At 32.4% G+C, this 288,358-nt stretch overlaps 8 protein-coding genes across 9 annotated transcripts in view; 5 read left to right on the top strand and 3 right to left on the bottom strand.

Moving 5' to 3' along the window:
- The window catches only part of LOC134727694 (uncharacterized), a 17,778-nt gene extending 9,451 nt beyond the window's left edge, over positions 1–8,327 (bottom strand). Inside the window, exons 1-3 of the mRNA XM_063592077.1 lie at positions 8,157–8,327; positions 7,924–7,981; positions 4,160–7,525 (exon numbers count right to left, since the gene is read on the bottom strand). Of these exons, the coding sequence (XP_063448147.1) occupies positions 4,160–6,455 (2,296 nt within the window). The 5' untranslated portion in view covers positions 6,456–7,525; positions 7,924–7,981; positions 8,157–8,327. The remainder of the gene's footprint in view (positions 1–4,159; positions 7,526–7,923; positions 7,982–8,156) is intronic.
- Positions 8,328–8,763: 436 nt separating this feature from the next.
- Positions 8,764–15,775, bottom strand: LOC134727693 (ryncolin-1-like). The gene is made up of 4 exons (XM_063592076.1): positions 15,703–15,775; positions 14,441–14,537; positions 11,537–11,707; positions 8,764–9,092 (listed from the first exon to the last, which is right to left on the bottom strand). Exons 1-4 carry the CDS (start codon positions 15,727–15,729, stop codon positions 8,845–8,847), a joined length of 543 nt encoding a protein of 180 aa, XP_063448146.1. The 5' UTR covers positions 15,730–15,775; the 3' UTR covers positions 8,764–8,844.
- Positions 15,776–24,992: 9,217 nt separating this feature from the next.
- On the bottom strand, positions 24,993–36,236 carry LOC134680985 (coiled-coil domain-containing protein 63-like). 2 transcript variants are annotated; one of them, XM_063540311.1, is made up of 10 exons: positions 36,103–36,236; positions 33,593–33,770; positions 32,517–32,706; positions 31,427–31,546; positions 30,695–30,876; positions 28,906–29,093; positions 27,972–28,261; positions 26,954–27,205; positions 25,683–25,798; positions 24,993–25,207 (listed from the first exon to the last, which is right to left on the bottom strand). In XM_063540311.1, the coding sequence occupies exons 2-10, from the start codon at positions 33,748–33,750 to the stop codon at positions 25,048–25,050; spliced, it is 1,656 nt and encodes a 551-aa protein (XP_063396381.1). In that variant the 5' UTR covers positions 33,751–33,770; positions 36,103–36,236; the 3' UTR covers positions 24,993–25,047. The 2 variants fall into 2 exon arrangements, with proteins under 2 accessions (XP_063396381.1, XP_063396382.1); XM_063540312.1 differs by lacking the exon at positions 36,103–36,236 and adding an exon at positions 36,011–36,031.
- Positions 36,237–43,884: 7,648 nt separating this feature from the next.
- Positions 43,885–84,216, top strand: LOC134680984 (sodium-dependent serotonin transporter-like). The gene is made up of 15 exons (XM_063540310.1): positions 43,885–44,000; positions 46,739–46,839; positions 49,940–50,448; positions 67,636–67,770; positions 68,739–68,961; positions 69,970–70,108; positions 70,557–70,691; positions 73,612–73,715; positions 75,920–76,044; positions 76,826–76,938; positions 77,807–77,935; positions 79,108–79,207; positions 80,997–81,097; positions 82,105–82,272; positions 82,812–84,216. The coding sequence occupies exons 3-15, from the start codon at positions 50,004–50,006 to the stop codon at positions 83,013–83,015; spliced, it is 2,121 nt and encodes a 706-aa protein (XP_063396380.1). The 5' UTR covers positions 43,885–44,000; positions 46,739–46,839; positions 49,940–50,003; the 3' UTR covers positions 83,016–84,216.
- Positions 84,217–88,403: 4,187 nt separating this feature from the next.
- LOC134727692 (uncharacterized) lies at positions 88,404–95,756 on the top strand. Its single transcript, XM_063592075.1, has 10 exons — positions 88,404–88,437; positions 88,869–88,960; positions 89,262–89,333; positions 91,075–91,270; positions 91,918–92,012; positions 92,479–92,547; positions 93,033–93,204; positions 94,247–94,338; positions 95,206–95,302; positions 95,533–95,756. Exons 1-10 carry the CDS (start codon positions 88,404–88,406, stop codon positions 95,754–95,756), a joined length of 1,143 nt encoding a protein of 380 aa, XP_063448145.1.
- A 3,292-nt stretch (positions 95,757–99,048) lies between these two features.
- On the top strand, positions 99,049–102,204 carry LOC134681928 (ladderlectin-like). The gene is made up of 4 exons (XM_063541555.1): positions 99,049–99,122; positions 99,722–99,815; positions 100,337–100,406; positions 101,971–102,204. Exons 1-4 carry the CDS (start codon positions 99,078–99,080, stop codon positions 102,137–102,139), a joined length of 378 nt encoding a protein of 125 aa, XP_063397625.1. The 5' UTR covers positions 99,049–99,077; the 3' UTR covers positions 102,140–102,204.
- Positions 102,205–125,864: 23,660 nt separating this feature from the next.
- LOC134727691 (keratin-associated protein 16-1-like) lies at positions 125,865–184,783 on the top strand. The gene is made up of 11 exons (XM_063592074.1): positions 125,865–126,057; positions 141,173–141,245; positions 145,902–146,067; positions 156,922–157,031; positions 173,694–173,819; positions 176,294–176,434; positions 179,152–179,292; positions 180,396–180,536; positions 181,646–181,786; positions 182,900–183,040; positions 184,602–184,783. Exons 1-11 carry the CDS (start codon positions 125,974–125,976, stop codon positions 184,781–184,783), a joined length of 1,446 nt encoding a protein of 481 aa, XP_063448144.1. The 5' UTR covers positions 125,865–125,973.
- Positions 184,784–186,522: 1,739 nt separating this feature from the next.
- Positions 186,523–279,712, top strand: LOC134680983 (polycystin family receptor for egg jelly-like). The gene is made up of 24 exons (XM_063540309.1): positions 186,523–186,616; positions 188,180–188,320; positions 189,434–189,574; positions 191,156–191,296; positions 193,364–193,504; positions 195,066–195,206; positions 196,323–196,463; positions 197,569–197,709; positions 202,586–202,720; positions 203,745–203,885; positions 206,422–206,534; positions 208,408–208,533; positions 210,186–210,280; positions 219,341–219,569; positions 220,754–221,029; positions 224,017–224,170; positions 225,866–226,251; positions 230,003–230,233; positions 231,638–231,924; positions 233,945–234,499; positions 236,401–236,666; positions 237,760–238,016; positions 277,106–277,259; positions 277,964–279,712. The coding sequence occupies exons 1-24, from the start codon at positions 186,535–186,537 to the stop codon at positions 279,172–279,174; spliced, it is 5,685 nt and encodes a 1,894-aa protein (XP_063396379.1). The 5' UTR covers positions 186,523–186,534; the 3' UTR covers positions 279,175–279,712.
- The last annotated feature ends 8,646 nt before the right edge of the window (positions 279,713–288,358 follow it).

Genomic DNA, 288,358 nt, shown 5'->3' with positions numbered 1-288,358 from the left:
CACGACTACGGCAGGTAAAATTATTATTTATCATAATAAAAAAAAAGCATTTTTCAGTCTCATTGGAATATGTTCATTGCAATTAATCCCAAACTTAAGAAGTAAGTTAATAAAGTCAAAATATATCCGATCTGCCTATTTCTGCACATCAAAAGTCAATACGATCGTTTTAAAGTCAATTTCGTCTACCTCACACAATCTTGTTAGGCACTATAATAAGAGTGCAGTATAGCATGATTTAACATTAGCATGTAAAATACTTTGAAATTCCTTTCATTAACTCAAAAACTTTTAAAATTGATTTTTGGGAGATAACCGTGTTATTGTGTACGCTTGCTTTCTTAAAACTTTGATTTTGCTATCGCAAATTGAGTCTACTTAACGACACTTCCGGAGTTAGGTAAACCGACATTTGTGACAGCTACATCAAATTTACAAAAGCTTAAAATACAATACAGCTGGTATCTACGTTATAATGCAACATAACAAAATAAATTTCATTTAGGTAAATATTTTGGCTTACGAATGCCTTAAATGAAAAAAGACCGCGAAACTTTTACATCGTCTTTCGCATCTAAACAATGTGATATCATAAGTATACACAAGATGTCAGACATTAACACTATTTTTTTTTATGTCTATACTTGTATGTGTTGGGTGCTTTTCGTTTTAACATTTGTATAGAATGCCCTTTAACTACCTTTGGTGTGTTTACAAAAAAGAAAATCAGGATGTTGATAGCCAAAAAGGTATTAAGGTGAACTAAAGATGCATCTGCACTTTTTAGTTCGTGGTTGATAGTTGTCTTCTTGTCAATCATATTGCACCCGCATTTTTATATGATTTCTATCAGATTATCAACATTGAATTCTTACATAATATCTTAGAAGTGGCAATTTAGAATTATTCGTTATAGTTCAGTATACATTTTGATATTTTAAAACTGTAGAGAGTAAAATAAATGTTGAGAATTCAAATTTAGCTTTCAATTATCGTACTAGCATCTATTTTATAAATGATAGGACATATATTTTATACATGACTTTCCTCTATTAAAGTGTCCTTATTTGCTATATAACTATAGTCATAGTGCAAAAGTCTTGAAATAAGTTTGCTATTTATTTTAGTACGCAACCTCACCTTAGACCAGATTGATATTTCACTAAAAATACAACCATCTTCATGTACTAATGCTTGACTCTGTTTAATAATGTCTCCAACTGCGTCACATAGTTTCCAGTTATTTCGATAATTAATGGCTGTACACTCTGATGTCAAGAAACACTCTGACACATTGCAACAAGCTGATATTTCGAATTCTACGTAGGACGTTCTTTCGGCTACTTTTGCCATGTTGTAACTGTCCACGGATGGTGCCATCATTTGGATGCTGGCATTCAACATCATCCTTGTCGCAAACATCTTCCAAAAATGTTTCACAATGTCCAACAGACGTTATAAAACTACTGATATAAAAGCTACCGAAATGTCCATACTATTGTCTTTTTGTCATAAATGGAAACTTGATAAAATTTAGTAAACGAGAGTATTAATATGACATGTTCTGCTCTTGTGAAAATAATGCGACTCACATAATGAAAATGTATAATCAGAATCAACATATCTATTGATATGCAATGAGGATGGTAAGTTTTCATATCAACCATTACATACAACAAATTAGTCATTTCACAACTAAATGTATAATATGAAGTTTAACCTCTAAGGACCACTAAAAGTTAGATGATCAGAACGAGGGTACGTCAATTCACCACATGCGGTCTATTAAAAGCATGTATAATGCACCATATAAAAAAATATTGAATTACATGGAAGCGCTTGCTTTGCTTAAAGATGTTTATTGATAAAACATTTCATAGCATTAATTTCTAGGAAATTAAAAAATCGAGTAAACTTTTCTAATGTTTCATAAAATGAAAAAAAAAACATGACCAAAGCATTGCTTAAGATATCTTCTCAAACGTGTACAAAAATACGTTGTATGAAATATTACAGAATGTCATAAATGCTTTTCCACTTATATCTTATTTTGCATTTTTGTTGAAATCCTTTCTATTGATTGAATGACGGAATTATAAACAAAAATAGGTACTTAATCAGTGAAAATCTACGTCATCCTAAACACCAACACATAAATAAACTAAAATTTAAAACAACACACAAGGCTAATAAAAGCCAGAAGCTCCTGACTTTTGATAGGCGCAAAAAAATACGGCGGGTTTTCAACCCTCCTCCTATACCTCTAGCTGATGTAGGATAAAGAAACACACATTAACACACAATAAATCTCTTATTAAAAGAAATCCGAATTCGATGTTAGAAAAGCTAACAAAAGAAACAAAGCAAAATGACAATGATAATCACAAGCAGTGTAGTAGGAGTGCCTTACCTCTATTTTTATTATAGTTTAAATAGTGAATAGGAGTGAAATTTTAATCCAATTCTAGAGGTAAATATCACATTTAGAGAATATTATAATACTCAAATAATTAAAGCAACAACTAGGGGTTTCAGGTGAAAAAAATGATGCTACTATATGTATAATTTTATTGCATATTTGGAAAGATCTAGGAAAAGGAATCAAGAAAAACTTTACTTGCAGGAAATATTCCATAAATTGACTGACCTACGGTTATTTCAATTTTCCAAATTACCAGCAAATTGTAACCAATATCTCTTATAGTACTATATACAAAGGCGGTACCAAATTGCTGAAAATATTGACAAATTTAGGGGGTTATTGTCAAATATCTATTGAAATATCAATAGAAGAGTATATAAACTATATATTTTCTGAAAGCTATTGACAATCCACACAATTTGTAGTAATAATAATAATAAAAATCCAAGATGGCCGCCAACAAAATGGCGTCCAAGATGGCCACCGTTTCTCGAAATAACATGATCTGATGGTTTTATTTCATTTTTAAGTTATTTTAAATGAGTGTAGATGGTTGAAAATGATAAATTAATGTGTTTATACATTGTATTGTCTCTTTTAACCAGATATTGCATGCATATAAGGTTATTTAGTCCCTTTTTATAGTAGTTTCTGTAATTTTTCAGCTAAATTTTGGAACTCAAAATTTGTTGCCACGGACAAATATTATAAGCTGCATTCCTTATTTAAAATGTTGAAGACCCAAGAAAACACTTAAAGTACAATTTGAAATTAACTGTTTAGTATACATAGCAGGAAAGCTTACCCATCCCAGCATATTTCATATCTTGTCTCAGAAGAATTCATGTTTGTCAATTTAAATGTATTAATGCATATTTGTCGAGTTTTTGTTGGTGTCTTTTTATTACTCGGTTTCATTTGGAAATCTTATCCATTATAGCTGTTTGTATTGTCTGAATTTGAATCAATGGTGTTTGTTTTCTAGGATTTTGTTATAATCTTGTTCTTTTAGACATCAGCAGAACCAGTAATCATGAAAAGAGAAATAAAATCAATTGATAGTCTAACTTTACTTTATTTTATGATAATAAGCAGTATTAGACACAGAGTTGAAACCAAACAAATGCAATAACAGAATATGATAAAGATACACAAATAAGCAATTTATCTACAAATCAGCTATAATCAAACACCATTTGACATGTCAACCAAAAAAGGACAGAGATGAAACAAACAAATGCAATAACAGAATATGATAATGATACACAAATAAACAATTAATCTACAAATCAGCTATAATCAAGTCACCATTTGACATGTCAACCAACAAAGGAAAATGCCATTCATCGTTTTCATCGATGTCATATTTTACAAGATATTCTGTTTTTTTACCATTTAATTTATGTATTGATAAGACTTTACCAGAACACCATGAAATTTCATTTGAATCCTCCTCTTTGCATTTTTGCTGAAAAGTTTTTCCAACAAGAAGCTCTGGGGTTTCAATGAATTTGGGTAAAAAATAACTTTGCTGACTAACGGTTATTTTTTTTCTTTCCATATTCAACTTATGTGCTAAAGCTTGCTTTGCCTTGCTAATATTATCATTAACTTCATTTAAAGATAAATATTGAAGTTTATTTTCAACAGGAGCTACATTTTCATTTTGTTTATTTAATTCAATAACTTCTTTCAAATTGCTTTCAAGTTGTTGAATTGAATATTGTTTCCCTTTACATGACTGTTGATATAACTCCTTAGGCCCTTTGCTTTTAATGACCTGCTTTCTAAATTGAAGTTGTGCTATTAAAGCTTCTTTAAACAATACATTATATGTGGGTTTTTCTTCTATTTGAACCTTGTAGCACTCTATTTGTTGTTGGGTTACCCACATACCACCAAGCTCATTTAATTGACCAGTTAATTTCACTTTTTGTGTGTACTCTTTGTTTTCTTTATTTGCCTTTTTTTCTTTCTTTGCTCTTAGAATTTCAAGTTTTTTATTGAAAAGAATTTGTTGTCGTGTTTTAAATGACTCAATCATATGTGGGGCACTAACCCTAGCATCATCTATAATCTTGTTTCTATCAGTGTCTGATAGTTTTGAAAGCCAATTTGATGTTTTGTTGTTAGACCACATAATTATAGATTCATATGCTACAGTTGTAGCAGAAGGTTTTAGCCTTACCAACATGTCAAGTTGGGCAAAATCTCTCTCTGAGCATGTATTTGTTGTAGGTACAGAAATACCATGGATTTGATCCCTAAAAGATGGTTCAAAGAACTTCCCACCAGGCAGTTGGTCTTTAGCTTGCCTTTCTAGAATTAGAAGCATACCACCTATACAAAGCTCTAATGCCATCTGTGTATACATTTCAGATACAGGATCACCAGTATCCTTCAACAATGAATCAAAAATAGAATCTCGATGCACCTCCACACCTTCAAATACCAATTCACCAGCTAAAAGTGGAGATGCATCAACAGACAATTCCTGAAGTTTTTTTTGCAAGTGGCAAAGAGTTGGGTTTAAATCTAAGATATTTTTTGATGTTTCAATAATTCTCCAAAAAGGACCTGTAATTAATTTGTCAATTATTCCCAGTGCCCTTATGCCACTTGCAAAAGCTTTTTCTCTGACATCAAAAGAAATGCTTTTTAATAAATCATTTGGATCTGCCCAGCTTTCCATAAAATCAATGATATCATTTAAATGATGATAAGTTGCCCCAGCAGCATAAAACAAGTGGTTAAATCTATGACCTCTAAATGTAATTAGCTTATTATCAATATCTCTTTCTTTCAGATGAGTATGAAAGTGCTGGCCAACACCAGACTTTTCACACCCATGAAGAGTTAGGGCTTTGCTCGCTGTCCTAGTCAGACGAGAAGCACCACTCTCCTTCCACTCAAATGCAAATGGGTTTTTTCCATTACAAACGTTGCTTTCAAAAACCTGTAAACATTTGTCAACCTCACTAGCCATGTTTACAAATATGTGCATTTTACAAAAGAAAGATGACATCTTGGCCATTTCAGTCTGAGTATTAATATCAAGGTTTTCCCAGTTTTCAACTATGTCTGGTAAAAGACTCTCTTTAAATTCCTTTAACTGTTGATTAAAAAGAGGATTAGCTGCCCCTTGGTCAGACATTGTTGAAACAATGCTACACGTTAAACGCGAGACAATCTCAGGCTCATTTTGTGCTGCCTGTCCCAAGTCAGAAATTATGTTTTTAAATGAGGACATGATTGATGCAGCATCGCCACTTCCAACTTCATTTAGGCCTAATGAAAAAGTTTTTTTATCAGGTGTTGTAATTTGGAAAGACTGAAAATGCTTATGATGTTTGGAAGTGGCATCTTGATGTAAGCAGTTGCCTTTATGTCCTTGGCCCATGTCATTTACATCAGGCAAATCATACTCATAATTAAGCATAGCTTCTGCTACCTGTTTTTGTGCAACCCTTTTTGCCTCAATTAAAAGTCTGCTTTTCACACCAGCACTTGGCAATCTTGACAGTTGCTTACCAGTCAAATTTTTTAAAACTATGCTAATTACATTATTAACTTTCTTTTGACTTACTCCACACTCAGTGAGTAAAGTCATGATAGTTTCCCTTACTTCATTTGAGAATTTACCATCATAAAATGATTCTATTTTATCATCTGCCAAAATGCTATTTAAATCTTCCAATTCTAATATTCTATCTTGTTTGGCAGCTATATCAGCTTTTAAATTTTGTATTTCAAAAACATGTTCTTCTCTTATTTGATCAAATTTAGAAGAATGCTGCTGTTTTGACATTCTACAGACTTTTACCAACAGACTTCTCTTATCTTTCTTTAATTTATCTAAATCAGATACATTTTTCTCACATGCCTTGTTTAATAACTTTATTTCTACATTTTGTTGGCCTAGTTCATTTTGTTTCTCATCAATTATACCCTCTAACTTTTCAATTTTTTGATCCCTTCTTCTAATTTTTCTACTTGTATTTCTTGGCCCAAAACTTGCCAATTGCTCATTCATATCTTGCAATTTATCTAAATTGGTGTCTAACTGGTTTGACAAGTTATCATATTTTTTTTCCCAAGATTTACATTCCCTTTTAAGGTGCAATGTATCTTTACATTTTTCCCCTGCTATATCTAAAAGTCTTAACAATATATGACTCTTAGTTTCAAAATGTTCAATTTGCAACTCTAAATTGTCTAAATTAAAATCAGTTTCTTTGAGTTGTCTCTTTAATTTCACATTTTCACCAACAGCTCTGTTTCTTTCTTTCTCTATTTCTTTCACTCTTTTTCTTTCATTCTCTTGTAGGTATTCAAATGAAGATGTGACAGGCTTTTTAACAGGAAAATGAAAGTCTTGTTCAAGAAAACTATTTAATTTGGCCTTATTGTTCTTCCTTAAATTCTTAACTTTCTCAACTACTCTGTTAACTTTTGTTCTTAGTACAACTTGATCATACAAATCCCAATTAATATTCGGAAACTTCTCTTTCCCTATCACAACCCCTTGTTGAAATACATTTTTTTGAAACAGCTCTGTTATGTCTTTATTCAATATTTTAGCTGTATTTATTTCACCTGAAAATTAAAATTGATTTATATATTAATAAAATCACCACCAAAACATCATGCAAAAACAATTTACTACAAGTGTCGCCACCTCAGATGCATTGACAAGTAAGCATTTTCAAATAAACTAATCACTTTTGTTTATATTTCAAAAGATTTTGATAAATAATTCAAATGTGTCATGATAGCATCTGTGTTGTGACAGCAGGAGCAAATGTAAATCAAAATAACTAAAACAATTCAGAATTCTTGAACTTTTTTTATACATATACCAATACTGGTTACCATCAGACTGTTATTGTTTGTATTTGAGAAAAAAAGAATTGCCATTGGAGGCAGTACTGTCCAGCAGCAGCATGTCTATACATCTCTCGTCATCTATCTCGTACAGGTTTCAAACGTCCAGCATTTGTAGATTTGAAGTTATTAAGGGTCATATCCAGCAGGAATCAACATTATGCATGTTCATGTACCAGACATGGTCAATAATAAATATAAAAAAACTGACCAGCAGTCCTGAAAAGAGAAAAAAAGGAACCACAAAGCAACGTGCTCATTGACAAAGATAATAAGTTTTATCTAGTGATAATGTTATCATAATCATGACTTTCTTGTCAATTTTCATTTTGTTTACTATTTATATATCACAAAAATTGGAATTTATTGAATGTAAAAAAAGTAGTGAATAATTTTAAAATTCATATTATCATGACATATAAGATTGCATTCCAATTTGATACTTGACATAATTTGTTATGACTTATCATTTAAAAATGAACAAAACTCTTGTTTAAAATTTTGACCCCCCTTTTTTTATTTCAACAAACAAATCCCCTTTATACATTTAATTCATAAATATATCATTAGGCATTACCAAACACTTGATTATATGTATACAATTATGTTAAACTAACCTAATATAGTTTCTGTTGAATCGCCAACGGCATCGTTCATTGTGCTGTTGTTTACGTCCTACAAAATAAAATGAAGTCGACGTAAACAAAAAATTACCGAAAGGTCACAGTGTTTACATTTGAAATCCGCGGCTTATAAAACATTATTCATTCATACTATTATTGTTTCTTTATTCAAAAACATCTGAAAAATTCAAAAATCGATGATAAATTTATATATAAGTTCAACTTACCATGATAAATTCATAATTTTCCAGAAAAACAATTGCCGACTTGACATTGACCTCTTTCACCTTGGATTATCATGTACCAAAATAATCGTCAGACAATCCGCTTTCCGTTGATTGGTCATTCAGAAAGGGTTTCCTCTTGATGACGCGCGGATCAGCCAATGAAAACGAATGCCGCTTTTAGATTCCGCTAAAAATAAGTACTACGTTTTCAAACAGTGACGGAGACTACACATTTGTTACTCCACGTACACTATTAATAGTTTATTTATTCTTTGGAGTATTTTTATCAAATCTTCACCAAAAGAAAGGTAAACATTACCTGCAGATACATTTAAAAGGAATAATAATCAATTAAAATGAGAAATTACTTTTAAAAGGGATTTAAATTTGTATTTTTTTCTGTCAAAATGTCTATCGATTACCGATAAAGGTCACGTGACTTGAAACCCCTACAACAACAAAAGAAAAGAATCGAAAGTATACAACATCAAATCTATAATGTATCAATAGTTCTTCGACTGTTTACGGTTTTGAAACAATATGGATGATTCTAACAGCACGGCATGTCAAATATTATCCATCATTCACATAAAACACGGACCTCCCGAACACAGTTTTGAAATAAGTCTATTATTATCCCTTTCAAAAATGTGATTTGTTTTTGTAACCATGTGATAACGTCAGGTGATCACAGTTTCTTTATCATTAGTCTTGTTGATTTAAGGGAATAATAGTGCCCTTTCCAATCAAGCCAAGAGAGCCCAACAGCGTGAGATGACGTTATTCCCGATAGGTATTCTCCATTTAGACTAGAATGGTGACACCTATTGTACCACCATGCTCCTCCATACGCAACTGCACAATTTTTAAAAGCAATGTCATTATCTCTGTCGTACGTAGAAAACATTATTCCGTTATGGTATATAAGGCTATCTCCTAAATAGAAACAAATATGTTATTATAATATCAGTATGTTTCTATTTCATTTCCCCATGATCAATAGAAATAAGAAGGTGTGGCATGAGTTCCAAAGAGACAACTCTCCAATTCAAGTCACAATTTGTTAAAGTTAACCATTCCCCATTTCCATTCTCAATTTTATCATTATAAGTCAAAGTACGGTCTTCAGCACGGAGTCTTGGCTCACAACGGATAGCAAACTATAAAGACCCACTAAATGACATGTGTTAATCCATTTAAACGTGAAAAACAACGGTATAATGTATAAAAAAGAACGAGAAACAACGGGAAACCACATCAACTAAAACCAACTTATGAACAACCGATTCCTGACTAAGGACAGTTGCACGTGCAAACAAATTCAGCGGGTTTGAATATTTTGATTGGTACCAATTGTCGCCCTTTTCTGAAACAATAGTGTCACATCACAACATGAAAAAAGACACACTATAAAATTGCAATTGAAATGACTTAACTCAATCAAAAGACATATGAACACAAATCAACATACACTGAATGAATATATTTGATCTATGACACATTGTGATTACAAAATCAATAAAATAAGGGGTTATATGTTAAAAAAAAATCACGACAACAAAATTGAAAAATTCACGACAACAAAATTGAACAAAATGCCATTAAATGAAATAATGTACACAGGTAAATAACAATAAGTTTGTTATAAGGAATACAGTATAAATTGAAATATTGTTCTTTTCATTATCTAAAGTTTAGAAAAGAAATACATAGTGGCTGTTTAATGTTGATTGATTGGTGTTAAATGCAACTTCCAGCAGTTTTACACTAATTCGAGATGGTCATTTTTTTTATGAATGAAGTACAACAAGAGAACCTCCGAACTTTGGTAGAAAAACTGATAATCTTTGTTAATTCAAATTGAAGTCTTACGCAAATGTTACGTTCCAGATTAGAACTCACTACCACAGAGTTGACAGGCTAATTATACTGTAGTCCGATTGCAGTTACTGTGGCAACTTGATTCCACAGATTATCACATTCAAAGCGAAAACACAACCACAATTTCCTTAAATTCACATATTCAGTGGCAGCAACCTAAAAATATTCCAGAGCCGAGACCAATTGCACATGTTTACTCCACGGCATATTTGCCCTAAATGCATTAGTTGTTAAAGTTCTTATGATCTTTGTTTTGCTATGGCGGCCATGTTTGTTTATTGATCAGAACTACTTCGGATACAAAGTTATAACGAAATACACTACGGAAAATTTAATTAAATTTGAAAGTATTGTTTGTTGACCCAGTTGTTTTAGAGGAAAAGATTATTGAAATGGTTGACGACGGTGCTGAAAAAGATGAAGACAGACTATATATGCCAAGGGATGTCATAAACAAACGTGGCCCTTTGTCCAGGTGAACTTAGTGTGATATAAATGTTTCCTTTTCTGTTCTGGTAATATTTATAGGAGCAATAACATATATGTTCAAAATTATTTTCCAACTGTATACATGCTTGCATTAATCTATATTTTTCTTGATCTTGAACCTCGTTTGAATAGCGATTCTCTGTATAGATTTTTTAAAATGTTTTTACTGGATTCGAGCGTCACTGATGAGTCTTTTGTAGACGAAACGCGCGTATGAAGTAAATACAATAATTTAATCCTGGTATCTATGACGAGTTTATTAAGAGTTTAACGTAGCATTTTTGATTTATGTTTTCGGTAGTATACAGCTTTTACAATTAGTTAACGATTAATCTTATTCAAATTAATTTATAACAAATCGTTCAATACAATACAAATTATAACTTGATTTAAAAATTAAGAAATGTGGTATGTTTGCATATGATATAAAAGAGGGACGAAAGACACCAAAGGGACAGTCAAACTCGTAAATCTAAAACAAACTGACAACGCCATGGCTAAAAATGAAAAAGACAAACAGAAAAACAATAGTACACATGACACAACATAGAAAACTAAAGAATAAACAACACGAACCCCACCAAAAACTAGGGGTGATCTCAGGTGCTCCGGAAGGGTAAGCAGATCCTGCTCCACATGTAAGTAACGTTTAGAGTGAAAATATCGAAGATGTTAATCCTTGACCTTAAAAACTAGGACTTGGTTTCACAAACAAATACCTACCGATTACGTTTAGTAGTAAGGCATGAAGACTTACGACCAATCTCGGTCTTAAGTGCTTTTGTTAAACCGATTCAAGATATCTAAGTTTATAGATAAACACAAGGTTTGCGTTCAGGTGCCAACTGAAACCCGCCTCCGGGTGTGTATTTTCTCGCTGTGTTGAAGACCGGTTAGTGATCTTGTGCTGTGTTTCTGCTCTTTGGTCGCGTTGTTGTCTCTTTGACACATTCTCCGTTACAATTTTCAATTTAATTTAAACACAATTCATAACAAAAGGTTAGACTCACCGGCAGTACTTGACGTCATGTAACCACTTATTTCCAATCTATAGTTTGTTGTTGCGTCTCCGATGAAAAATTTAGTGTATTTAGCCCATGCACTATTTCCTTCAAAATCCTCCAAATCTACTCGAAGTTCATATTCACCAGTTGAGACTATATTGTGAATTTTTGCATTTCCTGTAAATTAGATCTTACCATGTGAATAGCACTTGATAATTTTCTGCTATGAAAGTATGTAATAACATAAAAAAAAGTGAACTTATTTTTTCTACATGTTTTTGTTTCTAAACTATAAAAGAACTGATTCAGCCTTTTCGCTAACAATTTACTTCTTATGAGCATCATGACAGGTGTAACTAGTAGAGCAGGATGTTTCAAAATTCTTCAAAAGTAACACAGTTAACTCTGAACTATTGATTGCTACCCCATTCACAAATATCTATTTACTTTTATGTTTGGTTAGATAAGTTGCATGTACTGATTAGCACATACTTACAATTTCTCGTCCAATCAAATTGCTTGAATTTGCCTTCTAATTTTCATAGTACATACTTTTCCCGTGTACTAAGTAACTACACATGAATATCCACAAGGGTAAAATTGCATTGTATCGTAATCAAGATATTAGACCAAAAAATTGCTACTGGTTATTTTAAAATAAATTCTGTGTTCCAAATATAACTAAACAGTTTGTAATTAGTTTTCAAACAGATTTTTAACATCCTACTATAAATCAATCTTTTGATCTAAAAACATTTCTGACAATTAAAAATGCTGTCATTAAAATAAAGAGTAGCAATTATGGTTCTTTATACCTAAGTCCTTGATTAAACTTGTAAGTACAATTTCATCTAAAATGTGTAATCCTTCATCTTCCATGCAATTACTTTGTACACAGAAAGAGTCAGCCATGAATCTTTTGAAGGGAAATTATTTATAAAGCAATTCAATATACTTCGTCATAAATTGGTCGATTATTGGTTGCCTAATGTCAAGTGACAAATATTTCATGCATATAAACTATCCACTAGACTAAATGTACCTATGGGTACATACCAGGGGCAGATCCAGACATTTTTAAAAAGGTGTTTCAACCAAAGATATGGGAGGAGGTCCAACTGTTTGTACTCATTCAAAAGCTTTTTTAATATAGTTTTAAATTTATGTGAAATTAAAAAATGTTTTCAAGAATGTAAAGCTTTCACTGCAATTTAAGAACTGTCTGCTTTTGGTCAATTTATTAAATCATCTTACCATGAAAATAAGTACATGTTTAGTAAAACACCGCTTTATATCAATAAACATACTTACACCAGCAGCTACCTTCTTTTCATTCTAAAGTCAATGGCCTTTTGAAATCGCATTTTTACAATGATATTATAGTGAGTAGATTTACAAAACTACGTAAATGAGCTACATCTAGTCAGCCAAAACATGTCAATAGACTAATTACAGGATTACTCAAGTTGTAAAGCCCCTCGCTCTAAGTTTCATATTATAGAGCTGAAGGACGCCTCCGGGTGCGGGAATTTCTCGCTACATTAAAGACCTGTTGGTGACCTTCTGCTGTTGTTTTTTTTATTTTGGTCGGGTTGTTGTCTCTTTGACACATTCCCCATTTCCATTCTCAATTTTATATACCTTTCTATACATTAACCGAGACTTGTTAATAAATTGGTAAGAAAGTTAGGTTTGACAAAAGAAATTATATTCAGCTAATTACCCGATATGTTCAATGAACAGATTTAACAGTAGTATTTCGACGGGAGTCACTTATGGACAGATAATCCTTGACCTTCAGCTATACATGAGTCAAATTCCAGGTTGTTAATGAGGTTAGTGTTACTTGCTCGTTTTTTTTTTTTACATTTATTTTGTGTCAGATAAAAATAAACCAAACGATAATAAGACTCAGAAGTAATGATATTTCTTAACATATCAAAAAATAAAGTCAAGTACACATAAATACAGTTAAGTACTGTCGAGATTATGTCGAGTCGGGTCGAGTAAAATATGTGCCCGACTGCACAAAAACTGGTCAATTCAGAGCAGTTTGTAGTGAGAGGAATAAATATATAAAAAGACATGTTAATGAGACAATTCTCCACAAGAGATCAACTGATATAGAAGTTAACAACAATAGGTCATAATACGGCCTTCAATAATAATTAAAACCATTACCACTTAGTCAGCTGTTAAATACTTCAAATATGTAAAACAGTTTCAACGATAAAACTAATGACCTACTATTAAAACGAAATAAATATGTTACACACAACAACAAACAGCAACTACTTAGTTACATGGTGCTGATTTGGTAAAGGCACACTATGAATGTGACGAAATTCGACTAGTTCAACTAGTTTGTTGGCAAAACAATAAACGAAAACAAAATATATGAAAACCGCAAAACAGGACAAAAACTCGATTACAGGCTCCAAACTTCGGACAGCCATATAATAGAATGTAACGGGTTAAACTCGTTTGGAGGTCCCAACCCTCCTCTTACCGCAGACAGTGGTTTAACAATGCAACATAAGAACAAACTATACAATAAGTTGAAAAGGGCTTAACGAATCGATCATATAGTAATACATCTGACAAAAAACACAGGATGTATGTTTCCATTTATCTTGAAAAGTTTGGCACTCAACTACATGATGTTTTTAATTAATTAATATAAACAAAGAAAAAAATATTATATTCCATTTGGTATTCATTCAAATAATTTGATTATAAAATACAAAACGATGACGGCGTAATCGTGGTAAACAACAACGGACAACTGTTTAATTAATTTTACATTTATAATCATTTATATCGGTTTATTTAATATTTACAGTTAAGTTAAACTATTCTGTATTAGTTTTGTATATAATTGAACAATAGGGATAAAAAAAATATATATACCAAGCCAAAACTCATGTTCAAGATTCCCAAAACCGTCTTCATAAGCAGTCCATCCTTTGTAAAAGTCTGTACTGCCATCAAATCTACTTTGGATCACCTTTAAAATGTTGAATATTGAATTTACAATAAGATAAGATTTCAATTGAAATAATAGTAGCCTGATTAAAATCAACGGTGGTGAATTAGCTTTTGTGGGTTTACCAAGACGGAACTTGCACATAGCAACATACTTTAATCTTGGAATTAACAACTTTAATCCTGAAATTATCAACTTTAATCTTGAAATTATCAACTTCAATCTTGGAATTTCCAGTCCAACTTTTTATCTCGGAAGTATCGAATATAAATGTAATCTTGGAATTATCAATAATAATCTTGGCATTATCAACATTAATCTTGGAATTATCAACTTTCATCTTTGAAATTCTAACTTTAATCTTGAAACTTCAACTTTAATCTTGGATTTGTTAAGTTTAATCGTGAAATTTCAAACTTTAATCTTGCTATAATTGAGATTAGAATCGCCCTAATACGCTTCCGTGGTACGATTTCTTCTTATTTATACAAAAAAAAAAGCAACAAAAAAAAAGCAAAAAATGCATATATTAAAAAAGAAATATCAAATAATAATAGTATACGTAATAAAGAATGCCTATATAGTTGCTTAATATATTCCAGGAGAAACTGCTGATACATTTTCTAATATCATCACAATTGATATATAAATTATCTTTTCTTCTAAAATATATGTGAATGTAGCAAAAGCTCTATATTTGTTAGTGTTATTTTTCATGTGTGTGTGTTTACAGATTTAAAGAGAGCAGCCGGATCTTAGGACTATAACAATGGAAACAATCAAATATTTATCAACGGTACCAGGATTATAATTTAGTACGTAAGGCACGCGTTTTGTCTACATAAGACTCATCAGTGACGCTCATATCAAAATATTTATTAAGTTAAAAGTTGAAGAGCATTGAGGAGACGAAATTCCAAAAAGTTGTGTCAAATACGGCTTAGGTTATCTATGCCTGGGATAAGAAAATCCTTAGTTTTTCGAAAAATTCAAAGTTTTGTAAACAGGAGTCGGTGTATTATAAATGAAAAATGATGATAAAAAATTCAGCAAAAAAAAAAAAATTTAACAAACACATATTCAATAAAAGATTTACAAAAACAAGAAAACATTATGGTAATCTATTTCCCGCGCGTTGCATTCTTTCAACTGCCGATATGACAAAGCTAGTGATTGGTTAACTTACTGTCCAACCACCATCATCTGTTTCCATTTCACAATAGACCTTGAACTTTGTAGATGCCGTTGGATGAATTCTGTACACCCCGGATCCAAAGTAACGTGGTAGATCAGAACAATCACGTAGTGGATACAGAGCTTTCAAATGGCGAATAAAAAAGGTTAAGGTAATGTCAATTTTCTATTAAGATGTTACAACTAAAAGCATCTTGGTATGTCTGTGTTTGTTTAAAATTGTGTGACATTATCTAGATATTTTTCGATCGGTTCATGCTGCAGAATCTTAGGTTCTTCTGTGATTTGCATAAATATGAACTTAAAGGCTCTTAATATGCTGTATCGCTTAAACAGGCATATGTGTCTCGTCAACAACGGATTTCCCCAACATTGCAGGCTAGAATGTATTTCAAATAAAAAATGTCTTTTTTTATTTGTAGATACCTTTTTCTTTTCAGTTTTTCTTATCTTCTGTACACATTCAAGAACATCAAAATTTATTAAAAAATCGTCATTGAAGTCATTGACAGACAATTTGTGCTGATTATTTTCGGTCTGTCTTTGTTTTCGCTCAATCGATTTCTGACATCTAAACAGCGGTCATTTACTGTTTGCTTATGTTTAGAATTCACATAAATTTTATAGCAAAAAAAAAAACCAAATCAGAAAATATTTTTTTCTATAGACTATAGCTACATGTACTATAGTCGTGAAATAATAGGCAACACACAAAAATAATTTCAAAGCCCTGACTCATTTAAAGAAATGGCAACTATTTCGGCAATTCAACTTATTTGTATATTTTACCTTTTGAGTTCATTTTTGCTATTCAAAGTTTCTTTATATTAAAGGTTTGAGATAATCGTATAAACGACAAAAAAAAAGTGCGAGTATTTCATATGAGAAGTTGTCTTACAATTTTTATGTACAATGTAAATATCTTAATATTTTGAACATTTTTGTCACTGTAAGATTTTCACTACCTTGTTTTTGATAATACAAAAGTTGCAGTTTGGTTGACAAGAATTGTCTACTAGTATGATAAGTAAAAACCTGAAAAGTGACTGTGAAAATGGTTGGTTAATTTGTCCTAGTAGTTTCAAGATGAGATAAATTTTGTTCAACGTAACGGACTATGACGTCGTATGCCAAACAAGGATACTATGCCCATTGTCTACCATTCAAACGAATAATTGATACGCCTACTTTATAGCAAAATGATTAACAAAAAACAAATATGACAGACAGGAACCAACGAAAACCACTGGATTGCATGTGCTTGACTTTGGAAAGCCAAATAATAATAAGACGTGGTGTTTTAAAACATGTTTGTAAGCGCTCAACACACCTCTCAACAAGTAACATTCGCGGTACTGCACACCACGAGCATGAACAGTTTAAATAGTTTAACTGGTCTAACATATAACAAAACAGACAAAATTCAGAGTTGACTCATTGACATACCACAACTTCTTATATCTAGTTCAAAGCCAATTACAACTGAAACATATATCATATTCTTTGACACTAAGGCATCATTTAGTATACATTCAACGGATGCAGTGTAAAAACGTCATAAACAGTCTGAGAAACACATGATCATGTGAAAAGTCAGTAAATAAGTAACCAGTATCGACAAGCCTACGGATCAAGAGTACTCATTTCTATACATAAAGAGCAATATATATCTTGTTATGTTTTATTTAAAAAAAAAAATGAATGTTAACATAAAATTAAAAATAAAAATACGGATATGACAAAGAGACAAAAATCTGACCAAAGTTCAGACAACAGCCGGAGGCCACCAATAGGTATTTAAAGCAGCTAGAAAATCCCACACCCAGCGTTGGTCCTCAGCTGGTCCCTTACTAAAATTGTGCTCTAGTTCAGTGAAAATGGACGTAAACCTCAAAGGCATATTACTGAACCAAAATTGAAATAAGAATAATATTAAATAATTTTTCTCAAACGGTGTTAACTTGATTAACTTTAGGAACAAGCGTCTTCAAAGTATAAATTTACGGACACTGGGGTGTGGTATTCAGGACAAATGTACTTACAAGAATTCTAAATGTACATCAAAATTATTCTAATCATACGTTTGTAAATTTACGACATAATTTAGTATAAGTTTTATTCTATTTAGGTGAACGAAATCCCCCAACGCTCAGATCAAAATAGTTATACAACCAAACAAGTATAAAGTTGAAGAGCATTGAGAACCCGAAATTCCAAAATGTTGTGCAAATACGGCTAAGGTAATCTATTCCTGGGATAACAAAATCGTTAGTTTTCGAAAAATTTAAAGTACGTTCAATGAATTTTAGAAACTTCAGACACGGGCATAAGTCTACACAACGTAAAAAAGGTAAAGGAAATTCACCTTCCAAAATGAGCAATTAAAATAGGAAATAAGCTGCAGGTAGCATAAAATATAATATTTAAAACAATTCAATAGCAAAAAGTGTATAGTAACAGACAGTGGTTTTATATACATTTTGTTATAATAGAAGGATACGACATTGATACCTCATTATTCAAATGAACAATTTTGTGTCGAATACTAGAGATTTGTTACATTATCATGAATCACATAATTTTTTTGTTGGCATATTTTTTTTGTTATTTGTGGACTAGTTTGTTTGATAGCATGCATACCTTTTATAAAAACTACCAATATATTTATCAACAATTGGCAGATTCGGCTACTGTCTGTTCTTTGGTCAGGTTGATTGATTTTTTTATTTGTACATTTCTGTCTGTAATAGATATACACTCAGACTAACCTTCTTCTATACAGTCAAACAATATTGTCCATACTCCGTAGTGCGTACAGACAGCATATGGACGTCCTATCAAAGCAAACCCGTCATTGCATTTAAATTTATTTCCAGTACCAAGATTTTTATATAAGCCAAATGTTTCTATGCTCACAGCTTCATATATATTTGGCAGCAGTGTTTCGCAGTCTGTAAGAAGTAGGAAATTGTACATATTTCTACAACTGATTGACAGGATAAAATGTTTATTGCACTGAAAAGTATGTTTCACGGAATCAAGCCATTTCTTTTCTTGTTCATTAACCATTAACGTCTAAGACAGGTGTGTCTGCATTGTTAATGAATCTTCTATTTGTATGAACGTGTGAATTTCGGTTTGATGTCATACATGTTAGAGACCCCTTGCAACAACACTTTAAATGGTCAGTTAGTGGTTTGTTTCTGCTCCGACACGAGATATCCTGATTTTACAGACACATCAATATGCTGAGCATACCTAGCAAGTATTGTAATATTTGTTCTCGTTCTAAATATGAAAATCCATTGCTTGATATAGGTAGCATACATGTAGTTTTCAAAGTCTTTCGAAGAATCAACAAGGAACATAACTGTGTAATCAAATCTTTAATTAATACATGTTTAAGAATATTTAGGAAATTGTAAAAATTAATGATAGAATTATGAGCATATGACCAATTTAAGTATAACTTGTTGCTGGTCACAGGGGTCAAATTTATAAAAAAAAAACTCATCATAGAAAATAGAATTAGAATTGTGTTCGCCAGTCGCACATTTCATCTACAAAAGACGCATAAGTGATGCTCGAATAAAAAAAAACGACTAAAGAAAGTCAAAAATTTGTGACAGAATGAAGTTGTAGTTTAATTTTTCTATTGGTACATATTTGTTTATCAAAAGTTTACGTCCTCCAAATAATGGGACATTAAAATTATCATCAGAGCAACAGTTAGTCTTTTGACAAACGTATATAACAATGTGGAAGACAAACTCACCCGGCCGCTCGCGACAACATATGTGTGTGTGTGCGTTTCTTTTTATCTCAATATGAGTACTATCAATCATTTTGTTAGGCATTGATATCTCGGAAAACGTTTAAACACTCTGCATTTGTTTGCACCTGTCCGAAGTCAGGAACATGTTGTGTATTTCGTTTTTTATATAAATTAGACCGTTGGTTTTCATGTTTGAATGGTTTTACACAAAACATTTTTGGAGACCTTTATAGCTTGCTGTTCGGTGTGAGGTAAGGCTCTGTGTTGAAGGCAGTACTTTAACCTATAATGGTTTACTTTTACAAACTGTTGTCTCATTGGCACTAATACCACATCTTATATCTATGTCTTGAAAAATTGAATAAACAATAAATTGGTTAATTACGCAGATAATATAGAAATAAAAGGAGTACTAGTATGTTGTAATGTGAATGTTTTATCTCAACGAATGCAAATGTACGGGCTGATTAATTATCTGCCCCTATCTAACCCCTTTCAGTATGAATTGTATTTAAACTTACAAGCAGCAATACATTTGAATCCCCCATTACCATCTCTAACACACTTTCTTCCTGCTGTACAATTGTGGTCATTGCAAACTCCTGCAAGTGACTGGAAGAAACAACGATAAACAATTATGGCTTACAGAATTTAAATCATGGAATCCTGGTATCTATGATATGATTAAAAATCATTGGGTCAATGCCACAGCTGTTTGTGGAGGTTTCTCCCCGAGGGTATCACCAGCTCAGTAGTCATCGTTGATATGATCATTATCTATTTATAAAACGTTGAATTTGTCGACATATTATGGATTTTCTGCATCATGAGTAAATTACCTGAGCTGTATTTGACAAACTATTTCGGAGTTTTTGTTCCTCAATGCTAAAAGAAGAGGGACGAAAGATACCAAAGGGACAGTCAAACTCATAAATCTAAAACAAACTGACAACGCCATGGCTAAAAATGAAAAAGACAAACAGAAAAACAACATTCTTGCTTTATTTTTCCTTTTTGGCTTTTTGAAATACGTGTCACTGATGAGTCTTTTGTACACGAAGCGCATGTCTGGCGTACACACTTTTAATCATTGTGTTTGCCATGGTGTTGTATGTTTGTGTTCCACTATGAGTGTGAATGTCCCTTTAGTATATTTCTCGATACTTATGACACAATATGCATTCTTACCTTTGGCCAAGTTGATATTTCACTATAAATGCAACCTTCTTCATTTTCCAATGTTCCATTAATCATTTCTCCTAAGACGTCACAAAGATCCCAGTTCCTCCGATAATTAATGGCAATACATTGTGATGTTATGAAACATTCTTGGACACATTTGAGTAAAGTTATTTGCTGTATTCTACGTAAGATGTTAGTCTGCTGACTTTTTCTAAGTTGTAAGTGTCCCATGGTAGTGATGTCATTTGGGTGCTTACATTCAAAATCGTTATCGTCACAGACATCATCTAAGAAGAATTCACAATGTCCAACAGAAGTTAAAACCAGCAAAATTACAGGGTATGATCCAAACAATATGTCCATGTCGTCATTCCTCTTTGAAATAACTAGATGTAAGCCTTTGTCAACGATAATAAAACTTTGTACCGCTTCTAGACCGATGACTCACAATGATTGACGACTATTCCGTAGCTAATTTAAATTTCCGTTCTACATGTACATATAAAAATATAACCGTCTATCGAGAATAATTTTCATTAACTTCGTGTTTCCATGACTTGATGGATAACTGGATGCAAAACCCTAATCGGTAATATTCAAATGCATCAATGGATAAAAACTGTGTTTTGAACTGGATCTTAACGCTATATATAAGCGTTAGGTTACAGACGATCGAAAGTTGTCTGTTCCCTCAGAAAAAAATGTTAAAAATTATAGTGAACCATTTTTTTTCTCTTAATGTAAATACCGTGTGGTTATTATATAAATGACACGAACTGTTGTTGCTCATAGAAAATGATGTATGGGTCAAGGGAGCATGCTTAATTATCGTACAAATGCAAGTTATTACGTTATAAATCGATTACTTTTATACTACTTGGAACATTAATTTCATATTTCAATGCCTCCTGACTTCAAACATAAATTATGCATAGTCTATACAAAAAAAAAACTTAATTTCAATTACATCGTCATTTTTATATATTAATTGTTTACAAAAGTGTGAATTTCGAAATACTAAGGATTTTCTTATCCCATGCTCAGATAACCTTAGCGATATTTGGCACACATTTTCTGGAATTTTGGGTCCTCAATGCTCTTAAACTTTATGCCTGTTTGGCTTTCTAGCTATTGTTTTTATCTAAGCGTGATTGATGAGATTTCTGTAGACGAAAAGCGCGTCCGGCGTATCAAACTATAAGCCTGATACCTTTGATATATAAATATATAAACATAAAGATCACAAAATACTTTTGATACACAAATAGGATAGAATGTCAAATCGAATTATTTTAAAGAATTGAATCAAGCCTACAATCTGTACAATTTCGGGGAATATGATTTTGGAATAAGTACCCAAAATTTGTCAAAACATATCACCATTTCTGTTCCGAGCTTTCTTCTCGCGTTTATATTCTAGAGATCTATTTAGAAATGTGTCATACTAATAATAAAGAAATTGAAATATATTTACAGTGGGCTGCGATACTGTGAATTGAAGTAAAGAATAAAAGACTTTTTCGATGATGCCTGTGCAACAAATTCACGGAAAGCAAGCACTTATCATTCTCATTTTCCATTTGCAGCAGACTTTAATTCTGACATTATTGGCAAATAGCCAGAAAAAGACTAAAAAATTATAACACAGTAGTAAGACAACAGTAAAAATTACAGAGTTTGAAAAACGAAAGCAAAATATTGTTTATTAATAGCATGTTTCTGCAAAAAAATACTGGCTACTAGTATACAAACTTATCGTTCGTCTCAATTAGACAGATTTTGAGTATCGAAAAGACATCCAATCGTTCATTTGTGTTTAAAGTTGTTTACCCCCCCCCCCCCCCCCCCCAAAAAAAAGAGAACAGCAACCATGCCTAATAGTTAAACACATACAGTTATAACCAATAAAAGTATATGGATCTGAGTTATACCGCTTTGTTCGACAAATATCACTTTAGAACCTGACAAGCGATGGAAAATCACAAAATTTCGGCTCAATCTGACTAAACAAAACTTCAAAGTCTGTTAGAGCATATATTACAATGTTCATCAAGACTGAAGGCTGTATTACTCAATCAGATTGGAAACTCTAAAATAAACACCAAACACACGTGTATCGGTTATTTTCTGATCCTATGGTTTACGCAAACTGAAAAGTATGAAATGCATTGGTTCTCAAACAATGCCTCATTACTTGAATTTCAGGTCGTCTGCGAAACTGTTGTTTATAGAAAAAACCTCAGACAGTGAAATTCATCACTTGGAAGACAGGAAACGTGTGAATAAAAAGATAACTTCTAAATTACCAATTTGTCAAACGACATTCAAGTCTCTGTTATTACTTTCAGTTTTGGGGCACGTGTAGCTTTTCATTTTACGAAACATACCAACTTATCAATCCTGACATCTGATATCAAAAACATTTCCAGCGAAAAGGTTGGAACCTTTACTATTAAGGCTCTAAAGAACTCGAGTGATGTAATTATAAGACAATAACAATCAAAACCATGGAGTAAACAAAGACTCATAAAACCAAAAGACATTTACATTAACAGTTACAAATAATAAATAAGAAACAACACGAACTCCACTAAAAACCGGGAGTGAAACCAGGTGCTCCGGAAGAGTAAGCATTTCCTGCACCGGATAAGGCACACGTCGTGTTACTTCTTTGTTCGGTTCGATAAAAATGGAAGGTTATTATGACTGAGGAAGAATATCAGATATGATTTCTAACACACTTTTGTCATAATGGCCATTAAGTACAAAATGATATAATAGTAGCCGATATCACTTACAATTGTGGATACAAGTTCAAATGATAAGTAAGCATAGAACAAAATATAAATTACAGATCATAAAAACGATAATCCGTTATAAAAATAGCTTTGTTTGAAAAGACGAGAAATACTTTTATGCCAGTCTTTGTAAGAATCAGGTAATTTTGAAAAAAATCAAAACATGGCTGTAAAAAACCCACCTACCTAGCCATCCTATTTTAAAGTAACACTCATCCTGAGTTAGAAATGGTAGGTCTTTAGTGTCTGCGTGTCTGGTAACTTGAGAAATCTTTAGACAAACCTTGGTTAGAATGATAGCAATTTACATAGTTATCTCCTTAATTGTAATTTCTAGTGCATTCTGATTCTTCGGTAGACTAGCACTTAATCATCCGCTAATTAGAAAGAACGAATTTCAATTACACAAGATTCGAGCGGGCGAACAATAAGATGCATCAATCTATCGAACAATATGCCAGCGAACAATAAGAAAACGCGCCAATCTGATCATGTCTTACAACCGAAGACTAGCAATAAATTGAAACGTCGTTTGAAATTTGATGACAATTATTCCAATTACTGCTACATTATCATGGAATGAGAATGAGATGTCATATGCAGTATGTAATTGAGGTAACATTGGAAAAAAGCGAAAAGCAATTGATCAGTTTTCTACAAAACTGAAATAAGTATCATGGCTTTATTTCATTTCAAGACTTTCGCCATTCGATGAAATTGTTGACCTAACCACTTTTCAGGACCAAATATAATATATGAAACATGCAGCATCAAACAATAAAACGATGTTATGTTCTCTTATTAGTCAATTTTCAAAACAGAAAAAAAACTTTATAAGAGAAATCAGAATCGAATAACCTTAGAGAAAAGTTCGAGCAGATTTGACAACATGGTAACACATTTTTCATCCGTGATACGATTTCACAGTGACAGCCAGTAGCAAGTGTTGAAACTAGGAACAAGATCAAACTGTTTTAGTTTCAGAAAAAAAATCACGAACTGCAAAGAACACCCGATCCATGTCCTAATTTAGAATTGCTTACCTTGTAGTTGTTCTAAATTTGTTTCATACTATGTAATTTCCTACAAATTAATTGTTCGATATTCCTTTCTGAATTTTATCTTAGACTTTATACGAGTTCAAGTCTTTTAAAAAAGAAGTACCGAATCGTATTGTATGACGGGTTTCAGCAGACAGAATTGAGGCCCATAGCGAGTCATTTTCTTCAGGCAGGTACGACTTTCATGCCTGTAGAAATTGGTAACTCTGTCGGCTATGGTGAACTGATTAATGTTGCAACAGAGGCAAACCATGCTTTTACAAATCTTCACGTAGAGGATACCTTTTCCAGAATGTTAACGGACGCGGCAGAGCATGTTTGCACAGGTTGGCAGAATGTTTTATAGAGAACAAATGTGACTTATTAAGTAAGCAGACTATAATGATCTTGCATCGTTAGCTAGCATACCGATCCTAGTTATAGACTACTTAAGCGTGAATTATTTTTACAATATAAAGAACAGAAACATGTTATAACCAATTTATTAACAACTCTATGTTATCCAGGTTAGTGTGTCTTCTTTATGTAGCTCTTGGTGATTTGGCAGCTTTTGTTGGTGACGGGACAGCCAATGTGTTAACACGTTTACCAATATTTCTTTGTGCTATTAATTTCAGTTCTTCGTGTGTTAGTGGCCTCAGCTCAGTTTGTTCCTCTGGTACCTCTAATTCTTCGTCATCACTATTAAAGAAACAAATTTAGTTCTTTTTGAAAAAAAACTAATCATTATTAAACCTTTATCATGTCTTTTAAACAAGAGTGTCTGCCTGATTGGCTTTATGCCTTCTTTAAGAATAGACTACACATTCCGTCAAACTTATTTCTACCCATATCCCAAATAATTTTCAAATTTAATAATCAGTAACTATCTTATTTTACACGATCTCTGTCCCGGATGAATATTTCTATAACCAATAAACATGCGATTGAAGGCTAACACAAATACCACTCAGGCAATAAGCCAGGTCTAAGTTTGAAAAATATAAAACCGGACTAAGATGGTTTACTGTAGAATCAACATATACTTAGGTATGTCGGTCAAATAGTGAACTGTAGATGCGTTTATGAGTTAAAACATATGATATAAATAAAATATATGAGCAAACATTGCTATGTTTTGAGTCTTCAAAGGTTGCTGAAGTTGAAATGTACTTACGCGGCTGATGGTGGATTAATGGAAATAGGTGGCGGTTCAATCACCTTTGTCATCTGTGTACTAGGAGTAGTGGGCTCTCCTTTCTTGTCCTTCTTTTCAGGAGGTGGAGGATTTTTCTAAAATTCAATAGGTATGTTTTTAGTATTTTTTAATAATTTGCTCCAATTTCTTATAGGCAAATGATTCCATGTACATCTCACGGAAATATAAATACACATATGCATTTGTTTACGTTTGAAAAGAGGGAAAGTAACCACCCGGTCTTCTGAGAAACTTCATAAAAAAGAAACAATAAGATATTCCGCATAATGAAATTGAGTATGGAATTGGGGAATGTGTCAAAGGAAAAAAAACCTGTAAGAACAGAATACAGTCAATGGGTCTCCAACACACAGCGAGAAAATTCCGCACCGGGATGCGGGCTGTTTTGTCATTGAAATCATATGACACAATGCATACTTAAACGTCGTAAATTGCTTTGTTAATCTTTCATTTTTTCAAATATAAGAAACTTATAAATCATATGGCTATTTTATTTTTCGATTAGGCAAGTTATATAAATTAGAGGACGAAAAAGAAAATGCTATGCTTAATGGTCCAATATTAATAGTTATCAAGTGTATCAGGATTATAATTTAATACGCCAGACGCGCGTTTCGTCTACATCAGTGACGCTCAGATAAAAAAAAGTTATAAAGCCAAACAAAATCAAAGCTGAAGAGCATTGAGGACCAAAAATTCCAAAAAGTTGTGCCAAATGCGGCTAAGGTAATCTATTTCTGGAATAAGAAAATCCGTAGTTTTTCGAAAATTTCAAAGTTTTGTAAACAGGAAATTCATAAAAATTATCCTATATTTGATATTCATGTCTACACCGAAGTGATGACTACTGGAAAGTTGAAGAGTATTGATGACCAAAAATTCCAAAAAGATGTTCCAAATACGAATGAGGTAATATATACTTGGGATAAAAAAATCCTTAGTTTTTCGAAAAATTCAAAACAGGAAATTTATAAAAAAAACACTTTAGTATATTTGCTAATCTAAGCTACTTTAATGAGATGAGCTTTCTTGCTTTTTACTCCCTATCACTCAACTTCTTACTTTCCGTTTCCAAATCTCATGCATTATTGGTAATTCATTTGCAAAAACGTTGTCATTAGTAAAGTCTAAAATAAAAGACATGTAACCAATGTTTTCCTTCCGATGAACCAGTAGTGATAAAAACCCACAATTCTTGTTAAGAATTTCTAACACGAACGAATACGTACCTTCATTTCATTGTATTCATGTTTCTGTAAGTAGTCCATAGTTTTTCCCTCAATTATTCCCATGTACTTCATGATATTCTTATTGGTGACGCCCTTTTCACTGCCAAGCATATCTTTAATGGATGATGGGTCACAATCTATGGCTCCAAACAGATGCAGAACACCACTTTTTAGCTGGTCTAGAGTTTTATTTATTTCCACTAGTTTTTTGTTGCCCTGTTCCGTTTCCTTTGTTATTTTATCTCCCCGTATCTGATGGAACAAACACATTTCTTTTAAGAGTAATCATGTCTCATTTAATATTTCAGTTACTTAAAGGACAAAACTTGGAACAAGGTAACTTGGCTAGTTCTTACTTCACGAATACAAGTAAAATTCACATATTGATAGAGACATAAGACTGCCTGAAATACGCAATTTTTAACTTTTGAAGACGGGCATAAATATTTCTGATCTTAATTTTGTTCACAAATAAATTGAATATTTTTTTTTATTTACTGTATATAATAATTAATCCAGTGGATATCACTAGGGATAAACTTAAGACTACTGTTACAGTACACATGGTACAGTAGCTCTTGATGATCATCATTAAATATTATTTTTTTAAAAGCTTGCTTGTTATAATCGCCATTAAAATGATAAAAGCTTGAATATATAAAAATAATGATTGCATAACAAAATCAATTCTGGGACTTGAAACCGAGACCTCTTGTTTTACAAGAAATATTTCATAAGCTTAACTTCATACGACTAAGTATCTACTATTCAAGGGAAGCAATCCTGTCACACTTACATCACGATATTGCAAATAAAATATTGCACCTTTCATATAGGCATAGGAATTTTCATCTTCGAAATCGAAGTTGAAGATAAAACAAAATCGACCAAAAAACTTCTTCGGAAGTCGATATTTAATTAGAAAAGGTTCAAATAAAATGTTTACGACCATCAGCGTTGCACTATTTAAAGTATTCTTTGATGATGCGTGTATACATTATAAAATGACTATTATTACCTCTAATTCTTGTAAAACTTTAATTCTCTCGTCTTCCTGTTTTATACCGTCCGCTTCAATTCGTTTGATTTCTTTATTCATTTCATCTATTTCACGTTGGAGGTGTTCAACTTCGTCGTTTAGTTCGTTGACATAGTTGTACAGAGCAAAATTTTCATCTTCTTTTTTGATGAAATTGTCGACGATTGTTTCGATATCTGTTTCCCCTGTGGCTTCTTTTATTTTATCTATCGCTTCCTCGAACGTTTGTATTTGTACATTTTCGGCGTCAGTATCTTTATCCTTTGAATCTGGATGTACATTAAATTATGTAAAAATAAAAGATTTCTTTTGTCAGAACATTAAATTAGTAGTACATTTTTATTAAACCTCTAAAGATATGTTCTATGAGCAGTGTGTGAAACAATTAAAATATGACACTTCCATTAAAATAACCTGATGCACCCGTATTATAAATTAACCTGATTCATCGGAGTAATACATACTAAATGGGTCAATAAACAATGTATTAGACAGCAGGGGCGGATCCATTCATTTTAAAAAGGGGGAACGGGTTCCAACTATATGTCCCCATTCAAATGCATTTATCGGCCTAATAAAAAGGGGGATTCCAACCCCCGGAACCTACCCTCTGGATCCGCCACTAGACAGAACAACAAAACACAAACATGGAATCCTGAAGTATTTTTTTTTTTTCGAAAGCTTTACTTCAAATATGCTCAAATCTGAAGTCCGCAGAATATTGAGCCAGAAACCCAGACTTAACAAAACACATCAGCCGAATAACTACCCGAATAGACGTACAAACAAAGCCAACAAACAACGCATGAACCAGATCTATAGTACTTGCATTCGCCTTAATTTTTGTGATTGTTAGATAGTAGCTAGGTGACAAACTTTAGGGGTAAAACGCAACATCTACAACATTTCTTACTTTTGCTTTTCTTTGCCTCTTCTTCCTCTTTATACAATGCACGGTCATTTGATTTCGCATTGAAAAACTCTTTCAGTTTGTTGTCATGGTGAATAACTCGCTGCAGATCTTTCATTTCCGACTCATGCTGTGCAATGTCCTTTTCACTTCTTTCTTTCAGAGCTATCATCTTTGTTTGTGCTTCATCTCTGTATTAATTTTATAAAACTTAAGTAGGATCTTCTTATTCAGAAAATGTGGTTGATATAAAAATAAATATTTGTGTTGCAATGAAATGACATGATCTCCAAGAAATAAGTGAACCTGAGAAATACATCCCAGTATGTCACTCATCTGCCGACTATATGTTCATGTAAGAAAAAGAAAAACTTATCCAAGAATTGAAATATAGTATAATTTTTAACTGGGGACCGAATAACACCGATAATGATCTCGTTCGCTACTTGCATTCGTGAATTTTAATGTGTTGGGATACTTTCGATTTAAGGGTACAAAAAATATTACCAGTGACTAACTCAAGTGAGACATTTTTGCAAACAAAATAAGTAATACATTGTAGTATGCATTTTTTTAGTTAACCGTGATTTCTTTACAATTGTTGTTATACGTTCGCAGTTATTTATAACGCTCTGAGGTGAAGTAAAACCAATGTACATAATAGCATCCAAGGACAGTAGCCATTATTATACAAACATTAAACACAAAACAGGACAATCACGAAAAAAACCTTTATCAATACTATGCAATTACTTGAAACACATTTAACGAAAAACACCCATATGATCTAATTCTCAAAATGCTTGATTTCATAATTGACAACATATTTGTTACGTTCATATGACGTGTTTTTCAACAGACTATCGGCATTCCAATGGGAACGAATTGTACCCCTCTTCTTGTCGACTTGTTTCTTTATTATTATGAGGCTAATTGCATACAGGAACTTCTTACTAGGAAGAAAGATAAGAAGTTAGCAATATTCTTTAACTCTACTTTCCGCTATATAGATGATGTTCTTTCACTAAATTATTCAAAATTTGGTGACTATGTCGAACGTATCCATCCCATTGAACTTGAGAAAAAAGGATACAACAGATACAGTTAAGTCGGCCTCATATCTTGACTTACATCTAGAAATTGACAATGAGGGTCGATTGAAAACAAAACTTTACGACAAAAGAGATGATTTCAGCTTTCCAATTGTGAACTTTCCATTTCTAAGTAGCAACATTCCAGCAGCACCTGCATACGGTGTATATATCTTCCTATTGATAATTCCGTGATATTCCCGTGCTTGCATTTCCTATCATGATTTTCTTGATAGAGGGTTGTTGCTCACAAGGAAGCTATTCAATCAAGAGTTCCAAATGGTGAAGTTGTAATCATCTTTTCGTAAATTTTACGGACGCCATCACGAGTTGGTTGACCATTAGGGAATAACCGTTTCACAAATGATATCGGATATGTTCCTCATGTCGTAACTGCAATCCCCTTCCCTTTTATAAATGTGACCTACCGAATAAGACTATTTACCGGATTCGTTATCTCATAAGCAACACGACGGGTGCCACATGTGGAGCAGAATCTGCTTACCCTTCCGGAGCACCTGATATCACCCCTAGTTTTTGGTGGGGTTCGTGTTGTTTATTCTTGAGTTTTCTATGTTGTGCCATGTGTACTATTGTTTGTCTGTGTGTCCTTTTCATTTTAGCCATGACAATGTCAGTTTATTTTCGATTTCTGAGTTTGACTGTCCCTCTGGTATATTTCGTCCCTCTTTTATATTTACCTTTCTTCATAAGCCACAGAAGCTTTAGAGATGACGTCATTCATTTTCTTAGTAGTTTCATTGAGCTCCTTGCTTATCTTTTTGTACAAGTTATCAAATACACTCCTCTCCTGTCTAAGATGGTCTATCTCCTTACGAAGATGTCCGTTGACAGCTAACTGGTTGTTGAACTTAACTGTAGCCTACAAAATTTGCATTTGTGTTTAACCTATCAGATAATGAAAACGAACCTCACCAAAAGTATGCCAAAATAAACAATAACACTTCAGACATGTCAACATCTTATGGTGTCTATTTTTAAATTATAAAAATTGCTCATAAAGTTAATTGGTAATCTTTTTTTTTAAATATCGATTTTAGTTTAATTGATAGGACATTTTTTATTGGGAACTCATTTTTGTCCTATGACTTCATATATGTCCGTCAGCATTTTAAAATTGTTCGTAGTTTAAACGTAACTCTCAGAATATTGAATTGAGTTCATTATATGGGCGAGTACAATACAAAAAGAAGTACGAAGAGAGATCCAAATGATTATTTTCTTTTCAAAAGTTATCATGGGTTATTACAAAGAATTATTAAGAAGTAAAACTGTAATAAACACCAATGCCGGAACGAACGATGGTGCGTAGTAGCAGTTATTATTTAAATTTATTTCACAAATCTTGAAAGTGATTTTTTGTCTTTTTTCATAACAATATTGATTTTAAAGTTATACTTTAACATATATACCTTATTTAGACGATTTTCCATAACAATGATTTTCTTCAGGATATTTTTTTCTGTTATGATCTCCGTGTTACTTCCGTTTTGCTTTCTCTGGTTGGCAATTTTCCTCTCTGCCTTAAGGATCTACATTGAAAGGAAATGTAATGACTGTGGTTGGTACAGTTATGAACCTAGGTGCATTATCAACCTTAATAGGTTTGAGAATTTTTCAACAAAAACTACCCAGTATATATAAAAAGAATAGGAAAAAATGCACGTTACTTACACGGTGATTAGATTGAAATTTTTAAACATCATAGGGTTGAGATCTCATAAACATATTTAACCCCGCCGCATTGTTGCGCCTGTCCAAAGTCAGGAGCCTCTGGCCCTTGTAAGTCTTGTATTATTTTTAACTTTAATTTCTCGTGTATAATTTAGAGTTTATCATGATGTTCATTATTACTGAACTTGTATATATATTTATTTAGTGGCCAGATGAAGGACGTCTCCGGGTGCAGGAATTTCTCTCTGCATTGAAGACCTGTTGGTGACCTTCTGCTGTTGTCTGTTCTATGGTCGGGTTGTTGTCTGTTTTACACATTCCCCATTTCCATTTTAAATTTTATCATCTCAAAGTCACAATGCTTTAATGTTTATAGGACCTATTTTCTTCTAATAAAAGTTCCGAACTCGAACTGTTTAACAGGTCGTCTCACTTCAGCTATGAAGTTTCATTGAAAAGGAACAGGACTAAGATATAGCAGCATAAACTTTTTAGAAATGAATAAATAAATACTATAAAACAAGAATTTGTCCATAGTACACAGATGCCCCACTCGCACTACCATTTTCTATGTTTTATGGACCATGAAATTTGAGTCAAAATTAAAATTAGACAGATCATATCATAAGGAACTTGTATATTTTTATACTAAGTTTCAAGTTGATTGGACTTCAACTTCATAAAAAAACTACCTTGACCAAAAACTTGAAGCGGGACAACGGACGAACAAACGGGCGAACGAATGCACCTGTAGACCAGAAAACACAATGCCATAAACATATAAGAAAAAAATTAATTTGCACGACCTTATCCACATGAATACATTACCTCATTATCTAATTCATTTACTCTCATTTTCTCTAACTTGATGCTGTTGTTATAGTAATCGAGACTTTCTATCAGATTGAACAGTTTCTCTGTATCATCCAGATCTTTGTTCTCGTTCTTATCACTCTGAGCTAACTTCAATACTGTTCTCATGTCGAGATTTTCTTTAGATAAGTTTGCTATTTCAGACCTTGTTTAAAATATAAAATTGTTTTCGTGAAAGTAACTTTTGGTAATAGATTTTGATTGATTGATTGATTATTTTTTGTTGTGTAATACTGTACCACCTTCTGAACTATTGGCTTACTCGTGGTGGTAAGTTTTTATTGGTGGAGGACGCCAGCGTGCCTGTAGGAATAAAACGGCAGGAAAACTGGTAACCTAGTCAATTATGATAAGAGTCGAAAACATCTGCAACGTGCGGGATCCGAACTCACAACCTTGGTGTTGACAGTGTTGACTACTTAGACAACTCGGCCATCGAGGCTCCATACAGATTTTGAAAGGAAAAATCTACTCTTTAAAGTTTTAGTATCTGATTGCTTGACCAACTCAACATAAAATATGTCAACTCAATAGCCACTACATGCATATAATAATAATGTATCCATTTTTTTCCGTTTCTTCCTTTCGTTAATCTATAAATCCTTAGGGTTTAGTTAGATGAGAGACAATAATCAATCGATACTGTGAGATATCTTAACACTTTATATAACTCATAAATGTATTTGATATAAGTAACCTGACGGGTTTGGCATTCTTTTTGTCTTCTACTTTTATTCCAGTATTGTTGTTTCCTGTTTGTCTCCGGTTTTAATTTACAGATCTTTGATACATTGGACACCATTACAATTTTATCATTGAACACGATTTTGTTACATGTATGCGATAAATTTCAATTCTCCATTTCAAACCCCATAAAGGGAATCGTGGCAATGTTCATTCCATAAAAATAAAATCTTGTCATTTCATTGGTTGAATTTTCATAGAATTGGATGTACATGTACATGTAGTTGCACAATTCCACCGTTTTTTTGTACCCTTTTAAAATTTAAAGCATATCTATATAGACTTACTGTTGCTTTCTGAGATAATTTTGAGCCTCCTCGGCATAGGATCTTCTATCATTTTCCATAACACGAAGTTGTCTTTGTAACTTTGCTAACTCCGAAGCCTGGGATACCTCATCAGACAGTTCATCGCCACTTTCCTTGTTTGCGGTTCCACGTCCCATTGTGGTGGATATTTATAATGCTGAAAATAGAATATCAAAATATTTCTGTTTTCGATGGAACTAAGTCATGGTCACAACTGATAATCCGCATTACACATGGATTTTTTTTTTAAATTCGTGTAATTTCATACATCTAAAATTGAGAAAGGAAATGGGGAATGCGTGAAAGCGACAACAACCCGACTATATCTGCCTACTGCATGGGATGTATAAGGTGATCTTATTGTATTTTTTTTTATTTAAGGTTCGACACTTTCTAGTACAGAAGTAATTTGAAATGAAAATCATACTATTCATTTTGTGCCTCAACTAAAAACAACAGCAAAATTATATTTTAATTGAATTTCTTCAATTTTGGACTATTTTTTTATATATATATACCGTGTTTTCGCTCTCGACACACCAAAAATTATTTCAGTAGTTTTATATCTGAACTTTTGAATTACAAAAGAAAATTACAACAGAGGAGGCAATGCCCTCAACACGGGTTTTTCATTTGTGTAGACTCCATATCATGTATATATATATATATATTTTTATGTTTTTATGTTTTTATCGATCTATGAGTTTTTATATATAAAACTAAACTTTAATTCATTTTTTAGTTCATTTTTTTACATAAATGAGGCCGTTAGTTTTCTCGTTTGAATTGTTTTACATTGTCTTATCGGGGCCTTTTATAGCTGACTGTGCGATATGGGCTTTGCTCATTGTTGAAGGCCGTACGGTGACCTATAGTTGTTAATGTTTGTGTCATTTTGGTCTTTTGTGGATAGTTGTCTCATTGGCAATCATACCACATCTTCTTTTTCAACTATTTTTTTATAATTTGTTCCTATGTTTGCTGTTAGGGGGTAGATAGGGGGTTGAGCGCTCACAAACATGTTTAACCCCGCCATATTCCTTACGTGTCTGTCCCAAGTCAGAGCCTGTTATTAATTGGTTGTTGTTTGATTCATGTATGTTGTGTTTGTTTTTCGTAAATAGTTTTGTTATAAAATAAATGCCTCCGCAACGGAGCACCCGTGTCACACTGTAGTAAAATATACTCCTTATATTTACATTAAACATTAATTTAAAAAAGAGAAGGTGGTAAAGGGATACATTTACAGGCCATTATTTTATTCTTTTAAAATTTTTAAAAACATCATTTCGTTGTGGGGTATTTAATAGACGACAATACGGTATGGATTTTTCACATTATTGACATCAACTTCATTAATTTTGAACTTTGGTGTTTCCCTATTCTTACATTGTCAGATATAAAACAAGATATGGTATGATTGAAATTGAAGACAACTATATATCGAAGACCAAAGGATGTGATGCATACAACTATGTGTAAAAAAAGGAGGTATGATTGCCACTGAGACAACTCCTCAACAGAGACCAACACGATGTCGAAGTAAGTAAAGACAGGTCACTGCGTGGCCTTCAACAATGTGCGAAACTGTGCGCACAGAAAGTTATTAACCGAATTGACACATGCAAAATAATTCAACGAGAAATCAAACGGTCTGGTCTGATTTATGTAATTAAAAAAAAAAGAGATACAACAACAAACAATAAAACTGAACTACAGTCTCCTGACTTACAGGTCACCATAAGACCTTCATGAACCATGACTGGCCGCGGCAAACCTGTCTAAATCTAATAATATCGGAATAAAATTCAGGTAAAATTATTCTGAGTTCACACGTAATTCGAATTCGATTCGCATTAACTAATTCGAATTAGTTTAATTCGCATTCTAAACGTTTTACGTCCTAATGTCAATTCTAATTCGAAATACAATGCGCGTCAAATTCGCTTTACTGTCCAAACGACGTTAACTTTTAATTCGTATTAACAAAAATGTATTTCTAATTCGAATTAGCCAATTCGAATTAAAAAAGAAGAGTGTGTGAACGCAATTAGCGAATTCGATTCGCATTCGATTCGAATTCAATTCGAATTAAATGTCCGTGTGAACGAGGCATTATATTGCTATGCACATAAAATTTCCCCATCCAAAAGAAAGAAAGAAAAAATAAACACTCAAGAATAACAAATGGAAGCATTTATAATAAGAATATTAGAAGCGGAAGTTAGTAAGTTCTAATATAGTATGTCAATCCGTTTTTCTGCACTCAGTCAAAACTTATTTTTTCTTCCATTTAGTAGTCCAAACCCATTTACAGTTGTTCTTTTCCTAAACCTCTCTATATCCTATTCCTACATGTAACCTTAACAATAGTCCAAGCTCTGCTCTAGAACAAACCTTCTTCTGGCCAACTTAAAGCCAACTTTGATTTCTCACTAGTAAGAGCTTTTTTGTCTAACAATCAATAATAGACTCCAAGTAAAGCTTACCTCTCTTATTGAGACACTCTCACTCACTGGACTTGCTTTCAAAATGTCTTCCTCTGTTTGACGTTGACAAGGAGTCGTGGACTTTAGTGACGTTTATGACGGCATGGGACTATGACGTTTCAGACTCTGTGAATGAAATCTGAAATCGAACTTCCAAATCGTCATAGGGTCTCTGATCGAGGCCAAATATCTTGACTGATTTACGATTTTACGATCTGCTATTCCATCTTAGAAGATGATCGTCCTGATTGGAAGTTGATGTTACTGCTCTAGTGTCTAAAATGCGATGAACTGAAGTAAAGGCGTCCGTTTTAAAGATAGTATAAACAAGAATGTGTCCACAGTACACGAATGCCCCACTCGCACTATCATTTTCTATGTTCAATGGACCGTGAAATTGGGGTAAACACTCTACTTTGGCATTAAAATTTGAAAGATCATATCATAGGGAACCTGTGTACAAAGTTTGAAGTCGATTGGACTTCAACTTCATCAAAAACTACCTTGCCAAAAGCTTTAACCTGAAGCGGGACAGACGGACGAACGAACAGACGGACGAACGGACGCACAGACCAGAAAACATAATGCCCCTCTACTATCGTAGGTGGGGCATAAAAAACTAGAATTTACATTATAAGGATTATAATGAATGAAACATTGTTTATGTTTCACGTAGAAATCACTGGTTTTTTTTTTTTAGATGAGGGGTAAACGTCATTACACTGTTTCCCTGCGAAATAAATTTCAAAGTAGCCGACTATACGGTATACTTCTTTTAGTTGTATGAACAAAACTAATGGAACCTTAAAAGAATAGAAAAACACATTTAAAGCCGTTTAACGTATCTTTTCTAAATTTCAAGGAACCTTAACATACTAGCAAAATCCATGAAAGGCCAACCTTTAAGATTAAGCTAAGATAAGATAAGATAAGATTTATTTTATTAAAGTGTCACCATCCATTACAATATCAATATATATATATATATATACATAAAGTCATAAGAACCTAACATATAAGTAAAAGGATGCCAGCCGAAAACGACTTATGAGACACTATCATTAAAACGAACATCTAATACATACATAAAAGGACAGCTTTGTTACTTTTAAAATGTATTCCGTAAATAAAAAAAAATAAAAATAAAAAAACATATATAATTTCTAGATGACATGTTTTCGTCGATAAAACACATGATAAAGGGAACTAGCTAAAAGAGGAACCATATTCTCATTACACATAAGATAACGAAGTTTTTCAATATCGCATAAATACTCAAAATCAACATTCAAAAGACAGGCTTTGGCATATAATTCATGTCTGATATCAGAGTAAAAACAACAATTAAAAAGAAAGTGTTTTTCATCTTCAATTTGGCAAATATCACAAAAAATACATAAACGGTCTTGTAGAGGTTCTGGTGGTCTAGCATATCGACCTGTTTCAACTTTAAGTTGTAACGAACCAGCTCTGAATAGTGACAAAATACGTCGGTGGCATCTATTATTAACTACCTTTACATAAGGCTCCGTACCAATACGATCTATAAAATCTTAATTTATTACCATTGACATTATTTTTATCATTCATACTTCATGGTGCCAAGATTCTGTTTCAAAAGTTTGTATAGAGTCCCATACATTACTCATATTAATTTTATTTTCCACATTTATAATCAAACTATATTTACGAGCTAACTGTAAAACTCTATAATCCCACGACGATTTTCTTCTAATCGCCCAGGTATGAACCTTTTTACATATATTACTGGTATTGTCACATTTAAGACGATTCCATAGTTTAAAAACTTCAACGTTTAGTAGTGCATCACCTGATAAAAACCCCCTTATCACCTCTAGCAGCTAAGCTGCTGCTTCTTTTGCTTAAGCCAGTTCAAGTTAGTGTCTTTTTTAAAATTTCTTAATTCAAAAAGGTATTTAGTCACAGTATACTGTTTTCAACGATGAACCAGTAAATACCACAAGTTTTCTCTCGCTGTCGATCAAATATATTGCATTATTTTTCTAAATGTTAAAACACATTTTTCATGACCTTTTTCTAAAACTACAAGTACAACATTTACTACAAATTGCTTATTAATTTCATATAATTTGAAGTTTAACAATGATAAATGTGCATAATGCTACACATTTAACATTTTTTTGTTTCACACGGAAAAATGATGTCAACAGATTTATTAAAAACAAAAGGATATACCGATTTAGAACCTGAAAAAAAATGAACAACGATACAAAGATTGTGATCACGAAATGTAGTAGTGAAGACGACGAATATAAGCTGAAAATTAGGCATTTACATATTGTTTTTTTTCGTGTCGGTTTCGTGTTTCGTTGGTTTATTCCTTGAATGCCAACATCCTTTGATCTACCGACAATTTACCTGTAAATTTATGTTGGCATTCGAGGAATAGATGTAATTTGTTTTTGATTCTGAGAAAAAAAAATTGTTTGTTTCACCCTCAGCTGCCACTATATGTAATGCTAAAAAAAATTGTCCAGAAAAAAAAAAACATAGCCCCCCCCCCCCCCCCCCCAGAAAATCAAATGGTTGCTGCCTTACTGCTTGAACAGATATGGATTCTTTTAAAATGAAACTTTGAAAAGTGTTGCATCACAGGGTCAACATAAGCATATTGAGAGAAATTCTAGTTTGCACAAAAACTACAATAGCCTCTTTGGACTTTTTTTTTACTATATTTCATTAGTTGTGTGTATATATATATATATATATCTTTATTCTCACAAACCAAATTACAAAGGTATAGAGATAATTATACATATTTCAAAATTACATAAATAAATAATGTACGAAAGTAGATAGAGGCATTCACAATTGTTTACCCAGAAAAGTTCAATTTGTTATTGATCTCCTTAATAAGTTTACATAGTTCGTTCAGTTCTGAACATTTTTTTGAATTCATTAAGTCATAAAACTTCAATGTGTTTGGACTATTTCTATAGTAAAATGCAATACATTTTTTTCTACAGTTATCAAAAACTGAACAATTAAAAATGTAATGGTATTCATCACCAATGGCATCTGAATTACATAATACACATTTTCTGTTTTCTCTTTCTATGTTTTGCCATCTTCCAGTTTCTATTGGAAAGTTCGAAATTTAAAAAATAAGGATATTTGCCTGTCATCCAAAATATTCAAATATTTCTCAAACTCCAAAGTATCTTTAAATAAACAATAATTTAATGCTTTTGGTGATTCCTGTAGGCTTGCTAGCCATTTTTGTTTGAATTGATCTATTAAATTCTGTTTGATGGTTACATGTAGCAATGTTTTATTTACAAAAAAGATATTGTTCCATACATATGACAAGCCACACGTGTCTAAAATTGACTTGACTTGTTTTAACCATAAAATATTTGTACCATATTTGGCAGTTGCTAAGTTATACAAAATAAAAGGCAATTTGTCCGGTTTCCCGGTTACCAACTTGAACCAATAATTTATCATTCGTAACTTAATTGAAATATCTAATGGATATCTTCCCAATTCACCATTTAATCATAAAATCAGGAGTAGACTTTTTTACTCGAAGTAATATTTTACAAAATTTAATATGAACCCTCTCTATTATTGAATTATTTCCAAAACCCCAGACTTCACAACCATACAGAAGTATTGGTTTAACAATTTTATCAAATAGATCAAGTTGGCATTCAATTGACAGATTATGTACTCTACCTTTTCGAATAATATCGTACATAGCATGTGTTGCTTTTTCACATTGCTTTTTTTTAGCTCTTGAAAAATTTCCTGACCTAGACAGTAATACACCAAGATAAGTAAATTCACTCACAATATCTAGTATTATATTATCATACTTAAAAACAATATTCTGCGGTAGTCTACCTTGTGAAAAAATTACAATCTTACTTTTTTCCACATTTACTCTTAGTTTCCATAACTCACAATATTCATATAAGGAGTCCAGTTGTCTTTGTAAATCTATCTGAGATTCTGCCATTAAGACAGTATCGTCAGCACATCAGAGATAGTGCACAAACCTTCTATATTATTATTCTGTAAAAACAATTCCAGATCGTTAAGATAAATGGAAAAAAAGCAAAGGAGAGAGATTCTCTCCCTGCCTAACACCAATAGAACAAGGGAAAAATTCAGAAAAATCTGATCCAAAGTGGATACGTGATTTAATATTATTGTACATGTTGACAATAACGTTATACATCTTTCCGTTAATCGAATGTTTAATAAGTTTTGACCAAAGACCAGACCGCCAAACAGTATCGAAAGCTTTCGCAAAGTCAACGAAAGCACAATATAGTTTCTTCTTTTTCCTCTTTAGCAACTCAAATAAAATGTGAATAACAAATATATTGTCTACTGTAGAATAACCTTTTCTGAAGCCAGCCTGGTTTTCATTTAACAATAAATAATCCTCTAAGAAAGAACTCAATCTAAGATTTAAAACAGATGTGAAAAGTTTTCCCAGGCAGCTGAGTATAGTAATTGGTCTATAATTTTGGGGATCAGATTGGTCACCCTTGTTTTTATAAAAAGGTATAATATTTCCCATAAGCCATATTTCAGGCAAAGTACCAGAATCAAAAATCATATTTAAAAGTTTCACATAAATGGGTACAAAAATGTGTGATGTGCTTTTAATAAATTCATTGATTATTAAATCATCGCCACTAGCCTTTCCGTTTTTCAAGTCTCGTATACACTTAATAATCTCATCTGCGGTAATTTCTGAATTCAAAACTTCATTTACACCTTGAATGTCATTTGGCTCAGTTGTGACGTCATTAATTAATGACGTCACAACTGAGCCAAATGACATTCAAGGTGTAAATGAAGTTTTGAATTCAGAAATTACCGCAGATGAGATTATTAAGTGTATACGAGACTTGAAAAACGGAAAGGCTAGTGGCGATGATTTAATAATCAATGAATTTATTAAAAGCACATCACACATTTTTGTACCCATTTATGTGAAACTTTTAAATATGATTTTTGATTCTGGTACTTTGCCTGAAATATGGCTTATGGGAAATATTATACCTTTTTATAAAAACAAGGGTGACCAATCTGATCCCCAATGAAATTATTGAATCCCATGTAATTCTGCACATTTTGGTTATATACATGATACTGTAGCTCTTATTTGAGGCGGCGGCGGATTTGCAAATGAGTGTTTTGCAAATTAAAAGTGTCCAGTGTTTTTTGTATTCTCGGCGTTATTTAAATTTTTGAAAAAATCAAACAGTACATCTAATTCTATATTAGTTTTTATTCTTTTCCCTCCCCTATTTAAAATTTTCCAATATTCCTTCGGATTTTTTGTCCTCAGGTTTTTCATATGTTTTGAAATTTTTTTCTATATTCCCTCATCGATTTATCCATCTGGCGTTTATATTCCCGTTCTTTCTTTTTCATTTCTTCCCTTTTTACTTCTGATCTATTACTGTTATAATTTCTCTTTGCTCCAATGTAAATCTTTCTCTTATTCCAACATTGCTTATCAAACCATGGTTTGTTCCCCTTTTTATCCATTTTTTTACCTGTACGACTCCCTTGGCTAGCATTATATGTACCTAGAACATTTTCTGCAGCATCCAATAATATGCTGTTAATTTTTTCGACTACTTCGTTAATTTTGCCTTGAGATAAATGGTTACTGTCAACTGACTCTAACTCGGCAACCAAATCTGAAATTTTGTCCTTGTCGATAAATTCTACGAAATCATTCTTTTTCTCAACATCCCATTTTTGTACCCGTTTTACTTCTCTTGCATTTTCCACGCTGTTCTCAGAAATATGCACATCTTCCTCAAAACCATCTTCAAAATTTAAAGATAATATTAATGGAGAGTGGACATCTGAGAAAAGCTTGGAAAAGTCTTGAACATACATGTGTGCTGTAATAAACTATCATATAGCTTCAGGGAATTTCTTTAAACTTTGTATCACGTGTTAGATTACTCTGTTTTATTTTGATCAGTTTGTTCAGGATATTTTGCTTGGTAATAAAATTATTACCTTTTTTGATTGCAAGTAATTCATAAAATAATATTGTTTAGGTGTTAATTATATTTGCAACTCATCTGAATTCTTGTTACCCTATGTGATTGATTTTCTTGAAACTTTGTAGAGTTTCCATCTGGCATGTATAGGAAATAATCAAATTTACTTTATCATTTCTGATGATTTTTAAAGTTTAATCAATAGTTCAATTTAAATCTTCATATTGTTCATATTAACCATATAATTTAAAATGATATGGAATTAAATAAATCTCTTATGTCCTTTTTTTAGTTTAAAAATAATTGTATTTAACTAAAATTTCTTCAATATTTCTAATACATGTATGTCTTATGTTAATTAACATTTTAATTGCCAATATATCTTCTTTTTAATAAAAAGTTTTTAGTTTATTATTTTATTTTTTTTATTTCAAAATTCATAATAATTTTAACCCTAAAATCTACAATTTTCATATAAAAAAGTGATAAAATGTTGCAATTCTATCAAGTTCACTAATTGTTTTTAACAGTTAAATACTTGTAAAAACACCTATTGTTATTATATAAACATCTATTGAAATATTGTTGTTGGCATTCAAGGAATAGGGAACATATAAAATGTTGGCATTCAAGGAAGACACCGTTTCGTTGAAGTGTATCCCACATTTTGAAATGAGTCAAACTAACATTTTTCATCAAATCCCTCAACCCAAAAACTAACAGTTAGTGTAAAAAATAACGGAGATTGTAAAAAAAAAAAAAACGGAGATAGTAAAGAAATAAGGGAAATTGTAAAAAAAATAACGGAGATTGTAAAAAATAACGGATTGTAAAAAATAGCGGAGATTGTGAAAAAACAACGGAACCCGATCAAAAGAATAAGAAACCCAAACAATGCGGAACAAGGGTTAACATGTTTACGAAATGGGTAACAACTCATGCTGAATTGGGTGTCACTTCAATCTCGGGTTATCATGACTTGGGCAAAAATATTCAAGAAGTGTTTAAATTTTTTTTTTAGTATCAACCCAATATAGATTCGCTAAACAGAAAATCGTAGTGTTTGTTTACAACTATTAAATTTAAATTCTTTGCAACTGGTTTTGCGAAACCTCTGTGAAAAGTGTATAACGGATTATTTCACTAAAACGCATAATGCATGAATTAAGTAATACAGTTATGCCTCAGCTCACATAAGAAAAAGTTAACAATTTCCTTACTTAGTTATTCTTTTAGTAATATAGTTCATATTTATATATAGTAAAGCCCGCGGTACAGTAGTTAAAAAACTAGGTCAAGAACATGCATATTTTACATTAAATACATATCAAATATAAAGTTCATTGTCAACACACTATCTGTTATCAACATAATTTAACTTTAAAGTCCTATACACCCTGAAGAGTTTCTGCTTAAATGGTCAAACTCTATACAATTTCTCCATATTAAACTAACATATTTTTCACTGTGAACGAAAAAGTGTGCCATTTAATGTTTACATGATAGTAAGGTAAGATTGCTTATGTTGTTTTTGTTATCCCCATCCCGCACATGAGGTTGAAGCCTCGCCTTCGACCGGGGGATTTAACGCGCATTTGTTGTTGCATTTCAACCTCAAACGACCCTACGTTTACGCGTGTTCAATTCGTATGCACGATGACATGTAAGCATGCCCCAAAAAACATGCACATAGGTACAACACGTACAATGTGTATAGATAGTATACACTGACGACAGAGATATTCATGGGGTTGATCACTTTGTACCCAAATAAAGTTATTTTGTTTGAATATTGTTTGCTAAACGACCAGTGGCAACAATTTCATGCATGTTCTGGACGAAAATTGTGGATACAATTTACCATTCTATACATTCGTAAGTAAAAGTTTCATTTTCGTGCTTTTAAAATACATGTTGCTTTTTACCATTATGTTTTTCTTAGCAAAGCGATTGGAAATACAGATCTACTAATATTGATCAAATTTAAATCGTAAAGTCTGCGTCCAAAAATTATGTATAAATGAGAACTTCAGTGAAATCTCGACAATCAGGAAAAATGTGTCCTTCGCCTTACTTTTTATAAAGAGCAGGAGGAGTTTCATAGATTTTAAATTAAAATTCTCACAAAGTTAAACCACATAATACGACTGAATGCTATCAGTAACAATATCAGACGGTTATCTGTTTTAACACATAAAGTTTGTTTACATACTAAAGAAATGTACATAGATTTGTAAGAATTCTGTAATAAGTTGTCGACCTGACATGACCTTTTTTAATATCTTAGATCTGAAAGCCTAATATTTCATGTAGAGATAAACCCCCTAGTTAGAAACAACAGATAAAAGGTTAGTTTACTCAATTTACAAATATGTTTGACCTACCAAACTGTTTTAAAGATTAAGAAATAACAAGCTTGTTAAAGAAAGATTGAACAGCAAGTCGAGTCCCCCAAAACTATCGGAAAATGCGATAGTCCTGTTGTTGTAAGTTGGGATTGGTATCATTTAACAATGTGATCCAAATCATTGTACGAATATATTTTGGCCTCTTGGTCCAATCAAAATGTTATCCTGCATTTCACTATTTTATTGTTACACTTCTAAGCTGCTGCACAGATACACGCATTCGACATTTGTATGTTATTCAAATATCTTCTGTTATTTTGCATATTTTGTGGGCAAAGGGTAACATTTTTTACAATACTGTTTACGATACGATTCGTTAGGAAATCTTCCCAATGGTCCACGCTGAGAAATTATTACAACTAATCATTTAACGGCAAATATTATATGGAGGATCAAAAATTATAATGCTTAATGTTCATGAAATCAATTTGCAGTCGCTGCGAAACTGTTCAAAAGCAAGGCGATCGTATCTCTTTTATTTCTTTTATAAGCTCGTACAAATATTAATTTTGTAGACTAAATTTTTTTAGCCGGTGTGTCCCCGAGCCGATCATCGTCTGAAGTATTATATGATAATATAAAGTTAATAGTGTATACAATTTACATTATAATGTTGCTTTAAATAATTAAACATAAAGTAGGTTTCTAGATTCTTCCCTACCGTCTATGTTTTGTAAGCAGGTGAACATGTTTTTTTTTTAATTTAATTTGTCTTAGATTTATGTCAACTCGACCCACGGCCAACTCGCAACACTCAAACACTCTCATTTATTATTGCAACTTTCATCACTTTATAAAACTCGCACTATTAAGAGTGAATTTCTTTCTAACACAAACAATGCAAACGGCTAAGCGCGTACATGTTATATATGATCGTTTCTTTCAAACATACGTTTGCAAAGTTTACATAAACTTTGACAAACTATGCAAACGCTTAAAATACGTCTGCAGTTTTTCGTTTGTCGTTTGTTAGAACAAACAATCCATTTGTTTCTAACTTCAACCTGATTACACGAAATGTTTGTTTTGACGTTTGTAAAAAAGTCTGTTTACAAACAACATGTGCATGCTTTATTGAAGGTCCAAACAGGGTCATTAAAAACTTATTAAACGATGTATTTGTTTCCACTTATGTAGCGTTTAGAAAACAGCAACAAACGCGACACAAAGTTTACAAAATTTTGGCTTGAAAGAAATGCGGCCTAAATTAAAAAAAAAATACAAACTCGAAGACATGAGTTTCATCATACTATTATGTTTTTCTTTTCTTACATGTAGTAAATCCTACCTTTCTCGGAGTATGGTACCTCGAGCTCGACTTCACGTATCTACAAAAAATAGATCTTTAAACAATAGAAATAAATTCTATATTGTCTAAACACGGTTGGTCAATACAAAAAGTAGTCAAATAATGAATTTTAAAGGGCATTTTCAAACGCAATGTATTGCGGTCTGGTAACTTTGATGCGTCGATGGTCTTCCTATTTAGAACTTTCTTCCACTTACGAACACAAAAAATGCAAAAAGTTTCGAACACAATTTACAAAGGAAGACATCCTTTTTAACATGGCAAAAAACAAAATACATCATTATTCTATATATTAAGACCAGGCTAAGACATGTCTTGTGCTTCATTTTAATCCAGTCCTAGTTCTTAATGTATTGTCTTTAGGAGTGTCGACCTAAAGTTTTACACAAATTATTCTATTAGTGTTCTATATGTACCGACTACAATTAATGCTTTCATGTCTCTTGTCTAATTATTGAGATAAGTTTAATATCATTGAAATGTCACAGATGAATCAAAACACGTGTAACCATCGAATCTTATACAAATGGTTCCTAGCCTTGTCATTTTCAATATCATCTCCAAAACGCTTTCTGTAGTAACGCTTGTCAAAGTTTGAATTAATGATTGATTGTTGGTTATTAACGCCACTTTCAGAACTCTAGGAGATACCATTGCCGTCATTTTTTTTATTGGTGTAGGAGGCAGTTGCGCAACCTAGAAAGAACCACTGACTGTCGACAGGAAAAATAAAACGCATACATAAAGATCGTAGTCAACGAATCTTTCTGATGTTTTGGAACTATATTTTCAATCTAAAAGATGCTAAAAGTGTATTACCTGAAAACTTTATTCAATATATGATTTTAGGAAAGCATTTTTTTCAAGAGAAATTGTTTCGAATTTTCATTCTTCAGAAAGGACTACTGACTAATTGCATTCTGAAAAGCAGTGACAGTCATACAGTTTCTCTGTCGGCGGCTCGCAGTCAAAAGCACAACAACGATATTGGATATTGGTAAGTTGTTGTAACGTTGGTTAAAGTAAAAGTAATAAAAAAGAAGGAAAACCCATTGCATGTACATGTATACTATGTGATACGAAAAGGAAGTACACATGTGTCCCATTAATTTAATATATATACAATTGAAACTTTTAATTCAATTGAAAAAACAAGATGGCGTGATCAATAAAGCTAAGCGTATCATCCTCTTTTTTTTCAAGAAACGTTAAGCTGCTTTTGTTTTTTAATGTTATATAAAAACAAGATGTGGTATATTTCCTTATTAGACAACTCTCAACCAGAGGTTAAATGACCTAGAAGCTAGCCATATTCGACCTTCAACAATGAGCAAAAAACATATCGTATAACTTGTTAATGTGTGGTATTTTAATTTATCTCATGCTAACTCAACTTTTGTTTCACAACGTATCTTGATGATTTTTTTTCACACAATGCCTTGCAAAATTAATCAGTGGGTCGTATTTCATTCAATGTTGGCACTCGTTAATTCGAGACAAATGTATCGATTGGTCCCTGACACATCGGTCTTTTAAAAGACATACAATATATGAAGTATTGTCACAAATGCAACAGCAATAAGTTAACGCTTAATTTTTGTCAGCATCAATTTCGATCTCTTTATGTTTTTGCACGTATTTATACGTATTCGGTGTTCCTCTTTCTGTGGTCTGACCGTTTATTTCAGGAGAAACAGAAATGTAAAACTAACATTTTACAATATACATTACAATCTTTGGTTTTGTTTATTTTGTTTAATTGGTTGTTGCTAGCTTTACTTTATTGGCAAATACTTCATGCTTATTCAGAACAAAATCAAATTAGCAATCAGGCAATACGAAGTTTGTACATAACTTGGATGAAGGGTTGGAACTATGAACTGCCACTCGAATATGAGTGGTTGTTGGGTATGGATACGCACGATACATGAACGCAACACGCACGATACACGAACGCAACACGCACGATACGCGACGAAAGCACGGAAAAATGGTCAGTTTTACCTTGCAACGTGACACATACAAATCCCAAGTTGTTATAAGTGTAGTCCGAGATTACTCTGACGTCCGACGGCTGTTTAGCCAGTCAAGCTGGGGCCGTGGGACGTCAGAGCTCGTTCCATAACAAAAAGTGGATATTTGCCCACCCAAAATAGATGCGCTGCTTCCTCGCTTCTGGAGCCGACTGAGGGCCTTGGAATTATATAAATCGGGCACCAATATCTTCAATTTTCATTTATCTCTTCATTTATGTAAGTTTTACCTACCTGCCAAATCTTTATTTTTCTATATTTTAACATTTTTCACAGAGACCCATGACTTCTCCATGTTGCCTTTCATTTTCAAAGATTATCACGTGACCACGAGAAACAGTGCAAATGACCATAATGTAACACCTCGTTCATTTACGCTGCAAGTTACCTAAATGTCAGAGAGCTGCCGATTGTTATCGTGGTTGGAACTAAATGCTAGTTACCGATCTCTTGTAAATGAGGTGAAAAAACGTGGTTGCTTCTAAATGTTAAACATCGATCTCCTATAAAGGAGGTAACAAAATATAGATATTTGCATATTTGAGTCTCGAGTCCGCGAAATCTCTCGTAACTTGACGTCCATTTGAAAGTGAAAGTCAAAAATGCAAAAATCATGGGTCTCTGTGAAAAATGTTAAAATATAGAAAAATAAAAATTTGGCAGGTAGGTAAAACTTACATAAATGAAAACTGAAGAGATTGGTGCCCGATTTATATAATTTCCAAGGCCCTCAGTCGGCTCAAAAGCGAGGAAGCAGCGCATCTATTTTGCTTGGGCAAATATCCACTTTTTGATATGGAACGAGCTCTGACGTCCCACGGCTCCAGCTTGTCTGGCTAAACAGCCGTCGGACGTCAGAGTAATCTTTGACTATTATAAGTGTTTCAATAATGTGCAGAGAGCATAGAAAACCCTAGTACACAGAACAGGCATCGCGGATTTATCACCGAACTTTAACTAGACTGTAAATGTCATCCAAAATGTGTGGATCCTGACAATTAAAGGGGTTCCGAATGAGATGTTTCATTTCGAAATAAAGTAGTTGCTCTTTTTCGTCTATTTCAATGCGATATAAATACACAGAAAACCGCTACGTACATCCATTGATCTGCAAATATTCCTGTTTCACATTATTAAAGCTTCTGGGAAGATATCTTCAAAATAATTAACAATGAGAAATCTTTCTATGCCAAATACGTCAACAGCTAACAGTTAATAATTTTCAAATTAAATTTTGATTTTCTTAAGTAGGACACACACGTCAACAAAGTGACAGTGTTTTGATTTATAGTTTGGTTTGAAGTACTATAGATGAGATTTATTTATATAATTCAAAAAATACAACTGGCATGTAATTTGTTATGATATATCTTCACTAGATCAGACATTGATCGCTACAAATATATCAGATTAAATTTGTGATTTATCTTAAACGTGTTTTACAGCTTTTATATGAACTTTTGTGGTCTATAATTGATTTTCCGTTCGTTTAAATAAAACAGTGATGGATTCAGCCGTCAAAATATTCATTTCGTTGTTTTGGTGAAAAATAGCCAAGAGGGCGTTGATTAGAGTGAAGGAAAGTGTATTACAATGGAACTGCCTTTCTCATTCATGCGGATGGTAGATTTGTTACTGTATATGAGTGATTAAATAGTGGTTTATATTAATCAATTTGTAGTGAAAGTTTTAAACGATTATGGAGAAATTTACATCCCTAAATTATTTGTACTCACGGACAATGATCGATAGACATATGTAAATTGCCTGCTATTGTATGTAGGCGGGCTCGAAAGAATGACATATTTTGTGCGAAAGTTTACTAATTACATAACTAGTTTAAATGATTAATAACTCGGAAATGTCATTTCTGCACTGTGCAATGTTTCAATGTTTTTTTTCAACTGAAATCATGAATATTTTGATTCATAATTATATTATTTAATTAAGAAAAAAATCCTAATTTCTTGGATAAATTGCTGCAACTAGCTAGATTTTTAGTAAACTGTGGAATAACATATACTATAAACTTATTAACATTGGAAAGGTAACGTCTTTTGACAGGTGATTTGGGCACTTTGTCTCAACCAATCAGATCACTGGATATTGACTTCATTGACTACCAACAATGAACGTAAAACCATTTACGATTAGCTACACGAGGTCACCGGTAGACGTACAGTTTGTCAACCAATGTGATGTATTAGAGGATGAAAACTTAACTGATGACAATAAGGTTCAGACAACTGTTAAAAAGAGAGATAATAAAAATAATGAAGGAAAGAAGAAAGAAGAAAAATATTATGTGAATTACAAAGTTGAACCAAATCGAAGGACTTCTAAGAGTCCGATGTCTCCCCCAAATGAATTATTGCTTAAAAATGGTGAAACTAAAAATGAAACTAAGAAAAATGGAATTATTTCTAATGATGAGGAATCATTAAAAGAAGATGCATCGAACGAAAGAGAAACGTGGGGTAAAAAGTCGGAGTTTTTATTGTCCGTCATAGGATTTGCTGTGGACCTCGGGAACGTATGGCGTTTTCCATATATTTGTTACCGAAATGGAGGGGGTAAGTCTTACATTACTTATAATTTATATATATTTTTTTAATATACTTGACAGAAGAAAGTTGACATTTGAAAAAATGGTTGGCTTTTTGTACAATTTTGCAATCAATTAGACGCCTAATGCAATAACATTAGACATCAACTCTTCATTAAAGCAAAAATTCAATTTCAAAATAATTAAAAATGTAAATAGATTTTTTTACATAGATTACCTACATCTGCAATGCTGTGTGACCGTACAAAAAGGCTCTTTTGTCAGTTTTATTATTTAATAAATCATCTTTTGTACAGATATTTAATATCTTGTGTAATATGTAGAAAGTATGTTAAGTATCTGATAAACACGAGATTGTATGTCCTATATATAAACACATACATAGCATATAAAAGAAAGGTTAATAGAAAAAAATATATCATTTGCAACATGTGGCTCTAGTACGTCTATATTGTTACAATAAGTTAACACGTGTTCCAATAATAGGAGGAACAGACAAAAGCCACTGGAAAGATATATACAAAATAGAAAATATAGTTGTGTGTAGAAAAATATTCAATATTTGAATGGATGTACTTGTACATGTAAATAGGGGCCCCGAAAAGAATAATTAAGAAAAATGCACAAAAACTAAATTATTTTGCACTAAGGGAAGGGATATCCGCACTTAAGCAGATACACATCTAATATATATGCAGTGTTAAAGAAATAACATGCATGATTATTGACATCTTGAAATAAAAGTTATAAAAAATCTTTTTTGGGGGATTTTTGTTTACAAAGGAAATAATTGGATGGTATGAAAAATTTAAAATAAAAAATCTCTAGCGAATTTGAAGTCCGCGGACAGATTAGAACCAAAACTTAGAAATGAGATCTGGCGAAAAACTGTCTTTGTTGTGATTTTAAAAGTAACTTGCGTAATGAAAAACTTTTCTTGTTTTAATCAACCTACTTGCATAATTCATATTTAGCTTACATTGAAATTTACAACGAGTATTGCTTTGAATATGATAAGAAATAGGTCTCTTATGCTAAATAGTCTATAAAAACTATGGCCTTTGCATAGCTTTTACTTTTCTCACTTTACGATTTAACTTACATGCCTACGACTTAACTTACATGCCTACGACTTAACTTACATGCCTACGACTTAACTTACATGCCTATGGAATAAAGTTGACCAAGACATTGGCTGGAATTCATGTTTCTAAGACGCTTAATGCATAGGAGTTATTGTCCAGGACATTGTTTTCTGCTCTTTGATCGGGTTGTTGTGTCTTTGACACATTCTTCATTTCCATTCTCAATTTTATTTGCTAGAATTTGTTTTTCCAAGATGCTCGTTGAGAACAAGCTGACTAAGACACTAACAGGAATAAACTTTACTAAGACGCTTTTGGAATTCAATATAAAACAAAAATAATGAAGTATTAAATTGACTATTATTATACTAAAACACGTGTTGGTAACTTAAGATTTAGACTATTGACTCACTACAACGAATTTGATAATGTTTTTCGTTTTTACACATTAATACATTCGTTTTACTAGATGCTTAAAGATAATTAAATATGCGGCCATGTAAATCGCTCCTTTAATTTATAGATCTGAAGTTAAGTGTAGTACGTACAAATCTCTTGTTTTAATCGAATTGTCAGGCTCCCTCGAAATCGATCCCTGCAATTAGCGTTAAAATTTAACCGTTGTAGCACGAGGGGAATATATTGATTGTGTTATTCGGAAGGGACGAAAAGGAGGCAGAAGCAATCAAAACTTATAAGTCGAAGAAAAACTAAAAATAATCAAGGCAAAATGAAAACCGAAAAATATCGAAAAGACAAAAAAACACTATACAAGAATGAGTATCACAGGGACTCATGAAAACCCGGGTAATTCAAGTTCTCCGGAAAGGTACATGTAGCAGATCCTGCTTCACATGTGAAAACCGTCGTGTGGCTCATGTCAATAATAAGTAATAAATAGCAGACAATTACTTACAGACATAAGGACATATGCAGTGTAAATGTATTTGAAAATTGATGATTACATACTAATGAATTAACATTGTTCCATGGAATTCGATCATGTTTTAACTAAGAAATAAAAATGTACTTATAGACGATAATGCATACATATACTATAATGCCAAAACCGAATGGAACCTGGAACTTTTTGACCTTGCCAGTATATGTTATGTCCCAGAGGGAACTGACTCTAGTATAACATATTTATTGAGAATGATTCAAGATGTAACATATTAGCGTAGTTCTCTCTATTAAGTGATTTTCGTAACTTAAGAGTAGTTATTAAGAAAAGTTAAATTCCTAGTTTTAGGTGTTACATTTTAGAAATAGTATGCATATGCTGCATGCCTGGATTCGTGAGAATGTAACGCGTAATTAGATAGAGACAGTGTTTGTTGGGGGAGTGATTGATGACTAATTGTTGTTTGCTTAGCATCCTGTGTTAAATGTTTCATTCATGTTCAAGATGAGAAAAATATACTATAAATCAAAAAGGTTAAACAAAAAGCAAAAATAAGAAAATGTAGGAAAAATACAGTTCCGGGTATCTTGCAACCAACTGGAATATATCTTAATTTTATTAGGAACGGAAAGCTGAAATTTATTTTAGGCGGGATATGTTTTTTACTTATTTGTATTTGTTTCATGCGTATTTGTTTACCTCAACATACATATGACGAGGGTGATTATTCTTTTACAAGTTTTATATTATTATCTATCATTATTAACATGATGTAGTATACATTTTCCCCTAGGGTGTATATTTTGTATGTACTGAGAAATAATTTGTGATACACGATGCATTCTGTCTGATGACTAGACAACACATGCACGTGGTAAAACTTGTAATTAATAATTATTGTTTTTCATTCAACGGTTGTGAATGGCCTGCGGCTAGATAAATTTTGTGTTCGTTACATGCAGTGGTGTAAAATTTAGTCCTTTTGAATCAATTTCTAGTCCTTAAGATATCAGGTTTAGCAAAAGAGTTCAGAGGCAGAAAACTTTTTTTGTCTGAAGAAAACTACTGAGGCTGCATGACTTTTGCGTTCGTTATATACAATGGTGTAAAGTTTAGTCCTTTTGAATAATTCCTAGTCCTTTAGATATTAGGTAGAGCAAATGAGGTCATATGCTTATTTTTTTTGGTCTGAAGAAAACCACTTCAAAAGGGCTATGTCTATGGAAAAAAAAACCACTATTTAGCATGTAAAGTTTATATAACTATTGAAGCAACGATTAAACTTTGAATTTGATTATTTTGCACACATAAAAGAAATAGTGAAATTCACTTTATTCCTGAGGCTTGTTATGAAGTTTTGATAATGTTCAAACTAAGTTTATAATGTTTACTTAGAAATGCACATTACACCCAAAATGGTTGAAGGTAATATATACAATGCAAACATCAAATAGTTATGATATCAAAACAGTTTTTTTTTTTATTTCATATTGTCGCATTATCTTTATTACAAAGTATCAGTAAAACATGAGGTGTTATTCTAGATAAATTATGAGCTGTCAATTGTTGTTCTGTTCAAAAACCTATATAAAAAAACTAGTTGATTTATTTTGAAATCTAAATTTGGACACAATGATTATATTTCCTGATGACCAATATTGTCGTGATTGATATATTAAGCAAGTCCTAGAGTACATTGACATTTTTGTATACAAGACTTGAATAGTGGATAATCTAATGATGTTATTATTTAGTTCTATAAGTTAGGGACCTCATGTCAGGTTATTGTCAATTTCATCTTGTATGCAATTGAGAAATTTGTTAACCTCACAAATTTGACAGATATCAGAATTGCGGTCATCTTGACTGACCACAAAACAACTACGAAACATTTGCATATCTTTGTTTTTCGAATTAGTCAGTAAACTATAATGTCATTGACATTTATAAATCATTGTGTATTTTACATTACACCTGTCGGTGTAAATACATTTCTCTAATTCTATGGAAATTTATCCCTTTCCCAACCCATTGTATAAAAAAAATTAATCAACGTGTGGTTGCTGGTGATCTCAAAAGATCATTGGATGATTTTAAGGGTCATGACCTTTTTAGCTAACTGGATGAATCAAAATTTGATAACAGGTGTTAATGAAATTGACAACTTCGTGCAATGTGAAAGGCACTCGAAGGGGGATTTTCGGTTAACAAAAAAAGAAAATGTCTTTTTAATCATTAGAGAAACAGATTCTTACATAGTTACTCGTGGATTATCGGATTTATCCAATCTCGATAGTTAAATTATAAATTTTAAAGTCCTCGCCGAGGCGGCTCGGACTTTAAAATTGATAATTTAACTATCTCGATTGGATAAATCCGATAATCCACTGGTATCAATGTAAGAATCTATATGTAGCACACGTTTTTAAAACTACTTTCTTTCCAAAAAATCCCTGAAATCTACATGTGCAAAAACTGCAATTGTTTGTGTTATGCTTTTTGTATTAGATTTTTGCACAATTGAAAAGGTTTTATGAAACATGTAAAAAAAAAGGATATGCAGTGTATGTCAATGACACAGTAACCCAACGACAACAGTAATTGACAACACCAAGAGGTCGTAGACAATCAAAAGACCACACAGTGGCCAATCTAGTCATTTAAAAAGATAGGTTCCAACCTAGGAGAAAGTGTGTGTTTCAAATATATGCCCTCACTCAAATGCATTGATCGTCAAAAATGGGGGTTCCAACTCCAGAACCCGCATGGATCCCGGCGCCACTGCCACAAAACTCTACACAGACAGCTAGAGACTTGGCAACACGAACCCCAGCAAACAGAGGGTTAAACTCGAGTATGACATGTTAAGCAGTTCCTGGTCATTTGACGAGTCGAAAGGAGAGAAAAATATTAGCATACAAATATCTCATAATCTAAGATATTAAACATAATGTAGCCTTTCAAAATTGTAAGGGATCATATATTGCAGAACTCATTTAGTTCTTATACTGATGCTTGATGGTCTAAAATGTGAAGTGTGATAACTTTTATAAGAAAATGCGAATGTATCTTTCGGATCTATTCACATTAAAAACTGCTTCATCATGCTTGAGACTTGTCGATATTGCATACCTTTTTATTCGACATGATATATATATAGCAAATAAGCTATCCTTTCATTTCGTGACATTTAGTGAGTGCCATTAGCATTCCAATAATTAACAATGCATTTATTAGATAATTACACGTCATATACTAGCAAATGTATTAATAACATTGCTATTTTTTTAATAAGCAGTTAGAAATATCAGCAGGTGATAGAATATATTCCTTGTATTATAATTGGATAGGTTATCTTACGTGTTAAATACAAAGTTGCAAAAATATATAAACATATATTCATTGTCCGATAAATCATAATTGATAGCCGTGATTTGTTACAAAATGAACGTAATACACAGTACACTTATACGTTTTTGAAGAAAAAACACGAAAACATATTCCTCTTAGGTACATGTTTGAAAGCTAAAAATCTATGCATATACAATAGAAATGAATTAAGATTTTCATGTCCCCAAAATAAAGGACCATTAGCCTTTTACTTCTTGTTTTTGAGGTTAATGGGTAGAGAAAATCTTCAAGATTCCATGTTTTAATATCTGGTATGTTAAAAGACCTTTCCAAAGCTTCACCTCTAAGTTTAAATGTTTAAACAATATCAAAATAAAAAAGAAATTAATCAAATACCAAGTGTGCATTTGTGTTATTAATTGACTCTTATATATACAGATATAATTATACACGAGTCTAAATTGAAAACTACGTTCAAACCTATGATTGCGTTGGATAAAACCGCAATTTTTATACGTGTGCCTGTAGTACAAATTTCGTTGTAGAAGGGTCTAAATACAGCACAAAAAACATTTCCCAAAAGACCAAAAATGTGAAGAAGTATATTTGAACAAAACGCATTTGACTAACAGGTCGAACAACTGATGTTCTTGATGTAGCTACTACCTAAGTTTTAGTTTACAAACGTCATTTTGCATTTAAATCTCAATACAAAATAACGTTTCTTTCCTTCTTAATTTCTGCAATCAGTGATTTTAACAGTATAAAAATAAAACATAAATTGATGTGCACATGAGACAATGTCCTCGATATTGATTAGCTCAACGAGATTGATTTTCTCGCTTGAGCTGGTACAGCGGAAGTGAGAAAAACAATCGAGTTGAGATGACCAATGATAATCTGTTTATCGCTATTTTACCTATGACGACGTTGTAAATTTCAATGTCAATTTCGTTAGCAACTCCACGAGGTCTCCTTAGATTCTTGCGATAATTTTTCCATCTCAAGCGAGAAGCATGATATGAAAATTTTCACAAAAAAAGATCAAAGGAAAATGCACAAAATAGCGATAAATGTAGATACCATTATAGTTTAAAAGGAACAAACTTAACCTCACACGAACACGTGCTAAATTTGCAACAACGAAATACAGCAAAATACGTCGCTAAATGTTTCACCTAATAGAATTAAAACCGATTATTACAAAATAACTATTTACGTTAATGAAAAAATAAAAGTATATTAAATACAAGTAAGTTAATAAAATATACATGATGATGATATATGATAAGTAAACGAATTGAAATGAAATATACATTTCTACTTCGAACAGTAAGTTTGGCAAAACATTTAGGAATTTTGGTCCTCAATGCTCTTCAACTTCATACTTTATTTGGCCTTTTTAACTTAATTGGATTCGAGCGTCACTGATAAGTCTTTTGTAGACGAAACGTGCGTCTGGCGTATATACACAAGTTAGTCCTGGTATATATCTATGATGAGTTTATTTTTTACAAAGCAGCTAGGTCGACTGCAATTACGGGAGGAACATTTGAAAGCCACTAAAACGAGGCTATGTAATATAGAGGCAGACAGTTTGCATTTAAACAGGCAATCAGTTGTTCCAACTATATAACGTACAAGGCATTTACCTGAAAGGTGTTTAAAAAATTGAAAGTGCTTTTACTTTCCAAGTTATGATAATGATATCAATCGCCAATTGTGTTTACACCATGTATAAAGACTGCTTGGAGAGATTTCTCCCAAAACTATATATATTATCATTACATAAGTAAACATTGATTGTTGAACAATACTAGTATACATTTACTTTGACGATTGAAACAGTTATAATTAGCTTGTCAATACACGCATTTCAACCACAAAATTCAAACAACTTAGAGTAGATGAGGATGGTGTTTTCTTCGAAAACAATTGTGGACAAACTTGATAATAATTTTTTGTTTGTTTTTATAATTACCCATTCAATATAAGTGCACATTGTATATTTGACCCTCTTGAGTAGCTTAATTAAGGAGGTGTTATTTTACGGAGTGTTTCTTCCTGTGCATTTGTTCCCGTTTTCTTGACCTAAATGTATATCATACAGTAAATAACTTAATGAATATTTCACTTCGTATCTTGTACTCGACAATAGATAAAAATGTATTCCATTCATGTCAAGAATTCTTTACGTGATACTTATATTTTTCTATGTCACGCGACTTTGTTTGTAAACATTAGTTGAACTATTTGTTACAGTTTTGCTGTTGTTTTTATGCTTAATCATGGTATGGGAATTTCTTGACAAAAAGTAAATAAATATGATATATTGTGATCAAGAGAATAGATTTTGTTTAGCAAATTATCCCGTGGTTGGTGGAATTAAACAAAAACATTACGGGTACAAATATGTACAAAAGGGAAGTAGGGTACACGTCAAAGATCAACACAAAATGACAAAAAGTCGGGAATACTAGATGTAAAACAAACAACGATCAATCTTTTATATACTACTTACTATTTTATATAAGAGAGGGGGGTTATAACCAACCGTGAACACAAAATTGCTTTATGTTAAAAAAAACCAAACAACAGTTAACGTGTGTAGCATATCATTCAAAGGCATTGCCCCGCTATATCACGGTTACAAGAAACAATCATAACAGGTACCGGTAACCTCAACTATTATATTAGTTTCATTTTCCAATCAATCATCTATTATGCAAATAACATGTACACAAATAAGTCGTTGCTTTATTTGTACTTGAACAAGTAAATTTTCCTGTTACTCCCTTTCATGTAGAGCAAACGATAATATGAAATTTCTTTTTGAGTGACAATTAATTTTGGTGTTTTCTTTGCGGTTCGCGTTTAAATTATGCGTGTTTTTGAAGTTTGAAAAAATAGACCATGGCTTTGCTTTTCGTCCTATTTCTAAAGATCGTACAAATAAATTTGATAGTTTACGACAAATTGACAATGTACTTAATACTATTATACTGTATACTGTAAGCAAAGGTAAATTGTTGTAAGAAGGCCGTCAGTAGCATATTTGAAGACATGGGAAATGAAACGAGTATCTTCTGTTTTCTTCATCGTGAAGTAATGTTAACCGCAGTTTTGAGGAGGTGCATGAAAGTACAACGTATATATATACATGCGTCTTTGCGCAATACTGTTGGTAGTTTGTTAAAAGTACACATAGATTGGTCAACCACTTTAGTTTTATGAGCGGTTGAATTAAATCTTTTTTTCGATTGAGGTTTCAACCTGACCTAATAAAATCATTGAGCTCTTAATCATTTAAATGAAAACATAAACATTGTCACAATAAAACCGTATACAATATCTTTCCTATAAATTGATACTTTTGGTGTAAAGTATCTCTATTGTAATGGTGGTCGCCTGTCACTCCAGACGAGAGAAAATCTACATCACAGGTGTTTATTATGTGATATAATAAGCCAATCAACAATTAAATGATCACATTTCTACATTGGTCAGGTTTCTGTAAGAATTTATACATCTCATAAAAAAATGTACGATGAATCCTTCGTAAGTGTTATTTATACAATTCATTAGGTCGTAAAAAAAGTATACGATGTGTCTATCTCAGTGAAATCTAATAATTACAGATGCTGATGAGTTTTATGATATACTGCATCGAAATTGAAATATCGTGACACGAAACTTAATCTTATTTAAAAAAAAGTGGAATTTCCAAAACTTTTTTTCTGGTATGTTATCACAACATGAGAGCTCGTTTAAACGTAAACCGACTCTCAAATAGTTGATACTGTTAATAGATACAGTGATCTATAAAAAAAACTAAAAAAAAAAATAACCCAACCACCATGGACGTTTTAATAAGCAGTTAAATTGTAGTTTTTTTTTAATAATTTGTAATTCTACGTTTAAACTTAGGATGAATAATTACATGAAAATTGGTAACGACAAATAAATCACTTTTACAGTATTTGAATATTTCCTACATTTTCTGAAAATCAATTATAACAATATTAATAGATGATAATATTGAGCCGCTGACATTCGCTTTTTGACTTGTTTAAATTTGTTGTCTATTTCGTTTGTATCCTCATATAAGTTTTTCTGACTTTCTTTTATTCTCGAATTTTGACCTCTTGTTCAGTTGGCCTATTCCTTAATTGTTCGAACATATGTATACATGTACATGTTTTATAGCTATTGTTTTTAGTGGATCACTTACTGAAAATGCGAAATTGAATCTTATAGAAGTTCGATTTAAACGAATTTATCAACAATGTAATTCAATAGACAAATTATAACGCCAACAATTGATTTATACATTCTTTTCTTTGCAAATTAGAAAAAAAACTAACTTCTAAATGTCACCATTGATCAAATACGCAAGAAAATTAAAAAAAAAAAACTTTTCAAGGTTTAGTTTTGGACGAAAACAATCTTCACCTAATAACTCTTGCATCTTCACATTTTATATCACACACTTGCAATATTCATAGAGTGTTACGTAAAAGTTTGATCAATCTATTAAGAACGAGATAGTTTTCGAAATAAATGATTCCCTCATTGCATGCAAAAATGTCAAAAATAATTTCTTTTATCGATGTTCTTTGCCTATAAAGTGTAATGATAATCAGTTTTAGAGAAACTGCTTCATTCATTTGATTATTGATAATTTACTACTAAATTGTTTCTGTTGCATCATTATTCCTTATCACAAGTGAAGTTTTACAACATTATATTTGATTTCATGTCTTTTAGATCTTATACCAAGTCTGAAGGTTTTATGAACAAATTATTCGATGCCATTAAATGCAGTGTCAGTTGGTTTAATAGAAAAACTGATTTATTTAACTAAATATGAATAAAATCAGATGTTGGGACTACGTAAATGAGACAACCTAACGGTGAAAACCTTAAACGAATGCAGAGGCAATTTTCATCAACATCTTTTTGAATACCTAGATATTAGAGAGGAAAAATCAAGAGCTATCGTTGTAGGCTGTATGTGGACGTCTTATAATTTTAACTTTCCTCATTTGGTTTTTTTCCTGGTTGCTGTCTCATTGACGGTATACACCACATCTTTTACAAAAAATAAATATCAAAATGTATGTCAAACTGCATGGATTGCATTTTTCTTAACTTGTTTATTTTTAGTTCCTTGAAGGTGTATGACGTTCGGGTCATGCTCTTTTGTTCCATGAAGGTGTATGATGTTCTTTGGTTCCTTTCTTTAACGCAGTTGATTCGATAATTATGTGTCTTTTCAGTAACTGTTACGTCTCAGATTTCATTGAACGCAATTAACTAAAAGCATGTTTACACCAGAGGAATACAGGTATCACAAATTGGTCAAAAGTTTTACTAAATCTTTCACGAAAAATATAAAGATGTATTGTGGAAACTCATTCCACCTAAAGAACTTTAATCAGAGGAATTCCACACCCATTTTATAATGATAATTGATACATATAAAGCAAACAAGCATAACATTTGTTTTTCAACTTATTTGCCGTAATAATGAAGGTTTTGATAATACTTCATGTGAAATAATTGCATCTTTCTGATTTTTAAAAACTCATATTACAGATGTTTTTGTTTTATTAATGCAGGTTCGTTGCTTACTTGCAGTTTTGAACACGGTTTAAACTCTTAATTTTTTGTTTTTGCTTGATTTTTGCAAATTTTGTTTGAAAGTAGATTGTACGTTGTATCGGTATAACCATGTATTAGGTTATTTTGCATCGAACTTTTTCTGCGCTTGATGAAACAGTTAGCGGTAAAATGCTTAAAGGGGGAAAACCAACAAAACAAACCATACACAAACATTAATTTCCTCCAATAATCGGTCTTTGTATAATTGTACCATGTTAGTTTCACCAGAACGTTTAACAACACAATATGATGGCACCTGACCGATACGAATTTAAGAAATAAGGAATACTTAACTCTTTGCCCTTCTTCGTATAATTGAAGACGAAATCCTTTGCTCTATACAATGGAATACTCGTACACGTCCAGCATACAATATAATCATTGCTTTATTTTAAATTTACGACAACATTCGTTCTTGCGTTAGTCAGTCTGGTTTTTGATAGCATCTATGTTGTTCATTTCAAGACTTGCGGAAAGTCTAAAATAAAATCTTTGGGTAAATGAAGGATGTAAATAGATAATGTCATGAAGCATTCAATAACGCTTTTAGAAGAGGTCGTTGTTCTATATTAGGAAAATGATATCATAATATAAGAATAGAAACTTTCATGTCTGGCAATGACAGGAACAACAAAAAGAAATAAGCACATTGTTAAAAAAAGTCAATATATCGTGTAATAGACACTTTGATGGACATGTGAATCACAAGTCTTTGCAATGTTACAATAGATTTCATTATAGAGTTGTTGACACAGAAAGAACTGTCTTTGTATAATTTTACAAGCTCAGATTAAGGAAAATAAGTCGATTTGATATTTCTTTTTTCAATTAATTACATGAATACGTATAAACCAGACAATCATACGCGAAAGTTTTTCGAAAGTATACTTAAACAACAGCATTATATATAGCATTACATACAGGATCGGGTCTAAATTTTGCCCGATTAAAAGGCTAAAGTTGATTTGAAATTTTGGAAAGCATATACATTTGTAATTTCATCTGGTATGCACCATCAAAAGAACTAGTGAACTATTATATCAGATTAGTATCAGTCCTTACAGAACAGATTTTGTACTAGAGTACTGGATAAAGTTCTATAGCCAAGAGTTCTGAGTTGGTCTTATTTTTTTATATCTTTTAAAGGAAAATATTGTTATGATTCTTTTGGTAAACTCTAAGCTGAAATCTAGAAGTTAAGGAATGAAAGTTTCTGCAAGCTACTGTTTCATATACTTTGTATTAACATTAATGAAAGCTACCGTCTCTTTTTCATAGAAGACAACGCAATATTTTTATAATAAAATCTCCGGAGGAAGCATTATAATTGCATAATTGCAGAACTGCACTTTTCTCATTTTATTTGGTTTGATAATGTAAGAAGTTAAAAAATAGTATGCTACATGTATGACGAAGCGGTTTAATGGTATGCACTAACGTGTTCGTTTGATCCTCTTTATCTTTTTCCGTACTTCTGAACTCGATTGCAAATCTTATATCGACTAGGTTTGACCCGAGATTGTCAATTTTGACATAAGTTTATCAACAACGTCATATATTTCATTTCACCTACTTTGATGATTTTTATCCGAAATAATCAAAATTAGATTGCAAAATATATAGTGTAAAGATTACATGGTTTTATCACTCGGAACAAAACGGTCCGTTTTTATCACGTTTTTTAGGTTAAGAAAATACTCAACATTTTAAATATCATTTATTAAGATGATGCACATAGATTGAGTCGCTTGCTTTTTTCTTCTTTGCGAAAGTATCTCTAAATACATCGGATTTTCACGAAACATTTTTTTTAATTCATGCTTGCTGCTAATATTTAACGATAAGTACATCAATATCAGATCATATCCCCGTTCACAAATGTTTTGCCCTTTTTCCATATAGCTTGCTTGGGTTTGGGAATTGTAAATATATATTGCGACTAACAATAACAAAACGGAAGGGAAAAGGGATATGTTTTCTCCTATACAACCAGTTTTAGTTGTCTTTTTACAAGGAATAAAAAAATGCCATTTGAAAATCTAAACTTAATTAGTGTCCTTGCTTGCTGAACAAATTCCCTCTGAAATGCCGGGAAATAAAATTAATGCAATACATGTTCAATCGCCGTTGAACGTGACCTTTAGTTTAATGATTTATAAGTGGATACACTTTTCGATTTGATTAATTAAAAATGTCGCTGCCTTTTGGAATTTCAAATACCAAGTGTTAGCTGTAGATAAACATAAAAATAACTGTCGGATAGCGAAACATTACTCATCCGTACTTTAATGCTGTTTTTTCTTCTGAAAATGTCTTAATGAATTTTTCACTTCGGCTATAAGATTCAAATGAAGTACCATCAACGACTGACAAATACTGATCTTTAGTCTATAATCTCGAACTATTTGAATTCCTATGGATAGATATATCACTTAAGTTGATTACTTCAAAAAGTCGAAAAGAAACACTGATATAACTCAGTCTTTTATTTTCTTATAAAAATAAAACCATTTATTTTTATATACTTTTCATTTTCTCATTGAAATAAAATCATTTATTTTTAGTATATTTTATTTTTGCTTTAGATTGATAAGACGTAAATTAGAATTCATGATGTAATAAAGAAGCCATTAATAGACGTCATGGTGTGCGGGTTTTTTCAATAAAGTTATCCTACCACTGATAATGCACTTGTGTTCTTTAAAAAGAGGTCTGGTGGGGGTGCTTTACAAATTTATTCTTTATTTTTTTACACCGTTCTGCTCTATTGGCAAATTTTGACCTTTTAATTGCATTGTCCATTATTCTAGATATTCTATAAGATAAAGACGCCCTGAATATACATGGAATATTTGCCACTGGACGTTAAACGTCGAACAACAAACAATCTATTCTACAAACCACATCCAGACCATTTTTAAATAGATTCAATATACATACAGATATAGCAAAAAAGGTCTGATTTTTTTTAAACCTGACATTAGTGTGTTATTAATAGTTATGTATAAGTAAGCCATCAAGCTAAAAGTCAAAAGTCATTGTAGCAAATCTATTGAGAACTTGCTAATTAAGAAGATAATAGATCTTTCTAAAAAATACAATAAACGTTCTAATATATAATAATTCAGCTTAAAAAAGACCAGGGGAAAATAGCAAAAGAAATTTCTAGTTTCAATCCCTCTTTTAATCCTGAGATTTATTATACATGTAACTGTTTCTACTTTAAATTCTGTTGTAAATTTTATGTTCACTGCAAATTAGATTATTCATAGAATTCTGTTATTTTATTATGATGATAATAATCTACAATTATAGTACTTTCCATAAACTATTTCATCCTTTCTTGGTGACTATTTTTACTACAATTATGTATTAATTTCTAATAGAAAGCTGTAAAGAATAGAAAATTATAATACAAAAGGCGATAACTTACTTAGATAATGGAAGTAATAAATACTTCCATGCTGAGATAGAAAGAGGGAATGCATTCGGCATGTTTGATTCTTGAAATATTTATATAAAAACGTTTATAGGATAGCAGAAACATGTTAAATCTGACTTTTTGCTGAAGAGTTGATTTTTAAATTACCGATTTCGTTTCCACGTAAAGAGTTCTTGCAGGGAAACCAACTTCTGAGTAGGTCACATTGTGTTTGTGAGTTATATAAAGCAAGTGCCATAAACTTGGTAATTTGTTCGCAATCTGACAATAGTTATGACTTTATACATGGACACATATTAATTTGAAACGGAATTTGCAAAATAGCTGTTTACGGACGCGGGAAAATGATAAATTTAATCTTTATTAATCAAAAGGGTAATTTGGAATTTGACTTTGCAGAGTTGTTTACGATTTCTAAAATACCATTGAACTACACCAGCTTATACTATATTACGTACATTTTGAGACCCTTTATAGCTTATTTTTTGGTGCTAGTGTTGAAGGCTGTACATTATCCTGTAATGGTTTACTTTAAAAAAAAATGTTATTTGGATGGAAAGTTGTCTCATTGGCACATCTTTCTATATCTTTTTATCTGATATTGCTCATACGGGTGTACAATGAACCATCCTGAGAAGTAAAAACAATAAAAAGATGTAGTTTGAAACCACTTGGTCAATGACACTGCTGGTGGACGTTTCATTCCCGAGGGTATCACCAGCCCAGTAGTCAACATTCCGGTGTTAACATGAATATCAATAATGTGGTCATTTTTAAAAATTAACTGTTTACAAAACTTTGATTCGTTTTGAAAAAAATAGCGATTTTCTTATTCCATGCATAGATTACCTCAGCCCTATCTGGCACAACTTTTTGGAATTTTTGGATCCTCAATGCTCTTCAACTATGTACTTGTTTGGCTTTATAAATATTTTGATATGAGCGTCACTGATGAGTCTTATGTAGACGAAACGCGCTTCTGGCGTACTAAATTATGATCCTGGTATCTTTGATAACTATTGAAACAAATATCCGAGACCGAATGTAAACAGGCAGAGGTCACTGTACAGCCTTCACCAACGAAAACATATAATACCATATAGTAAGCTATAAAAGGCACAAATGACAGGTACATGTATGCAAATATGTGGAACGATTCAAAAGAGAATCCAACGTCCTGATTTATGCTATAACTATTAACGAAAAAAAAAACCCCAAACCCATTAATATGGCAACCCATGCCAAACACTAGATTAGAAGGTCTTTACTATGGGCGGGAACAAGCATAATTAACGTTTGTTTGTCAAACATGATTTTTTTCACGAGGAATGCAATCTATTTGATTTATAAGATGTTTTATCATTGGTTCTAACAGTTAACACTCAATCGGTTCTTTTTCCGAAAAACGAAAAAGCAAAAATCGTGTCTCTGAAATTGCAAACAAAAGCAATAGGATGATCATGATCAATGAAGAGCTTGTTGAACTCGTAGATTCAAAGCGGACAGAAATTAAACAGTAGTTTTAAAACAAAAATGTTCTGTTTTATCGTATATAATAAAATACACTTTTTTGTTATCTTGTATAATAATAAATCGTTTTTATCATCTTATGCTTTATATAATGTTAACATAATCATTATTTGTATGATTTAATGACAATTGCCTCATTGATATGTCATATTTTTAATGACTAATTATCTGTACATTTTACTGATTTAAGGCTCTTTGATGCCGTTTTTTTTATCATGTTAATTATCAAATCTATTTTGATATGGAAATATGCTGGTGACTGTTCTCTCTCTTATTGTCCACTTGTACACAAGTATGTGTCTAAGGTTATGATTAAAATCTTGAAGTATTTCATATGTCCTATGGTTGGGTTGTTGTCTCTTTGACACATTTCCTATTTTCATTCACAATTTTATTGCATCTTGGTCATTAGAATAGTCGGTCAGTTTCGATTTTTTTATTCATTTTGTGGACAAAATAGGGTTTTATACGCCAGGAAATGGTTACTTTAACTGCATTTTGTAAAACTCTTCGCAATTTTTGGATCTCAAGTATTTTCAACATCCTACTTTTATTTTGTAGACAAAATACGCAGTTGGTTTACACTACATATATTAAGCCTGGTATCTTTGGTGATTTTTCTTTTTCAACCACTTGGTCGATACTTCTGTTGATGGAGGTTACATCTCCGAGGGTTTCACCAGTCCAGAAGTCAGCACTTCTGTGTTGATGTGACGTATCATCGACATGATCATGTTTATAAGTAAACATTTTACAAGAAATACTCATTGATAATGTAGATTTCAGGATTGTTTTTTTTCCATCAGACGCGCGTTTCTTTAATAAAAGACTTATCAGTGACCCTCGAGAAAAAGTAATTTTAAAGCCCAAAGAAAGCACACATACAACAATTATTTGTTCGAAAAAAAAAAGATTCTCTACTCGTAATGAATGATTACTTTTAATAGTATTCGGCAAACCTTTTCTTATTTGGTTTTGTCTTCAATGTTCTTAAACGTTGAACCTGGAACTTTAAATTGTTTTGTACTCGAGCGTTTGACACTATTGAGTCTTTCAAGACGAAAACGCGGGTCTGGCGTACACAGTTATAAGCCTGGTGCTATCTTTGATGCGTTATTTTTATATATCTATTTCATTTGTGTGTTTTTGTATCGATCCATGATTTTTTTATTTCAATGTGTACGTTTAGAGTATAGACTATTCACTTTTTATTTGCAGGTGCCTTTTTGATACCATACTTTTTTATGCTAATTTTCTTGGGATTGCCCTTGTTTTACATGGAGTTAGCGTTAGGACAATATCAACGCTGTGGTGCAATATCTATATGGAACAGACTTTGTCCAATGTTTACAGGTAAACATACATTTTGTACAAACGATGCATGCTATTATTAACTTCAATATGGTATCCAACACGAACCGACGAAAGTTTTATGAATTTCGTGCACGCGGTGCTCTTTTCTGTATCTACTGTAAACTAGCTAATTTTCGCGGATATTTTATTTCGTGATTAGCCCTTTCTAGTCCACTTCGTTGCGATCTAGCATGTTCATATTTACTTGATGTGGTTTATTAGACTAAAAAGATTCAAGTTTATACATAATCGCAACAATTTATATTCGATTTATTTTTCCACTCTCGAAAGTCGCGAAAAATAATAGCTCGCGAAATTGTTTTACTATGTAAACATTTGAAAGCTATGAATCTATAAATACGTTTAAACGAGCTGCAGGACAAAAGATGACACAACAAGAATAGTCAAATTCATAAAAGGCCACACTTATTTAAAGGCAAATTTTCTGTCTATTTCAATTTTATATGATATTAGCAGAAAAACAGTCTAGGCATTACCATAGTTTATTGAATATCGTACAATATCAATACAACGTACTCTAACTCTGAGTAAAGTCATAAATTAATTGTTGAACTGTAAATCTTTTTTCAACTAACACGAAGTAGACTTAAAAAAAGTAAACGTCTGTCAGACGATTACACATAATGATTTAGAAATAAAGTTCAAAAGTAAAATAAGTCACGAACAAAATCAGTATCATGGAATACCTTCAAAAGAAAACAATGGTATTTTATCTGAATTAGACATTCAAAATGATTGTCGCATATCGTTAAGTTTTTGTTTTAAATACTGGAATACAAATCGCCTCTTTCATAGAATAATGCCATATTATTTACTTGCACTTTTTACAAGTATGTTAACGCTTCTTGCACTAACTAAATTAAAACGAGGTTACGAAAATTCCAAAATTTACAACCATTTGCTTAATGAAGGTTTGTCTTGAATTTAATTGTGCTCTTTTTATTTAGGTCTCGGTTATGGAATATGTTTCGTAGCCACATTCGTCGGAATGTATTATAATACAGTGATTGCATGGGCAGTTTATTACTTGTTTGCTTCTTTCCGTTCGGAAGTTCCCTGGTCCCATTGCAACAACACGTGGAACACTGCTGACTGCGTATCTGTTGTTGACGGATACAATGTTAGTCTCGTGACCAACAACTCAATGTTAGCAGCTACAGAATTTTACTTGTATGTATAAATGTATATATAAAAATTAATTTAAACAGTAATTCATCAATTAATTCAGGACTTATTTGAAATTATTCACAATAAAGGGAGAGGCGAAAGATACCAGAGGGAAATTCGAACTCACACGACGACATTAAACTGACACAACGCCATGGCTAAAAAATGGAAAAAAAAAAAACAGACAAACAATATTATAGCTCACGCAGTACAATATAGAAAACTACAGACTGATCATGAGCAACACGAACTCACCAAAAACTGTTGGTGATTTCAGGTGCTCTAGAAGGGTTAGCAGACCCTGCTCCAAATTTGGCTCCCGTCTTGTAATATTTTTCAGAGATGTTAAAAATTTCCAACTTAAGTCAATCGTATTATGAAGAGAAATTGACCCAACTCAAACTGTTACAGAACTATAAGGTTTTTCTAACCCAAGACGTAGAAAGCCTTAGACAGATTTTGCGCAACTGTTTTGGGTTATTTTTGTATTCAATGCTCTTTAAAATTAAAAATTATTCGGACCTTCCTTGAGATTGATTCAAATCCCACTAAAGAACATTGATTGTCTTCAGTGAACAAGTTAAATGCATCGATTAAAAACATGTCGACGAAAACGAAAAAACAAGTTAGCGATGAACAAGTCATTGTAGTTCCTTAAAGATCTTCAGTAAATAACTATACTACGTCTATCATATACAATATTTGATTCATTATATGAAGTGTTTTACAAGACGAAGCAAATTACATAAATCAAGTTAAAACTGTTGTCTATAAAATGTTCTTGAACTTTCTTGCAAGATAATGATGCAGACAAATATAATTATTGTTTGAAATTGAATTTGTAAAAATATAAATACAATTAAGCTTACACGTCTTGGTATTTCAAAATTAGAAAATCAATGATTTAAAGGGTAATGCAGCATTGCATTTCTAACATTTAATTTAGTTTTGGTGCTTACATAATCAACTAATCAATCTCTCACTTGTCCTTTACAAATTTATATTCTCCAGATTTAGAGTTTTAGAGGACCAAAAAGCTTATGGTATTGAAAGTGTTGGTTCGCCTAAGTGGCAAATGGTGCTTTGTTTGATAGCAGTCTTTGTTATTGTTTATTTTTCCTTGTGGAAGGGGATCAAATCCTCAGGAAAGGTGGGTAATGTTTTACATGAACATCTTTAAAATTCTTTGTACATATATATTACAAGTATTTCTTGTTGTATTTGGTATTTCAGTTAATTGTTTAGTGATGAAAGGAATAGAAAACAGAAAAGAAAGACTAAATGAAATGGTATTGTTCTCCAAATTTTATTTTTTTCTTATTTGTTTTATCTTATCTACATGTATTGTTTAATCACAGCAAATATATCACTCAGGAGACATTTATATTGTATACAAACAGGATATATAGCAACAATTACAAAATTGTAGAATGCACGTAATACATTGAAGGCCGTACAGTGACCTATAGTTTTTAATTGCTGTGTCATTTTGGTCTCTTGTGGAGAGTTTTCTCATTAGCAATCAAACCACATCTTCTTTTTTTATAAACACGAATTATTTCTAAACTAACAATAAATGAAAAGTAACTTTGTTTCAGGCAGTGTGGGTAACTGCTACCGTTCCTTATGTTGTATTGCTCATCTTGTTGGTAAGGGGATGTACCTTACCTGGTGCCAAAGATGGCATTATTTACTACCTCAGACCACAGTGGGACAAGCTACTTAAAGTGGAAGTAAGTACTATTTCTGAATCTTAATATTTCCGTTTTTTAGCCCTGAGTTACATTTTTATACATTTATGTAGTGCCTAAGTTTGCTATTGTCTAACTATTATATAATTGTATCATAACCAAATAAACGTTAATGAAATTAAGCTCTGTTCCTAATATTTTATTTAAGAAATAATTGATGCAAGCTATACCTTATTGAAGTTTGAGTAGGCATTGTATTCGTGATTATTTTTGCCATAGCGATAGTGAGGGCTAAAATATCACGAATAGGGAGGGCTAAAATAACACGAATATAATGCCTACCCATGTTAAAACTGCAGTAAAGTATAGCTTGCGTCAATTATTTCGATTCTGATTAGGACAATTAACTTAAGGTAATTTCTATATCGGATGTGTATAAATGTAAAGCGTTTGTATAGGATCTTCCATGAACCTCCTTTCTTTGTTTGTAAACAAGGAAACGACTGGCAATTAGATTTTTAAGAGGGAGGAGTTTAGAACAACAACATGAACGGTTGTATTTAGGTCAAATAATGTCAATTGCGAATTGCAACCCATTACAGTCATAATAAATGAATTAGTAACAACATGTGCATCATTTAAGAGTTTAGAAGTGTTTTAAGTAAATGAAATATATTAAATGCATGCCAATTTGATAAAATTCATTATTCTGCAGTAGTCAATATACGTATGTGGAAACAAATTTTATTGGATTTAGAGCATGAGTTTATTCACAAATCGAAAGAAGCACGTCATATAAGAATATTGTTTCCCTTTGGCTTGTTGGCAAATGGATGTCGATACATCTTGGACGCTGCTAAAATGGTACCACATAGTACGAACAAAGGACATAGAACAGGTGTCTTTGACATTTTTCTTTTGGTTGCTATCTAATTTTCGTACTCCCCCCAAATCTTTGTTGATTCATAAGGTGCAATAAGACAACGTTTGGAAATTAGCCTGGCTACATTGAAAGTGCTTATGGCTGGCATATTTATTTAAAAAGTACTTTGTTTTGTCCATTTCTGTTTATATATTATGTATAGCATTTCCTTGTTAACTTGCTTCAAAACAAGAAAATATCTCCGCGGGTCTCTATTTTCTTCATGCTTCTAAAGATCGTTAGATCATAAACATACTTGCCATTGTGCCCGTTTGTTTTTAATTTTGTTCGTGTTGACTGAAAAGCTCCGCTTGACTTGTGTATCATTCGGTTTCTTTAGCTCGTACAAATTAAAGTTTTTATTTACGATCGTAACCGACAACTGTATAAAACATGTCAAAACTTAACGATTGATGCTAAGGTTTTCAAAAATTTAATTAAGTTAATTGCTTTCATGAATTATTCACAGTGTGTGAAAATTTCAGAGGAAATATATTTTAATTTGTTAAAATTTAATTACTTTGTACATCTTGAGACATTTATGCACATTTCTTCTTTTAAGTCGCATTCTTTTTTGTTCAAATAAATTTGTTCAAATTTGACAGAGAGATCACAAACCTTTTCATGCTTTGAATTCTAAAAAAGGAAAGTATAAAAGTGCAAAAATCATAAATATGTCTTTTAAGATGAACTTTAAGACATTTCGATTGTTATAAGAACATCTGCAACTGAATACATTTATAAGGATAAAGGAACAATAATTAAAATTGATCAATAATTCATTCAACGTCATGTCAACGCATTTGATAATGTTATTTATAAGTTTAAAGAAAAGCTCTGTCTGACACTTGTACAAGATGGTTTTCATTGTATACTCAACAAGCGAATGGAAGCAAGTAATGAACCAACTGCAAAAAAATGTTTGAATAAGATCAAATGGCATTGATTATTTTTAGAACGATTCAGTAAATCCATTTTTTTGCCTTTTAACATGCTACCTACACCTGTCAATTGGTGTGTACCCTACATTTCTTTCTAATCATAATTATTACACCAAAATTTGAAATTGAAATATTTTTGGCACGATACACGGATATCAAACTCAGCTTTATGAAAACAAGTTGGTGTGTTTCTTTGGTATATTTCTATAAATGACCATAATTTATATTAATATGATTAAGACCTTAAGGTTAGCGACCTTTTCTAGGTTATCTTTATAGGTCACTAGACAGGTTTTATTGACATTAATGTATAAATCTTATTTGTTTACATGAATTATTCGCATTAATGTCATTAGATTTGTTCCATTCAATTTGAAATCTCTTGAGGTGTTTGTTTTGTACACAGTTGTATTCATTAAGGAAGAGTTTCTGTTCTAATAGGTCAACGGCATCGTCTTTTATATCTCTGCCATAAAAAAGTATCACCACTCGAAAAAGCTTGTTCAGTCAGCAAAGCCTGTGAACTTCAAGATTCAATTTGTGTGTGTATTAACATATAATGAACTCAAACTTGATGGCAAATTTATTCAGTTAATTCTTTTAAAGCGAACTTAAATTTTACACTTGTATTTTGTAGGCCCTTTATACATGTAGCTTGCTGTTCAGTGTGAACCAAGGCTCCGAGTTGAAGCCCGTATCTTGACCTTAATGGTTTACTTTTATAAATTGTTACTTGGATGGAGAGTTGTCTCATAGGCACTAATACCACATCTTCTTATATCTATTAAATTTTACACTTATAGATTATTTATTAACTTCTCTTATGCAATTTCACTTTCCATCTTTCGGTCTTAATGTGTTATCGAAATCCGGTGGTTGTATACAAAAAAATGTCCTGCCGTTATAGCGAAGAGCTCTTAAATGTCATTAAACACGCAATCAATCAATCGATCATAGATAAATTTTGCCAATAAGATATCATCAATGAAGTATAGATGACAATCAATTTTAATCTTAAATATTTTATGAGAAGGAGCTACTGGATTTTTCGTAAGAATTTTACAAGTTGTTGACCAAAAACTCAACTTATCAATTGTAGGTATGGTTAGATGCTGCATCACAGATATTCTTCTCTTTGGGGCCAGGTTTCGGTACCTTATTGGCATTATCAAGTTATAACAAATTTCACAACAACTGTTACATGTAAGTAAATTTATTCTTTTTTTTTACAACCTGCAGACTGAAAAAGCTGCCGTTAGACTGTTAGACGCTAATTATGTTCGTTATTGATGACTATCAATGATAAATAAAGACAACAGTAGTATACCAAAGTTCAAAAGTAACAAATCGATTGAGAGAAAACAAATCCGGGCTACAAACTCAAACCGAGGGAAACACATCAACTAGAAGAGGAAAACAACGAAACAACAGAACACTGAAGTGACACAAACAACAAACGGCAATGCAACATACATAGAAACGAATTATAACTTACAAATTGTCATATTCCTGACTTGGTACAGGAAATTTTAAGAAAAAAAAAGGTTGGGTTAAAACTTTCCTCCCAGCAACAAGTGGAAAAATCAGCGTCACATCCAAACATTTTCTCGCCTTAATTTGCAACCTGTTTGCATCGTCATGGTTAACGTTACATTGGTTTTCAATAGTTGCTCAATGCAAACATGTTTAAAAACGAAAAACATAGATAGAAGCGACTCGATAGTCTTTAAAGAGATTGCTAGTTTTTTGTTAAACCATACAGTCTGACAGATCGGCAGTCATAATGGCATGTTAAATTCACTTTCAGTAAATAGTTCGGTTGCAAAGCCCACTTATTTAGTTATTATGCAGAAATATTTTATTCCGGACAGACTGACGAGAAGGTTTAGCAACTGTAAACGGCCAATTATTTTCCCCGGGAAATGTAAAAAAAATATGTCATACACAAACAGAACTTTTGAAGTTATTACCCGAAAACGTAACTCTGACAACAGTAATTGTGGTACATTTTTTGTACATTGTTAGATAGAACTTTTGGTGAAATCATAGTAATTTTTAACTCTTGTCTTCGCCGGAAAGCTCATTGATACGATGTTCTTCGTCTTCTTAAAGTTTGCCACTTTCACATCTGAATAAAGATGATTAATAACTGGTGCATTCGTGGCCTATTTATTTAAAACCGGTTAATATTTTAGTTATATACAAAAACGGTGCAGAGAACAAATGTAGTCATTAAAACTATGTACAGGAGATGAAGATATTTTAATGAGAGCAGAGAGAACAACATATGTAAGCTGCTCTCCAAAAGAGTCGACTGTCAGTGTATTTACAACTGCATTTGGTTAAAATTTCCAGTGCGTTATTGCATATGGGAAAAATGAAAATATGTGCGAGTCTTTCGATGTATAAATATGTCTGAAGGTGTGAACATTATGTTTTCTGGTTCTTGAGTCTGATGGGATGAGCATTGTGCTAGATGGTATAGCAACAAGATGGTGTGTGATTTTGTACATCATAACCAGGCGTGCACGTAATCTGCGTCGTGTTAATTGTGGCCAGTTGAGTGTTTGATACACAGCTAGTGTTATGCTACATGTTGCAGGCATACCGAGCAGCTCTCCGTTCGGCCATCTCTATCTTCGAAATAGATTCTGAAGTGTGGGTCCCCAAACCGAACAAGAGCTAATTTTAAACAAAATGTATGATGCCAATGTAAAACCATAGGATACTTGTACAAGATCTGCATCGTGACTAACTAAATTGATTCAATTTATTGTCTCTTATTCGACAATGATTCAGTGGTTGTCGTTTATTTCCGCAAATCATAGTTTATTGTTTTGTACATTACTAAGACCATTTGTTTTCCGTTTGAATTGTTTGAAATATTTTATTGTGTACTCTTGTTTGATTTAGTTTTCTCGTTTGAATTGTTTGAATCATTTGAGTGTGCACTCTTGTTTGATTTTATAATCAAATTGATATTTATTTCCAAGACATAACACGGACGGAACCATATTCGCAAACAAGTCAAATTGAGTATCATTCTGAATCTACACAATGAACATCATGGCGGATGTCAAATATTAAGCATTATCTACTTACCCTTCTGGAGTATCTGAGATAACTACCGGTTTTTAATGTTGTTCGTTTTGCTCAGTCTATAGTTTTGTATGTAGTGTTTGGTAAATATCAATGGCTTTATCAGTCTCTCTTCGACGTTTTAGTTTGTTTTGTTACTTTTTACAGTAGTACTAGTATTCGTTAAATCAAGCTGTTTATATCTAGTAGTTGAATGAACTGTCATGGTTGAAGCGTTAAATTATATCAAGAATAATAAATGTTATAAGAAAAATACACGCAATTTAAGTTGTATGTAGACAGTTAACTGCAATATTACATGTTTTCAGAGATGCTGTTGCAACGGCTACCATCAATTGTTTTACCAGCGTGTTAGCGGGTTTTGTGGTATTTTCCGTATTAGGCTACATGGCTCATATCACACAAAAGGATATAGATAAAGTAGCGATGGAAGGTAATTTGTATTGTGTAATCTATAGAAATCAAACTGTACATGCACACGTCAAACAAATAATATAAAAAAAAATATTGAGATGTTACTTACGACAAAAGTTTTCATCGTAGTCTGTAAAATATCAGATCAGTTGTCAATGTATTTAAAAGTGTATTGTAAATCAATGTCTGTATCACTAACATGACTAAGATTTTAATAATTACGTTACTAAACATTCTGAAAATAGAATAAACTGACCATAATCGAAGTGTCTGAACAGCAATGCATATAATGCAATGAATTTGTTTGAAAAAATATACACCGGAATGCAGTGAAAATGTCCCACTAAACGTTGTCCAGTCTCTAAATTTCGGTTCAAATCGTTTAGGCCATTTCATTGTACAATGAAGGTAATTGTACAAGTAGCAGTTAACTTAATAGTTGTTTAAAAAGTGTGTTTCCAACTTTACGTATGAAGATTGGAAATATACATTTGCAGAATGTTGATTTAAGATTCAATTAAGATCGAAGACGAACGCAGTTGCCACATGCGGAGTTTGGGCTCACAACCCGAGTGTCGACAGGATAGTGATTGTAGTAGATACATTTGGACTACTGAGTCATGCATTCCCTTTTCCCGTCTTTATTACTAGTATTTCATTTGTTATATGAGTTTTTAAGTTCATTAAACTATTTTTAGAAAACAAGTCGGAGGTGGACTTTAATAATATAATACATTAAATAAGCATGCCAAGTACTATTGAAAACGATTAACAAATAAAATTATGCTTAACTATTTTAGGTCCTGGCCTAGTGTTTATGGTATACCCTGAAGCACTAGCGACGTTGGATGGTTCAGTATTTTGGTCTATCTTATTCTTTGTTATGCTTATCACACTAGGCATGGACAGTACGGTATGTAATTAAACACGTTTCTTTAGTTCATTTCGTATAAATGTCACGTCACAATAAGAAATATGTATCATTTTCAATCACTGATTGTGAAAAAAGACAACACCTCGGTAATAACATCGGCATTCCTCGGCAAATTTCAGATTTCCAAAATGTTACGGATATCAAATCAAGTATAGCCTATTAATGGTCGGTAGCATAAACGTTTAATAAACCGAATTCAACGAGAACATGTTTTCCCAGAATAACATAGATACAGTAAAGAATTGGATAGCAACCATAAACATGTGATCCACTAAGTTTTATAAAACGCCATTACAAACAAAGTATGGCGGATTCTTCAAGCGTGTTTAAGCAATAAAGTAACATACAATAAATTAACATCAGTTTGTTAAAGTTAAGATCATTTAGCAGTGTTTCAGATTTTAAATAAAATAGTCGTATATAGCCATGTGTACACATGAATTCAAGATGGATGTTGGCACTATAAATTATTTATAAAAAGATTTGAAACCGAAAGTCAGCACTCAAATAATAAATAGTAAAACGATTCGATGTCCAACTGTTGGATTTATGCTAAAAAATCAATAAGTGGAAGACACAAATGATAGATTTCAACCAACGACAACCACTGAATTAGACTCGTCACATGCAACAGGTATTTAACGAGTTTAACAGGGTTAGACATGTAAGGGAGCGCTCATTTCCCCTATTCTAAAACAGGACGATAAGATTTACATATTTCTTGATATATACATCACATTCTACAATCAAAAACAAATTTATTTACTTAAGTGAAGCGGGCTAGGTAATGCAATGACTGTTTGGTAAGACAGATTTTTAGGGATGAATAAAGTTTAACATTTTTCAGTTTGGTGGACTTGAAGCAGTGATAACGGCCATTATGGATTCATTCAAAGTAGTAAAAGGACGACGGGAATGGCTTGTTCTTGGAGTTATAATATATTGCTTTTTGGGTTCACTACCGTCTACCACAAATGTGAGTACTCAAGGTGATTGTTAAATCACAAGCAAAACACTCTTGTTTCTTCTGGAATTCATCTAGATTATTGTTTTTGAATTAACATAAAACGAGTTAGAAAAGTCTAACACCGTTAAATGGTCCGTATTCAGTTACATACTAAGCTACACACTTCCATATATTATCAAGTCAAAGAGTAACTGAATAAGAATATTTACCAAATGTATACAGTACACAGTGTTTTGTATTCAAATATACACCATGAAAAATACAGAATCACCAAAAGAGACAATAAGAAATATTAAGTCAAGGAAAAACCGACAATTTAACACTAAACGAAAAACTATACAAAGAAAGTTAAAGATATTTTGTTTCCCATGTATGATGATATTCTAAAAGAAAGTGATTGATGTATCTGTAGTCAATTATCTGCAATATAAACGGTGAATTACACATTTGATTCATGTTTTGAATTAACTAAATTGTAAACAATTGGTAAATAAAATTGATGAGAATATAATCGCACAATTTTCAAAATATGTAAATTATAGATATGGTAATAAGTGTAAAATTAAAAAAAAGAGATTTTTACATGAAATGTAGTTAAATTGTAAATAATAAGATGTTCTCAGATGAAAAAATAAAGGTAAGATGTGCAAATCAATAAAACTTTAACTCGTGTTGAATATTAGTTACATGATCAGATGTTGGAATACATAGATTCTCAAGCAACACTGAAAAAATGTTTAATTGTCGAAAAGCGCTACTGGTGCAGAAACATTCGTATAGTTTATGTTTTTGTTTTTTCTAACACAGTAGCCAGTTCTTCGTCCATGGCATTAAATTACGGATATTGTGTTATTAAATTTGCCTTTTAAAATCATAGAAAATTATTTAATATCAAGGAAGACATGTCCTCCATGCAAAACACAGATTTCTTATCCGACTTTTGCGATACTATTTTAATAGGTTTTAGATATTTTAGTAGGTTTGAATGTCAAATATTTTGGTCTCAAGCATACAATGAAAATTTATAAACATTTGATACAATAAAAAGTGCTACAGATATACCAATAGTTATCATGTTCCGGATAGTTATAAGTAAAAACATTTTCAAGAAAACATTTTTTAAGACATTGTACATAACGCACCCAGAGTTTTTTTTTATACATAATACTGCCTCATTTTAGGGTGGACAATACATTGTTAGTCTGTTAGACAGACATGCAGCTCCAATACCACTTATTTGTATTTGTTTCTGTGAAGCAATAGCTGTTAACTGGTTTTATGGTAAGTTTACATTTCACGAGAACTATTGCGGTAGAATTATTGTATGCTTCACCGCCGGTAGTAGGAAGCATTATGGTTACCGGTCTGTGTGTCCGTCCGTCCAGTCATCAGTACGTCTAGTATAATTATGAAATTTGTTTGGTCTAAGGCTGTTTAAAATGAAAAGTTAATGTCGCATCAATCATATCAATTGAAAGATAAAACACATTTTTATTTTTGTAATGAACTTTTTCTGCCCAAGACTTTGCGGTATGTATAAAAGTGACAATAGTATTCTACTCTCCAATAGTCATAATTTAAATATGCAAACACAAAACTGGGTAACAGACAAAAAAACAATGGAAACACATCAACTTCAAGAGGAAACCAACGGATAAAAACAGAAACACTGATCTACAACCTAACAGATGCTAACATGCATAGACTATACGTATATACATGTATACTGAAAATAGACATCTGATAGTGCGATTGGGGCATTGTCTTATTAATTTGTTTCTTATTTAATTTTCTCCAACCATACGCAATGCAATAAAACAATTATATTTGTTATCATGAGTTGAATATATATTAAAATTAAATGTTTAGTCTAATTGGCTCAGTTGACCTATATCCAGCACTTGATTAATGTTATAACGAAACAACATGGATTTGTTTACATTTTACATGTTTTTAAAACAAAACATTTCTTATTGCTTGATGGTTTGTACATCTTTTGTTTTGTCTGTATCTGCTGTATTTCATTTCATGCGTTCCCTTCCAATGATTACATAGAATTTTGTACTCGCTACATTGAGAGCATTGAATTGTATATTATGATCAAAAGAATAACAATTAGTCATACATATTAGAATATTAACAAACAAATGTTGATGAAATGTTCCTTTTATGATGATTAATTGTATATATTCTGCACGATTAATTGTTACACTGCAGGTGTCAAGGTTTTAGCCTTACATATTTGTACAGTACACTTGCAGTAAAACTGAATAAATTTATCATATTGTGTTAAGGGCCATTTAATGATGTATCTTTTCATTGTATTCTATGTCGGTCAATTTGCTTAGATACTAGAACAATGTGTTGGATTTAAAAATGTAAGACGATGTCATCTAGTAAATGGAGATCAAATTTCATTTATTTTAGTTTTAATCCTCGACTAATCTCTCAGATCAAAAAGACCTAAATTAAAGCCAAAACAAACAATAGACAAATACAACTTAAACGCAAAAGAAAGAAAAAAATCAGCAAGAAAAACATGCAGTAGTCGGTTATGTCAAAACTTCACCGCATTTTCATTAAAAATACTAGCCTTTATAGCCTTCAATATTAAGAAAAGATAAATGAGTAGCATGAATTTGGTCTGGCGTACAAAATTTTTAGCCAGGTATCTTTGGTGATTTTTTACTAGCACTTGGTCAATGCCACTGCTGGTGGGCGTTTCTTTTCCAATGTGGTCAACAGTACAGAAAAGAAAAATATTGTGTTGACATGATTGAGCAATTATATATTCATTTTATGTACATTTGCTTTTATTCTAAACTCAAGTGTTTTCCTCTCCGATGCATATATTGCTTTAGTTGTATTTGGCTAAACATTTGTGAAATTTGGTTTGTTTTTCTCCCCAACATGATTATATGAGTTTGTTTAATGCTTTTTGCATTTTTTGTAGAAATTATTTTTGTGAATGATTGTCTATGTGTATGACATTCTTTTGAAGCACTTTGTTTGTCAATGAAGTACTATCAGAAATGTTGAAATGTTTTAATTAATGCAAATATATTTGTAGGTGTACAACACTTTTCAAATGATATACAAAGTATGTTAGGATTTCAGCCTGGTATATTTTGGAAAATATGCTGGGCGTTTATATGCCCAATTTGCCTCATTGTAAGTATCGTATGCGTTCATTTTTATTTAATCTTCTCCCATATCAATTCATGAACATAGCACAAAAGTATATGAAAATGATGCAAAGTAGATTTATTCAAAGGAAAGAAAAAGAATCGCAAATAAAAGGATCGATTCTAAAAAGCGAACCAAATGTGGTTGACTCAGTTTTGCAGAATATGTTACCATAACGATACAATTGAAAAGCATTGTGAAATTTAAAAAAAAAGATGATGCAGGAGATTGCATGAATCGTGTTGTTTTTCAAATCGTATTAACAGATCAAATACTGTTTAAAAAACAAACACACAAACATGATTCAGGAATTGAGATTATAGTATTAGAGAACGTGATTTTGTTACAGAAACTATGAGATGTATAATATTTTAATGTAGGATGTTGCTCAACGAATGAATTTTTTTGATAAAGTGGCGTAGTATTACAAAAAATACACGCTTGTGATACATCTAATCTTAAAACTCATTAAAACAGTCTTCTTTATAAAAAGGAGCATAATAACATCATCTTCCTCTCTTTAATATTGCGTCTGTTGAAAGTTAAAAGCAAACAGAAAATTATTTTGATGTATAAGTATTTATCCTCCACACGATATGTTCTTTTCAATTATAGTAAGGACAAATATTTCAGAATTTATAAAGGTTTATGCCTTGTCAAAACTTTATATCTAACTGCTGCTAGTGTAAAAAGAGAGGCAAGGCAGACGATATTAAGGTTCACTCAACTAACAAGTCGAAGAGAAACTACAACAACATGGGAGAAACGAACGGACCAAAATACAATTTAATCCAAATAACAATACATAAGAAACTTAAGACTGAGCAAATCGAATCCAACCAAAAACCAGGTTTAAACATTTTAAATTAAGTCCGAGTGCTATGCTGTTTTTGATTAGCCAAATTTATCAAGAGCTAATTGCAGGAGACATTTATGACAAGTTTTTATCAACAATTCAGTACAGAAATTTATTCGAGATAATTTTATTTCAGGTTTTATTCATTTTATCAATTTATTACTACGACGGCATTGAACTAAATGGATACGTGTACCCACAATGGTCATTAGCTATAGGATGGACTATATCTTCTATTTCATTAATCTGTATACCAATCTACATTATATATCTTCTCATTGTCACACCTGGGACATTCAAGCAGGTGAGTTTTCACTGAACTGATGCAAAAATATTTAATAAATTAAAAATTATTAACTACAAAACAGTTCATAGAAACATACAGTTCGATTGCACATATTACACTCATAGAGTGATCCTGTATTGTAAAAAACAACCACATAATATTTAACATAAAGTGAAATTACAAAAATACAGAACTCATGGGAAAATTCAAAACGGAAAGTCCCTAATCAATTGACAAAATCATAAACTCGAACCCACCAAACGAAGAAATAACAATTGTCATATTCTTTACTTGGTATAGGCATTTTCTTATGCAAAAATACGGTGGATGAAGCCTGGTTTTATATCTAGCTCAACCTCTCACTTGTATGACAGTTGCTTCAAACTCCGTTATATTGACAAGGATGTGTGAACAAAACAAACAGACATAATAAATAAAAATGTCAAAAACGACTTTATTGATTAATACATGTTTCTGAATTTTAAGTAAAGCTAGATAAAATAGTCTATGCATTTCTGTTGTTGATAAATCATTTTCTAAAATGTGATACTTTTCAGAAAATTCTACGAATGATTCGACCATCGTCAATACCATCTCACATTGAACAAGATAAATCAAGACATTTATATGACAAGTATGAAATCTCGTCTTCTAACGTGGGAACAACCGTGAACACACCTGTATCATACAATGCTGAATCAATTTCTATGTATTCTCCACATCAGGTAGATAAAAATCAGGACACCAATGACAGTGTTTAAATGTTGATCATAATCACATTTATGTATTTCATTTTGTTTATAATCACCAGTGCATATATGTAAATATCGTGTAACAACAATTACTTATCGTTCTACTTTACATTTTCGGACCTTCGAAGTTTTGGTACTGCTGATAGGTTTTCCCTCGATCATCGCGAATTTAGTCCTTACATATCTTTTACAATACAAGGAAACTGTTTTAGGTCGTTTTCAGGGGTAATATTCATCACTTAAGAGACAAAAAATGTCGAATTGCGCATCTAGTGGTACATTGCAATTGGAACCATTTAAGTTATTATATACTTTTTGGCCATGCAAATCCAGTGGATGACCTTAAAAATTATAAATTGTCAGACCTATCCGATTTAATGGGCACATACCAAGGAGGGATATTATTTGTTTGAAATATTAATGGATTTGCACTACTTTAGTTAGACTATCAGTCTCTAAGGGTTAAATCTGCCTTGCAACCAACAGTGCATTATTCTTTTCATGATTAAAATGTCATTTGTTTGGTCTCAAATTAAGATTGCTACCCAATCACGAAAAGTTATCCTATGACCTATGACGGTTTCAGTACTCATTTTATGCTCATGTTATATATAATTCGTCAACTCTTTTTTGTTTTTTTATTATTATGGCATTCAAAAATGATTCTTAATTTTAGAGATATAGATATTTTTAAAAACAAAATTCTTATTAACTCAAAACGAAAACAACATGTACATCTCACAAAATTCAAACAAGGGTAGCATTTCACTGCTAGTATGTCTCATTTAAAAGTCCCTTTGTTGTAACAAAAATGAAAACCTGATACCAAATGCTAAACAATGAAAATTTTTGTCTTGCGCTGTTAGATTTTAGATGCCAAAGCGGGAAAACGATACCAATATATATATATAAAATAACGCATGCAAAGGAAAAATATTTAAGATTGTTTTGAACTGGCTACATTACTTTAAAAAAAAGTGTCTGCTTTTAGCAATGTTTGCTATAGACAGATAATATTTTGTTAAACATATTTTGAAGAATGTTTTCATTTATTATTGTTGTTTACATGTATCTGTTTCCTTTGTTATATATATAAAATGAAAATCTAATGGATACTACTGGTTAATTTTTTCCTCAGGAAAAATAACTTCAGTATTTATACAAATAAAGGTGCTGTATATTAATAAATATATGACTCATTACATATTGTTATATATGTTGTTAAAAGATTTATATTAAAATCCAAAGAAGACGACTTGTTTATTCTTTACTGAAGAAAAAAAACCATAATTTTTTTACATGTTGTCGTACATTGGCTTTTATACTCTTCTATACACTATTGTTTTCATGTTACGGCCGTTCAGTGGCCTATATTACATTTCATCATAGATTTGTTATATTTGTTATACTCGTGGGATTTTGTCTGATGCTTGGTCCGTTTCTGTGTGTGTTACATTTCAGTGTTGTGTCGTTTTTCTCCTCTTATATTTAATGCTTTTCCCTCGGTTTTAGTTTGTTACCCCGATTTAGTTTTTTGTCCATGGATTTATGAGTTTTGAACAGCGGTATACTACTGTTGCCTTTCTTTATACAATGAAGTTTCTTTCTGAAAGTTGTTAATATGGAATTATATGCAAGCATCCTTATTGTTTATTCTATTTTACTAAGCGTCCTAATAAACAAGGTATAAGTCTGCAGAATTACACCTCACCGGACACATCATTCTTGATCCCGATATACAAGTCGTTTGTCTTAATCCTTTTAGGTTGCAGTCCGGATGATTTGTTTTCTGTCAATTGATTGATGTTTTTTTAACAGCGGTATACTACTGTCGCCTTTATTTGGTCATACCGTTCAGGTGATCGAAATTTTAGCCTCCAGACATCGAGGCAAGCACAATAAAACTAGATCACCGAGGCGTTATCATTATTTATGGAAACAAATTGTAGTCTTTCCTTTGGGTTGAATAATTTACGAAAATAAATTTACGTTTACAGAATTAATGATATTTAAACCTTGACTGGATATAGTTTTATTGGCCAAAATTCACCAGCTGTTGTTGTAAAACTTGCATCTGCATCCTTTATTAAAATTTCGAAAGTAAGTAGAACCAAATATCCTTTGCTTTAGATTTTGTCAAGCGGCCATTGAAAAGCTGTGTCACAAATTTATTGTTACATGACGGGAATATGTTTCGGCCAATTTGGATTTATGATAAAGAGGTTTATGATATCAAACTTGAAATGGGACAACCAAATACGTCGAGCTAATACAGTCAAAGTCATGACAAAAATACGAAAAAAAACCAACAACAACGAATTCTGTATCAACGTATAAAAATCTGCAATGACACAACACAAACAACTTTAAAAAAGGATGATTAAAAATGGGACTGGAGTTGCTAAATCCCTTTATGTTTCTCAGTTATTATTTAGAGGAGAAAATATTTTTTGATCTTTCCTTCTTCGACACTGTTATTGTGTTACTTTTAAATGAATTGTATTCAGTTGTTAGGAGATATCGCTTGTAGAATTATTACAACTTTAATAATAAATTAACTGTTTCAAAATCATAAGCACGTAGATCAATGTTTATCATTATATTTTGAGTATACTGACATTATATTTCACTCCTTTAGTCCTTAATTATGAATTCCTATTTAATGAAGCGAATCTTATTCGTGCAATTTCCTCTTAATTCTTACCACATTTGACCTGTTTTAAAATGTGTATGGTTATTGCAAGGTATACTTCTGTGTCTTTTATTTGTGAATGTGTACTACCACAATATAGATATGTTCTACTCTAGGTTTTGTTGGGGTTCTTGCTGCTCCTTTGAATGTCCTTTTGGTAGTTTGTGCCCCTCTTCTATTGTTGGATAAAGCATGCAGAACATTGTAAACAATAACATTTTGTAGATTCAATCTATCTTTCCATACTTTACTTTTCTTTGCATGATTGGTATAGCATGTAATTTAAGTCACTACCAACTTATCGTGCTTTTCTGTATCTTATACAATACTTACACCTGATGAGGTAATTTATGATTAATAATAGCTACATTATTAGGTGTTTCTCTTTTTACATCAATTGGATTTTGTTCTTTCTTAAACACGCGTCTGGTGTACAAATATTAAGCCTGAAATTAGTTATTATTCATTTTGTCATAATTTTAAATTGATGATCTACGAAACCCTGACTGTCTTTAATGAATTTTCTACCCCAGGAATAGATTCCTAAATTGTATTAATCAAAACCGTTCGGAATCGTTAGTCCTTTCTGCTCTTTAAATTCGTATATTATTTGACCTTTTTGAATGTTTTGATTCGAGTATCACTGATGAGTACTTTGTAGACAAAATGTACGTTTTGTAGTACAGTTTTCTAGCCTGGTATCTATCATGCGTTTATTTTACTAATCAAAAGTACGAATCTTTATTGATTCTTCCTTTATAGGACACTGTGTCTTATCTCTTTACCAATATATTAATATGTATTCGTATATCAACGTTTAATTCATATCTATAACATCCTTCATTTGTGTATGTATGTTCCTTTATATTTCCTTTATTTTTTTTATCATTTGACTGAAATATTTTCTTTTAATATTGATGATTTAATATTTACGAAGACCTTAGAAAGTGTAATAACACCTTATATTTTAGTTACATGTACATACCTTAACCAACACGTTTAATTATAGATCACTTGTACTGAGTTCTCCTCTTTTTAGTGTACGCAGAGACGTGCCTGTCTTATCGATACAGACTCGACTCATTTGTATCGAGTTTTACGCCATCCGTTTTACATACAAGAAATAAATCGACTGTCAAACATAACAGCATTTTTCTATTTGTATGATCCTTAAGGATGTACTTAGGTGAGGTTTTGGAATTTGTGTCAAATGTTCGGACTCCTTTGTGTTTTTCCATACAATACAATGTAAAATATTTTGTCCCATAACACCCTTTTTTTTCCATATAAGACTTAATAGCTCATGAAAGTTTATTAACCTAAATTTTAGAAGATTCTTGATTTTCTTTCTTTTGTTTTGAGACCCAAATAATACCAATGCAAATATAAGGTTAAAGTCCGAGTCAGCCTTTTCCCGCCATATTTTAAATCTCAAATATCTGGAAAAAGAGGTCCATGACCTATTAATATTTTTAGCTTATCTTTATCCTGTATTGATGCTCTACCATCTTAAAGGATCAATTTTAATTTCTTAATTTCTTAATTTTTACCTAACCTCACATCCTTAAGAAAATCAATAATGCATAAAATGTCACAGTACGGTACGTTAAAACAAACACTCTGTCTTCACTACTTTACACTTAACAGTTCTGTAAGGTAGCAGGGCTCTCTTATCCTTTTATACAAAAGTTTTCAGCTACTGATATTTCATGTATGATGTTTAAAGGCCTTCGAGATAATATCAATTTTCAATGCCCTTGAATTATCCAGGTAGATTCTGTTAAAAACTAGAGCAGCGTTTTTATTATTTTCATACATTGGCTATTAAAATTGAAAGCAACAACATAATGAATATATTTAATCCAGTGTTAATCAGGAAACAATAATATTCATAATATATGCACCAAGTTGTATTGATATTTTAATTCCAAACCCCAATTTTTGACTAATTCTTTTGGCCATCCTCTGTGCATTAAAAATTATACTTTTGTAGCCTTTCCGAAATAAAAAAAGAAATAAAGGGGAATTAAGAAAAGTGGAATTTGGAATCGAAATTATAATTCGAGGAACACCAGAAAAAGCGTAACCAAAGAGGAAAATATCAAGTATAGTGCAAAAATGACACAACACACTACACAAAAAAAAATGTTTTTGATTGATTTAGGTTGCAACTCTCTCCATTAAAGATCGATTTAATATAAGGAACTAACTGACGATTATTCGTTTAGGTTAATACTTATTTGCTTGTATTTGTAACATGCCGTTTTATTTTCAGTGACAATTTAACTGGAGATCATTGGTAAAATGTTACTATATAGCTTTGCCGTTTTACTTTTAACATTCATATTTAGTCTAGACAACAACAATTTATGCACAGGCAAGTCAAAGTATTGTGATTGTAACATATTTGTATCTAAATAGCTAAAAGATACATATAGAACGAAACAATGACTAACCAGTTTTTAAGACCATAATCGCATGTGGAGCAGGATACTGCCTATCCCTGTCAGAATGTTTCCACCCGGTTTTAAATTGCCGTAGCTGTATTCGGTAAAACCATTTAGGAATTTTCAGTTATCACTACTGATCAACTTTGTATTTTATTTGGCGTATCAAATTATAAGCCTGGTATTTTTTATTGGTTGTAGACATGTACCTAAACACATCTGAAACTCGTTCAGTTTTAAAAAAAAAAGAAGATCACCATGGCCAGCGGCAGAAGAATCGAACCGGTGGATTGTAGAACATTGAAAATAAAACATTTACAATAATTGTGAAAAAATGGCTGTAATGATGCGAAACCCCGTAAAGAAATAAGAATGTAACTCGTGTAACGCATAATTATTGTATAGAATAATTATAGCTCTTGAAAACACATTTGAATTAGATTGGTGTACAATGAATAAAACAAACATGACAAAGCAGTTGGCAAAGAAGGGAAAACAATATTGAATCAAAGAGATCTGTTTTATCAGACATCAAATTAATTAAGCATGTTTTTAATCTTACAACCATATTACTTTTGAATTATCCATAATCCAGAACATTTCTGCAAATCCATGGACATGTTCATTTTGTAATTTATCATTTCATCTGTCAATTAACATTTTCCGTCTAATTCTTTATCAGTACGAAACTATTGTTTCTTCGTTTATCTCTTTAACCAACAGCATTATCAGGCAAAGGACCATTATGTCTTAGCTGCAATAAAGTTGTTCAACCACGTGACTGTAATCATGTAACAGCTTGTGGGGAGCATGAGGTACATTGATAAAGAAAATGTGTTTTGTCTTTGTTTTTTCCTATTAGAACAAATGAAAATAAGTTAATTATTATGTCAGGGCAGTCTGTTCTTATTTTAGTATGTTAAATGTAAATATCTTATCAATAAAACCATAATATTCAGTTTTGTTTCTTTTAATTAATTTCTATGAATCAATTACCATGTGTTGGCAATGCATACACATGAATCCTGTAAATATTAAATAGTATTTTCGTAAGGTTTGCTAAAAGTTCAAGCTGGCATACATTCTCATTAGAATATATATATATATTATTTGTAGAAATGTTACGTCCAAAGAGAGATAACAGAAAGTGGAATAGCATGGTATAGTGTAGGATGTTCAGATGCACAGGTACAGTTGCAAACGCAATGAATAAAAGTATAATTATCAAAAATACCAAAAACTTTAAGGTAAATAAAAAGGGAGGTCCTTAAAACTGGCAAAAATCAAACATTTAGATTTTACAAGACAACGGAACGAAAAAGATAGCAACTGCAATACTCCTCACTCAATACATTTATTAGCCGAAGCATATGGTGGAGGAACACTGGTTGTATAACTAGGTGAACCTCCCTGTGTATGATATCTGTTTATAATTTAAGCAATACATGTAGACAAACCCTATGTGTTGTCTGTTTGTCTTCGACTTATAAAAGTCAGTTTCTTGCTTGGAATATTTTATAATTTTTCGAATAAAATTGAAAAAGAAACGTGTCGCGTTTAATTATTTGTGTCTCTTATAACAGACTATAAGCATTGAGATTCAATTTTGGTAGAAGGAGATGCAGCCTGTTTAAAGTACAATGTAATTTGCTTTCTGAAGTAAGTTTTTCGGCAGGTAGGTTCAATGAACTGTTTGTTTAGATACTGTATGGTAAAGAGGATACCATATTTCAGATTTGTCAAATGTATATTCTTCTGTCAGAAAGCAGCGTTTATATAATAGTCTAAAATACGACCTGGATTACAATTATTAACAAAAATACTACAATACCGCTGAATTTTTGAAAAAAAACCTTAAGGTTATATGCATAAATTGTGGTCTTTGAAAACATAAGACAATATACAGATTGCTTTATCTGGATGGTATATTTTGCCTTTTAATTTTTCTAAAAAACGGAGGCATAAAACTTTACTGAATGAAATTGAAAATTGATTGATCAAAGTATAAATATTTGACTGTGAAGATCCTCTCGTAATGAAACAACTATCGAGGGTTATTGCTTTTTTGGTTTACAATTTTCTGCGGTTTAAGGTAGAGAGGGTGTCTTCCGCCATCTTGGATTTGGAAATCAAAGAAAACAATCGGTCTAGATATTTAATAAAATGTGCAAATTTTAGAGAGAAGTAGGTAATTCATGTGTTAGAAATTTCATTTCAATTTAGAAAATTTCATGTTTTAACATATCTAAAGCTGTATTTTACAAAAAACAGAATACTTTTGTGTATTTTTAATTTTTCGAACTTTTTCACATAAAGGGAGAAAACTCAAATGTAAGGGCGGATAATTAAAATAAAGTTACTTTTACAATAGAATGCGTTAGGAATTTACCTTTTTTATTATGTAGCAAGGAAACAAGTAACGTGACTCCATTTTTTCTTTTTACTTATCTGAAAGCATATATAGCTACATTTATCTTACCATATTTTATTTCAAAATTTAGGTATAGTTCTCTTTTTATTGCAGAACATTGGGTTTTCTATGTATAATCTGTACAAAATTTGTCAATTTGCACAATCTGTCGCGTGAAAATAAGCCCCATGACACATTTGTTTTTTCGTTTTCCCTTTTTAAAGCTTGATATAAACTACATTTTGGCAAATTCTCAAAAATTCTATGGATTATAATTTAGACACCTATCTACCTTAAATGATTTTTTGACCCCCAGTTTGGGGATTTGGAGATTTTATATTTCAGGAAGGAAGTTCACGTTGCAAGTGCGTTAACTTTGGCGTTATTTTATATTAGAAAAAATGAAATATGCAAGCTAAGGTAAAACTTCAAATTTATCACAAAATATTAGGATTAGTTAAAAATTTCAGAATCGAACATCTTTTATCCTAACAATAATGATGATAATTCTCATTATAGCGTTGTGCCGTTCCCATCGGCATCGGAAAACGCCAAAGTAACGAAAAGGACAAATCATACAGTTTAAACTCTATGAATAGTTCAAGTGATGCCAACAATATTTCTGAGGATTCTGTTTCTGAGGATTCTGTTATTGTATGTACTTCATGTTGTACCGATGGACATCTCTGTAACAGAAAGGGTTGTGGATCTCCAGGTAAATACTGATTATGCTAAAGGGAACGCTTCGACATATGCATACCTGTTATTGATTAGAAGGAGGAATAAATTGTCATAATGTCTTGCATATAAAGTATTCATAGATGCCAGGATTATAATTATGTACGTCGACACTCCATTTGTCTTCGAAAGAATATAAAAGTTAAAAAGACCAAAAAATGCAAACTAATGTTATTTGCAAATAATAGGCAAAGATGAGTACAATACCTTCCTGAATGATGTACATGCCTATCTTACATTGCTTATGTCACAAGTGGAATTATTACCTGAAAAAGAAATTAAACCACAAGTATCGTTAAACCGTTTGTTGTACATAAACTCTTACGTCGTTTTATTTTAATTAACACTGTCGTATACCAGGTTTAAGGATGATATTTATCAACCAAAGGTTAAGATTAAGTCATTAACTAAATAAATGTTATTTTGAAATATTAGTTCAAGTTTTAATTTGTTATTCTCTTTATGAACAATTTAAAGCATAGAAAATGAAACTGAAATTACTAGTCAGAAATGTTAACCATTTCGTAATTTTCTATAGCTCAAAAGGTAAATCATACCATCTTTATATGTTAATATGCATTTACAAATTATTTTTGTGTTTTTTTTTAAATTTTTATTTGCAAGAACGATTACCAATAGAAGGAATTGTATGTTACAACTGTGACCAACAAGCAACACCAGATATGTGTGATGATATAACGTTATGTGGACCAGATAAGGTAAGGTTAATTACCAATTCAGAATATAAGAATTTTGTTCTCCGCCGGGTTTGTTTTTGACAGAATTTCTTTGGTACCCGAAAAGAATATTTTGCTGGTATACATTCACGTGATTCTTTGGGTTTTATCACAAGGATTCGTATAATACAATTAATCTGTTTAATTTACACCCATACAATAGACTTGAATCCAAGTGGTTATATTGCAATGTCATATTTTTGTTTGTTTTGTCTCCTTCTACCTCTATACATAGTTCCTAATTTTCCAATTTATATCAAATAATATTGTTTTCGTAATTTTGCATAGTTTATCGTTAGATTTATTTGTGAGTAAAAATCTAAAATTAAAAAACTCTATTGAATAATTTCTGGACTAAATCAAAATCAAAACGATGTTTTCTAAATTTATATGCTAAATACATTTAACACGAATGTTTACATCATTATATTTTGTATTCTTTTTGCAGAATTGTTATTTAGAAAAAATACAGATTGGAAGGGATCATTTATTTTCTACGAAATGTATTCAAAAGTCGGTAAGTTGTAAATTCATTACAGAGTTGCTGCATCTTTGAATAATTAATTTTAAAGTAAGAGTTGCCAGCCTTTAATTTGTTTGTACGTTTACATCACAGAATTCGCATCCGATTTATTGACAGGTTGTTTTGGAAGAAAGAAAATTACATTTGAATTGCATTGTATGACCAACTAATTACGTTATACAAAATATTTGATAATCGTTTTTATTACGATATTTTTAAACGTGTCGACCGGAGGAGGGGATTAGCTTAAATGATTGAAAATAAAAATAAAATCAACCTGCTTTTCATACTTACTTCTAGAGTTTTTTCCCTTTGATGCCTACTTTCATAATTCCCCTATACGCTTTTCATTCTACATTTACGCTATTGGGTGTAATATTGCAACATGATTTAGAGAGATTAATAAAAGTGACGTTAACGTAATATACTCATGTTTATTACAGAGAAATCGAATATATATTTCTACCCATATATTTTAGACCTGTAAAAGTAGTTCTAGTACAGCCAGATGTTGTGGTACAGAGCTATGCAATGATCATCTTCTATTCAACGCCACGACAGATTTTACAAACCAGACAACACACCGAGTGGCAACAACAACTAGTACTCCAACCCAGACTCAGATTTCTCAATCTCTTACTACAACAACAGGTACTGGAGGGTGAATTTAGTACTAATGGATACTTCACATGCAGTCAATAATTATTAAAAGTATCAGCACTATAATTAAGTACACCAGACGCGCGTTTCGTCTGCATAAGACTCACCAGTGACGCTCGTATCAAAATAGTTACAAAGCCAAACAAGACCAAAGTTGAAGATCATTGATGATCCAAAATTCAAAATTAGATATGGTCAGTCCTAAATGAGTACAAAATAATATCATGTGAATTTGAACGATAAGCTTCTTATTTAACAGATACTTTACTGGATTGACTGCAAGCCAAAATTCTGAACAGCACTAAATTTACAACAAAAAGATATCTAAACCATTATAAAGATTGTTCAGAGAATATTAAGATCAAAATGGATCAAAATGGATATTTGAAAATTAAACTTTCTTTAAAGTCTTCTTCTCTGATATAAATAGAAACTTGTCTATATATGAAACAGCCAATCGATCGAGACATTACCTGAAAATGTCAAATATTTTTTATCAGACTCGATGCTGTTTAAGATTTAGTCACCAGCGATACTTACTTCTGGAACCTTGTACTGCTTTAATACGAACAAAAACCTTTTGTCTGATTGGAGAAAGGTTTTCTATCAATAGAATCATTTTGTCAATATATCCAGACATTGACTAAACAGGAACTTGCAATTGCTTAACAAAGTCTATAAAATGAGAGTCGGAACACACAGAATGAATATTTCAAACAGCTACACATGTATCAAATACAAAATATTTGTTGAGTATTATGTACTCTTTTAAAACTAACACTTTGTTGTTTTAAGATTATTAATAGATAAATGTAAAGGCTTCTTCAAGACGCAAGCTGCTATTAAAAATACACATTTAGTCAGCGACAACAAGTAATACTGAGTTCAGCTTTTGCTATTTAAACGAAAACAATAATGTCTCATTGATACATTTTGCCTCTCTTTTTTTTAAATTTCATACGCGCTTTTGAAATGCTGCTATTATTTCATGCTTGAGTTATACCTTAACCTAACTCTAAACTAATTTTTATAGGCATGCGATGTTCGTACCAATGGCATTATCATGAAAGTTCAAAATATTGCTACCTGGAAAATGAATCTGTGATGACACTTATTGAAGCGAGAGTAAGATACTAGAATAGAGATGATGTGTTTTCCTATGCAATTTTGTATTCAGAGCAAGTAGGACCACCAATGTTTTTTGTGAGGGCCGTGTTGCTCAGTCTTTTGTTTTCGATGTTGTGTTTTGTATACTGTTGTTTGTCTGTCTGTGGTTTTTCGTTTTTGTCTCGAAGTTGTCATTTTTTTTTACTTGTGAGTTTGAATCTCCCTTTTTGTATCTGTTGTCTTTTTTATTAGATCAGTACACCAGACCGCTACAATATCATCCAATTACGATGAGTATTCTTGGCATATAATGTTTATGTTGTGTCTTCTGGTTCATTCTTAATATATGACTGTACAAGAGCAGCAAGCAAACGTCCATTTGTCACTAATGATGAATGACTATTGGATAAACGTAGGAGGTAATTAGCTCGCTAATTACCTCCTACGTTAGAATAGCTTCGAACAGATACATATGCAAATTAAACTAATCATAGAAAGCAATGACCCTTAAATATCGAGCATGCACTCCTGTTAGACATTCTGTTTTGTACAAAACTATACGTGTTATACGACAGTTCCAAGTTATTTCTAATCATACCAGAATGATGATGATGGTTTTAAAAAATAAATAAATACTCTGTTATCAAAAATATAACAGAAATTAAAAAAACTATGGCACCAATAAGAGTATTTGGAAAAAAGATGTCGATGTTATGTCTATGAAATTCTTCATACAAACCAAAGCGAGGTAGAAATCGGTTTTGCAACAACTCACAATTTTTTTTCGGGAAGTACATATTACTCAAGACAAACCCTAACCACCTATACTAGAAAATGTCTACGTTTATGATATGTAATAACTATATAATTTATATTTTGTTTCAGGAAACATGCAAAAGATATGGACAACATCTTCCGATCATAGAAAACTTAAACGAGCAAGACTTTATCAAATCTATAATGGAACCTATGCATGTAACAAGTAAGATAGATATATTTCAATAAAAAAATCAATAATATCTTAAAATGATTAAAGAAACAATATATGAATGTACGTGTTAATTTGTTTGATTAATTGATTGTTTTGCAATTGGTTTTTTTAATACACATTTGGTAGATAAAGTTTCTGATGAATGATGAATGATGAAATTAAAAATGCTAAAAAGAAACAAAATAATACTACAACATACCTGTATCATAAAATTGTTGTAGTCTGGTTAGATGGTACGGATATTACAAATGAAGGGAAGTGGGTGTGGTATACCACAGGTCAGCCCATTGGATATTTCAACTGGAGTCCAGGACAACCAGACCATTACTTTGGGGTCCATAGAGAAAACTGTATGGACTATGGACCCGAGTACAACATGCAATGGAATGACGCACCGTGTCATAATAATTCCAGAAAACATAAAGTACTATGTGAGGGAGGGTAAGTATTTTATATTCTAGTTTGAGTATGGTCCATTTAGAAAACGTTTTGTAAAAACACGAGCAACACGTCGCGTGTCACATGTTGAATAGTTATCAAAGTTACCAGGATTAAAATTTAATACGCCAGACGCGCGTTTCGTCTACATAAGACTTATCAGTGACGATCATGATCAGATAAAAACAGTTAAAATACCAAAACAAATACAAAGTTGAGAAGCATTGAGGACCCTCAATTCAAAAAAGTTGTGCCAAATATGGTTAAGGTAATCTATTCCTGGGGAAAGAAAATCTTAGTTTTTCGAAAATTCAAAGTTTTGTGAATAGTTTTTCCTTATCGCCCCGGAGTACCTGGGATCACTCCAAGTTTCTGGTGGGGATCATGTTGCTTACTCTTTTGTTGTCTTTATTTGTCTGTTTGTCTTTTTCTTTTTGAGTCTATTTTTTTTTATCTGTGAGTTGACTGTTACTCTAGTATCTTTCACCCCTCTTTCAATAGTTGGGTTACGTTTTACACTATTCCGCAATAGAAATGTATAACAAAACACACCGAACCTCAAGGGAACCTTAAATGGGAAATCCACAACTGACAAAGCAAACGCCATTAACAAATAAAACGAATGAGAAACAACTGCTACATGTATACTGCTTTGACTTGGAACAGGAATTTTCTGAAGAAAAAAATAGGACTTTCGAAAATTTTGTTTCAATCAGCACTTTCTACAAATCAATTTTCGAAATTAACATTTTGCACATTCCATATCCGTTGTGTATTTTAATCATTTGATTGGAAAATACAAATTGAAACTTTCGTTTCCAATAAAGAGCGAATGAGAATGAATATGTGGGACTATACGCAATCTGTATTGTTTTCTTCCATTTTTAGAATTCCAGTTATTATAACCTTGTGTTGATAAAAGTTTTGCTATCAATAGTTATTTTACAATGATAAATGGTTCAAACGACAATAAATCATTTTCTACCTACCATTCTTTACTGAGACAGCAGTCAATGGTGTCTGGTTTAGAACAAGTCGACAATTGAGAAACGCAAACAACATGTGTTAATAGTGTGTAATAAAAGAATCAAATCCGTAATTGGTAAACACTTGTAGTATATCTGGTATTAAATCTAACGACAGATTGATGAAATAATGAATGTTACTTGACTGTTCATTCTAAAACCCATATGTAAGACCTGTTGGTGACCTTCTGCTGTTGTTTTTTCTATGGTCGGGTTGTTGTCTCTTTGACACATTCCCCATTTCCATTCTCAATTAAAGACATAGTTTGAAAAACAACTTAACGTATTATGTATATGTTCCGGACCATATGAGTATTTGGACCATACGCGTATGGTCATGACCATATGCGTATACTCATATGGTCCGACCATACGCGTATGGTCCGACCGTACGCGTATGGTCGGACCATATGAGTATAATACTCGTGCGAGTGAAAAACAAGCCTTTTTTGCAGCTGCGTACAGTGATACCGAGCTCTTTGGCCATTCCGAGTGATCTCTACGGTGTTTTTATAAAGCTCTACATCGTAAAATGACTGCAATACACCATCTTCCTCATTACAACTTAAATAAACTAATTGAATGTTACTTTCCAGTGCAGTGACTTCTTATATAAATGTAACAGTTCATTAAGTAAGAAATTTTTGGAATTTAATTTTTTAGTCGACATATTGCCATTTACTCGTAATAACAAATCGGTAATGACCATCCGTATAAAATGTGTTTACTATAAATTTGACAAATAAGTAAAATTAACTATGTGAAACTTCTTATTTTTATTTAGCTTATCTTTTTATTATAATTTTATAATAAAATTACCTACACGATAGCGTCTTTTTAATGAACGGTCATACCATATGCAGAGTTTAGAAGTATTTAAAACAGTAAACTGTAACAGAGTGTTAATTACCCCGACCATATGAGTATATACCCATATGGTCATGACCATACGCGTATGGTCCAAATACTCATATGGTCCGGAACATATATATATACTTTATGATACGAAAATGTCTTCCTGTATACGATATTAACGTTTTTAATATTTTCCAGTATACAAACAACGATTCCAAGTAAGTAACACATTGTAGCACAATATTATGAGCAAATTGTTATGGTCTTACCAAAAACTTACACAAATGCTCAAATAAAAATATTTACAGTGGTTTGTTTGATTATTCGTTTTGCAAAATAACATTATGATATACAGCATGTATTCATGTTTCTCAAACCACGCCTGTTTGGGGGAAAACTTGAATATTCATAGAAAATTAATTTTGTTTACATACTTGTTCCCAGTTATATTCTCTGTATTCCATCTAACAGAGACAAAACTTGGGAATGTTACCAGTAAATATACATGTGCATATTGTTTACATTGAAATCTGTGGTAACCTTTTATTTGAAGTAGGGGTAGTTAAGAAAATTAGTTTTAGTTTCAACTCTGCGACGTTCAGGGCATATGAACGTTGAAAATATGCCGCACAATCCTATATTTTGACCTTTGAACAAAATTGCGGTTCATACGAACTTTCAATTCTAGGAAAAGATTTTTTCGAAACTTCATAGTAAAAGTGATACAGTTTTAGCCATAAAAGGAGTTCCTATTGGAAATTGCATGGTCAATTTTTACAGAAGTGCAACCTTCAGTTCTTTTAATTTGTATAGCTGTATAACACAAATTCGTCGTAGATACCAGAATTAAAATGTTATATTTGCACCAGACGCGCGTTTCTTCTACGAAAAGGTCATCAGTGACGCTACAATTAAAAAATGCAAAAGACCGAGTAAAGTACGAAGTTGAAGAGCATTGAGAAGCACAAATTCAATAAAATTTGCAAATTTCATCTAAGGTTATCTATTTCTGAAATAGAAAAGTCTTAGTTGTTCTCAAAATTGAAAGTTTTGTTTGCTACAAGTTAAATTCTATTGAACGAAGTTGAATATGCATATTGCCTGCATTCTGCATTCAAACGAAAATGAAAACAACATTTTGGTCTTTGCTCTGGACCATTCAACCAAGTATGCCCACATTTTGAATTTGAATTAAATATGATATTTTCTTTGTCAATAAATTGCATGTTTTTTGGTTCATAGGCGACTGATATAATTTAAAAATAAATAAAAAAGTCGTGATGAAATATATTTTAATTAAAGCGTGAAAATTCCAAAGAAAGATTTAGTGTGTGTGTTGACATTTGAAGATGATAGAAGTACCTCCTTCGTATGTATTGTTAATTTTGTTTATTTATCATTCTATCAATACAGCATGCCCAAGTAATTGGATTCATAAAGATCATTATATGTATTGTGTCATAGATTTTACCGGTAATTGGTACACAGCACAGGTAAGTAAAGAATAGGCGTCGTTTCCCAAGTCAGGATCATCTTACCTTTGTTGGTGTTTTTTTTAAAACTGGGTTTATTTATATGTTTCGGAGTTTAATGTTATGTCTATTTTCGCTGAACTGGTACACATTTTTCATTAGGGTCCAACTGGAGTATAACTGTAGAAAATGGTAGCATTTTACAAATTTTGATACTATTTGATGGATTGATTGATTGCCGCGTTGTATGTTAATCAAATTTTGATACAATTTGATCGATTAATTGATTGTTGTATGTTAATCATGTCAGTGTAAAAATATTTCATGCATATGGATGACGAGAATGATTGTCATTCTATATACAAACACAAACCATGCTCTTAACGAGCTAATTGTTTTAATGATGATATTTAGGAAATTTACTTTTCATAAACGTATGATAACGTACCACATTTACGAAACACAAAACTATACATATTTCAAATATCCAATATGTTGTTTTTTTGCCATCAATGCATAAACATTTGATATTTTTATATTTGCCCTTCAAAAAATGATCATATGTATGTTTTACGACGGTGTTTTGCCCACTGCGTCACAATGATTGTTTTGCATTTTAGAAAATGTGCTCCAGTATATCAGCTCACCTGCCAGTGGCAGACACAGCTGAAGCTTTTAAAAGAATTGGGGATGTAACAGGAAGATCCAACGACAGTACGTAAATTGCATTATGGGTAAATGACAATGTTCGCAGCTGAAATTTTTAACAATATTTTCATAAGTTATGTAGTTTTTAGAACATGATATTTATTGCAATTTTTGTGTAAAAAGAATTTTTGCATGTATTCGGGTTTCAGACATAAGCAAAACACGGGATGTTTTGTGTTAAACAAGAATGTATCTGGGTAGTTCTTTTAGCTATTGAGATTTGTAAGAGTGGAGCTTATCGAAGAAAAAGTAAGAAGAATAAAATAAGGATGAATAAATGTTAAGCGTCCAGTGGCAAACAGTACATGCAAATCAAATTGCTAACAATTGATCATACTGTCTATTCCGACTTCTTCCAAAAAAATTCAAGCTTATGAAAATATCGAAGAGAATGAAAAGACATACTCAAGCAATCTCTAAAATTCTTAAAAGAATTGAAATTTCACTCGTTTATATAAACGTGAAGATCGCGATTTTTTTTTTAAATTTATCAATCTATATTCACTATAAACGAAATATATTTACAGTCTGGTTAGACGGTACAGATGAACACCACCCTAATCAATGGAAGTGGCAATCAACTGGGTTAGATTTCAGGTAAGCGCATTTGTGGTCAGTGTCGATTACCCCCTCCCTTCCCCCAATAAATAATAAAATAAAAACATTAGACAAAGTTATATTCAGAAAATATATAACGGGCGTATTGCATTTCCGCTAATTTTTTAAAGTTTCAATACTACGCATCCGCAAATTTAAAGTATACGTTTCCAGGAATTATATTTTTTACTGTTCCGGAAATTTAACTGGTAGTAATTTGTTAATATTTGAATATATATGTAAGATAAGTTATCTATTTTCTATTTTTATACAAAAAAGGTTCTGATCTTATATGTACAATATACTAGAAATAAAAAAACAACCTAGAGGCTCCAAAGAGCCTGTGTCGCTCACCTTGGTCTATGTGAATATTTAACAAAGGACACAGATGGATTTATGACAAAATTGTGTTTTGGTGATGGAAATATGTTTGTAGATTTTATTTTTCTAACGTTCTTGCTGCTTACAATTATCTCTATCTATAATGAACTTGGCCCAAAAGATTCAGTGGAAAATATTAGTGAAAATTTACAAATTTTATGAAAATTGTTTTAAATTGACTAAAAAGGGCAATAACTCCCTAATCACGTGTCAATCAACCGTATGTTACGGTGTGTTTGATGAATTATATTAAATTGACCTGTATATATATATGTTTATTTCAATTTTTTTCTGTTATTATACGATCTCATACCACTTCTGTCAAGCTGTATATTATGTATATCTGTCAGAGAGTGCAATAAAATCTTGAAATCTTGAATCCTAGGGGGTCAATTGACCATTTTAGTCGTGTGACTTTATTTTTAGGTCTTACTTTGCTGTACATTATTGCTGTTTACAGTTTATCTCTATCTATAGTAATATTCAAGATAATAACCCAAAACGGCAAAATTTCCTTAAAACTACCAATTCAGGGGCAGTAACCTAACAACGGATTGTCTAATTCATCTGAAAGTTTCAGGGCAGATAGATCTTGACCTGTTTAACAATTTTACACCTGTCAGATTTGCTTTAAATGCTTTGGTTTTTGAGTTTTAAGCCAAAAACTGCATTTTACCCCTATGTTCTATTTTTAGCCGTGGCGGCCATCTTGGTTGGTATGCCGAGTCACCAGACACAACTTTTAAAATAAATAGCCAATGATGATTGTGCCTTAGTTTGGTTAAATTTGTCCCAGTAGTTTCAGAGGAGAAGATTTTTGTAAAAGTTTACGGACGACGGACGCCAAGTGATGAGAAGAGCTCACTTGGCCCTTTTTTCACCATCTGGAAATGCCTTTGATCGTCTATGTAATGAAATACCTGATATTTTTATAGATGGGACAGTCAATTATTCGATACATCATACATATTAAATTGAAAATGGAAATGGAAAATGTGTCTAAGAAACAACAACCCGACCATAGAGCAGACAACAGCAGTATATTTGTTTTCTACCTACATGAACAGTTACATTAAAGAGAAACACAATTTTAGCATTTTGAATGACAATGTTAGGGGCTTTTAACTGTATTATACAGTAACAGTATTTTATTAAGACTATTATATGTGTAGTTCTTTTTCAGGTTCCAACATTGGGCTATTGGTGAACCCAACGATGGCACAGAACATTGTTTAGAGGTTGTTGCACGTACAGAATGGCACTGGAATGACGGACATTGCGAACAAACGGGGCGTGTCAATAAACTAGTATGCGAACGATATGAATTGACAGCTCATAATGTTATTGGATGAAATATATCGATTATTGATTCAAATATCACATGACTTTATACAACATAGATGGACTTTTTCATATCATTTGGGGTGTATATTTGTTTTTGAATAACGAAACTTTTAACATTAAAAATATGATAACAGTAAAGTGCACTTTTTATATTTATTTTGTTGAGATTTCACCTATATCGAAGATCAACTCTTTTATTCATTAAAAACAAAAATAAATTGTTTCTGAAAGGAGTGAAAACAGATTGTTTGCAGTGAAAAAATAATTCTTTCTAATTTTTAAATTACATTGAATTTTAACTTTTTATCCCAGATCTGGTGTGGATTAAAAGAAAATATGTCTTAACCTTTTAGTCAAAAGGAATACAACATCACATGTTTTACTACAAAGTACATTGAACAGTTGAATGTATGGTGAGAAAGTCAATATTTGAAATTTCGTTCATGTATTGACCGTAAATTTATAAAAATTGTATATATTTATTTTATATGCGAACTTACACTATTCGACAGCAAAAGCAGCATTCAACTGCAGCCTGTTTACATGAAAAGAGGCACCCAAGCAGAATTGTTTAGCAGTATTGTATTTTTAAGAATCCAATGATATATTTCATCAATAATTTATGGATACATCAAAATCTTTAAATAGTTCTTTTTAAATAGTTTTACATTTCGAAATCGACAAGACAAGACAAGAAAAAAACATTGCTACAGTTAATGGACATTTACAATGATAAATGGTTAAAACGACAATAAATCATTTTCAACTTACCATACTTTGTTGAGACAGCGGCCAACGTTGTCTGGTCTAGAACAAGTCGACAATTGAGAAACGCAAACAACATGTGTTAATAGTGTGTAATAAAAGAATCAAATTCGTAATTGGTAAACACTTGTAGTATATCTGGTATCAAATCTAACGAAAGATTGATGAAATAATGAATGTTACTTGTTCATACTAAAACCCACATGTAAGACCTGTTGGTGACCTTCTGCTGTTGTTTTTTTCTATTGTCGGTCTCTTTGACACATTCCCCATTTCCATTCTCAATTTCAAACATAGTTTGAAAAACAACTTAACGTATAATGAATACATTATAATACGAAAATGTCTTCCTGCATACGATATACACGTTTTTAATATTTTCCAGTATACAAACAACGACTCCAAGTAAGTAACACATTGTAGCACACTATATTACGAGCCAATTGTTATGGTCTTACCAGAAACTTACACAAATGCTAAAATAAAAATACTTACAGTCGTTTGATTGATTATTCGTTTTGCAAAATAAACATAAGGATTTACAGCATGCATTCGGGTTGTACTTTGTAAATACAGCTGTTTCTCAAACCACGCCTGTTTTGGGGAGAACTTGAATATTCATAGAAAATAAATTTTGTTTACATACTTGTTCCCAGTTATACACTCTGTGTTCCATCTCACAGAGTCATAACTAGGGAATGTAACCAGTAAATATACATGTGCATATTGTTTACATTGAATTCTGTGGTAACCTTTTATTCGAAGTAGGGGTAGTTAAGAAAATTAGTGTTAGTTAAAACTCATAGACGTTCAGGGCATATGAACGTTGAAAATATGCCACACAGCCCTATATTTTGACCTTTGAAAAAAATTGTGGTGCATATGAACTTTTATTCTAGGATAAGATTTTTTTCAAAACTTCATAGTAAAAGTGGTACAGTTTTAGCCGTAAAAGGAATTTCTATGGGAAATTGCATGGTCAATTTTTACAGAAATTGAACCTTCAGTTCTTTTAACTTATATAGCTGTATAACATAAACTTGTCGTAGATACCAGAATTAAAATGTTATATTTGCACCAGACGTGCGTTTTGTCTACAAAAAGGTCGTCAGTGACGCTATAATTTAAAAATGTAAAAGACCAACATAAAAAAACGAAGTTGAAGAGCATTGAGGAGCACAAATTCAATAAAATTTTACAAATATCATCTAAGGTAGAAAATTCTTAGTTGTTCTCAAAATTCAAAGTTTTGTATGCTACAAGTGAAATTTTATTGAACGAATTGGAATATGCAAATTGCCTGCATTCAAACGAAAATGAAAAAAACAATTTTGGTCTTTGCTCTGGTTCATTCAACCTAGTATGCCCACATTTTGAATTTGAATTAAATATGATATTTTCAGCACAGGTAAGTAAAGAATAGGCGTCGTTTCCCAAGTCAGATTCATCTGACCTTTGTTGGTGTTTTTTTTTAAACTGGGTTTATTTATATGTTTCGGAGTTTAATGTTACGTCTATTTTCGCTGAACTGGTACACATTTTTCATTAGGGTCCAACTGGAGTATAACTGTACAAAATGGTAACATTTTAAAAATTTTGATACAATGTGATGGATTGATTGATTGCCGCGTTGTATGTTAATCAAATTTTGATACAATTTGATCGATTAATTGATTGTTGTATGTTAATCATTTCAGTGTAAAAATATTTCATGCATATGGATGACGAGAATGATAGTCATTCTATATGCAAACAAAAACCTTGCTCTTCACGAGCTAATCGTTTTAATGGTGATATTTTAGGAAATTTACTTTTCATAAACGTATGATAACGTACCACATTTACGAAACACAAAACTATACATATTTCAAATATCCATTTGGATTTGTTTTGGTCATCAATGCATAAACATTTGATATTTTACTATTTGACGTTCAAAACATGATCGTATGTATGTTTTACCCCGATATTTTGCGCACTGCGTCATAATGATTGTTTCGCATTTTAGAAAATTTGTTCCAGTATATTAGCTCATCTGCCAGTAGCAGACACAGCTGAAGCTTTTAAAAGAATTGGGGATGTAACAGGAAGATCCAATGACAGTAGGTAAATTGCGTTATGAGTAAATGACAATTAAGGATGTTCGCAGCTGAAATTTATAACAATATTGTCATAAGTTATGTAGTTTTTAGAACATGATATTTATTGCATTTTTTGTGTAAATAGAATATTTGCATGTATTCGGGTTTCAGACATTAGCAAAACACGTGATGTTTTGTATAGAACCAGAATATGTCTGGATATTTTTTTTAGAAACTGATGGTAGCTTAGGAAAAAAGAAGAAGAACTACACATTTTGAAAGTGGTGATGAATAAATGTTTAACGTTCAATGGCAAACAATTTACATGCAAATCAAATTGCTTACAACTGTCTATCGCGACTTCTTTAAAAAAAAATCAAGCTTATGAAAATATCGAAGAGAAGGATAAGACATAATTAAGCGATCTCTAAAATTCTTAAAAGAATTGAAATTTCACTCGTTATGAACGTGAAGATAATGAAAAATAATAAAAGCTATCAATTTTTATTCACTATAAACGAAATATATTTACAGTCTGGTTAGACGGTACAGACGAACACCACCCTAATCAATGGAAGTGGCAATCAACTGGGATAGATTTCAGGTAAGAACATTTGTGGTCAGTGTCGATCACCCCCTCCCCCTTCCCAAATAAAAAATAAAATAAAAAAAACATTAGACAAAATTATATTCAGAAACCACTAGAGGCTCGCAAGAGCCTGTACCGCTCACCTGAAACAATCTGGGTTTTTGCATTCATATAAAAAAAAAACATAAAATTTGGCTACAAAGTAACAACGCTTGCCCAGAATCTCATTAGGAAAGGAAAATTTATGCTATGTTTGGTTTCATTCAGTTCAGTGGTTCTCTAAAAGAAGAAATTTGTATGTTTTTCCCATAGGGTCCTATGTTAAACTAAGTCCTAACAATGGCGACCATCTAGGAAGTTGGATTGGCGACAAAGTTACAACACTTGGTCAGCATCTCATTAGAAACATTCATGCTATGTTTGGTTTTAATCCCATTCAGTGGTTTTCTAAAAGAAAACATTTGTATGTATTTCCCACAGGGCCCTATGTAAAACTAAGTCCCCCGCTGGCGGCCATTTTGGATGATGGATTGGCTACAAAGTAAAAACTCTTGCTCAGCACCTAGTAAGGCACATTCGTACAAAATTTGGTTTCATTCGATTTAGTGGTTCTCTAGAAGAAGTCATTTGTATGCATTTCCCATAAGGCCGTATGTAAAACTAAGTCCCCCGCTGGTGGCCATCTTGGATGATGGATCGGCTTCAAAGTTACAACACTTGCTCAGCACCCCATAAGGAACATTCATGCTATGTTTGGTTTCATTCCATTCAGTGGTTCTCTAGAAGAAGTTATTTGTATGCATTTCCCTTAGGGTCCTTTGCTAAACTAAGTACCCCGCTGGTGGCCATCTTGGATGATGGATTGGCTACAAAGTGACAACATTTGGTCAGCACCTCATAAGGAACATTCATGCCATATTTGGTTTCATTCCATTCAGTGGTTCTCTAGAAGAAGTTCGAAATGTAAAATGTTAACGACGACGACGGACGACGGACGCCAAGTGGTGAGAAAACTCACTTGGCCCTTCGGGCCAGGCCACCGTTTCACAAAGCCTTCTTAACTTACGATGATCGTATCAGTTTACGATCAGTTTACGTGTGGTTCTACGTTCCCGTTACGTGTGTTTCACAAAGGCATCGTAAAGAACTACTAAGTTGATCGCAAGTTACGTCGTGTGTACCATCGTAAGTGTATCGTAAACCAAGACGAGTGCTTTCGTTCACGTCCGCACTTTTATCGAGTATGGCATGCCAAATAAACATTTTTTTAAATAATTATTATGGATGGCGAATTATGGCGATATTTTTATATCAACATTAATACAACTAAAGAATTTTAGTCCGTTTTCAATATTAATTCAAGATAAATGACGCTCACAGTCATAGGACAAAACGGTGAGTTCCCACTCAAAAAATGTCCGATCATTTCAACTAAAATCGGTATTTTTCCAAAAAATATTACCAATTAAGTCTATGAGTGATTTTTATAAAAATAGATACCATAAGATGCAGAATGTTTATTTGGCCATATTTTTAGTGAGGTTCTTTTTCATTATTGAATGGGTTAAACACAAATGATTTTTTTTACGATTTTAATTTGTTTAGAATACATAGCAAACTTTGCCGTGAGTCAAGCAATATTTTTCTTTGTGTTCACCTTGTCAGTAATTCAAAATACATATATTAACAACACTTTGTACCAATATTCTTTTTGGAGACAAAAACAGTCAATTATATTCAACGAAACTATCCGACACAGTGAGGGTCTAGATTAGGGGCAACGAAAAAGGGGGGGCGCATTTCTTTGTTCTGTAATTCTTTTAGCCATTTTTTTCTTTTCAGCATTAAAAATATGCTTATACTTTAAATTATGAGACCCAGTCCCTTTATAATTTGCACTACACAAATGAAACTATTTATCAATTTTGTTAAATGTTTGATTGAAAAGAAATATAGAAAAATATAAATATTTTTTTCTTAGCTTATTTGTAACAATTTAAGCAGTAGATTATATGAAATTAGTTATATCTGATCTTATCTAGTTTGTAATATATGAGGAAAAAGTAATGAGAAGCTAGCGCTGAGCATAAAGTTTTATAACATATACAGCATTATTAGTTATCCGACATTAAGAGTTATCTGGAATCTGACAAAGTAAACATTTTATCATCAGAACAGATTAGATTTATTATTGATAGCCCAATATAGAAAAAAATGCTGATCAATAAAATCGTTTTGGAGGATTTTAATTTTTAAAATTTGTATTTGTAGCGAGAGAGAAATAGGTTTTCCCCAACCCCCAAAAAAGCAAAAACAATGTCATCCGTCTTCGAGCATTCGTCTTCCAGATCTATATACAAAATATATATATGTATTTTTTTTAAAAATTGGAATGAATATTGGATCTCTCAAATATGAAACTATATGGACGTAGGAATCATTCCGGCGAAAGAGACGTTTGTATTCTGCAACTCCCTTAAAATAATCCATATAAATTTTCAAATTATAAAGAATCTAAGTACTCTCAGATCTGTTCATTGTGTCTTTTTGTGTCGGGATGTATAAGTACCCGGCCTTGTCCACATGTATTTTTTGTCCATGTGATGAGTTCAGCCTTTTTCAACTGATTTTTATATTTCATTCTTATGTTGTACTGTTATACCACTGTCCGGGACAGGTTAGGGGGAGGGTTGGGATCCCGCTAACATGTTTAACCCCGCCACATTATTTATGTATGTGCATGTCCCTAGTCAGGAGCCTGTAATTCAGTGGTTGTCGTTTGTTTATGTGTTTCATAGATATAGGAAGATGTGGTGTGAGTGCCAATGAGACAACTCTCCATCCAAATAACAATTTAAAAACTAAACCATTATAGGTTAAAGTACGGCTTTCAACACGGAGCCTTGGCTCACACCGAACAACAAGCTATAAAGAGCCCCAAAATTACTAGTGTAAAACCATTCAAACGGGAAAACCAACGGTCATATTTGTTTTTCGTTCATTTTTTCATTTTTTTTTTACATAAATAAGGCCGTTAGTTTACTCGTTTGAATTGTTTAACAGTCTTATCGGGGCCTTTTATAGCTGACTATGCGGTATGGGCTTTGTTCATTATTGAAAGCCGTACGGTGACCTACAGTTGTTAATGTTTGAGTCATTTTGGTCTTTTGTGGGTAGTTGTCTCATTGGCAATCATACCAAACATTCTTTTTTATAAGATTTTAACTCCATTAGACAAAGTTGATCTTCGTCTGCATGATTTGGCTATTTATTAGGTTCTATTTGGTCTAATAGCTCTTCAACTGTTTCAATTTTTTGTGCATGCTCCGTTCCAAAAATCGAGAATTATAGCTCTTTGATTGTATGACTTATTGTTTGTTTTTTTCCAGCTGTACAGAGCTTTTTTTTGTCAATGGTTATTTTTGTCGGAATTCTTTCACGAAATTTCATTGTTCTAATTATTATTGACACAATGTAGGAGAAGGATGTAAGGTTAACTAAGTCTGCAATAGTTGACGAAAATACCGATGCTTATTAATGAACATAATTTGCATTGCTAAAATCATTTAACCAGTTCTGATAAGGACCAATTCAACATTTCATTCCAAATAATATACGTTTATCAATATTTAATTTGGTATGCAGAAAACGCAGAGTTTAGTTATTTTGTCAACTTTACTTTATATTCTCTCTCTTTTTTTTTTTGGGGGGGGGGGGGGGCATTATTCTCTATTCTGTCAATGAGAAGGTCGACTATCCATATTCATTACATTTTGATAGTCAACCTTCCCATTGATAGTTCTAAACAGGTGCATGTGGCGATGTCCCTAAATAAAAAAAAATAAAGTAAACAGAAAAAAATGCTCCACGTTTCAATCTTTAACTTTCCCTCCCCCTTCCAAGTTTTTTTTCTACTGTATTTTTTTAAAGACATGTCGCATCTACACAAAGTCTTATTGATCTGCAGCTTACCCCTATTAGTTTTGGTATACATGATCTACATTAAATTCGATCTAAAAATAGTCACTCGAAAGGCATACATATCTGAATAGTTGCAATAAGTTCCTACGGGTGCGGGAATTCTCGCTACATCGAAGACCCATTGGTTACCTTCGGCTGTTGTTTGCTCTATGGTCGGGTGGTTGTCACTTTGACATATTCACCATTTCCTTTCTCAATTTTATCCATTAACCACGAAACTAATTAGTCAGATATTTATTTCGATATTCTTATTAAAATACATTTCTTTTTTGGCGGAAATTACAAAAAAAAAAGAAGATTATTATCTGGTTTAACTGTGAAACACTGATTTCAGATTTATATTGTACATATATATATATATATAACTTTGAAAATGGGAATAAAACATCCTTCTTTAAACGTTTTATCGATTACCACTGTGTCTGTAGTGATATAACTATAAATAGATTTCAGAACGCGGACGTGATAGAAAGCCTATTTATTAAATTGTTAAGACGAACGCCAGTTGGAAATAAGATGAGCAAACAATGATTAATACCTTAGATTTGCATTAAGTTATTTGCTTGAATATACAAATAATCCAACGAAGAAAGACTTCAAGTGTAGTTCTATGATATTGAAGATTTTTCTTCGTCTTCTAACATTTGAGGCATCTTGACCAAGAATAAAGAACGCTGCAGCCATGTTAGCTGCGGAACCGTAACTCTTATGGTCCATTTTTATTTATTTTTTTATTTTGCGGACCTCCGCAAATAGTCAAAAAATAACATAAGGACCTAAGAGCTACGGTTCCGCAGCTGCAGCAATGTTAGATGGATTAATTCATTTTCGTAGAAAAATTACGATGGAGTTACGACTGGGTATACAGCCGGACAGCAAATCCCTGATTTGTCCGTTAAAAACCCGGATTTATTATTCGAGAATCAAGTGGAGATAATTTAAGAGAACGTCGTCGACAGATGTCGCTGCGTAGAAAAATAATTTCCCGCGGAAGACGACCCGGTAGAAAATCATGGTTTTGTTAAATTATAAGAAACTAAACGTAACACGAGTGGTATGCATGATATGAGAAGTTTAACAAGTATTTAAAAGATATTAGAAGTCAAATAATTTCATCGTTGAATCGGAAATTCAAGTCATTTATTTTCAGCCTTCGGAACCGCCATTTTTCAACATCGACTGTCATTGATAAATATTCAACTCGGGACGAATTGACACAAACCCGTTTTACTTAGGAAAAATAAATATGAGACGTTTATATTGATAAACTGGAGCATGGAGAACAGAACTGGGATAGTCACATGCCGTTACCCTTCGTTGTTTACACACGAGCACAATTTCAGTACACATCACAAATTGGTAAGGCCCTGCGGGGACTCCCTTCTTTTTTTGTTGAAACTGCTCTGCTCTTGACTAAAACAGCTCGGATCCGAAATACGACAAACTTGCCACTAATGAAAAGACAATCAACATGTCATTTGAAATGAACAAAATCTGTTATTTTTTGTGTAATTTATTTCCCTTTTTCATGCCCCAGTACAAAAAAAATATTAAAAATGTACAAAATTTGTTTGACTTTCTTATAAACCACAAATATTATGAATTCTGCACATTAAACATGTAACAAAATGTACACAAACCTCCCAATCACATCCCTTTAGCAGTGCATTATTTTTTGGGAAGTCCAGGTGTAATTTATTGTGACACTTGTCAGGTTTTGTCCTAAATCAGTGAAAAAATTTGCATGTTCAGTGTAAACATTCTGAGATCAGATATATCATAGATAAATAACAGAGGAAAACAGTTTGAACAGAGTCAGATCCTTATTTTATAGCTTTCAGATGTAATTTCAAATGAATGAAGATAATAAATATCTGCACTTCATAATATAATATTGCTTGTGCTTGTTCCCTATTCATCTTCTAGGTTCTAGCAGTCATTCAATAATTTTACCATAGATGATTGTTCAATCTGCATCCAGTTTACCTATTGGTAAATTACATGTAGATCTCTTTTATAAATAATGAATACTTAGTCGATCTTAGTCCAGTTCATTCTTTTTTACAATTGTTAAAGCTGCATGTACCTGCATTTGATGATTGAGGATTTATATATCAGGTCAACATGGTATTTTTTTTTAATTCTTCATTATTACACATATTTCAGTATATATATAATGTTACCAGAAACAGTTATATATCATATGTTTCTGATGGTACAATGTACATATTATTTGAGAACAGTATATCAATATATGTTCCTGATATAATACTATATGTTATATATATGAATAATATAAACAAAAAAATCGTATGCATTATATAATTATTTTTCACACCCCATGGCTGTAGCTGTTGAATGATGTGAGTGGTTTTTTATCTAATTTATTAATAGTATTTTGGATGATGGTCGTAACCGACACAAGATGGTCGTTACTTTGAAAGATGACCGTAACTCGAGTATTTAGACAAACTTTTATTAACGATTTTAATTGTAAAGGTAATAGACTCAGATGTAATATATGATTTGTTACTCTGGTAATGATATGCAGAAATTAAGCTAGAGAATTATTAAACATACAAATTTCTGATGGATTTCAAACGCTCATCATTTAGGAGCAACAGTGAAAAACTAATCAACTCGCATTAAGCCAAAAAGTATGTTAGGGTAGAGAATTGATATATTTTTTACTGTTCGTTAAGGCATGAAATGTATTAAATGCACGTGTATTCCCTTATATAAGTGTTTTTTTATTAACGACTTTTTTTTATCTGCAATCATGTCGGCAGATGAAATTATTAAACGTACAATTCTGAACAATCATCTTCAAATTATCTATTACAGTTCTTATAAGTATTTAGTCTTTGAATCTTTGTTTACTCCTGGGCTTTAAATTGTTATTGTCTTATAAACTATTGGTCTTCAAATATTCGTCTTTTGGTCGTTCATGAGGAAATAGAATCCACAAATTCACTTCTGAGTCAGGGTTGAGTTCAATATCGTAGCTGTTACGTAGTGCTACGTAGATTTTGACTATTGAACATGAAGCTATAAGACTAGTTGTTACATATATATTGATAGCGGCTACGTAGCTGCTACGATTATGAACTTTACCCAGAATTTTATTACTTGTTGTCGTTATTTTTTATCGATTACATAACGATTATATATTGCTGTATATCATTGATACTAGTTCTAAGTATTGGTACGGAATGAAAACTGAATCCATGGTGTACATGTTGCAATGAACATTGTGTTTACCTCGAAAGTATGAATATTGTTGATATATATTTTACACTGCTACGTGCACTGAATTTAATACTAGTTTGTAGCCAGGCTTAAGCTTGTAGCTATGATAATGTAACACGGACTTAGGTCAAACTAAATGTACTGCGGCAACTATTACATACAAATCCCGGTATGCAGGTTGAAAATCATGTGTAAGTTATATGTTTACATTGTATGAATGGCTACAAGCTACTCATGGACTTCGTCATTGAACATTACTGTGCACCTGATTATCAGCTTGATTTCACCAAACAATAATATGACGTCTTAGCATCCAGGCTAAAAATAAAGCGTATGTACTTTAACTCAAGTAAGGACCTGCGAATTCGCGGGTATGCTCTAGTCTCGATAACGACCTTCATAACCTATCAATATTTTAGGCTTATTTTGACTCCTTATTAATGCTCTTTCGACTTAATGTAACATGCATTCTTAAATTGAAGATTTAAAAAAAAATCAACTAGTAGGTACATCCTCAAAAAGTTTATGTTTTCAATAGATGCGAATTCGAAAGAGAAAAAGAATCAGGATACTGTTATTTCATGTGATGTCCAATTTGTTTAAAATGCCTTTTCTTAAGGTGGTACCTAACACTACAGGGAGATAACTCTGTTAAGTCAGCTAAACGTTTTAATTACGTTGTGTTGTAAAAGGAATATTAAGCTTCTCACTGATCAAAATTGGTGTTTGTCAAACTGCTTATAACCAGTGTAATTTTTCTGACAAAACGGTTGGTTCAAAATTTTTTTTAAATTTTATGTTTTTGTTCAAGGGTCAAAGTAAGTACTTTGACAAAGTTTTATGAAAATTAAACGAGCCAAATTAATGTTAGTGCAAGTGTTGGGTACCACCTTAAAGTCATGTATTTTGTAATTAAAACAGTTATTTGCTACATTTTGTGTTTTTAAGCTCACCTGACCCAAAGGGCCAAGTGAGCTTTTCTCATCACTTGGCGTCCGGCGTCCGTCGTCCGTCGTCCGTCGTCCGGCGTTAGCTTTTACAAAAATCTTCTCCTCTGAAACTACTGGGCCAAATCAAACCAAACTTGGCCACAATCATCATTGGGGTATCTAGTTTAAAAAATGTGTGGCGTGACCCGGTCATCCAACCAAGATGGCCGCCACGGCTAGAAATAGAACATAGGGGTAAAATGCAGTTTTTGGCTTATAACTCAAAAACCAAAGCATTTAGAGGAAATCTGACATGGGGTAAAAAAGTTTATCAGGTCAAGATCTATCTGCCCTGAAATTTTCAGATGAATCGGTTAACCTGTTGTTGGGTTGCTGCCCCTGAATTGGTAATTTTGAGGAAATTTTGCTGTTTTTGGTTATTATCTTGAATATTATTATAGATAGAGATAAACTGTAAACAGTAATAATGTTCAACAAAGTTAGATCTACAAATAAGTCAACATGACCGAAATGGTCAGTTGACCCCTTTAGGAGTTATTGCCCTTTATAGTCAATTTTTAACCATTTTTCATAAATCTAAGTAATCTTTTACAAAAATCTTCTTCTCTGAAACTACTGAGCCAAATTAATCCAAACTTGGCCACAATCATCTTTGGGGTATCTAGTTTAAAAAATGTGTGGCGTGACCCGGTCAACCAACCAAGATGGCTGCCACGGCTAAAAATAGAACATAGGGGTAAAATGCAGTTTTTGGCTTATAACTCAAAAACCAAAGCATTTTGAGGAAATTTGACATTGGATAAAAATGTTTATCAGGTCAATATCTATCTGCCCTGAAATTTTCAGATGAATTGGACAATCGGTTGTTGGCTTGCTGCCCTCCAATTGGTAATTTTGAAAGAAATTTTGCCGTTTTTTGTTATTATCTTGAATACTATTATAGATAGAGATAAACTGTAAACAGCAATAATGTTCAGCAAAGTAAGATCTACAAATAAGTCAACATGACCTAAATGGTCAATTGACCCCTTAAGGAGTTATTGCCCTTTATAGTCAATTTTTAACAATTTTCATTAATTCGGTAAATTTATGTAAATTTTTACCAAATATTTTTCTCTGTTACTAATGGGCAAGGTTCATTATAGATATAATTGTAAGAAGCAAGAACGTTCAGTAAAGTAAGAACTTCAAACACATCACCATCACCAAAATACAATTTTGTCATGAATCCATTTGTGTCCTTTGTTTAATATGCACATAGACCAAGGTGAGCGACACAGGCTCTTTAGAGCCTCTAGTTTTTTTATTTTTAACTAAGAATTATCAGTACCAAAGCTGTGTTTCTTGTTTTAAAATGAATTCTCCACTTTTGAGAAATTTACATTGTTAATGAATTAAATCGCTTACATTAAATCAACTATTTGCCTCTTTGTTAGTGTTATACATTATATTTTCAGAATATATGACTTTTAATGTTCATTTCATTTTGTATTGTTTCGTTCGATTCATTCCAATTTTCTTCTTTACAGGTATCCCTCTCTCCATTTTTTTTTTTTATTATTTGGTGAAAACAACTTCACAAATATATAATATGATACATGATATATTAATATAACAAAAGACATGTTTAGAACTCTTGGCTGGTTCGGTCCAAGACATTTGAAAAATTTGGAATTTTAAATCGACATTTAATCAAAACTCCCCCAAAACTAATATTTGAAAACTTAAATTTAAAATTTTTGAATTGATAAGTGTTGCACGCATTGAAATTGCTTTAGTTTACATTGTATGTAAAAAATGAAAAAAAATCTTCAGAAAAACATTATATAAAATACGAGTATGCATATAATAAAAGACACGTTTAAAACTCTTGACTTGCCTTATTCGTTCTTATTTTAAACAGAGTTACGACCATCACAAATTTACGTTACGACCATCCTCAATATTTTTGTTTTTTTAGTTACGACAATCATGCTTGAATTTTTGAATGACTATTTTACGAAAATTGGAATGTTTTAATGCATCAAATTTGGTTTTAATATCACCGGACTGCCGAATAGTATGTAAGAGACAGGCGGTTTGGTTCAAATGAACCTTTTAGTGCACGAAAATCGGAAAAGAAAAACTTATCCCTAGAGTTGTCTTCCATCTCAGGATGGTCGTAACTTTTAGTTACGACCATCCGCTTACCACCAGTGATGATTATTTATAACTTTGGGGTGATTAGAATCCAGCATTATTAAAAAAAATAATAAACCAACAAATCAAAACACGCACAAACAAACACACTCTCACAATTTACGACGAATGAAGACGATGTCGTCACGATGTTGTTAACATTGCGATGTCGGCGATGTCAACGATGTAGTCAGGAAAGGGGGACGATGTAGACGATTTCGTCACTATGGTGTCAACATCGCGATATTGGTGATGTCAACGATGTAGACAGCAAGAAAAAAGATATAGACGATGTTGTCATCATCGCGATATCGGCGATAACAACGATGTAGACAGAGATTAGGAACGATGAAGACGATGTCGTCATGATGTTGTCAACATCGCGATATCGGCAATGTCAACGATGCAGACAGCACGAAAAACGATGTAGACAATGTTGTCGAGATGTTGTCAACTTCACGATGTCAGTGATGTCAACGATGTAGACAGGAAAGGGGACGATGAAGACGATGTCATCACGATGTTTTTGATATCGCGATATCGTCGATGTCAACGATGAAGACGATGTAGTCACGATGTTGTAAACATCACGATGTCGACGATGTCAACGATGTAAACAGAATAGAGGGACGATGGAGACGATGTCGTCACGATGTCAGCGATGTTAATGATGTCGACAGGAAAGGAGAACGATGTAGACGATGTCGTCTCCATGTTATCAATATCACGATATCGGCGGTGTCAACGATGTAGACAGGAAAGGGTGACGATGTCGTCACGATATTGTCAATATCACGATGTCGGCGGTGTCAATGATGTAGACAGGAAAAGGTGACGATGTAGACGATGTCGTCACGATCTTGTTAACATCACGATGTCGGCGATATCAACGATGTAGACAGGAAAGGGGACGATGTAGATTGGCAATGTCAACGATGCAGACAGCAAGAAGAACGATGCCAGTGATATCAACAACTGAATGTAGACAACAAGTCTAACAATATTGCGAGCAGGTTTAAATCATGAACGAGGATGACAATATCTGAGATATCGTCACTACATCGTGCACTGGACCTAAAAAGTTACAAGACAAATGCGAACAGTCGCTGCTTAAATAGGCAGAGTTGCCCTTCATATAATTTGACACATAGTCCCACAATGCCCCCAATGATCTAAAGCATAATAAAAAAAATATCATGATAAATTTCACAAGAAGAAATAACATTCCTAACACTTTAAGCGATAGATTTGTATATGTAAAAAACACAGTACTAAAAGTTTACATACATATAAAATAACAGGAACTATATTTATAGACAACCGATTACGAGCGACCAAACAGGTCACTTTTGAAAATCAGTTCATTGAGGCTCTTTTTTCCTGCAATTAATTATGCATGACATAACATCTCAACTTCATGTTTTTTTTTTATTTATACTTATATAATTACGTTAGATATCATTCATGATGACACGAGGTCCCACAATAAAGTGCACAGGTGAATTAAATAATTAAAAATGATAAAATTCGTGTTTTCATTATCCTAGCTAAAAATGTAATTATAAGTATTGAATGCTTCTTTTTGTAACTTCATAGGGTTGTAAAAGCGTTGACCGTGCGCACATTTTTAGAATGAAGCGCTTCCGCGTTTCATACAAAATGCACTTCGGTCAACTCTTTTACACCCCAATGAAATTACAAAAAGAAGGATTCAATTCTTAAGTATTGTGCATCAATGTGACAATTATATGAAGTAAACGCCAATTAGACAGCAACCTAGCAAAAATAAATAAGAAAGGATATGTGCTTGGTTTGACTGTAAGCCAGTCTAAATTTTAATGCTTGCATTAGTCTATGCATGTTCCATGTACTAAATGTCGTATTTACACCATATCGCATGGTGGTACTCCTCAGAAAGGAGATATAGAGGAAACATAAATAGCTACATGTAAGTCCTTGTTTTACCATAATTGACCACAAAGTCAGTATGGTAAATAAAAAAAAATCTATTAGGCTATTTGTATATCTACAAATGATACTTAAAAAAAACCTTTTAAGTTTTAATTAATTCTTACTAATGGAAATTGCAAGCGACATGTTGATGATATTTGAAATGGATCGAGTAATGGCTAAGTCCGTGTCAATCGGAACTACTCGGCCTTTCTGGTTGCACGAAGAAATAATTATTGTACTGCATAGCGAGAATGGCCGAGTAGTTACGATTGAGTCCGTGTCTTACCATGGGAAACCCCTAAGATCAACTTTTGTTTCTGCAAATAGTACCTAATTACTCTCCACATTTTATTGAATTCCCTTGGAAACTTTTAAAAATATGTTGATATCAAACTTCTCCATTCATAAAAATTGCTTTTTTCAAAATTGTTACTTTTAGTCTATTTCCATGGTAGGTCATGGTAGAGTAAGTCATACAAAATAAATTATTTTTCTTATATTGCCGGTGAATATTGTGCCGGTGACCCCCAAATTTTATTGCAATTTTTATAAAATAAAGACATCAAGCTTTTCAGTATGAAAAAATGAGCAACTTCTGTCATTTTATTTGCTGTGAATATTCAATCAAAGAGTTTATGTTCATTTCCCCCATAGATCTATATCCATTGAGAAATAAGCTTATTTGCACTCATTTTCAGAGGTAAAAAAATCTGTTGGATGGCCAGTGACCCCCACATTTTATTTCATTTTTTCAATCACCATGCTACAAAGTTTAACTTCACAAAGTATAAGAAAATTCTGTCATCTTTTCTATACGTGTCTAGTGGCGTAGCTAGGTCATTTTTACGTGAACACCCGAACCTCGGCGAGGGATTCTGAGGGTTCCAAGCGGGTTTATTTCATAGCACCTGCTGATAGAAGTTCGAAGGGAGGGGCGAGATATCGAATATAAGATACCATTGCTTTTAAGAATCTGAAACTTTTTGATGTTTAATTCATTCATTGTCATGATTGTGTTTATTTGGAATCTAAAGGTCATTGGTTTTAGAGAAAATGTCCAACTGAGCAGTTATATACTTTAAAATATGTTCATTATCAAATAAAAGTTACTATGGCGTAAAACAATTAATAGACAAAAACACCTTTGCATGTACAAACTTGTTATTTGATGAACATGGAAATGTATACTTAATTTTCAGAAATGTTAAGGCGCACTATATTAGAAGTCGTAAAGTGTTCTGCGAAACCCTGGTTCACGCCTGGGATTTCATTCCGCCAAAGCTTAATAAGTCCTATATTTTCTTGAACTGGTCAAGTTTCATGACAACATATGAAGGTTTATAAATCTATCATGTGAACTTAAATTCCGGACGGTCTGTTAATTGCGGAATAAAAGTATGTCTGTGAATATAGTAAATATAATACTGAAACTTGAAATGAAAGAAAAAAAAATTTCAAAATTTTGCTTAGAAATTCATATTATCGGTCAAATACGGGATGGTAAATAGACATCATTTCATCATAATCCTCTAGATACTCATTTGATCACAAACAGTTTCGGTCCAACTTCCATAAAATTTCACGAAGGGCTGACAAAGTTATTGATATATATTTGTTTACCCCTTGCTGAACCTTAAATTATGATTGACGTGGCCGACGTTTAGAATCGCTATGTCTCGCTTTTGTGACACGTTTGTCACACTCAGGCTCGAAAAATAAGGCAAACCACATATCGAATTTCAGGAGAAAATATATTGCTTTGCAGAAAAGCAAAGTGAAGGCAGCAAGCATTTGATTTTCGGGGAGGGGGGGCAAGTCGAAAACATTTTTTTTTCTTTCAATGTTAGCATTACATATAGTAGCAGCTGAGGGTGAAACAAACAATTTGTTTTTCTAGGGGTAAAAAACAAATTATTTTTTTCTACAAAAACTGGAAACAAACTTTTTTTCCCAAAAAATCCATATATATAGCACCCCCACCCCCTCCCCTCCCAGAAAATCAAACGATTGGTGGAATTCACATATTTCAGACTTTGACAGAAAATGAAAAAAAAAATAATTTAATAGATAACATTTGGTTAAAATAGGGATAGTTCTTTACTTTCAGTCGAAACTACAAGCTATTGAAGAAAGAATTGCATGGCTGATGTGCTTTTTTCATTTCTTTTTATTCTATTTAGATTAGGGCCTAAAATGTCTTTTTATCAAAATTCAAGTGTACGCCCGGGCGTTTTGACGCACTGTGTTTTTGACGTAAACGTATCTACGCGTATGGTGTCATTCCCTGTTTTACCATGTTATGCATGACGTCATGGAAATAGGGGAAACACCGATTTTGACATACACAGAGGCGTCAGAGTTTTAAATTAGAACAAAAAGGTGGACTAAAAGAAAAGATAGTTGTTTGATCATTCCATAAAATTGGTAAGTCATCTCAGTTTTGAGAATTTTTTTAATTCTTTTCTGCTGCTGGTTTTTAGTGGCCTTACAAAAGAATATAGATAAGATAGATAAGATAAGATAAATTTTATTTTCCAAATTAGGTCCCCAGGGGGGCATATACACATAACATATATGTCATATATGATTGATACAACATACAGTATTTTACATAACATTGTAAAATAAACTATTGAAATAGTCATACAGGTATTATTTGTTAAATAAAAAAGTATTTGAGAGTTGCTACTCCAGAGATGTGGCAAACCCCATTTTTTTTTTTTTTTTTTTTTTTTTTTTCTCACTTGATTTTATAATATTTTGCTGAAAATGTATAAATATAAAATATAAAATAAATGATTGTTTAGCTGCAACAGACACCAAGGGACGATGCTCTAGGATTGTGATCTTAAAAGCTCTAACAATCCTCCTCGTATCTGATGCAGAAAAACAAACACAAATGAAAAAAGTTTATGTATATTCACAGCAAATAACATATACTGCAGTAAACAGGTATTGAGAATAGTGTAGGTTTCCCTACTGCAACAGACACCAAGGGGCGGTACTCAAGGAGCTGTGGTATTTACACAGTCCTCCTCGTGTCTGAAGCAGACAAGAAGGCCACATAATTAACAATTTTCCGAAATAAATTTACATGCAGCAGTGAGAATAGACTTATCTTCTGTGTTCATAAGCCATATCAGTTTATCTCTTGCGTTAAGAGTTAAAAAGTTTGGGGCAACTTTTAGTTATCTCTTGAAATAGATGATTGCGGTCATCATTAAATTTAACACATTGGAATAAAAAATGATATTCATCCTCCACATCTCCGGAGTTACAACGAGTACAAGTTCTGTCATTTAGGAGAGTACCCTGATACCTTCCAGACTCAATTCTTAAGTGGTGTGATGAAATTCTGAGCTTTGTTAAGCTTCGTCTCTGTTCAAAATTCCCAATAATGGAAAGATATTTTTCTCTTCCAAAAACTGATTTAAATGTAACTACTATCTGTGGGCGTGGGTACTTCATTTTATAATGTTATTAAACACATGTATGAATCAAGTAAATCTTGTGTTAAAATTCAATCCAGAGTAACAGATTTTTTCCAAATAAAACTTGGAGTTAAACAAGGGGACAATTTAAGTCCCAATCTATTTAAGTTATTTATAAATGACTTGCCACAGTATTTTACTATTTAAAAGAAAGATTTGCATGCAGCTAAGTGTATAATATTACTTAGCTCTTGACATGTGTCATCAACTGAGATTTGTGAGTTGTGTGTTGTCTTATTGTTTAAATTGTGTAATTGGGTTTGAATGTCAGCAGAGCCCAGTGCCATTAGAAAGTTATTAGCCGAATCATCATCCCATTTAAAATTAGGTGACAAGGGATGTGTATTTTTGTCTTGAAATAGATTTTCTTGCTTATATGTAGCAAGTATTTCCCATTCTAGTTTACAATGAGTATCTGACAATGTTGGTATAAAATCTGAGACCTTAAAATACAAGATTTGGTCCAGGATACTCTCCGACAGAATAACATAATCAACAGTACTAGACCCGTTTGGTGTATGACATGTATATGTACCAAACATATCACCCAGCACTCTTCCATTTAAAAATCTCAGTTGATTACTTATACATAAATCTAATAGGTCTTTTCCCCTAGTATCTAAAACTTTATCTTGATTTTTTCTAGTGAGAAGTTCTTTATCTATTGTATAATCAGTATTTACTGGGATAAATTTACTACTGTCATTAGCAATAAAGTCAGGCTCCGATGAAACTCTAGCATTAAAATCTCCACAGAGTAAAATTTTACCTTGTTTTTGAAATGTGGAGATATCATTTTCAATACAATCTAGAATGTCTTGGTCGAGTCGCTGGGTGTATGCTGAACAACTAGGTGGAAAATATACTAAACATATATACAGATCTTCTGTAAAACCAAAATAATTCTTTTGCAAAAGTACCCATTGATAATCTGGGTTTGTATTATTTAAGATTTTAATATATGGTTTTAATTTGTCTTTAATCAAAACTGCTAAGCCTCCAAAATCACAGGGACTCGGTTAGCAGATTAAAATTTTGTAAATCAATGTTTTTAATTTATTTTTCATTATTTACTGTCTATTTGCATTACTATATTAACGTTTTTAAAGTTGCCATCACTATTTCTTTGTTTTCTGGCAATGTGCAGTTTACTATCCATATCCTTATACTAAAAAACCTAAAGGGATCTAAGTCGCCATCTTGAATTGCCTTCCCTACTTTAGATAAAAAATAATTAAAAATATTAATAAATTACTATATATACCTTACAACAGCCCTCATTTTCTTCCGAAATTATTCTTCTATCACATGCATATTTTGATTTGTGGATTAACAGAACCCTTACGCAGTTTCAGTTGCATTCGTGTCAGAATATTCAAATTTCCCCGCGAAAGCAACGTAACATTCGGAAACTTCCGGGTTGATGCGTTTACTGGAACGATAAGTCCTTATAAACAGACGAGTGCTGTCCCCTAACTCCACACCTTCGCAACACCAAGATATCCTTCATGGTCCTTCATATAAATTAGATATCAAACAAAAATGTCTTTGAACAGTTAGTGCATGTATTGTTTCAATATCAGATTATCGTCCTATACTTCCGCCCATTGAAAGTATGAAATGATTGTTCCATACTATCGGGTTGTATTTCTGACATCGTCTGATATTTTTCAAATCGTGGATTTATGTAGTACAATACTTATATAATCAGAGGAGTATGTATGTATACTTAAAAGGGGTCTTCTGATTGAACTTCATACATGCATGTATGATAAGTAAATATACTTTTTTTCAAAATATTACTCCAAATTGACCTACCAACCGGCCCTCCCCCTTTTTTATATCCTGGTACTGTTAGTAAACCTGAACGTGTCAATATTTTAAGTAACTTCTTCATTTTATTGATGTGTCTACGAAAAAGTCAATGATTTATGTTACCCCGTTTGAAATGAAGAAAGGTTCTATTCGTTAACATGGTTAATAATTTTGCACTCGATATGTAATAATAAAGCAAGGGACAGCACTCGTCTGTTAATAAGGACTTATCGTTATAGTAAACGCATCAACCCGGAAGTTTCCAAATGTTACGTTGCTTTCGCCGGGAAATTTGAATATTCTGACACGAATGCAACTGAAACTGCGTAAGGGTTCTGTGAATCCACAAATCAAAATATGCATGTGATAGAAGAATAATTTCGGAAGAAAATGAGGGCTGTTGTAAGGTATATAGTAATTTATTAATATTTTTAATTATTTTTTATCTAAAGTAGGGAAGGCAATTCAAGATGGCGACTTAGATCCCTTTAGGTTTTTTCAGTATAAGGATATGGATAGTAAACTGCAAATTGCCAAAAAACAAAGAAATAGTGATGGCAACTTTAAAAACGTTAATATAGTAATGCAAATAGACAGTAAATAATGAAAAATAAATTAAAAATATTGATTTACAAAATTTTAATCTGCTAACCGAGTCCCTGTGTCCAAAATATCTATTATTATGCTTTATTAGATTGTTTTCTGCAAATTGCATGATAGTGAAAAGATCCCATTCTGTTCATGTTTATGTTAGGACCTGTATGTGTTATACTGTCAGAACAACACGATCTAGCCTGTGGGTGCACAGGCTCCTGACATTTTCTGAAAAGGTGTTTATGCGACACACAGTCAACTCTGCTGTTATCTTCAAATGGGGATGCAATTTCATATCTACTAGGCTATCCAGAATATCATTACAAAAAAAAGAGAATAATGGGGGACAAAATGAAAGATTAGAAGATCAAAGAAGAGGATGCTTAAAAATAGAGAACTAATAATTATAGGGGGTAGCCAACATTTATCCCATCCCATTCGTGTGAAGTATTTTTAAAAACAAAGGTATACAATATTGTTTCTTCACACTGTATTGGAAATCTTAATCAATAATAAGCCTATAATAATTTCTTTGGATTATTTTGAAAAAAACATTGTATTATCTCATTTTATTTTCTCAAATACTGTAAAGTGATACAATATATCGTCAGATCATATGTTTTCGTACGTCATATGAATTCGTACAATCAGTATGCATGCTTTTTCAATGGAAATTGTGACGTCACAATGCATTCTTAATAGCACGAAAACCCATGAGACGAGGATACATTATCATCGTCTTTCGTAACACGACATATATATGCCACTTTTTGTCAATTTATCGTTTTATTTTCATTTATCTATCAAACAACAGTCTTTAATTTTCTATGTTGTGTTTTGTGTACTATTGTTTGTCGTTTGTTCTACTCTTTTTCTTTGATAGTCATGGCGTTGTCAGTTTATTTTTGACTTATGAGTTTGAATGTCCCTCAGCTGGTATCTTTCGCCTCTCTTTTACAGGAATTTTAGATGTATAATTTGTTTATTGAATTTTTAATCTCCAGCATTGTCATAACTAAATGATGCTTGATGATTTTAAATAAATTGATTAAAAAGTTTTAAATGATGAATGGTTGATTTACGTCTCTGAGTGTAAAAAAGTATCATCAGTACACCGGATATAAGTACTAAGCAAGCGGGAATGATCGATTTTGACCTTACACGGTAGTACACCGGATATAAGTACTAAGCAAGCGGGCATGATCGATTTTGACCTTACACGGTAGTACACCGGATATAAGTACTAAGCAAGCGGGCATGATCGATTTTGACCTTACACGGTAGTACACCGGATATAAGTACTAAGCAAGCGGGCATGATCGATTTTGACCTTACACGGTAGTACACCGGATATAAGTACTAAGCAAGCGGGCATGATCGATTTTGACCTTACACGGTAACGAAAATCTTTGTTTTGCTTGATCAATATTTAATGTACATTTCTAAACATTTGAAATTCCTGCTCCCAAATTATTTTTGCATCGATTTTTTCCTATTCATAAAACAAATTTGATATTCTTATCAGAACAATTAACTTGTACAAGCGCAAATAGTTGTGAATGTCAACACCAACTTTCAATTTCGATACAGTTGTTCAGACATTTACATGTTTTATCTGAACAAAACCTAATACAGGGCAAAATTAATAGTCACCAATCATAAACCTACCTGTGATTACTCATTCCTTGAATCATTTTGGGTAATAAACGAGTATAAAAAAATTGTTGTTGTGTACGGTGTACAACAACACAATTATGCACCGTACATAAGGATTTATGTGGTCGATCAGCTTAACACCGTACACAACACTTTTTTAGGGATTAAATATCGAAAAATAACATAAATTATGGTATGAAAGATCTCAATGCCAATTATTGAAACAGCTATACTTATTACACACACACATTGACCTTCTATCAGAAAAAGAGTTGGAATGAATATAGAATTATATCGAATGAGACGAGGGCCTACTTCTTTGACAAGTATTTGCACATGCTTTTACAATGTTTTAGTAATCTCTTTTATTTTGGGAAAATAGTGAGACATCTCTAACCATCAACCTACGACCAAATCATTTCTTAAAACAGCAATTCTAATATGACGTTCTTCTTTAGCTTTGGGTACAAAGCCATGTTCTAATTTGAATAGAACATGGGCTGCACGTGATTGACGTCACAATTGAAATTGCAACGTCAGATGAATTTTGAACAACGCCAGAGATCAAAATGGACATTTTTGTTGGTGTTGCTCGCTAGGAAATTAAATAAAAACATTCTAAAAGTAAGTTTAAATGTTTCTGTTCTTTTTTTTTATTGATAAACTGTTGATTTTTCTATAACGTTTTTGTTCATCATATCAAAATGGCGACATTTCGAACGTCACTATAGGTCCGCTTCGAAGAACAAAACTTCAAAATATTCCTATTAGAATCGAAATAATTCTATCATGCCATGCTCTATGTTCATTTTAACATGGGTAGGCATTATATTTGTAAACATTTAATACCTCGCTAACGCTCGGTATTAAGATATTAACAAATATAATGCCTACCCATGTTAAAATGAGCATAGAGCATGGCATGAAAGAATTATTTCTTAATTATGTTTAGGTTGAAGTACACATTGATATTATGTGAACATAACAAAAAGATTTTTGTTACCGTGTTAGATCAAAATCGCTCACGCCCGCTTGGTTAGTACCTATATCCGCTGTACGATGATACACGGTGTTGCCTATCAAAATTGAGGTTGAGTTCGAATCCCACACGTGGCGGTTGACTCCAATATTAATTGACTATCATTGTCAGTTTTCCTACAAAATGTCGGTGGTAGTCTCCGGGCAATCCGCTTCTTACACCAATAAGAACTGACCGCCATGAAATAGCCACTATATTATGTCGTGTTATCGTGTTTTGAAACTTTTATGAACTCTTTGCCTTTGGTGCCGATAGGTGTTTATTTCACAACGTTACGTTACCTTACATGTATATATGTAGGACTCTAAAGTGCGATGGTACTCTAAAGTGCGATGGTCAACGCTAAAATGCGATGTTTTTTTAGTTTTTTTTAAGCGCGATCATATGAAACGCTTACGTGCGATGGTTTAACACGCTTAAGTGCGATGGTTTAACACGCTAAAGTACGATGGTTTAACACGCTAAAGAACTATGGTTTAACACGGTGAAGTGCGATGGTGTAACATGAATAAGGATCAAGCAATGTTTTTGGTTTTTTTTGCTTTGTTTATATTAGTTTTCGCCTATGGTAGTGATTATAAATCATGCCGTTGCCTTTCTCTTTTGAATTGTTTTACACTAGTCATTTCTTGGTCCAATATAGCTTGTTATGCAACGGAAGCCAAGGCTCCACGTTGGAGGTCAAAATGTTACATGTATTATGTTCATACATAAAGGACTTCTGGTTTTTGGTTGATAGTTGTATCGTAGACTTCTTATTTGTTTTTAGCTTATTGTTTTGTTTATAAATCAGTCCGTTATTTTTCTCGTTTGAATTGTTTCACATTGGTCATTTTGATATCCTTTGGTCGTTATATAATACTTACTATCTGCGGGGCTAGCCATACGGTTACCTATAATAGTTAAATATAACCGGAAGAAAAGTGACATTGGGAACTTTTACCATAATTCAAAAAGTGCTTTATATGAACTCCCATTTTACATTTAATATTGATATGAACTCTCGTTTAAGATTTGATATTTCTATGAACTCTCGTTTCAGTTTTAAATTGAATATTTCTCCTTTTAGTTTTAGCTGAATATTTCTTGTTTCATTGTTAAATATAACGTTTCTTATTTCAAATATCCAAAGAGATTATAGATTTACTATTTAACAACTTAATCCGATGGATGTCAAAAGTGCGAGATAATACATGTATCAAGAACTTGAATTACAAAAGCAATTATCGCTATTTTACTAAGTTCAGCCGGAGGACAATAATCCTATTATCAGTACATAACATTGGACAATTATATTTATATTTTATGAGAACCTTTTATAATGTTTTAATACCCTTATCTTTGACTTAATTTATGTTTTGTAAACTGTTGCTTGTGCAGTCTTTCCCTAGCTTTCGAACTGTAAACTTGTGTAAAAAAATTTGTATATATTTTTATACGGTCTTGCGTTTAAAGCAGCCATAGCGTCAATTATAGACCTAAAATTTTAATGCAACCCCTGCCGAACTTCACGGACTCATGTCGGAATTCACGGGGTTATAATTACACTAATGACATTTAGGCTTGGATAGAGACTTGTCTCATTGAATATCATATTATTAGAACATACTCACCCCTTCTCGTCGAATGAAAAGTCAGTTTTTTGCCCTCTAATTTTCATAGTACATGGTTTTCCATGCACTATGAAATGCTATACATGAAAGACTTTTCATTGTCAGTTAATTATGAAAGTGAACTCTTAATAACTGCACTAATGAAGTGTACAACCACCTGAGGCATTTTCCCTTGGAAAACAGCCTTCTGATTAAAGATGAAAGAGCAAACATTAAAACAAATTATTTTGAATTTTGCAAACTTTCATAAATTTTCTAATGGTAAACATAATATAGAATAAACAAAAACAATGGGAGTAAGGATGTAGGTAAAATAATATTTTTTTGTTATAAACCGGGCATTTGGAGGATTTTTTTTTTCTTTCAAGAAAACAATTTAAGACTGCTGATATATAAAACAAAGGATTTTTTTTTATAGAGAAACACAATACATATTAATTTATCAATAAAAAAGTAAGTATTTCACGTTGAATGGTCTGAATTTAAATGCGTATACAGAGTTTTATATTTATAAATCAAATTTCCAAAAGGGGATTTATATAATATTGTGTTGCTTTTTTAAAATAAAAAAATCTCAAGATATGTTAGTATTAAATTTTACCTGAAGCAGAAGAAAAACAATTTATCCATTCGGTCCTCACAAACTATGTCAGTGCTATTTCATTCCATCCATTGAAATTATTACCTATGTTCTACCATTGGTTCATTATAAAATGTGAACTCTTTTTAAGGTTTGAATATTACAATGGGAAAGGCTAATTTTGTAAGTTCACTCGAAAGTGTGAATATGTTCTAAATTGGTCAGACAATACTTGATCATGTTTTATGAAGATTTAAGCCCTCGGCTTCGCCTTGGGCTTAAATCTTCATAAAACATGACCAAGTATTGTCTAACCTATAATGATACAACACCTCTGGTCGTTAGGTTACTGTCTTGTTGACGAGTATCCATCTCTTTCACAGACATGAAGAGCCATATTGTAAACAATAATTTATTGTTTTATAAAATAATTCAATTAGAAAGTTAAAAAGTAACTTTTATTTCACGCAAGTAAATGACATCGGATTAAAAACATAGGAGTTTTTAAATTAGATTTGGACGAATTAAATTCTTTGACACTCAATATATATATTGCCGTTTTCGCTCTCTTTTACGGTACACACCTTCCCCTTACTATCTTCAGTTTCTATGTTTATGTGAAGTATTTTTTTCCAGTATCCTGACAGAAACACGTATGTCTCCGCCGACACAGCGGAATCAAAGGTTTCCATTTCTGTTACTGTGGATGATTTTTTTTTGAAAAATAACTCCACCGCTTTCGAAGTCTTCTAGCACCGACCAAAAATGTTCCGGATTGGGATCATTTGTTTCACTTTTCTTGTCTAGTTAAGAACCGGCATGTCCATTTTTGTTTGTACAAACGGCTTGTAGCGTAATAATGCTATTTAATATTTTCTGTGCCACGGGCCGATTTTCGGGCGATGTTTTTTTCCTGACGTCGAACAATAGGCTTCAGTCAGTGACGTTGTCTCTTTTGTGTACTATGGGAGTGGCTATAACACAGACGTAACAAAACGTAACGTTGTACATGCAAAGTGCCTTCAAATTTTCATTTTAGTCGCGTAGGCAATACTTTTTCGGAGTATGCAATTTTTAATTTGTTTCATTTTGTTGACTTTCTGCTGATTTTTCTGTTTTGTTTTATATAAAAAAAAAATCATAATAAAAACATGAAGAAGTTTCACTAATTAAATAATCAGTAAATGATAACAGTCGTTTTTACTGAAACCAATTTTAATGCACTGTTTATGCACGTTTTATCACATAATGAATCTCTAGCTCCGTCCATACTTTCGCGAACAATCACAATTTCGCGAAAAAAAACCCGCTCTTTTGCTAATCGCGGCATCGGACTTAAGTGTGTTCCATTGAATAGCATAGACCATCGCACTTTAGCGAAGGCCATCACACTTTAGCGTGACCATCGCGTTTTAGCATCCCTATCGCACTGTATAGTCCTACATATATAAATGAAGTTACTTGTAACTATACAAAACGTAACGTCAACACATTACATTCATGCAAATGCACGTTACCTACGTCAATCGATCGCGCGATTAATTGGACATCTCACATTTTCGGTACCCCAAAAGGTGACCGGAAAATAGAAATATGGTTAATTTGATCTTCTTCCAACCAACAGTAAAACCTTTGCCAATTGGGGGTTCGTTTGGCTGTGTGGGCTGTACAAATCCTTGGTCAGAATATGAGCGTTACATCCGATACCTCGTGTTGAGAGAGTTAGGTTCTCATATTTTGTAAGCAGTAAGCTAACTGCATTTGGTGTATGGTATGATTTTGAAACGAACAAACGACAAGCACCCCAGGAGGAGTATATGAGGGGTTTTCTATAAAATATGTTCAAAGTTTTAGTCTGACATTCCTATCCACTACCCCATCCTAATTCTCAGAGTCCAGTCTTCACGCTTTACCACAGGCCGATCAGCCCACGCTTGTAATATTGCTTTCGGGCCTGTAAATTTCTTCTCTACAGGCTAACAGAATCAAACTAAACTTTTATTTAAATTGAGCTTTAGACCTAAGGCTTGCTTGAATAAAAAAACAACAGGTGGGGTAAATCATGGATTTAAAAAAATTAAAGGTCTGTCACTTCTATCCCCTCCAACTTTCAGAGTTGTCAAAAATCCCCTTCGGCAATACCTTTTTCACACCATCATGGCTAGGTACAAACGGAAGTGCTGTATAATGTATCAATGAGATATAATGATTGATTTATTGTTGGTTGCTTAACGTCCAGTGGCAAATATTTCATTCATTTTCAGTACGAGAATAAATTAACAATAAGTACAATAGGTAAGTCCTGCAATAGAGCCACACAGGAAGCAGTTCTAGGAAATTTAGACTGCCACTGGAAACTGAGGGTATATTAGATATGGACAAACATTTTGCCTTGCAATAGGATCTCTACGGACCGCTCAAAGAGTTGTCACAGGGGTGCATAATCATGTGCAGAGATCGTGGCACTCGAGGCATCGGATTTAACGTCCCCATAACGACCGGATGTGGCTGCGTACTTATACATTCCGCATAGCCAAACAGACACCCCACTTGGCAATAGTTTTATTGTCGGTTGGAAGAAGACCTGGAGTGACCATATTTCTATTCCCCAGTTACCTGTGGGGTAGGACAGAGTATGTGCCCAGTTTTAAACAAAATATGGTATTTTTTTTTAAAATTTACTGTGTTTTTATTGTCATCCAAATATTGTAACTATATAAATGTAATGTATAAGTACTATTAATAACTACTTACATTGTAGTTATTTCCTGCACTCTATCTGTACTCTGATTACTAAAATAAACCCTTCGTCTAATCAAAACTAAGCGACATCCTCTGTTACAGAAAGACAATGAATCACCTAAACATATTTGTATGACAAGAAAAGATTGTATGAACACAACTTTCTAAACATAAACTACTTTTCGCATAGAAATACCATTCAATATTACTGTTTAAAATATTTCTAACCGTTTTTTTTATTAAGTTTTTTCAGAAACTTTGCAAAAACGGTAATTTTTGTAAAACATTGATATTTCGGATCGTGAAAGATCGGTTACAGCATTTTGATGATCGTGAAAAGGATCGTGAAAGATCTGTTGCTGCGTACGTTATTCACAAAAAATCCACGAAAACGATCAAATCTTTCTGTAAACAAGTGATAGTTAATATCTGTAATCGGTATATCAAAATATTGGATGTACTTGACTTTATTCCGGTTCAATGCCATTGAATCTGATTATTTGATGATACTACACAGACTATTTTTCTTATAGCATTACAAGTCCGTCTGTCAGTTCTGCATAAGTTTTGTGTTTGAAAAGTTAAGAATGTCTCATTTTATTTCCATTAATGTTTATGCATAGTCATATCTATAAAACGAAGATCCTTGTTAATTTTTGTAAAAATTGGAGGAAAAAAAACATTGTTTAAAAAAACAGCAGAAAAGCAACTGTTTCTTTAAAAAAAAGTGGTGGTTTAAATCTGGTTTTCTTTCTAGCTAATACGCCCACTTGTATGAAAGTTGTTTAATGTTCCCTAATATTGCCAAATTAGGGAAGCAACACAAATTATTGGTTAACGTGGCCATATCTGGGATCCAGCAGCATACATCACAGACATACAACGCAATTTAATTTAACGTTCAAACACACTTACAATTAAATCAAACAGAGGCGCCAATAAAAAAGATTTTGAAAATACAGCCAGTACAGTATTAAACGTAATAACGGAGCCGGAGATTTAATCTGACACGCTCCAGTTTGAAAACTCGTGCGCATGACTTTCAAATTTGTGCGCATGACTTTCAAACTAGCGTGCATGACTTTCAAACTCGTGCTCAAGACTTTCAAAAATGGTGTTCCCGACCTTCAAGAACTGGTACGCATGACTTTGAAACTGGTGCGCCTGACTTTTAAACTGTTGCACTCGACTTTCAAACTGTTGCACACGACTTTTAAACTTGTGGGTATGACTTGCAAACTTGTGCGCATGACTTTCAAACTGGTGAACGTGACTTTCAAAATGGCACGCACGACTGTCAAATTGGTGCACTCGACTTTCAAACTATAAATTATAAATAAAGCCGTTACATTTCTCGTTTGAATTATTTCACATTTCCACGTGGTGGCCTTTTATAGCCGACTACACGATTTGTTAAAGGCCGTACGGTTGCCTTTAATTGCTTACATCCACTGGATTTAAACCCTGATTGATAGTTCAAAAACTCATACAAGTTCACTTGGAATCTTAATCTAAATGAGACTCAAATTCGCAATCTAACTCAAATTCTACCTCAAAAGTTACTCAAATTTAAAGTTGAAGTCGACTTGAAACTCGAAATCTACCGTTACATTCAAACCGGAAGTTCAACTCGAAACTCAATGCTAACTCGAACTTTAATTCTAATTATGGCTTGAATTCTAACGCGAAATCGAAGACTAACTCGAAGTGTAAGTCGAACAGAAACCGGAACTTTAATTTGAACTCCAACTTGATGGATGACCACTCTCATCCGAGGCACATAAATCATGGAAATCGGTTTTAAGAATTGAACTAGTTTTTCCCAAATGGTCACCGCTCACGTGGTTTCACCTCACCAAGTAATGTGCTAACCACATCAAAGAATTACAGAACCACATCAATTACTGGAACGAACATATCATGTAGTGTTAAATCGTCAATTTTTGAAACATCATTATGAAATGTTAAAGCCATATATAAAGAATTGGTAAATCATCATTACGAAATAACAAAACAACATCATGTAATAAAACAATTACATTATGTATGTTAAGCCACATAGACATCGAGTAATGTTAAAACCACATTGTCTAATGACACAGCCACATTAAAAAATTGTGAAACCACATCGAGTAATGACAAAACCATATTACGTAATGACAAAATTATATAAAGTCAATACGAAACCATATCATGCAATATCGAAATATAATTAAGTAATGACTATTAGATATTGAGCTATATCAAAACTTCATAGTTCATTGTGTAATGTCAAAACCATATTATGTAAAGACAAAATATCATCAAGTAATAATAAAACAACATAACGTAATATCAGAACTTACCACATAAGACAGATGTGGCGTTCCATAGAAATTAGTTTCGCTCTCCGTCCCAGACGAGACAAAGAGTAAACATTCTTATTGTGAATAAACATGTCTGTTACGCTCTAGTCTCGATGAACCAGAGTTATCGTTCTTACAGCCAAAAATCTACATATATGCATATGGAGCGTCTGGATAATCGAGACAAGTTACGCTCATGTAATCTTTTAACGGACAATGGCCATATTTTTTGAAAATCAAAATATTGTTTCATTAAACGTCGAAGACTACTGACAAAAACTTAGGAGCTAGGTTTTGACATTTGTTTAAACTTGGAATGGAAAGTAGTTGATCGTTTGAAAAACTAGATTTGTATAATGGATAATTTAAAATTACTGATTTCGTAATTGTGAAGGGGAACACAATGTGTTCAATACCCAGTTTATTTCAACACTTACATATGGATAATCTCGTTTTTTTTTTATATATCTATAAGTTATTCCTCTCCATTTCAGAAAGGGCCTTAGTGACGAATGGTCCAAGTAGTCGAACTACTTTATCATTAACCTGTCAACACTGAGCAGGTGGCAGGTGCGCTCGACTCCAATTTTTATTGACTAGAATTGTCAGATTTTCTACCAAAGGTCGATGGTTCACTTCGGGCACTCCGGCTTACCCAATAAATAAAAAATGACCGCCACGAAAAAAAACCAAAAACAAACAATAGTGCCTGATAGTGGCGTTAAACACCAATTTCTCAATCAATTAATGAATCCATTTAAGGTGGTACCTAACACTACAGGGAGATAACTCTGTAAAGTCAGCTAAACGTTGTGTTGTAAAGGGAATATTGAGCTTCTCATTGATCATAATTTGTGTTTGTCAAACTGCTATACATTTGTATATCCAGTGTAATTTTTCTGACAAAACGGTTGGTTCAAAATTTTTGAAACTTTAAAATTTTATACTTTTGTACAAGGATCTAAGTAAGTACTTTGACAAAATTTTATGAAAATTTAACGAGCCAAATTAATTTTAGTGAAATTGTTGGGTACCACATTAAGAAAGTTTCATGCTCCTCGATCACGAGTTTTCCATGGAGTCTTTTTTTGGACTGTTGTTAGTCTTCTCGTTTCTTTTTTTTTGTCATGGTATTGTTTTTTTGTTTTTTGTTTGTTTACTCCAAGTAGGTCTGAACTGCTCTTTGTGGTGGTATTTTCTCCTATCCCCCCTCCCCCCGTTCTTTTTTGCTATATAGACAAGAATGTGCCGAATAGTAAGCTAGAAAAGATCCCGGCATGACAAAAAAAAAAACCCAAATACATTAAAATATCATTGGCCTGATGCTTAAATGATAAACGAAACACAAACATTGTTGACAACACCCAACCAATCAACCAACATGCAGTTTTTTTTCTCTCTAGATTGACGATATTTGATACGGAGGTCATCTGGTGAATGGAGGGTATAATAATGTCATCCCCTTATGAATTTTACTCATAAAATGAAGAGTTGTAATTAACAGAGAGCAGAATAAAAAAGGAAAAAACCAATTTTCCTCTTTTTTCACTCTAATTTCTGACAAGTGCAATTAGAGGCCAAAATAAGACCAGAACGTTATAAATTTATTCTATAACCCATGTATTTGAGAAAAATCATGAAAAACAAAGACAATTATGTTTTTGTAGTATTTATTTGATACATTTCAAAATAAATTTATACTGAATTCTACACTTTACTGTCCATTTTCATTCAACTCTCCGTAAATGATGCAACTTAGAATAAATTTATTCTTAATGCATGGTGCTTTCTGTATATTATCATTTATAAAATAAATTTATTATAAAGAGCCTTGATATCTATTATCAGTTCGAGAAAATCATAGAATAAATTTATTCTACATTTAATGTAATTTATGATTATAACAATATTTAAAATAAATTTATTTTGAAAGTCCAGTAATCTGTATGCTGAGGCTGTGATACAGAATAAATTTATTCTACATTTAATGTCATTTATGATTATAATAATATATAAAATAAATTTATTTTGAAAGCAAAGTAATCTGTATGGTGAGGTTGAGACACAGAATAAATTTATTCTATGTTCAATGTGATTTTTGTCTTGTATAATAATATATAAAATAAATTTATTCTGAAAGTACAGTTATCATATTAAGGAGGCGACACAGAATAAATTTATTCTACATTCAATGTGGATTAAAAGTATTATGATATATAAAATAAATTTATTTTGATAGTACAGTAGTTGTGTTAACTTAAAAGGTTGAGACACAGAATAAATTTATTTTGGTTATAAAAATATGTAAAATTTGTTTAGGAAAAAATACACTGATCTGTATGATTACATTAGGCTACATAGAATAATTTTATTTTAAACCAGCAGTATTTTTTATAATATTTGATATGTTCACATAATAAATTTACCTTGACAATACATTTAGGTCATAAAAAATGTGTTCCTATATAATTTTCCATCTTTCATGTCTATTCAATGACATATAACATTCATAAAAATGTATTTTATTTGAAGTTGCGATCTGACTATTTTTGTTATATGGGACTGAATAGAAAAACTGTGCAGCAATTTAAAAAAAAAATTCAGCATATAAATGTAAAATAAACAGATAAGAAATAGTAAAAGTTCAACAGGTTTTTCTAAAATTGAAAATAAATCTGTTTTTTTAAACATGTCTTTCTCTGTAGATGTACGTGCTATGAATTGTTCTTTTTCTTGCTTCTGGATAGGCCTGATCTGAAAGAAGTAACGACAAATTCAAAACAATTTCAAACATTTTTAGTTATCATACCAAAATTTATTATATTTGATAAAGAAACTGTCTGTCTTTCTTTTATTTATGATGTCTATTTTGTTTATATAATATTATTCACTCTTTTTATTGTCATTAATAACAGTCTTGCTCAGTGTTGAAGTCCGTACTTTGACCTTTGATGATTTACTTTTACAAATTGTGACTTGGATGGAGAGTTGTCTCATTGGCACCCATACCACATCTTCTTATATATATATATATATATATATATATTGCCTCTGGATACAGCAAGAGAAAGATGGCTATGCTATGCACTTGAACTAACCCGAATAATTCAGTTATATTCCGCTGATCTACGAAGGCTACATTAACCTCGTGTTGGAGAAAATCGGACACAGAAAGGGCTTGAATTTTTCGAGCTACACTTGAACAGCAGTTGTTGAATTTTTATACAATAAAGGGATTAACGTACAGTAACTCATTAAACTTTTACAATTTAAAAGTCAACACTCTATCAAATTAAAAACTCATTATTACATACCTAATCTCCATCTTCAGAAACACTGTATAAGTCAGGACTGAATAACAATCTAATCTTTTTTGCTGGTGTTTCATAACACTCTTCTCACTCTACAAGAAATATTTGAAGTTAAAATGCAGGAACACTTACACTGTTATTAATTTTCTTCAGGCATATTTCTTTATTTTTTTATCAGGATTGGCATAAATCGTTCCCAACTTCCTGAATATGCATGTAATATTTGCCATTGGACATTCAGCCAGTCATGATCAATCAATCAATCAATCAATCAATCAATCAATCAATCATAGAGTCTTAAAACAGATGAATGGTTCATGCCTAGGAGACAGCGAACTGAAGAAACACATTACAATTAAAAAACAGGGTTCATTAAGTTTTAAACAACACACAGGACTGGTGTTGACAATACTTTTACCTACCCCATTCAACATACCAGAAAACAAGTAAGACATGATTCAAAAAGAACAGCAGCTTCCTCAGGCAAAAGTATGAGTAATGTACCCAACACATTCCCCCATTCAACAAAATATCCATTTTCCTCTCAAAATGTTAAAGATGCTCCTTCGGCACTCTGATACAAAAATATATTGAAATTTAGGTACATGTACTTTTGTCAACATTTTACACATTTTATTACCCAAATATGAGTGCAAATGTCTCGCCTTTTTCTTACTTATCATTCAAATCATGTTGAAAGTATGGAGGTTTTACTACAAATATCACGTATACTTAACATTAGCAATGCACAACTACAATGTATGATTGTTGTCATGTATACTATTAAACAAGAATACCTCATTTTGTGTGTCGCTTCTCTTCCTTCCACCACGATAAATTATTCATCATGCCTTGACCAAAAACCTTAACCTGCAGCGGGACAGACGGAAGGACGAACAAACGAACGCACGCACAAATTCGCAGACTAGAAAACACAATGCCAAAATATGGGGCATAAAACTTATTGTTGAAATTGAAAGTAGTGAGTTGGCAAAAAAGAAAGTAGGGTAGGGATAAGAGGGAATCAGGACTTTTTCGGAACCTCGGGATTTTGGGATTGACCCTTACGGGATCCGGGAATATATTTTTCGATTTCGGGATATGAATTTCTTTAAATTCTGCATCTCGGGATTTTGTGTTTTTAAGCCGGGGATTTCGGGATCAGGACCCCTCCGACCACCCCTAAAATTAGCCTTAGTCGGTCAGTCATATATACAAGATTCATATCCTACCATTGGCATGTTAATAATGCCCTCATAAGAAAAAGCACTGATGGATTGTCCTAGAAGCATATTTTATTAGACTAATATGGTCTATTTATAAGCAGTTACAATTATTTCATGTTTGGAGCGGTGCAAATTTTACCAAAAGATGCATTGTAGCAAAGGAGAAGAGTAATTGTGGTCTGAGACCAGAGACACAAAAAATATTGAATTTAACAGAAAGGAAACAAATATCAGACTTTGAAAAAAGGGAGAGGGCTTTTGATACTTTTATGAAATTCTCCATAGTTTTTTTTTTTACATAATACCTTTTTAATACAAAAAATCATCCCAGTTCACAAGCTGTATATGACCGCGATTTTGTGGGTGTGTTCATGCTTTATAGATTAAATATTAATTTGCCTTACTAGTAATGTGGATTCTTATGACATGCATTCATCATTTAATCATGAAAAACAAATCTTCTTAAAAAAATATTAAAATTACATATAAATATAATATGCTTAAAGCTTTTAAAAAAGCGCATTTTACAGTTGCCGTCAACTTTGTGCACACCGTCTTTAAAGGAGTTGACCTCTGCAGTCGTATCCAGTTTCGTTTGGCAAAGCAATTTATTGTATCAGTTTGTCTGTAATAAATAAGACCGTTGGAATTTTCTTTTAAATAATTTTAATTTTGTATCATGTAATACTTTTAAGATTATTTTTATATAGAACAAAATTCATATTGATGTAGAATAAATTTATTCTGTGTCTCAGCCTCACCATACAGATAACTTTACTTCGAAATAGATTTATTTTATATATTATTATACAAGACAAAAATCACATTGAACATAGAATAAATTTATTCTGTGTCTCAACCTCACCTTACAGATTACTTTCTTACTTTACTTTCAGAATAAATTTATTTTATATATTATTATACAAGACAAAAATCACATTGAACATAGAATAAATTTATTCTGTGTCTCAACCTCACCATACAGATTACTTTACTTTTAAAATAAATTTATTTTATATATTATTATAATCATAAATGACATTAAATGTAGAATAAATTTATTCTGTATCACAGCCTCACCATACAGATTACTGGACTTTTAAAATAAATTTATTTTAAATATTGTTATAATCATAAATGACATTAAATGTAGAATAAATTTATTCTATGATTTTCTCGAACTGATAATAGATATCAAGGCTCTTTATAATAAATTTATTTTATAAATGATTATATACAGAAAGCATCATGCATTTAGAATAAATTTATTCTAAGTTGCATCATTTACGGAGAGTTGATTGAAAATGGACAGTAAAGTGTAGAATACAGTATAAATTTATTTTGAAATGTATCAAATAAATACTAATTTTACAGAATTGTCTTTGTTTTTCATGATTTTTTCTCAAATACAAGGGTTATAGAATAAATTTATTACGTTCTGATCCTATTTTGGCCTCTAATTGCACTTGTCAGAAATTAGAGTGAAAAAAGAGGAAAATTGGTTTTTTCCTTTTTTATTCTGCTCTCTGTTAATTGTAAATGAGACCACTATCCAACAGGAACCAAATGATGTCCCGACATGACAAAAAGTAAAACAATTTATACGAAAAAAAAACAACAACGTCTTGATTTTATATTTACAAAGCAATTCACAAGTTTGATTAATTCTACACTAGAGATATATACAATCATATATTATACTGGGGTGAAATCTCCCGGCTTTTTGTGAGATTTGGTTGGTTGACTTGACAGGGTATATAAGCATATAACCCATGTAAACAAAAACGAATATCAGAATGGAGATACACGTTGAAACTTAAGCCTCGGTTACACCTTACTGGATAGCCCGAACGAACGCCTAACAGATAAAAAAAAGTTATCCGTTGACAAAATTTTTATCTGTTGGGAGTCCGTTGGTGTACTAACGGACATGTAACGAATGCATAACGGACACACAACGGACATTGAACGTACGTGAAACGGATAAGTACCGGACAGAACGGACGTCGAACGTACATCCAACGGACGAGTAGCGGATAAAACGGACACCTAACGGAAGCGTAACGGATAAAACGGAAGAACAAAATAATCTGAAAATTAAAGGCAATAAACCATCTAAAAATTAGAGGCAATAAATTTCAATTGGCATTTGTCCGTTTTACATCCGTTTTAGCCGTTAGGCGTCCGGTAGACGTCCGTTGGTGAATTGGTCTACCGAATCTCCAACGGATGCATAACGGACACGTAACGGATACAAAATGGACGAGTACCGTACTAAACGGACGCATAACGGACGCCTAACGGACGTTCAACGGACATTTTATCCGTTGGAAGTCCGTTCAAAGTTTTGAACATGCTCAAAATTTTCCACCGGACAGAACGGACGTCAACGGATAAAGCGGACGCTTAACGGACATGCAACAGATATGGACGGACGCCTAACGGATAAGACCGGACGTCTAACGGACATGAACGGATTGAAAAAAAAATTATCCGTAAGGCGTCCGTTCGAGCTATCCGGTAAGGTGTGACCGAGGCTTCAGGGAACTCCAGTATAATATTATAAATGTTTATCGCGTTTCAGAGGAGAAATATAGAACACTTATATGGAATATTATCCCGTACTTCTATTGAAGATCCATTAACGGCATTTATATATATCGTCCCTCCGAGAGATTCGGTCTCTGACGTATCAGTCTTAACAACCCTGAACTGTACCCAGTGCTCTAGACATCTCGGCCATATAATGTACACATTTGTTTCTATCGTTCAAAGGGATTCGAAACTTTAGATAGCACCATCATCCTCGCCTGATATCCAGACTTCACGATACTATAGCATACCCAATATATATCAAAATATTGTTTTTATTTTATTTTCCAGGTAGATGGCACGACAATGAGAAGATTAATAGCTACCATTCTGACACTGTGCATACTTCATGTATATATAGTCGGTAAGTTTGCAATATAAGTTCTATAAAACACTCACGCCAGTCCCGGACTTGCTAGAAGTTTTGTAAAGGATCCGAGCACCTGCGATATCATTTAGATTAAAACGGGTTCATGTCCAATATATGGTTGTGCCTTGTGGTGAAAAAAAAATGTCTCTAGTAAGATTTGGAAAAATAAAATCGAGTTTGAGATAAAATTTTAAATAGCTTTTACTACGGGTTTTGGCTTCCGGTCTAATACTAATTTTTGAAATATCGTTCGAGGTCAGGGGTTCTTACCACAACAAATTTTACGATAAAAATTGATCGTAACTTATGCTGAAATGTACGGTAGCGTATAAGGGACACACATTTTTTTAAATTTCTTCCTATGTTTGCGTTTTAACGCAAACCTGACGGGAGTAATTTTTCTCTTATTTTTTTTTGGTGAAATTGATTAAAGCAAAAAAAAAAAACAAACGTGTTTTCATTATTTTGTTTTTGATTAATCCAAATTAAAAAATACTGAATGCAATGCAGTTCCATACTCATAGATTTTTGCAAATCTACAAAGCAAGCGTAATGTGGTTTTTAGTACTTGTTTCATTAAATTTGTGTTCTCAAAACAAACAGATAATAATTATGCTCATGTTAGATGATTCTCTGCTTTGTATGGATCTGATGAGTTCAGCCCTTTTTAACTAATTCTAATAGTTTGAACTTATTTTGTGCTGTAACCCCACGTTCCCAGGTTTAAATGGGGGAAGGGAGAAGGGGGGAGCATTCACAAACATGTTTAACCCCGCCACATTCATTATGTGCCTGTCCCAAGTCAGGAGCCTCTGGTTCAGTGGTTGTCGTTAATTCATGTCTGTCGTATTTGTATTTTTTTATTAGGCCATTACTTTTCTCAATTGTATTGTTTCCTATTTTTCATTTCGTGGCCTTTTATAGCTGACTATACGGTATGGGTTTTTGTCATTGTTGAAGGCCTAATGGTTGCCTATAATTGCTTACATCCACTTCATTTTAACTTTGGTGGATAGTTGTCTCATTGGCAATCATACCAGTACCACATCTCTTTTTTCATATATCAAATGCTCTTGCTTGATGTTATATAGCGCACCTCTGCTATCTGAATGCTACTAATTAAAGTCTTTTGTTTTTTAAAAACAAACAAAATGATTCTGCTAAGAATAAAAGAACACCAAATCCTTTGTTATGAGAAGGATTCATTTTCTATAATCACACCCTTTAAATATAGGTGAGATATCCTTTTATTAATCTTTTGGATTAAAAAAACAGACGATAAAGTCGAAATTGAATAAAACAAGACCGTACAAGGTGGTAACTAGTGTAAAATCTAATACTGTGGATTCATTAATTTCGTGGGTACCAATTTTCGTGGATTACGGAAAACTTGCATGTTCGTGGATATTCAATTTCGTGGCTTTGACAAAGTCTGCATATAAGCCTACGTCGTTCGGGTTATTGGGTCATCTCGTGCTGTGCAGATTAAATTCCATATACCGACTAGCTTGGTCAATAACTATAACTTATACAGCGCTAACACCATATTAATATGTATTTATAGTTACCGTATAGTAAGCTATAAAAGGCTCCAACTTGGCATTTCAATAACAGTAATAACAAAAGAAATTGAATATACACGTACTTGGTCCAATAAAGTTTTGGATTCAATTTCAAAACTTTGCCTTGAACCTTAGGCGTCCTGTAAATACATGTTGTAGTAATGGTCATCTTGAACTTCTGTCTTTGAAAATAGATCAAATTTTGAATATGGAGACATCTATCTATGGACCTTTTTAAATATTGTAAATTTTTAAATTTTATAATTCGAGGTGAACCCAAAGTAGTACCAAAAGGCCAATTCTGCCACAACTCCAAACAATAAAAATGTCTAACCTTTTTTAACATGTTGTGTTAATTTTGAATAGGAGTAAGAGATAAATTTTTTAACATGTTGTGTAAAAATTTGAATAGGAGTAAGAGATAAAAATTTTAACATGTTGTGTTATATTTGAATAGGAGTAAGAGATGAATTCTTTAACATGTTGTGTAAAAATTTGAATAGGAGTAAAAGAAATTTTTTTAAACATGTTGGGTAAAAATTCGAATAGGAGTAAGAGTTGAATTTTAGAGTAGTACTACAAAATTGAAAAAATAACAATAAAGACTACTATAGAATTATATTATAATGGCTTCTCTTGATAATGACTTTATTAGTATTAGTGCTTTGGAAGAGAAGGTACAAGAACAAACTTTTATGAAGAAACATTGAAATGGAAGAACATTCCCACTAGTGTATGGTATACAATTATTGAAGTAACAGAAGTAGATGGTACATTTGGTTAGAGTCGCATATTGACTGTAAAAACAAGGGAAGGAGACAATGCAAGGATATTGGGATGAAGTGGGTTAAACAAAGAGAAGGACAATTTGGAAGGGGCCTACGTAAGAAGTACTGGTTCTAAAAAAAGAACAAAATCTAAACAAGAGTATTTTTCAAACGATCTGGTTAGAATGTAAATGTGACCCAACAGGTCCCAACCCCTAAATGAAACCAAATAAACTTACAACTTACAAATATTGCCATGTTTAATGTTAATTATACGAGAAAACTTTAAAAAAAAAAAAAAAAAAAAAAAAATGGAGACCATTAGCTGTACTTAATTTAGATTAACAGATGTATAACATAAGTTAATACATCCAGATCAATTCAATTTTGAACCGACATTTTGTATGTAGATACACATGACATTAAAAGATGAAAACTGATGCATAATTTCGTCTCTGTACCTTTGAGCCGTCAAATTACCGGGAACATGTACCAAATACGCTTGACATTCATCAAAAATAGCCGCCAACATCATAACACTTCCTCCACCGAAGTAGTCCACTTGGACTCATGAGGAAGCAAAACGTTCGTTCATGCGCAGGTAGACACGAGTTCTTCAATCACGATTCTAAATCATAAAACGGGATCTACCACTGAAACAGATTTTTTCCGTCTGTGTAACGGCCTCAAGCGGGTCCAAAATACGTCCTCCTGGGTCCAACGCAATGTTGTCTAAGTAGATTGTGAAGTGATTGTGAGCTAATTCGTCTCAATCCTGGTATCCCAACTGCAGTGGCTGTTAAGGAAACGATTCGATTCCGTAAATAAAATACCCGGATGTAGCGACCTTGTCCAGGAGTCGTTAAGCGAGGTCGTCCACTCCTCGGGCTGTCTTTAGTACAGCCAGTCTGCTGGCATCTGCTCCAAAGTTGCGAAATTATGCTCTGGTTAAACATTTTCATGTCTAACTACTCCACTTTGGGACACTCAGTCCCGGAGACGGCCAATGACGATATTTTGAATAACAGGATCAAACCTTGGCATGTGAGCGTTATAACTTTGTGATGAATTAAATCTTCAAACTTGGTCCTTATTTGCACGAAAGTGTAACAGTATGTTCATAGAGGATTATATATACAGCAATGTCATCAATACGAAAATGTTCTTGATTAATTTTATTCGCAAATGCAAATACAAATGGTTATTATCGTTGAAATACGTGATAAAATCAGTAGGAATAATACTTAGACGGAAGTCTTGAATAGTGTTTCATTAAATAAAACTGACTTTATCACGTATTTCCACTATAATAAATCTTATTTTGCGTTTGCATTGCCATTGGCGAATAAGATATAGTGAAGAACATTTCCGTATTGATGACATTGCTGTATATATAATCCTCTATGAACATTATGAAGTGCAACTACCTGTTATATGCGAGATTATTCTTTATGACGGTATAAGGTATAAAACTTCTTATGCATAGCCCCATTGCTTTCTATGTTAAATTCTGCAATTTCAAGCATTAATTGCTACTTTGTCTTAAGTTCAAATAAAGTGGCAGTCATTTCATGTCAAAACTACTAGTATACCTAATCCTGACTTTTCATGAAAAATTCAACATACCTTTAATTGCATATTAGAGCGTTCTGGTTCCCAGAAGTTTAATAGTACAAAAACCGGTACTTGTGATCGTAACAACATGGAATATGTGCCCTCCTATTATAATTTTATATACTTCTTTAAAATTCAAAAGAAACTTTCAAAAAGGGTTCTACAGTGATCCCATGTCCCCAAGTTTTCATTTGAAACCAAAACTATCCAAATATTTCACCTATTGACAAAGATACAGCTATGCGGAGGAACTATTTTGTTTGAAATATGTACTACTTTCTTGTATGTTCTTTCCGACCGGTCCTGAATTAGTGGTTCTATACCATAAGTCTTGTGATAAGAATTCTCGTGTTTTTGATGGTTATTTTAAGAGCTAGGTTTTGTTTCTGTTCTTGTTTTTAATGTATTTTCGTTTATGTTCGATTTTTCTTATGTCCTGATCGATATCAAACAGGAGAAGAAAAGAGATAACAAAAACTAAGTTTAACTCCGCAACATTTTTCATCATTTCATTCTATAGGAATCATGTGGAAGGAGGGTCTTATTTGCAAATCCATTAAGGAATATGAAAGGTTTACCATTATGTTGTTATATTCTTTTTGTCTTACTTTATATGTAGATGTTACAATTATGTAAAAGTCAATAACAAATATAGGAAAATAAAACATAATAACACTGCATTAACTGATATTTACTTATTTTTCTAGGTACCTGTCCTGCTGATTGGAATTCTTTTGGATTGAAATGTTATAAAATTTCTAACCAGCCTTTAACTTTTTGGAATGCAAGGGAATATTGTAATAATCAGAATGCTGTCGTCATTATGCCAAGAACGGCCGATGAGGTCAATACGATGCAAACCCTGGTTGAACAGTAAGTAATTGGGTCATATTAACAAAATTTTGTTTTTCATAAAATGGAAATTCAGTTATTTTTTCAAAAGTTTTCGAAGTACATATATCCTCTTTATTTGCGCCACATGCAGCAGATTATCTAGATTTTTTGTTACAGAAAAAGAAAGGATATGGGATATCCATCCATGACACAAAATCAGTACATGCACAGCAAAACCACATAAAAAGCAAATGAACAACGCTTTTATTTGTGTTCTTTATCTCAAATTCGAAATGAGGCCTTCAACACAGAGCCAAAAAAAAAAAAAACCCCAACTCTTACATCACGGCTCTCCACTGAAGACGGCCCCTAGCACCTGTTTGAGCGGAATTCTGTGCAAAAATAATTCGAATCGCCTTTCTAGCATTGTCTAATATGTAACAACACCAAATCGGGACCGGTCAAAAATAGTATTCTGGAAAGTAGTACATATTTAAAAAACAAATAGTTCCTACGCATAGGTGCAAATATCAAACTATGTAGAATATGTTTTAGTTTTTAAGGTATCAAATGAAAGGTGAAGGACTGGTGATCCTTGTAGAACATATTTTGACTGATAATCTTGAATAATACAAAAATGTGTGATTGAATTTTGATGTACTCAAAGGTACAGTACCAGTATTGTCGATGTAGAAATAACGGTATATTGATTAAATGTATGGGAGTGAAAAAAAATCACTTGAATAGAAATGATGGCCATTTTCATATTTAAATATCGACTACAAATTCTATTTTAACAGTTTTATTCCTGCCGTCTGGATCTTATCCTTATCATAGCTTCAATAAGAAATTAAACGATGTACATAAATATGAAAGAAAGCGTTTATTTTAAAAGAATAAATGAAATATAAAAAATCAAAAATGAACAGTTCGGTCTATTGAAAACGTTTCTAGCAAGGATAATCATATTGACGGATTGAACGGATCCAAACTATCGAACTTAAAATGAAGGATACAACAGAAACAGTTAAATCTGCTTCATATATTGATACTAGAACACACCCGTGATATCATGGGTCCGTGACTGAATTAAAGTATATAACTATGCTCAAGCATTATTTTAGTATTAGTATTGTCATCTGATAAAGTCATGCCGATTATAAGATACACAGTTTTTCTCTGCTTTCAAGTCTTTCTGTTTGAACCCGTCGAACTGGAACTTATCAATTATTGGTATTATCAATTATTTGGAAAACAAAAGGTCCTGGAATGGAGTAATTTTTAATCTACACCTTTGTACTATATTAGTTATATATAAAGTTGAATTCTGTGATTCGTCGTTTTTACGTGATGACGGCTGACAAATTGGACCTCGTAATTTTAGTATTATAGACACATACCTCGGAAAATTAACAATAAGGGTTGAAAAAAAACAAAAACAAATAACAACACCGCCTTAAACCTAGTGAGCTGTTTTGTCAAATATTTGATCACGTGTAATATGACCAACGAAAAATGTTGAATTGACTACACATAGTTTCCATCCAAGACTATTGCTAAGATTGTTCGTTCGTTCATGACTATGCGCAATAAATATGTTTCAAACACATATTGTTAACACTGACTTTGAAAATTTGCTCTTAGTTTAAAGAGTGACAGATGACTCGCTTGTATCTTCCCCCTTTAACATTTAGTTAGAAATAAGCAAAACAATTACGAAACGACAGTGACAAGAACATTAAATTAGCACTTACACATACCTTTTTTCAGTCTTTTCTAAATTATGTTGTCTTGACCAATAACTTCTTTGGAATTTTTTCTTCCCGCTTTATACACGTCCTGTGATATATACTGATTGATATTTCAGTCTTAGATACATGGTTGCTTTTATTAGTTGTTATTGGCTTTCAGTAACTGCAAGTACTCTCATATATGTACTTTGGGTCTTTTGTGCTTTGAATCGATTTACTGAATAATGCTCTTTTCAACATAGCTGTCCCAGGTTAGGGGAAGTGTTTGGCAACAACGTATATATAATTCGTCTAAATAACTGCTCAACAATGTAAATTCTGTAAATTTGCGGAAGCAATTTTTTGTTCTTTCCTGGCCGGGATTCGAACTCATGCTACTGAGATATCGTGGCACCAAATCGCATTGCTCTACCCGGTGCGCTAGACCATTCGATCACCTAGGCTCGACAAAAATCAAGCTTTTGGTGGCCGGGTGTTACGTTTCCTCGTCAGATGTTATCTAGCGTCGTAACACAGTACATAACATGTAAGGCATGAAGATGGAATATTACAGTTCAGTTGAATTATCTATCATAGGGGATCTTACAAATTAATGGAGGATACAGTCACAGAAATAATTGTATTATAACATGTATAAGTACGTCTGATCCAGTGACAACTCTAAGACAGATTGTATCCATCGGATCACCAGTGATGGTGATACAAGGCTTAAAACACTTTCTGTATATATAATTCCTCCAAATAACAGCCCAACAATGTTAGATCTATAAATTTGTGGAGGCAGAATTTTTGTTCTTCCCTGGCCGGGATTCGAACTCGTGCTACTGGGATATCGTGTCACCAAATTTCCTGCACTATGCCCGCCGCGCTAGACCACTCGACCACCTAGGCTCGATAGAAAAGCAAGCTTACGGTGGACGGGTGTTACTTTTCCTCGTCAGTGTTTATCTAGCGTCGTAACACAGTACATGATATATAAGGCATGAAGATGGAATATTACAGATCAGCTGAATTATCTATGTTAGAGGATCTTACAAATTAATCATGTTAATGAAGGATACAGTCACAAAAATAATTTGGTCTTTCCACTTTTCGTGGAAAGACCTATTGTTTTTCTTCTGATTATTAGGTCTTTCCACTTTTCTGTGGAAAGACCTATTGTTTTTCTTCTGATTATTTTTTTTTTCTTCCGCCTAATTTTGTTCTTGCGATAAACATTTGTTTCACAATATGTCGCTTAGATATTTTGTATATGCTATCGAACAGTTTATGCGCTTTTGAAATTTACCCTGCGTAAACGAATATTTTTCTTTGTAGGAGTTATCTCCCCAAACACTGTTTTCCTTGTTATCACATCTCCTTCGCAACCGTTAAAGATTATGACAAATTTGTTTCACAAAATTGCTCGTTATATCCTTCGCATGATTTGTCCTATTTTGACCGAAGCGATATGACCGCTCCATATGAGAGTTATTTCCCCTTATGCATCTGATATAAGTGATATGAATTTCTATCTTATAAACCATAAGTGATAGAGACCTAGGATCTTTTGATTTGAGGTCCTTGGTCCCAAAAAATGAAAATCAGGTCAAGGTCAAAGGTCAAGGTCATATTCTAATATTTGAATTTGGCTTATTTTCACTTATATCCAAAGACTGTATAAGATATCAACAAATTATTTTTACTAAATTGTTAGTTGCGACATGTCGTGAGATGTAAATTTTGATTGAAAGCGTACGTTGAATGTAAAAGGGAGTTTTCTCCCCTCTTGTTTTTAAAAATACGCGTTTGTTGATATAACTCATTAACTAAATATAATAAAGACCTATGGTCTTTTGATTTGAGGTCCTTGGTTTATGACCTTGAAATTGATTTTCCCCTTATGCATCTGATATAAGTGATATGAATTTCTTTCTTTTAAACCATAAGTGATAGAGACCTAGGATCTTTTGATTTGAGGTCCTTGGTCCCAAAAAATGAAAATTAGGTCAAGGTCAAAGGTCAAGGTCATATTCTAATATTTGAATTTGGCTTATTTTCACTTATATCCAAAGACTGTATAAGATATCAACAAATTATTTTTACTAAATTGTTAGTTGCGACATGTCGTGAGATGTAAATTTTGATTGCAAGCGTACGTTGAATGTAAAAGGGAGTTTTCTCCCCTCTTGTATTTAAAAATACGCGTTTGTTGATATAACTCATTAACTAAATATAATAAAGACCTATGGTCTTTTGATTTGAGGTCCTTGGTTTATGACCTTGAAATTGATTTCAAGGTCATAGCTTAATTTGACGTTCTAGATTTTGACCTTTGCTTTTATTCTATATGTATACATGATAAAGATATACAACTTTTAGAAAAAGGTATCAAACCATTTAACCTTGAAAAAAACAACCGGAAGTGACTTTTTGTAAACCGGAAGTAGCTATATTTTGTACTTTATTGATATAAAAGTATATAGAACCAGATATTTTTGGAATCAGTGTCAAGTAAATATTCAAATATAATCGGAAGTAACATTTTTCAAACCGGAAGTAACAAACTATCTCCATTATTTAAAAAACATGTATGGAAACAATATATTTTTGGAATCAGCTTACTAGAAGCTATCATTTGACGATTGAAATGACATTTTAAACTTAGTTTCACAACTTTTCATATCAAAATACATTGTTTTGATGGAAAGACCTTCAATTGTTCTCTGAACAATTGGTTTTTAATTTTTTTTTTTTTTCTTCTGCCGTCTGAGATGCTTTTTTGTTTTACAACATATCGAATGGATGTTTGGCCAATGATGTTGTTCAATAATGGAGGTTTCAAAACTCACCCTGTGTGACTGAACAATTATTCTTATAGGAGTTATCTCCCTGCGTCCCCTTTTTCTTGTTATCGCTATATCTCTAAAACCGTAAAAGATTTTTACAAACTGTTTTCACCAAATTGTTCGTCTACTCTTAGGAATAATTTGTTTTATTTGGACTGAGGTGATCATAAGACATCTTATGGGAGTTATTTCCCTTTGAAAATTTAAAATAAACGATATTTTAGGTTAATTCATGCGGTATAAGTTGTAGAGGCCTACAGTCTTATGATATGAAGTCCTTGGTCCAAATTAAGTAAATAGAGGTCAAGGTCAAAGGTCAAGGTCATGTTATGAATTTTGAATTTTGCTTGTTATCGTTATTCAAAAGAAACTGTAAAAGTTAATGATATGATATGTTTGCAAAATCACTGTTTACAATAAGGCGCAACCTCAAATTATTCAGTCGGAGTGTTTTGGTTGACCCTTATAGGAGTTTTCTCCCCTTATGTATTTTAAATCATTATTACTCCACAACCATACAAGTGATTGACCTCGGACCTTCTAATTTGAGTTCACTGACCCATGACCTTGAAATTGAGGTCAAGGTCAAAGGTCAAGGTCATGTTATACATTTTGAATTTTGCTTGTTATCGTTATTCAAAAGAAACTGCAACAGTTAATGATACGAAGTGTTTGCCAAATTACTGTTTGCAACAAGGGGCAACTTCAACCCATTTAAGTCGAAGTGTTTTGGTCAACCCTTTTAGGAGTTTTTTCCCCTTTTGTATTTGAAATCGGTATTTCTCTACAACCATACAAGTGATTGACCTCTGACCTTTTAATTTGAGTTCACAGGCCCATGACCTTGAATTTGAGGCCAAGGTCAAAGGTCAAGGTCATGTTATACATTTTGTATTTTGCTTGTTATCGTTATTCTCAAGAAACTGTAATAGTTAATGATACGATGTGTTTGCCAAATTACTGTTTAAAACAAGGGGCAACTTCAACCCGTTTAAGTCGAAGTGTTTTAGTCAACCCTTTTAGGAGTTTTCTCCCCTTTTGTATTTGAAATCGATATTTCTCTACAACCATACAAGTGATTGACCTGGTGTCTTTTGATTTGAGATCACTGACCTATGACCTTGAAATTGAGGTCAAGGTCAAAAATCAACTTGACGTTCTAGATTTTGACCTTTGCTTTAAACTTGTTTTTGTTCATTATAAAACAATTAAGTCTGCTGAGGTACCAAATTACACCAACAAGGAATGATCCTTTCTAACATCTTTTCTCTAAATTCGATTCTAATTATCGAGGTGGAAAGACCTTCAATTGTTCTCTGAAGAATTGGTTTTTAATTATATTATTAGTACGTCTAAACCAGTAGACGAAAGCTCTATTTTTGTAGAGCCCAGGTGGTCGTGTGGTCTAGCGGGACGGCTGCAGTGCAGGCGATTTGGTGTCACGATATCACAGTAGCATGGGTTCGAATCCCGGCGATGGAAGAACAAAAATTTCGAAAGCAAATTTACAGATCTAACATTGTTGGGTTGATGTTTAAACGAGTTGTATATACATTATGTACACAGCCATGTATCACCATCATTGATGGCGATCCGATGGATAAATCTGTTGTAGAGTTGTCACTGACTCAGACGTACTTATATATAATATATATATATATATACAACTCGTCTAAACATCAACCCAACAAAGTTAGTTCTGTTAATTTGCTTTCGCAAATTTTTGGTTCTTCCCTCGCCGAAATTCGAACCCATGCTACTGTGATATCGTGGCACGGTGACCAAATTGCCTGCACTGCAGCCGTCCCGCTAGACCACACGACCACCTGGGCTCTCAAAAAAAGAGCTTTCGGTGGGCATGTGTTTCCTTTCCACGTCAGTTTTAATCTAGCGGCGTACTACAGTACATGATATATAAGGCATGAAGATGTTATTGTTACAGATCAGCTAAATTATCTATAGTAAAGGATCCTACAAATTAATGTTAGATAGAGTCACAGAAAATAATTATATTCATAAGTACGTCTGAGTCAGAGACAACCCTACAACAGATGTATCCATCGGATCGCCACCAATGATGGTGATACATGGCTGTGTACATAATGTATATACAACTCGTCTAAACATCAACCCAACAATGTTAGATTTACAGATTTAACATTGTTGGGTTGATGTTTAGACGAGTTGTATATACATTATGTACACAGCCATGTATAACCATCATTGATGGCGATCCAATGGATACATCTGTTGTAGGGTTGTCACTGACTCAGAAGTACTTATAATATATATATATATATATATGCGAAAGAAAATTTACAGATCTAACATTGTTGGGTTGATGTTTAGACGAGTTGTATATATATATATATATATATTTATATACGAGTCTAAATTGAAAAATATAAATAACTCGTCTAAACATCAACCCTACCATGTTAGATCTGTGAATTTGCATATATGCCTTAGGTTGATTACCTGCTATATATATTTGGGATGATAAATACGCAGCCTCTGTTTGATATATTTCACCAGCTTATATCGATCAGTGCTGGTTTTTGGGAATGTATTTACACGCAGTTGTTGTAACAGCTTAACTGACGTCATTTTGGAATTTTAGAGTTGTGCCAGTTCATATCTCTAATTACTATTTTCATTTTAGGCAGGTCTATGAGTCGTTTTTTTGACATTTTAAATTTATTAGCGTCTCTACATATGATGTTCGGGTGAAACTGTTTCACTTTTTTTATTGAATAGAATTCAAGATTGCTATAGTTTAATATTCAGAAAAGATTGATCTAATTCATTTTACATCGTGCTCATACTGATGAAGGATATCTGTTATCCGAAATATTTATAGTTACATTTGTTCGTTAAATGTCACTTATTTAGTGATGTTGTACCCTTTAGACTGGTTATATATTATATTTTGTAGTGTACTGTATTATATTTATATGATCCAATGCCTCGTAAGATTTATCGTTGGCTATTATTCAGTCATTTTATAAATATATATATATACACAAAGAAAAAAGTAAAGCACCCCACAATTTTCCGAATTGTCAAATATTACGATAAGGGTCATGGGATCCCGGAACAAATGGTGGCAAAAATAGTAATGCAGCCTGTTAGGACATAACATTAGCTTTAAGAAAAACACAAATTGCAACAAAAATGATAATTTAATGAATAGATTGTCACAAAACAACAAGCCCAGTTTAAAGACTAAAACATGTTCATTTTAAGTATGGACTTGCTGAGTTTGTTTTGCATGATACTATTGTCATTTCACTTAAAAAACTTCCATGGTAAGTCTGTTAACGATATCGATAATTCAATATTCAATATCGGGTGAATCCACCACGTGATTGGATGCAGGCCTCAACCCTGCCTCCATCCCTCCAGTTAGTCGTCGGATTTCCTGCCGCCATTCCCGGTGCAATGCTGCTTCCAACTGACGTAAATTTTGTACAGGTGGTTCGGCTGCCTGTACCCGACGGCCTAACGTGTCCCAAATATGCTCTATCGGATTCAAATCCGGGCTCATGCCAGGCCATGGAAGTGTTGTTACTGCTTCGCTTTGAAGAAATGCAGTAACCGTCCTTGAACGATGCGGCCTAGCGTTCTCATCCATAAACACAGGTCTTGCAGCTAATGGGTGGTTATCAAAATTAGGTACAACTACTGGCTGAAGAACTTCTCTGATGTATTGTTCACCATTAAGGTTTCCTAGTATAGGCCAATTTGCAGTTATGAGAGATGCACCCCCATACCATCACAGAGCATTCACCGTAAGGGACAGTTGCTTGGTTGTTCCTTTTGTCATATGCTGAATATTTAGGTCTTCAAACTCCCAATCTTCCATCTGTAACATGCAGAAGAAACCGGCTCTCGTCTGACCAATGGATCGTGTGCTAGTTCTCAAGTTCCAACCACGACGAGCTAAGCACCATGCCAAACGCAGTTGGGTCAATATCCCTAATGCACCTCCAATTGAGGAACACAAAAATTGTGAGTAAACTAAAAATCTCTGTGTAGTGATATTGGACATGTTTCAATTTTTAACAAGTGACTGAGCTTAACCATTTGTGTTGATCTGGAAAGTATAGGACCATAGAGTAAATGTGTAAAAATTATGGAGTTATTATATGTATTCAAAGTATTAAATTTTCAAAGATTTTATTGTGTGAAAAAAGGGACTTTTACCATGAAGAGCCGCATCACGAAAGGATTTTCGGGGTATGCTAATTTACAGAAAAATGAATCCCACTTCGTACCCCGAATATTTAATCACATATGTGAAAATGTCTCAGCTTCGAAACGAGCTATCATACATATCCAAGTTTACGATACGGACTTATCTACAGAAGAAAACGTTACCATTGCCGCCCATGTAGAAAGAATTGCACATAATGCCCCAGTTGTTGATGTCGGCCAGTTAACATGGGACGTCTCCTTGACTTCAGTCCTGCTGATTTCAACCGGTTCCTCAATGTTCTGGTTGATAGCTGTCTATCAGGTAACCATTCCCTTTTAAGAACAGGACTTGTTGCGAATGGCATTCATCTAATCAGGCGTTGCAGTGCTCTGTCTTCACGCTGCGTTGTCACAAGTGGTCTAACGGTTCTTGGCAAGTCTTTCACATTATTGGTTTGGATGTTTCCACACACACCTGCTGACTACAGTATAATGGTAGCCCTTCTGACGTCCAATAGCTTTATAAGATAATCCTGATGACCGCATGCCGATAATCTGCCATCTTTGAGCCTCCGATATTCGTCTTCGTACCATGTTCACAGAATGTGAATAAAATTTTAAATACTCAAATTTGAAGCGCGATGAAACTACATTTTGTAATTTGCATGGGAGGCATGGTTCACGTGCATGATACGTCGATATCTTAATGACCGGTCACACCTGTATGGTCACATCTTTTTAAAGGAATATTGGTCTTGTTGAAATATATATTTATATTCAAAAAAACTATAATGCAATATATCAAGGGTTGCTTTACTTTGTTCTTTGTGTATATTAGCACAGAAACATGTTGAACGAACTGTGTTTTATGTCCAAACATGTCACATTTTGTTGTAAGCAAAACGGTTTCCTGTACGTGTTTTTAAGAGAAATTAAGAGGTGCTGAAGAAAGGTTTGCATCTTAATCCTAATTTGTTATCTCAGTGTCTCGATGCCAGTGTATAAATGGAACATATACTTCAATATATTTCAATCTTTTGAAAAACTTTTAATTCTCGTGCTACTCGTATTCTAGACTATGCATCTTGAATATGGGGAAATAGGAAGTTCCAAACAATAGATAATGTACGCATATTTGCACCCATTTCAGCACTGTATGAGGATACTGGGTAAACATCTTTTATTATTGGAATATGCTATTAACGTTTAAAGACGAGCGATTAATGAAAGTGGTGTTCAATATGGATTACGAACGTTGCACAAACAATTGGTGTATTGACATTAAAGATATTTTAACTCACATTGTTATAAAAGTAGATCAATGGGGGATTTAAAATCTTTTTTGAACTCATTATTGTGGTATATGGATAGAGTCCTTGATAAATAAGCCAAAGCTACGATCCTAATTAAACTTTAAAACAAACTGTGAACAAAACATTATGTTAAACTAAATCCTACAAATAAGAGCGATCTGTGCTATCCCAATTTCGGTGCGAAATATTACCAATCAGAATTGAGACCGGTAGATATATATTGGAACCAGTAGAGGATATCAATTTGATTTGTCGATTTTATAGTTCATAAAATGCTGGACGTGAACTTCATTTTCATGATTTTCGTATAAACTGTACATTTTATATAATGATATCAGACAAACAGTTTTAGCCAGATATAAGTGCTGCGGGACTATATGAAGCCAGATAACCAGTTAAAATTAACATTTCTAATGTTGAAAAATCCACCGAAAATAGCTAAGTACTTAGCAGCGTCATTTTTTCATAGAAAACAAATAGTTTACTTAAGGTAACATTCTTAAACTTTTTCAAATACTTCAGAAGAACCAATACTGAATTTTTACAAATTCTCATTCTAAGATTATGATTATCTTTCTCTTGAATTTCAATTGACAATTAACACGTGATATTGAAACATTAATATTAAATCGAAAGTAAAGAAGACTTTTTGATCTTGGGTCGGGTGTCTTATGTCAGTCGGATTATAGTTTGTACAAATGTATACACTTATATTGATTTACACATGGCACTATAACAAACAATTAATTTACTTTTATTATAATATTGTTGAATATATCAATCCAAAAAAGTTATTATTTACAGGGGTGACGTAATTTGGATTGGACTTACCGATATTGAAACTGAAGGAACATGGCTTTGGAATGATGGAACGAAACTAAATTCTACAAATGAACTTTGGAATACTAACACTAGTAAGCTTTTTTTTACTAAAATGCAAATAAAAAATTTGAAATTCCTCTTCAGCACACACCCTCACCAATTTAGTGAAGATGGCTTCATGCTTAGGAGAGATCATTCAATATGCGTCTTAACGATAACAATCACTGAATGAACTATATCCGATTTTCTAGTGCAACAGGCCGAAAATTTAAATTAATCAAAGAGTTCAATAGTCCGTTGCAAAAAGAGGGACGAAAGATACCAAAGGGACAGTCAAGCTCATAAATCTAAAACAAACTGACAACGCCATGGCTAAAAATGAAAAAGACAAACAGAAAAACAATAGTACACGTGACACAACATAGAAAACTAAAGAATAAACAACACGAACCCCACCAAAAACTAGGGGTGATCTCAGGTGCTCCGGAAGGGTAAGCAGATCCTGCTCCACATGCGGCACCCGTCGTGTTGCTTATGTGATTACAAATCAGGTAAATAGTCTAATTCGGTAGGTCAAATTCATGAAAGAGAAGGGGACTGTAGTTACGACGTAAGGAACATATCCGATATCATTTGTAAAACGGTTATTCCATAACGGTCAACCAACTCGTGATGGCGTCCGTTAAATTCACGAAGGGATGATTTCAACTTCACTTGCAATATATAGACCACTTTCGAGTTCATTCGTCACCGGAAAAAACTCGTCAACTATACAAGCCTTTATGACGTCATTTACTAGATAAAGGGGGTCGCATGTATGCACTATTTACTTTCATCAAGCGTCTTAGTGATCGTCATTGTGCAGGATAAACTAGAAATAATGGTTGTTCTGTAGGTACTTAATGAAAATTCCCTAATGACAGCAATGCTGATTCAATTTGCCGAATAATTAGTAAAATATAGAATTATAGTTTTCCAACCACTCGCTCAACATTGGAATGGAAGTGACGACGCCCCTAAACGCACAAATGACGTTCACTAAAACCAGAGTTTTTGACGGAATTGCATCGAACTCGAAAGTTTTCAATTGTAAACTGCGTATGTCAGATTAGTCTAATACGTATATACAGTAAAAACAAATTATCTTTCTCGACGCAAATTTCCAACAAAACAAAAACCCAAAGTTAATGGAAATAGTTTACATTCGAACCTGAATGAGGTTTAGAGAACAAATGTTTCTCGTTTCTCGTTTTGTTTATATAGATTAGACCGTTGGTTTTCCCGTTTGAATGGTTTTACACTAGTAATTTTGGGGCCCTTTATAGCTTGTTGTTCGGTGTGAGCCAAGGCTCCGTGTTGAAGGCCGTACTTTAACCTATAATGGTTTAATTTTTAAATTGTTATTTGGATGGAGAGTTGTCTCATTGACACTCACACCACATCTTCCTATATCTATATAAAGCCGTAAAGGGGCAATGATCTCTTAAATAGTGAATGTATGAAAAACAATTTTTTTTGCTCCTTAAGTTTGAAAAGATAAAAAGTTTATGAAGCTATCAGTTACATTTGTAACATCCTTCAAGACATCAGTATATACTATATCAGTTTACATGTACTATATGAAATATTTGCATTTGGCATCAAACTTCTAGCATTTGATGCAATAACACAAACGGAAAAGAAAGGATATTGTTTAACTGCCAGCATACATTCATTTTGGATTTTGTCATTGATATTACGAAATGAGCAAAAGCCGTGCCCAAGTAAATAATTTGATACAAGATGTCTTATTCAAAGATGTTACTGTAATTTTATAGTTAGTTTCTGAAATCCGCATCATTGGATTCTGTTGGAATGATGCATCAATGACAACCATAGCACATTTCCTTATTGTTTTGGAAATGGTGAGTTAAGGTTAAATATGTCAATTATCAAATGTGTTTGACGTCATGGTAGCATCACTTATTCCTTAATATATCATTGTTATGCCCCACCTACGATAGTAGAGGGGCATTATGTTTCTGGTCTGTGCCTCCGTTCGTTCGTTCGTCCGTCCGTCTGTGCGTCCGTCTGTGCGTCCGTTCTTCCCGCTTTAGGTTAAAGTTTTTGGTCGAGGTAGTTTTTGATGAAGTTGAAGTCCAATCTATTTGAAACTTAGTACACATGTACCCCATGATATAATCTTTCTAATTTTAATGCCAAATTATAGTTTTGACCCCAATTTCATGGTCCATTGAACATAGAAAATGATAGTGCGAAGTTCAGGTTAAAGTTTTTGGTCAAGGTAGTTTATGATGAGAAGGTACATCAACTTGATACTTAGTACACATGTTCCCCATGACATGATTTTTCTAATTTTAATTCCAAATTTAAGTTCTGACCCCAATTTCCACGGTCCACTGAACACAGAAAATGATAGTGCGAATGGGGCATTCGTGTACTATGGACACATTCTTGTTTTGTCAATGATTGATTTCACAAAAAGCAAAATAATTTTCTTCCCTTGAGCTACATTATTTTTTAATAATGATAAGTAAAATATTCCAAGAAATTTTATTCAAGGAAGCAATTGGAAATTTATCACACATATTTGTCTTTTATGCTTTGATATCGAAAACTGAGACTACTCATCAATTTATTTTATTACACGTGAATACATAACAATTATACTGCTTCAATCAAATCATTTCTCATGGTTTGGCATGCAGTCGTCAATAATTGCAAGAAATACAAATATATTACGGATTACAAATGTGTCGAGGTTTGTGATTGGATAACAACACAGAGATGTCAGTATATATTCAGGAAACTGCCGGGGTATATACGACGTTTTTATCGCCAAATGGAACCTCAAAAACGTCATTATAACACCGGTTACTATGTGGCGTCGTCAAACGCTATGTGACTGTCAGAGGCTCACAGAGGGAAAATAATAACGTGCTTCAGTCAATAATACATTTTTAATACAAAATCACGCAATTTACACTTTTAATACTTAAATTTAATGTTAAAAGTGTTATTATAAATTATTACATACACGATAAAATTATGTTCACAGCAAATTAGAAAATCCTCACATATGCCGAACGTACATATCAAATTGGGTTTTTCAATATATATGTGTTGTCAACAAATACTTGCACTTGAAAATAACATTAAGGCAGGGGTAATCCGTAATATACGTGTAATTCAGGTCTCAGACAGGGTATATACTGTGACATTCCCGGACTAGGTGTTATATCCCCTTCGCCTTCGGCTCAGGGGATATAAACTCTCAGCCGGGAATGTCACAGTATATACCCTGTCTGAGACCTGAATAACATATAATGTAGTTGCTTCTATACAATGGGTACATAGCGACAATTTCTGCTAGTATACGTAGGCCAAGCGAAAGAAATTTCCGATGAGCTTTGGATATATAGATAAGATGCAACACATGTGCAAGGATACAATTCAGAAATCAGATGTAGGATATTGATACATTGTAAATTATATAAAGCAATCTTCAGAGTATACAAACTTGATGACTTATATTCAATGATGATTGAGAACAACTGCAATTTACAAGCGTACACATTTACCCCAATGCTTTTCTATTTCGTACTTTATTTGGCCCTTTAAACTTTTTTGACGAGTTTCAGAAAAGTCTTTTGTGAACGAAACGCGCGTCCGGCGTACAAAATTTTAATATTGGTATTCTTGATGAGTTTATTTACCTTAACATAAATGTTTATGTGTGTGAAAAGACATTGAAACAAATTTAACATTGATCTTGTAACGAAATAAATATAATTACTGGGACTTTGCTATAGGTGATGCAGTTTACCGTTACCGATGGTTCAACCAGATTGTAAAATTGACAATACAATGGGGCATTTAATTGACCAGTTGGTATTAGAGTTGATAAATAGATGATCTCTCATGAATTCATAGTCTACCTGGATGCTGTCCAATCACTTCTGACACCTGTTCAATGTTAACTGTTGTAGTGTTACTTGGATAGATCTTTAAGAAGCTATCCATGTGACATTAAGACTTCAATATTTATCTTTATTAAATAACATTCCATTGAAATTAGTATATACGGTGTGAATAAGCTAGAGTATAACCAAAAGATGCAAACTTATTTCATGTTCTAATAATTGCTAAAATTTGCTGAAAAACATTCATTTCCCAATGTTCTTCATTAGAGATTCCTAAAAAAAAGTAAAGGAAATACAAATTGTAATTCAGTCTTTTTCCTTTGAAGTTAATTTACTCCTTGAAGTAGTTGGCCGAACAATTACAACAAAAACACAGCATTTAAAAAAAAGAGAGATTTTTATTTTAGCGCCATTTTAAAATTTTAGAAGTGAACAAGCCAGAACAACGTTAACAATGTATACATGTTTTTCTTGCTGGCAAATTAATTGCATATCATATAATGCACTAAATTTCCTCTTAATGTTTTCATAGCCAAATACTCTGAGTGCTTGAAATACTTTTATATTATTGAAAAGACCTCTTTTATCTCTTTGGCTCTTTCTAATGGGAGATAACTCATTGTTTTAACTCTTTTTGGAAATCTTAACTATTTTATAATTTCCATAATTTTCCAGGATTAATAAACACCAGAACAAATGTTTGCATTTCTTCATTTAGACATTTGTTCAATATTTATTGACATGAGCCTTGTACAAAGTGTTTATGCATAGTGAAATATCACAACAGTTATGAATAAATTCATGAAATTATTTAATTTATTTATTAATTGACACTGATATTTGATTTCCCATCCAGCATTCCAGTTTCAATATTTGAAATAATTCAGAAATATTTCTTCAATTCTATAATTATTTCGGAATTATTTTTTTTACAGTTTTCACTATATCACTAGATTTTTTTTCTTTATCCACGTCATTCTTTTTAATTTCCAATAATATAACCGACTACACATGCAAGCCCGACCTTCCCGTAAGTCGTCATTTAAGATCACATGGGCACGCCCAAGCTGATCTTAAAAAACTTACCATCACTATCATAGATCACAACGAGGATTGGTCAAAGGCCGACAGACTTGCTCGGGAAAGTTTTTGGATAAGAAAGCTGAGGACAGTTTCCCCAGAGGGCATTAATGAAAAAAAATAGAAGAGTCACTCATTTGTCCTACCATCACTAATTTCCTGCTATCACTTGTGTCCAGTTACTACGGCTTCCGTACTGGACCCTTACACTTTTCAGGAACTTTTGAATTATATTAGGTTTGATTACAGTTGGCAAGGATGTGTAAGTACGCAGCCACGTTCTATTACTTAACCTTAGTAAAAATTTATTACTCAATTTTCTTATCATCAAATTACTATATTTTTGGGATGTTTAAATACGCAGTCTCTGATGCAACTGCCCTACCGTTGTCATATTTTAAATATCATACCAGTTTAGATCGGTCAAGACTGTTTATTGGGACTATTTCCACGCAGTTGTTTAGCATCTCAACTGTCAACACCTTTGGGAATTTAGAGTTGTGCCAGTTCACATCGTAAATAACTTTTTTTATTTTTGGCATATTTTTGTAGTCTTTGCGGTGTGTTTGAAAATTTTAAAATTGTTCCAGCGTTCGCTTAAATTGTATAAATCAAGATTTTGATAGAGTCTTAATTTGAATTGACATGATTCATTTTTCATCGTGCAATTACCGAAGAAGGATGTCTGTTATCCGAAATATCTAACATATTGTTCGTTTTATTGTGTTTTTGGTGATGTTGTATTCTTTTAGACTTGTTATACATGTTATTCCAATTAAACAGGTGCAGATTCTTTATATTTGATCCAGACTTTTGTAATTTTCTATTATTTCCAATATCATATTCAAAATGATTTTGATTATCCTCACTTTACAAATATTCTATAATATTTTTCACTATATCCACAGTATTCAGTTTTAATTTCATTTCCCATGGTATATGTTCCAATCAAACAATATTAGATTCATAATTTAATATTGTTTATTTCGAATATATCACATTCAAAATTATTATCCCAACTTTATGATTTTTTTGGAATATTTTACTTCTTTTTTAAATTTATCACTATATTTGACTACATGTGTATATCCACTGTATTCACATGTCATTTCATTTCTATGATATATATTCCATTTAAAAAATGGAATCATCTTCATATTAAATTCTGATTTTATAATGATTATTTTCAAAATCACATTTAAAGCCACAGATGCATGTTGGATGAACTTATTTCTCCTACTTGTACTCCAGTTGTTTTGTTTTTTTTGCCTTTCAAATTGACTAAATCCTATCTTATACAAATTGAATTCCCTTGAGTGAACACAGGATTTGAATGCACACCATTCCTAATAGATTGCAAAGAAAAACACTGCAAGGTATACTCCAAAATTATTTCTAATTTTACAACATCATGTGCATGAAAGCCACACAGAACATTTTGAAAGAATTAAATCCTCACTGAAGACAAAGTCACATTTTGAGAAGCAAATTTGAATGGCATCCATGAAGTGAATTCAAATAAAATACATTCCAATATTTTATGTACATTGATTCCAAAAGATTTCAAACACTGTGAATAATACTCCAAAATGTAAAAAAAAAAAGAAGAGACATATGAAGAAATGCATAACATATATATCCATCTGAAACATTTGTGAAAACTGAAAACTAAATATATCTGAATAACTTTGATTTTTGGTTCACTGACAAATTGAAAATACGTTGTCATGTATGTAAAAGGGTTAACAATTTCAAGATTCATATATTATGTAAAATCAGTTTTGATTTTTATTCATATTAACATACAGTTCAGAAAATCTTTTACTGATTTAGATATCTTGTTCAAAATTCGATTAATCATATATATTCGGGATTTTAAACAATTATAACCAATCATAGTTTCTTCCCTGTCAATTTTATTACATAATCACCCAAGGTGAAGACAACTTCTGGAAAAGGGCATGCTGTAAGGTTTTATTAGGTGGAGAAAAAAAAAACAGAACAGGTAGCATCAAGGTAGACGCAACTCTTGACAATAACCAACTGGTCAATTTAAATGTCCCAATTGTATTGTCAATTCTACAATATGGTTGAATAATAGATAACGGTTAAAAGCAAAACATTTGTTCAAGTCACAGTAATCAGATTAATTTATAAAAGGATTGTCAAGTCCAAGGAAGCTATTGAACCATATTATATTGCATGATAAAGTGGGAGTTTAACGGACGTCATCAAAATTTGATTTACCTTATTTTGTATAAAAATCGGTGTCATCAGATGACATCGGATATATTCCACTTTTTTATGCTGTAGCCACAATCTGAATTTATTAGTGACATCAGTGAATTCGACTTTTTACTGGATTTTCCCTTTTTCCCTTAGAAAGGGCATTATGGCGAAAAACACTGGTAGAGCAATAACTGCTTATCCTTATGCACCACCTTATTTCACTTCCGAAATTTTGTAAGGTGTTGCTCAATATGTTGTCATATGTGTATTGTTTTGTTTACTTCTGTTCGTATGTTAGTTTCTTGTTTACATATAATTGTCATTCTTTCTTTGACGTGTTGTTTGTTTTTCAATGCCCCTTGATATCTTACCCCTTTGTTTCATATACATTTAATCAAATACCTTAACCACATCTTCACAAATTGAATAATTGCATATCACTAAAGGGTATAGATTTCGTGTAACTATCAGATATTCAACTGATATGTGCCGTAATAATGCTTAAATTCTAAACTAAACAACCTTATTCTCAAGTTCGATGAATTATAACAAAACTCGTTTTTTTTGTATTACATATAAACAATATTTTGTTTTTACTTCCAATAATTGCTGTTATTAAAACAAACACGAAACCCACAAAATGCACTTACACAATGCTGTTATGACATGTATGAGTTATTGATAAAATTACCTTCATAGTGATAAATGTCATTTGCAATATTGCTTTGATTTGCGTTTTCTTAATTTGATTGTGTTTTTCCTTGATCCTCTAAATGTTTTAAAGGAAGAGTCCTTATTGAAGTAGTTGAAGACACCATCATAAATTTAACGACTTCAAGATAATTTATCTCACGTTGTAGTTCAAGTTTTTATCTAACAAGTGCTGTTTTAGGGTCGTCGCCGAGCACATCAAATCATCAATAATTTAATTGGTGGCGTGTTTTTTAGTAAACATTTTGTTCGGTAGATCACTTAGACAAAACATAGCTGTCGCATGACATATTCTGTTTATTTTCAATGTAGACCATTTTTCGAGTCGAACATCGAGATGTAGGTGTTTAAATATAAAAGGTCACAACGGCTTCTGCTATGTTGCAGTGAAAATTCAAATTCAGACAAGGGCATTTGTTACCTGGACGCAAGTTAAAGGAAAAGTTCTTTTCAACGCGTCGACGTTTCACATCACGTGTCCGACGAACAAGGTTTTATTTTGACTGGTCTAAATGAGTATTCTTTCCTCAACACAACATGTAAAAATGCTTACACCTGTTAGTAGCAGTTGTTTGTGTCACTGATTTAAAATGTTTATAGATGTCTTTTCCGAAATAAAAAGCTCATATTAATAGCTAAGCATGTTGCAAACAATATTCTCTATATGATATTAATAAATATTGAAACGTTGTAAACAATATAAACATTGTTTATGGAATTCAAATGATGGCTAATAATATAGTGACATATTGAGTTTTTATACAAATGTACTGCATCACATTTTTTCATGTCAGGCCATTGATTTTCCCTTATTAGTCTTTGTTAAATGTGTAGAATTTATCTTTGTTTCAAACAAAGAAATACTTTGCATGAGTATAGTTTTATCCTGTCCAGTACTATAGACACAATTTCACATGACATTTCATTACATTTTCACCTCTGTTTTACCTGTGTACAAGCTTTAGTAACCATGTAACCTGAAGTTTCCAAATATTCTATAGAAACACCAAATAAAAAAAATGGTGCTTTTAAACACCAAAGATATATGTTTATGACCCAGATTTTTTTTACTGCAATGAAATGTAGGATTAATTTCCTACAACTGTCAAGTTCAAGGGAATATTTTTTTTCGACCCTTTATCGTATGCAACCGGATGTGACGTACTATGATTAGGTGGTATTACACCTTTCTAGCTTATTATACAGTATGAATTTTGTTCATGGTTGAAGGCCGTAGATTGACCTTTAATTGCTTACATCCCCGTTATGTGAACTCTGTCTGGTGGATAATTGTCTCATTTGCAATCATATCACATCTCCTTTTTTTATATTGAATCATCGGATCTAAACTAAAAACAAATAACAATAAAAATATGTTTCGAAAGAACACAAAGTTCACACTACCATATTTCCTTGTTCAGTGAACCGCGAAACCTGAATCTGAACCCGTATTTGGTAAATACATAAATACCAAGTGTACCAAGTTCAATGTTGATGTGACCACAAATTACCCTACACCACAAGTGTAATCTGATACAGATAGACGGATGGACCAACGGATGTTGGGAAGGACATACAGACCGGGAACTATACTGTTTTCTACTATCGGTTATTATCTTATAGATTATCTGCCCTTGAGTATGAAGGTGTGAAAATTTGAGGAGACTAAAAAGAGAGAAATTTATATCCTCCAGTGTAATATGTTATGATATATTTTGAAAATTTATTAGACATGATGTGAAAAGTATATTATATTCGTTCGAACAGATTCATTTATGACCAAATAGTGACTTTTGCTAGATTTTTCATTTATATCTGTTATATATTGGAGTTCACAACACACAAGATGGCTGACCAGGTAACTAAAGAAAAACAACAACAATCTAACATTGTCAGTTACTTTAAAAATACACCAAAGCACAGTGGCAAAAGAGACCAACCATCTAGTAGTCCTGATAATTCATCCCCGTCAATGCAACAAGTAGACAAACTTGCCAGACTTGTCAACCTTGATACTTCACTCAGTGACTCTAGCTTGCCCAATTCTGATAGTACTGATAGTACTGAGAATATCATATCATCTGTTGAAAAAGAAACGGTTTTTAAATTATCAGATGTTGTATGTGCTACTCTAAAAAATCAAGAGTTTATGGATTCCATCATCCCTCTTATCACAGAAAAAGTCATTGAAATGGTCAAACCCAAAATTGTCCAGATAGTTGATGAATGCATGCAGCCTCACTTGCTAAGTATTAAACACAACAAAGATGCTCTTATTCTTAAAGACGTAGAACTTAATAAATATAAAGAGGAAATGAAAATGTTAAAAAAACAAATTAGACAAGGTCGAGGCCAGAATTGAGGAACAGGAACAATATTCGCGAAGAACAAGCTTGCGATTTCATAATGTTCCAGCTCCAACTGATGATAATGGTGACATAATTAAACCTATTAACACTGATGCACTTGTACTTGATATTTGTAATAAAAATCTCAAATTGAATTTGAACACAAGAGACATTGGCCGGTCCCATCCAATTGTTGAAATTAAAGATGGCAAAATTGCAATCATTGTATGCTTCCTGTCATACCGTCAGAGACAATTAGTCTTCAACAGCAAGCGTTATTTAGAAGGAAACAAAAGCAAAATTTTCATTGCAGAAAATCTCACCAAACACAGGTATGATCTGCTACATAGATTAAACACTTTGCGTGAAAAAGATATCATACACTCCTTTTGGACACATGACGGGTCCATAATAGTAAAAACAACAGAAAATGCTCGTCCTAAAAAGATTAACTCAAGGCAAGACATTTACAGACTTGGTGGGGAAGTCCTTGAAGGTGATGACCTGAATGAGGATTGACATTCCGTTACCATCATATTCTTATTTGTTTTGTCTGAATAAAGTTTACAAATTCACAAATTTACTCGGAACTGTATGATCTAGTTTAATACTATGTACAATATGTAATATGTAAATATACTGTTTCAAGAAAGTGTCTAAACTAGTAAGCACTATCCGTATTTACTTAATTTTTAACAGTAACTGTTGTATAATACACGTGTTTAGAAACACGTGGTAGTGTTTATATACACTAAAATCATACATCTTTGACAATGTCAATAAGTTTAAATTCTACTCTATATCACATGAGTGATAATCAACGAAGTGTGTTTTTAAAAAATATTGTATCACGTGACAATCGTTACGGTTATTATGTCCAAGCTAAATTTATAGTATACCTTATCTTATTTGACAACAATATGTAAATTAGTTCATTTCAACTTTCGATATAATTCAGAGAGGCGCATAAAAATTGGTCACTTAATTTTGGATTATTTCATCAAAGTTCGTTATTAAAGTATCATTAACACAAAATCTTTGTTAAAATTCAGCTCTCTGATATTTGCAATACCAACATCGAATATTGACGATGTTGAAATATTGCTTTTTGTACATGTACATATTTTTCTTTCTTTCTTTACTTTTTATTTTTCTGAAATTCATGAAGGGTCATTCGAATTATAATTGTCCATGCTATGTATCATGTTTTACAATCTAGTCCTATATTGTTATCCTTTTCTATTATATTGTATTTGACAATGGGTAATGATATTGTATCGTACAGGATAACAATAGGACGGTTTTATCACAAGACTAGTTTGGGTTGTTTGAGTAAAACAGTTTACCGTTATTGTTTTTCCTTAAATGATATGCTGGCAGAATTAACAAAGATGATTTTAAGATTTAAACTTAGTATACGCAATTTATATAGAACTTGTAGTAATTTGATTGCTTTTTATATGGTGCTTTTATGTTTATTATTAATATGTGGTGACATTGAACCGAACCCGGGTCCTGAACGCACACACGAGTATTCCTAAAAACACTGTCAATTTTCCATTGCAACATTAGAAGCCTTAGAAATAAACTGAACTATATAGCCGATAGTATTGAGGATTATGATGTAGTATTTTTCACAGAAACACATTTAGACTCTAATATTACTGATTACGATATATCTATTATGGGGTTTGAGACACAAGTTAGAAAAGACAGAAATTCACATGGTGGTAGTATTATCATGTATTTTAAAAATTACGTTCACATAATCCGTCGACATGATTTAGAGCATGATGAAATTGAGAGTATGTGGTTTGAGTTAAAGACCAAACTTCGATCTATTTTGATTCATGTAAATTATAGGTCGGAAAGGCAATCTACAGTTTATTTCTGGCAATACTTTGATCAAATGTTGAAAAACGCCCTTGATGAAAATAATTGTATAATTTGATTAGGTGATCTGAATAAAAAATTTATGTCAGATCTACCGTCAAATATTAGAGATATTAATTGTATTAATGGCCTGATTAACATAATTGACAAAGCCACGCACTTTGACACACGAACAAGTAGCTCGTCACTACTTGACCCTATTTTAGTTACAGACTCTATACCAGTTTTAGATAAAGACACTATACCTATTGATGGAGGTATAAGTAACCATGATGGAACATATGTCACAATTGATTGTGATTTTAGTAAAAGTCGAACATATATTAGATCTATATGGGATTATAAAAGAGGGGACTATGACTTGATGAAACAAAAAGTACTTAACACTAATTGGGAAAATTTGATTTCTGAAGCAAGTGATGTTCATGTTGCTGCTACGAATTTCACTAACACTTTTATTAATATAGCATCTGCGTGTATCCCTACAAGGGACGTAACTATAAGATGTGATGATACAGTTTGGTTTGATTCAAATTTGAGACGGGAAACGAGAAAACGGGACAGATTTCGAAAACTTTTTATGCGTTCACATAGTACATCTGCTGAAAATAAATATAAGCAACAAAGGAACAAAGTTAATAATTCAAAAAAGCAAGCTAAAAAGCATTTTTACGTGACTATAAACGACAATTTGGGTGAACTTAAAGTAGCAAACTGTAAACAGTATTGAAAGACCATCAATATGCTAATTAAAAGCGACAGACCAACTCATGATATTCCTCCGCTAAGAGACCCGGATCATAACTTTAACCTTGCGTATGAAGGAACAGAAAAGTCAGAGATTTTAAATAAATATTTTTGTTCTATTTCTAATATAGATGATGCTAATAAAGATTTACCGGAATTTGATGATCGCTGTCATGAGTTTCTTTCGCAGATAATTGTTAGTGAACAAGATATTCTTGATATTATTTCCACGCTTGATCCAAATAAAGCGGTAGGACCAGATAGTGTAAGCAACAGAATGTAACTTGCTGTTAGAAATGAAATTTCAAAACCATTATGTTTACTTTTTAATAAATCACTTCATGAGAGGGTATTTCCCGATCAATGGAAAATTGCATATGTTATTCCATTATTCAAAAGTGGTGACAAATCAATACCTTCTAACTACAGGCCTGACTCCTTATTGTCATGTGTGAGTAAATTATTAGAAAAAATTGTTTTCAAAAATATTTTTAACCATTTACTTAAAAACAAACTGTTGTATAAGTATCAATCTGGATTTATTCCAGGATATTCCACTACGCACAAATTAATTGGACTTTACAACAAAATTTTATTGGCGCTAAATGAAAAGCTAGTTACTAGCATTACATTTGCTGATATAAGTAAAGCTTTTGATACGGTTTGGATTAAGGCTTTATTATACAAACTTGATAAATATGGTATAAAATGAGACTTGCTGTGTTGGTTAAAAAGCTACCTATGTAGCCGATCTCAGAAAGTTGTCTTAAAAGATTCACTTTCAAAATTTGGAAAATTAAACGCCGGTGTGCCTCAGGGTTCGGTATTAGGACCGTTATTGTTTTTGATATATATTAATGATATAGCTGATGGTTTTTCTGGATTTGGGAGGCTTTTTGCAGATGACACTTCAATAGGTCATACTGCTCCTAATGAATCCATTTTAAAAAAATTAATCAGTACAGATCTTGTTTATTTAAATGCGTGGTCAAACAGATGGATAGTGAAGTTTAACCCAAATAAAACTGATATTGTGATATTCAGTATGAAAACTATACAAAGTAATTTTTCTTTTGATTTTGATGGCACTACATAAGAGCCAGTTCATACGCATAAACATCTTGGTGTCATATTTAGTAGTGATTGTAAATGGAGTAAGCATGTTGATAAGCTGATAGAAAAAACTTCCAAGCAGCTTAATGTTTTACGAAAATTAAAATTTAGACTTAAGAGGGAATATTTGGAAAACATTTATATGACTTTTATTCGCCCAATTTTGGAGTATTCGTCAGAAGTATGGGATAACTGTGGACAAAACAATTCTGATCGGTTCGAAAATATCCAACTCGAGGCTGCTCGAATAGTTACGGGATTAACAAGTTACGCTAGCTTGAACAGTATCTATTTAGAAACGGGTTGGGAAAAATTAAGCGTCAGACGGGAGGTTAAAAAATTATCTATGTTTTATAAGATTATAAATAACCAAGCGCCAGATTATTTACACGATTTGGTTCCGGATTTTGTGTCAGATATTTGTAATTATAATTTGCGTAACAGTCAAAAGTAAAATCACAAAAATACTGAACTCAGAGGAAAATCAATTTGGAAAGTCCATAATCACATGGCAAAATCAAAAAACGAAACGCATCAAAAACGAATGGATAAGAACTGTCATATTCCTGACTTGGTACAGGCATTTTCAAATGTAGAAAATGGTGGATTAAACCTGGTTCTATAGCGCTAACCCTCTCACTTTAATAACAGTCTCATCAAATTCCGTTACATTTACATGATGCGTTAAATAAACAGTCACAATCAATAAAATAGTCAAAATATGGGAACATCAGTCATCATCGTATAACAATTTAACAGGACACAACAACATCTACTATCTACGAACACATGGATTGATTTGAGTGTCTGACGTCAGAAAAATTATATACGTCACATAAATTCAAAATATTACTATTCCCGTAAATCGTTAATCAGCTTATCAACAGTCTTATTTTCCGTCATCTATTGCACTGTGGAACTCTTTAGACTTAAGTATAAGACATATTCCTACATTTTCCTTTTTGAAATTAACCTTGCACAAACTATACTATAAAAATAAAAAATGTGCGAGATTTGGTTCTTTAGGAGATCGTTTGTATTCTGTTTTACACACAAGGCTGCGTAACAGATGTAGCGCACTTCGTGCTGACTTGTTCAAAGCAAATTTGATACAAAATGCAAATTGTTCATGTGGTTTTATTAATGAAAATGTTGAACACTATCTATCGTATTGTATTAATTTTTCAGCTCAGAGAAATCTGATGCTTAACGAAATTGATGTCTTTAATGTTAATATTACTATCGATTTATTATTATTTGGCGATGATGCTTTACGTACTGAAGAAAATGATATTATTTGTTTATCTGTTCAAAGATATATAAAAAATAACAAACGTTTTTCTCTGCATTGACAACCTTAATTCTGTTAACACATGTGATTAAAGATATTTCTATATACATGTAATGACAATAATCGAATGATCTTGATGAATATTTACTGTTAAGTTTTGTTATCAATAACGATTAAATGGATTTTAACGAAAGAATATAAGTCAGAATAAGTTTCAAATCTATACTTACCATTGTGCAGCTGACATCCTTTTCGGAACTTGGATAATATATTAAGATCCCACGCTTTATTATGAGAAAACACACACACTTATTTAAGTTATGTCCACAAGAACAAAATTTGCGCATAGGTAATTCCACTAACTATTCGGTGTGTTTGTGTCGTATTTATACTGTAAAAGGATGCACTCGATTAAAATCCATTGATACGCTTCAAAAAGTTTCCTTTTGTTTTCATGCTTTATTCTTAAATTATTTGTTAGTTAGAAATATTTCATATGTTCATTAATTAATGTGTATATTTTGTATTTGTTTCGGAGAAGACGTTACTAAGTTGTAAAACTTGCGTCTGATCCTTTTGTCATTTTGAACAATAAAATATATTTAAACTACTATCGGTTACTGACAGCTAGTTTAAAGACGAATTCCTACTAATTATATTAATACACAATGAGTACATATCAAACGGCTTTACTGTGAAGACGTCATCAGCATCGAGAAAAGCATGATTGTGTACAATTCCAAAACATGCTTTTGTTTACAAAGGGTTGTTGCTTACATGGAAGCTATTGAACCACGGGTCCCTAACGATAAAAGACATTCCTTCAAAACAATGTGGTTTGTCGTTATGGAATATCTGTGTTAGATGACCACGGGTAAAATCCACTTATTGTAACCACAGCACCATTGTTGTTTTATTATTATTATAATATTACCAACTAAGAAACTTCCTTGTTTAATAAGAGAACAAAATTTTCTCAATTTTTCAGTTGTGAAAATTGAAATTATTAAGAAATACTATATTACATATATCGCAGAATTTAAATATATTCATTAAATATTCCAAAACGTTTCATATTTGATAATAGGGTTACAAATCCAAAGGTCATTATCAAGCGTTGTTTTTGGAATTTTTGATTTTTATGACTGAAAGTAAACATGCCATATTAACCCATGTTCCTGTTAAGGCTATCAAATTCAGCTCGTTGAAAATTAAAACTGATTTCGATAGCTAATATCGTCTAAAACACGAAACGATACTGTTCATGTCGTTTGATATGGAATGTTAACGACAACATTAGATAGACTTTTTGTGGGGGAGGGGTAGGGCAGTTATGAAATCACGTCTCCTAAACTGTTGCACTTATATTAACTTTTACTGTGTTTTTATTTTAATGGAAAAAAAATGGATTTTTTGTAGATAATCCAGATGAACCAAATGGATTCAGGACTGAGAACTGTGCTATCGGTCACATTAAAACTGGAAAATATAAATGGACTGATATCTCGTGTAATAGTAAATACTGGGTAGTTTGTCAGTTGAAAGGTATTTTCGATTTACAAATACAAGCACCACTTTTGTTTACAAATGCAAGCACAATTTTATCGCAATATGAATATAAACTAGCGTACGGTAGCCAATAAATAAAAATATAACATAACCATACGAAATAATGAATTCAAGTTATTATTTCTGGAATGAGCTACAACTCGGAAATGTTAAAAGAGCGAGAAACATTTTATTGATGGAATGATTGAACGAAGTGGCGTGATTTTACTTACATAAAAGGTAACAAAGCCCATATTTGAGTTTATTGACAGTACGGGTCAGTGAGTACTGAAAAAGGAAGGCAAAAGATACCAAAGAGCAATTAAGGCAACATTAGTTTACAGACGTTTAAATCTGATGAATCGATTGAGAAGATATATGAAGGTAACAAACAAAAGTTTTGGGAATCAAATGAACTTCAAAAAGACAGAAAATGGGTTAGTCGACAGGGTAAGCGTCTCCTTCGAAATGTTCCGATCGGGAATAAGAATGACAAATCAGACAAAACTCTTGTATCTTAGGATCAAAGACTGCGAAAATGTATCGTCAAAACAAACATTCGAAATTTTTATTTTAGTCCGAGGTTAGCTCACTATATTCAACCGCCCATTACAAATGTTTAATACGACCTGACGGCCATTACCGGGAAGTATAAAATACATTTAACTTATGATGCTAATTTTGATGTCTATCTTACTGTACAAATTATAATCAAGTAGAACACATAATCCGTCTAATACAAATCGGAATTCCAATATCTACCATTAGAAATTGGAATTCTGATTTAGAATTAAGTAAAAACCAGTACAAGTCATAATTTCAATACATACTGTTGGAAATGGGGATATCCAGATTTGACTAGGAGTAGCACAATCCTTCCCATGAGGGATTAAGTATCATACCATCATAAAATATATGAGAAGAACATAACCCGTGTCATGCCAACAACTGGTTTTTAAATAAATGTGTTCAGTTCTGATGCAAAGACCCTATAAGTGAATCAATAATAACGACAAAATATGTAATCTTAAATGACCTAACAACAGTATCGTAACTATCTCCTTTTTTAATAAGTCTTCTTAAAGGTATTGTTAGCTTCTGAGGTGAATAATGATAGTTTTGTGTTTTATATATAAAGAATATTTCCATATATTTGTTTGATGTGAAAAACTTGAACATATAGGAAGTCTGCATGTTGAGCTATCTTTATGAATGATGCCCTTATACCGATGATAAAATTTAGTACATGTTTTGACTAGCTTGTGATATCGAAAACCCTGGTGTAATTTTTTTTCTCAGTAATACATAAATTTCTCTCGTTAAAATCTAAAACATTGTTACATACACGAGCAATTCGTACAAGTTGCGATACATAAACACCGTAAGGATAGTGACAAGGGAACGTCACCATCTAAAAATGGATAATCAACGATATGAAATGAGAATCACTCTTTTATCATAAATTTTTGTGTTAAGCTCTCCGTTAATGATATAGATATCAAGATCGAGGAAAGGGCGGCAGTGGTCATTGTTAATATTATCCTTATTTAGAAGTAAGTTCAAAAGGATAAATGTCTTTAGTATACATACTGGAGTCGTCATTATTGAGAACCAACATATCATCCAAATGTCTATTTTGTAAAAAATGTTTCTGTACTCCTAAAAACAAAATTATCATATTTAAATTTACCTGTGTAAGTAACTTTATTTAAAGCCATTTGCCTATGTTTAATTGTCTTTTTGACAGGTAACATTCTTTTATTTATATTTTAATTGTATTGTGTCATAAATCAAACTTATTAATTTAGTATATATTTACTTTTTTTGATTATATGTCTTTTTGATCTTATTTAGCATTTCAATTGATATTTTATTGTGATTCTTTTTATGTTGCGATGTTAGATCTCTGTTTCTGGTTAAGGTAAAGATTGTTCGCTATTTAAACACTTAAACCCGCTACATTTGTTTGCACCAGTCCTAAGTCAGGAACCTGTTCAGTGGTTGTCGTTTGTGGGTGTTATTCTGAAGTGTTTTTTTCGTTTCTGTTTTTTTTAAATTATTAGACTGTTGTTTTTTCCTCTTTGAATTGTATAACACTAGTCGTTTTAGGGCCCTTTTTAGCTTGTATTAATGTTCAATAAGAGTCAATCGTCCATGTCGTCAACAATGTATTAGTTTTTTTATCAGGTCATTTGATGGGGAATCGCTATTCAAATATATGTATTGTACATAACATGACACATTGGTAATATAATTTGCCGAAGACACAATTTCGTCTACAAGACTTATTAGTGACTCTCAAACAAGCCATATAAAGTTCGAAGTTGAAGAGTATTGAGGACCAAATATTCCTAAATACAGCTTTAAGTTAGATAATCTATTCTTCAGATAGAAATGCCTTAGTATAAAAAAAAAACATTTTGTAATTGGTTTATTTAAGATTATAATTAAACAACTTGGTATATTTCTAGTAAGTGCATACAACAAGACTTGCTCTACACTAGTTGGAAATTCCACATGTTACAATAATATGGTTTGTGTTTCTGATATTTGTGATTGTGAGATTCCCGCCATGCAGTATCATGATTCCTATGATAAAAGCTGTAAAGCAAGTACGTATTCATGGTATATAATTGCAACATAAATTAAAATAAAAATACCTTAGACAACAAAAGAGGGATGAAAGAAACCAAAAGGGACAGTCAAACTCATGATTCTAAAATAAACTGACAACGCCATGGCTAAAAATTAAAAAGACAAACAGACAAACAAAAGTACGCATGACACAACATAGAAAGCTAAAGAATAAACAACACGAACCCCATCAAAAACTAGGGGTGATCCTATGTGCTCCGGAAGGGTAAGCAGCTCCTGCTCCACATGTGTTGCTTATGTGATAACAAATCCGATAAAGAGTCTAATTCGGTAGGTCACATTCATGAAAGGGAAGGGGATTGTAGTTACGACGTAAGGAACATATCCGATATCAACAATGTATTGTTTATCATAAAAAAAAGATTTCAAGATTTATTGTAAAGCAACGCCATATATGTGTAACATGAGGTACATATATACAATGGTAAACATGATTTATAAAACAAAGAAGATGTGGTATGATTGCCAAAGAGATAACTCTCCACTAGATACCAAAATGACACAGAAATTCACAACAACGAACAAAGTTCCTTCTACATATTCAGATATATAAGTCACCGAAATCAACTTAAAATTATGTTTCATGTGTTTATTTATTTCTGTAGAGAAAAAAGAAAAATAATTTATTAAAAAAAGGTTTTGGTTCGTTAGACGGGAGTTTCGTCTTCATAAGACTCATAAATTGAGTTTTAATCAAATATAAAAGATACGATACACATTGTATTTACTTATGTCAAGGATATGGCGCTATTCATTTACTATGTGACTAACGTCACTAACGTTACCTATTGTTATCGTTACGCCTTTTAGTCCAGTCAATCTAGCATAAATTTGACCCTAACCTGAAAGTAATTGCAACAGAAGATTTTTAAGTTTTAATCTTTAGCATTATACCCCAAATATACACAGAAAAAAGTCCCATAAAATCTAACTTGAGGAAAACTAAAAAAATCACCATTTAAAATTCCTATGGAGATTTGCATTGAAAAGGGAAATAACTCTTGCAAAAAAGGCAGAAATATCAATAAAAATTGATTCAAAATTATAACTTTACCGCTTCTATTTATCAGAATGTATTGATTCTTGATTTTTAAACGGTCTTTAGAGTATAACAAACAACTCTAAAGGTGTTTTCATATAGTTTATCAAGCTATAATCTAGATTTCGTAATTTATTAGTTGACCATTTATTGAATTTTCCAACATGTCAAGGTAAAGAATCTCAAATTTGATAAAAAAATAATTAAGCATGTATTCTTCTTTTTGTGTTTTAAAGTTTCTTAAGATAAGTAAGTTGCTGAAAAAATATAATATACAGAGATAAACAATACCAAATTTTCACATTATTTTTTCAAAATGGTTACAAAGCTTAAAATTTGCAATTTCTTTAATGAAAAATGTACGAAAAAAAATTAAACTACCCATAACACTTCGGTTTTGTACATTTCATGAGCAGAAGATTATATAATTTAGTCAAATACAAACTTATAACCACATCAAAGTATCATGTTATACATAAATTTCAAGAAAAACTACCAAAAACTGACCAAAAAAGGCTATTTTTTGCAAGAGTTATCTCCCCTCCCAATGTTAATTTCCATAGGAAATTTAAAATGCTGATTTTGAGTTTTCCGCAGGTTAGATTTTATGGGACTTTTTTCTGTGTATATAAAGGGCATAATACGAGTCTAAATTGAAAACTACGTTCAAACCTATGACTGCGTTGGATAAAAACCGCAATTTTTATACGTGTGCATGTCAAACAAATTTCGTTGTAGAAGGGTCTAAAAACAGCACAAACAACATTTTCCAAAAGACCAAAAGAGTGAAAAGTATATTTAAACAAAACGCATTTGACTAACAGGTCGAACAACTGATGTTCTTTAACCCTATATAGATTAGAACTAAAACATTTTCTGTTGCAATTAGTTTGAGGTTAAATCTTAGTTTGACTGGACTATTTGTAAACATAGCGTTGTCTTGTGCACAACTTATCATAAGATGAATGGAGTTTGTATAAACACTTATCAGATAAGAGCTTAATACTAACCATAACCTTCAGGGTAACCTACTCAGTTATTGGACATAGAACTGTCAAATTCATAAAACAAACTTGAAATCCAAACAAAACTAAACATTGCAGAAAAACTGACTTCATTGTACAAAAAAAAACAACATAAGACTGTACACTAGAAATCCTCCCCCTTCTCTCCATCCTCCAAAAATTTAAAAATTAAACATTGGAATGAAATCAGATGCTCCTGAAGGGGAGCAGATCCTCTTCCACCTGTCCTTATGCTAGTGTAGTAATAAATCATTAATGCAATTTAGAAAATATGAAAACTGGATTTAGGTTAAGACAATTGGAAAATAATTGTGGTCATCTATGAAATAAATGTGCAATAGCAATAAATCTGCTCGAAGGTGGCGACTCACTATTGATAGGTCAATGATTTTTGGAAAGCAGTCGTATTAACAATGGCAAATCTCATGTCAATTGAGATTGTTTGGTTCTGTACCTAATTGTTTATTAACTTTGAAGATTTTACAAAGTTTACATGTTAAAATAATAATATGATTTACTAAGTCACATTAGGAAAAAAATTATAAGGTCTATAGCCTTGTTGTTGGAAGTTTACAATGTATGACATATAACAATTTAGCATTTTTTCAAGTGAGTACATACAACGAGAATTGCTCTACACAAGTTGGAGATGCCTCATGTTACAATGATATGGTTTGTAATTCTGGTATTTGTGATTGTGAGATTCCCGCCACGCAGTATCACGATCCCTATGATAAAAGTTGTAAAGCAAGTACGTATTCATGGTATATAACTGTATTCTTAATTGGATAATACAAATTTAGGCACAATATATATAGGTATATAATTGATCTTCTTTATTCTTAGTTTATTTCTTTATAAACTGTATCTCTAAATTGCTTCTCCAGAATTATTTGTTGAAGAAAGAAAACTCATTAAATAATCCAGAATTATTGGTTCTCCAAACAGATGTTTCGTCTGCTTAAGACTCATTAAATTAGTTTGAATCTTCTGGTCTGTTACTTCAAATTAGTAATACACATTGTAATTACTTATGTCAAGGATATAACGGTATTCATTTACAAGGCAACTAATGTCGACACTAACGTTATCGTTGTTGATGATACGCCTTTGTACATATAGCGTTGCCTTCTGCGCAACTCATCATTATGAATGCAATGTATATGAACAGTAGTCTTATCAATTAGGAGCTAAACACAATGAACTACGTTAAAGATAACTTATCCGACTCAGTAATTTGCCTGCGGACTATAATCCATAGACAAAGTTGTCATCTTTGGATATAAACGAAACCTTACAATAAACTGACTTCATTGTACAAAACACAAAAAAACACAAAGACCTTAACATGCAAACCCTTCCAAAACACAATTAAAATATAAGTATTTGGTATAACTCAAATGCTTCTGAAAGGTAAGCAGATCTCTTCCACATATAGCACCTGTCCTGATGCTTTTGTAGAAAAAAATCAATAATGTCAAATAAGAATAAATCAGAACCGGATTCAGGTTAACTAAGTCAATCGTCCATGTCGTCAACAATGTATTAGTTTTTTATCAGGTCACTTGATGGGGAATCGCTATTTAAATATGTGTATTATATATAACATTATACATTGGTAATATCATTTGCCCAAGACACAATTTCGCCTTCAAGACCTATTAGTGACGCTCAAATAAAATAAAATGTAAACAAGCCATATAAAGTTCGAAGTTGAAGAGTATTGAGGACTAAATATTCCAAAATACAGCTTAGATAATCTTTTCTTCAGATAGAATGCCTTAGTATAAACAAATTAAAGTTTTGTAATTGGTTTATTTAAAATTATAATTAAACAGCTTTGTTAATTTTTAGTGAGTACATACAACGAGGCTTGCTCTACACAAGTTGGAGATGACTCATGTTACAATGATATGGTTTGTAATTCTGGTATTTGTGATTGTGAGATTCCCGCCACGCAGTATCACGATCCCTATGATAAAAGTTGTAAAGCAAGTACGTATTCATGGTATATAACTGTATTCTTAATTGGATAATACAAATTTAGGCACAATATATATAGGTATATAATTGATCTTCTTTATTCTTAGTTTATTTCTTTATAAACTGTATCTCTAAATTGCTTCTCCAGAATTATTTGTTGAAGAAAGAAAACTCATTAAATAATCCAGAATTATTGGTTCTCCAAACAGATGTTTCCGTCTGCTTAAGACTCATTAAATTAGTTTGAATCATTTTCTGGTCTGTTACTTCAAATTAGTAATACACATTGTAATTACTTATGTCAAGGATATAACGGTATTCATTTACAAGGCAACTTATGTCGACACTAACGTTATCGTTGTTGATGATACGCCTTTGTACATATAGCGTTGCCTTCTGCGCAACTCATCATTATGAATGCAATGTATATGAACACTAGTCTTATCAATCAGGAGCTAAACACAATCAACTACGTTAAAGATAACTTATCCGACTCAGTAATTGGCCTGCGGACTATAATCCATAGACAAAGTTGTCATCTTTGGATATAAACGAAACCTTACAATAAACTGACTTCATTGTACAAAACACAAAAAAACACAAAGACCTTAACATGCAAACCCTTCCAAAACACAATTAAAATATAAGTATTTGGGATAACTCAAATGCTTCTGAAAGGTAAGCAGATCTCTTCCACATATAGCACCTGTCCTGATGCTTTTGTAGAAAAAAATCAATAATGTCAAATAAGAATAAATCAGAACCGGATTCAGGTTAACTAAGTCAATCGTCCATGTCGTCAACAATGTATTAGTTTTTTTATCAGGTCACTTGATGGGGAATCGCTATTTAAATATGTGTATTATATATAACATTACACATTGGTAATATCATTTGCCCAAGACACAATTTCGCCTTTAAGACCTATTAGTGACGCTCAAATAAAATAAAATGTAAACAAGCCATATAAAGTTCGATGTTGAAGAGTATTGAGGACTAAATATTCCTAAATACAGCTTAGATAATCTTTTCTGCAGATAGAAATGACTTAGTATAAACAAATTAAAGTTTTGTAATTGGTTTATTTAAAATTATAATAAAACAGCTTTGTTAATTTTTAGTGAGTACATACAACGAGGCTTGCTCTACACAAGTTGGAGATGACTCATGTTACAATGATATGGTTTGTAATTCTGGTATTTGTGATTGTGAGATTCCCGCCACACAGTATCACGATCCCTATGATAAAAGTTGTAAAGCAAGTACGTATTCATGGTATATAATTGTATTCTTAATTGGATAATACGAACTTAGGCACAATATATGTAGGTATTTACTTGATCTTCTTTATCCTTAATTTATTTCTTTAAAAACTGTATCTCTAAATTGCTTCTCCAGAATTATTTGTTGAAGAAAGAAAACTCATTACATAATCCAGAATTATTGGTTCTCCAAACAGTTGTTTCGTCTGCTTTAGACTCATTAAATTAGTTTGAATCATATTCAGGTCTGTTACTCCAAATTAGCAATACACACTGTAATTACTTGTGTCAGGGATATAACGGTATTCATTTACAAGGCAACTAATGTCGACACTAACGTTACCGATTGTTGATGATACGCCTTTGTTCATATAGCGTTGCCTTCTGCCCAACTCATCATTATGAATGCAATGTATATGAACACAGGTCTTATCAATTAGGAGCTAAGTACAAACAACTACCTTAAAGATAACACTTTATCCGTCTCAGTTATTGACCAGCGGATTATAATCCATAGACAAAGTTGTCATATTTGGATAAAAACGAAACTTTACAATAAACTAACTTCATTGTACAAAACACAAAAAAAAAAAAAGGCCTTACCATGCAAACCCTTCCAAAAAGCAATTAGAATATAAGTACTTGGGATAACTCAAATGCTTTTGAAAGGTAAGCAGATCCTCTTCCACATATGGCACCTGTCCTGATGCTTTTGTAGAAAAAAATCAATAATGTCAAATTAGAATAAATCAGAACCGGATTCAGGTTAACTAAGTCAATCGTACATGTCGTCAACAATGTATTAGTTTTTTTATCAGGTCACTTGATGGGGAATCGCTATTTTAATATATGTATTGTATATAACATGATACATTGGTAATATAATTTGCCCAAGACACAGTTTCGTCTTCAAGACTTATTAGTGACGCTCAAATAAAATAAAATGTAAACAAGCCATATAAAGTTCGAAATTGAAGAGTATTGAGGATCAAATATTCCTAGATACAGCTTAGATAATCTATTCTTCAGATAGAAATGCCTAAGTATAAAAAAATAAAAGTTTTGTAATAGGTTTATTTAAAATTATAATTAAACAACTTGGTATATTTTTAGTAAGTACATACAACGAGGCTTGCTCTACACTAGTTGGAAATTCCACATGTTACAATAATATGGTTTGTGTTTCTGATATTTGTGATTGTGAGATTCCCGCCATGCAGTATCATGATTCCTATGATAAAAGCTGTAAAGCAAGTACGTATTCATGGTATATAATTGTAACATAAATTAAAATAAAAATACCTTAGACAACAAAAGAGGGATGAAAGAAACCAAAAGGGACAGCCAAACTCATGAATCTAAAATAAACTGACAACACCATGGCTAAAAATTAAAAGACAAACAGACAAACAAAAGTACGCATGACTAAATATAGAAAGCTAAAGAATAAACAACATGAACCCCATCAAAAACTTAGGGTGATTTAAGGTGCTTCGGATGGGTGAGCAGCTCCTGCTCCACATGTGTGTCTTATGTGATAACAAATCCGGTAAATAGTCTAATTTGGTAGGTCACTATCATGAATGGGAAGGGGATTGTAGTTACGACGAAAGGAACATATCCGATATCAATAATGTATTGTATATCATAAAAAAAGATTTCAAGATTTATTGTAAAGCAACGCTCAGACACATATATGTGTAACATGAGGTACATATATCAATGGTAAACATGATTTATAAAACAAAGAAGATGTGGTATGATTACCAAAGAGATAATTCCCACTAGATACCAAATGACACAGAAATTCATAACAAGGAACAAAGTTCTTTCTACATAGTCAGATATATAAGTCACCGAAATCAACTTTAAATTATGTTTCATGTGTTTATCTATTTTTGTATAGAAAAAAGAAAATTAATTTATAAAAAAAAAGTTTTGGTTCGCTAGATGGGAGTTCTGTCTACATAAGACTCATAATTGAGGTTAAATCAAATATAAAAGATACGATACACATTGTACTTACTTATGTCAAGGATACGGCGCTATTCATTTACTATGTGACTAACGTCGCTAACGTTACCTATTGTTAACGTTACACCTTTGTATAGCGTTGTATATGTATACATAGCGTTGTCTTGTGCACAACTTATCATTAGATGAATGGAGATGGTATAAACACTTATCAAATAAGAGCTTAATACTAATGATAACCTTCGGGATAACCTACTCAGTTATTGGACATAGAACTGTCAAATTCATAAAACAAACTTGAAATCCAAACAAAACTAAACATTCCAGAAAAACTAACTTCATTGTACAAAAAACAACATAAAACTGTTCAATAGAAATCCTCCCCCCTCTTTCCATCCTCAAAAAATTAAAAATTAAACATTGGGATGAAATCAGATGCTCCTAAAGGGGAGCAGATCCTCTTTCACCTGTCCTTATGCTAGTGTAGTAATAAATCATTAATGCAATTTAGAAAATATGAAAACTGGATTAAGGTTAAGTAAGACAATTGGAAAATAATAAATGTGCAATAGCAATAAACCAGCTCGAAGGTGGCGACTCACTATTGATACGTCAATGATTTTTAAAAAAACAGTCGTATTAACAATGGCAAATCTCATTTCAATTAAGATTGTTTGGTTCTGTACCTAATTCTTCATTAACTTTGAAGATTTTGCAAAGCTTACATGTTAAAATGATAATATGATTTACTAAGTCACATTAGAAAAAAAATATAAGGTCCATAGCCTTGTTGTTAGAAGTTTAAAATGTATGACATATAACAATTTAGCATTTTTTCAAGTGAGTACATACAACGAGAATTGCTCTACACAAGTTGGAGATGCCTCATGTTACAATGATATGGTTTGTAATTCTGGTATTTGTGATTGTGAGATTCCCGCCACGCAGTATCACGATCCCAATGATAAAAGTTGTAAAGCAAGTACGTATTCATTGTATATGATGGTATTCCTAATTGGATAATACAAACTTAGGCACAATATATATAGGTATATAATTGGTCTTCTTTATCCTTAATTTATTTCTTTAAAAACTGTATCTCTAAATTGCTTCTCCAGAATTATTTGTTGAAGAAAGAAAACTCATTAAATAATCCAGAATTATTGGTTCTCCAAACAGGTGTTTCGTCTGCTTAAGACTCATTAAATGAGTTTGAATCATATTAAGGTCTGTTACTTAAAATTACCAATACACATTGTAATTAAAAACCAATTCTTCAGAGAACAATTGAAGGTCTTTCCACCTCGATCATAAGAATGAAATTTAAAAAAAGATGTTTAATAGAAAACTCCTTGTTTATGTAATTTGGTACCTCAAACTGATATAAAAAAAAATAAGATTAATACGTATATCCAGAAGACTCAATTGTTTCTCAATGAATAAGAAAGAATTTAAAGCAAAGGTCAAAATCTAGAACGTCAAGTTGACCTTTGACCTTGACCTCAATTTCTAGGTCATGGGTCAGTGAACTCAAAAAAGAAGGTCCGAGGTCAATGCTTGTATGGTTGTGGAGAAATAATGATTTCAAATACATAAGGGGAGAAAACTCCTATAAGGGTTAACCAAAACCCTTCGACTGATTATGATGAAGTTTCGCCTTATTGTAAACAGTAATTTTGCAATCATATCATATCATTAACTGTTACATTTTCTTTTGAATAACGATAACAAGCAAAATTTATAACATGAACTTGACCTTTGACCTTGACCTCAATTTTCTTTAAATGGACCAAGGACTTCATACTAAAAGACTGTAGGCTTCTACGAATTATACCGTATGAATTTATCCAACATATTGTCTATCTTAAATTTTCAAAGGGAAATAACTCCCATAAGATGTCTTCCGATCACTTCAGTCAAAATAAAACAAATCGTTCTTAAGAGTAGACAAACAATTAGGTGAAAACAGTTTGTTAAAATCTTTTACGGATTTAGAGATATAGCGATAACAAGAAAAAGGGGACGCAGGGAGATAACTCCTATAAGAATAAATGATCGGTTACACAGGGTGAGTTTTGAAACCACCATTACTGTACAACATCATTGGCCAAACATCCATTCGATATGTTGTAAAACAAAAAAGCATCTAAGACGGCAGAAGAAAAACAAAATAATCAGAAGAAAAACAAAAGGTCTTTCCACGAAAAGTGGAAAGACCTAATTACTTATGTCAAGGATATAGCGGTATTCATTTACAAGGCAACTAATGTCGACACTAACGTTACCGATTGTTGATGATACGCCTTTGTACATATAGCGTTGCCTTCTGCGCAACTCATCATTATGAATGCAATGTATATGAACACAAGTCTTGTCAATTAGGAGCTAAATACAAACAACTACCTTAAAGATAACTTATCCGACTCAGTTATTGGCCTGCGGACTATAATCCATAGACAAAGTTGTAATCTTTGGATAAAAACGAAACTTTACAATAAACTGACTTCATTGTACAAAACACTAAAAAAACAAAATCCTTTCCATGCAAACCCTGCCAAAAGACAATTAAAATATAAGTACTTGGGATAGATAAAATACTCCTAAATACAGCTTAGATAATCTATTCTTCAGATAGAAATGCTTTAGTATAAAAAAATAAAAGTTTTGGAATTGGTTAATTTGAAATTATAATTAATCAACTTGGTATATTAAGTACATACAACGAGGCTTGCCCTACACTACATGTAGTTGGGAATTCCACATGTTACAATAATATGGTTTGTGTTTCTGATATTTGTGATTGTGAGATTTCCGCCATGCAGTATCATGATTCCTTTGATAAAAGCTGTAAAGCAAGTACGTATTCATGGTAAATAATTGTAACATAAATTAAAATAAAAATGCCTTAGACAACAAAAGAGGGATGAAAGAAACCGAAAGGGACAGTCAAACTCATGATTCTAAAAATAAACTGACAACGCCATGGCTAAAAATTAAAAAGACAAACAGACAAACAAAAGTACGCATGACACAACATAGACAGCTTAAGAATAAACAACACGAACCCCACCAAAAAATAGGGGTGATCTTAGGTGATCCGGGATGGTAAGCAGCTCCTGCTCCACATGTGTTGCTTATGTGATAACAAATCCGATAAAGAGTGTTATTCGGTAGGTCACATTCATGAACGGGAAGGGGATTGTAGTTACGACGTAAGGAAAATATCCGATATCAACAATGTATTGTATATCATAAAAAAAAGATTTCAAGATTTATTGTAAAGCAACGCTCAGACACATATATGTGTAACATGAGGTACATATATACAATGGTAAACATGATTTATAAAACAAAGAAGATGTGGTATGATTGCCAAAGAGATAACTCTCCACTAGATACCAAATGACACGGAAATTCACAACAACGAACAAAGTTCCTTCTACATAGTCAGATATATAAGTCACCGAAATCAACTTTAAATTATGTTTCATGTGTTTATTTATTTCTGTATAGAAAAAGGAAAAATAATTTATTAAAAAAAAAGTGTTGGTTCGTTAGACGGGAGTTTCGTCTACATAAGACTCATAAATTGAGTTTAAATCAAATATAAAAGATACGATACACATTGTATTTACTTATGTCAAGGATATGGCGCTATTCATTTACTATGTGACTAACGTCGCTAACGTTACCTATTGTTAAAGCTACGCCTTTGTATACATAGCGTTGTCTTGTGCACAACTTATCATTAGATGAATGGAGTTGGTATAAACACTTATCAAATAAGAGCTTAATACTAACCATAACCTTCAGGATAACCTACTCAGTTATTGGACATAGAACTGTCAAATTCATAAAACAAACTTGAAATCCAAACAAAACTAAACATTGCAGAAAAACTAACTTCATTGTACAAAAAACAACATGAGACTGTACTATAGAAATCCTCCCCCCTCTCTCCATCCTCCAAAAATTTAAAAATTAAACATTGGGATGAAATCAGATGCTCCCGAAGGGGAGCAGATCCTCTCCCACCTGTCCTTATGCTAGTGTAGTAATAAATCATTAATACAATTTAGAAAATATAAAAACTGGATTTAGGTTGAGACAATTGGAAAATAATTGTGGTCATCAATGAGATAAATTGCAATAGCAATGACCCAGCTCGAAGGTGGCGACTCACTATTGATACGTCAATGATTTTTGGAAAGCAGTCGTATTAACAATGGCAAATTTCATTTCAATTGAGATTGTTGGTTCTGTACCTAATTGTTCATTTACTTTGAAGATTTTGCAAAGCTTACATGTAGAAATGATAATATGGTTTACTAATTCACATTAAAAAAAAATATAAGGTCCATAGCCTTGTTGTTGGAAGTTTACAATGTATGACATATAACAATTTAGCATTTTTTCAAGTGAGTACATACAACGAGAATTGCTCTACACAAGTTGGAGATGCCTCATGTTACAATGATATGGTTTGTAATTCTGGTATTTGTGATTGTGAGATTCCCGCCACGCAGTATCACGATCCCTATGAAAAAAGTTGTAAAGCAAGTACGTATTCATGGTATATAAATGTATTCTTAATTGGATATTACACACTTAGGCAAACTACATATAGGTATATAATTGATCTTCTTTATCCTTAATTTATTTCTTTAAAAACTGTATCTCTAAATTGCTTCTCCAGAATTATTTGTTGAAGAAACAAAACTCATTAAATAATCCAGAATTATTGGTTTTCCAAACAGATGTTTCGTCTGCTTAAGACTCATTAAATTAGTTTGAATCATATTAAGGTCTGTTACTTCAAATTACCAATACATATTGTAATAAATTGTGTTTAGGCTATATAACGGTATTCATTTACAAGGCAACTAATGTCGACACTAAACGTTACCTATTGTTGATGATACGCCTTTGTACATAAAGCTTTGCCTTCTGCGCAACTCATCATTATGAATGCAATGTATATGAACACAAGTCTCATCAATTAGAAGCTTAATACAAACAACTTCCTTAAAGATAACTTATCCGACTCAGTTATTGGCCTGCTGACTATAATCCATACACAAAATTGTCATCTTTGGATAAAAACGAAACTTTACAATAAACTGACTTCATTGTACAAAACACTTAACAAACAAAATCCTTTCCATGCAAACCCTTCCTAAAGACAATTAAAATATAAGTACTTGGGATAACTCAAATGCTTCTGAAAGGTAAGCAGATCCTCTTCCACATATAGCACCTCTCCTATTGCTAATGTAGAAAAAAATCAATACTGTCAAATTAGAATAAATCAGAACCGGATTCAGGTCAACTCAGTCAATCGTCCATGTCTTCAACAATGTATTAGTTTTTTTTATCAGGTCACTTGATGGGGAATCGCTATTTAAATATATGTATTGTATATAACATGATACATTGGTAATATAATTTGCCCAAGATACAATTTCGTCTACAAGACTTATTATTGACGCTCAAATAAAATAAAATGTAAACCAGCCATATAAAGTTCGAAGTTGAAGAGTATTGAGGACCAAACCTTTCTAAATACAGCTTAGATGATCTATTCTTCAGATAGAAATGCCTTAGTATAAAAAAATAAAAGTTTTGTAATTGGTTTATTTAAAATTATAATTAAACAACTTGGTATATTTTTAGTAAGTACATACAACGAGGCTTGCTGTACACTAGTTGGAAATTCCACATGTTACAATAATATGGTTTGTGTTTCTGATATTTGTGATTGTGAGATTCCCGCCATGCAGTATCATGATTCCTATGATAAAAGCTGTAAAGCAAGTACGTATTCATGGTATATAATTTTAACATAAATTAAAATAAAAATACCTTAGACAACAAAAGAGGGATGAAAGAAACCAAAAGGGACAGTCAAACTCATGAATCTAAAATAAACTGACAACACCATGGCTAAAAATTAAAAGACAAACAGACAAACAAAAGTACGCATGACTTAATATAGAAAGCTAAAGAATAAACAACACGAACCCCATCAAAAACTTAGGTTGATCTAAGGTGCTTCGGAAGGGTGAGCAGCTCCTGCTCCACATGTGTGTCTTATGTGATAACAAATCCGGTAAATAGTCTAATTTGGTAGGTCGCTATCATGAAAGGGAAGGGGATTGTAGTTACGACGAAAGGAACATATCCGATATCAATAATGTATTGTATATCATAAAAAAAGATTTCAAGATTTATTGTAAAGCAACGCTCAGACACATATATGTGTAACATGAGGTACATATATCAATGGTAAACATGATTTATAAAACAAAGAAGATGTGGTATGATTGCCAAAGAGATAATTCCCACTAGATACCAAATGACACAGAAATTCATAACAACGAACAAAGTTCTTTCTACATAGTCAGATATATAAGTCACCGAAAGTCAACTTTAAATTATGTTTCATGTGTTTATCTATTTTTATATAGAAAAAAGAAAATTAATTTATAAAAAAAAAGTTTTGGTTCGCTAGATGGGAGTTCTGTCTACATAAGACTCATAAATTGAGGTTAAATCAAATATAAAAGATACGATACACATTGTACTTACTTATGTCAAGGATACGACGCTATTCATTTACTATGTGACTAAATTCGCTAACGTTACCTATTGTTAACGTTACACCTTTGTATAGCGTTGTATATGTATACATAGCGTTGTCTTGTGCACAACTTATCATTAGATGAATGGAGATGGTATAAACACTTATCAAATAAGAGCTTAATACTAATCATAACCTTCGGGATAACCTACTCAGTTATTGGACATAGAACTGTCAAATTCATAAAACAAACTTGAAATCCAAACAAAACTAAACATTGCAGAAAAACTAACTTCATTGTACAAAAAACAACATAAGACTGTTCAATAGAAATCCTCCCCCCTCTTTCCATCCTCCAAAAATTAAAAATTAAACATTGGGATGAAATCAGATGCTCCTAAAGGGGAGCAGATCCTCTTTCACCTGTCCTTATGCTAGTGTAGTAATAAATCATTAATGCAATTTAGAAAATATGAAAACTGGATTAAGGTTAAGTATAAGAAAATTGGAAAATAATCGTGGTCATCTATGAAATAAATGTGCAATAGCAATAAACCAGCTCGAAGGTGGCGACTCACTATTGATACGTCAATGATTTTTGGAAAGCAGTCGTATTAACAATGGCAAATCTCATTTCAATTAAGATTGTTTGGTTCTGTACCTATTTCTTCATTAACTTTGAAGATTTTGCAAAGCTTACATGTTAAAATGATAATATGATTTACTAAGTCACATTAGAAAAAAAAATAAGGTCCATAGCCTTGTTGTTAGAAGTTTAAAATGTATGACATATAACAATTTAGCATATTTTCAAGTGAGTACATACAACGAGAATTGCTCTACACAAGTTGGAGATGCCTCATGTTACAATGATATGGTTTGTAATTCTGGTATTTGTGATTGTGAGTTTCCCGCCACGCAGTATCACGATCCCAATGATAAAAGTTGTAAAGCAAGTACGTATTCATTGTATATAATGGTATTCTTAATTGGATAATACAAACTTAGGCACAATATATATAGGTATATAATTGGTCTTCTTTATCCTTAATTTATTTCTTTAAAAACTGTATCTCTAAATTGCTTCTCCAGAATTATTTGTTGAAGAAAGAAAACTCATTAAATAATCCAGAAATATTGGTTCTCCAAACAGGTGTTTCGTCTGCTTAAGACTCATTAAATGAGTTTGAATCATATTAAGGTCTGTTACTTAAAATTACCAATACACATTGTAATTAAAAACCAATTCTTCAGAGAACAATTGAAGGTCTTTCCACCTCGATCATAAGAATGAAATTTAAAAAAAGATGTTTAATAGAAAACTCCTTGTTTATGTAATTTGGTACCTCAAACTGATATAAAAAAAATAAGATTAATACGTATATCCAGAAGACTCAATTGTTTCTCAATGAATAAGAAAGAATTTAAAGCAAAGGTCAAAATCTAGAACGTCAAGTTGACCTTTGACCTTGACCTCAATTTCTAGGTCATGGGTCAGTGAACTCAAAAAAGAAGGTCCGAGGTCAATTGCTTGTATCGTTGTGGAGAAATAATGATTTCAAATACATAAGGGGAGAAAACTCCTATAAGGGTTAACCAAAACCCTTCGACTGAATATGATGAAGTTTCGCCTTATTGTAAACAGTAATTTTGCAAACATATCATATCATTAACTGTAACATTTTCTTTTGAATAACGATAACAAGCAAAATTGATAACATGAACTTGACCTTTGACCTTGACCTCAATTTTTTTAAATGGACCAAGGACTTCATACTAAAAGACTGTAGGCCTCTACGAATTATACCGTATGAATTTATCCAACATATTGTCTATCTTAAATTTTTAAAGGGAAATAACTCCCATAAGATGTCTTCCGATCACTTCAGTCAAAATAAAACAAATCGTTCTTAAGAGTAGACAAACAATTAGGTGAAAACAGTTTGTTAAAATCTTTTACGGATTTAGAGATCTAGCGATAGCAAGAAAAAGGGGACGCAGGGAGATAACTCCTATAAGAATAAATGATCGGTTACACAGGGTGAGTTTTGAAACCACCATTACTGTACAACATCATTGGCCAAACATCCATTCGATATGTTGTAAAACAAAAAAGCATCTAAGACGGCAGAAGAAAAACAAAATAATCAGAAGAAAAACAAAAGGTCTTTCCACGAAAAGTGGAAAGACCTAATTACTTATGTCAAGGATATAGCGGTATTCATTTACAAGGCAACTAATGTCGACACTAACGTTACCGATTGTTGATGATACGCCTTTGTACATATAGCGTTGCCTTCTGCGCAACTCATCATTATGAATGCAATGTATATGAACACAAGTCTTGTCAATTAGGAGCTAAATACAAACAACTACCTTAAAGATAACTTATCCGACTCAGTTATTGGCCTGCGGACTATAATCCATAGACAAAGTTGTAATCTTTGGATAAAAACGAAACTTTACAATAAACTGACTTCATTGTACAAAACACTAAAAAAACAAAATCCTTTCCATGCAAACCCTGCCAAAAGACAATTAAAATATAAGTACTTGGGATAACTCAAATGCTTCTGAAAGGTAAGCAGATCCTCTTCCACATATAGCACCTCTCCTATTGCTAATATAGAAAAAAATCAATAATGTCAAATTAGAATAAATCAGAACCGGATTCAGATTAACTCAGTCAATCGTCCATGTCGTCAACAATGTTTCAGTTTTTTCTCAGGTCACTTGATGGGGAATCGCTATTCAAATATATGTATTGTATATAACATGATACATTGGTAATATAATTTGCCCAAGATACAATTTCGTCTACAAGACTTATTAGTGATGCTCAAATAAAATAAAATGTAAACAAGCCATATAAAGTTCGAAGTTGAAGAGTATTCAGGACAAAATACTCCTAAATACAGCTTAGATAATCTATTCTTCAGATAGAAATGCTTTAGTATAAAAAAATAAAAGTTTTGGAATTGGTTTATTTGAAATTATAATTAATCAACTTGGTATATTTTTAGTAAGTACATACAACGAGGCTTGCTCTACACTAGTTGGAAATTCCACATGTTACAATAATATGGTTTGTGTTTCTGATATTTGTGATTGTGAGATTTCCGCCATGCAGTATCATGATTCCTTTGATAAAAGCTGTAAAGCAAGTACGTATTCATGGTATATAATTGTAACATAAATTAAAATAAAAATGCCTTAGACAACAAAAGAGGGATGAAAGAAACCAAAAGGGACAGTCAAACTCATGATTCTAAAAATAAACTGACAACACCATGGCTAAAAATTAAAAAGACAAACAGACAAACAAAAGTACGCATGACACAACATAGAAAGCTTAAGAATAAACAACACGAACCCCACCAAAAAATAGGGGTGATCTTAGGTGATCCGGGAGGGTAAGCAGCTCCTGCTCCACATGTGTTGCTTATGTGATAACAAATCCGATAAAGAGAATTCGGTAGGTCACATTCATGAACGGGAAGGGGATTGTAGTTACGACGTAAGGAAAATATCCGATATCAACAATGGATGGTATATCATAAAAAAAAGATTTCAAGATTTATTGTAAAGCAACGCTCAGACACATATATGTGTAACATGAGGTACATATATACAATGGTAAACATGATTTATAAAACAAAGAAGATGTGGTATGATTGCCAAAGAGATAACTCTCCACTAGATACCAAATGACACAGAAATTCACAACAACGAACAAAGTTCCTTCTACATAGTCAGATATATAAGACACCGAAATCAACTTTAAATTATGTTTCATGTGTTTATTTATTTCTGTATAGAAAAAAGAAAAATAATTTATTAAAAAAAAAGTTTTGGTTCGTTAGACGGGAGTTTCGTCTACATTAGACTCATAAATTGAGTTTAAATCAAATATAAAAGTTACGATACACATTGTATTTACTTATGTCAAGGATATGGCGCTATTCATTTACTATGTGACTAACGTAGCTAACGTTACCTATTGTTAAAGCTACGCCTTTGTATACATAGCGTTGTCTTGTGCACAACTTATCATTAGATGAATGGAGTTGGTATAAACACTTATCAAATAAGAGCTTAATACTAACCATAACCTTCAGGGTAACCTACTCAGTTATTTGACATAGAACTGTCAAATTCATAAAACAAACTTGAAATCCAAACAAAACTAAACATTGCAGAAAAACTAACTTCATTGTACAAAAAACAACATGAGACTGTACTATAGAAATCCTCCCCCCTCTCTCCATCCTCCAAAAATTTAAATATTAAACATTGGGATGAAATCAGATGCTCCCGAAAGGGAGCAGATCCTCTTCCACCTGTCCTTATGCTAGTGTAGTAATAAATCATTAATACAATTTAGAAAATATAAAAACTGGATTTAGGTTAAGACAATTGGAAAATAATCGTGGTCATCTATGAGATAAATTGCAATAGCAATGAACCAGTTCGAAGGTGGCGACTCACTATTGATACGTCAATGATTTTTGGAAAGCAGTCGTATTAACAATGGCAAATCTCATTTCAATTGAGATTGTTGGTTCTGTACCTAATTGTTCATTTACTTTGAAGATTTTGCAAAGCTTACATGTAAAAATTATAATATGGTTTACTAATTCACATTAAAAAAAATATATAAGGTCCATAGCCTTGTTGTTGGAAGTTTACAATGTATGACATATAACAATTTAGCATTTTTTCAAGTGAGTACATACAACGAGAATTGCTCTACACAAGTTGGAGATGCCTCATGTTACAATGATATGGTTTGTAATTCTGGTATTTGTGATTGTGAGATTCCCGCCACGCAGTATCACGATCCCTATGAAAAAAGTTGTAAAGCAAGTACGTATTCATGGTATATAAATGTATTCTTAATTGGATAATACACACTTAGGCAAACTACATATAGGTATATAATTGATCTTCTTCATCCTTAATTTATTTCTTTAAAAACTGTATCTCTAAATTGCTTCTCCAGAATTATTTGTTGAAGAAACAAAACTCATTAAATAATCCAGAATTATTGGTTCTCCAAACAGATGTTTCGTCTGCTTAAGACTCATTAAATTAGTTTGAATCATATTAAGGTCTGTTACTTCAAATTACCAATACACATTGTAATTACTTGTGTCAAGGATATAACGGTATTCATTTACAAGGCAACTAATGTCGACACTAACGTTACCTATTGTTGATGATACGCCTTTGTACATAAAGCTTTGCCTTCTGCGCAACTCATCATTATGAATGCAATGTATATGAACACAAGTCTCATCAATTAGGAGTTTAATACAAACAACTTCCTTAAAGATAACTTATCCGACTCAGTTATTGGCCTGCTGACTATAATCCATACACAAAATTGTCGTCTTTGGATAAAAACGAAACTTTACAATAAACTGACTTCATTGTACAAAACACTAAACAAACAAAATCCTTTCCATGCAAACCCTTCCAAAAGACAATTAAAATATAAGTACTTGGGATAACTCAAATGCTTCTGAAAGGTAAGCAGATCCTCTTCCACATATAGCACCTCGCCTATTGCTAATGTAGAAAAAAATCAATAATGTCAAATTAGAATAAATCAGAACCGGATTTAGGTCAACCCAGTCAATCGTCAATCGTCCATGTCGTCAACAATGTATTAGTTTTTTTATCAAGTCACTTGATGGGGAATCGCTATTTAAATATATGTATTGTATATAACATGATACATTGGTAATATAATTTGCCCAAGATACAATTTCGTCTACAAGACTTATTATTGACGCTCAAATAAAATAAAATGTAAACCAGCCATATAAAGTTCGAAGTTGAAGAGTATTGAGGACCAAACCTTTCTAAATACAGCTTAGATGGTCTATTCTTCAGAAAGAAATGCCTTAGTATAAAAAAATAAAAGTTTTGTAATTGGTTTATTTAAAATTATAATTAAACAACTTGGTATATTTTTAGTAAGTACATACAACGAGGCTTGCTCTACACTAGTTGGAAATTCCACATGTTACAATAATATGGTTTGTGTTTCTGATATTTGTGATTGTGAGATTACCGCCATGCAGTATCATGATTCCTATGATAAAAGCTGTAAAGCAAGTACGTATTCATGGTATATTATTGTAACATAAATAAAAATAAAAATACCTTAGATGACAAAAGAGGAATGAAAGAAACCAAAAGGGACAGAAAATAAACTGACAGCGTCATGGCTAAAAAGTAAAAAGCCAAACAGACAAACAAAAGTACGCATGACACAACATAGCTATATATAGAAAGCTAAAGAATAAACAACATGAACTTCATCAAAAACTAGGGGTGATATTAGGTGCTCAGGAAGGGAAAGCAGCTCCTGCTCCCCATGTGTTTCATATGTGATAACAAATCCGGTTAATAGTCTAATTCGGTAGGTCACATTCATGAAAGGGAAGGGGGTTGTAGTTACGACGTAAGGAACATATCCGATATCAACAATGTATTGTATATCATAAAAAAAGATTTCAAGATTTATTGTAAAGCAACGCTCAGACACATATATGTGTAACTTGAGGTACATATATACAATGGTAAACATGATTTATAAAACAAAGAAGATGATTCCCAAAGAGATAATTCCCACTAGAAAAAAGAAAATTAATTTATTAGAAAAACAGTTTTGGTTCGCTAGACGGGAGTTTCGTCTATATAAGACTCATAAATTGAGTTTAAATCAAATATAAAAGATACGATACGCATGGTATTAACTTAAGTCAAGGCCAGGACTAAAAATTAAAAAGACAAACAGACAAACAAAAGTACGCATGACACATCATATAAAGCTAAAGAATAAACAACACGAACCCCATTTTTTACATCTTTTTAGGCAACAATATATGGTATATATTTGATCATTTTCATGGTATTAATTTAATAATTTCGACATGACAAATGTTAAAAATTATTACTTCAAACTACCGGCCTAATTTATGTACCAAAAAAAATGAACGAAAACAAATAATAATGTAATACATCCACAAACAACAACAACTGAATAAAAAGCGCCTGACTTGGAACAGACACAAACATACAGACTGTGGCAAGGTTAAATATGTGAGCAGGATCCAAACCTCCCTTTAACTACAGACAGTGAAGTAACAGACCACAGCTTTGTTCATGTTGTCGTTGAAATGTATAACAAATATTAACAATTTAGTATATTTTTTAGTAAGAACATTCAAAGAGAATTGCTCTACATTAGTTGGAGATTCAACATGTTTTAATAATATGGTTTGTGTTTCTGGAACTTGTGATTGCGAGATTCCCACCATGCAGTATTACGTTTTTTATGATAAAAGTTGTAAAACAAGTACGTATTCATGGTATAAAATTTTAATCTTAGTTAAATAAAATAAAATAAACGACAGTATATGATATAGAATTTATGTTTTTGACTTAAATCTGTATACACTGCATCTTAAAATGGCTTCTCCAGCAATATCTAGATCTGTTGAAGTAATAATCTAATTGAATAAACCAGGCTTATTAGTTCCCCAGACTGGCGTCTATATAATAAAAATAAAATTAACGGTACTAATTTTCTTGCACCAGATGCGCATTTCGACAATACATGTCTCTTCAGTGATGCTCGTGGCCAAAATACTCATTCATAAGATTTAAATCAAGTATTCGTTATTCGTTTATTTAAATTTGCAGTACACATTGAAATTACTGATGGCAAGGATTTACCATTTGCCATTTACTATTCACCATGTTCACTTAACATCACATACGTCACCTAGTTTTTTACGAAATGCCTCTGTATACGTAAAGTTGTCTTGTGTACTGCAAATAATTGCATGAATACAATTTATCCTACTTAGTAATTGGACAGAGGACGTACTTTCAAATTCATATGATAAACTGGAAAATCCCAGAGCACAAACTGAACATTGCAAAAATGGCTAACCTCAATGTACAAAAGAAACCAACTTAAAGAAAATAAATTTGCCAATAAAAAAAACTTAGAAAAAACTCAAAAAAAAAAAACCACTTGGATAATATCAAATGCGACTGGAAGGTAAGCAGATCCTCTTCACATGCAGCATCTTCGAAAGCTTATTTGAGTGATATTTCAAATGCCAAATTGAAATAAATGGGAACGGGGTTAAGCCTAATTACACAATAGGAGTACAATTGGTTCCAATGGGAATGCCGCTAGTTTGTTTAAAATCAGTCCTCCAAACGTAACAAATTTTTTTGTAAATTAAGATATTTAGAATTTTATGGAAACTTTTTAACGTCTTTCATTTATATTACGGAAATAATTTAAAACTCGGTACATTTTTTAATGCATTTCTATCTATTAACGTTATTGCAGCCAAATACACTTTTCACATAATAACATCTTTAAGTTTAAGTACGTGTGTAAAAGAGGGACGAAAGACACCAAAGGGACAGTCAAACTCGTAAATCTAAAACAAACTGACAACGCCATGGCTAAAAATGAAAAAGACAAACAGAAAAACAATAGTACACATGACACAACATAGAAAACTAAAGAATAAACAACACGAACCACACCAAAAACTAGGGGTGATCTCAGGTGCTCCGGAAGGGTAAGCAGATCCTGCTCCACATGCGGCACCCGTCGTGTTGCTTATGTGATTTCAAATCCGGTAAATAGTCTAATTCGGTAGGTCAAATTCATGAAAGGGAAGGGGATTGTAGTTACGACGTAAGGAACATATCCGATATCATTTGTGAAACGGTTATTCCATAACGGTCAACCAACTCGTGATGGCGTCCGTAAAATTTACGAAGGGATGATTTCAACTTCACCATTTGGAACTCTTGGTTTAATAGCTTCCTTGTGAGCAGTAACCCTCTATCAAGAAAATCATGATAGGAAATGCAAGCACGGGAATATCGTATCAATTGGGAGATATATACCCCGTATGCAGGTGCTGCTGGAATGTTGCTACTTAGAAATGGAAAGTTCACAATTGGAAAGCTGAAATCATCTCTTTTGTCGTAAAGTTTTGTCTTCAACCGACCCTCATTGTCAATTTCTAGATGTAAGTCAAGATATGACGCCGACTTAACTGTATCTGTAGTATCCTTTATCTCCAATTCGATGGGATAGATGCGATCCACATAGTCACCAAATTTTGAATTGTTTAGTGAAAGAACGTCATCTATATAGCGGAAAGTAGAGTTAAAGGATATTGCTAACTTCTTATCTTTCTTCCTAAGAAGTTCCTGCGTGAAGTCAGCCTCATAATAATAAAGAAACAAGTCAGCAAGTAGAGGGGCACAGTTTGTTCCCATTGGGATGCCGACAGTCTGTTGAAAAACACGTCCTCCGAACGTAACAAATATGTTGTCAATCAAGAAATCAAGCATCTTGATAATATCGGTTTCAGAGAATTTTTTGTTTGAATCAGAATGGTTCTTTACAAAGTATGATTTATCCCTCCCTAAGACAAGATACTTGTATCTACGTTGGCCATTCTTTTTTATGAAGCAAAGTAATACCAACTCTTTTAATTTGTCTTTTAGTTTGGAATGTGGAATACTTGTGTAAAGAGTAGAAAAGTCAAATGTTTTAATACTGTTACAAGATGAAAGAGAGTTAGATTGTATGTACTCTAAAAGATCTTTGGAATTTTTAAGTATCCACATCTGATTCACGCCACCTCTAGAATAGGCAGTTTCACAATAACTTTGAAGCCCGTCTTTGATTGCTGATAAAATGGATGTTAATAATTTAGAAAGGGGTTTCGTAAATTAACAATAAACGTTTTTTTTTAGATCGGTTCGTTAGTCAATACTCTGCTCATTTCTAAAAGTTTGAAACTTATACACAATGATGATTACAACTTTGAATTAGGTGGTCGTCCACTTTCGCTACTTACGAATGATGTTCCTTTGTAAATGGAAAATATGCTGAATTAGCCGTTTTCGCGCTCAAACTTTATTTTGCCGCTGAACACAAGGGGTACAAGCAAAATCACGTGATGAATATACACACAGCGGAAGTTACAGTCGAACTCGCCGCTTGAAAGGTTTGTAGTTGCATTTTCTTGTTATATCAATTAAATTTCGATTAATAAGTTGGCACACCGAATGTCGGATAGTGTGTAGTTTTAAAATACACATTTTGTTTTGCTAGAAATTGTGCAGTTATTGCAAACACTTCGACACAGTTATCTGGTGAAATTTTGGAACTGTGTCGAAGTGTTAGCATTAACTGCACGCTTTCCAGCAAGGATAATTGTGTATTTCAAAACTAGATAGTATCCGAAATTCGGTGCACTACCTTATTTATCAAATTTTATTGATACAAACAAGTAATACGACTACTTACCTTTCAAGCGGTCTGCTCGAATGTTACTTCCGGTGTGTGTATGTCCATCACGTGATTTTGATTGTACCCCTTGGAACAAATACTATGTAACTTTCGGGGTAAAGTATAAGTACTTATTACATACATTTATTAGTACTTATTACATACATCTATTAATATTTCTTACATATATTTATGAGTACTTACTACGTACATTTATTAGGACTTATCTATTAGTACTTATTACATACATCTATTAGTACTTTTTACATCTATTTATGAGTACTTATTACATACATCTATTAGTACTTTTTACATCTATTTATGAGTACTTATTACATACATCTATTAGTACTTTTTACATCTATTTATGAGTACTTATTACATACATCTATTAGGACTTATCTATTGGTACTTATTACATACATCTATTAGTACTTTTTACATAGAGATTAATACATGGCCTTTTCCATATCAGCCTGGGTATCATCCCGAGACCCCCATATCAGCCCGAGACGGAGTCGAGGCGCTGATATGGGTCGAGGGATGATACCCAGGCTGATATGGAAAAGGCCATGTATTAATCGCTTTATCATATACTTCCGACAATAGTTTTATGTAAGGCAAAAAAAAAAACAAATGCAACAACTAAAACAGTCAAAAACTTTAGAAAGAAGTTAAGTTATAAATCCAATATACTATAATTGTCAACCAACAGCATCACTACCTCCATATATATGTACATTGTATGGTAACATTTGCTATAGAGGCATTTTGAAACATTGAATATTTGGAAGAGTTTCATGATCATTATTACTACATGTTTGTTGTACTTTAAAATGATTCATAATTGCCAATGGCATTTGTTAGAAAGTACTAAACTAACCACAAAAGTTCCCGTAAATTTTGACGTCGTCATCAATATCTGACGTCACAATGGAAAAATAAACAACCGATACCGGTAACACCGAAAGTAACTTGCACGAGAAGCACTGTAATGGGTTTTTGCACGAGACGCCACTGATATGGGTTATCAGACCGGGCTGATATGGGTTATCAGCCTGGGTGGGAAATTATGGCTTGTGTACTTCCGTTCGTTACACATATGCAAAAGCTATCATATTAATGCTAAGTATATGATAAATATATTTATTAGTACTTATTACGTACATTTATTACGACTTATCTATTAGTACTTATTACATACATCTATTAGTACTTATTACATACATCTATTAGTACTTATTACATACATCTATTAGTACTTATTACATACATCTATTAGTACTTATTACATACATCTATTAGTACTTATTACATGAACATACATCTATTAGTACTTATTACATACATCTATTAGTACTTATTACATACATCTATTAGTACTTATTACATGAACATACATCTATTAGTACTTATTATATGAACATACATCTATTAGTACTTAATACAGACATGAACATCTATGTCTACATTTTTCTTTGATTATGTCAACATTGGAATCATTAACAATAAGCCTACTAGTTCTTTCGGAAGTTTGAGGAGTGTTTACAACACATTCGAAAACATTGTGAGAAAGACTGTGTTTTAACCGAAAATCATTTTATTGATTATTCCGCTTCTTCACATTTTTTAATATCAAGTTATAACATGTATGTGTCTTAAAATTGAGAATTTAAATGGGGAATGTGTCATAGAGACAACAGTCGAAGGCCACCAATGGTTCTTTAATGCAGCGGGAAAATCCCGACTCGGAGGCGTGCTTAAGCTTGCCCCTTAAAAAAGATGTTTACAAGTTTAGTGGTATTAGACGGCATACTTACCTCCGAAGTATATTGAAGAAACTAAAAACAAAAAATCATACTAGACTAACAAAGTAACATGTATTCATTTATAGGAGCAAAATATAAAGAATCCTGTCAAGCATTAGAAGATGGTTCAAATTGTTACGGCAATATGCTTTGTGTGAGTGGTGTTTGTGGTTGTAACACCACCCAGTATTATAACCCAAATGTACATAGTTGTAATGAAAGTAAGTATCTTAAAAACAGTTTTATACAGATTCGTGCATAGATTTAAAAGAATTAAGGGTTTGATGATAAAAGCATGAAACTTCATAATTTGTACGTTTATGTATATTTGTTCACATCTTTGGTTTTGGGTGTTAAGTTGATCGAGTTCTGCTACCACATCTAATATCTTTAAATTAAAAGTTGATAACAAAACATAAATATTTGAAAAGAAAAGAAACTTATATATTACAACTGTTTTTTTGTAATTATAACCCTTCTTTAAAAATATGGGGTATAATGTTTTACATCAGTCTGTCTGACAATCCATACGTCCATATGTCAGTCCATCCGTCATCAGCCAGATGTTTCGTCGCATCTTTCTCAGGAAGTACATCATAAGGATTCCTGAAATTTAGTTACAAGGTGAATATCAGTAAGCTTTTCTGTATGATACATTTTCAGATTGATTTCTAAACAACTTCCGGTTTACTTCCTGTTAACCGAACACTTTTACCATTTTACATATGATAGCCAAGTTAAAAACTGTCGTCACATTTTTCTCAGAAACTACAACAATAATTTTGAAATTTGGTTTCAGGGTTTAAATAAGTCATCTTTACCGTGTGATGCGTTCTCAGATTCATTACTCAAGACCTTACTGTTTACCGAACGCTTGTATAAGTAACGTATGATAGCCAAGTCAAAATGTTGACATATTTTTCTCAAGAACTGCAATACGAGGATTTCTAAAATTTGGTTTCAGGGTTTATAAAAGTAAGCTTAACCGTTTGGTGCGTTTTCAGATTCATCCCTTTGCAACATCCTCGGCAGGCAGGGGTAACATCGGTGAACAATAGTCTACCGTTTCACTTATTTCGTCATTATCATGCTCCCTATTACAGGCGTATTGTCCGAAAGGTAAATATGTATTCTGGAAACAATGAATAATTATATTTATTAATCCTATTAAACTTGTTGAAACAAAACATTAAGAATTAAATATTTCTGCTTTTAACATTGCTAATATAAAGGTTTTGATTGCAGCTGGAAGATACCTTGACCCTTGTTCAACAGCGGTTAGAAATATAAGTTGTTACCCTCCTTTGCTTTGTTCGTCCAGTGTATGCCATTGTGAACTCCCAGCAATGATGCATTATGACGCCGATGATAATACGTGTAACGACGGTACGTATTCAGTATCTACACTTAATCCTGTATAGACTCATACTCAGTTCACAATACGCAGTTTAGATCCGACTTCTATAAAAAGTAGTTAATATAAATTAAATCAAAGTGCTTGAATTGTGAGGTCAAATTCGGATAAAACTTAACTCTCATTTAGAACATCTTAAACTTTCTCGTCTTATAGAAAATCAGTTGTGGTAACTTCTTTTTTCCATAACCTATAAAATGATATACATGAAATGACTTAATTGTAAATCAATTACGATCATAGTGACTTCTTAATGTTTAGAGGTGTGTAATTCAGAGCCTGTTATTCAGTGGTTGTCGTTTGTTTATGTGTTACATTTTTTGTCGTTCATTTTGTGTACATACATAAAGCCGTTAGGTTTCTCGTTTGAATTGTTGAACATTGTCATTTTGGGGCGTTTTATAGCTGACTATGCGATATGGGCTTTGCTTATAGGTTGAAGACCGTACGATGACCTAAAGTTGTTAATTTTTGTGTAATTTTGGTCACTTGTGGAGAGTTGTCTCATTGGCAATCATACCTCATCTTTTATTTTATAAAACGAGATGTACAATCTCCTAAGGTTATTACTTTAGGAAAAGAGCAAAGGTTGAAAATAAGGAGTAATTTGTTTGTCGAATTGCTATACATCACCACAAATGAATAGACATATTAGTATACAAACATTTTAAGTTTAGTTATGCATACTAATACTGCAAACGTTATGTAACGGTTCATATAAAAAAGAAGAACAGTAAAGAAAGATGTGGCGTAAAGAGTACAAGGTTAGATAAAACAAGATTCTAGAGTCATTATTATAATACACATAATCGCTATTATTTCCATTTTGGATAAGCTTTAAAAATTACCCAAATTTTTCATCCAGTTGAAGCTATCTGGCAGCCTGTCTGATCATTTCACCATGCATGATTCTTTTTAATGAAACCTGTTTAAACTACCGTAAATACTTCAAACAAAATATGTTTTTACTTCAATTTTAATTTCGAAAAAAGGGATCGTTCTTTATGAAAGTTTCTTGATGATCGCTTTCTTAAGTTTTTCCTCCCTCAGTTCACCCTAATGATGACCTCTATTTTCGGGGGCCCGACCCAAACAGTAAGTTGTAAAAATGACTGTTTTTCCCGGATTGGACAAAATAGCCATCATATAAAAAACAAGATGTGGTATGATTGCCAATGAGACAACTACCCACAATCTCCACAATTACTTTAGGAAAAGAGCAAAGGTAGAAGATAAGGAGTAATTTGTTCATAAGGTGTATATGTTTAAGAATAGATTAACTGTTTAAGACAAACCATCTTTATTGTTTATTTTCACGTAATTATCATTTTCGAATTTATTTTTTTTGCATTCATGGGGTTTTATGATTTCAAACGAGACTGGGCTATTTCATTAACATTTCACAGAATTTTTTTCTGCAACAGGCGTAAGCTATTTTCGGTGGCATTCAACGAAATCAAATGACTTACCTATAGATTAACTTAGCCGTATTTGGCACCACTTTTTTGAATTTTGGGTCGTCAATGCTCTTCAACTTTGTACTTGTTTGGCTTTTTAAATTTTTTGATCTGAGCGCCACTGATGAGTGTTATGTGGACGAAACGCGCGTCTGGTGTAATAATTTATAATCCTTGTACATTTGATTACTACCAATTAACGTTTCGAAAAATTACATCTAGAAATATGGTGTAGAAAAGTGATTTTTTGGTAGTTTAGTATGAAGATCCAAATCAAGGAAATGTAAAGTGCAGAAACAATTAAACATAAAACAATACATCTTTATTGTGTGTTTCCAGGCGATGAAAGCATTGAAATTACTACTTGTTTGTGGAGAAAGTTTATAAAAATCATAAAAAGATACTACCATGATAAAGAAAGTGTTAAACGACCTTGGCAGGCTTTGCTGCCCTCGCATGGTAACATGAAAATTAGAAAAGTTCAACAGAGAAAGGCACTTGTTTGGTTCCCTTTAAAGTGCTGGTAAACTCTTTGAAATTCAAATTCCGTATTCAAGTAAACGTGAACAATAACCTTTGAGCATCCTGTCAGCTGGTTTGTCGATAAAGATGTCACGGAATACCAATTACAATATGAACTAATTTTTGCCTGTCTGAATTTGAACTTTGTTTGTAATCAATGATGAATATTTAGTCTAATCGTCCAATGATCAAAAGCAAAGACAGTCTATCTCGTCCATCTCGTCCAGTAATATTAAGCCAGATATTATTGCAATTCTTTCTAAATTCAAATATCTTTCAGAGATCTAGATTTACCCTAATGAAAGATGGAGAAAAGACCTAAATTATTTTAGAAGATCCACACCAAGAAGAAATCAAAACGAATTGAATATCAAAATAATAAGAAGTTATGATTACCCTCTTTTAATTATGTTTGTTCTCTAGGATTATGTTATTAACTCCACGCATAAGAATTTTTAAAAAAATTGACATATTTGAAGTAAAACGTTAATTCATCATAAAAACCAAAACGTTTTTTTTTGCATTTTAGCTAGTTTCAATGCGGAGGAGTTCGTTAATGATACGAAGGGATTTGGAAATATTGTAGAAGCAACGATGGATTCAATTCATCATATGCATATAGAGATAGAAGAGAAAGAGCATGTAAGATGTGTCTTTTTATTTTTATTGTTTTTGGCTCCTTTGTCACTCTGTCATGGTTTTGGTTTTTGCTATCATTTTTTTTTTTTTTTTTTAACCATAATTGGAATGTGATCAAATCAAGAGCCTCTAGCCTTTGTTAGTCTGGTATGATTTTAATTTTTTTTTTCTTGTGTATGATTCGCAGTTAAATAAGACGTCCATTATCACTTTACTTGTATACATATGTTTAGGGGCCAGTTGCGGGACACATACGGGTGCGGGAGTTTCTCGCTACATTGAAGATCCATTGGTGGCCTTCGGCTATTGTCTGCTCTATGGTCGGGTTGTTGTCGCTTTGGCACATTCTCTATTTCCATTTCAATTTTATTCACATAAGAATTAGAGAAAGATCCAATCTGATTATTCAATAAGCATTCTCACTGAATCCATTATTTAAAGTATTATATAATCATGTAGAGAGAGGCAAAAGATACCAAAGGAGCATTCTTACTTATTTTGTTGTGTTATTTGAGCGAATGTCACGATATTTTTTTGACATATAAAATTAAGCAGATATGGTATGATTGTTAATAAGACCAAATGAAAAAAAATACTACAGCCTCAAAATAGCAAATGTTAAACAATTCGAACGCGAAAGATTACGGCCTGATTCATGAACAAAATAATGAGTGAATAACAAATACAAATATAATATACATCATCAATCGACAACCACTCAATAACTGGCTCCTGACTTAAGACAGGAAGATACAAGTGTGGCGGGGTCTAACTAGTTTGTAGGCTAGCCAACACTCCCCTAACTGAGACTGAGGTGTGACAGTTCAACATAAGAACAAACCATATCAATTTTCGAAAGGTTGATTTTATTCTTCACTATGTTTGTACATAAATATATGATAAAAGGGAGGTTATCGTAACGATCTATACAACAGGATTTAGATTTAGTATTTAAGAATAAGATCTTCATTCATATGTCGTTTAATAGTTTGAATACAAAAGCGTTTGGGTTAACGCCAAGAAACCTTATGAAACATTTTAACAAAACCAAACGCTATCAATCAAACATGCCAAAGGAACAAGTTATAACCAGTTGCCGTATTCCCGACTTGGTACAATCAATATCCGAAGGAAATGGTGAGTTGAATCTGGTTTTATAGCTAGCTAAACGTCCAACTTTTATAACATATGTTTATAGTTCGATACGATACCCATACGAATCGCTGTCTTGGGATTTCACAACCAAGTTTCCAAAACCTTTTTTTTTTGTATTCTCCGAATTCGATCACTTCTCTATTCTATAAAACAAATCTAAACTGTTCACTCATAAGGGCAGATAATATGTGTAACGATCATGTATTTGATGTTTAAACAATCTGTTGTATAGAACAAGGGATCAGTAATGAATGTCTGTTCGAACTGTACTCTCCTAGTATTCTCCGATGGTGATTTGACCACTACTCTATTCTATAGTATGTTATATGTGTAACAGTCATCTATTTCATGTTTAAACAATCTGTTGTCTAGAAAAAGGAATCAGTACTGAATGTCTGTTCGAACTGTACACTTTTCTCGCATTCTCCGATGATGATTTGACCACTACTCTATTCTATAGTATGTACAATGTAATATGTGTGACGGTCATGTATGTCATGTTTAAACAATCTGTTGTTTTGAACAAGGGATTAAGACTGAATGTTTGTTCGAACTGTGTACACTCTCCTAGTGAACAGTTCTTGTTTAATGTTATGGCTCATTGTTTCATCTTATTTTGGTAAAGTAAATCGGCAACTATATCGTACAGCTTTTTTGATATATATAGTTGTTTTTTTATTTTACCCATAATGACTGTGATTTCTCTGTGCTATTCTAACAGATAATTGAAGAAATGGTTACAGTTTTAGCTGTGTTACCTACAGAAAACGAAGCTGAAATGGAAAATGTATTAGAGGCTTCGAACCAAATTTCTAAGGAAGCAGATGCCTTATCAGATAACGTTCAGGTAGAAAATTAATAGTTAGTATGAATTGTTGTACTGTTTATTAAGATCATAAAAAAAAAAAAATAGACGTCCTGAAATACCGAGAGTTACTTAAAAAAAGTGTAATAACTTTCCATAATATCCCAGTGAAATAAATAAAGAAAGGACATCTGCCACATAACTGACTTTTGTTGTATCCAAGCTTTAACCTGTAAGAAGGAGCCGGATGCATATAGTAATGGAATAGGGAATTTGTCAAAAAGACAATAACCCGACCATAGAGCAGGCAACAGCCAAAGGCCAAAATTAATGGGTCTTCAGTGTAGAAAGAAACTCCCGCACCCAGAGGTGTCCTTCACCTGGCCCTAAACAAATATCTTTACTAGTTCAGTGATAATGGACGTCATACTAAACTCCAAATTATACACAAGAAACTAAAATTAAAAATCATATAAGACTTACAAAGGCCAGAGGCTCCTGACTTGGGACAGGCGTAAAAAAGCGGCGGATTAAAACATGTTTTTGAGATCTCAACCCTCCTCCTTACCACTTGCCAATATAGACAAACAATACGCACAGTGAAAGTCAGTATAAGAGAAGTCCAAGTCTGATGTCAGAATAGGAAACAAAAGAAAACAAACAAAATGACAATAATACAGAAATAACAACAGACTAGCAGTTACTGACATGCCAGCTCCAGACCACAATTTAACTGATTGAAAGATTATGTCTTCATCATATGAGTATCAGGCACTATCCTTCCTGTTAAGGGTTTAGTATTGAATCATCTTTAAATATATGAGAAAAAATAACATGTGTCATGCCAACAACTTGTTTTAGAATAAATGTGTTTAATTCCAATGCAAAGACCCTATAAGTAAATCAAAGTTAAAGCCAAAATATGCAATCTTTAATGCCCTGATAACAGTATCGTAACTATATCCCTTCATAATAAAATGTTTAACGTTTTTCTTAGCTTTTTGGGTGAGAATATTACCATAAAAAATGGAGGTGAAATATCTGAACGTTTATGATGGTAGCATCATGAAAGCAGCCATTTCAATATACCATTATTAAATTATTAATGCTGCTTCCAACCAAGGCTAAATTTCAATTAAATTAAGAACAACATAATGGAAAATTTAAACTAACTATGAAATGAACAACAAGATTAACGTTACGTTAAATTTTATCGATATTTTAATAAAATTTAACGGAACGTTAGTGCTATCGACAAGTTGAACGACCGGCCGCTGGCGTTATATAAAAAAGACGATATGGTATGATTGCCAATGAGACAACTATACCCACAAAAAGACCAAAATGACACAAACAGTAACAACTAAAGATCACTGTACTGCCTTCAACAATTATTATCAAGATGTGCTCGATGACGTTGCTTGAGAATGAGTAAAAATAAATAGTGTTCCTCCCTTTATTTTTACCTATTTGAAATAAAAAGTCCTTGGTAAATGATATAAGAATTAGTTATTTTAAAACTTACCCAAGAATGGAAACAAAGAAATATTTTCTTAAAACAATGTAATATAGAAAAACTAACCCAAGAATTAAAACATTGAAAAACATTCAACTCATAACTATAAAATACATGAAAATTGAAAATCATTACATTTTCACGATGCAAGTTTTTGATTATTTTAATTTTCTTACAGGATGCACTATTAAATGTTATGGACAAGATATCTGATCAGATATCACATACAGATGTCAATAAAAGTGAACCGGGTAAAGTAGAAAATATGGTCAAGTGAGTATAACATAACAGTGAACCGGGGAAAGTAGAAAATATGGTCAAGTGAGTATAACATAACAGTGAATCGAGGAAAGTAGAAAATATGGTCAATTGAGTATAACATTAAAGTGAATCGAGGAAAGGAGAAAATGTGGTCAAATGAGTATAACATTAAAGTAAACCGGAGAAAGTGGAAAATACGGTCAAGTGAGTATAACATTAAAGTGAATCGAGGAAAGTAGAAAATATGGTCAATTGAGTATAACATTAAAGTGAATCGAGGAAAGGAGAAAATGTGGTCAAATGAGTATAACATTAAAGTAAACCGGAGAAAGTGGAAAATATGGTCAAGTGAGTATAACATAACAGTGAACCGGGGAAAGTAGAAAATATGGTCAAGTGAGTATAACATAACAGTGAACCGGGGAAAGTAGAAAATATGGTCAATTGAGTATAACATTAAAGTGAATCGAGGAAAGGAGAAAATGTGGTCAAATGAGTATAACATTAAAGTAAACCGGAGAAAGTGGAAAATATGGTCAAGTGAGTATAACATAACAGTGAACCGGGGAAAGTAGAAAATATGGTCAAGTGAGTATAACATAACAGTGAATCGAGGAAAGTAGAAAATATGGTCAATTGAGTATAACATTAAAGTGAATCGAGGAAATGCGAAAATGTGGTCAAATGATATAACATCAAGGTAAACCGGAGAAAGTGGAAAATATGGTCAAATGCGTATAACATTAAAGTTAACCGGAGAAAGTAGAAAATATGGTCAAGTGAGTATAACGTTAAAATAAATCGAGGAAAGTAAAAATATGATCAAGTAAGTATAACATTTAAATGAACCAGGGAAAGGGGAAAATATGGTCAAGTGGGTATAACATTAAAGTGAACCGGGGAAAGTGGAAAATATGGTCAAGTGAGTATAAAATGAAAGTGAACCAGGGAAACAGAAAATATGGTCAAGTGAGTATAACATAAAAGTGAACCGGGGAAAGTAGAAAATATGGTCAAGTGAGTATTACATTTAAATGAACAGGGGAAAATGAAAAATATGGTCAAGTAAGTATAACATTGAAGTGATCCGGGGAAAGTGGAAAACATGGTCAAGTGAGTATAACATTAAAGTGAACCGGGGAAAGTAAAAAATACGGTCATGTAAGTATAACATTAAAGTAAATCGGGGAAAGTGGAAAATATGGTCAAGTGAGTATAAAATGAAAGTGAACCAGGGAAAGTAGAAAATATGGTCAAGTGAGTATAACATTAAAGTGAACCGGAGAAAGTGGAAAATATGGTCAAGTGAGTATAACATAAAAGTGAATCGGGGAAAGTAGAAATTATGGTCAAGTGAGTATAACATTTAAATGAACAGGGGAAAATGGAAAATATGGTCAAGTAAGTATAACATGTAAGTGAACCGGGGAAAGTGGAAAACATGGTCAAGTGAGTATAACATAACAGTGAACCGGGGAAAGTAAAAAATACGGTCATGTAAGTATAACATTAAAGTAAATAGGGGAAAGTGGAAAATATGGTCAAGTGAGTATAACATTAAAGTGAATCGAGGAAAGTAGAAAATATGGTCAATTGAGTATAACATTAAAGTGAATCGAGGAAAGGACAAAATATGGTCAAATGAGTATAACATTAAAGTAAACCGGAGAAAGTAGAAAATATGGTCAAGTGAATATAACGTTAAAATGAATCGATGAAAGTAAAAATATGATCAAGTAAGTATAACATTTAAATGAACCAGGGAAAGGGGAAAATATGGTCAAGTGGGTATAACATTAAAATGAACCGGGGAAAGTGGAAAATATGGTCAAGTGAGTATAAAATGAAAGTGAACCAGGGAAACAGAAAATATGGTCAAGTGAGTATAACATTAAAGTGAACCGGAGAAAGTGGATAATATGGTCAAGTGAGTATAACATAAAAGTGAATCGGGGAAAGTGGATAATATGGTCAAGTGAGTATAACATAACAGTGAATCGAGGAAAGTAGAAAATATGGTCAATTGAGTATAACATTAAAGTGAATCGAGGAAATTCGAAAATGTGGTCAAATGATATAACATCAAGGTAAACCGGAGAAAGTGGAAAATATGGTCAAGTGAGTATAACATTAAAGTGAATCGGGGAAAGTAGAAAATATGGTCAATTGAGTATAACATTAAAGTGAATCGAGGAAAGGACAAAATATGGTCAAATGCGTATAACATTAAAGTTAACCGGAGAAAGTAGAAAATATGGTCAAGTGAGTATAACGTTAAAATAAATCGAGGAAAGTAAAAATATGATCAAGTAAGTATAACATTTAAATGAACCAGGGAAAGGGGAAAATATGGTCAAGTGGGTATAACATTAAAGTGAACCGGGGAAAGTGGAAAATATGGTCAAGTGAGTATAAAATGAAAGTGAACCAGGGAAACAGAAAATATGGTCAAGTGAGTATAACATAAAAGTGAATCGGGGAAAGTAGAAAATATGGTCAAGTGAGTATTACATTTAAATGAACAGGGGAAAATGAAAAATATGGTCAAGTAAGTATAACATTGAAGTGATCCGGGGAAAGTGGAAAACATGGTCAAGTGAGTATAACATTAAAGTGAACCGGGGAAAGTAAAAAATACGGTCATGTAAGTATAACATTAAAGTAAATCGGGGAAAGTGGAAAATATGGTCAAGTGAGTATAAAATGAAAGTGAACCAGGGAAAGTAGAAAATATGGTCAAGTGAGTATAACATTAAAGTGAACCGGAGAAAGTGGAAAATATGGTCAAGTGAGTATAACATAAAAGTGAATCGGGGAAAGTAGAAATTATGGTCAAGTGAGTATAACATTTAAATGAACAGGGGAAAATGTAAAATATGGTCAAGTAAGTATAACATTGAAGTGAACCGGGGAAAGTGGAAAACATGGTCAAGTGAGTATAACATAACAGTGAACCGGGGAAAGTAAAAAATACGGTCATGTAAGTATAACATTAAAGTAAATCGGGGAAAGTGGAAAATATGGTCAAGTGAGTATAACATTAAAGTAATTCGAGGAAAGTAGAAAATATGGTCAATTGAGTATAACATTAAAGTGAATCGAGGAAAGGACAAAATATGGTCAAATGAGTATAACATTAAAGTAAACCGGAGAAAGTAGAAAATATGGTCAAGTGAATATAACGTTAAAATGATTCGATGAAAGTAAAAATATGATCAAGTAAGTATAACATTTAAATGAACCAGGGAAAGGGGAAAATATGGTCAAGTGGGTATAACATTAAAGTGAACCGGGGAAAGTGGAAAATATGGTCAAGTGAGTATAAAATGAAAGTGAACCAGGGAAACAGAAAATATGGTCAAGTGAGTATAACATTAAAGTGAACCGGAGAAAGTGGATAATATGGTCAAGTGAGTATAACATAAAAGTGAATCGGGGAAAGTGGATAATATGGTCAAGTGAGTATAACATAAAAGTGAATCGGGGAAAATGGAAAATATGGTCAAGTAAGTATAACATTGAAGTGAACCGGGGAAAGTGGAAAACATGGTCAAGTGAGTATAACATTAAAGTGAACCGGGGAAAGTAAAAAATACGGTCATGTAAGTATAACATTAAAGTAAATCGGGGAAAGTGGAAAATATGGTCAAGTGAGTATTAAATGTAAGTGAACCAGGGAAAGTAGTAAATATGGTCAAGTGAGTATAACATTAAAGTGAACCGGAGAAAGTGGAAAATATGGTCAAGTAAGTATTACATTTAAATGAACAGGGGAAAATGAAAAATATGGTCAAGTAAGTATAACATTGAAGTGATCCGGGGAAAGTGGAAAACATGGTCAAGTGAGTATAACATTAAAGTGAACCGGGGAAAGTAAAAAATACGGTCATGTAAGTATAACATTAAAGTAAATCGGGGAAAGTGGAAAATATGGTCAAGTGAGTATAAAATGAAAGTGAACCAGGGAAAGTAGAAAATATGGTCAAGTGAGTATAACATTAAAGTGAACCGGAGAAAGTGGAAAATATGGTCAAGTGAGTATAACATAAAAGTGAATCGGGGAAAGTAGAAATTATGGTCAAGTGAGTATAACATTTAAATGAACAGGGGAAAATGAAAAATATGGTCAAGTAAGTATAACATTGAAGTGATCCGGGGAAAGTGGAAAACATGGTCAAGTGAGTATAACATTAAAGTGAACCGGGGAAAGTAAAAAATACGGTCATGTAAGTATAACATTAAAGTAAATCGGGGAAAGTGGAAAATATGGTCAAGTGAGTATAAAATGAAAGTGAACCAGGGAAAGTAGAAAATATGGTCAAGTGAGTATAACATTAAAGTGAACCGGAGAAAGTGGAAAATATGGTCAAATGAGTATAACATAAAAGTGAATCGGGGAAAGTAGAAATTATGGTCAAGTGAGTATAACATTTAAATGAACAGGGGAAAATGTAAAATATGGTCAAGTAAGTATAACATTGAAGTGAACCGGGGAAAGTGGAAAACATGGTCAAGTGAGTATAACATAACAGTGAACCGGGGAAAGTAAAAAATACGGTCATGTAAGTATAACATTAAAGTAAATCGGGGAAAGTGGAAAATATGGTCAAGTGAGTATAACATTAAAGTAATTCGAGGAAAGTAGAAAATATGGTCAAATGAGTATAACATTAAAGTAAACCGGAGAAAGTAGAAAATATGGTCAAGTGAATATAACGTTAAAATGATTCGATGAAAGTAAAAATATGATCAAGTAAGTATAACATTTAAATGAACCAGGGAAAGGGGAAAATATGGTCAAGTGGGTATAACATTAAAGTGAACCGGGGAAAGTGGAAAATATGGTCAAGTGAGTATAAAATGAAAGTGAACCAGGGAAACAGAAAATATGGTCAAGTGAGTATAACATTAAAGTGAACCGGAGAAAGTGGATAATATGGTCAAGTGAGTATAACATAAAAGTGAATCGGGGAAAGTGGATAATATGGTCAAGTGAGTATAACATAAAAGTGAATCGGGGAAAATGGAAAATATGGTCAAGTAAGTATAACATTGAAGTGAACCGGGGAAAGTGGAAAACATGGTCAAGTGAGTATAACATTAAAGTGAACCGGGGAAAGTAAAAAATACGGTCATGTAAGTATAACATTAAAGTAAATCGGGGAAAGTGGAAAATATGGTCAAGTGAGTATTAAATGTAAGTGAACCAGGGAAAGTAGTAAATATGGTCAAGTGAGTATAACATTAAAGTGAACCGGAGAAAGTGGAAAATATGGTCAAGTAAGTATAACATTAAAGTGAACCGGAGAAAGTGGAAAATATGGTCAAGTGAGTATAACATAAAAGTGAATCGGGGAAAGTGGATAATATGGTCAAGTGAGTATAACATAAAAGTGAATCGGGGAAAGTAGAAGATATGGTCAGGTGAGTATAACATTTAAATGGACAGGGGGGGGGGGGGGGAATGGTCAAGTAAGTAAAATATTAAAGTGAACTGGGGAAAGTGGAAAACATGTTCAAGTGAGTATAACATTAAAGTGAACCAGGGAAAGTAAAAATATGGTCATGTGAATATAACATTAAAGTGAACCGGGGACAGTAGAGAATATGGTCAAGTGAGTAATACATTAAAGTGAACCTGGGAAAGTCGAAAATATGGTCAAGTGAGTATAACATTAAAGTGAACCGGAGAAAGTAGAAAATATGGTCAAGTAAGTAAACCATTTAAGTGAACTGGGAAAATTAGAAAATATGGTCAAGTAAGTATAACATTAAAGTGAACCGGGGAAAGTAGAAAATATGGTCAAGTGAGTATAACATTAAAGTGAACCGGGGAAAGTAGAAAATATGGTCAAGTGAGTATACCATTAAAGTTAATAAGGGAAAGTAGAAAATATGGTCAATAGAGTATATCATTAAAGTGAACCGGGGAAAGTAGAAAAAATGGTTAAGTGAGTATAACATTAAAGTTAACCGGGGAAAGTAGAAAATATGATCAAGTGAGTATAGCATTAAAGTGAACCCGGGACAGTAGAAAATGATGTCGAGTGAGTATAGCATTATAGTTAACCGGGGAAAGTAGAAAATATGGTCAAGTGAGTATAACATTAAAAACCTGATTAAAAAAATCATGTATACTTATTGTTCAAATAACTTTGACACAGGGTTGACATTTTTGTAGATGTCTATATTTATAAAGAAGAGAAAATTCATAATCTTGAAGATAAGTATGCACAATATGAATATCTATTAGAAATTATTATAAATTAAGGAATGTGTCTCCCTCATGCAAAGCTCTGATACCTTTCATGGATTTGGCTATAATTTTTGGACCTTTTAGATTATAGCTCTTCATCTTTTATATAAGCTTTGGATTTCAAATATTTTGGCCACGAGCATCACTGAAGAGACATGTATTTTTGAAATGCGCATCTGGTGCAAAAAAATTGGTACTATTAATTTTATTACTACCACTAGGTCGATGCCTCTGCTGGTGGACTTTAAGTCCACGAGAGTATCACCAGCCCAGTAGCCAGTACTTTGGTACTGGCATGAAAATACGGATTTTTTGTGTTATTAAAATTTGCTGTTACAAAATATTAGAAATTATTATGAATTAAGGAATATTTCTCCCTTATGCAAAGCTCTGATTCCTTTCACAGATTTGGCTATACTTTTTGGACCTTTTGGATTATAGCTCTTCATCTTTTATATAAGCTTTGGATTTCAAATATTTTGGCCACGAGCATCATTGAAGAGACTTGTATTGTCGAAATGCGCATCTGGTGCAAGAAAATTGGTACCGTTAATTTTATTACAAGATTTATTTTCGCAGTATTAAGGAATGTTTGCTTTCAATTCTTTTTCCAAAAAACGAAATACGAAAACCATTTGGACTATAAAGGGAACTCTGCTACAGGTATTGTGACGTCACATTCTCAATTATATGGTAAACATGATACGTTTACAGAGATATCCGGGCTTTTAAGAAGATCATTGTTCTGCACTGTCGGACATTTCTTTTGTTTTAAACCAGAGATGTGTTAGCTACTGCCTAGTGTATTGATCGAAAAGAAGAGTGACACTTGTATATATATATCAATCTTTTAGTGTCTGGTTATTTATTTTATTAATAGGACAGAAACTAGAGGTAGAATACTTAATTTTTGTGGGTCTCGGTCATTCTTTTATTTGTCTTTATTAATATTACTTGTACTGTTAAGTCAATTTCTTGAGATATGCTTTTGAAGTGACTCTGTGGTTATGTAAAACATCATACTTTGAACGACAAAATTATTTCATTTACTAATATTACTTTTACTTATGGATCTTGACATACTATGTATGACAAAACTATTTTATTCAATAAAACTACTTTTTCTGTTAAGTCTGTTTTTAGCTCACCTGGCCCGAAGGGCCAAGTGAGCTTTTCCCATCACTTTGCGTCCGGCGTCCGTCGTCGTCCGTCGTCCGTCGTCCGTCGTCGTTAACTTTTACAAAAATCTTCTCCTCTGAAACTACTGGGCCAAATTGAACCAAACTTGGCCACAATCATCATTGGGGTATTTAGTTTAAAAAATGTGTGGAGTGACCCGGTCAACCAACCAAGATGGCCGCCACGGCTAAAAATAGAACATAGGGGTAAAATGCAGTTTTTGGCTTATAACTCAAAAACCAAAGCATTTAGAGGAAATCCGACATGGGGTAAAAATGTTTATCAGGTCAAGATCTATCTGCCCTGAAATTTTCAGACGAATCAGACAATCCGTTGTTGGGTTGCTGCCCCTGAATTTGTAATTTTGAGGAAATTTGGCTGTTTTTGGTTATTATCTTGAATATTATTATAGATACAGATAAACTGTAAACAGCAATTATGTTCAGTAAAGTAAGATTTACAAATAAGTCAACATGACCGAAATGGTCAGTTGATCCCTTTAGGAGTTATTGCCCTTTATAGTCAATTTTGAACCATTTTTCGTAAATCTTAGTTATCTTTTACAAAAATCTTCTCCTCTGAAACTACTTGGCCAAATTAATCCAATCTTGGCCACAATCATCTTTGGGGTATCTAGTTTTAAAAATGTGTGGCGTGACCCGGTCAACCAACCAAAATGGCCGCCACGGCTAAAAATAGAACATAGGGGTAAAATGCAGTTTTTGGCTTATAACTCAAAAACCAAAGCATTTAGTGGAAATCTGACATGGTGTAAAAATGTTTATCAGGTCAAGATCTATCTGCCCTGAAATTTTCAGACGAATCGGACAACCCGTTGTTGGGTTGCTGCCCCTGAATTAGTAATTTTGAGGAAATTTTGCTGTTTTTGGTTATTATCTTGAATATTATTATAGATAGAGATAAACTGTAAACAGCAATTATGTTCAGCAAAGTAAGATTTACAAATAAGTCAACATGACCGAAATGGTCTGTTGCCCCCTTTAGGAGTTATTGCCCTTTATAGTCAATTTTGAACCATTTTTCGTAAATCTTAGTTATCTTTTACAAAAATCTTCTCCTCTGCAACTACTTGGCCAAATTAATCCAAACTTGGCCACAATCATCTTTTGGGTATCTAGTTTATAAATGTGTGGCGTCACCCGGTTTACATTCACCACCCACAATACGAATACTTACTTAGCTGTTATGTCACAACCTGGATCTCAACGTTAGGATGTAATGAATATGTTAGATGCTGCAAGTAAATCGAACCTGCGACCTGATAGAATCTTTTCAGATCTGTGACAGGACAATCTATCGAAACAGAACTGACAAACAGTCCAATAACAATACAATTTAACTGAACTTCAATTATCACGTATCTAATTATATGCTTAAAAAGAGACCAAAATGACATAAAACTTACCAACTGTAGGTCACTGAACATTATTCAACTATATAAGCAAAATCAATACATATGTATATCATGTATATTTTAGTAAATTTCTATAACGTTTTAAATACCATTGCTGATAGACTTAGTTTCAGAAGTCTTTCAGTCGAATGTTGTTCATTAAAATTCCGGTTGAGGTTTTTCTGTCCTTTTTGATAAATAGAACACGTCTTTGTATTTTCAGGTCACTTTTTGATTCGAGTTCCAATCTTTTGGATTTAAATCATGTACCTGAACGTCATACTGTAAAAGAAAAGGTTATAGTGGAGGATAAATCTGAAACTGGAACTGAAAATGTCAAACATGTAGAAGAAACAGAACCTGAACAAGAAGTTCCATATGAAAGCCCAGAAGAACAACACGAAACACAAGTTCAAGAAACAGAGGCAGAAATCAAGGCGAGAGAAAAAAAGGTAAACCATCATTTATAAAAAATCGATACATTACAATACTAACATAAATCAGATTATAGAGAAGTATGGAAACTTTTTTAAGAATTTGCCAAAAAAACGAAACTGATTGTTTTCTACAGATTTTTATACAGTTGACCATATAAGTTATTAAAGGTACCTGGTTAATGATTTGATACGCCAGACACACGTTTTATATACACAAGACTCATCAGTGACGCTTAGATAAAAAAAGATATTCAGAATTTTTTTAAAGAAATTAAAAGCGGTGTATTGTAGAAGATTTAACAAATGGGAAATACAAAAATAGTTAAAACAACTGTTTCTATGTTTCTAATTTTCTTACTGCTTATCCGTTATGACTACAATGACAGTTTAAGGAATATAACAGGAATTATAAGAATTTATTTTATTACAGAAAATATTTTTCTATTAAAATAAATGTTTATGACTGGCATGTAAAAATGAAGTAAGAAGTCGGTTTTGTATGTTTTTGACCCGTGGGTCTTGTTATTTATATCTCAACGACACATTTATACTCATTTAGATTATTTTTCTGAGAAACAACTGTTTAAAAACAATCAAGCCATTCAAGAGACATGGTGATATTTTTCTCAAACCGTTCAAAAAATGTGAAAATAGAACAAAAGTTTGAGAAAAATACCTGGCTTTTGACTGAGAATGATTTTTGTCACAAAATGTAGGACCCAGGTTTTCTTAGGTTTTATTCCCAATTATGCATACTCTCATTTTTTTTTTATACGAAATTGAAATGGTCACCCTTGCGAAGCACCTTGAATCATCCTATTTTTATGGTTGGGTTCAATCTTTAGTTCTGTGCTCTTTTTTGTGAACTGCTGTTTTTCTTTTGATCTTTATATTTCTTTTGTGGTGTTGTCAGAGTTTATATATGCTACTGTAAACGACATTCATTATCTTTTTAAAAGATCTATTTAAAATATAATTTGTTTACGGTGTATTATATGGCAAACTTCAGATTAAAGATTAATTCCTTGAAAAATTTAATGTTTGCTTTTTCACGTTTTACATTGCAAAAAAACATGTTCTCTATTGACCAGTGTGTGGCATAGTCAACAATGTGACGTTATTTTCAATTTATTTAATTGTATACTTTAATAACCCAATACACGCATATTGATATAGATATATACATGATTCTATATTAGATCGAAAGAACAAAGAAGCTCCTTCACACAGTGGATATCATAGCTGATTCAGCACTTAAAACTCTGTCAGACGATGAACCCAAGACAATGGAATTCTCAACAAAGACTATGAATTTAGTAGTTGGAGTTTCCAAATTAAACAATTCAACAAATACTTCAACAGATATAAGCACTTCCAGGAAAATTGGTAACAAAACCGTCACTAGTTCCTTTAAACTACCACCAGAAATAAAAGAACAACTAAAAGAAGCTAGTAAGAATGGATTTAAATTTCAGGTATATTTTTGTGTAGATTTGTCTTTTCACTCTACCCGAAATTAAAACAAATTAAAAATATGCACTCATAAGGGAAGATACTTGTACTGAATTACTGAAAGGATGATATGTGTTGGGTTCAGTATTTTTGTGATTTTACTTTTTATTTATGAATGATGAATGGTGTTCCCTCGAAAAAGATGTTAGTGCTGGGTTAACATGTCTATAACACGGTTTTTCCAGACAAAAATATTGAAATATTATGTTTTTTTGGGCATATTTTTTATTTATATTGGTTGTGGTTATAAAGTAAATTTCAATTGTATATTAGGCAAGGGTTTTCTATTTTTTTTTTAAAGTGAATGAAGTTGGGATGACCTACTACAGATGTTTTTCTTAGACAAAAATCGAAGACCTCGGGACAAGTCGTCTGCAATTAATAATTTCCTTTTTCTAATACACAGCTTTCCTCAGATAAGAATCCAAGAACAGGGAGACAAGTCGTCTGCATGCATTAATACTCCTTTTTTATTTATAGATGCTTTTTCTCAGAAAAAAAAATCTAAGATCTTGGGACAAGTCGTCTGCAATTTATAATTTCATTATGTATTAAAAAGGATTTCCTAATACAAGAATCCAAGAACATTCGGCAAGTCGTCTGCATACATTATGGTAGATTCATGGTATACCTCCATCTTAGATTGTACAATCAAAGTACAAAAACCAGTCTAGTTATTTGCCCAAATCAGCAATTTTGGAAACAGATTTGCAATTTTGTGGTTAAACTGTTTATTAACTTGATAATTTATTGTATTATTCAAAATACTTTAACAAACATCAACCTTTTGGGGTTTTCAAATCATTTTACTTAAATGAGCCATTTAAGGAAAGATAACTCTTTAAGAACAAAATTTATACTGCGCTAATAGGGAATGTTTTTATTTTTACTTGTGGCAAGAAAACAGGTTCGGTGACACCGTGTTTTCTTTTTATTTTCTTCAAACATATTACATGTTTTAATGTATTTCTCACAATAAATTATTTCTCACAATAAATTTCAAAATTCTATTTCATAGAATTTTTTTATGCACTCTTATGTGTTTTTTCAAAAACAAATTAACCAAATGTAGGCAATTTTCAACGACTCATAGCTTGAAAAATAGCAGAGTGACCCTTACTTTTCATTATGTTTTTGAAAAAAGCATAATAAAATCTTCATTTTTGGCCAATTATAAGAAAATTCTGTCTCAAAAAACATTTACTTATGATCTACCTTAATTCTCCTTTTTCTATTATTGATGCTTTTTCTCAGACAAGAATCTAAGATCTAATGGGACAAGTCGTCTGCACTTTATAATTTCCTCTTTTCTGACCCGCAAACGAAGTTGTCGGTGCCATATAGTTTTACCCTGGTCCGAAATTCCGTCATTCCGACGTCATCCCGTCATTCCGCAACAAACCATTATACATAGTTTTTTTCTTAACGACTTCGGATCTTGGACTGATTTTTGGTATGTAAGTTAACCATGCATGATGAGTTACAGATCAAGTTAAAGTTTCGTCCCGCTCCTCTAATTTTTGCCGAAGTAACGGGTTTTTGGAATTTGAGAAAATTGTTGAAAATCACAGTTATACTACAGATACAGTTAAGTCGGCTTCATATCTTGACTTACATCTAGAAATTGACAATGAGGGTCGGTTGAAAACAAAACTTTACGACAAAAGAGATGACTTCAGCTTTCCAATTGTGAACTTTCCATTTCTAAGTAGCAACATTCAAGCAGCACCTGCAAACGGGGTATATATCTCCCAATTGATACGATATTCCCGTGCTTGCATTTCCTATCATGATTTTCTTGATAGATGGTTACTGCTCACAAGGAAGCTATTAAACCAAGAGTTCCAAAATGGTGCAGTTGAAATCATCCCTTCGTAAATTTTACGGACGCCATCACGAGTTGATTGACCGTTATGGAATAACCGTTTCGCAAATGATATCGGATATGTTCCTAACGTCGTAACTACAATCTCCTTCCCTTTCATGAATATGACCTACCGAATTAGACTATTTACCGGCTTTGTTATCACATAAGCAACACGACGGTTGCCAAATGTGGAGCAGGATCTGCTTACCCTTCCGGAGCACCTGAGATCACCCCTAGTTTTTGGTGGGGTTCGTGTTGTTTATTCTTTAGTTTTCTATAATGTGTCATGTGTACTGTTGTTTTTCTTTTTGTCTTTTTTCATTTTTAGCCATGAAGTTGTCAGTTTGTTTTAGATTTATGAGTTTGACTGTCCCTTTGGTATCTTTCGTCCCTCTGTTATATGGACTTTTCATCTAAACGCCTTCAGATATTGGGCTGATTTTTGGTATGTGACTTAACCATGATGAGTAACAGATCAAATTAGTTTTGTTCTGCTCCGCTAATTTTTGCTGAAATAACAGGCTTTGGACTTTGATTAATTATTGAAAATCACAGGTATACAGATTTTTTTCTATACACCCCCAGATTTTGAGCAGATATTTGATATGTGAGCCTACTATCATGTTTGTGTCCACATGTGTTATTGAACTTGCAGATTTTTTGGGACGGGGCCATTCGTCTCGCTTTGACACATCTAGTCTATTACAGAGGCTTTCAGACAAGAATCCAAGAACAAAGGAAAAATCGTCTGCAAACATTTTTTTTGGTTCTATTACAGATGCTTTTCTCAGACAAGAATCTAAGATCTTGGGATAAGTCGTCTGCATACATTAATTCTTCTTTTTCCATTACAGATGCTTCTCTCAGCCTAGAATCCAAGAAATTGGGACAAGTCGTCTGCATACATTAATTCTCCTTTTTTCTACTACAAATATTTTCCTCAGACAAGAATTTAAGTTCTTGGGACAAGTCGTCTGCATACATATATTCTCCTCACTCTATTACAGATTCTTTTCTCAGACAAGAATCTAAGATCTTGGGATAAGTCGTCTGCATATATATATTCTCCTATTTCTATTACAGATGCTTTTCTCATACAAGAATCCAAGATCCTGGGACAAGTCGTCTGCATACATTAATTCTCCAATGATTTCGCTAATTCTTAAGGATTTAAACCAAAAAACACTTGATGTAACTAAACTACCAAAGCCTATCATCATTGACATACCTATTGGAAGTAAGAATTTATAAACATCAGTAAAAAGGATACATGATAATAATGATTGGATGGGATCTGAACTCTTCTTTATACTTAATTATACAATATGTAGCTGTTTGAGTTAAACCAAAATATCGGTGTCATTTAAAACATTTATTTGTTATGAATTGGGCTGTAAATAATAGAAGATAAAGGTTTACAAATACGTCCAAAAACATATACTGTAACCACATTTATTTTCGCAATGAATTTGTTTTGCGTTTTTCCCTTTCTTGTTTGATTTGCGGCTATTTAATTTCGCGATTTTCTAATTTACTTGATGTAGCATAATAAGGAAAGATACAAGTTTTAAATATTCACGACGATTAATTTTGGCGTTATTAGTCATTTTGGGAAAATAAGTTAGAAGAGAACCTTGGGTAAATATTATTTTTCCTATCTAGTTGCTTAGAAAAATCAGAAAGACTGCGGTATTGGAATTACTGTAGAATAAAGGCAACAGTAGCATATTGCTGTTCGAAACTGTTCTTTTGTATGATTCGAAAGGAATACAAAATCATAATAGGAGGGCACATTTGCCATGTTGTTAAGAATAAGAATAAGAATAAGAATAGAATAAGAATTTTATTAGTCTAAAATCCAAACAATATCAACAAATAAACGACCAGACAATTTTATGTCATGTAATGTTACAGGATCACATGTGTTATCAAACATTGAGGTCAAATCATTTATATAAAAAGAAAATAAGGTAGGACTTAGAATTCAGCCTTGTTTTACTCCAACTGTGGAAGGGAACATATTAGTAATGCCTTCAGTGACTTTAACTGCAAATAGAACTTCTTTGTACATATCTTGTAGAATATTAAAGAATGGTCAATTAATGTTATATTCAGCAAGTTTGTGCAACAGAGCCTCTCTAATTATAGTGTCAAAAGCTCTTTTTTTTTAAATCAATTAAACATGCATATATTCTTTTGTTTGATTTTAAAGCCTTAATAGTTTTTAAAATAAGAATATGATCACTAGTTCTGTATCCTTTTTTGAATCCAATCTTTTTCACGACAGATAATATTATTAGTTTTTGAATACTTTTCTAAACGGTTATACAAAACTCTTGAGAAAATTGTTCCTAAGCAGCTAGAAAGTGCTATACCTCTGTAGTTTAAGGGGTTATTAAAACACCCTCCTTTGAATACTAGTTTAATGTAATTTTCTCTCCATTTAGAAGGATATATGCCAGTAAAAATAATTGAGTTAAATAATTTTACATACATGTTGACGTTCATAGTACAATATATTTTCAACATTTCATTTGTTAATCCATGTTGTTAAGATCAGAAGTATTAGTCTTGTACTATCAAACTTCCTGGAACCAGTAAGCTCTTACCGTACTTATATGCAATTTATGGTATGAATTTTTCAGATCAAGTCAGGATAAGTCATATGTATGACATGAAAATGACTTCCACTTAATTTGAACTTAAGCAAATATCCGTCGCAAAGTAAACTCAACTGGCGACAGTAAAATCTACGTTATAAGATGGTCAAGCTTAAAATACAATACAGTTATCTCCTACTTGGTTTTTAAAATATAAATCAACAACCTTCATTTTGCATTTGCAACTGTTTTTATTTAGAATGTTTCATTTAAATATAACTAAAAAAAATATCTAAATAGATATGTATTATTTTTTTTTTTTTTTTTTACAGGAAACGAAAAATTCAGCGAATTTATTTTGAACTCCCAAGAAGATAACTTCATACGTCTTAAAGTGAAACAGCCAGCAAACATGTTTTACATGTTGAAGCTTATGACAGACGGTCCACAGTATAATATGTCAGTGAAGATTGCAATAGAATTTCATAAACAGGTGTCTTTGTCAGATGCAGAAAATGGGACGCTCATTAGTAATACACAAATAGCATTTTTAAAAGAACCTGAAAAGAAATCGCTATACTGGAGTATAGGACTTATCGTCAACGATAGAAGGGATGGGAATATTAGTCAGAATATATCTGTTAAAATTTCCTCGACTGGCATTAATTGTCGATATTGGAATAACACTATCGGAAAATGGGTACCAGAGGGATGTCGGGTATGTAATATAATAATCTATAGAGAAGAGGAGATGTAAAAACAGGGGAAGTAATATAATAATCTATAGAGAAGGAAAGATGTAAAATACCAATCAATAGGAAACCAGGGGAACACATTCCCGTTTCTGCCCAATGAAAAAGGGGTTACTTTCTTAACACAAGAAAATTGGTAGCGTTAGTTTGATTAGGAATCGTCTTTTTAAAGAACTATAATATAGAAATATTTTTTTTGTGATCTTAATTTGAAAAAGTTATAACGAAAATACCAAACCCTGGAGATATCCATATCAACTGAAAAAATCAAATTTTATCCCCCCACCCCCCCCCCCCCCCCCCCCAAAATAAATACGAATGAAAATCAACTGTCAAAATACGGACTTGGTACCGGTATTTCTTTAGAAAACGGCGAGTTGCATCTGGTTTTATAGCTAGCAAAACATTCCACGGGAAAGACACACAGAGTAACCAACACACTCAGGCAAAATAATGTCAAAGAGTATTTATTTTTTTTAAATTGTATCCTTATTTATATTGTGTCATTTTTCTAATCGTCTAAGGATAACTTTATTTAAGATAGTTGACACCTTAGCTTATCCTATGTATTTCTTTTTTTTTTATAGAATTAGACTATTTCAATCGATATTTTAAAGTGTATCATTTTATGTTTTCATGTTACAGTGTTTGACTGCTGATTCAGCTTAGATGACGGTTAGCGCTTCTTAAAACGTTTAAACTCACTACATTTGCATAAATTTTTTGGAGCCCGTAGGTCAGTGTTGTCGTTTGTTGGTGTTAACTTATTTATTAGTGTTTCACGATTTCTTCGTTTTTTATATAGATTATATTGTTGGTTTGTCTGGTTGAATTGTTTTACTCTAGTCATTTTGGGGCTCTTGACAATTGCTTTTCGGTGTGAGCCACGTCTCTGTGTTGAAGACCGCATTTATACCTATTAATGTTTACTTTTATAACACATGGTGACTAAGATTGAATGTTGTCTCATTTGCACTCATACCACATCTTCATGTTAATACATAATATATTGTAATGAATAAGACATTACTTTTGATCTAGCAAATATAAAAAAGAAGATGTGGTATGATTGCCAATGAGACAACTATCCACAAAAGACCAAAATGACACAGACATTACCAACTATAGGTCACCGTACGGCCTTCAACAATGAACAAAGCCCATACCGCATAGTCAGCTATAAAAGCCCCCGATAATTAGACAATGTAAAACAATTCAAACGAGAAAACTAACGGCCTTATTTATGTAAAAGAAATGAACGAAAAACAAATATGTAACACATAAACAAACGACAACCACTGAATTACAGGCTCCGAACTTGGGACAGGCACATACATAAATAATGTGGCGGGGTTAAACATGTTAGCGGGATCCCAACCCTCCCCTAACCTGGGACAGTGGTATAACAGTACAACATAAGAACGAACTATAAAAATCAGTTGAAAAAGGCTAAACTCATCAGATGGACAAAAGTACAAGTGGACTTGGCCGGGTACTTATACATCCCGACACAAAAAGACACAATGAACAGATCTGAGAGTCCTCGCAGTTATCTGACAGCTAGTTCAAAGCCAATAACAACAATAAAAAAAATCATGCATCTTAGACTAAACTATCAATCCTTATACATCCAACTTCCAATGGATTTAGTATAAAAACGTCAAAAACAGCAAGAGAAAAACATGACCTTGTGCAATGCCAAGTTGCAGGTATCGACAGATTATAGATTCATGAATATGTATATGTAAATAACATACTAGTAATATTTAGTTAGCTTTTGATTTACTGATAACAAAATCAATATTTATACCAATAAAAACAATATTCAATAATCTTATTACAGTGTTGAATAGGTAACCTTTTAGAAGTCCATTCTGTGTAACTTCACATGACAGACTTGAACACACAACTGACTAAATTTTACTAAAAGACACATAAAACACCAATTTCAAAGTTTTTAGTCGATAGTACATTACCTTTTAGTTTATTTACCGATTATTGTAAGTGTACCTTTTATGCATGTATCAAATTCGTGAAATCGGTTTTGGCTACAAATTGCGTGTATTTGATTCCGCTGTTTTACCATCTATCAAATTTATTTATAGCGGACTTTCTTGGGCCAATAATTTTGATATTGAGTAATGGTCATACCTTTGGTAGCATTTCATTCGTTTGTACGTGTGTATATATGACTTATGAAATTTAAATTATACATTCTTGTGTTTAAAAACATAATTGTATTTGTAAATTTATAAATATACTAGAAATTTTGAAATCGCAATACAATTGAGCAAATGTTAAATCAAAGAGTTTTTAAATTCGCGGGCAGTATGTCGACTTCGAACAGGGGGTTAAAAAATACAAGAAGGGCAGTCAATGGCATAGATCAAACAAGCATACACTGATGACCTCATGGCTAAAAAGGAAAAGACAAACAGACAAATCACAGTACACAAGACTCAAGATAAACAACTAAAGACTAAGCAACACAAACACCCTAAAAACAAGGGGAGATCTTATGTGCTCCGGAAGAATAAGCAGATTCCACTCCACATGTTGCACCCGTCGTGTTGCTCATGTTATTACAAACCTGGGAAATAGTCTTCTTCGTGAAAAGGGCAGGGAATTGAAGTAATGACAAGGAACATTTCCGATGTCAACTGTGAAAAGGTTATTCAATGACGGTCAACTAACACGTGATGGCTTCCGTAAAATGAACGAAGGAATAAAAGAGGGACGAAAGATACCAAAGGGACAGTCAATAATTATCTCAACTTTACCATTTTAAACTTTTGGTTTAGTAGCTTCCTTGTAAGCAGCTACCCTCTAATAGGGAAATTATGATAGGAATTACAAGCCATGTCGTATGAAGGCGCTGCTGGAATGTTGCAAAAATATAAATGGAATAAGGATAAGGATATGTCCAATTTTTATTTTTTTCGGGACGATTTATTACATTGACGGTTCTCGCGAAAGTCGCGAAAATATATTGATCGCGAAAATAAGTTGGTTGACAAAAAATTGTTTATACTTCTTTTTTGGAGAAGTGTTAAATAGTAAGGTTAAGTTTGAACTTGTATTTCTTTATTCGAGATAATGAGACAACAACTGGTTTGATTTTCAAAAAGTGCTTGATCAAATAATAAGTCTTTTTTTTATTTTTCCAGACAGAATTACAGGAATCACAAACATCTAAGACACTATCACTGAACCACATCAACAACTGACAGCCGACTTATAGAAAAACCCAGAAAAATCAGACGTTGTACCAAAATCAAACATCAACGAATAACGCACAATCCAGACTATTTAACTTGGTTTGGTAAAAAAAAGCCGACGAAATAAATCTTGAACCTCTACTGTTTTTATCAAGACACTTGTCTTAAATCTAAAATTCATAAAACAAACTTACACAGATGACCATTAACTTAATCAAAGATCAATCTGTACATAATTTTGACAGCAATATCAAATTGTTTCCGTAATTAGTATTCAGGACGCTAGCTAGTAGAAGGGAAATAATGGGTACAGTAATTTAGATTTAATAGTTTGGTAAAAGCAGACAACACCTGACCAAAAATGGCTACAGAACGACAGTTGTTGGTTTTGATTCTGACTCCAATAAATCAAAATTTCTTAAAGGAATTTTCCAAAAAATGTACCACTCGTTATAATATTATATACTTATTCATAATTTATGAAAACTTATATTTGCAGGTTTCACCTGTTTCATCAAGCGAAACACTAGAGTGTGAATGTGATCATCTTACCGATTTTGCTGGAGGAGTTTTCGTATTACCGAATATTGTGGATCCATTTCAAGATGCTTTACTATTTTTGACGTTCTTTGACAACCCAGTTGTAGTGACAGTAATGATATTGGTCTGGTTAATATATTTTCTGGGTCTTTACAGGGCAAGGCAAGCTGATCGGAAGGATTCAAATTTTGTAAGTGAGAGGCTTAGCTTGCTATGAAACCAGGTTCAATCCACCATTTTCTACATAAGAAAATGCCTGAACCAAGTCAGGAATAGGGTTTTTGTTATTCATTCGTTTGATGTGTTTGAGCATTTAATTGAGCCATTTAATCAGGGATTTTCCGTTTTGAATATTTCTCGGCGTTGAGTAGTTTTTTAGATTTTACCTTTTTTTGTTAAATAATTTTAACAGTAAGGTGGTACCAAAACACCTTGACTAATATTAGTTTGGCTCGTAAAAATTTCATTAAAATTTGACGAAATATTTACTTTCAGGCTTTGACAAAGATATAAGAATTTCCAAAAAGTTGAACCAACCACTTTTAAAAAAAAAATTTGGTTATATAGCAGTTTGACAAACACTAACTTTGACCATTGGAAAGCTTTATATTTCCTTAATAATATAACATTGATAAAACGTTCAGCTAAATTAAAGAGTTATCACCCTGTAGTGCCATGTACCACCTTAAAGCATAATAACTGAAAATAACACATATGTATCGCTTTTATTGAGTCTCTTTCATAAGGAATCATAAGCAATATGACCAAAATATAAATTATATATAAGGGATAGCTATAATCATCTGTAATCAAACAGATTGAGGGAGTTAAAGCTTTGATTATAAATAGTAGTAGAACATATTTTACATAAAATAAAAGTTAAAGAAGCAAAACACAGCATTTTGAAAATAAAGACAACAGTAGTATACCGCTGTTCGAAATTCATAAATTAATTACTAGGCAAAAACACATCCCGGTTACGAATTTAAACTGAGAGAAACACAACAAAAAAAAGAGGAGAACTATGACACAACAGTAAGACTGTAGTGTTCATATTATCTTAACTCTATATTTAGTTAAATGATGAAAGGATATTTTTGGGACATTTGGAGGTCTGTTCATTAGACAGGGTTATTAAAGTGGTACCCAACACTTTCACTAAAATTAATTTGGCTCGTTTACTTTTCATAAACTTTTTTGCCAAAGTATTTACTTTGACCCTTAAACAAAAATATTAAAATATTAAATTTAAAAAAAATAAAAAAAAAATATTAAATTTTTTGAACCAACCGTTTTGTCAGAAAAATTACACTGGTTATATAGCAATTTGACAAACACTAATTTGGATCATTGAGAAGCTTAATATTCCTTTTACAACACAAAGTAATTTAAACGTTTATCTGACTTTACAGAGTTATCTCCCTGTAGTGTTAGGAACCACCTTAACAAACAATAATCTGCTCTTTTATATTGGAATCATGAAACCAAATGTAAAGTTAAATTACGACTTAATAGTTATATGTGATTCAAAGGGACAATTTCAGGAACCAAGATAGGTTTTTCATGATATATATTACATAGTATATTTTTGTAGGATGGTATAGTGACACCCTTTCCAAGTGATCCTTCTGACCCGTTTAAGTATCTTATGTGCATTGTCACTGGGTGGCGGTATGATGCTAGAACTACAGCAAACGTTTCATGCTACATAAAAGGCAACAATGGACAAAGTGCAAGGCATTGTTTAAGTAGGACCTCATCACCGCAGGTTTTGTTTACATCTGGTGGTGAGGACTGGTTTCTAATTACTTCTTCCTACAATATAGGAGACATGGTGAATGTAATTGTTTGGCACGACAACAGTGGTTCCTCGCCATCATGGTTTGTATACACTTATTTATAAATATATATTTATAGATTTGACTGTTGTTTCCCGTTTGAATTATTTTACATTTGTCATTTTTAAAACCTTTATAGCTTGCTGTTCGGTGTGAGCAAATACTCCGTGTTGAAGACTGTACTCTGACCTATAAAGGTTTACTTTTCTAATTATGACTTTGATGGAGAGATGTCTCATTGGCACTCATACCACATCTTATGTTTATTTCGAAACATTTCGATTCGGTTCGAAATATTATTCTGATATAATATCATATGTCAATAAAAAAATTATACATTTTATTAAAAAAATTAACAGAATATGATTCGAAATTGAACTTTTGAGCCTAAATTTATAGAGAATTTGGTGTGGAAAATGACGTATTAAGGTTATTGGAAAAAGGTATATATTATTAAAAATATGAACTGAGACATCGAAAATACCAATGTTATATTTGCGATTTGTGTTTAACAGTTTTAGCAAATACAAATCAATGAAATTAGGATTTAAAAATAAGGTTGCTTAATGACTTCCCAAAAACAGCTACCTTCGTAAAGAAATCGCAATGTGCAATTGTTAAAATGCCTGCTAACTGTATAGTTTCAAAGAGGGACATAAAACGAAATTGAAATTAACGCTACATAGAAGTTTAACGTCTGTCAACAAAGATAAAAACCCTTTACTGGATACATCCGTATATATTTATGTTGTGGCATTTGTAAATATATATTTTCTGTTATGTATATCTGAACAGAAGGAAAGTTTATATACTTAAATTCAAAAATGTAAAATTAAATGCATTTGAATTCAGTTTACAATGTAAAAAACATTTAATGTTCATCTTTCCGGTACAAAGTTGAAATATTCTCGACAGGTTGTCAGTTTATATATATTTTACACTAAAAAGGTGAAGTACTCTTGACAAATGTACAGTTTATATTTATTTAACCGGTACAAATTTAAATCATTCTTGACAGAGGTACAGTGTATCTTTATTTTACCGGTGAAAAGGTAAATCATTTTTGACAGATGTAGTTTATATTTATTTTACCGGTAAAAAGGTAAAGCACTCTTGACAGATGTAGTTTATATTTTTTTTACCGGTGAAAAGGTAAAGCGTTCTTGACAGATGTATATTTTATATTTATGTTACCGGTACAAAGTCAAATCATTCTCGACAGATGTAGTTTGTTTTTTTTCCGGTAGAAAGTCAAATCATTCTCGACAGATGTACACTTACAGTGTATATTTATTTTCTTGAAAAAAACTAAATCAGTGTCGACAGATTTCAATTTATATTTTATTTTACCAGTACAAAGTAACATCGATCTCGTCATATGAACAGTTAAACAAAGGACAAATATCAAATAGTCAATTACCCATAACAAAGTGGCCAGCATTCAATCTTAAGCAACGAACATATAACTCGTAATGAGGTCGCCAACATACATACATTTTTTTGTACTTAACCAAAGGAAAACAGCAGATATGGAGGTCGTCAATATAGACACTTAAACAAATGACAGATTTCCCATAATGCAAGCTTTGAATTGTCTGAACAATTAATTGAAAAGTAAGAAAATACTGACAAACTGCTATTAACATCTATCTTTAGGACGAGTACAAATTGATTATATTTTTTTGTTTTCTTTAAAGATATTTTTGAAATTTTGTTTCATTTTTAGAACAGAGTTGGCTGCCTTCCATGCATATGCATTGAGTTTTTATAACCCGATGTTATCGTCCTATGTTTAGTGGTTTTATAAAAAAAAAGATATGTGGTTTGATTTGCAATGATTAAACTAAAGGACATGGATTTATACTATTGATTTTTTAAAGTACTAATTCGATATTGTTTCTTATCTTAATCAACTCAATAAAAAGTATATATATTTGTGTTTTATACATTATCGATAAAAAAATGTACATAGTTATCAAAGGTACCAGGATTATAATTCGGTACGCCAGACGCGCGTTTCGTCTACATGCCAGGAACAAGCTAATTTGATTATTATGTTTTAGGTTTCTTTCCAGAATAATTATACAAGACTTGCAAACTAAAAAAGTATTTAATTTCTACTACGATAATTGGCTTGGAATTCAAAGTGGTACTGCTAAAGTGTGTTTGTCAATCAAGTCAGGTTACGAGTTGAAGCAACAATTTTTACTTAGAACAAGTCAGGATTTACGTAGAGGGCATTTATGGATCAGTATAATCTCTAAACCACCATGTAGTAATTTTACGAGGGCTCAAAGATTATCATGCGCATTGTCTTTATTGTTTTGTACAATGTTATCCTGTCTAATGTTTCATGGAATTCCGACTGACGAAACGATTAGTTCTGATGTAGCAAGTATTCAATTTGAATTCTCTCTGAAAGACTTTATCATTGGTTTGGAAAGTAGTATTATAATGTTTCCTATAAACTTTGCCATCATTGAACTTTTTGTGCGATCAAAAACAAAACAGCTACATAAAGAACGCTATCTGGAAATTGATGTTAACCGTCCAACGACAAGTGATGAAAAAGGATCAGATAAAACGGATAATGAGATTGTTGCAGTAAAACGATGGATGTAAGTTTATTATATATAACTTGTATCACAATGGTGTCGTTAGATGGCTGAGCCTGTTTGTAAAGCTAGGTTAATTATACATAAGGTAGTAAAACGATGGTAGTCATCTCTAAAACCAAATCAACTCATGAGCAGCAAACAACACACACAAAACAAAAGATGAATGGCTTTTACTGCTGTTCCTCATCTATAAGTTATTAGAATATCGCAGAGTAGACACGTTAACTTCTTTTATCAAATATTTTATACGAAATACAGCAATTTTGTGTATCTACTTATTTATTTTTTTTCCAGTCCGTATCCTTTTTCGTATACCCCATATCGCATATAGCTAAACTCGTATCCCATACCCCGTATCGCATAGGAAAAGCCGTATTTCATACCTGGCGTGACGTCATATTTCGAATGACGTCATCGTTTAACATATGACGTCAAGTTGCTGTATTTACTTTCATAGGGAAAAAATGAGTTCCACTAAAACAAATATCCTATCACATGTATCATTTCAACTAAAATCGCATTTCCATAAATTATTACCCAGTAAAAATGAAAACACAATAAGATGTAGAAATTCTTACAATATAGCTTGGTGAGCAAACTTTTCAAAAACTGTCTTTGTTACTGTTCACCTCGTCTGAAAATTAAAGTGGTCATGAATCATACCATCGCCAAATAAATAATAAAACATTTCCACATCTTATGATATTCATTTGATAAATATAAATTGTAGTTGCAGTATTTCCCTTAGGACAGAATCGTTAGTATAAACATTTTAATATATTTATATATATGTCTATAACGTATATTGAGAATGTAATAAGGTTATAGGGGACATAACGATGTGGATATTAAGCAAATAAAGAAGTCAATAAAAAAATCAAGCCAGCTGGAAAAATACAAAAAAATCACTATGTTCTTTTCTAGCTTATAATTTCGGATGATTTAATAGAATAATAGGATATCATAATTATAATTCTATCGAAATATATGATAAACAGAATAGAAGATGGTAAACTCCGTATCGCATGCTGTATCATCACTCGGCCAATATCAACCCTCGGGACCTTCGGCCCTCTGGACTGATATTGGTTTCACGGGATGATACAGCATGCGATACAGATTTTGCCGTGTATTCTTCTATATTCATCGAAATCGTTCCCAATTCTCTTACAGGCTCTTTGTTTCAATGTTTAATTAGAGTTCGGTATTCTTGTTATGCTTTTCTCTTAAAAGGGGAGCGAAAGATACCAGAGGGATAGTCAAACTTATAGATAAAAATTAAACTGACAACACCCTGGCTAAAAATAAAAAGACAGCCAGACAAATAATAGTACAGAGATGACACAACATAGAAAACTCTCGACTTAGCAACACGAACCCCACCAAAAACTAGGGGTGATCTCTGGTGCTCTGAAAGGATTATCAGATCCTGCTCCACATCTTGCATCCGTCGTGTTGCTTATGTTATTACAATTCCAATAAATAGTCTAATTCGGTAGGTCACCTTCGTGAAACGGGGAGGGTATTGTAGTTAATATTTCTTAATCGAAATACCTCTTATAATCATAATGTTTTGTATATTTTCATATCATTTCTTTATGACATTTGTAAATCAAAAAAAACTGCATACTTGCTATCAATGCATTGAGATCTTTTCATATCAGTACTTATTAATAAACGATATTTGTTTATGATATAACTAAAATGTACATACAGTGAAAACTGTCTAAACTGAAACTCTTCGGGGCCAAATATTTTGTTAGGTTTAAACAAGTTAACATCTCATAAAGTTTGATATACTGGACTTAAAAACTTGTTTGGATTAGACATAATTTCGATTTATGCACGATTCGATTTGCACAGGTTACACTTTATTTTTTATCCAAATTTATCATTTTCAGGTTTCCATGGTGGGTTATATACATTGCATGGACCACAACTATTTTGACATCGTTGGTTTCGTCATATTTTGTTATGCTGTATGGATTAAAATATGGCTACTATGAAAGTTTGAACTGGCTAGTTTCCTTTCTTACAGCATTTGTTGATGATGTCTTTTTAATGGAGCCTATCAGTGTCGTGTTTTTTGCCATGTTGTTCACCTTTATATTGAAACGGGAAATCAAAATTGATTCTGCTCCAGCCTTGATTGTACACAAACCAGAAAGTAAGTTTGTTAATCTTTAGTAGATTATGTTATGGTTTCTAATAGTTTAAGTCGCCTTTCGATGACGCCATAAGTCACAATGAGTTTTTCTGTCCTTATTTTACACATATCATTTCCGGAATCCTCTCCGTTTTTCTGTCCTTATTTTACACATAACATTTCCGGAATCCTCTCCGTTTTTCTATCCGTATTTTACACATAACATTTCCGGAATCCTCTAGATCTCCGTCTTTCTGTCCTTGTTTTACACATAACATTTCCGGAATCCTCTCCGTTTTTCTGTCCTTATTTTACACATAACATTTCCGGAATCCTCTTCGTTTTTCTGTCCTTATTTTACACATAACATTTCCGGAATTTTCTTCGTTTTTCTGTTCTTATTTTACACATACCATTTCCGGAATCCTCTCCGTCATCATCCTCTTTGCGCAAAATCAGCCAAACGATTTCTATGTTACAATAAAACTAAGAAGCTTTGATCATAATACATTGCAAAAGGTGTTTACGTCTGAAATTAATGACGGGAAAGAAATATGGAAACTATAACAAAATACCAACTACCAATAAAGACATAGTTAAACACTTTTCTTATATCAGTATAGAAAAACTAGATAAACTAAATAACTTCTACACAGCTACTTTTGCATAGGTACTATTTCTGTACTAAAAATATGTAGTACTTGCAATTTACTTTTAATATTTAGTACTATTTCTTTACTTTAAAATTATTATAATATTTAGGTACTTGTATTTTACAGTACTTGATTTGCACTTATTATTTTGGTACAGAAATAATACAATATTCCATGTTTGGAAATCATAATTTTCAGAGATTTTAAATAGAAAAACTTGCAAAATGCTGAAAATGTATTAAACGGCAGGAACCAAAAATCTGTAGTTCCTAAATTTCAAGTACAAATTAAGTACTGTAAAATACAGGTACCTAAATATTACAATAATTTTAAAGTAACAAAAAAGTACTGAATATTAAAAGTAGTTTTCCAGAACTACACATTTTTAGTACAGAAATAGTACCTAGGCAAAAGAAGTTGTGTAGATGATATCTATTGAAACAATTATCTTTTTATTACAGAAAACAATGCATTAATGCAGAAAAGAAGTAATACGAAATCAATTATCCCAGGACATGCTTCAAAAAAAGATTTGAAGAAAGCTAAACAAGAACTTGATTTAAAAGAAAAGATCCAGACCAATCTCCAAGATATAATTCTGTATGTGTTTTTCACATTTATGTTGTTATTTGTTGTTCACAGCCATCGACCAGTGGAGAAATGTTTCATGCAGTCACAAGATATCAACAATATTTTTATCCAAAATACATTAGAACATGTAAGTAAAATAGACAAGAAGGAAATGAACAAAGGAGCAATCATAAACCATTAGTCAATAGTTATCAAAGGTACCCGGATTATAATTTGGTACGCCAGACACGCGTTTCGTCTACATAAGACTCTCATAGCGACGCTCATATCAAAATATTTACAAAGCAAAAGTAGTCAAAAGTCAAATAAGATCGAACAATTTCATAAATTCATCAATAAGATACAACTAATTTTTTTTTAAACAAATGAGAATTTAATAATCTTCATTAAGAGCATGACAGGATATGCCAACAAATAAGTTTCTCCTGCTTTCAATGCATCACCCGCCTTGTAACTAAACCTTCTACACAGATAAAATAAGGGCCGAAATTTTATTGGTTAACTGTTTTTGACAATGTTTTTCATTTGAATAAAGACCAAGTTTGGTTTTGAAGAGGACACGGGTTGTCTTTTTGTTGGGAAATGTTAACATGCATCCATACATTGTCTGTCGAAAAAGTCAAAATAATTTTTATCGTAAAACAAACTGTTGTTGTGTTAAAATTTATTTTTAAACGGGAACTTTTCAGAATAAGAAAGACACCTATTTCGAAAGAGAAACGTTTACATTATTACACTATTAAAAAACTAAGTTTAAATGGAATATAAATACTCTCAAGCATACAATGATATTGATTATTTTATAACATTATACTAGATTTGAAATTAAGAAGATGCAGTATGATTGTGTCATCATAATAATTTAGTAACATATGTAACTCTACGGGTTTCAAAAGTGGCGCAGGATCTGCTTACCCTTCCGGAGCACCTGATATCATCCCATTTTTGGCGGGGTCCATGTTCCATAGTCTTTAGTTTTCTATGTTTTGTCTTGTGTACTGTATTTGTCTGTTTTCCTTTTTCTTTTAAAGCCAAGGTATTGTTAATAGTTTCAATTTATGAGTTCGACTGTCCCTCTAGTATCTTAAACCCCTGTTTTATTACAGAAGTAAAGCACGTTTACTTATAGCTTCATTTACAATATTGACTATCATGAAATTATTTATTTATTGACAGACGGTCAGGAAAAGAACTTGAACTGCTCTGCACTAATTTATCATGCAAGCAATTATGTTAGATATTCTGGTATCTTAAGATAATGGTTTCACCTCTTGGTCTCGCATTGTGACGAGACAAAATACCAGTTGATGAAGAAAAGGTCAACGCACGATAATCAATACACAAGGGAGATTTGAAAGATCTGTTTATTTATAAATGGTGATCACGTGAAAATGTAGACAATGTAAAAAAACAATTGTCACACGCAGTTTGTGCATTAAGTCTTTACCCTCATACATCAGACGATATTAAATGACAGTCTTCTAGTTCTTAATCAACTGATTGGATTTTCAGTGCATTTTTTTCGCATTAAATATCGGAATGACAATATTTTTTTTCATTGCTTCACAAAGACACAACCGTTGGCGCAGCATTTAAATCTCACATGCTGGATTGATCTGCCAAGATTGGAGAGTAGGGGACTGTATCGTAATACTTGGCTAGCGACGATGTCATGAAGAAAGTTGTAGTCTTTCCTATGATGTTTGATAATAAATATCTGAGCACTCAATTGTTCAGAATATTTAATATCAAACAATTATCGGTAAAAAGACAACTCGCATTTCAATCATCCTGTTATACAAGTAAATCAAATATCAAATAAGCGTCCTTTAACTTTCAAGGTCGTATCATGTTTGAACATCAAAATTTACACAATACATATCAATCAGCGTATTAAGTCTCAAAATTGGTTACAACCTTCATCTACACTACCAACAATTTGACTAGCGTTTACATGTACATTAAATGCCGCTATAAAAACAGTACTTTTAGGAAACATTACTAATCAGTACATTAAATGCCGCTATATAAACAGTACTTTTAGGAAACATTACTAATCAGTACATTAAATGCCGCTATATAAACAGTACTTTTAGGAAACATCACTATTCAGTACATTAATTTTTATATCATTTTCAGTAATGTTGGGAAAAAGTTGATAACAGTACTGAAAATTACAGTCATTTTTCAGTACTGAAAATTTCAGCCATTTTTCAGTACTAAAAATTTCAGCCATTTTTCAGTACTTAAAATTTCAGCCATTTTTCAGTACTGAAAATTTCAGTCATTTTTCAGTACTGAAAATTTCAGTCATTTTTCAGTACTGAAAATTTAAATCATTTTCAGTACTTAAACTTTTTGTCATCTTTAAGTACTAAAAGGCTTCTACACATACAATATAAGGTCAATGTCAGAAAAATATAAAACGTTTTTATACTGCAACTAGTTGTATTTATTTTATATAAAATATTGTAACAAAGCTCTATTGTGTACGACGTCAATTTCATCATGGCACACTTTCTCCACAATCAGGGGTCCATGAAGGGATAAAAATAAGTCTTTCTTTTGTGTTACGATTTGAATAGCTATCAATTTATTAATTTATGTTGCAGTATAAAAGCAATATTAGGTCAATGTCAGAAAAATATAAACTTTTTTTGTGCTTGGCGCAAAACTGGGGAAGGGCTCGGTAGAACCTCGCCCTTCCCCAGTTTCTTAGCCTTATACAAAAAATATGTATGAGACTGCGAAACTGGGATAGGGCAAGATTTTACTGCGCCCTTCCTTTCCCCAGTTTTATTCAGAATACTAAAAAGTTTATATCTTTATGACATTGTTCTAAAATTCTTTTTTTCTCACTGTAAAAAAAGATAAACTAAATTAAAATTGATTTTTAAATCGTAACTGTTATATATTATTAGCATGAATATCAAACTGTTTGTATCCCTTAATGAACCCCTGATTGCGGAGAAAGTATTGCATGATGAAATTGACATTGCATAAAATATAGAAATCAACGACAACGGAAGCCCGCAATGAACGGTGTTTTATCTTTTGCTGACGACAACTTCCAAATCTACTTAGGACCAGGATTTTTTAAGGTAAAAAGTTACGAAATATATCAAAGTAGTTCACATTTCATTTGGTTAGTATGGTGGTGATCACGAAATCAAATAACGTGTTAAAACTTGGGGCATTTTAGTTGGTTCCAACATGCCCGTCTGGGGACAACTCGGACCGTCTAAAAAAGACAACTCAGACAAAGACAAAAGGAACATGTTTACTAAGTTTCAAGTTGATTCGACTTCAACTTCATTAAAAACTACCTCGACCACAAACGTTTACCTGAAGTGGGACAGACAGATGGAGGAGTGCACGCACAGCCTAGAAAACATAATGCCCATAATTGAGGCATAAAAAATGTAAAATAACAACTTTAGAAAATTATGTATCTAGTATATTGCAGCAAAATAGGCTAGAAAGGGCTAAAGAGAAAAACAGTATCAGCGAATACATTGGTTCATAGAAAATTAGACTTTGAAATAAATAAATAAATAAAAGATTAAAGGAAAAATAACGAGTCTGATGAGAAATATCTAAATTGATATTTCCTTTTTATTCCAATTTTGAGTATATATAAAATTATATCGTAAGCATTAAATTTGCCTCAATGTAGTTACTGCCCTGTAATAAAAGTGAGGTATGTGTTCTGACACAATAAAGCTCAAGTTAAATGAAACCCTTTTTCAGACATCTCAAGTATATTTTAAATAATATTAATAATTTTATTAAATGAACTTTTCAGAAGTGTTTCCCGACTTTTTTGGGAAAAAATGAATTTTATGAAGAATCTGTTGCCATCTAATACTTTCGAATAGACCTGCAGAGTAAATTTTCAATGCATTGTAAGTCAGGTTATGTATTTTGAAACGACCACAGAACAAACCATTTATTTTGTGATTATCAAGGCTCCCCCGCAGAATATTAAACAGTTGCCTCCTAAGAAGGACACTATATGGACAACTAGCTGGATAAATAATAAAACACACGGACAATAACAGTAAGGGTACGACCGTTTGTTATTCTAAGGAGGGGAATGGGGCAGCACGATTTTTTGCGGATTTTTTTAAATTATTTTTTAAGTCTAAAAAATTGTCGCTAAGCTTGCCTATTGATTCCAGCTCTTACCAGGCCACCATATTTATATTCAAAGACCTCCTGCCACCTCCCCCTTTTAACCCCAAAATTTAATTGATTTTCTACACGAGTTTAAATTTATTGATTGTTAGTTGTTTGCTTTTAACGTCAAGCGACTAATATTTCATATATAGTTTAGACAGGACGCGAAATTTAAAGTCATGCACGAAAAATGTATACAATATCATAACAAGTAAGGAGATGTGGTATGACTGCCAATTTGGTAACTATCAACTGGAGATCAATGAAGCAGTTTTATTAATTATAACCAACCGTGCGGCCTTTGACAAAAAATGACAAATACCCATACTGTATATCAGTTTATATAAAAGGCCACGACAAAAAAAATGTGAAACAATTAAGACGAAATAAACTAACGGCCTAAGGGACGACATCAAAAGTTCAATGAAGGATAACTAGAGGCTCTTAAGAGCCTGTGTTGCGCACCTTGGTTTATGAGTGTATTAAAAAAGGAAAACGATGGATTCATGACAAAATTGTTTTTTGGTGATTGTGATCTGTTCGTAGATCATACTTTACTCATCATTCTTGCTACTTACAATTTTCTCTATCTGTAATGAACTTGGCCCTGTAGTTACAGAGGAACACATTTTGTAAAAACTTACCCAAATTTATCAAATTAATGAAAATTGTTAATTGAAAATTGACTATAAAGGGCAATAACTCCTAAAGGGGTCAATTGACCATTTCGGTCATGGTGACTTATATGTAGATCTTAATTTGCTGAACATTAATGCTATTGCATTTTATCTCTATATATGAAAGCATTCAAGATAATAACCAAAAACGGCTAAATTTCTTTAAAAATTACCAATTGGGGGACAGCAACCAACCAACCAGTTGTACAATTCATATGAAAATTTTAGAGCAGATATATAAAAATATACTTTAATAATGATTTTGGCTCAGTTTGGTTGAATTTGGTCCAGTAGTTTCAGAGGAGAAGATTTTTGTAAACAAATTACGAAAAATTGGTAAAAAAAATGACTATTAAGTGTAATAACTCCTTAAGGGATCAACTTACCATTTCGGTCATGTTGATTTTTTTGTAGATCTTACTTTGGTAAACATAATGGCTGTTTACAGTTGATCTCTATCTATAATAATTTTCAAGATAATAACAGAAAACGGACAAAATTTCCTTAAAATTACCAATTCAGGGACAGTAACCCAACAACCCATTGTCCGATTCATCATGCTTTGGTTTCAGAGTGATAAGCCAAAACATACATTTAACCCCTATGTTCTTTTTTTAGCCATGGAGGCCATCTTGGTTAGTTTGGTTAGTTTGGCGGGTCACCGGACTCAATTTTTAAACTAGATACCCCAATGATGGTTGTGGCTAAGTTTGGTTAAATTTGGCCCAGTAGTTTCAGAGGAGAAAATTTGTTTATAAGTTAACGACGACGGACGCTCAAAATTCGGATTTGTGGACATATTTTTCCTGTCGACAGGAATACATAACTTTTTTGTATTAAAAGATAAACAGATAAACATAATCTGTTTTATGTTAAATTATTTGTAAATTCTGTTTTATATATAAAATGTTCTTTAAATGTGTGCAATTTGTTGGGTTTTTTTCATCAAATAATCCATATTTTTTTAACGAAAGTTTACTTTTGAACACTATTTTTATTTATTTTTTTTAACTGAAAAAAGTTTTAAATGTCTGAATATCTATATTATTTCTTTTTATTAAACATAATTTGGTTAATTTATAAACTCTGCACTTTCCCTCTTTTTTGCCAAATTGAGTCCTGTTACCAGGAAATGGTAAACATATGATCTAAGGGTAGAATATTTTTTTGTTAAGCTCATGTGGCTCTATTGAACTAATAAAGTTTAATTCCGCGGTCACACTAGGCAACGATCGCAACACGATCTGTGAAAAAATGCAAATGTTGACGATCGTAGTGCGATCTTGAAGATCACAGTAAGGTCGTATCACGCTCGTGGTGAGGTTTTCAAGTTCGTGATGAGCGTATACAACTTTGAACATGTTCAAAGCAATCGTGGTGGAATCAGGTATTAGTGAGTTCGCACTAAGGTCGTGGTAAGATCGCAAAGGTCGCTGTATCATTATAGCGAGAGCGTAGTAAAAGCGTGATTCTATCCGGAGAGACCAGTACCATAGTGTGGAAACGGAACTGTACGGTTTTCCAATAATTTGGTCATTCGGGAGACTGTCAAAAGGGGCCCCGACATTTGCAAAATAACAAGTTGCTTGATGAAAATTTGATGAACTCTTATGTTTCTAACTTTCTATATATAGCTATGTAACGTTTCTGCTTCAAGTTTTGGTAGCTAAAATATTCTTATAAAGAACCAATAAAATAATAAGAAAGCTATGTGCATCCAAACGTTTTCCTTAGAATGATGGAGCTCCATGTGAAACGATCCAATTTGTCACACAACAGCGATCAAAAATGTATAAAAAAACATCGAAAAATGTCTAAAAAAAACATCGAAAAATCAATGTTTGCTACCTGAATTTCCACATGTACCTTTTCTGATATATAGTCGTACCTGTCTGAAAGTTTTGAAGTCATTGTTCCAGAAGAAATCCAAATATATTCATTTTCTCCATGTCGGATATTTTTATTGACTGTAAAATCGCTTGCAAGTTTACTGTACAATCACTCTGAGCCTTCCTGAACAATATATATGAGAAGAACATAAACCGTGTACTATCTCTTCTGCCACATTCATGATTAGTTTATGTTTTCCATGATACTTCTGTCATATAAATATTTATTAAAACTACTGTAATCCAATGCTGCAACACATGTCTGGAATGAGTGTCTCTTCTTTTTCTGTTACAATTTAATATCAGTTAGTTATTTTGTATTGTTATCAATTTTTTATACCTAAATTACACACTCAAAAGTTGAGTCTGCCTGAGTTTTTCGATTTTTTTTTATTTTGTGGAATTTCAGGGTGTTCCGTGGTTTGGATCCCGCACCTGATCTGAAATCGTCATTGATAGTATTAAATGATGATCCGATCATTCAACTGATTTTTTTTATAGTTGGGTCTTGTGTTGTGATAGGTTTTTTTTTTTTTAGAAATGAGCGCACACAGACTTTTTTATGTACCTGTTTTAAGTCAAAAGCCCGTAGTACAGTGTTTGTCGTTGGTTCGTGTATGTCATATAGTATGTTTTTCGTAAATTGTTTTATTATGAATTAGGCCGTCAGTTTGTGTATTAATTCTTATTTTTCATGTCGGAACCTGTTATTGCCGACTATGATTGCTTAAATCCATTTATTTTTTTAACTTTGAAAATCCTATCACATCTCCTTATTTTTATATTGAAGATATAAATATGGTTTGATAAAATGTTGTTCTCACTAAAAAAAAACTTTTTCGTTAATTTGTCGGATTTTATAGTTGGGAATATTGAAAAAATCCCGATATAAAAAAAAATCATGTTGTTTTCTCTGTCTTTCAGATAACAAGGCCTCTCCAATCCTTGATAAAGTTTAATTTTACTGGAGCTTTTTCTTCCAGTAGTTATAGCTTGTAGTAAACAGAAATCTCATTGGAAATTATACCACATCTTCTTATTATAATTTCGTGTTTATTGACCTATATAATACGTGTCTTTTCTTGGATCCATGGTTAGCTACCACCATTTCACATTCGAATTCCTTTATCAAGTTACAATATCCCGATCCTATGATGAAAAATTCTTTGTTTTATTGTTCAAATATGTATTTATTATTTTGTTTACATTGCTGGTCAAAAACATATTAAGTAAAATTCGAAATATGCTTATTACCCTTGCAGAGCATCTAGTCACTTTTTTTATATAAATATTTATTTTGTACGAGGATTATTTTCATTTTTATTTGAGATTATATTCTTAACATATTTTTTACTGTCCTTTTCTTTTTGTCTTGTATACTTATCCAGTGGTTGTTTGTTTATGTGTTCAATTTGTTTTTCGTTCATTTTTTGTACATGAATAAGCCGTTAGTTTCTCGTTTTACATTGTTATTTCGGGGCCTTTTTAGTTTTATAGCTGACTATGCGGTATGGCCTTTGCTCATTGTTAACGGGCGTGCGATGACTTATTGTTAGTAATTTCTGTCATTTTGGTCTCTTTTGGAGAGTTGTCTATTTGGCAATCATACCACATCTTCATTTTTTATATCTATTGTAAACATTTTGTTTTTGTCTCTGATATAGTCACCTTAAAAGGGTTCCTTGATAGGATCTTAATTGTTAAAATGACTGGTTTTGTGCTAATTTCCATTTCAAATACCATATATAAATATAATAGGACAGACAATGAATATGGAACGCCATAGCTGTGTCACAGTGGAAAAATGGAAAAAAAATGATTTTGATACTTTTTGGACATTTTGTTAAAGATTTTGTAAAATCAGTGATTTTGTTATATTTGAAATATTTCACTAGGGATTTTGATATGTTTATTGTGCAAGATTTAAGTCGAGTTTAGAAGATTAAGCTAATATAATTTCATGTTTTAATTTGTTTTTTTTAAATGGCGACATTTTACTTCAAAATGATCTATTATTCCTGAGACTACTATAACACATGTTATAGTAGTCTCAGATTATTCGTATTTGACAAGCCAAGGCTTTAATCCCATAAATAAGTCTGTATGTTCTATAATTGTTAATTATTATCTACATGTATGTATTAATTTGTCTGTTATCCCTTATTTGAATTTTCTCACTCATTTAGAGAAATATTTGTCAAGTACAAGTAGTTTTGGTTTGTTATATAAACTATGCTAAAAAGGGGGGATTTTCCAATTTTGGGACAATAACTAACACTTTCAAAACAAGTTAAAAGAGCAACGGGCGTATCATGCGCTAAAGCGCAGCACTTTATTATCAGTACTGTTATCATTATGTTGAGTGAAATAAATATTATGTTCTGAAGACTGATCATTATGTTCAGTAAAATAAATATTATGATCAGTTCAAACAACTTTATGATCAGTGGTCAAAATGTTTTATGTTCGGTTCAAAACATATTATAATAGGTGGTTAATCAATTACTTTCAGTGCTTTTTTTTTTATTATGTGGTGTTGGTAGACTTCCGAAAATAACCGAAAACATGTATATTTCGGGTTTATTTTCATACTGTCAACATGTCGTCTGCTGTACAACGTGCTCTTGCAGAACTTAATCTGCAAATCTTTCAAATTAAAAAGTTTAAAGATGATAGGATAGAATATGACACTTTTCAGCACCTTATTGATCAAGACTTGATCAGACTAGGTGTTGAAACTATTGGTAATAGAATAAAGTTTAAGATTGAGGGAAGCGATGAGGATGATTCTGTGACTATATGACACAAACATTAGCAACTATAGGTCATCATAATGCCCCCAATAATTAGAAAAAGCACCCGCATAGTCAGCTATAAAAGAGGGAGGAAAGATACCAGAGGGAGTGTCCCCGAAATGCTGTGTGGTAGACAGTGTTATTAATTAATTACTAGCGCCCTTGGGAAAACTTCAAATTTCATAATTAATGTATTTCATTGTTAAATAATTTACATGAAGCTTATATAAGTATATGTTTGTTAATTGCATAGCTTTTGCTATTTGAATTCGTTGGTTAAAGACATTTATTTATATTGTAAAGTTTAATATTTGCATCGTCGCAAAATCTTTGGTTACCCTCTTTCTATACATTCAGTGAGAAACTTATATATTTTATAGATCATACAGAGACCAACTTAGGAAATTGACAATTCATGACTATCCTTTTTTTTATGCGTTTTGTAATTTGATTTAGCCATGTGATTATGGATGTTCCGAATTGAGTTTTCTCTTATACCCCAGTCCCACTAAGCCAATCGCACTACGACCGTGGAAAAAATGCAAATTTTGATGATCGTGTAGGTCGCAGTAAGGTCGTTCCACGGTTGTGGTGAGATCTTCAAGATCGTGAAGAGCATAGCCAACTTTGAACATGTTCAATTCAATCGTGGTGCGGTCGTGGCGAAATTAGGTCGCAAAAGAGCTCACCAACCAGAGAATTAAGTTAATAAACACAAAGCTGTAATAAATTCCAGTAATTTTAAGTTTTGGAAGCTCTTTGGTATTTTATTAGGTACTTTAAATGAAAAGAAAAATTACAAGTAACATATCATATTAGTTTAAACGAATAAACACTAGGGACTATATTCGTGAAAAGCGAAGCAAAGAAGAACAGACAATTGTGATCTCGGTCGTATATTGGTATGACGTTGGCGTCGTTGTCGTCGTCGTCGTCCGAAAACATTCAAGGTGTTTTCGCACTTTAACTTAGGTATAAGTAAAAAGAAACCTGTGAAATTTAAACACAAGGTTTATGACCATAAAAGGAAGGTTGTGATTGATTTTGGGAGTTCTGGTCCCAACAGTTTAGGAATTAGGGACAAAAAGGGCCCAAAATAGCATTTAACTTGGTTTTCGCACAAGAACTTTCAGTAAACTGAATTCTATTAAGTTTTAACATAAGGTTTATGACCACAAAAAGAAGGTTGGGATTGATTTTGAGAGTTTTCGTCCCAACAGTTTAGGAATTAGGGTCCAAAAACGGCTCAAAACAAGCATTTTCTTAGTTTTTGCACAATATCTTTAGTATAAGAAAATAGAAATCTATGAAATTTTCACGCAAGGTTTATGACGACAAAAGGAAGGTTGGGATTGACTTTGGGAGTTTTTGTTTTCGTATAAAGCTGCGCCCTACGGAGCATCTGGTTCTTTTAGTGACCCAAAAGTGTGGAATTCATTATCCAGTGAAATAAAAAAAATAAAAAAGTATATCTACATTCAAATACTCTTACAAGTCATTATATTGTTTTAAGTGTCAAATGTATGAGTTAAGCCACAATGTATTATACTATAGGTGTTTTTTATACGACCTCAAGCATTTTTGTGGATCGTATAATGGTATGATGTCGTTGTCGTCTACGTCGTCCGAAGCCCAATTGGTTTCCGGACAGTTTCTCTAGTTTAAAAAAATAGATCTTAATGATTTTTTTTCAGAAGGGTCAATACCACAAAAGGAAGGTTGGGATCGATTTTGGGGATGGTTGTCCAACCGTTTTGGAATAAGAAGCCCAAAACAAGGATTTTTCTAGTTTAAGGATAATAACTTGTGTATAAGTATTTCATTTGCTCTGAAATTGTACCACAATGTTTAAAACCACAAGTAGAAGGTTTGGATTCGTTTACGGGGTTATGGGTCAAAAGTTTAGGAATAAAGGGCCAAAAAGGGACCAAAAGCAAGCATTTTTCTAGTTTGAAGACAATAAATTGTGTGTAATTGTATTGACCTCTCTAAAATTGTACCACAATGTTCCACATAACAAAGGGGAGGCTAGGATTAAGTTTTGGAATAATTGCCCAAATATGTAGGAATTAGTGGGGCCAAAAAAGGGCAAAAAAGAAGCATGTTTCTAGTTTCCAAACAAAAAATGTTTAGGTGAATGAATCTCTCTGAAATTTTTATACAAGGTTCCATGCTACAAGGGAAATGATGGGATTGAGTTGAAGGGTTATTGCTTAAAAAGGGGGTTTCAATAAAAAAAAATTTAGGGGGGTTAAATTTTTTAAGGGATTCCTTTTTTTCAAACTTTTCGAAATTCGAATTTTGAAAAATTTCAAGAAGAAGCCTTCAATTGAACATGTTTAACCCCGCCGTATTTTTGCACCTATCCCAAGTCAGGAGCCTCTGGCCTTTATTAGTCTTGTATTATTTTAATTTTAGTTTCTTGTGTACAATTTGGAAATTAGTATGGCGTTCATTATCACTGAACTAGTATATATTTGTTTAGGGGCCAGCTGAAGGACGCGTCCGGGTGCGGGAATTTCTCGCTACATTGAAGACCTGTTGGTGACCTTCTGCTGTTGTTTTTTTATTTGGTCGGGTTGTTGTCTCTTTGACACATTCCCCATTTCCATTCTCAATTTAATTCAATTGCACAGTATTGTACAGTAGATTTGTTAGATCTCTGGCCACATTTTTTTGGTGACAAAAACCTTAATATGACAAAAATTCGATCACAATCCAAATTCAGACAGTATCTTGAATTTTGTGACCAAATTTGCTCCAACCGTTCAGGGTTGGACCACTGCGGTCGTATAAAGATGTGCCCTGCGGAGCACCTTGTTGTTGTCATTATACTTTGTTTATTTAGATCTATTGTTTACATTTGTATATTAGTAAATTATTCATTCATGTAGTTGATATTGTATGTAGAGAGCCTTATTGAAATTTGGTTTAATCCTAATGAGTTATTATTATTATTATTATTATAACTCGCAACTCAACTTTTAAAACTCGCAACAAGACTTTTGTAACTCGCAACTCGACTTTTGTAACTCGCAACTCGACTTTCGTTACTCACAATTCAATACTCGCAACTCGACTTTCTTAACTCGCAACTCGACTTTCTTAACTCGCAACTCGACTTTCTTAACTCGCAACTCGAAACTCGATAAAAAGTGAATCTCTTGCAAATTGTCGAAATGATGTCAGAGGCGGATTAAGGGGGGGGATGGGGGGGGCGGGGGCGTACAGTCCCCCTTTTTGGAAAAAAAAACCTGCTTGCTTATAAAAAGAATCACCGAAGCTTGACTGGAGTGAGGCCCTTTTAAGCAGTCAGCGGGCCCCCACTTATAAAAATACCAGACTCAAGCTAGCGACCAATTCTAGCGACCAATCAAGCTAGCGACCAATTCTAGCGACCACTAAAGTTAACAATGAGGATAAACACGTAACAGAACCATTTAGAGATATGCCTAAAAATCACAAAATGGCATTATACTACAACGTTCTACTAATATTTCATACGTGATGTATCGCTATTAACAGAAATATACATACTTTTAGAAAGGAAACTCTTATTAGTTTTGTTTGAATTTTATTTTGGATTCCAACAAATAAACGTGAGTAGCGTGCTTGCTCGAGGCTTATGTTATAAATCAGTTATTCAGTTTTTAAAGATTTTATATGACAGGACATTATACATTTATATCAACTCGAGATTTCTGTTCGTTTCCAAAAAGGAAATAAATAAAACAATAAATAAACAAAAAGCAAAAAAGAAAAACAAGTTCAACAAAATAAAAATGTCTGGAATGTTGTTTGTTTGCTAAACTAAGATTTAACGGTTAAATCAAGTCTCGTGATTCAGAGGTGTGCATGTGTATGTAAAACAAAATAGAACAAATATAAGTAAGTACAGAAGTTCAGATGTCAAATTACTGTGAGATAAATAAAATGTTTTTAAGTGAATAAGGAACCAGAACAACATGTGACGACTTTCTATACCCTCGGCATTCTAAAAATATCGAGTATTTCCCTTAAAATCATCTAGGTGTGATGAGAGTGGCTCTGGATACAGAATATAGTATAGTCCAAGGCACTTGAAATAATACTCAAAGCAATAAACAAATAACAATTTAATGAAGAGAAAGAAAACAAAAACGTATTCAATAAAACATTTATCAAATCAAAATATTCTAGACTGCGTTCAGCCAGAAGTTTATTCATACATTACTGCTATACCAAGTTAACCTAGCAATTTCTATGCCACCAGTTTATGGCTTATTATAACACATTATTCCCAAATGTATCAATTTCCATATGCTTTGCACACTATCAGTCTAAACTTCAATAGTCCCCTAACTATATTCAAATATAATGATTATTTCATTTAAATAAGTTCTTTAAAAATGGTAAGCAAAATTAATAACATTACACATTTATACAAACTTCAAATAAATAAAGGATCTCGAATGTCTTGTTCAATTGATAAATACTGAATAGAATAAATCAAATGAAAATGTATTATAATAATAAGCAAATAATTAAACAGCCTGAAATAATTGATAAATGAAAAGGGAAATAATCTAATTAACAAACAAAATAGTGCCTATACATATTGATAAATCTTTGTCAATAAGTATACTACTAGTATTTAGTATATTTTGGTATCAAATGAGAGCGTTATCACTTAGGATCACTAAAGGATCCTTGTTAAATAATAATTAGAAAAAAAGATAAAAAGCAGGGCATATTTTCCCCGTTGTACAGTTTTGCTTAGTACCTCATGTACCTGTTTAGGTTTTTCCAAATGTCTGGGAACCAATAGATAGCAGTACCCAGTTTAGGAGTTTGGTTTCGCATTTTGGCCACAGTGGATTTTTCAAATAGGAAATTTATTGTGCAATCAAATTCATTTTCAGACAAATGACTACTAATTAAGCCTTCAAAGATGGTTTATAAGAACATCAAGGTTATTTTTACATGTTAAACGCACTATTTTCTGTTTGAACCTCCGTATTAACCACCTGCGGTCAAGAACTTTGCCGTAGGGGGATGGGAGTAAAGCGACCGCTGTCACCACCCGTAATGGACAAAAATGAGAATTTGGGTATGTGGTTGTCAGCTTCCGGTGCATTTTCCCATCCGGGCATTTTCATGAATAGAAGAGCCAAGGACAAGCTTTCAATCCCACTAGGTGTGGGAAAAAACTTTGCCGTAGGGAACTGTACAGAAAGTCTGAAAAATGAGCCCATAGGCATTACTGTATATGTACCTCAGAATTTGGATGGACAGGGAAGTCTTCAGGTGCACTTTCCCACTCCGGAATTGATACAAGTTGAAGATATGGATAATAGCTTTCATTCTAACCACCTGCAGTCAAGAACTTTGCCGTAGGAAGATGGGAATAAAGCGACCGCTGCCACATCCCGTAATGGACAAAAATGAGAATTTGGGTAAAAAAACTATGTGGTTGTCAGCTTCCGGTGCATTTTCCCATCCGGGCATTTTAATGAATAGAAGAGCCAAGGACAAGCTTTCAATCCCACTAGGTGTTAGAAAAATATTTGCCGTAGGGAACTGTACAGAGAGGCTGAAAAATGAGCCCATAGGCATTACTGTATATGTACCTCAGATTTTGGTGGACAGGGAAGTCTTCAGGTGCACTTTCCCACTCCGGAATTGATACGAGTTGAAGATATGGATAATAGCTTTCATTCTAACCACCTGCGGTCAAGAACTTTGCCGTAGGGGGGTGGGAATAAAGCGACCGCTGCCACATCCTGTAATGGACAAAAATGAGAATTTGGGTATGTGGTTGTCAGCTTCCGGTGCATTTTCCCATCCGGGCATTTTCATGAAAAGAAGAGCCAAGGACAAGCTTTCAATCCCACTAGGTGTTGGAAAAAACTTTGCCGTAGGGAACTGTACAGAAAGTCTGAAAAATGAGCCCATAGGCATTACTGTATATGTACCTCATAATTTGGATGGACAGGGAAGTCTTCAGGTGCACTTTCCCACTCCGGAATTGATACGAGTTGAAGATATGGATAATAGCTTTCATTCTAACCACCTGCGGTCAAGAACTTTGCCGTAGGGGGATGGGAGTAAAGCGACCGCTGCCACATCCTGTAATGGACAAAAATGAGAATTTGGGTATGTGGTTGTCAGCTTCCGGTGCATTTTCCCATCCGGGCATTTTCATGAATAGAAGAGCCAAGGACAAGCTTTCAATCCCACTAGGTGTGGGAAAAAACTTTGCCGTAGGGAACTGTACAGAAAGTCTGAAAAATGAGCCAATAGGCATTACTGTATATGTACCTCAGACTTTAGATGGACAGGGAAGTCGTCAGGTGCACTTTCCCACTCCGGAATTGATACGAGTTGAAGATATGGATAATAGCTTTCCTTCTAACCACATGCAGTCAAGAACTTTGCCGTAGGGGGGTGGGAGTAAATCGACCGCTGCCACCACCCGTAATGGACAAAAATGAGAATTTGGGTATGTGGTTGTCAGCTTCCGGTGCACTTTCCGATCCGGGCATTTTCAGGAATAGAAGAGCCAAGGACAAGCTTTCAATCCCACTAGGTGTGGGAAAAAACTTTGCCGTAGGGAACTGTACAGAAAGTTTGAAAAATGAGCCCATAGGCATTTATGCGGTAACTGATTCACAAGTAGTTGCCTGCAAACAAAAAAATAGTTTTTGTAGGCCCCATTACAAATCTGACAAAAAGACTTTTTGAAACACCCTTTTTGGCTCTTATTCCTAAATAGCTATGACAATTACCTCCAAAATTAACCCAAAAGTTCTTATTGTGATTTTGAATTTTGTGCTGAAATATTGATCAGAGAAATATCTCTTATAATCCGTTTTTTTATATCTAAAAACCATACAATGATTGTGTCTGGCCCCTTTGTGGTCACTGTGAACCTCCAAAACCAATCCGAAACGTCTTATTGTGGTATAGATCTTTCTTCTAAAGATATGTTTTAATTCTATACACTTTAAAGCAATTCTTTTTGCATTAACCAGTTAAAGTAATATTTTTTGCCCCTTCTCACAAAACTGCTTGGAAAAATTCACCAGAAACATTTCCAACCATACTATAGTGATATGGAACCTTGTGTTTAAACTTCATATAGAGATCCATGAACTTATACTCAAGCATTTGGTTGTCTTCCAACTCAGAGATCACCATAACATACGAGCGCAAATAAATGTTCAATTGTATAAAGTATAGATAAATTATTGATATTGAACTATATAGTATATATGTGAATGAGAGAGTGTGAATGAGAGCATACATTTAAGTGAACAATAACTAAGTTTGAGGAGTAGAACGAGGAATGTTCAGGTTAATCCGTTAACGTACTCGAAGAGAAAGCAAAAAATCATTATCGTGAAATAATAAAATGGAAGAAAATTCTGAATTAAGAGTTTTTAAATAACATGTAGAGAAGGCCTGTAATGAACAATATTCAGTCAGTTAAAGTTCGAAAGGTGGCATCTTTAATGTAGAACAGGTGTAAATAAACTCATCACAGATACCAGGAATAAATTTTGTATATACGAAAGGAGGTCTGGAGTGAGCAATTTTCAGTCAGCTAAATACCGAAAGTTGAAAACTTTGCACGTATTATTTTTGTACTGAATTTGTAATGTGTAACAAAGGGACATTTTTTAAAGGATCATTATGAGAAACGATAGTTTAAAATTGTCTAATAACAGGAATACTTTCTTAGACACTCGTTTCAAACTGAGGATCAACATTTCTAAAGAGAGAACAACATTTTTGTCGAACAAATTGGATTAATAATTATAATTTAACAAAAAATTTTAAGATGGAGCAATATGCGAAGTGATTCGTTTAATTTTGATTTAAGGCGGTATGGGAGTCTAAAATAAAAATGATAGAATTTGTTCATACTTTGTCAAAATGTAGTATCTATTGATACATGTTCAAAAATATTATAAAAATGATAGGTCACCGTGCATTTTCTCAAGCTACAGATTGTGACAAAATGACAAATTTTGTATGGATTATACAGGAAAAAACAACATTTTGTGAATAGAAACTAAACAAAATGATAGAATTGTAAAATAAATTAGTAAAGATTGCTTTCATACAATGCTTTGAGAATATCAAAAGAAAAGATAGTGTCACCGTACGTTTTTTCCAGCTAAAAGACAAAATAGGAAAATTTCATGAAGAGTCCTTCAGAAAATGCACTCTTTTAGAGTTACCTCCCCTTAAATTGCAAATTTGAAAATATAAAAACAACAACCAAAATAATCTACACTTGTAAAAATATTAAAATATATAATTATGTATATTCCTATACATTTGTTCTTTTAAATGAAAATTCATATTAAAAATCTGCATTCCTGCATCAAATTTTGCTAACTTGATAGAAAATATGGACCTTAGATTCTCTGTTTTTTGCAATCCAAGATGGCGAAAGACACCCATACCACCTTAAAAACGAAACATATTCTAAAGCACTCAAAACAAAAACATGACACCAACATTCAATATTACAAACATTATTTAACAAAAATGGTTTAAAAAATAAATGCGTTGATAAATTAAAATAACTGGACTTCAATTCAATAGATAGTTTGCTTTGGAGATTCCGTATATCGACAAATTATCGAAATTCCAATTGGAAATAACTGTGCACCTCTTATTGTTGACTTGTTTCTGTATTGTAATCAGTTAAATTCATCGATTAAAAACAGCAAAGACCCATCGAATCAACATCTGATACAAATATTTAATAATATTCAGTATGTTAATTAAAGATTTTATGATTAAAGAGATGACTGTTATTTCCTTTTGTTAATAATCCATTTTTAGGTTACAAAGTATTAGATTTTTACCGAAAGAAATCTACATATAACTGTAAAATGTATTACACCAGGGTTTTCAATATCAAACATGTATTACGTTTTATCATCGGTACAAAGACATCATACTTAGATATAAATCAACATGCAGACATCTTATGAACGTATTTCAATAAAAACGTGATTTCTTGTCCGACCCACTTTTAAAGTAATTCTTTATGAAGCCAGTACATTGAACTAGATTTAACATTTTTAAGCAAAGAAACATACTATTTTAGAGGGATTGATTCCTGAATAGTTCAAAATGACCAAAATGGCATGTCCCTAGACTGCCTATTCAGCATTCATACTCTAACTTATTGTAAAAAAAGGTAGAACTAAATATTATTTTTACTTTATGTAGGTTTTTTAATTATTTAAAAGTATGTTTAGAGCCAACATATCTTAATAAACAGCTTTTGACAAAGGATTTTTCTATTTAAGAAGTTGTGTCCCTAATATTTCTGACAAAATGTCCACTACGAAACGAAGTCATTAAATTTTGCTAATAAACAGTTCAGTAAATTAAGGTTTGCAAGAGATCTAAACATAAGTGTCTTACAAAAGAAGTGGTGCTTTTATAACGGCAGTTAAATTGTTGGCCAAAACAATTTAGCACATCAAATGGATCAGAGTGATATCGTATATTTGATAATTTCCACTACGAAAATGGCCAAATCTCCTTCAGTATCTGGTTTTTAAAATTATGCAAATTATCAGTGCACAGCTTAGTACGCGCTTTGATGAAAATAATTATGTTTGTTACTATTGCAATATAGGGGTTGTGGGGAGAAAAAAAACATGTGAATATGTCCACTACGAAACGGTCACCTACTAAACAAGTATGGGAGGAATAAGATGCGCTTTAAGAAACAGTTTCGTAGTAGACAAATGTCCCCTACGAAAGAGTACATAAGTATGAAAATGATATTATTTCAAAGAGTATTTAAGATTGCACTTTTTATTTACAAACAGGTCTATAATAGAGGTATTACAAATAACTCTTGAAATATAACTTTAGACAAGTTGATTTTCCATTTGTCCACTTCGAAACTGTTTTTTAAAGCACATCTTATTTATCATAGAAAATGCTAGGAGTCCTTTTGTAATTCGTGTATCATTAATTGTCACTGTGCTTAGTTTGTTTTGTTATCTTTTCTGACATCGAACTCGGACTTATCTTAAACTGAGTTATACATTGCGTATTGTTGTGTGTTTTTATGGTTTAATTACTTTGGCTCGAGGTATAGGGGGAGAGTCGAGATCTCACAAAGCATATTCAACCCCGCTGCAGTTTTTGGCCTGTCCCAAGCAAGGTTGTCTTTGCTAGTTTTGTATGATTTTTGTATGATTTTCAACTCTTTATCGATATCATTCGGAGTTTATTATGACATCCATTATCAATGTACTAGTTAAATTGAGAAAGGAAATGGGGAATGTGTCAAAGCGACAACAACTCGACCATAGAGCAGACAACAGCCGAAGGCCACCAATGGGTACATATTTTTGTTAAGGTGTCAGCTGAAGCACGCCTCCGGATGCGGAACATATCGTGGCGTTGAAGACCCATTGGTGGCCCTCGGCTGTTTTCTGCTCTTTCGTCCGGTTGTTGTGTCTTTGAAACTCACCATTTTCATTCTCAATTTTAAAAGTAAACTTGCTATGAGAAAGAAAAATGGAACAAGAGGTAACATTGCTTTGTCCATGATTTTGTATTTAGATTTCGAATCTGAGTTTGATTGTGAAGTAAAATCAAATCCAGATCATGACAAGCAAAGGATTATGTACAGCATGTGGTACTGAAAAGTTAGTTTTGAGAAAATACAAACTTTTTATCCAAGGCAGGGATCAACAGGTTTGCCAATTGATAATAATTATATGATGGAAAAAGTAAAAGAAAATATGAATCTATTTCAGCTAGGGCATTGGGTGGACATTCGAACGTTAAAAGCAAATTATCGCCAAAGAGATCCATTACTAATATTCATCTTAAGGATCAAATATTGGACATTGCATCCACATAAAATAGTGCTGAGGTAACTCATAACAATACAATTGTTGGTAGATGAGTTCAAGTTTTGCGCATTTGCTTTTTAGATTCTGTCAAAATTTATTTTAAAAAGATTAAACATGGTCTCAGTATAAATTTTGTTTTTACAAGGAGGAAGATTATACCTATTTCTTTAGAATAAAAAAAAGTAAATGATCCGTAATAGACCTTTTATCGATAATCAATGTTAAAGATCAAAGGCTTTTTCTTTAAATCACAAGTTTCAACTCATCGACACTTTTTGGTGGTGCACTATTTAAAATATTTTACTAAACAGGACAAAGACCCCCTTTCCCCCCCCCCCCCCCCCCCCCAAAAAAAAAAGGAGACTGAAGACTACTCATTATTCAAGTTTGTATTTGCGACGGAAGGTAAACAAAAAAGGATCGCTTTACTGATCACGTTACTGAACAATATCACGATACATCTCACAAAAATAAAAAAATAGAAATATCAACTTACAAAAGTATTTCTTTTTCATTTTTCACAGTGGGTTAAACGCACATTTGTTTGAAAAAAGTTGACAATTAGGAAGGGAAAGAATAATTTTATATAGAACACTATTTTGTTAACAGAAAATAGAAAAGATAAATACGAGTATGGACTCATTTAGACTGATGCCAAATTCCTCAGACAGTCTGGCGTAAAACTGAATAAAGGGCCTATTAAAACAATAAATACAGAAATTGACGTATTTCATAATGTACTTATACAAAAGGTTGCATATCCACATTACTGTGTAGATAGAAAAAAATCAGATCGAAAGAAACAAACTTACCACCAAAGGAAGATTTGCATAAAGGAATTTGATGCGACTGTCATACAAGTGGGAGGTTTAGCGCTATAAAACCAGGTTCAGTCCACCATTTTCTACATTTGAAAATGCCTATAGCAAGTTAGGAATATGACTGTTGATGTTAATTCGTTTGATGTGTTTTATTATTTGATTATGTCATTTGATTAGGGACTTTCCGTTATGAATTTTCCTCAGGGTACAGTTTTTTTTTGTGATTTAACTTTATAAATGGTGAGCATTTGAGTGTTGAAGATTTTGTATATGCTCAAATGCTCAGTATTTGAAACATTTAATCAAGACTTTCTGATGTAAGCGTCAGAACTACAAAATTTTAAATGGAACTGCATTCAGATAATATACTGAGCCAAAAAAGTTTAGCAACAAAAATGTGAAATTTTATTTTATTACAAAATCATAACAACATATAATTTTAATAATAAAAAAGTGGAATTATGATATGTCAGAAGCAACATGAATGTTAATCACTCACATTCATTAGGATTTTCTTTGTATGGAGCGCGGGAGGGTCAAAATGCGTAAATGAGTATTGTGTTTCTCAAAATCAATTTCTCAGCCATGCCCTAAGTGCCCCAATTAAGGATTGGCAGGCACATTAGCAGCTTCCCTTAGTCAATGCACTACTTTTTTAGCCGGAAAAAAACTTGTCACGTGTTGATTTAAAGCGAAGAAAGCGCTCCTCCCTTGACAATAGTTTTTTTTTGTCTACGAGATATCGACCTATCATGTGCAGTTGCAATTTGTCGATTTCTGTTTGTTAGTCTCTAAACTGTTGCCTTTTGCACATTAAATCGAGCCATGATGTCAGCAACCCTCATTCCGGCATCAACCATTTCAAGACCTTTCTGACTGTCATTTTCGGGGAGGACTGGTTGACGCCCCATGCAATTTTTTCAAAGGTGTTTATGTTTTTCTTACCAATGGTGTGTTTCTGAACGTTAGTGAAAAAGAAATTTTTAATATTGTTTTAAAAGTACAGGTACAGAAGGTAAAACATCATTTACACGTGCAAAGCTGAAATGGCGCGAAATCAATCAGCAGGAAAAAAGTACGACTGTTTTAAATTACAGGTAAAACTAAGGATAATATCAATGATGTTTAAATATTTTTTTCCAAAAACAACAAAAAAATATTTATAAAAAAAAAGTGTTGCTAAACTTTTTTGGCTCAGTATAGATGTGCTGCTTTTGTTTGAAAGGGAAATTTAAGCAAGAATTTCCATGAAAAAACAAAAACATGATAAAGCCTATAATCAATTTGAGGTTGGCCATGAATAAATATAAACAATTTAATACTTGTTCTGTTGTTAGCAATACATTTGGGAGGGCTATGGCACAACCTTCACTTGCAAGGAGATTTTGATTGGGTAAATCCATATGAAAGGGAACAAATTTGAAAGTTCTTTAAGATAATAATTGAATGCGATCTTAAATATAAAAAAAATCTTGAAGCACCAAATGATTATCTTCTTCTAACCAACATAAAAAAAAACGCAACAAGTATGTGCTCAATTATTGGAATCTTAAACAATATGTGTCATTATGAATGAATTGGACTTGTATTATGTTTTCTCATACCCTATGACTTGATAAATATATATATCAAAATACATTTTCCAGATCAAAAGCCATGTCAGGATATGTTCATGATGTTGAAAGATCTATGTTTGGAAAAACTATAAATAATATATGCATGAGATCCGATTCAGTAATAACAAAAATTTGTGGCTAAACCAACGTTTTACACCAGAGTTTAGCAGTTCATATAAAAAAAAAACAAAGCTGAAATTTATTTAGCCAATTTTACTTGGAGTATTGCATTTTTCATGTTTCAAAATAATGACTGTAACAATTTAATAATAAAATTATACGCAAATCATATGACAATTATGTTAAACATTTCTTTACCGACACAGATAGTGTAGTTCGTATTATTCAAACGGGTGGATATCTTCCCACATGTTGGAAAATTGAAACAGGTGATGACCAAACTGAAATTGGCATTATTTATGATAGTTTATATAGTGACGAGTTTGTTGGTTTAAATACCAAAATGTACACCCGCATAGTAGATGGTAAAATATAAGTAAGCAAAAGGGTGTTAAGAAAAATGTCATTTAAAAACTATAAATTTTGAAGAAAAGAAACAATGTTCAGTATCACAGCAAATCAATTAATATTATTTAGAGACATCATCCCAATATTTTAATAATATTGACAAGAAGTCTTTGTCAACTAAAGATGACAAGAGATACATCTTGACCATTAAAATTCGCACATAAGTATATGGACACTATTAAATGTATCCAAAATATTAAATACACACACGTAAGATTTCAAAATAATGATATTGAAAAATGGATAGGAAATAATTGGTTTACGAAATACGATTAGACGTCAAATATGTTGAACTTGGTTATTATAAGTTTGATCATCTTAATTCAGTATACATTAACTGTTTTGTATAGGAAGTATCATCAATATCCCGAATATCGCGAAAAGATGATAAATTAATTTGTAATTTGGCTGCAGTAAATTTACGCCCTCACAAGTACATACAGCTAGAAGATACGTTAAGTCTTTCAAAAATAGAACATAGAGGGTGTGCAACATTATATACTTCATTTCATGACCCCTGAACAAGCCGATGAATTGATTCGTATTTCGGTTACTTCGTAAATAAACTCATCATAGATACCGAAGGCAGTAGATTATCGCTTCACTGCTACATAGTGATTGTAGATATATGACGTCTACGGAGTATTAGTTTACTAACGTGTTTATTTGATTATAATTACTATGATTTGCTGATGTATTTATACCGTCCATAGTTTCCAATGAATTTTTATTTTGTATCTCGACTGCTATGACCTTTTTATTCTTGGTTGATTCGTCCATCGCTATATGAGAAAGACCCCTCAGGAATAGATGACCTTAGCTGTATTTTTACCGTCTAAAAGAAATAATCCACAATGCTTTTCATCATAAAAATGGTAGCATACGCTATAAATTTATAACTTTGGGATACCATAAGGCATATTTTGTTAATAAGGAACAAAAGGGTAAAACATACTACACAGAGGAACAAGTGATCAGTATGCTGGAGTTTCTTATTGACAACATATTTGTTGAATTTGGAGGTAGACTTTTTCAACAAATTGTCGGCATTCCTATGGGAACGAACTGTGCGCCTCTCCTTGCCGACCTCTTCTTATTTTCATATGAATCGGAGTTCCTTCAGACACTTGTCAAAAACAAGAAGATCAAAGAAGCCAGGTTATTTAATTTCACTTTCAGATATTTTGATGATGTTATTTCCATTAACAATCCGAACTTTTCTGATTGGATTCCATTAATATACCCACCAGAACTAGAAATTAAAGAGACCACAGACACGGCTTCCTCCGCCTCATTTTTAGACTTATACCTCGAATTTGACATACACAGTCATCTCAGTACCAGAATCTATGACAAACGAGACGATTTTAATTTTGAAATTATCAATTTCCCCCACCTTAGTAGTAATATACCAACTTCACCTGCATATGGAATATATATTTCCCAACTTATTAGGTATTCAAGAGCCTGCAGCTCCTATTCAGACTTTGTAAAACGTCACCAGTGTCTGAGCAGAAAGTTGATGAACCAGGGGTATGTCAAAGAACGTCTCGTCCTTTTTCTAAAAAAAGTTCATCGGAAGATACCCAGAACTTGTTGATAAATATTCCGTATCAACTTCACAAATAATACAAGATGGTCTTGAAGTATAGATTTTGCGTACTGACGTTTGTTATCATCTTAATTAAGTATTATAGTATTCTTTTATATGTCTATTTTAGATATTCATTTGAAGTGATTCTGTGGTTATGTAAAACCACATACTTTGAACGGCAAAATTATTTCATTTATTGATATTACTTTTACTTAAGGATCTTGACATACTAAGAATGACAGAACTATTTTATTCAATAATACTACTTTTACTGTTTAGTCTGGTTTTTTTTATATACATTTGACGTGAAACTGTACTTATGTATCCCGTCATACTTTGAACCATACCATTTTTTTATTTATTATTATAACTTTTACTGTGAAGTCTGGTTTTTGTTATATCTACTTTAAGTACATACTATACGTCGGCAAAAAGGATTTCCTACATGTACATCTCTTTATTTAAATTCCTTTAACTATTACTATCATGCCATTGTAAAATTCACTCATTGTCTGTGCTTAATCAACCTTCAATTTATTGATGATTCACTGTAAATCATTTCACTAAAGGCATACTATCAATTGTTTTTCGATCTATGTGATGAGAGGCATCAACCTTTTATTTACTTTCATTTAAATGGTGTTATAAGACACAGCCCTTACAGAAAGTGCACCGGAAGCTGACAACAACATACTCAATTTTTCATTTCGGTCCATTACGGGTGGTGGCAGCAGTCGCTTTATTCCCATCCTCCTACGGCAAAGTTCTTGACCGCAGGTGGTTAGATTGAAAGCTATTATTCATATCTTCAACTCGTATCAATCCCTGGGTGGGAAAGTGCACCTGAAGACTTCACTGGCCATCCAAAGTCTGAGGTACCTATACAGTTATGGGTATGGGCTCATTTTCCAGTCTTTCTGTACAGCTCCCTACGGCAAAATTCGCCACCGGACATGGCTCAAATGAAAGTTAATAAATCAAAGCAGGGCCCACTGAAATGATTTTTTGAGGGTTAAAACCTTCTGGGAATTGAATCCCACCTAAATTTTCTCAATAATATCCAAATATTAAGGCAAATTCGAAATATGGTTAATTGTATGTTAAGGGGGGTCCTGAAATCTTTAGAAAGCTTCCGATGTGCTATTTTTTAACCTTTTCTTATTAACCGGACCAAATCACTACTTTGTTTTAAAATTCACAACCCAATTTTTTTACACTGTGCTTTAATCCCCCTACTTGCTATTTGAGGCATAAAACATGAAGAAATAAATTTGGAAGGGGTCCGTATAAAAAAAATGGCAAGTAACTCACTGTCCACACTAAGGACTATATTCGTGGACAACGAAAAATCAAAGGACGATAACTGTGTACTCGGACCATTTGAAGATGCCGAATGTATAGAAAGCCAGTATATAGTAATTCTTTCGAACATAATATATTTCTTATTTCCTTTTTTTTGAAAGCTTATACACTGTATACAGGAACGAGTTTAAGTCAACTTACATTAAATAGTTATTCTATGCAATAGTAAAGACCATATTGTTATCTGACCTGTAGGTTTGTTCGTTAGTTCGTTTGTCTGTGTATCCATCCATTTATACTCTATTATATTGAATCTAACACGACGTTTTAGTCAGATCAAGTTGAAACAAGGTACACATGTTTATTAAAATATGTTCTTTTAAAAATTATTTACTGTTCTCTGAATATGGAAAATCATTGTGCGAGCAAATCATTATACATGTTATAGACAAACACTGTTGTTTTTTTTTTCATATTCAATTTGTTTACTTTTTATTCTCATTTCGTATCCGTAAATAACTTGTATATAACTATAATGTGATTGGGGAATGAATATACTCTCCGTTTTTTGTATTTTATTTGCAATCCTTGATTTTTGTTTACGATCTCGGTTAAGAGTTTGGAAAACCGAGAAAACGTAAAGAAGACCTCAAAATATAGTTTACATTTTTTCTCAACTAGTTCCCTTCTCGAAAGAGTTGATTACGTAGAGGAGCGCACTTTCCATTCTATAAATACATATATAATAACATAAAGTATGTGTTTATGTAGGGGAAGAAAAATCGTTCGCTAAAAAAGATTGTTCCTTTGCTTTTTGTGTATTTTGCGCTGTGCATTTGCTGATTAAAAATACCCTATCTCCTTTGTTTTTCTATTGTATTACGATATAAACCGTATTGGTAGCCAGATTTTATTTTTAACAGAACGTTGTTTCATTATTTTGTTTTGTGGTTTTCTCATGTACCACATTATGATTCTTTGACAAGTTGATACTCATTGTGTTCTTTAGTGGTCGCTAGAATTGGTCGCTAGCTTGATTGGTCGCTAGGATTGGTCGCTAGCTTGAGTCTGGTTATAAAAATTACTGGATCCGCCACTGGATGTCGCCATCAAAACTGTGTCACTTAATAATTTGTCTCCGGGTATATTGTTATGCAATCTGTAACTTTACTTCAATGGTTCTTTTATAGTTGCCATGGTTAGGGTTTAAGGGTTGTTTTGTTTTAAGGGGACAATAATTTGATGGTTTTTTTTTTTTGGGGGGGGGGGGAGTTGACGAATAGATCTAATCATTTTGATCTGTTGCTACGCAAGTTTATATTTTACTACAGCAAAGCTTCATTTTTAGGCAGTTAAGCTGCCTTATGCGAGCACCCTAGATTTGTGTTCTACCCAATAAATGCTGAATTATGTGCCATTGTTATTATCTAGCTGGATGTTATGTTATTTATAACTAATTGGACAGTTTTTTTTATACTTTTAATTCTTGATTACAAAAAATATGATCAGAAAAAACTGAAATGATCGTAGATTTATCAAAAAGTTTTGAAGTTGCACATAGGAAGTAGGGCACATTAGGAATCTTTATGTAGTTTATTATCCCCTGAGATTTTGACTAGTAAGCTGTCAAAGAACAAATGTATGAAATGTTTAATCGCCGAAATCTCTAAAGACAAGTAGTTTAGATTTCAATGGCAAAAGTCGTAGGAATATTGTTTGTCATCAATACGTAGTCAATTACGTCAGTAATCTTAAAATAAGTTCGACTGATCATGCTGTTGGCGGCAATTTTAAATTATAAGACGAAATTTTTGTATCTTTTCAATTTGGAGGCAGGGGTTCAAATTAGCGGCCTTCCACTTTTGCAGTCGGACATTCGACTTGGTTAAGCTATGCTCGACATTCCCGACTTGAGAGGAAATAAAAAAATAACTTTGCAAACCTTTTTAAAAACTTGTTTTAGCATTACTATGCATGACAGCGATGTTCATTTTGTTCAACCGCTAGCTTTATACAGAAAATCGCCGACAAATAATATGTAAATTCGAGTAAAATCGTATCTGACAAAAACAACATTGAAAACAAAATGAGGTACAAATGTAGCACTCCACAGTTAGGTGTGTAGTTTCGCATTTTGGCCCGTGAATTTTTCAAATATGAGAGCAAGTGTGCAATAAAATTCATTTTTGGATAGCTGAGTATTAAAATAGCCTTTTTATTTACATTGTCTTATCGGGGCCTTTTATAGCTGACAATATGCGGTATGGGCTTTGCTCATTGTTGAAGGCCGTATTGTGACCTATAATTATTAATGTTTGTGTCATTTTGGTCTTTTGTGGATAGTTGTCTTATTGGCAATCATACCACATCTTCTTTTTTATTTTTGTATTGGGTTTATATGAACATCGATATTATGTAATAATAGGCTGTTTTCTGTATGACAGTCCGTATTTGCAGGGCCCTACCATACATTGGTCCGGCAATTATTGCACGAACTTTTTGTGATTGGATTTTACGAAAAAATGAGGCGAAAGTCACCCATTTTTTATTTGATCATTAGGAAGATTTATGAAAACAGTTCCTAAAAAGGTATCACGCAACGGCATTGAAATTCTAGTTTGATCCAAATTTAACATGTTAACCCCCCTTTTTGCAATATTTTATGGTTAATAAATGCAGAATGTTGCCATTGATAAACATAAAAGGAATTAATTTTCACTCTTTTAACTTTTGAACATCAAATCTATAAAATATACTGATAACATACGTCTGTACATGTACAACACAAACAGTTAGGTTAATGTATTAGAAATCCAGGAATAGGAGATGATTTATAAACATTTTGTGGCTAATTTTTTACTGTGGAGTGCTACCTGAGACGAAAATTACAATACCGGATTCGATTTTTTACCTTTTATCCTTATTATTTTGTTTTACTAAAACTAAGTACATATTAAAGCCTAACAATTTTATTTATTATTTATTTTATAAATAACTACGCATTTTAAATAATTAACCTAAAACTAGGATATTTTTAATGCGGTGACCCTGCAAATAAGGTGGACTTCCGAAGAAGAAGAAGAAGAAGAAGAAGATTCCGGAAGCGGATATCGGTAATTCCGAGTTTTGGCGATCTTTGAAATTTTAAAAAAATCAAACAGATGGCAAAATACATCTTTGCATGGTGAATAAATAAAAACACTAGAATTGAAAACCAAAATATATATGTAAAAGAACGAAAGAAACAGAAAATATTTTGTACTGAAACTCAAAATTACTTTTTGACAAATATTAATGTCAAAATCCAATACAATGTGAGTCTTTGTGACAGCTGGGAACAGTATATATAACAATGTATATGGTCCTGGTGACAGTATACATTTTCTTTAACAGTAATGAATGTTGGTAAAGCAAGTTAGATGCTTTTAAAGTGTAAAAATATTACTGCAATTTCAATGGGTATTTTTTTCTCAATTTTGGGTCAGTTATAATTAAAATAGCAGTAAGTTTCTTATTGTACACATAGAGTGCAACTAGATTATATGATATCTGAATGTAAGCAAATCATATGATATGTATGTGGAGTCCTTTAGGGCACTCTACCCCTCCTGTTTGATAACTTTGAAACTGATGAGATCCCCACCTCTCAACCATATATATATTCATATATGGGACTATATAACTGATCAAATGAAAAATAGGGGGAGTCCCTGCAGTCACCCAATCCCTCCTGTTGTTTGAGAACTTGGAAACAGTCGAGATCCCCACCTTTAAATTAAACCATATATTTTCATGTACTTGTATGGGACAATAGAACTAATCAAATGAAATATAGGGAGAGTCCTACCAATCCTGTTTGATAACTTAGAAACAGATGAGATCTCCACCCCTCAACCATATATATTCAAGTATTGGTCTATATAACAAATCATATGAAATATAGGGGAAGTCACTTGGGTCCCCTACCCCTCCTGTTTGAAAACTTGATAACGGTCGAGATCCAGACCCCTAAACCATATATATTCATGTATGGGACAATATAAAAAATCAAATGAAAAATAGGGGTAGTCCATAGGGTCACCCCACACCCTCTTGTGTGTGTTTTGAGAAACTGTAAAAGATTCAGATATCAACTCCTAAACCATATTATTCATTCCTGTTTGTCATTTTAAAAAGATTGAATGACATACTAGGTCAATATCATAGGCGTCACATATGCATAACACTTTGTTAGAACTAACACCTATAATTTTATTCCAAACTTCGACATAATGGACTTGGGGTGAAGGTGGGAGTCATTTACATTTACTATGGACAGGTCAGTCAGACCTCACCATTGACCCCTGTAGTAGTAAACATTTGTCTGATTTGTGTCTCATAACTTTTGGAATGTAGAACACAAACTCAGTTTACTTTCCAGGGAAGCAAGTCCATTCATACTTCTACAAGCTCGTACTAAAGAACTAAAATCAACTTGAACTACTAACAGTCAACTAATACCAACAATTACGATCAACTAGAAGAACTGCAATCATTGCGAATTTGTACCACTGCTGACTCAAGACTCATGACCATGAAAAAAGTATACTTGATATATATGTTGCTATTGAAAACCTTGATAAAATATGAATTTAATTTAATTTAATTCATTAAATGAACATACATGTACAATTATATATGAATGTTTAATGTTTGTTCTTTTAAATCTTTAAAAAAAAAATTGAAGCAATATTAATATTGCCACAGTTTTCATAATTATGTTTGCCTTGGTTTTTGGTTACCTGCCTACATTGCTTTAATACAGCGCTTTGATTACTTTTTTATACGACCGTCAAAATTTTGACGGGACGTATTATGTTATACAAAATGAAATGTCCGGTGTCCGTCCGTCTGTCCGTTTGTCCGGCGTAAACATGTCGGGCCGTACCTTGAGAACGACTTATCCAAATTTCACGAAACTTATTGTAGTTGTTTCTTGTGATAGTCAAATGATCTGTATACTTTTCGGTCAAAATAAGATTAAAACGTTTTGAGTTACGGCACTTTGTAACTAAAATAGGGGTGTGTTTTTTCACATGTCGCACTGTATATCAAAAACATTTTTTGATTATTGCTTTAAACTTTACACACTTCTTAGTTATATTAATTTTAAGATCTGTATACTTTTTTGTGATGATTCAAAATTTCTTTTTTGAGTTATTGAGTATTTTGTAAAAAAGGGGGAGGGGATTTTTACATGTCGCGCCGTATCTCAAAAACGATTTATGATTATTGCTTAAAACTTTACACACTTTTTTGTTATATTAATCTTAAGATCTGTATACTTTTTGGTGATGATTTAAAATTTTGTTTTTCAGTAATTTAGTATTTCGTAAAAAAAAGTGGGGAGGGTATTTTCACATGTCACGCCGTATCTCAAAATCAATTTATGATTATTGCTTTAAACTTTACACACTTCTCTGTTGTATTGATCTGAAGATCTGTATACTTTTTGGTGATGATTTAAAATTTCATTTTTCAGTTATTTAGTATTTTGTAATAAAGGGGGAGGGTATTTTTACATGCATGTCACGCCGTATCTCAAAATCAATTTATGATAATTGCTTAAAACTTTACATACTTCTTTGTAACATTAATCTTAAGATCTGTATACTTTTTGGTTTTGATTCAAAATTTTATTTTAGTGATATTTAGTTTTTTTGGGTTCATATGTCCCTCTGTATCTCAAAAACAATATATGGTTATTGTTTAAAACTTTCTCAAAAAATATTTATGATTATTGCATTAAACTATTTATGATTATTGCATTAAACTATCACACAAGACGACAGGCGTATCATGCGCTCATGGCGCAGCTGTTTATTTTAATTTGTACACAATTTACTTCCTGCATTTTAAGTTGCAGAGAGTTAAGTTTCCTCATGCTCTGGGCATGTTGTGCAAAATAATTTCTTTCAAGTCTTATCAGCCTATAGTAAAGTTTTAAAAAAAATCAATTTAAAAGAATTGGTTGTCATATTTGTTTTAGCCCACTTTGCTATATTCATAAATTTTTATCCGTTATCATTGTCCGTTAACTTATCTAAAATTGTAAAAACTGTTTTCCTCTGCATACTAATGAGCTTAATTATTTTACCAAACTTGGGAACAAGAAATCTTCATAGGGATACATAGATTGAACATTTTCTAAATGGATCCACAGAACTCTGTGTCTCACCTGCAGTTGCTGCTGTTAGTGTAAAAGTGTGATGTTGACTATAAAAGTGAGTATATTTATCAGTAAAGTACAGAATTTAAAAAATAATATATGTGCATGTATCATACTCCATCCATGAACTATGGATAATTAAAACAATGTTATAGCAATAATTAAAAAATATTCATAGATCTAATTTTAAGGGTTAACTTATTATAGCTCTCCATCTTTTATATACGATTTGGATTTTAAATATTTTGACCACGAGCATCACTGAAGAGACAAGTTTTGTCGAAATGCGCATCTGGTGCAGAACAAATTCCGTAATAATAACCCTGATTGGTAAGGTTACCGTAGTATTTGATGATTATTTAAGAAAATTGTACCCTGAATTTTATATTTAGATTTCAGCAACAGAATGAAGAATTCCAAGAGTCTAATACGGTTTATTTAACAGGATTTTATCATTGAATCAACATCCTACAAGAATATAACATACAAATAAGTAATTATGTGCAGGGAAGAACATTTAAACAAAACTGTAAGAGACATACAGTGGTGTATTTTTAAAGAGATCGAAAGAACCTGTAATAACTTGCCATGAGTGTATATTTTCCAAACCAGAAGCTCGTTCATAATAATATACAATTTAAATTAAAATTATTGTATGAACATTACAGATAAAGTCTCAAAATAACAAATTTAGTTTCAAATGAAACATTTAAGTACAAAACATTGAAATAGTCCTTTCCATGTTGTGGGACATGTAGAAAGTTTATGCTTTCACCATTCATGTAGCTCCATATAGAGGAATACCATACAAAAAAAAAACGCATTCGTATCCGACAGCAATCAATCGATAAAAAAACACCAATTAACATGACATGAGACAAGCAATGAGAAGGTTCCTACCTTGGTACAGTCGTTTGAAAACTACTGAAGAGCTGTCTAAAAAAGGCATTAAAGTTTTATTTTTATTGAGAAAATATGTCAAATTTTAATTTTGTTCCCACTAATTTGTCATGTAAATTATTTGATACTCTTATAAGACCTATTTTGACATACAACTCTGAGATTTGATTTATGGATAATTTTCAGTCAGCTTATAGAGCATCTAATAGAGCTGCAGTAAATAATACATTTTGTGATACTCTTGCATTAACAGAAAAACATCCCTTTGAGAAGGTTCATTCTAAATTTTGTAAAGCAGTATTAGGACTGAAAAAGACAGCCACTAACATAGGTGCTAGATCAGAATTAGGTAGATTTACTTTGGACTCCTATATAAAAACTCAAACACTCATGTTTTTTTTATAGAATAAATTGTAATGATATTAATCCCCTGGTTAAAGAATCTCTACAAACAAACATAAATTTACATTCAGAAGGAATTTATTCTTGGTACTCATTTGCAGATAAAATTTTTAAAGAAATGAAAATAAATCCAGAAAATTACTCTAATAATAATGTACCTTTTAAACAATCAAAAAACATGTTAAAATGTAATATAAAAAAGTGTGTTTCAGAGGAATATGAAAAAAATACTTTAATTAAACTTTCAAAAATGGATTCCTCATCCAAACTTTGTCTTTATGGGAAATTAAAAAAATAATTGTCAGTCTGAGGAATATTTAAATTGCAACAATTTTATACATAGGCAGTTACCCTCAAAATTTAGACTAAGTGATCATTCCCTAGGCATTGAATTAGGAAGGTACAGAAACATTCCAAGAGCACAAAGATTATGTAAAAAATGTGAAGTCTTAGATGACGAATATCATTTCTTTTTGTATTGTGACATTAACATATCTTTGCGTTTTAATCTTTTTGTTTATCTAAAAGACTATGTACCATTATTTCAGCATCTTGATGCATTCAATAAACTTAAAACACATTCTAAACCCCATCCCTGAACTTGTTTGTCATATTGGAGTCTTCATTAAACAGTCTTTAGAACTGAGGGAGTCAGACCCGTGTTAGGCAAGGTTATGATGGTGTTTTTTACATACATTTATAATTGAACTCTAATGTTCTATTTTTCCATATATTGTATTGTATTATTTTGTATTTCATTGTATTACATTGTATTTCATTTTATTGCATTGTATAGTATAAAATTATTGTTTCATTGTATTGCTTGACCCTCATGGGTGTAATTTTGCAATAAAGATATTATGATAAATAAATTATTTTTAGAATATTAAGTTGATAAATGGATTAGAAAAAAATCTTCCGTTCTGTCTTTTGCAAGTAAGACCCTTTTCCCTGAGTAATTTGTGTCAAAGTTGATCAACAAATACAACTAAAATCCAGGATGCGAGACATTGATGTACATGACTTTGCTTGTCTTCTTTCTTTATTGTCGTGCCTGTGACATGCGAAAGATACATATAACAATCATACGGCGTTAGCTATTTGTATTGAGCTTGATATTTTATATGGTAATTGACTTTAACTGGAGGCTTCATACCTTGTGGCTTATACATGTATAACGAGTCTGTATTATGTCTGTTGGCCTTGACCTCATTTTCATTGTCAAGCAACTGCTTGAAAACAAATTTCTATTTTTATTATGTTAATTTCTCACTTACCTATTTGTGAACTACCGAATTGGACTATTTACCGGGTTTGTAATAACATGAGCAACAGGATGGGTGCTACATTTATATGTGGAACAGGATCAGCATACCCTTCAGGAGCACCCGAGATCAAACCCATGGTGGGATTCGTGTTGCTTAGTCATTAGTTTTCTATGTGTCTTGTGAACTATTATTTGTCTAATTTGCACAGGTCATTAGTCAATGTTAAATTTAGTTTTTTTGTCTATTTCTTTTAGCAATACTAGTAGATAAAACTAGATATAGTGTATGAAATGATTTTATGATTTAAATAACTTGTCTAGCAGAGGTCATCTGACGAGTCACCTTGACTTTATTTTTTCATGGTTCATTGGTCAATATGTAATTTTCATTGTTTTTGCTGTTTCTTGTATGAGATAAGCAATATAAAAACTATATTACGTGTGTATAATGATTGTCAGCTTAACATGTATTTCTGACTTAAATTGGTTTATCTCTAATTGACTTCATTTTCATGGATCTTTGACAATGTGTGATGTATGTGACACCTGTACTTAAACTCTTTCCTTGGTCTATCAGCATAAAATAATTCGTGGATATAAAAGCAGGCGAAACGTTTCAGCTTGAGCATTCTCGTTGCATCTTATAAGTTGTATTTGTCTGAGACATTATTGGTTAGAGCTTACAGGACTGACTTTAATTGTTGAGGACCAAGAAATTTGAACAACAAGAAAGAAATAAAGAAAGGTTGTATAAAACATGCTCACGACCAAAAAAAAGTCATATTTACTTTCTATAATATTATCTACAATATGTTCAGTTACTGTTAAATTCTTGTGAAGACTCGATTCGTGTCCATTTCCAATTGAAAAAAATTATGTGTTAGATCGATTCATAAGTAGAAAATTTGTCTGTAGTTTAGATCTTTTACACTAACCGTGATTTTGAAAGTGCTTTAGGTCAAGGACAAAAAATCATTTTTTTGCAATTGAACACTCTTTTACTTGTAACGTAAAAGATGAAGAAAACCGAATAAGACTCCAATTAGTAATAGACTGAACTATCTTTTGTAGAAGTGTTACTGTTTTGTGGAGATTTAACTAACATTTCTTTTCATATTTAGAATTATGTATTTTAATTGGATTCTGCCTTACTGCCCTAAAATTTAGTCCAGCTTTTCATTCAAAATCTACTGCTGTCAAAATTCTTATGCTATATAAAAAACCACACAAATAACAATACGAAGCAAAAGTTCTATTTTCTTCCCGTTGAATAGAAAATATTAGTGTTGGCAAAAATAAGGAATGTTGTTATAATTTGCAATGATACAACTATAATAGTTCACCAAAGTTTTAGGTAGATATACGCAATTGTAGTCGACTGTACGACCTTCATAGAGTGAGTAAAAGTCGATATAAAAGGTTAAAACATGTGAAATATGAATATGAAACAATTCGTATCAGAATATTAACTGCCTAATGTACATGTATATAACAAAACAATTTACAAACAATAAATATGACCGAAATGAACCAACCACAACCACTTGACTACAGGTTCCTGACTTGATCCAAGGTTAATGTTATAAAAATATCTTGAAACGTGTGCTTATTCTTTTAAATTACTTTGAAATTATTACTGATAACAAACTGTCATGGTATCAAAAGAATCTTTTCTATCTATAGGAGAAACGTGAACTATATTAAAGACGTCATTGCATTTCAAGTGCTACAAGAAAGTATGAAAGAGCAACAGTTTTAATATAGACGACTGCATATATATAATCTACATATTTAGTTCTATTAATAAAACAAGGAGATGTGGTATGCCTCCCAAGTTCTCAACTATCAACAACAGAACAAGGATACTATATAAATAATCATAATGTTCAACGTCAGACGTCGACAAAATCGGTTTAACCCGCCATATTTATATGCACCTCTGTCCCAAGTCGGACAAAGTCATGTTATAGATATGTCTTTGTGTAGTTCTAATAATAAAACAAGGAGATGTGGTATGCCTCCCAAGTCCCAACTAACAACAACAGAACAAGGATACTATATAAATAACCATAATGTTCAACGTCAGACGTCGACAAAATCGGTTTAACCCGCCATATTTATATGCACCTCTGTCCCAAGTCGGACAAAGTCATGTTATAGATATGTCTTTGTGTAGTTATACATTTAGTTTGATGAACGATATTCTGACATTGTGCTTTACATCTAGATGACATCTATTTTTTTTCTCGGAGCTATTCAGAACTTCTTGTATGGTGCTGACTGCTTAATATTGAAAAACTGTATTGGTGACCCCTGTCTGATAGTTTTGTATTTGTTGCTAATGTGATTGAATTTGACTGTTCTTATGACAGCTCCTTTTCCGCCTTTCACATAAATCAACAATGAAAACATCATTGCGCATGGAAAGCTGTAAAAGTCATCTTGATAAGTAGCGAAACTAATCGTCAGGAAAAAAAACCGCACTGGTTTACGCCAAAAACATTGAATAACACCAATTATGACATACAACAAATAACGACAATCAAAAATGAAAAGTCGTGGCTTGAAACAGGTACATAAAGAATGTGGTCATACAGTTCATCAAAAGAATCCTCTTTAATGTATTAATGTGTTGAAATGAAAGAATACATATAGCCATGGAGTTTTAAAATAAAATTCTTGTTTTTATCCCAAACCAACTTATGATATTTGTTGATGATTATTTTTTATTGATTGTTGATTGCTTTATGTCCAGTGGCAAATATTTCACGATGGTTCTGGACGAGAACAAGTTAACAATAAATACAACAGGTACTAGTAGGTCTTGTAATAATAGAGGCCTATCCCGATGATGATCAAGGGGAATTTCGACTTCCACTGGAAAATAAAGGTATATAAGTAAGGGACAGAAATTTTGCCATGCAACAGGAAGAGTTGTTGCAAGGGTTCTTAACATGCAGAGATCCTGTCACTCTCTTTACTCGAGGCGTTGGATTAAACCTCGATATATGCATTTTGACAGGACGAAGCTGCAAACTTGATACATCTTTCACAGCCAGACGGACGCCCCACTTTAACAAGCTTTTTACTGCCGGTCGGAACAGGACCAAGTGAGCATATTTCTATTCCCAACTCACCCTTGGGGCTTATGATGTTTGTGATAGCATAACCGAGTTTTTTTTTATTAGGTCTTGAATTTGACTACAACTTTCTGTACTTAAAAATGATTGAATTTTCAGTACTGTAAAATTACTTAAATTTTCAGTACTGAAAAATGACTGAAATTTTCAGTACTGAAAAATGACTGAAATTTTCAGTACTGAAAAATGAATGAAATTTTCAGTACTGAAAAATGACTGAAATTTTCAGTACTGAAAAATGGCTGAAATTTTCAGTACTGAAAATGACTGAAATTTTCAGTACTGAAAAATGGCTGAAATTTTCAGTACTGAAAAATGGCTGAAATTTTTAGTACTGAAAAATGGCTGAAATTTTCAGTACTGAAAAATGACTGTAATTTTCAGCACTGTAATCAACTTTTTCCCAACATTACTGAAAATGATATAAAAATTAATGTACTGAATAGTGATGTTTCCTAAAAGTACTGTTTATATAGCGGCATTTAATGTACTGATTAGTAATGTTTCCTAAAAGTACTGTTTTTATAGCGGCATTTAATGTACATGTAAACGCTAGTCAAATTGTTGGTAGTGTATCTGTATTTCGCAGTTAAAGAATTTGTATAAATACAAAGCTAAATAAAAAATATTTTTCTTCTTTTCCTTTGGTTGTAAACTTGCTGTCAGACTTAAGGTGGTAGACCTAGGTTAAGGGAAATAACTCTTAAAATTATCTGTACATTTGTGTCATCCATTTTCATAAATATGTTCAAAGCTTCTAGGATACATAGATTATTTTCAATCTGTTTCAGGTAAATGCTTAAAACGCATTAATTAAACTTGACTATTGCAAACGCATCACTGAATTAAAGGGTTATCTCCCTTGACCAAGGTCTACCCCCTTAAAAAATTATGTTCAACAAGCCATCAAAATCCAATTTAAATTTTCAAATAATTGAGCTTCGAGCTTGTGGACTCAAAATTGAAAAGTGAATGCGGTTTGAAATTTTACTTATATCTAAATATTATTTTGTAGGTTAAGACACGTGGTGATATTTGGACTTATATCAACGAAAGTGTTATTCCTCCATTGAGTAGAACAATACCTTATGACATGTCAAAAAAGATTCCAGAAAATGATTTTCTACTGATAGGAAAATTTCGTCTGCGACAGATAAGAGTTAAAAGAGGTACACACTATAAATTAACAATATTAGATCAATGTCTGGTAAATATCAACTGTTTGTATGAGGCTGAGAAACTGAGGGAGGAAGGGCTACCTCTAAAACTTTTTTTCATCCCTTAAGTGTTCTATAATGGAATTGACATTATACAAAATATAGCTATGTTACTATATAACTAGGAAATAAACAATAACAACAAAAAAAAAAACTATTTCTTGATAGTAAATATTTGATACACATTATAAATCATAGTTCATACACTTATATTACAGATCAGATTTAGAATTACTAGTATATATTTTCAGCCTAGTAAAATAATATCTGTCAATTCTTTTTCTAATTAAGATCTTTTTACAACCAAAAGGTTGCGCCATTATCAAACAACCTAAAGTTATTAATGTATTTTTGTCACTATTTTCAAAACTTTTAAATAGAAAAAAAACTAAGGCTTTTCTACCTCTGGAATAGACTGCTTCAGCTCCATTTGGCCAAACTTTTAGGAATTTTGTTCCTTAATTCTTTTCAAATTCGTACTTTATTTGGCCTTTTTAACTTTTTTGAGATTTGAGCTTCACTGATGAGTCTTCTGTAAACGAAACGCGATTCTGGCGTATATACAAAATTTAATCCTGGTATCTGTGATGAGTTTATTTGTTTCTACATAAAAATAGAAAAAAAGGCATGTTTTCATGAACAACTTTGTTTTTTAGACAGCTGTAAATTCCCAGATAAGTTGAGGAAACTGTTTGGCTTGGACCATCTTGACATGAAATGTACATCTACATTGAACACGGTAAATGATGACAATGACAATTACAACAAATCATGGCAGATTCAGTCACAACTAGTAACACCCACTGATGAATGGTCCTTCCAAAATGCTTGGGACTTAGAGTCTGTGCCATATCTAGGCGAGCGGGCAATATATGGTGGAGGTGGCTACTTGGTTGACATGAACACAAGTCCTTCATCTATTTTAAAGCTTTCAGAGTTAATGCTTAAGTCATGGATTGACACAAGAACAAGAGCTTTTTTCATAGAATTCGTCTTGTATAATCCCAATGTTAACATGTATAGTTCAGTTATGATCGTTTTTGAGTATAGCAGTCCTGGTACACTAACAACATCATTTCAAATATATACAACACCTTTATCCCACTACTCCACTAGTAAAGAAATTACCAGTTTGGTGTTGGAGATAGTATTTTTTCTTTTAACGATTGTCGTGTCTTATATTGAGATCAAAAAGATAAGACTGGTCGGTTTGAAAATTTACTTTAAAAGGTTTTGGAACAAACTGTCCTTGTTGATGTTAATATTGTGCTATACTTCAATGGCGATTTTTATAGAGAGATTTAGAATGATAACACACATAATCCGCCAGTATAGAAGTGATGGTAAAGACAGTTACATTAATTTTAGTCTTGCGATCCTTTGGGATTGCATATTATTTTACATTTTGGCTTTATTAACCGTTATCACAATGATAAAACTACTGAAACTTTTAATGCTGAATCAGAAATTGAAATACCTATTTTCATTGATGGAACATGTAAGAAAACCTTTGAAATATTTCTTTTTTATCTATGTTATTTCATTGTTAGCGTTTGCATGTTGTGGACATTTGTTGTTTGGGGCATCATTAGCTGGTTACAGATCATTCGCAGACAGTTTGATGGTCCTTATAGAATGTACTTTCAGGATTGTCAATTATAATCAATATCTTGAATTTCATCCCCAATTAGGTCCTCTTTTTATACTTTTGTTCATATTTATATTTGTGTTTGGTTTAATGAATATGTTTACTGTCATTGTAATGAATGCGCAGAAATCCTTAAGACAAAAAGGAGTAAAACATGATGACCAGCTTACATTACTGATTAAGTACGCTGTGCAGAGCATCAGAAGAATGTTCCGATAATATAATAAATCAGTACTCAGTGCAGCATTAGAAGAATGTTCCGATAATATAATAAATCAGTACTCAGTTCAGCATTAGAAGAATATTCCGATAATATAACAAATCAGTACTCAGTGCAGCATTAGAAGAATGTTCCGATAATATAATAAATCAGTACTCAGTTCAGCATTAGAAGAATATTCCGATAATATAACAAATCAGAACTCAGTGCAGCATTAGAAAAATGTTTCGATAATATAATAAATCAGTACTAAGTACAGCATCAGAAGAATGTTCCGATAATATAATAAATCAGTACTAAGTACAGCATCAGAAGAATGTTACGATAATATAATAAATCAGTACTCAGTGCAGCATTAGAAGAATGTTCCGATAATATAATAAATCAGTACTAAGTACAGCATCAGAAGAATGTTCCGATAATATAATAAATCAGTACTAAGTACAGCATCAGAAGAATGTTACGATAATATAATAAATCAGTACTCAGTGCAGCATCAGAAGAATGTTCCGATAATATAATAAACCAGTACTCAGTGCAGCATTAGAAGAATATTCCGATAATATAACAAATCAGTACTAAGTACAGCATCAGAAGAATGTTACGATAATATAATAAATCAGTACTCAGTGCAGCATTAGAAGAATTATCCGATAATATAATAGATCAGTACTCGGTGCAGCATCAGCAGAGTGTTCCGATAATACAATGCATCAGTACTCAGTGCAGCATTAGAAGAATTATCCGATAATATAATAGATCAGTACTCAGTGAACCATTAGAAGAATTTTCCGATAATATAATAAACCAGTACTCAGTACAGCATTAGAAGAATGTTCCGATAATACAATACATCAGTACTCAGTGCAGCATTAGAAGAATGTTCCGATAATACAATACATCAGTACTCAGTGCAGCATTAGAAGAATTATCCGATAATATAATAGATCAGTACTCGGTGCAGCATCAGCAGAGTGTTCCGATAATACAATGCATCAGTACTCAGTGCAGCATTAGAAGAATTATCCGATAATATAATAGATCAGTACTCAGTGAACCATTAGAAGAATTTTCCGATAATATAATAAACCAGTACTCAGTACAGCATTAGAAGAATTTTCCGATAATATAATAAACCAGTACTCAGTACAGCATTAGAAGAATTTTCCGATAATATAATAAACCAGTACTCAGTACAGCATTAGAAGAATTTTCCGATAATATAATAGATCAGTACTCAGTGAACCATTAGAAGAATTTTCCGATAATATAATAAACCAGTACTCAGTACAGCATTAGAAGAATTTTCCGATAATATAATAAACCAGTACTCAGTACAGCATTAGAAGAATTATCCGATAATATAATAAACCAGTACTCAGTACAGCATTAGAAGAATTTTCCGATAATATAATAGATCAGTACTCAGTGCAGCATTAGAAGAATTTTCCGATAATATAATAAACCAGTACTCAGTGCAGCATCAGAAGAATGTTCCGATAATATAATAAACCAGTACTCAGTGCAGCATCAGAAGAATGTTCCGATAATATAATAAATCAGTACTCAGTGCAGCATCAGAAGAATGTTCCGATAATATAATAAACCAGTACTCAGTACAGCATTAGAAGAATTATCCGATAATATAATAAACCAGTACTCAGTGAACCATTAGAAGAATTATCCGATAATATAATAGATCAGTACTCAGTGCAGCATTAGAAGAATGTTCCGATAATATAATAAACCAGTACTCAGTGAACCATTCGAAGAATGTTCCGATAATATAATAAATCAGTACTCAGTGAACCATTCGAAGAATGTTCCGATAATATAATAAATCAGTACTCAGTGAACCATTTGAAGAATGTTCCGATAATATAATAATCAGTACTCAGTGCAGCATCTAAAGAATGTTCCGATAATATAATAAATCAGTACTAAGTACAGCATCAGAAGAATGTTCCGATATAATAATAAATCAGTTCTTGGGGAGTAGCAACAGAAGAATGTTTCAATTATAAATTGAATCAGTTTTTAGTGAGCAACAACAGAGTAATGTTTCAATAACATTGTTTAGCAGTTCTTAGTATACAAAACCAGAAGAATGTTTCGATAATATGACAAATCAGAGCAGCTTCAGATGATTTTAAGATAATACAATAAATCAGAACTAAGTGAGCAGCTTCAGATGATATTTTGATAATATAATAAATCATTTCTTAGTGACCCGCTTCAGATGATATTTTGATAATATGATAAATAAGCGTACTTATTGAGCAGCTTCGGGTGATATTTTGATAATATAATAACTCATTTCTTATTGACCCGCTTCAGATGATATTTTGATAGTATAATAAATCATTTCTTAGTGACAAGCTTCAGATGATATTTTGATTATATGATAAATTAGTACTTATTGAGCAGCTTCAGATGATATTTTGATAATATAATAATTCAGTATTTAGTTAGCAGCTTCAGATGATATTTTGATAATATAATAAATTAGTACTTATTGAGCAGCTTCAGATGATATTTTGATAATATAATAAATTAGTACTTATTGAGCAGCTTCAGATGATATTTTGATAATATAATAAATCAGTATTCAGTAAGCAGCTTCAGATGATATTTTGATAATATGATAAATTAGTTAGTTTATAAGTTTCAATTTTTATCAAACGCCATACTTTTGTTCTGACATGAAAAAAATTCAATTTGACATTATTTTTTTTTATAAGTTTATGTTCTTAAAGTATTTCATCTGCCACTTGTTTGCAATGTTGTTTAGCTTTGCATTTTATACTTCTTTCCGATTATTTTGAATGTAACTGATTATACTACTAGTTCCTTTAAGGTGGTACTTAGCACCTTGACTTAAATTGATTTGACTTTAATGTTCATAGAATTAATTCAAAATATTTACTTTGACGCTTGACATCTAAATATAAAAATTTATCAGAAAAAAATCATGAATATATGGTAGTTTGACAAACACTTATTAAGACAATGATAAGCTTATTATTTCGATAACAATAGAACGTAATAAGACGTTTAGATAATTTTTACAGAGTTATCACCCTATAGTACGATGTACCAGCTTAAGAATTCATCAAATCTACCTGTCTTATGGTTTACTATATCAGACGCCAGTTAACCTGGTGTATTTGATAACTTTTTATCGAAAAGATGAGAAATAGATAGAAAAAAGTATAACGAAGCCTCTTTAAATGAAACAGGTACACACACATTTGATGATTGTGACATTTTGAATGCAAATACAGTACGGTGAACTGGATATCTATATCGTAAAATTTATATTTATAACTTTTGTATTTTAAAAGATAATGAAAATCTAGTTTATCCGGAAAAGAGTGCAATCATTTCTTCTTTATTTTAACATCTTAAAATTATGATATATTAATACTGGTCCCACATATTTACTTGATATGAAGTAATGAAATTAACAAATCATATAACTATCAATTAATGAATGTTATCGCCGACGAAATTTCTATTCAGGTCCTAAAAGATAAATTGGGGCACCAAAATCGCAATCGGAGTATTAATGATTGTATCTCAAGCATTCAAAATCATATACATGTATACACATGGAAAATGGTATTGCAACATCTTGATTTTTTAAAACTTGAAAAATCAGCCTCTTATTTTGGATGGAATATGATAGAATATTTGTAAAATGATATCAAAATGTAGTTAATGACAACATTGGCAGTAAAAGGAACAAAAAAAGTATTTTATCTAACCAAAATTTTTAAAACTAATTGAAGTGCTTTTTGTACCAAAAAAAATGCATTTTACAATTTTTATAGTAGTCGAACTTATAATGTCAGACATTTCAAAATTATTCTTAAGATGATTATTCACATCATGGTTGATCGTTTTACTCCAAAGAATTAGTACTTTATGCGCAGCCTCCATTCAAACGGATAACCGCATCTTAACGTCTTCTGATGCCTGCCACAAGTCGACTTATTTGTTGCCAAGGTAGCAGCAACCATTCATGAAGTGGGGTATTGCTGATTTCATGACGTGTTTGAACTTAGGTGTCCTTTCGTGCACTTTCCACCTAATAGTGTCACATTTATGCTTGATATGGTTCAAGTTCGGGCTACGATTGGGCCAAGGAAGATAACCCGAATTCCATTGGAACAATGGATCTTCCTCCACAATGCTAATTTCCAACTTTGGCGAGCTGAACACTATATTGGATACGGGCAACTGTGTGTCTGTTCGAAGGCAAAGGTCCCCGAAACGGTCTTATCGCATGATAACCAGTAGCGATGAGCGATGAACAGTTCTTGTTTAAAGGCTCTTGTATGGTCATCACTCATTTTTTAGGATTATATTGTTTGCAATGGGTTTCCTTCTGACCAATCTACATTTGGCTTGATTTTCACTAGCAGATGTCATAGGGGGTCTTCTTGGTCTCGAACATCGTTTGTTACCTGGTTTTTTTTATACTCCAAACGACTTAAAGTGGAATGATGATGACCAACAATAAGTGCACAGCAACATACCTGCTTCTTTCATGCTGATTAACTGCCATCTTGCTGAAGGTATGGGTTGTGGTGTCAAGCATATAACTTTATAAACTTGGTTATTTAAAATGTTGAAATCAATGAGGATAAAAACATTTGTTTTATTGTTTACGCTGTAGCTGAATGTTCAGATACTAACTTATCGAGTCGATATTTATTGATTAAACTCGGGTGATATTTAAATAATGTTTAACTAGTTCTATTTCAACAATTTATATCACAAATAAATAAAGAGTGTTTTTTAAATCTAATTTCAATTTGGTGTTGAAATACTTTTTTCCATGTGTATTTATGTTTAAAGCCTCAAAGTCATTGAATTGTTTAATAAAATTGCGAATGGATATAAGGAATGTGACCAAAAGGAAGCTCAACCAAAAGCATATTAAAACAGCTCAAAACCATCAACGGATTCAACAAAGCGAAAAAATTCCACACCCGGAGGAGAGCTACACCTATCCCTGCCCTAAACAAAAAAAGTGTACTAGTTCAGTAAAAATGGACGTCTAACTAACTAAATGAACAAAAATAGAAAAATAAATAAAAACATACAGCACTAACAATGGCTAGAGGTTGCAGACATTGAAGTGGGGCAAACAAAATTGCAGATTGGTTAAACTTGTTCAGATCGGTATTTAGTCGCGAGGGCATTGCATTTCAGATATAAGAGACACACTATACACCCAAAGAAAAGTTCAGTGTCATATTTATGTTGTATTCGAAAGTATAAGTGGCATTTTTTCCCCATTTTTACAAATTCGTAAGACAGGCCAATTTTAGGTCAAGATGATTACTCGGTGTTAACATTTAGCCTATTGGTGTCGGATGTTGATTGTCCTTGTAAATCAAATTTGATACAGTTTCGATTCTATGAATGGAATCTTCCATTTGTCGTCCTTACAAAGATAAGAATTACACAGTTGTAACATAATGAAAAAACATCAAATCTAAGAACTTACCTTGTTTGTATTGGATACCTAAGCTTCACCTAAGATGAAGATCTGAATCTTCAATCACTGTACACGTACTGGATACCTAAACTACACAAGTGTCCTAAAATCAACGTTATATTTCTGAGTCTTCCAAGTCCTCAACGGAACTGTCTTTCTTAATTATTATTTTTTCAACAATCAAAGATCGGCTTCAAAGAAATTATGAAACTATATATTCTAGAGATGGCGTGAATCCGATATGGATACTAACATGACTAAAGAATTCAAAAGATCTTTTAGAGAATGTACACACTAAGACTTTTTATCTTGCAACACGAACCTCGATAAAATCCGGGAATATTATCAACATACATGAGTGTTCCTACCGCGAAAGGTGCGAAATAACTTACTTATTTAGCTTAATTATTTATTAAATAAAGGCAATAGTAGTATACCGCTGTTCAAACTCATAAATTCATGGACAAACAAGAATGTGTCCATAGTACACGGATACCCCACTCGCACTATCATTTTCTATGTTGAGTGGACCGTGAAATTGGGGTCAAAATTATAAGTTGGAATTATAATTAGAAAGATCATATCATAGGGAACATGTGTACTAAGTTTCAAGTTGATGTAACTTTAACTTCATCAAAAACTACCTTGACCAAAAACTTTAACCAGAACTCTGCACTATCATTTATATGTTCAGTGGACCATGAAATTGGGGTCAAAACTATAAATGGCATTAAAATTAGAAAGATCATATCATGGGGAACATGTGTACTAAGTTTCAAGTTGATTGGACTTCAACTTCTTCAAAAACTACCTTGACCAAACACTTTAACCTGAAGCGAACGGACGCACAGACGGACGAACGAACGGAGGCACAGACCAGAAAACATAATGCCCTTCTACTATCGTAGGTGGGGCATAAAAACAATATCGGGGTAACAAACTAAAACCTAGGGAAATGCATTAAATTCAAGAGGAGAACAACGACACAACACTTAAATGTAACACACACAGAAACGGACCAATCATCAGACAAAACCCCACGAGAACAACAACTATAACATAGTGTTAGAGATTTTTACAAAAGTATATAATACATTGAAATATAAAAACAATAATTAGAACACCCGATCGTTTTGTGTCTTTTTAAAAGTCACTTGAAACATAAAAGTAAATGGTACGACGAACAAAATGAATAAATTCTTTTTGAAATTCGCCTATTCAGAATCTAATGCATTCTGGGCAATATTTTCTAAAACGTACCCCAAAACGTTGTGATTGGTATAATGTGGCTCGGGTCTATTCGACTGCGCATGAATTACAAAAGTATTTGTCGTCAATTCGATATATCTTTTTTTTTAATATTTTGATTGATTAGAAATGTTAAATCATTGTAGTTATGTGACTTATAGAATATTTTCGTAATTATCCGTATTTATTAAAGAGTCAAAATGACATTTCGTCCTTTTTCACAATCTTCCCTCCAAAATTTGGGTTTTAAGGCAAAATATATTTTTTCCTTATCGGTGACCTATGTTTTTTTATTGGCTCATTCTTTGAAGCTATATTCCAGCTTTTCATATTACAGTTTTGGACCAATTGTCATAGAACGTTTTTTGATTTTCCGTTAAAAATATGTCAACACCTCTATTTTTCCTATCATTTCTTTAAAAATGGTCCCTTTTACCTACCTGTTAAAAAGTTAAATTTTGAGCTTAAATGATCCGTGACCCCCTATTTCTTTTCGACCAATTTGATTAATTTTCTTTTAAGAATAAAATAACCAAAAATACGGCACTTTTGATAGAAACTTCGAATAGGCCCGAGCCACCTTAAAACAATCTAAACAATGGAAAATGAACCAATGACGTAACGTTATTTTCGTTTTTGGGTACGAACAATGAGATTTCTCATAGTCCTTTAGATTCTGAAAAGGTGAATTGTCAAAACGTTTAATCTTATCTTAATAATGATAAAAAGGAGGAATGAATTACATACAGATTTAAATTTATTAAGTTATTTTGGTACTGGTCGCTTTGTCGTGGTGAATGGCCAGAACAATCCGGGTTTTTTTTTTTTCGCGGGAATTTGACAGTAAAATAGGTACGACACTTGTACCTTGACTGTCCCTTTGGTATCTTTCGTCCTTCTTTTGTAGATAACACCAAAAATCACTACGCGATGAATTGTATGAAATTATATAAATGTTAATATGAAAATTAAATTATGTTTTTTCTGTACTCACATTACGTAATACACCACACAAAATAATATAATAAAAGATATCGGAAATATAACACGTGTCTATTGACTTGGCTTTCTTGTGACCGGTCATCGGTTGCCTTGAAACATTCCTTTCCAACTTTTCCTGTGATAAGAAAATATATGATGATTAATAATTATAAGGAAACAGTGTTTGTGTTAATTTCTAAATTAATCACTTGCCTTCAATGTTTTCTAATCGGCAATATGGAATTTTATCAAAACATCAATAACATACTATTATATCAATAATCTTACTGACTATCATAACATGTTGCATTTAGACTAGTGGCCTATCAAGTGATCAAGTTTGCTTTTTCAGAACCTACTTTCATTGATCTTTTCAAAATATAAATGCCAACATTAACATAGAAAAAACAAAAGCAGAAGGTCACCAACAGGTCTCAATGTAGCGAAAAATTCCCGCACCCGGAGGCGTCCTTCAGCGCTGTCATCTAAACAAATATATACTTGTTAGCTTTAATATATCTAGGAAATACCAAATTAAATAAAAACACTGATCGACGAAATTTTAATCTGCTAACCGATTCCCTAGACACGTTTGTTTTAACAAAGGGACATAACAATGATACTAACGCAAATTGAAATAAATCACGACTAAATTAATCCCAGATGAAAGATATATTGTCTCCAATGAAATTGCTTTTAACCAATCATACTCCTAGAAATGTAAAGCGGGTAAAATAGTTCGAGATATTGCGCCAAAGATCAGGTTCAAGTTTTCAGATAGTGCTCTCTGAATCAGACTTCCTTTTAGGAACCAGATTCCAACCAGATGGGGCAAATGATTGTCGAGTGGCGGCGAATTCTAACATCGTGCACACAATACCGTGTATGTATATGTTCCGCGTCAAGATCAAGAAGGTGTGTAGCCAAATTACCCTGAAAATGCATTTAGCATGATTAATTATACCTCAAAAGGCAACTTAAAAATAAAGTTTAAAAAAAGCTGTACAGACAAACAATAACTCCTTAGTTATATACTGAAATCTCGTCGAAGAATACCTACCAGACAAGGTTTACTTTTCCATTCTCTTTGAGTGTAACACTTTGAACTCGTCTGATCTGCCGCCGTTCCTTTACTTTTACAAACGCAAATTCTAACAGCGCAGCAAATACAAACACAAAACAAGCTCCCATCCAAACGTCTATAGCTTTAATGTATGATACTCTCGGAAGTGACCAAGTATCCGCTGATCTCTGTGTCGTCATTGTTAAAACGGTGAGAATGTCTAATGAAATTCGTGCTGGAACATTGTCGATCGTCAACCAGAACGAGACCCAGAAGAGTAAAACAATCATCACGCTAGGTGCAAAGAACTGTATTATATAATAACCAATGTTCCGTTTAAAGTCAAGATTCAGTTGTATACAACTAAATGATGCTGTAAAAA

Source organism: Mytilus trossulus, chromosome 8 (assembly GCF_036588685.1).
Source record: "Mytilus trossulus isolate FHL-02 chromosome 8, PNRI_Mtr1.1.1.hap1, whole genome shotgun sequence".
Lineage (NCBI taxonomy): Eukaryota > Metazoa > Mollusca > Bivalvia > Mytilida > Mytilidae > Mytilus > Mytilus trossulus.
Note: the sequence above shows the minus strand (reverse complement) of the source record. Positions and strands in the feature narration are given on the sequence as shown.

Bases quoted from the DNA above. Each gene is read 5' to 3' on its own strand.
- LOC134727692 (XM_063592075.1), top strand. From the start codon at position 88,404: ATGGCCAGCGGCAGAAGAATCGAACCGGTGGATT. The intron at 88,961-89,261 runs GTACATTGATAA...TATTATTTGTAG, and splicing joins CAGCTTGTGGGGAGCATGAG to AAATGTTACGTCCAAAGAGA. The intron at 93,205-94,246 runs GTACTGGAGGGT...TAATTTTTATAG, and splicing joins ATCTCTTACTACAACAACAG to GCATGCGATGTTCGTACCAA.
- LOC134727691 (XM_063592074.1), top strand. From the start codon at position 125,974: ATGAATTTTGAACAACGCCAGAGATCAAAATGGACATTTTTGTTGGTG. The intron at 146,068-156,921 runs GTAAGTAATTGG...TATTATTTACAG, and splicing joins ATGCAAACCCTGGTTGAACA to GGGTGACGTAATTTGGATTG. The intron at 183,041-184,601 runs GTACGTATTCAT...CATTTTTTCAAG, and splicing joins TGATAAAAGCTGTAAAGCAA to TGAGTACATACAACGAGAAT.
- LOC134680985 (XM_063540311.1), bottom strand. From the start codon at position 33,750: ATGGGACGTGGAACCGCAAACAAGGAAAGTGGCGATGAACTGTCTGAT. The intron at 32,707-33,592 runs GTAAGTCTATAT...ATTTTAAACAAG, and splicing joins AATTATCTCAGAAAGCAACA to GTCTGAAATAGCAAACTTAT. The intron at 28,262-28,905 runs GTAAGAAATGTT...ATGTACATCCAG, and splicing joins AGAGGCAAAGAAAAGCAAAA to ATTCAAAGGATAAAGATACT.
- LOC134727693 (XM_063592076.1), bottom strand. From the start codon at position 15,729: ATGGAAACAGATGATGGTGGTTGGACA. The intron at 11,708-14,440 runs GTATATATATTT...TCTAATTTACAG, and splicing joins TGAACATGAGTTTTGGCTTG to GAAATGCAAAAATTCACAAT. The intron at 9,093-11,536 runs GTGAGTCTAACC...GTTTCTATTTAG, and splicing joins CATGACGTCAAGTACTGCCG to GAGATAGCCTTATATACCAT.
- LOC134680984 (XM_063540310.1), top strand. From the start codon at position 50,004: ATGAACGTAAAACCATTTACGATTAGCTACACGAGGTCACCGGTAGAC. The intron at 70,692-73,611 runs GTAAGTACTATT...TATCAATTGTAG, and splicing joins ACAAGCTACTTAAAGTGGAA to GTATGGTTAGATGCTGCATC. The intron at 76,939-77,806 runs GTATGTAATTAA...AACATTTTTCAG, and splicing joins CACTAGGCATGGACAGTACG to TTTGGTGGACTTGAAGCAGT.
- LOC134680983 (XM_063540309.1), top strand. From the start codon at position 186,535: ATGGTTTGTGTTTCTGATATTTGTGATTGTGAGATTTCCGCCATGCAG. The intron at 208,534-210,185 runs GTAGAAAATTAA...ATTTTCTTACAG, and splicing joins CCTTATCAGATAACGTTCAG to GATGCACTATTAAATGTTAT. The intron at 236,667-237,759 runs GTAAGTTTGTTA...TTTTTATTACAG, and splicing joins GATTGTACACAAACCAGAAA to AAAACAATGCATTAATGCAG.
- LOC134681928 (XM_063541555.1), top strand. From the start codon at position 99,078: ATGTATTGTGTCATAGATTTTACCGGTAATTGGTACACAGCACAG. The intron at 99,123-99,721 runs GTAAGTAAAGAA...TTTGCATTTTAG, and splicing joins GTAATTGGTACACAGCACAG to AAAATGTGCTCCAGTATATC. The intron at 100,407-101,970 runs GTAAGCGCATTT...GTTCTTTTTCAG, and splicing joins TCAACTGGGTTAGATTTCAG to GTTCCAACATTGGGCTATTG.